The sequence below is a fragment of the Tyto alba genome, unplaced genomic scaffold (genome assembly GCF_018691265.1).
Source record: "Tyto alba isolate M040663 unplaced genomic scaffold, T.alba_DEE_v4.0 Super-Scaffold_10, whole genome shotgun sequence".
In the NCBI taxonomy this organism is placed as follows: domain Eukaryota; kingdom Metazoa; phylum Chordata; class Aves; order Strigiformes; family Tytonidae; genus Tyto; species Tyto alba.
The window spans coordinates 3,158,088-3,446,445 of NW_024881262.1; the positions used below are offsets into that span (position 1 = coordinate 3,158,088).

Below are 288,358 nucleotides of genomic sequence, written 5' to 3' on the forward strand. Positions count from 1 at the left end.
GTGTCCCTGGGTAGGGCTGTGATTTAAAGATTACTCACAGTTCTCTGCTCTGTATGTTTGCTCCCTCTGTAATTCGATATTTATGGTCTCAACTGTTGGTTTATTACATCAAATTATCACTTGAAAGAAGTGATTAAGCAAAGTCTGGCTTTTTACATGCTAATTACATTTACTTCCAGGACAGGACAGCTAGCTTCTGAAGACTCCATGGTTTTGCAGTTTTTAACTGTACCCAAGTTAAACATGAGTTGGGTTCAGAGCAAGATTTTGTGAGGCAGACACTCTTCCAGGGATGATTTCCTGCCTTACTTTGGAGTTTACATACCAGCATGAGATCGAAACAGCCGTAATCAGCTGTGCAAGATACAGCGCAATGCAGCCGTCTGCTTGCAGGTTCTAAATCTCCATTTGCATCAAAAGGCGAGCAATTGAAGAAATGAGAAATCTACCTTTGATTTGTCCAAAGGTGTATTTGCTTTGCTGGGGTGAGGCTATCTTGTGTAGGGTTTGCCTATACGTTCAGTTAAAAAACCCCAGGGTAATAAAACTGGGACATCTGATTTACCATCAATTAACCTGAACTCAAACTTTGCACAATAAACCTTTCGTAAACTACGTAGGTTTATGTAAACCATGTAGGTTCCCAAGTTGTCCAAGCAGGATATTCCACCACGGCTGCATGTTTTTGTAACATTACAAAGTGTAATTAACGCAATCATTTGGGAGGCTTGGGGGTGAATCCTCACCACCATCAATTCTAGCAGTTGAAGCAAGACAGCAATTTGACTTTCAATTTGAAAACGCCCGTCCCTTCTTCCCTAAAATCCACGAACTTCCATCCCACACTTAACCCTGCTGCGATGTTTGAAGATGGAACCAGCCGGACCCCCGCCGACAGCAAACCCAGCGCTGGGCCGCGCCGCCGGGGAAGGCCGAGGGGCCCCGGCCGCCATTTGCTCCCCGCGGAGGCGGAGGAGGAGGCGGGCGTTCCCCGCCGCCCCCCAGCCTTCCCCGGCCGGACCCGCGGCCCTTCGCGTGAGGAGAACCGGCCGCCCCGCTGCGGGAGGCGGCTGCGGGAGGCGGTAACGGGCGCGATAACGGGCGCGATAACGGGCGCGATAACGGCGGGCGGGAGGAGACCGCGGCTGCCCGCGGCCTGAGGGGGCGGGCGGCGCCGCCGCCATTTAACGCCGTGATGGCGGGCGGGGGGCGGCGGCGGCCCCCCGGGCTGTGGTGAGGCGGCCTGAGGGACTTGGGGGCGGGCTGCAGCCTCGTCTGGGAGTACAAAATCATCTGCTGTCACCGTATTTTCTTTCCCTCCACCCCCCCTTTTTTTTCTTTAATGGAAAACAGTTAAAGGACTTTAGATTTTTATCAGTTTCAGCAGGGGGCAGCAGATGTCCTCTTAACTCTTGGCTGTTACCTCCTAATTGATCCCTGCGTTGTGGAAAGTTGCCTAGAACGGAGAAGTGAGATTGCTTGGGCAGTTTGAAATGAGAGCGAGTAATTGTTCGAGGTTATCTAAAATAATTTTTCAGCTGTTGTTATATTAGCTCATCATAGCCCAGGATCTTGCAAAACATCCTCTATTTTCTATTGGTAATAAGCCACATGAAGAAAATGAGAAGCCAAGAACAGTATTTCCAAATTAGCTTTGGGAGAACCTGCACTGGGCACCACTGGAAGGTCTGCAGCTGCACCACCTCTGAGCAAAAGTGTCAGCTCAACTTTCATTTACTCAATCTCCTTACTTTGGTTAAATCATTTGAAATATCAAGAGAAGGGGATTTTCCCATCGAGGGCTGTGGTTAGGGTTTCTTCTTTGATTTGCCCTTTTATTCTTTTCTGTTTGAAGTCAGAACTCTGTGCTTAATGATGTTGGAGGATGATTGCCTGTATTTTGAATTCTCAGCACTGCAGAAATAGCAGTCTCATGTTTTGGGGAGTGTAGTTTCTAGCCTGAGACCATTATAAAAGCCAGGCTTTGGTGACCCTGTGCTAGCTTGCAAACGTTCAGCATCTCTGGGGAGAGAACGGCAGGGTTTGTGGGGACTGGACTTCCCAGCTTCTCAGGAGTCACGCAGCAAAACGTGGTTTTACAGTGCTTGTCCTGGGTGCCTTGTGGTGCAGGCTTTTCATAAGGATAGGGTAGCTTTAAGGATTGGAATTGATGATTCATTTTCCCAGATTTTTCATTATGTAGCAGATCAGGCACTGGTCTCCGATTCTGTTGTTCAAAATGTTATGTAGTCAGGCTTTTCTGTCCATAAAAAAATCAAAATCCTTACAATCAGATTTTTTTTTTTGCACTAGGTAGCCAAGAACTGATCAAACTTTGATATGCTTTTACTTTAAATTGATATTCAAACCCTGAGAAATGATATTTATATAAAATCAAATACATAAACACTGATTTATAACTTAGGTTATTTTCTTCTGGTATGTATTTTTCATATTGTTCACTGAAAGTCAAGTTGCTATATATAAGGAGAGAAGAATTGAGCATTTTTCCTATTTTTTTTTTTCTTCCCATAAAGCTGGGAAGTAAATACCAGATTGGCAAATCTGAGGTTTTGGCAGTTACAATCAACTTCCCTAAATGCAGTTCGAACAGACCCGATGACGGTTTCCTCTGCACTTGCCAAACTTCTATTCTGGTTTACTTGCACATGTTTAATCCCTGTGGTGAACAAGAAGAGAAACAACACAAAACTTCTGAATTCTGAAGTTCCATTTTTTTACAAGCTAGGACATAAGTCACATTAGGAAGTTCTTAATAAAACTCATTTGTTCATCTGCAGTTATGTGAGTTACCGTTAAAGAAAGATTGATTCCTGTTAACCAGTTTGTGGTTTTGGAGTAACACAGCTTTGAGAGGGAACAGTCTCAAATTCTTCTCTGTAAACATCTATTTGTATAAAATTGCTTTAATATATTCTAAGTGATGCGCTATGCATTGTTAGTGAAATACGCTCCAGATGCTCGCTTTAAAGGATCATTAATTTAAAGTCAAATCCTACAGAGAAATACAAGGCAGGTGGGCTCAGCCAAATCAAATTCACCTAAATTCTAGCATGCTGTGTTGGGGTTTGGATTTATTTATTTCTAATATAAAACATTTACAAGCCCTGCAGTGATCTTTTTGATGATAAGTTAAATAGTAATTAATTCTGCTGTGAAACTGAACCTTCCATCATCCTTACAGTGTCTTTGTGGGTGCTTACAGTGCAGGGTAAATATTATTACTGCAAACATTAGAAATTGTTTGGAACTGCCACAGTAAGACATGGTAATTATTTTGGCTTAAAGAGATCTAATGTAAGTTCACAGCGTATGTAGTTTTAAAGAAATATAGTAAAGGCAAGCACTGCTAACTGGAGGGGGCAGGACTGAGATTCCGTTTTTAAACTTAGTTTTGTAAAGCTGTATTGATTTGAATATCTAGCCCTGACGCTGTAGTAGTGGCTTCAGCATGGATTGCACAGGGGTTTGTAAGCACCTGCCCGTGTAGTTGGATTCCAGACCAAGGTTTGTGTGCCTCCAGCCAAAAAACGGCTTTGGTTCCTCTCCGTCTCTTGTGCCGATGGCTGTTTTCGGTTTGCGTGGTGTGCCTGGCGGAGCTGAGCGACGCTGCCGCGTTTTCATGCACTGGCAGATGGGGGTAGGGCTTTCATGAAAAGAATGCAGATGGGGATCCTTTCTTCTTTAAAACTTAAAGAGATGGAAGGAGCAGGAGGATTTGGTAGTGTCTTGTTTGTTTAAATGGAAAATATTAGAAGACATTATAAAACTTCGTTAAGATTTGAAGGTCATCTACTGCATTGGATTCCCTGCTGCTCCCATTATGTCCACTGTTAAGCTGTTGTGACAAAATTGGTTGCAATGCCCCTTTGTTAAATGGCTTGATTTAGTAAGCACATATTAGAAAATAAATGACTGCTGTGTAACGTGGCATGTTGTGGGAGTAGCCGTTTCTTCGGGCAGTGCATGAGCTCAGTCTGCCTGGCAGGATCGGTTTGTCCTTGCGTGTTTGCAGCTCTGACATTGCTCGTAAGGAAGTTCGTTTTCTCCTTCTCTCCCCATCCCCTATTCAGTCAGTTCAGAGCAAGCAGCTGTTCAACCCTTAAATGAGGGATGAAATACTTGCTTGTACTTATCTTTTTACGTGCTTTCTTGGCTGACTTGCTCCAGCTTATAAAAAACTAGTAGGACTTCCTTTCTTTAAAATAAATTACAATGTTTTGAAGCGTCTGAACATCGATTTGCTGAGCACTTTGTAGCCATTAGATTTCGTGCACAGTATTCCTTCCTTGAGATTTGAGTCGAAGACATTGTGCTGAGATCTCTGGGATCACAGTGCTTGACATGTGATCTTTTGCAGAGGTTTACATAGGGGAAGTTTCCAAGGTGAAAGCTATGAGGTTTCAGTCCCTACATTGCTCTGTAGCGGCTCAGTGTTCCGCTCATACTCGTTTCTGGGATGCAGCAGTGATTCATGGTGCCCAGGATGCTGTGGGCAACAGCTGGACCAATGAGTCTCAGATTTGTCTTCGTTACATTACAGCATGCTTTCAGCTGACACTCGAGACAAGATAAGACAAAGACAATATTTGAATAATAGCGTTCTGAATGCTACTTTTTCATTTCTTTTTCAGCAGGAAATGTGCTTCAGGACTTGTGGTACAGATTTTGAAGGTCACTGAGACACTTCTGCAAATTAGTTATGCCCAGTTCCAGTTAGTGTCATGTATGTGAGAGCGTTAAAATGGATTTTTTTGTTTCTCCTCGTATTTTCTGTTGTAACAATATGGTACCTAACTTTTTCTTCCACCTCCGTGATCGAGCGTACAAACGTGATGTATTTCTATGAATACGAACCGATTTACAAGCAACACTACCTCTTCACACTGCGGGAGCACTTGAAATGCAAAGACGTGAACCCCTTTCTAGTCATTTTGGTGTCTTCAACTCCGAAGGATGTGGAGTCGAGGCAGGCCATCAGGATAACTTGGGGATCTCAAAACTTCTGGTGGGGACATCGAATTCTAACCCTGTTCTTACTGGGTCAGGACACTCAGAGGGACGACAATGCTGCAGCACTGTCAGTAGAAGATGAAAGCATCCTCTACGGTGACATAATTCGCCAAGATTTTATGGACACTTATGACAATCTCACCTTGAAAACGATCATGGCGTTTAGGTGGGTCACTGAGTTCTGCTCAAACACCAGATTCCTCATGAAGACTGATGCTGATGTCTTCATCAACACCGCTAACTTGGTAAAATTTCTTCTGACCCTGAATTCCTCAGAAAATCTTTTCACTGGTTATCCCCTTATAGATAACCTTGCCTACAGGGGCTTTTACAAGAAAACATACATCTCCTACGATGAGTATCCATTCAGGTTGTATCCTCCCTACTGCAGTGGGATGGGTTATATATTGGATGGAAAACTGGCTCTCAGGATTTATGAACTGATGGGTCATATCAAACCTATTAAATTTGAGGATGTTTATGTTGGGATTTGCTTAAATATACTTAAGGTAAACATCACCATTCCAGAAGATAAGCAATTCTTTCTTTATAAAATTAATTTTGATATCTGTAAGTATAGACAGTTGATCGCAGTGCATGGCATTACATCAAGTGAAATAATCAGGTTTTGGCAGGATTTGTCATCAAGCACTTCAGTTACTTGCCTTTGATTCTGTATTAGTATATAAACTTAAATGTATTTAAAGTCCAGGGCAACACAAAATAAAACCACAGCCATAGAGATGACTTTGACTGAAGGAGGGCTGTGCTGCCGGGACAAACCTTCAACAGCAGCATTTCTCTGGGACATGCTAATATTCTCAAATAAAAATACTAGGAATTCACAAAGCACTTTTCCATGTACGTATCCTATGCATGCAGGATACTTTGAAATACACTGTCCTGTGTTCCTCTGACACTTCTCCACATGGTCTCCTGTAACTACGGGATTTCTGCCTGAATCTGCTGGCATGCAGGAAATGTCACCAAGGAATAACGTTTATGCCAAGAAGCTAGCTTTCAAGATGCTTCCAGAATTCCTACCCGGATTTTTTTAAAAATTGTTTTTGCAACTGCATCATTCTTTGCTACTCTCAAGTATTTGTTCTCTGCCCAGCGTGAAACTTAGAATGACTTTCTTCTTCCAATCTATCACCTCTGTAATCCTCCCAGGAGTGTCACACCGTTTTACTTAAACATTCTGCCTCCGTAATCGTCTGAGAGTGACAAGCCTGTGGATCTTGTGGGGTCTGCAGAAGCCGATGGGAAATTCTGAAAACGGGATGTGCTCTGTGTGTGTCTCTAGGTGTATCTATACATGTATAAAAGAGAATCGCTTTGGTGTCTTTGATAATTGTTCGCAGACTACTAGGGGGGCGAGTTGCAAGAGAGCTCATGTGCGGTTTAGTTACTAGACATCTCTAATTCCTCAGGATAACCAAACCCCCCAAACATACACACATACGTGTGCGTGCTGATGCGTCCCGAGAGTTTGGGAACCACACAGGGAAGATTAAAACAGGTGCATTTACATTGTGACATTATATCTGTTTCTAAAATAGTTTTCTTCCTTCAAATCTTAAAATGAACATAAATTCTAAGATTGATGTTTCTGAAAGAAGACATACTCTACTGTATCTGTAAAGATGGGTATTTTAATCACTTTATTCATATCAGCAAGGCCATGTTTTCAGTAGTTTACACTTCTAATAGACAACAATACAGAATTTGCAATTGCATGAACATAATTATTCTTGACACATCCACTACACAGTGAAGATACTATAGTTACATCCTGTACATCTAGAATGACAGAGCACTGCCACCTTATTTGTACTACTGCTAAGATGTTCTGATGTATTTACATTTGGCTGTCTTTCAGGTAGTCTCTTAGAGACAAATTAGAAGAGGTGCAGAAACCTCTAGTACCAACTTTGAGGTTTCACCACATTTTTTGTTACATTGTGATTATGGTCCGTATTGAATTTTGCTATCTTTTTCAACAGCTGCACAGGGTATCTTGATGGAATTATAGGACGTGTTATTTTTTTAGATATAAAAATTAAGTCTTGGGGAGAATACTCTCTAGGCAAGTATTTCAGGTGTCAGTATTCTAAGAATGTTCTGTGTTAAGAAGGTGAGAGTTTTTCAAAAATAGATTTTTTTTTGTTAAATAGCTAAAGATACAGTATTGCATAACTGAGGGAAGAATGCTATTGTATTTTGAGAAACAGAGATAAAACGACAGCTGTTCCTATGGTGTTAGGATCTGTTATTTGATTGTTGTACTGTGGTCAGATCCTGAGAGCTCTGTGAGAAATGTTTGACTTGTCCTTTGATTGTTTATACAGCTTAAAAAAAAAAAAAAAAACCAAAAACCCTCAGTTTTTTTTTTATAAGCCTGCCATGTTAAATGTTTAGAAATAAATTATTTGTCACAAGAACACTGATACTACAGCACAGTTTGTATTGCTTTTTCAAAAAAAAAAAAAAGTAATTATGAAACACTACGCAGTCTTCAGAAACTGGATAGATAAAGCAGACAGTGCTCCTGTTGAGAGAATTAGAAACGAGTATCACAGAGAAATGGTTGTGCAGGACCTCAATAAAAAAGCAACTGTCACCAAGCAAGGTATTTTTTATATTTGTGCCCCAGAATGATAACACTGATCATAGATTACAAGGCTTTTGCTTTCACAAATGTAGGTTTATACACAGTGATCTGTTTATGCCACCTGAAATTGTAATCTGAAGTGACATCAATTCTGCAAGAAATTTACATTGTGAAATATTCCTGCTCCTGCTTTTTAAAAAAACCTCATTTCCAAATCTGGTTTGTATTTGAGTCTGACCTTATTATTGCTTAAAAGATCATAAAAATTCATAACTACGCTAATGTTCCTGCTAAAAGCAAATATCAGGAAAGTCTGTAGTGTGAGCAGCCATGCAAAAGGTTAAAAAAAGCCCAAATGTTATTGCATCTGCCTACAATATTGTACTAAAACCGAAGCCTAAACCACAGGCCAAGATTTTTCCAAATCCTAAGATTCTTTTTCTCGTGCAGGTAAGTGGTTCAGAAAGCTGTATTGAATCCAAATTGCAAGCATTTGTGATTTTGATATTAAAATTGTGGGGCTTTCTGTCTTGAAAAGCCTAATAACAATCCGTTGGTCAAAGATGTTTGGAAACTACTGCTGAGTAGAAGTAGCAAAAGGGGTTCGTGATGGAAACTTCTGAGCCTGTGTTGCCTGTACGTTATTTCAGAAGAGTTAAAAAGTCAGAATGCTCAAACATTGTGTGTGCGTTGTAGAACCAACAAGTTCAAAGTAAACCACGAAACAGAACGTGCTGCAAATTTAGGGGCGTTACTCTATGATCAGTTCAGTATTAACAGGACGTAGATGGCTTGGAATATTTTCCTAAGTTTTGTCTTACATTTTCTAATTACTACTAAAACATTTCAGTGCAAGTTCACAGCAACTAACTCATGAATGCCTCGATGCACAATAAATAATGTAACTTTATAATATTTTTTTTTAAATTTAAACTAAAAACTGAAGGTTAGCCAAGCAGTGTGACGCTGAACTCCTGATGTGTGTCTGTCGCTCACGTTGAAGGAGGTTGGGAGGCAGAGCTTTGCTCTGTATTTTAAAATTTTTATTCCCCTCTGTTTTTGTCTGAGTAGCGTGTTCCATTTTGGTCATTCATTACGTACTTTACAGTTTGCCTAAGATAGAGGTGGCAGGGAAAGATGTAAAGCTTTCTACAGTCTCCGTTAAATGAAGCTTCTCAGGTTTTAATGCTGTTCCTGTGTTTTGCATATTAAGCTGTAAACCATATCCAAATGCAAGAACTCCATACAGGAAGGAAAGAAAACAAAGGTAAGATGAAGCTGAGCAGGTGGTTGGGTTTGGCGGTGAGTTTTTTCATGTGTAGTTGAGTCCACATTTTAAAGAAACCTCAGATTGTGAAAGAAACCTCAAACTGTAAACCATACCCAAGCCCATCCCCCCCTCTATTTATATATTGGGTTTCTAAAAATCACAAAGCCACTTTCTTTCACAGGACTGAAGAAAGTATTGTCCCTGAAATGCTGCTGTTAGGTGATTCCTGGCTAAAGGCCGTACCGGCCTGCACCTCGTAGTGGGAAGTAGTGTCCGTGCTCAGTGTCGCTCGTCTCACCTGCCCTGATGGGACTCTGGGACTTAGTTTCCTCCTATCAAAGAAGGACTTAAAAAGACAAAGCTGACCCCAAGTGACCTCTCTCGAGATGGTTTCTATACCTGAGCTCCCTTCACCTCTGGCCTTCTGACCGTTGCTGCGCAGCACGTTCGTTTTCCAGGCCACGTTAATCCCAATGAGCTTTTTTGGACATCGGGAGAGACGACGGTGTGTGGGCGTCGCGTCCATCCCGACCGGGATGGGGCTCGGCCCGACATCCCAGCCGCTCCTCAGCACTGCTTTGCCTGCGGCGGTCCTCCGCCTCAGAGTAAAGCGCAGTCTCCCCTGAGCTTGCGATAGAGATAAAATCGTAAAACCACTTCTGGCTTTGAGTGAAAAAAACGTTACAAACAAGCCTGAAGAGGCTCTTATCTCGGATAACACAGCCGTGTTGTACTGAATGGAAGCTGTCGCTAACCGAGATGGATTGCTTCAACACTGCGGGTTCGTTATCTTGAGTGTCGTGTGGGATTTTTGTTAATAAAGCTCTGACCTGCCCTTGCAGCGTTCTGAACGTGCGGTTCATTTTCATAATGAGTCGGCCTCGACTGTTTCTTCGAGACCAGTTCCAAACACACCGGGTAGAAGCGGTTTTACAGTCGCTCAGTGTAGTATTCACACCTCACGGGTTTTAAAGTTGTTTTTCCAGGGGCTTCTCCTGTTAACTTTGTAGTCAGCAGCGACGCGATCGTTGCAGTTTGCCATGTTAAAGGTAGATGGGTTTGAACTGCATAAAAATTGACTTCATTTGTAAATCCAGCACTGCTGAGCACTGCTGACGTTTTGTACCTAGCTTATGCATACAGAGCCGTGTACCAAAGAGCAGTGGAGAGTCAGTACAGACTGGAACGAGCTCCAAAGAACTTTTTTCCAAATGAATCACCTTTTTAGCATCACTAAGTTTTTCTTACCAGGAGAAAGTTTAAAAATCACCTGTGGACTTTGGCAGTGAATGCAGTGCAGGAATGCCTGGAGAGCAGTGTTCGACAGTCCTGCATTATAACTGATTATTCATTTGATGAACTTGGTGGAATAGAGGCTGCAGTAGATTTCTGAGCATCGGTGTCCCTAGAAGCACTGATATGTCTCCACAGCCTTACAGGAATATAGAGTTGGCCATTTAAATGCAGAAAAAAGTGCTTATTGCCCTATTGCTCAACTAATTCAGAGTTCTTCCCTAGGACTGAGCAGATATAGGAGCTGACCTGCTCATAGAAGTGGATTTCAAAGCTTTACTTGAGACTTGCTGGTGATATGAGCGTCTATCGATGGGTTTAGATAGGCTTCAGCTGCTTTGGCCACACACATTTTGCTGAACAGAGCATCCAGGCTATCGTGTGACTAGAGACAACTGATACCTACAGCTTAAGGTTACCTACGGGAAAACTGTAGGCAAAACAGCTTCTTACCTAAGCCTTATGCAGTCAACACTATATAAATAAAAGTGATTTAAACTTCAACTCAATATTAACTGTCTGTATCTTTTTAGATACGAGTTCAGGTTTAGAAAGAGAATTTATAAATATATTGACAACACTGAAGGGCAGCAGCTCTGGTCTGTGCAGTTGTCAGACTTCAGCAGAATGTTCTACACTTTAACTTTGGAATTTTGTACAGCCAGATTGCAGGATGGAGGCCTAAAAACCTACTCGAGAAAAAGAAAGGCTGGTGAGGTGTTTTTTTTCCTTTACTATAATCACGTACTAAATGTTTCTCTGTGTAAAATAAGTATCAGATATATTAGCAATCTATTAGTATTGTTTAAAGCAAGGATGTTGTCTTCTGAGAGGCAGCTGAACAACATTTCAAGATGCAGTGTTAGTGTTTACGTAGCAAACACTTGTTTCAAGTTGATGCACTGCTTCAGTACTAACTTATGTATTCTAAAAACTTCACAACTGTTGTGGTTTTTTTTTTTTTTTATTATTTTTACCTTAGGTAACTGGTAGAATACTGTAATAACATTAGGAATAGTTTTGGTACTGACTTTGTGTTCATAAGTCAGTAGACAATACTTCATGATGCTAGATGACATTTACTTTATTTATATTTATCCAAACATTCTATTCAGTAAAACAGGCTCTTTCATTTAAAATTTTGTAATTTTTAGTAATTTTAGGACTACAGCTCTGACGCAGGCCTCACAATGTCATCCGTGACCATCCCTCCCCCAGGAGACAGGATCAGTGGGGACTAAATCACGCACATTTTTTTCACAGGGGCTACGAGAGCAACTAGTAGCTGCAAGAAGTAGTGCTGGGTTCCTACTCAGGCCAGGCCAGCCACTAGACGGAGCTCTGAGCCCGCCTAACCAGGCTGGTGCAAGGCCCGGGGTGCGTACCGGGACCCGGAGCTACAACCCGCCGAGGTTTGATAAACTGTGAAGAATGACAAACTAAACGGTAGTCGATAATCAGAGCGAAAATCTAGATGGTAGTGTCTTTAAAAAGCACTATGTGAGTTAAACTGTTAGCTGGGAGGAGCCTAAATTCTTTTAAGTACTGGATGACTAATTACAAGGTTAATTTTTTTTTATATTGGACCATACAAAAGATGCTCTTCGGCAGCAACTTGACATACCTGTTCCCTGCCATTAGAAACCATCGTTGATGAATGGATGTCACTGAGGGAGCTACTCCGGCTTACGCAACAAAAAACCTCCACACACTCATACAGCAAGAATTCGGGAGCTCTCGGATGTGTGCGCGCCACCTAACCGCAACGCATCTCCCCTTTTTTGGAGGGGGAAAATGGCAGGAAAGCCGCGCTGAGGATGGCGTGCGGAAGCCCTGCCCCTCCGATGCCGGAACCTGCCACGCTGCCCGAGCGTACCTGGGGCTGTTTCTGCCTACAGGGTCTGGCAACTCTTTCCAGACGTAGGACGTATGATTAAGGCAGTGGAGGAACAGACCCTCGATCGTTTGGGTTGCATAAAGAATATGTACATTGCTTGTCATCCAACAGCCGTATGTATCACGACAGAATTTGGCACAAATTAATATGACAGGGAAGTTCTAGATGTCTAGAACTGGATTAAAAACTTCTTAGAGTTCTACCTGGGCGTAGGTAGGCACTGCGCATGTATGTGGAAGACTACAGCAAGCCTGTCATCTCCATTAATCCCTCATCTTTAAACCTAAAGTAGCTGTAACTATTTTTTTTAAGTAATAAAACCGAAAGTCAACAAGTTTACCAGAGATCATTGGCATGAATGCCTTTGGCCAGGAAGGGGAGCTACTGGAATGGTGCTCAACAACTGTTGTTGCAATGGCAGACTCTTGAAGGTTCAAGTAAGGCTGGTTGGGCCTGGGAGTGACAGAGCAAATAAATCCTGCAGTAAATATCCAACCAAGTCTGCCAAACAGTTCTGCGCTGCGTTGCGCTACCTGCTTTCCTAAATCCTGTGAGCATGGCTCGCTTCCAGAGCGAGCCACCCTCCCGCTGCTTCCTCACGGCTGCTGCCGGACTCCGCGAAGGCGTACGACTCCTGCCACCTCATCTTCCCCACCGCCTCGAGGGCGGGAGCGACCAGCGAGCGGGCTGTGCTGGGCAGGAGCTGGGGTGTCCCTCCGCGACGGGAGCCGCAGCCGTCAGCTTTTCGCTCAAGAGTGGCAAGAGTCTACAACATTTTATTTTTTTTTTTTGGAGCTGACCAGTGTTCCAGTTCTAACTTGTGAAGGATTAGTAGTGATGTCTCTGCTCTTCTTCTTTTCCCTGGGCAGCTGTTCTGACAAACCTCCAGGCTGTGTCCTACAGAGACAAGCCGGTACAACGGAAACATCATCTGTGAAGGAGAAAGGAAAGGCAAACCCCGCATGCACCAGGAGCTCTGCCTGGAGCACGGTTTCCATACTGCTGCTCTAGCATCACGGAGCCCATGATTAAGCACTCCCGTGAAAGTATCACACAAGGTTTTCATTTCACAGCCCTCTGACCTCAAATACCTTTTCAAAATAAAATAACTGAAGCACTCTGCAATTATTAACATTTCCAGTTAGCCGCTCGATTTAACTGCACAGTTGCATTTTAAAATTCACTGTTCACGAGATTTAAAAAGTCTGAAACCTTCCATCCTCCGGGGAAGGACCTGCCTGCTGGTTTCAGAGGATGCCGGACACTTTCATGCTTTTCACTTTTCTATTGCTCCGAGTCAAGGGGCTCTACCCAGAGTCTGGGATGAGCAGAGGCTGCTAAAGGACTTGTGTACGCTTTGAATAGCACTGGTCATTGCAACAGAGCCAATTAAGAGCTGTGATTATCTCTAAACAAGGAGAGAAGTGTGTCGGGGAAGAGATAACCTAGGAACAAAACCGGAAAGACTAAGATGGGAGTTCCTTCTCGAGCAGAAAGCGGAATTTGTGCTCTTTCAGTTTTGTCTTCAGAGACGCCACAGCTGCTCAGCACGACCACAACACATCACAGCGTTTTAGGGCCCAGCAAAGCCACTTGCCCCAAAATGCTGTAGGTGGGCGACGAGAAAACGGGTCGCTTTTAAACGAAGTTACATCGTACCTTTATCCGAGACACAGCCAAGGTTAGTTACTGCATTATATCCCTGATTCACCTCAGGACCCGAATACTGACAACCCCCATCGCCTTCAAGACGGGAGACTTCAGCGGATCGTCCAGGACCGCGCTTTGCCAGCAGGGAGTCCCAGGGACTGTTGTACGACACGATGCGGGTGAGGAAGGCGCCCAAAACGCGCCCCCGGCTCGGGCCCTGGCTCTGCTCCCCCGGCTCACGGGGGGCCCTGCCACGCTGCCTCTGCGTTGTGAAGCAGCCGGCGCAGTTAGCAGATGGCGAGCAAACTCCGACTGCCGTTGGCCAAACTTACAGGAGTCACAGGTTCCAAAATACAATGAAATACTGAACGTTAGAGCTAAATGCATTTTTATCTAGATTTAACGCAAGCTTTTGCCTCTACAGTGCAATGACACTGCCTGGCATTTATATATTATACCAAAAAACTGTTCGAAAGTGGTCTTCCCCCGGATTAACACCACAAATTAATCTGCAGTGCTACACAGAAGTCTTTAATAGGCTTGACTTCCATCTGAGTAGCTCTAAGGAATGCCCTGTTTGGATTAGATTTCCAAACAGTCACTAACGAAATTAATTTTATCTTGCATTCCTTTCTTTACATGCCTATGAAACATCCATGCCAAAAATCTAATGTAAGGATGAGTCTTGGTGAGTGACAGACATTCTTCCATCACGACAGAGCTATTTTTTAATATAGAAGGTGTCAGACCTCAAAGTATTTTGTGGAAGCTTAACGTTAGTTGGTTTGAATACAATATGGCATAGAAGAAATGTTATGAGAGTAATGCACAGACTGAATAAACATGTGGCTTCAGGTAATTCGGTAACTACACCTCATCACATGCCTGGCAAGAATTGATTTCAGGGGGGGAGGTTAAACAAAGCGAGAGAGCCAGTTCTGTGGTAGCAGGATAATAGTTGGCTCCTCTTCCTCCTTCCTATCAGTAACAGGCCAATAATCGCTAACCTTTTCCTATAGAACCTTATCACTGCAGATTAAAAAAGAAAAGAGATGAGAAACACGAGAGCATCATTCTGAAGAGTCACACCTACGAGTGAAAAGCAGCATCATTCCTATCACTTGCTATTAAGCGGCAGCACTGCCCCGACCCTGCTGTGCATCTGAACGAACCTTTGACTATTAGAAATGAGAGGTGAGGAATCAAATGAAAAGTCTACAGAGGGTTTGGAAAGCAAATTCTGAAATGGAAGATTACAGTTAGTTTCTAAGGAGCAGCAAGGTCACAGGAAACAGGTATATGTGAACAAACTTAATTCTTATAATCACTCAGAGTGTATCTGTTGTATTGCTCCTTTTGTTAAGCGAAGAACAAAGACCAGAGGGATCTGTTCCTTTTATGTAGAATCTTAACGGTATTTACTAGAGCTTTCTACTATGTTTAAAATGTAAGAGTTTGTTTTCAGTTCAGAGTGAGGCAGGGAGCCACCGGTAATTACTGTTCTTCTGTTTTGCTGCTATTTCTGAACTTCACCACCATCACTGTTATATTATCAGGACATCCTCTGTAAAAGGACTGTAGAACTATGCTCTTTGCACCGAAGTGTGGTTCATCCAAGCGTTCCTTGATGAATCGGACAGCTTCCTCGTTGCTGAAAGCATCCCACAGACCATCCGACGCCAAGATCATGAACTCTGGCTGCAGTTTGTCCAGGTCAAAGGTAAGGATGTCGGGGTCGGGAATGACAACGTTCAGGTTCTTCAGAGGGTAATCTCCTAACGAGCGGGACATGGCCAGGATCCCCTGAACGCGCCAGGAGCCATTGAAGCTGATAAAACCACCTGGAGAGAAACACCGACACTTAGCGCGGTTCTTTCGAACGTGAAAGCATCGCTCTGGCTTCCCGCCAGACCCACCCCAAAAATTCACCCGGCTGTATCCTGAGGCACACGGGGGTTCCGGGGCTCAGAGAGCAGGAGCTGCCCGGAGGAAATCTCGGGGTGCTGGAGGGAAGAGCTGGATGGTGGCTGCTGAAACAGGGAAGTCAGGAATGGTTCTGCTTTCAAAGGAAGCCTCTCCGTGCTCTCTGCCCCCGCCGAGGCAGACAGCTTCTCGAACACAGGCACTCCTGTCCCGCACAGCTGACTGTTCAGAAAGCCGTGTGGCAACGTTAAGACAAAAACAGTGAAAGCAAATCTTTATAATCTTGTGTTAGTAAACACCTCTTTCCGCGCGGTTCACGTTTGCCCCGTTTCAGAAGATCTCTGAAGGAAACAACTCTCAGAACACCCTGCAGCAGGACTCGCATCTCCCTTTTAAGGCACAAAGCAAAGAAGCGAAGTGCAAAACCACTGACGGGCTCTTCAGTCGCACTGCTTTGAATGAGCTGGGTCAAAATGGACCGAAAAACTGTTGTGAACAAACCCATCATGGAATTTTACTTCAGGTCAGAAAAATGCAATGTGGGATCTGACTGATTTTTACCGTCACCAGGATTAAGGCTACTTCTAGGGGAAAATATTTTATTTAGGGGCTGCTTGTAGTGAGATACGTTTTGCGCTGAAATTGATGACTCTGGCACAGCCAGCGCTGGGCAGTTACACAGTCCGATTGTGCCAGAACTGTGCAGTGTTCAAGGTCAAACAGTAAAATCGAGGCACCTTCAATTCCCGTGCCTGTATCTGTGTGCCACTGTCTGCACTGTTTCACAGCAATATTCCTGTCATCTTAATGTGAATGAAAAGTCACTTGAGGACAAATAATATGCGAACGCAGAACATTAAAATGTGTGACAAATTTAGCTGAACTGTTGTCTTTTAGATCTTCAAGCTGTCTGCTTTGGTGTTCTTATAAATGTCTTTTTAGTTATCGGAATGTTTTCAGCTCTGCACTTCAGCTTCTGTGCTATTTGTCAGTCACCCGGTCACCTAAATCTTACGATAGCATTTCCATTCCTGGTTGGCTGGTCTAATCTGTAAATTCCTTCTGCTTTCAAGTGAAACTGCATTTCATGTAATGATTCATTGTTGTTTAAAGCTTGAAACTTGATTTGTGTTAAAACCAGCAGAAACAGAACTTTTCGGCTGGGTTTTTTCATGAGTATTTTTACAGAACCTCTGTTATGAAGATAGTTCCTCCCGTAGTCAAGAAGAGGAAGGACTGGTGAGCCTGCTGCAGCTCCTCTTTAAATGTTCAGTCACACAAACCTCGTCTGGCTGCTGCTGTAGGTTTTGAGGGCACCTCGGTTGAACGTTACACAGCCCCTACTCACCAGCTCATAAGTGATGAGGACTGGTGGTGGGAAATGGCAACCTGTCACCAGTGGGGTCCCCCAGGGATGGATATTGGGCCCAACACTCTTTAATATCTCCAGAAATCATCTGGATGATGGGATCAACTGTGTCCTGATGAAGTTTGCTGCCGATACCAAACTGAGTGGGGAAGTGAACACTCCAGAAGGGAGAGTCACCCTGCAGGGAGACCTGGCTGGGCTGGAAGAGTGGGATAACAAGAACCTCATGAAATTCAGCAAGGCCAAGTGTAAGGTCTTGTACCTGGGAACACATCACCCAGGAGCGCAGCACAGGCTGGGATCCTCCCGGCTGGGGAGCAGCTCTGGGGAAAGGGAACAACCACCTCAACATGAGTGAACAGGGTGCTGCTGCGGCAAAGCCAACGGGGTGCTGGGCTGCATCACCAAGGGCATCACCAGCAGAGAGAAATAAGTCATTATCCCACTCTGCTCAGCATTTGTCAGGCCACACCTGGAATCCTGTGCTCAGGTTTGGTTCCTGCTATGCAAAAAAGCTGTGGCCAGGCTGGAGAGGGCCCAGAGAAGATGATCAAAGGCCTGGGCAGCCATGTGAGGACAGGCTGAGAGAACGGAGTTTGTTCAGCCTTGAGAAGAGAAAGTCTAGGGGAGACCTTATCCCCATGTTCCAGTATTTGAAGGGTGGCTGCAAAGCAGATGGAGACTCCCTTTTTACAAGGAGTCCCCTGGAAAAGATAAAGGGTGATGGGTACAAGTTACTGGGGAGATTCCAGCTGGACACAAGACGAACATTTTTCACAATGAGAACAATCAGCCACTGGGATAATCTCTCCAGGGAAGTGGTGAATTCCCCAACATTGGACACCTTTAATATTCAGCTGGACAGGGTGCTGGGCCAGCTTGTCTAGACCACGCTTCTGCCAGAAAGGTTGGACCAGCTGATCCTTGAGGTCCCTCCCAACCTGGTGTTCTGTGATTCTGTGACTACAATAACTGGAGTGTAATCACGTGTACGTATTAGAATGCCAGGGCAAGCAAAATGCAATTAATAAGAGGCAGTTTTGAGCAGACATTTTACCCACAACGAGAGGACAGCAGCGCCTGTACCTGTTACTGTGCTTGCAGGGGAGGCAGCTGATGCTGCTGCCTCGCTGCAGCGTGCTTACTCCAGTTTTTGCAGGTCGTGCTTACGCGTACAAAGTGACATCCTGGTGCCGTTCTCACGTGGCACCTGGATCCACCCATGGCACAGGTTGAATTCCTGTGGTTTGCTGAAGTGTCTGTTGAGACTTCTAATATCTTTTTTTATAAAGCCCTCCATGCAGAATACGTAAAAACGCTCATGGATAAGCAAACATTCTGCAGTGCTGGCTGCCACTGGAGAAGGAAAGACATTCAAGAAATAGAAGCTTTTTGGCAAGCATTTTGCATGTTAGCAGGAGTTGAGCTCAGAGGATTATGTTCAAGGTGAACGACTTAAATTTCTACCAGTGACAGTCACCTTGTGGCTTTATAACCGAATGTTTCTTCATGAGCCAAACCCCTGGTTGTTTCAAGGCCGTTGTCTTACGCCGATACTCCATATATCGCTCAAGCTCCTGCTCAGGAGATTCCTGGTGGTTTGGGGGGAAACCAGCACCCGTGTATGGCAGGACGCTCACCCCCTGTTCCCACAGAATGGCTCAGAGTGGTGGGACCCCCGCGGCACCGCAGCCTCTTGTGAAAATAACAGTCAGCCTTGACCCAGACTTAACCCGAGCGGTGGCTGGGGCTTCAGCGTGAGAGCTGCTCCAGGCACCTCGAGTTTTTTCAAAAAGGAGTTTTTTCAAGTTGTGAGTCGACCAAGACTTTGTACGCAGTCGCTGGGAATGGGGAAGAGAGAGGGACTGAATTAACTCCCCATCCACCGACCGCTGAGAGCAGCGAGCCTCCTTACCAGCCACCGTGGCAGCAAAAAAAATGACAGATTAGTTTAGACTTGCCATCTCAATGTTAACGCCCCACTGAAACGCAGAGGGCAAGTCACGCTTCTCTCTGAGCTGCTGTTTCAGGCTGCCTCCAATTGATTTATATCAGAACGAGGTTTGAAGGATATTTTCTCAACCGTGGCTATATGGATTTCACTTTTAGATGAAATCTAATCCTACGAACACAAATGTGCAGTCATTTCGTAACTACCTACGGGGCACTGGACAGTGCAGCTTGATGGTGCACGGTAAAGTTGGAAAATCAAACTGTAACATAATGATGTGGTTATTGTCGCTAGATGTTGGAAAAACATCAGGTACTTTTGCCACAGTTGCAGTGTAGGCTTGATAATTCCGTTTGGCCACTTTGATTTGACACTTACTGTATGTAAAGAAGGGATGTTCCAATATGTAAAAGCATCCAGCAGTAATAGAAACTGGATTGTATGTTTTTAGCACTGTGAGGCCATATCAGTCATGATAATATAACGGGGCAATAGGTAACAGAGAAGGGAAATTCATTAAGTTACTAGGCTAGACAGAGTATTTCTTGTTTAGCTGCAGACTGTTATAACATTGACCTGTCTATTAAAATAATTTCTTCCCATGTTGGAAATTCCTGCAAAAATCCAGGTTAATTTTACATGTTGTTGTGTTATAAAGCCTCACTTCTAGACAAATAAAATAATGGAATTCTTTTTTTTTTCTCCTAGGTGAAGGGCTTCTCGAAGTGAACAACTGCACAGAGGCCCTGGACGTGGCTAAGAGGGAAGGAATTTTACAGATGAATCTCCAGGTTTTATTCATACATCCCCCAAGTACAGAGGTGAAGCAAAGCGAGACCAAGATTTTCCTATTCCTTCTTCTTAGGATCTGTGTACCTTTTCTCCCCCGTTGGGGTACACGCCTGACCTCGGCTCTCTGGTGGTGGGAAGGATCCCCACTGCTCTTACACCTCCGCGGCGATAAAAGCAAACTGAGAGGGAAGTGCACACTGCACACGTACGGGCATTTATGCTGGTGTGAGCGCACCGATAACCTGTAGGTTTTAAAAATGTTTTATATTCGGGGGGAAAACCTGTTATTTCCACTTTGCAGACAAAGACTTGGAGGCAGAGAGGCAATGCATCTCTGGAGGCGGTGCTCATCGGTAGGTTTAACACAAACGAGAGGAACTTTTTCTTCTTCATCAAATAATTTGCTGCTTCAGGCTGCTGTGGGAGCCAAACCAGAAATGGGTTCAAAAGACACTTTGATAAATTCATGGAGAATTGGCTATTAAACTTGATGATCCAAATGTAACTTCTAGCCCAGGAGGTCACTAAACTGATGAGTGATGAAAGCTAGAAAGATTTATTGCAGAAAAGTTGATGTTTCTTATATTCTTCCCCAGTACTCCTGCTACAATTTACATGTTTGCGCTCATTAGCGGTCACTATATGGGAACAAAAAATAGCTTTGATGAATTAGGTTCATGCTCTGCTTCTTCTAGGAACTAAACCTCACTGAGCTTCAGACCCAGCCTCTCACATAACGGCCGCTGATACGGTTTGCTGCAAAGACACCTCTAGTGCTGCTGCTCCTATTTTTTTTTTTTTTTGCTCCCTGCAGAGATCACAAGGGAACTGGCTGGGACGGTGAGCTGCCTGCCTCTTCTTCCTCTGACACTGGCTCATTAAGGGTTAGGCCACTCTGCTTCCATTTCTCTGCCCACACCACAACATCCCACTGAAGAGTGCTGTATTAATAATGGAAGATTTTATCTGCTGGTGCCTCAGCCTAGTACTTTTCAGTCTCTCTCAGGGGAAAAGTCTGTATTAATGACAGAGTAGAGAAGAAAAAAGATGAACCTTCAACCCCAAGCCAAAAGGTGATGACTCACCAGCTCTTTTAATCCTCTTCCTCTCTTTCAGTTGGTAGGGCTTGTGATCGTGTGACAAGGGGATAGCATTGCCGTCCTTGTCACACAGGACTCCCCGCGAATCACCCACGTTGGCCACGGTGAGTTCTTTATCTGACAACAGGGCGATCAAACAAGTGGTACCTGGAAAAAAACAGAAGGGAATGGGAAGCAAAACAATATATGGGGGGTGCCTGTCTGTCTGTCTGTCTGTCTATCTATCTATCTATCCATCCATCCATCCATCCATCCATCCATCCATCCATCCATCCATCCATCCATCCATCCATCCATCTATCTAAATTATTAACAGGAAAATGTTCTTGCTATTAATAATGGCAGAGAGGGTCTGAAGTGGGAGAAGCGTGTTCCAGCCTCTGCCTGTGAGCCAGCTCTTCCTAATGGCCAAGAAAAGTAACAAGAGAAAAGTACAAATTAGCCCCAGAGCACACTCACAGATCTGTGAACCAAAACTACTGCACTGGACCGTTCATGGATTAAAAGAGAGCTCTCTCCCCTCATCCCCTCAAGAACTGAGATCAGTTTTTATTTTTTTTTTATTGCAAAGAGGAAAAGATTTGATATTTTTAATTACTTTAACCTTTAAATACACAGAAAATGTAATTAGTCATTGACCAACATCTCCAAGAGGCATCATATTTTCTGGCTAGGGTGGCAGGAAAATACTGGAGAAATTGGCTGTTCTTCAAGTGAGAACACTATAGTTTTTATTTTCCCTGTTTAAGTGGAATGAATATTGAGGAAAGCAGAGCCCATTAACACCATGCCTTTTCTATATTTTCCCCTTTCAGCTAGTGCAAGCTGTGTTCATAAAAACTCCAGCTATTACAAAGATTCTCTGCGCAGGCTTTGGACCAGATGTCACAATTTCATTCATATTTTAGAAGAGAAAGACGGCATGGAAGTTTTAAGAGGTACACTAACAAACATTAAAATGAAGCGTGCCTGGCACTCAGTTTAGATTACATGGCACTGCTAATATTTTTTACAAATGTACTCTAGTAGCCTTCAACAGTAAATAATATTAACTTAATGGCTGCTTTTTTTTTTCCTTTTTTAGGTGGACCAGAGAAGCACATGGTTGCGTTTTCACCTCTGTTGTTAATTTACATCTGACTATTCATTAAAAAAAAAAAAAAAAGAAAAAAAGGTAGGTACATCCACAGGTGGGGTGCTGTGAAGAAGCACTGGGGGCCAGCATGCCTGAGGAGGGGCCCCAGCGCTGAAGCTCAGCCACCAGCAGCGTCACAAAGCCCCTCTGCTCCTGGGTTGTAATTAAAGACACAGTTTTAATGAAACTGCTGGCAACGGGGCATGCCCGCACTGCCTGCCCTCAGCGGCATCCTGAGCCCCGGTTTTACTCCTCTATTTGGGTTTAAGTCTGTGCTCTGTGGTCTTCAAGCTAAATTCTCATAGCTGCTGCTTGTTGTGTTGGTGGCCAAACCCAGGATTAAAAACTGTGTTTTGCTGTTCCCATGTCAGTAGTTGAATATCCCATGACTGGTATAAATAAAATAGCCAGTAATAAACAATTTGTGTTCAGATGCACTATGTTCTGAAGATTTATTTTTAACTTCATGTTCTGTCTTGCACAGATCTAAACTTGAACTGTTTTTTCACAAGACAGGCATATATGTATATATAAAAATATGTATAAAATTTTTTGCACTTGACTGACGCATCACAGACCTGAATGGATATAGTTTCCCATCTGCTGCTAAAACTCCCTGCTATCTGCACAACTTAATGGCTCACCTAACAACAGGATGTGCAGAGCAACTTGTCCACCAGGATCATCGGAGGAACCCAGCAGAATGAGCTGCCTGCTCAGGCAATAAAAGGAGATTGCACCGCGGGGTGAGGAGGGCTGTGCTGACAGGGGCACCGGCCAGCTGGACGCCCGCCCTCTTCGGGGGCAGCACCTCTGGCTTTAGCACCCTGGGGAACAGAGGACTTGGTAATTAAAATACCAATATCCAAACCAGAAAGACAACAAAACAGTCACGGGGGTACAAACTACTGTCGTGGGGCACAGCTGGTCATCTGAGCAGAACAAAACGGGATTTAGCATTTGAGGTCACCTTATTCTCTACCCGAACAAAAGCTATTAACTCTGCAAATGCATGAAGCTCTGCATCAATAAGAAAATTACAGCAATAAATGGCACCTTCCCTTGCTTTTATTTATGAAACTTTCCTTAAGAATCGCTCAAGCAGCATCGTGCTGACAATCTGCAAGAGCCCAGAGGGCTTGAACCTGCCGAAGCTGGTCTGCCACTTCACCAAAACCTCCGAGCGAAAACAAACAGCCACCTTTGCAATCGAGGCTGAAACCCAAACCTACGAGGTGTAAAACGGGGGAAACACGGAGCCAAAAAGGATCCCGGCGGGCGGCAGGACAGAGGCCCACGAGCTGCACGGGAGGCTGCATCCTCCGCCATCCACCACCCCGCCGGTGCTTCTGTCTGAAGAGCAGAGCTCCGGCTTTACCCCCAGCTGCTGCCTTGGCCTGACATTTTCGTCTGTGAATTCATTGACTCCCCCACGTGCAGGACCACCCTTCTGCTCTGCTCCGCAGATTGCCTTCCCCCCTCCCCATGACACCGGCACGGCGTGTATTTTTCCTACAGGCAGTAGTAAAAATCATACGTTTTCTAGTAAGGAAAATACTGCAAATAACATCCTACAGCCCAGGCGTTCAGAGAGTAAAATGCTTCACAAATATAGTCATTATTACCACAGTTTTTATAAAAATTATAACTTTGAATACAGTCTTCTTGGTTGTATGATCTGTGGAATGAAAGAGAATGAGCATCTGAAACAGAAGATAATTTCCAAAGTGATTTAGGAAGGCTCAGTTGTTGCACAGTCCCTGACTGATGGCCGGGCTATCCTTAAGTCCCTGACCTCATGCTACTGCCTGCCATTACATGAGAAAGCAAATGTATTGTACTTTGTTTTCTTTTCCATCTATTTTTATTTCAGCCATTTAACCTTGTGGAGAGTTAGAAAACATCGTGCTCTTGTCAGCCGCCTCAGATTTAATGCAATTGCACAACGGAAAATTCCCAACATAAAGGGTCCAAAATTGAGAACACATGTTATATTAGTCCCTTGATGCAGCTGCCTGAATAATACCCTGCTGAGCAGTTTACAAAGAAAATCACCAGAAAATTTAAAACCTGTACTATCCTGGCCGCAGGGATAGGTGGGTTTTTTGTTTGGTTGGTTTTGTTTTAAGTCAGGTAAGATTATTGGCAGTGTCGTTTAGTATCAGACAAGGCACCTTGTAAAAGTCAAGGCTGCACCAGCTCTGCCAGTTTTTTGATAATCGCTTTATCGAAAGGAGGGGAAGTCACCAGAGTGCAAACAAAACCTGATTAATTAGAGAGCCCAGGCACGATCCAGCTCACCCCGTGGCTGCTGGAGATCTCGTGCTCCGTGTGGCGTCCAAAAATCCTGCTAATGCCTGGCTCCAAACCCCCGCTGGCGAGGCAGCCGGGGAGGAGGGCCAGAGCTCTTGGGCTCTGGGTGGCCCAAGATGGTTGAAATTCCCCCAGTGCCCTCGTTTCATCCTCACCCACCAGCGAAAGTGCAGTTCACCTCACCAGGAGCTCACCACATCCATTCTTTCCTCCCTCTCTGCCTTCTGTTTTCCAAGTCTCTCCGGCCATCGGCACGTGTGAGCTCTTCCCTTCCTCTTCCCCCCCAGCACTCCCTCCGCCCATCCCTCCTTCCCGAGGAATCCCGCCTCCACCCTGCCCTCACCTCCGCCTCTGAGACAGCAGAACTCCCTGGCCGAGGCTCTTCCTCCCGAACAACCGTCCTCCCCACAGGTGCCTTCTTGCTGCTGCCCTCAGCCCTCCCCGACCTTTTCCGTGGCTCTCCGCGCGGAGTCTCAGAGAAAACTGAGAAGCAAGACTTCCCCCTCCGACGTTTTAACCAGTCCTTCCTCATTTGCCCAACACGTGCCGAGGTTGCTCGTGTGCTGCCTCCCATCGACCCACCTTCCTGTTCCAGCGACTTGGTTTGAACATTTTTTTATTCGCTATTGCCTCATCCCTGTGCTTCTCTCGCTCTTCTGCAGCGCATCTTTGTAATTCCCCTCTAAAAACCCATCCGTACAGCTACCACTGCTTTCCTGGAAGCTCACTGAAGATGCCGTTTGCAGTCGCTGCCGGAGGTTTTCCTTCCCCCCCCCAGCTCCACTCTACGCCTCCTCCACGGCAGCCTCTGCCCCGGGCTCGCCACCCCAACGGTGTCTGCTGCGACCGTGACGGCGTTTTCCAGCGGCGGCGCAGCCAGCGAGCTCCTCTCGCCGCCTCCAGCACAGCCAGCTCAGCTCTTCTTCTCGACTCGCTTCCTCTCCTAGTTTTCCCCGTTGCTTCTGTAATCGCAGGCACCTCTGCAGACCCTTTTCATCTCGCTCAAGTTCAGCTTCAGCTCAGCCCCCCCCTGCCAACGCCAACACCTCCGCGCTGGCTTCCCAATCCCAGAGGGGTCCCTTCTCTCCACGAAAAGATCAGCCCCTTTTCTTTGCAGATATTTATCCCGACACTTTCACTGACCGTCTCCCGCAGCCCGTTTTGGATGGGATGATCTCAGAAATGGAGACGTCCTCATTCTCTTTGGAGGGACCAACACTGTCCTCTCAGCGTTTGGCCTAAAAGCATGAAACCCCAGAGGGCTAAAAGCTACATTAATTCCCGCACGGGTAGGGCTTGTGACAGCTATTAAACAGAAGCGTACGCAATAGGAAATTTAGGAAATTAGTCTAATCTCATCTCTGGAAACCAAATTAATAAGAGAAAGAAAAGACCCAAATGTAATCAAGTCTTAATTTGTAGAGAGAGACTGAGAGGTGTGCAAATCGACCGGCAAACGATGAGGTAGTGACTGGGAGTGCACAAAGCTTCACAGGCGAAGGATGCGCAGCGCTCGCGACGGTCTGCGGGAGGAGGAGGCGGGCTGCGCCGGCCGGGGCCGCTGCGAAGCTGCGGGGCGGGGGGAAAAAAGATCCCCAGTAACCTCAACGAGGATGGGAATATCCCGGGTGCTCGGATGGAGGCGGCTCGCCCGGTCTGTGTTTCGGAAGGGTCAAACATAGAGCTGGGGAAAATTTACTATTTGCACAGCGTGAGCCCTGCGTTACCCGGTCGGGCTTGCTGGGACCAGCCCCGCAGGGCAAAGCCACGGGCGGTTCTTGGGCCCGGGAGGGTGCACGTGGTGGCTGCACAGGGAACTGCTGCCTCCTTGCCAGTGGTTTTAGCAGCGCTGGGTTATTGAACGGGCAGGGGAGGAACAGCTCGGAGCAGTCCTGCCTTACCGGTGGCTCCAGGGCGGATGGGAGGTGCGTTACATCAACCCACACAATCTTTTTTTTTTTTTTTTGGCAAGGCTGGATCCCCTTTCCCAAAGCGATGGTGGACGTGAGCAGCCCTGCGGGGCCTGACCGCTGGCGGGTAGAGCTCCAGCATCCCCTTAGAGCAGAAATGCATTCAGAGCCACTGCAGGTCAAGAAATTCAGCACTTACTTGCCTTAACTGATTAAAAACGAAACAAAAAATGACTCAAAAACCCCCTTCCCGTCTTTCTTCTACAGTTCTCAAGCTGGAATTCACACGATTAAGCAAGAACTCGTTATTTTCAAGCTTCCATAATCTCTACCAGGAAGGAGAATTATTCACAACAGTGCAAAAAGCGGGATGAAAAAAATACAGATTTATATTTACACTCCACGAGTGAGTCACACTGCATGCAGCTTCTTTCTCATTTACAGACCATGCATTTGCACTTGCCTTTCAGGGACTTTAAATCCTAAACAATAAGACTCCAGTAGTTTTCAGGGCAGATATGTGACGTTTTTATCATGAATATAGCTGCCCATCTGCCTCAGCTCCTCCCGTCGAGACCAGCCATGTGTCTCCTGAATGTCTATTTTATATGCTCTGCACATACCCCTCAGGCAATGCAAATAAAACTTTGATTATAGCCCGTGGAATAGGCGAGACCGAGAAACACACTGTAAGAATATGAGGGAGGGTACGGAAATCTTTTGCTTCCCAGTCACCTGGAAGAGGGATAAAAAAGGATGGGGAGGGAAGAGACGTGGTGTGAGACCGTCAGGATCATGAAATGCCAACCTCTCCCTGCCCTCCAAGTGACACACCAATTCTAATCCAAAGCCATAAAAATAAATCTACTTATCCGCTGCTTATCTGTAAGATAAGCAACGATAAACCAGACACGGCACGTTTTGTTCGTGCTACTTCAGTGAAAGGAACTGGGGGAATTGCAGGAGCTGAAGCCCTTTCCTTGCTCTGATCTCTCCAAACCACCGTGGCAGCAGGGAAAAGGAGGGACAAAGCGGGTGCTGAAAAACAACGGTTCTCCAAACTGAAAAAAAAAAAAAAAAAAAAAAAAAAAAAAAAATCCCAACAACCTGTAATTGGGGTGGGATCACTGTAAAAACCTTTTGCTGGATCGCAGTGAGCTGCGTGGCCCCTCCTCGGCTGGTTTCTAATCCAAGGTGCCATTTCTCACAAGCATTTTTGGCTTCTCTAATGACACTGAGCCTTCATCAAAGATTTTGTGAAAGGTCAAGCTAATCGTGCTCATTAGCGCTTCTTCGTCCCTTACTCTTTCATAGGTTACTGAAACGTTTCAATAGCTACACAATTTCTTTTAGTGGAAGCTGTGCAGGTTAGAGAAAAAGCTATTATAATCTCCAAAATACGATGCAGTTTTGGCAAATGACTGGGCTAACCACCTGCGAATGAAATGAGCTGCTGCTTGCTTACACCACCTTTCAAAAAGACACGTGCATTTGTAAAGTACCCATCTCCTTTCCCTCAAATGTCTGGCAAGGTGTGTGGGACTGAGCAGCCTGCACATCATCAGGCATTCACTCCCGGAACCCCCTGTTGCTAGTGTTTCCTACAATGAGCTGCATCTGCCCTTTCTTTCCGTTAACAAAATTCATCTGCAAAAGTCAATTCTGTAAAGCGTGAACCTAAAAAAAAAAAAAAAAATTCTGAAAATTTAGGGTCTCACAATTCCTTAATCATCTCAACACAATGTTATTTTTGCTAAATTTAAAAGAGCTCCCTCCTGTAAAATAGATTAAAAGAAACATCAGGTTCTTAGAAATATATAGAAACCACTTCGGAGCTTTCTAAGATCACAACTTAATTTCCACCATGAAACTATTCCTACCTGGCTGTGTGCAGTACTGCTTTAAGATTTTTATATTTGAAACAGAGAACTGTATTGTATTTCCATTTAGACCGATCTTATTTCTCTGTCTCATCGGTGAGTGTGTGTATATACCTCAATCCTGCTCATCATTAATCATATTTATCATATACAGTAATTTGGGATGTACTTACAGACTAACAGATTCATCTAGATGAAACTCTGTAAAAAATACCTAAAAGTGTCTTCCAGGCAGGAAAACAAGGGCTAGAAGTAAGTTTTGTGCATCAGGTAGCAAAAGCTAATTACTGAAAACCAGAAACCCTTTTGGGCAGCCTCTCCATCTTCCAGACTGCTCTGACATTGCCTCATCAATACCGCGGCGGAGCGGGGTGCGTTCCCACCTTCGCGCTACCCCGGCACCTCGTGATTAATTCCTTGTCCTTACGAAAAATAATCTTAATGCAAAGGGAATCTCCGTTTCTGTTCAGAAGTCGATTTCTTGGCATCGCTCCCATATTTAATTTCACCTGAACATCCCACTCAGCCTTTTAATAGGCTAGAAGTAAAAAGAGGTTTAAAATGTTTTAATTTTTTTCCTGGTTAGAAATTTCTGTATGTCACTGGGCTAATTAAAGTGCAGAAAACCACACGTGCAAGCCTAAGCGGATGGGCTTGGGCGTTTTGCGACCGTTAAACCTCCTGTGCAGCCCTGCAGCAGTACGACATGAAAAAAAACGCCTCCGCTAAGGTACAGGAGAGGAAAAGAAACCTCTTGCTGACACTTCCCTGGGAGCCTTCAGCTGAAACGTGGTCTGTGTGGCCAGTGCAACACCAGCGTTCGCACGCAAGTCTGAATTCTGATGGTGAGAGCTCCTCAAGCCCTGGGAACACAAAGGACCGCAGGCGATGATGCAGCGCTGAGTCTCTCCAGGCAGGGATCCTGCTCCCGCTGTTTCAAACCACACTCCTGCAACAGCTCTACTCAGCTGCTCCGTGAGCCAAGCAACGAGAAGGAAGGGTCTAGCTCAGGGTGAGGTTTAGAGACGTCAGGCAGAGCAGACGAAGCGCAGCCCCCGGATCATTTGTTACGCTGAAACGACAGCGAGCGCGCAGCTCTTCCTTGCTGAAAAGCGCAGGTTGTATAAATGAAGAAACAAGTTATTGCTTTCAAATAGGAATTACACCTCTTTTTTTTTTTTTTTTTTTTTTTTGCTTCCTGATCTGTTGTTGAACATTTTTTTAATTTCTAGACCCCTACGGGAGAACTAAAATTTCAGGGTGATTTGATGTGACTCGTCTCCTTTGAACTGGAGGTATCCAATCTCAGAACGGAGCGGTGGGATTTCTCTCAGGTCAGATGGCTGGCAGAAGAGGAACTGGAGGATAACACTCTTCCAAGCCCTGCAAAATACCCGCCTCTGTTATCAAAAGCTGCTCATGTGAACCTAGGGTGTTCAGGAAGAAGCTGTAAATTTTCCATTGGGAAAGCTACAGGTATTCCCTCAAAATAACAATACCTTAACTCTCCTAAGACAGAGCTGGATAAAAGTTTTTTAAAAAACAAAAGCTACTGAAAGTTTTATAGTGAGATATATGTAGTCTGCTTTGTTAAGATTTGTCCCCAGTTCTGCGATCCGTAAGACAAATCTTCTCTGGATTCATTAAAAATCTTCTACAGCTTTGCATTCCCCATTATGAAAATACATCAAATTTCAGTGTAAAACACAGTCTGCAGGATGGATCACACACACAAAAAAGAAAAAAAAAAAAAAAAAAATGAATTCCATCCTCTTAGCAATCTCCAACAAATAAACCCCCTCCACAATCACAATGCCAAAGGTATTCGAGGTGTTATGACACCAGCTGGCTTTGGGGGAGTCGGTTTGGTAGCGACCTGCTGCAGGACCCACCCCCCCATTTTAAGGCACGTGGAAATTTGCAGGTGGCGGCACAGGGAGAGGCGATCCTCGGAGATTTCAGGTATCAGCAACAAAGTCAGCAACACTGCTGCTCCACACGCTGCCCCAGCAGCACCCCGAGAGCACGGCTGACCTTATCTAGTTCGGAAATGTTACGCCAGCTGCTCGACAGGCTTTTATTAGAGACATTCAACTGTAACGAGGCCTGCAATCACACGGAAAAAGTAGGACCAAAGTGAAAATCCCCCTTGGAAAAAGAAAAGCCACCAAAATAATTCAAAGCATCCAATTTGGGCTTAGTCCTGTGACACCTCTGGCTTTATCCCGGTCCTGCCTAAAGGACCAAGGCTGCAAAATTTCATTTGAACCCCAGGAACTGACCTGCACTTTGCCGAGGTGCCTGAGCCATAAATACCAGAACGTAAAGCAGCAGCTATAAATAAGGTGTCAGCAGGTAGGCACTAAACTGAATTCAATCCATATAATCAGCAAATCCTTCACAAGCACTGTGACTAACAGCTAGCTTACAGATGCTGCGTGCACCTCCGCATCCCCCAGCCTTAATGGAGCCGCTCGAAAATCCCCTGTGCGGCTGGCAATCGTAGCCAACGAATGGGTTTTTACGACGACTGCGTCACCCCCCCGGCTCCCGGGGTGGGGTTCTGCCAAGGGCTGACCCCCACCGGCGCCAGGACCGTCTCTCGGGTTGCGGCTGATTTCACGGAGGGTCACCCGCAAATACCTGCCGCGCTCTCGGCTGGCCCCGAGGCACCTGCGTGACGGATCGCCCGCGTTAACTCCTGAACAAATAAGGAATTACTTAGTAAACTGGCAGAGCTGCACAGCAAGGAGGTATTTAAGAGTTATTTATTCAGTGCCCGAGGTGTATGGCCGAATTACAAATACAAACATGTATCCCACCCCGACGGGGATGCGATCTTACTTTGTATTCCCTGCGCTGGCAGAAGAGCGGAAGCGAGACGAGGAGGAAAAAAAAGGGGAGAGGGGAGCGATGATGCACCAGAATTACACGCAGTCGAGGAGGTTTGTGATTTAATTCAAGATCCTCACTCTGTCCCCAGCCCCACCACTGCCCAACACAGTAAATTGGCTGCTGCAGGTTTTACTGAGCTGTAAATTGCAGCTGGCTGGCCTGAGCGAGGGCGGCAGCTTCAATCAAGTCGGTAACTTTTCCCCTTTTCAGGTTAATCAAACTCAGGGGCTAATCATCTTCCAACGCCCAGCCAAAAGCCACTTCAGACCGTACTTTTTTCCTTCTATATTTTCCTGCTCTGCCTGCCAGTTCTCTCTATCAAACCCTGCTTTGCCCATCTGCAAATGCAAACCGAATATCCAGTTTGGGGAGGGCAGAGCTGTCCCCTCGGAAACCACCCTCCCGGCACGTGGCTGAGTGAAAACACCACAGTTAGAGGGGCGGGGGGGGGGGAGGAACTTTTGTACAAGATCAGCAAATGCAACTGGCAGCTGGAGCGCAGGCAAAAACCTTCCCAAAGAAAGGCTCAAACCACGGGCAGGCAGCGGCTGCAGCCTGTGATCCCAGAACTGCCTGGAAAAGATACACACGGAGGGAGGAAAAAGCACCAATATTGCTAAAGCTTGGCCACTGCCACTGTTCGAAAGGTATTAAGGCACAAGGAAGAGCCAGTTTTTGCTGGTTTATGAGCAACTTCTTTACCTGAATGGGTTGTTACAGATTATGGATAGGGCTTTCAATAAAGCTTCGCTTGAGAACAGAAAGCCTCCTTTTGTTCCTGCTCCTTTTTCCTCCTACATCTCCCCCATGTATAATTCAAACACTGGGAAATAATGGAAAAGGCTAACAGTGATTGATTGTGGCGTGCAATGCAGTTGTGCATGCAAAGCAGGGCTTAGCCCTGCTGCAAACGGGGAGAGCGCAAGGACAGCCGACACAAAGATGTGTGCGAGAGCACAAGCCACCTCCAGAAACGCAGCAGCGCCCTGAGACCATAAATCCCCGTGCACGTTCCTGACGTTATTACAATATATCTTCTCCTCCATGATTTCCCTCTGACAGTGTTTCCAAAAGAACACAACGGTTCGCTTTTTCTACATGATACAGCAAAACTCGGAGCGGCGAGGCACTGAGGATGCTCCTCTCAATTCTAAGCGCCAGCAATTGCGGGTGTAACGAAGGGTTTGGCAAAGGTGCAGCTGGTGATGATCTTGTGCCGCTCCACCCCCTGCTACAGCAATGCTGCTTGTGCTCGTCCAGGTAATGATGCAGGAAAATTTACTAAGGATCTCCAAACGGTCTGTCAGGTTTGTAGGCAAAAGAAACTTTGCTGCTTTCACTGCTACTCACAGGATCCTTCGGGCCTTTCGGCTCTGCATCCATCAGCAGGTGACAAACCTCCGCCGAGATGGATGGCCTGGAACAGATATTCTCTCTGCCTACACTGGAATTTGCAGCAAGCTGGGTCTTTGCGTGCTATCTCTGCCTGATAGCTTTTTAATAAATAATAGAAAAAAAAAAAAAAAAAAAAAAAGAGATAAATCACATCTGCCTACTCATGCAACACATGTGTCTGAAATTGAGGAAGAACACAACGGTATTGACAGCAACCATCTCAAGCGATGGTGCACATCAACTGAACCGAGAGGTTTTCAATGGAAATCTAACAAAAACTTCCGCAAAATAAACCACGAAGGGCGGTTTTAATTCTCCAGAGCTTACATACTTCCAAACTCTTTCATTAGGCCGAAGATACAAATAAGGAAGATGGCAATCAGGCAGCGTCCCGGAAAAAAACCTTTAAAAGGTTGGAGGAGCAACCTTCCCCGAATGCAGGAGACTCCAAACCACCCCTGCTCCAGGCACAAACCACAACCAACGCTACCACAAGTTGTGACTGAATTAAGTAACCACCTGAAAATAAGTTTATGCATTTAAGTGTCTTTCCAGACTTAATTGGTAGGTACACAGAAAGGAAATGGTCAGTAGAGCAACAATTACTATTAAAACCATTAAATGGTTTAAAAACCATTTTCTATTACTCAGCACTCGGCAGAGCGCTGTTGGTTTCTTTTCCTCCTGCAGGACTTTGGTAATAGTAGAATCGTTAGTTATTTTTTTTTAATTGCTACAAATGTATAAATGCCCAAGTGAAGAGTACACGGCACTTACACAGTAAGGCTGAAAACAGTTACACGTGCTTGAGTGAGAACAGAACGCTTCATGTGATTAATAAAAAACCATCCCTAGATTACTGACACAGCCCTGGAGAGTCACCGTTGCACCTACACCACACAGAGGTCTCACCAAATACATAAAAATATTTTTTTTTTTTTTTATTTTACCAAATATATCTACCGAATACTCCGGACCAAGTATTGTTAGCGTTTATGTCGCTTCTGCAAAATTGACTGCTAGATGACAAATTTAAATAGCTAAATACCTACTTCAAAAATTGATGAGGAAGTGAAGAATATTTCGCAGGCAAGTAGGCACCTGTCAAAGTGCAATTTCTGCTCTGAGCTTCTGCTGAAAGGTTATAATTACATGAGTAACAAAAATTTATTTTAATGGAGCAAAAGAATGCAACACGCTTGGGCTGGCTTAAATACATATCTGTTGTTTACAAACATTACCAATATTCTAGGAAGTTGGAAGACCACAATGTAGGAAATTAGAGTCGCATGGTTTGCACTGAAGCTACACCCTGAAATGTAATTTTATTGGCTTTATGTGTACACTGGCAGAGACACTTAGGCTTGAGTTCAGCTTCTAATTAGAGCTGCCTACCTGTATTTCACCTGTGAGCAAAAGCTAATTCACAGCCAACGGAAAAGAGCGGGGACATTTAGGATGTGACTCTTCACATATTAAAGCAGATGCTTAAAATAAACCCATGAATCACACTAGAAACGCTGTTTTCTTTCCAATGCCTACTGAAGAGCTCTAGAGAAGCTGCCTGGAATTTGATGTCTATAACGCAGATATCGAAAGGTAAAAGAGACCAACTCCACCCGCGGTGACTGCCCCGTGATTCCTGCTGCAGGTACTGGCCCTCTGCAGAAAAACAGAGCAGTGGTTCACAGTGACCAAGCTTAAGCTGTATCTTTAACGTGTAAAAGAAATTAAATAAACCAAAGAAAGCGTGGCGTGTAAGGCAGAGATGAAATAAATTCAGCAGTAATCATCTGGCTACAGACAGTAACATTTCTACTGCATTATGTGGGGAAAAGCACAATGTTGAGTTCTCACTGCAGCGACTGAAGACCCAGAGAAGGGAGTTTGTTTAGAACGTCATCTTGAGATCAAATACCTAAAAATCATTTAAGAACCGAACCGGAGCTGGAGAGAAAGCAGCCAGCCGCGGTGGCCTGCAGGCCACTCTGGATTTCTCCTTGCCAGAAGGAAGCACTAAAGGATGCCCAGCACACGCGGGTGTATCAAGGGCTGCTCACCACAGCACACACAGATCCTACCCGGTAATAGAAACACATCATCTCCTACAACCATCGTTTGCCTGTACACGCTTTTTTTTCCAGAAAAAGACATAGTTTCTGGCTCTTCTCTTCCTCGCAGCTTCTTTACGGCTCTCCTGGTTTTCTTTTTGCATATTCTGAGCAACCCATTGCCTTTGCAACTGTTGTTTTTATTATGTTTAGTGCATGACTTCCTTTCCTGCTCTTTAAATCCCTCCTAAAAACTTACGTAAAGGTTTTCAACCATTTTTTAGGCTCAGGCCATTTAATTTCTGGCACTATTACATGTTCTTGCAGGACCATTATCACCGTGTAACTGTGAGATTACAGATGTCTGCTCTTCCCAGTGCTGCCAGCAGGGCAAGCCCAGACTCTGCCTTACTGGTAGTGGCCATTGCTGAGACTGGAAGAGAAATGTTGCCGAGACTCCTTGTCAGGACAAGGATTTAAACACCTGAGAAGTCACCACTATCAAAAGTGTGTTCCCATATTTCCCCAAAGACCAAGCCCTCCATGAAAAGGACCAGTCAAACACAACACCAAAAGCATGGTCCAAGCGTGAGTGTTCACTGTAAGACATTTTTATATTTTTATAATTTATGTTTTAAAGGAGGACATAACAAACCCAACAGATTTCTTTCTGCATTTTTAATGGGTTACTGCTGAGCACGAGCCACCTTGGGATAAATATCACAGCAAAGATAACTTATCTTCACTGCGATGTAGAATAATGATGTCTTTACCTGGTAAAGCTCTTTGCAGTGGGGAAAAAAAGGTTTTTCCCCAGCAGAGAATTTATTATCCCAAATTATAGGATATATTTCTGGTGCAATTTTACTGCTTTAATTTTCTCATTTTCCCATTGCAGTCACTTTCTCTGGGGGAAAACACCTGCCTGCGCTGCCAGAAAGGGAGCACTGTAATTGAAAAAGGGGCATCATTGGCCCCTCGATGATTAAATTTAACCTTTTCCCAGTGTGACCACACTAGCATGGATGTTTGTATGACGCAGATGGATTTGCCAGCCTCTTGGGCTGAAGTTTAATCTTGGATATTTTTGCTTTTCTGTACTTTTGCCAGCAACAGCAAACGCTCACGGGACTGGATCTACGCTGGGTTGCAGACCTGAAGTCGCAATGAAGGTCCGAGCCTTGGATTTACGCTCAGAGCTTTTTTTCCTCTCCACAGCTGCAGCTACTAGAGAAACCAGACCCAGTCTTCTGAGAAGCACAGAAATACAGGCTGAAGATGAGGAGTTGGTTTAAATCCTTACCCTCAGTCAGGCTGGGAGTGAGGAGTGGAGGACGATGCACCACCTGCCTTGAAGGACTTTGGGATTCCCAGGGAGAGCACAGCACCCAGGCGCGGTTGGGGCAGGCAGCGTACAAACCCCCACCTCATCCAGAGACAAAATGCCCCGTGTTGTGGTGCTAATGGCTACTTTTTCTCTCAGCAGAAAATAAATTTTGTTGCTAAAATCGGAGTATTCAGGCAATCTGGGACGAGGACTGCTAGCATAAAAACTCTCTGTAAGAAACACTACGGTACTGACAACGACCAGCTCAAGCAATGGTGCACATCAACTGAATCCAAAGGTTTTCAAATAAAATCTGAGGCAAACTGCACCCACAGGGAGAGGCGCGCAGGGTCTGGCCAGGCGTGAGCTTTTGGTCCCCCCGTGGGAGTGTGCGTGGAGGAGCAGCCACCCGCTTTCCTCTCAGGGGGCTCCAAGAAACATGGGGCACCCTGGCAAATATTAGCTAAGAAATTTGGGGCTGACATCTGGCTCTGGAAGCAGTGCCTAAATATCAATACGTTTCATGAGTGCTTCGTGGCAGGGAAAAATGAAATTCATCTTTTTTGTCACACAATAATGAAGCTCAATTTCTACAGGACTCTGGGGGAGAGGGGCCATCCATTAAAGGAAAAACTATTGACTATAGTACAAAACCACCAGCAGAACCTCCTAGCAGGCTTTAGCTGCCTGGCACCCCAGAGTTAAATGCCAAAGTACCTTTAAATACCCTAAACTTGCATTTGTACAGAGTAGTCACTGACCACCCCAGATGTTTAGAGACGCTATAAATTGAAGGAATAGGATTAACATCCAGCGAGCCTTCAGCGGGAAAAAATATTCTTGCACAAAATTAACCCAGCCTTAGCTAGTCAAGAATGCCACTTTTTAAAGTAAGGGATTTAAAGATTATGAGAGGATTTGTACCCATCTGTCACTTTTGGCCTGCTCTCACTGTATAAAGCCTCCTTAGTCAAACTTCACGAAAAATCTTGTCAATATTTGACTATTTTTAGATGAACCCATTTTATTTGATAGCTCTGACAAACTGATTTCCTAAAGGGAAAGATTTACAGAAAGAGGCATTAGGATGTCGAGACCATCAAAGCTGCACGTTATTAATATTGCATGCTGCTAGAAAGGCCAAATTAATATGCAGAATTGTACCAGAAGCCCAAGCCATTTTAGTGCAGTTCTGTTCTATTCTGGCAAATGGATGCAGCTGAATTTTTCCTGTTTTGGGAGACATCCCTGGGGTGCAGGGAGTTAGCTGGGGGTGAGCACTCTGCGAACCCTCGGAAAACGGCCCGTCCAGGAGGGATGTGAAAGGTTTCCTGGGTGGAAAAGGTCTGCTCCCCTGCTGTGCAAGTGCTCCCCTACATGCAGCACCCTGCTGCAGTGGGCTACGGACCCCTTATATCACATACATTAAACATTTAACTTCCTAGTTTCCCTGGCTGACATCTAGCAGAACTCCAACTGCTCCTCATTCCAGAAGTTAAACCCTCGACGGTGCTCTCCGGGATGGATTTTGTTGATGTCTCATGTAGTCCCCTGCCAGAAAAAGTTGTATTTTCCCCTTGGATCACAATCACTTTTATTTTCACCATTTTGATTTTTAAAGATTGCTTTCTTCATTTTGTCTGTACCACCAGCAGCTTGATCTCCTCACTGAAGTGACTTCGGTACGGAAAAACGCTAATAAGAGAAAAATGTCACCAACACAAAACTGCTCGAGCGCTGAATAGCTGGAGCGCTCAGGATCACGAACAGCTGCAGCAATTATACTTAACTGCCCATTTTCTGCGCTTCGCTCACAATCAGATCTTACTTCAAGAGCAGGTAGCAGTGTATCTGCTTTTGTAGTAAACAAGTGACATGATTAGAATGAGGAGTGGGCTCAATCTCCGTGTTTTAATTTCTAGAGGTGTCTCTACCTGATTGGGAAGCTGAAAGTCTGGCTTTTTATTGACAGTGAATTGCGTGCTCTCTCCATTCTGAATGCGTGTATGTGCTGGGACTTTTCTAAACTAGTTATTTATGTAGCTTCTCATTTCCACATGATTGTTTTATTGCATGATATAAATCCCCCAAAGTGTGTTTCAAGCAGTTTTAATCTTTATTTTCTCTGTACAAACACGCATTTTTCAATAAAGGAAAATGCTTTCTTTTTCTTCTGACACAAGTCAGTAATTCCTCCACTGCATTTTCTCCTTCCTAACAAACTTCTATCAATCAAAATGACTGGAGAGATGAAGTGACCAAACCAGGGAAAAAGATTTACAGGATTCATTGGACTGGTAAATTCTGCGTTCAAAAAGAAAAACAGAAGCAACAGAAAGCAACAACTTCTGCAGCTTATTTTTTATGCCTCATCAAAACCAGGCCATATGTGATTAAACAAATATCCTGTGCCCTCATTTTAACTCTGTTGTCCTTTGAGAGCTCACATGACTCCGAGCTCCTTAAGTATGTGACATATGCAGTCTGCAAATGGCACCGTACGAGGCTCGAGAGCATTCAAGATCCAAGCAGTTTAAGAGAATCAGGCTTATTTATTCGCTGAGCGCATGAATATAATTGATAAAGTAATAGAGCATTGCAATTACTTGAAGTTACCAAAGCTCACCGCCCTGTAAGCACCCAGAATGCGTAGTCTGGAAATGGCATTTTAAGTTGCTTGAGAGCCTTCGAGATCAAAGTAGCTTAAGAGAATCATATTGCGAGTGAGTGGGAGTCTGAGTGGGAGTCTGAACAAAGTTGGTAAGTACTCTGAGCATTTTAAGTATTTCAGGGCGCTGCAGCATGAGCACAAAGTAATAGGACAAATGAACACCAGCTTGCCAGCGCTCTGGTTATCCAGAGCTGGACGAGATGACGGTCATTTCAGCAGGGTGCCACCTAACCAAACAGAAGAGCCATCCACTCGGGCTGGTGTCTGGCAAACACAATCTCAGCAGGATGAAAAACCCAGTCACGAGTTCGAGGCTTTTACCTGCAATGGCCGAAGGCAAACTCGGAGCTGGGCTCAGCACGGCTCCCCAAGGGCACCACGGTGCCAGGTATGGTCAGGGGAATGACAGAACAAGAAAAGGGGATTAAGAAAAACCAAAAAATGGAGACATGCTGTCCTGGGTTGAGTGAGTGGTGGAGTTTTTTGGTGGCAGGGGAGGGGGCTACCGGGGTGGCCCCCTGTGAGAAGCTTCTCGAAGCTCCCCCAGCTCCACGTCAGCTCCACTTCTGTTTGGGAAATTGAGCCAATCAGCTGCACCTCTGCGATAACGTATTTAAGAAGGGACGTGGTGACGGGCAGTTGGACTGGTGAGGAGGAGTTGCTGCAGCTGCATGAACACCAAGGTCAGTGGAGGAACAGAGGAAGAAAGGAGGGGGGAGGTGTGCCGGAGCAGAGACCCCCCTGTATCCTGTGGTGAGACGGCAGGGCGGCCCCCCCTGCCACCCATGAAGATCTATGGTGGAGCAGACATTGATTTGTGGCCTGTGGCTTCTGCTTGCTGATCAAGGTTCTGTGCCCAAAGAAGGCCGGGGTCTCGTGGGAAAAGGCAGCCCCGCTGCTGTAATTCAGTGCTGGGAGGATTGCAGCATGCGGGGGAGTCCCACGCCAGAGCAGCTCGGGAAGGGCTGCAGCACGTGGGAGGGAATCCAGTCGGAGGAAGTTAGTGACCCATGACGGAGCAGTGTGGGGAACGCTGCGGCCCGTGGGAGGAACTCATGTCAGAGAAGGTTTGTGGAGGACTGTCTCCTGTGAGAGGGGGACCACGATGGAGCAGGAGGAACAAGTTCCAGACGCTCCCCTCACTGAAGATAAGGGAAGTGGCAGCGCTGACTGCACCCCTCATTCCCTGCCCCTGTGCCACTGGGGGAGGAGGTAGAGATATCGGGAGCAGAGCTGGGCCCGGGAAGAAGGGAGGGGTGGGGGGAAGGTGTTCTCAAGGTGTGGCAATGCTTCTCACTGTCCTACTCTGTTATATGTTGTTAGTGTCTGTAATAAATGTATGTTCTTTTTTTTCTTCCCCTAACAAGTCTGCCTTTTGCTCGTGATCATAAAGGGGAATTTTTCCCCATCCCAGTCCTATCTCGGACCCCAAGCCTGGCTCTCTGTCCCTTCTCATTGCCGGAGGGGAAGGGAGAGAGAGCTGCTGCATTGTGGTTGGCTGCCAACCAGGCCCAAACCACAACACATGCTAAGTGGAAACTCTCCTTTTGTACTACAAGGCTGCCTGAGGGAGGTTGGTAGGCCTGCAGATGAAGGGAGATGGTGTGTTGCAGCTCTCAGCCATGAGTGGTTGAAGTGGAGAAACCGAGAGCAGCATCTTTCAGTGAGAGGGAAGGACTAAAGGTGGCCGAGAGGTGCACTGCTGGGGGAGCAGGCATGCACACACCTGCCGTGGAAACACGGCTCGTCCCCGCACTGCCTGGCCACTCGCTGCCGTGAATACTAATTCGGCAGTAAAACAACCACCTGTTCTTTTTGTTGGATTCTTTCTTTATAAGGTCGCGTAGCTAAGTTCAATAGATCTGAACACTGAGAAACCTGGTGAGATTGAGGGGAGCAGGCATATAGCAGATATTGGTGGATGTTTTGGAAGATCAGCGAAAAACGTCAAGAGCATCTCTTTTTTTTCTCTGTAACTGTAAAGAAGACCATGCGTCAGGACAACGCTGTGAAGGATCTAAAAGCTGGCAGACATTTCTAACTACTTTAAACCAAAATGCTAGTAAAAAGTATTAGCTAAAACTAAGAAAACTTCCAAATTATGACGACATAAAGAACAAAACTGAAGACGCCAGTAACTGCACTGTTAAAATGCCTCCAATACTCTACAAATTTTCTGGTTTTGGCTATCCACACGCATCACGTCGCATTTGAAAATCAGCTTCTGTGACTATCCAGTACATTCTTAGCTAAGTAAGCCCAAAAATAAGTTAGCAGTGGAGGAGAAAACAGCAGAAACCAGGTCACACCACTTGCAGAGACAATGAAGAGGCACAGCTAGATCAATCAACATCAGCGCATTACAAAGGACAAAGCGCTGTTAGAAAAATAACTGTCCTATCAGCTAGTTAATATTCAGTCACTGAAGTGGAAAATTTTCTATCTCAACTTGATTTTAGGAGAAAGAAACGTTTCACCGAGTCTCACCTCATACCTTTGAGGACAAAGTTCAATTTGCCAGCATAAGCACTAGTATTCAGGGGAAAGACTGAAAATGAGCGATTTTTCTTCAGTAAAATGTAGCTTAGAAAGAAACCCAAATATACCTGCTTCATCGTAGGATACAGTCAATTTTTCCAGCATTTCTCGATCAATTGATAAAATCTGCTGTTCCAGGATGGTTTGATAGGACAGCACACTGTTCTCCTTGTCCTTCTCGTAGTCTTGAAGATGTTGTTTCAGGACTTCAGGCAGGCGGGACTTCACATATTCTGCTGCTGACTATGCAGAAAAGAGGCAAAGGTTTAATTAATACTTCTTATTTTGAACAGCTTTATGCATATCCATATCAAATTTAATTGAAAGCATTCTCAAATGTAACTCCTCGCAATAAAACACTCTTAATGCTATTAATTCCACGGTGCAAAATCCACAAGTCATTTTTTTTCTGCCAAAATCACCCCATGTCCACCCAAAGTTTCCAGGGTGTTGGGGATACAATGGATCAAACTCCCCGGAGCCGAGGCATAACCCCCTCTTCAGCAGGGAGTTTATGGCAGTCCAGAAAGAGTTACCCATGCTGGACTAGACACATACATACCACAACAGCTCAACTTCTTCATCATTAACATCCTTTGAAAATATAACTATGAATTCAAAATTCTAATTTGTCCAAAATTTTAAAGTGCAAAGTGACAGAGTGGAATCACTTCACCTGCTACTGAAACACAGCCAGGCTCAGGCAGGGAGATAGAAAACATTTAACAGCATTAAAGAAATGACATATCTACACACACTCATCCACACACAGAAAATTCTTTTGTATTTTTTTTTTTTTCTCTGACCGCTCAAGGCCACGAGGAAACAGAAATTAACACAAGGTGGCATGGTTGTACTGACGTTAGGGAGCCTTGTGCAAAGATGTAAATGTCACCCGCAAGAGCATCGGTCCCCCCCGGACCCCCGCACCACTGGAACAGCTCTCTCCCTCACAGCTTGGGCTCAGACACATTGGTGAGATCCAAACACAAAGTAGCTCTCTGGTTTTTAAGCATTAGCATCCCTCTCCCGCAAGTATTCCACTATAAGAGAGAAGAGACAGTCCCTCTTTCCCTTTTTTGTTTTCCATCTCTGATACAAATGTAACTGGAAAAGGAAGATGTAGCAACGGCTGCTGCCAGGTGCTCCAGCCTTCCTGCCAACCTCCAGAGAGAAGAGAGAAATAAATGATAACAAGGTTGTATTATTTCAGGCCTGGGACTGTCCAGAAGTTGCCTCTGCTCAGCATCAGGCTCTTCCTGGGTTTGTATTTAGTTTTCCAAAATCAATTGCTAATTAAATCGCAACCTTAAAATACCACTGAAGGTGTGTTCAATCTTTCTGCAAGCTAAGCCATGTGAGATGAATGAAATTATTCTAGGAAAACTAAACAAACTCTCCACATGAGCAGAGCATATTTAATGTTGCGTTTTAATAGTGGTTTTCTTCCAAGGGAAGGCCAAAAGATACACTATGTACTAATTATTTTAGTCCCAAGTTCAGGCATTTGTGTTTAATGTTTCCTTTGAGAAGAGGTTTTACTCTGCAGGGGGGTATTTTTGTGCTCTCCCTAAGGCAGCAATTCTGTCCTCTCCCTAAGGCAGCAATTCTAAAGGAAACAAAAGAAGAATTTATACATATTAATTTTCTGACATACATCTTGTGCCAGCTGAAAGAATATTTGTATACTACTGGCTGTGAACACGTAAGGAAAAATATCCATCCTGTCCCAAAGATTTTTCAGTCCAAGTAAAAATCAAGAGACAGATGGGTACAGAAAGATGGGAAAACCCTCGGGACCATTGGCTGTGGTCGGCGTGATGGACAGCCGTTGCGAGACACGTGCGGCCCAACCATCAAGTCCTTCCACAGGCATCGAGGCCGAGGATTTACACCCATTCCACGTGTGATCTCACGGGTGGGGGTCCTTTCCCACTCAGTGAGAAGCAACACACAACACTCTTGCTTAGACCACTACATTTCAGATTATGTCCAGATGTTATTAAAGATTTAAACTGCAAAGCAATGATGGAACTGATACAAACGCCTCTCCTTTTCTAGCAAGAAAGGTGATCAGCCACATCTGAATAATTACCTCTCCGGCTGCATTGCAGCAATGAGACAGACAGTACTATAATCTATTCAGTACAAAAGTAATTTTATCTTGGTTTTACAAACTCACCTCCAGTACCTGGAATATTAAAAAAGAAAAAGTGTGAGGGTATAAGTTTAGATGTTTATGCACTTGCTTGGTATTAAAGAAACCAAGAGGCTCGCTGTACCGGGTGAATAAAAATCAAACAACTTTTAAAAAAGAAAGACTTCCACCATTTCCACGCTCTTCCATCTTACCTCAGTTCTCATTGCACAGACCACACTATTCAAACTTCTGAGTGGACCAGACACTCCCCGTGTGCCTCCCTGATGGGTCCCGGTGCAGGGTGCAGCCCAGGGACGCCGCTCCCCGGCAGAGCGTCCCACCGCGCCGGCGGCTCGGCCGCTCCTCTCCGGACACTGCTGGGGTCCCCCCGCTCCCATGAAGTCTATTTTCATTAATTGATGTATTTGTGTCACAGGCAGAAGTTAGGGGGGTAAAAAACCCCATTTCACTACTTCGAGGCTTCAAAATAGCTTTAGCCTCTTCTCCTCTGTACGGCCCCCCTCTTACTCCTGCAGGAAGGAATGACAAACGTAGCTGCTCTTGGCAACCCCCCCATCTCAGCCATTAGTTACAGGTACAACTAATTGTACAACATTTGCTGGTGGGTCTTCCTCATCGCCACCCCTACACGAAGCCTACTTGGAGCCACAGGCACTGCAGCAGTGAGAAATGCAAAGATCCCACAGATCACTGCTTCAAAACAACAACCTAACAGAAATGCACGCTGCTGAACCGTGACCTCTCTCGGTCACGAAAGCTTCCTATTTTCTGGCAGGAATTTATCCATTTCTGTCATAAAATTAAAACTGCAGCATCCCCTGTGAATCTCTTCTCAGTCTGAAGCACCCTTCTCCAAATTAAATAAAGGATTGACTTTAATACCTTAATTGACTTTTGGGTATTTCATCCTACCATGGAAAACTATTACTTCATATATAGAGAATAAATTTTAAAATATCTACATACTATGAAATATGCTTGCAGAGCTTATTCACAAAAAAATCACATTTTTCTCTATTCACTAAAAAAACCCACAACAAACCCCTACGTAAAAATCACATCAGTAAATGCTGAAATCCCTCAACTGTGTGGTAACCTGAACCTCAAATGCAGCCAGCATCCTTCTGTAACTACCAGATTTCCCCACATCTTTTAACTAATGAGAACCACATATCCAAAGTAAATTTTCTTCTTTTACATTATGCTAACTGCCTGCTAAAATTTGCTCTGCTTTTCTCAAGTGTATCCTTCTGGGAGCTTCTTTGTATGTGGGGAAGTAAAGGTCTAAAATAGCTAATTAAAGGCTTCTTTATGAAGCTACTTCAAAAGTCAAGTGGTGGCTTGACAAAGCAGTCTCCCTACAGTTGTATTGGGTAATTTTGGAACGGCTTTCAACACACAGTAGAGTATTTGGTGTGTGCAAGACCACCACACTCACAAAGGACAGTTGCATCCCTGCTCATCCCCATCACACCCTGCAGGCAGCTACAGCTCAACGCGACCCACAGCCTGGCTTCGCCGATCGACTTGACCTTTAAAATCCAGGTTTGCACCAAAGCAAACGCAGGGACCTTGAAACGCTCGAGGAAGTGTCATTAAATTCTCTTACTGGCTGATAAAGACCCGTCAGTGGAAAACCCTCTCCAAGTGGCAATGCCCTGGGAACCTGCCTGCTCTTTGCCCCGTGGTGGGGCTGGGTAGGAGGAGCAGGACGGCTGAGCATCAGGGCCAGCTCCCGAATTACATGGCTCTCCACACCAGTGCTTGCACACAGAGAAGAGACGCCTGCCTGGGCGCGCGTGCGAACATGCAAGGAGTGACCCGAGTACTCTATGACAAAATGTGTTAATTAAGACGGCAAGTGTTAAGCAGCTCCACGACCCCGTGAAAAACGAGCACTGAGAACAAGAGCTACGGGAACACTGATCAGAACACTGGCACATAAAGCAACTGAAGGATCTAATTAGCAGGAAAGGCCATTATTTATAAACACAGCTTTCCAATTTTGAAAATGGAAGCTGGAGACTTTATTGCCTCAGACCTGCACAGCACATCGACTCTTGTGATTTACAGGGAGAGGAGGGAAAACACAAATTTATGGTCTTCATATTCTTGAGACAATTCATTCTGCCTGCCCGCCTACTGCAAACATTTAGAGACCATGGGAAAATACAGGATCCCTTTTAGAGTGTGGTATCGCTGGTGTAGCACACAGACCAATAAAGGATTTTAAAAAAATCAAGTTTCCTCTATCGCGTCTTGCTGCCTCTCCTTTTCACACGTTGCCCTCCCCTCCAAAGACACATGGGTCACTATGACAAGTTTCCTTCTTCAGAGACGATACACCACGAACTGCTGGGCAAGAACAGAGTTCACCTTATGAAAAAAAGGAATTTCAACTTTGTTCCCCTCCTGGCTTACCTCAGGGAAATAATCTTTTAAGTAGGATCAAGTGAGTTTGACAAACAAAAGCCGGAGGTGGGTACAGTAAATGAACATGGATACAAACACCGTGGGAGATCGTGTTGGCCATGATAATCTCATGGGAAAGAAACACAGTGAAGAGTAAAGTGGGATTGATCTGCGGACCCTAGTAGACACCTCTGTAAGAATTGTGGTGAATACACAAAAAGAGCTGTAAGGAAACTAGTACAGCATCAAAACTATAATATAATTGGGCAATAAGAGAGGCTTGGTAAATAGTTCACAAGACTAGATGGTTAATGCAGATGATATAACTTACTGAGAAAGGAAGCTACGGAAATAAAGAAGTGCCCTGCACATCAAGAGAGTATTTGCTTTTCTAGGTCCAGTCTGTAAAAGGGAGACAGGCCTGTTGAAAGTCATCATGTAAAGAAGAGAAGCAGAGGGCACTACCATAGCACAGGTCCACCAGACACCAAATGAAAAATACAGTAGAGAGGTTGGGGTTTTTTAACCAGGAACTGGAATAATCAACCAAAACACAAGATGTAATGAAGTACTGCAACTACTCAGATACGTTATAGCAAATGTATTGCGGAGCACAGGTTGTCCAGCAACCTTGGGAGTGTATCGGTGATAGTAGCAAAGACCACAGTTAGGGCGCGGGATGTTCCAGCACTGAGAAGCCCCCTAAGATAAGGAAGGCAAAAGACAACTTGTATGAAGGTGACGATTAATTCTTCAGGGAGAAAACAACATAATAAAGGTCTTTAAAGGAAGGACACTTAAAGATCTCTGAGTCTTGGCAGTGCAAAAGGGCCAACAGTTGCAAGTCAAAGGAGAAAGGAAGGTATGAGGAGCAAACTTTTCCTTAGAGAAATGATGTGAGTGAAAATTATCCCAATGCGGAAAAAAACCTAGGAATTAACCCGGCTAAGTCATAAGCTGCTCAGTGATCTCATACTCAAGAAGGACACATATACACAGTCAGACTACTGTGTGAGTGTAAAAGAAAAACAAACACTGAGAAACAAATGGAGACTAAAGCTAAAAATGACTCGGAGCTAGCAAAATTAGCAAGAAAAGGTTCTACAAGTCCATCTGTAATATGAAAAATCCCAGGCAAAATGTTGCTCTGCTGCTCAGCAGAGTAGAAAAGCTATTGACAGATGATGCCATAAAAGCTGAAGCATTTAATGTCTTTTTTTGCTACAGTACTCGCTATCTTTACCTTGCTGCATTCAACCGGCAGCTAATATCAGAAGCAAATAACCAAAATCTCAAGACAGAATAGGGAAAGAACACGTTGGAAAGTGCTTATAAAGATTAGATATTTTCCAGCTGGCTGGGCCAGATGAAATTCATTCAGGTATACATAGGTAATGGGCTGAAACAATCTCTTTAACGACCTCTGTCTTTGAAAACTCACAGAGGATAGCTAGACGCTATTTGGAAAGGGCAAATGTCAGAGCTACTTTTAAAATAGTATAAAGGGAGAGAAACGGAATTACAGACTAATCAGTTTAACTTTGATGCTTAAAAAATGGGAGAAAAGTTCAAATGATTTCTATGCGCGTGAAAGCACCAAGATCTGTAAGGCACAGAGAGCAAAGTGGTTGTCTCAGGGTGTAAGGAGATCTGATAATTCGGTTCCTCTCAACTGCAGTCTAGGGAGCAAATGCTCCTTTGCTCGTTCCAGCAAACATGCCCCTGCTTAAAAGTCTTAGTTTCACTGATCACATCATCAGCCCAGACAAATCTTTCATGCTATTCTCTTAAGCCTTAGGGGATCCCAGGGAAATAGCCTTCCATGTAAATAAGGATGCTGAATCCCATGCAGATTAAGCATTTCAGAGAATTTTCCAGGATTAAGGTGCATCTCCAGAGTCCCCTTGGACCCAACACGCGTATTTGGTGCTCTCGGGGAGCGGACGCGGGGTGCCACTGCCTGTCACTGCCACCAGCCGACCTTCAGTCACAGGTCCATCCTTTCAACGCTCGTGAAAAAGATGTCAGCTAGAGGTGCTTTTTGAAATATATAGTGATCCCATTTGGAATTTCACATCCCACATTTCAGCCTAGCACTCTTCAGCAAAAATACTTTTTATATACAGGTTTCTGGACTCACATCTTTAAAAAAAAAAAAACCAAACCAACAAAAACCACCTACACAATTCATTATTCTAGGAACAGTGCACTTATTAGGTATCTCCCAATAGGATGGTAAAAAACATGGCATAATAAGGTTGTGGATGAGCAATGTATTCTAGAGAGTCCGTTAGTGATTTTTTTTGTAGCAATGCTATAAAGCTTTCCTGTTTATTTCAAAAAAGTACAGTACAAAAAATATACATATATAAAAAATATAAATATATATCTATAAAAAAAATCAGATTGCTAGACTCAAGAAATCACATCTCAGATTAAATAAAAGACCTGGAAGTCAATCTCCCCCTGACCCACTTCATTCTGGCAGAGATGTCCCTGCTTCCAGGAGCAAACCAGGACAACTTTATGAGCGCATTCCCCCTGCCCAGTCATGCTGTTTTCAAACACAGTGCAGCGCAGGGAGTGAGCATGTGTTCCCATTTTACTGTCATTTCAAGAGTCGTTTCCTGGTGTCCTGATGCTCTGTTGGCTGCTTACTATAGGAAGGCAACAGTTAAAGAATATTCTTTGGGTTCCTGCCTCCCTGAGAGCTAAACTCACTGCAGACAAACCACCTTCTCAACCTATTCACACTGCAACGCAGGAGAGGTTGGTGTTGATTGAAGTAGTTACAAAAATTCTGCCTCCAGGCCCACACGTGCCACTTCAACTGATTTCAGAGAAACATATGTACATCAGCCCTGACTCTCACATCTCACACTCGGTATTTAGGATCAGATGCCTCTCCTTCATCAGCGTGAACCACGAATAACTCCACTGAAGTCAGTGGGATTTTGCTGAGGCAGACCTCTTGGAAGAAGGATGTGAAGCTATGAATAGTTATTCAAAAGGAAAACATATGATAGCAAAACATAATCTACTCTCAAGAGGATAAGACAAGATCTACAAATGGCACCAAGACAAACATTTTGCCCTCTAAAGCAAGAAACTATTTAAAGAACAAACATCCAACAGACACCCATTAATAGAGTTTTCCTGTAATACAAACTTCTGGTACACTTAGCCTATTATTTCTATTAAAAAGTGTCTTTTTTTTCTCCAAAATAAATATTAACGTAAGTAATTTACTGTTGATCAATATGTATCCTAGCAAAGCCAAACTCACAACTTAAAACGAGGTTATCAGCAAAAGCATGAGACCTGAAGACATTTGAGGAACTCAGAAACACTCTCCCAGGACTTTCAACAAGTCTGAATGCCAAAACCACCGCTATCATTTTGCAATCCATGCACAATTCATTTCCATAGCAGGAAAAATATTAGCCTGACAAACATCTTTAGTTAATCAGAAGCTACATAATCATGAGAAAATTAACCTGATTCCAAGGAGATGTATAAAGTTCAAATTAGTATTCACACTGGATTGTCAGAGAGATATTAAATCCATAATTACAGTAATCCACAGCTGCTTCAACTGTAGAAAATAATGAATTGCCCAGTGAGAACTGGTGTCCATGAAATGGAAAGAAAAGGCCATCTGTTGTGGAGCTTTGCTGTGACTTTATGCTTTGAGCACAGAGGGCTTCATCTTCTTTGACACAGTCTATACGTGGATTTATGGCTACAAGCAATCCACATAACCATATCACCAAACGGAAAGGATAAAAATAAAAAATGATGATGATTTAGGGCTTTAAATTATGCATTTTAGTTTCTTCCCTAAGACAGCACTTGTCACTCACTTCTTAAATAGACTTATTTAAATGTCCCAGAATGGGAAGCAAGTAAGTCAACAAAATTTGTAATGGAAAAATTACATGTTCTTTTCTCCCTCCCACTTTCCCCAACATTAGTCATATAGAAATGTGTGACACTGCAGTGAGCAAACACGCAAATGTTGGCATGGGACTCGTTAATCTAGGACATGGATCAGAAGAGGTGAGACTAAATACAAAACTATTATTTTTCATCTTCCAATGAGGGAGTGATTAGTGAAACACTTGTACAAGTAATTTTTTTAATAACTGATTTTAACTAATTAATTAAAATTAACAAAAACATGCATCGTGATATAGCCAAGCAGTCACTCATTCTACAGATGAGGAGAGAATCAAAGCACAGAGACTGGTTTGTCAAGGATTTCACTGCAATTGGCAGAGCTACAAGGAGTGCTCTGGAATCTGGCCGTCTAATTAAAAGATTAATTTTATCAAGGCAAGAGGGAGTATTATGAATATCTCGTCTGGCATCTTGAATCAGAACCATAGGACTTCCCTGTTTCATTGTCTGAATGAGTAAGTCATTTCGAAAAATATGCGACTGTTTCAGAGACAGAGAAGCTTCCATAGCCCTTGGAAGTTAATTATCCTTACTGTTAGAGGATAAATTCACATACCACAGAAAATGTTCACATCATTTCCAGTCTGAATCTGCTATTATCTATGACTTTCAGCCACTGAATCAAGTAAAATGTCTGCTCACCTACATTCCTCTTTCTCATGGAAATACATGCAAATTGATCAAATCACCCCATTATTTTCTCATTGATAAACTCAATAGCTGGAGCTCACTGAATGGCACATTATTACATGTCACATTATCGCGCATTCTTTCTCATCTTTTCAAGCATTCATGTGGTTCTCCTTTGAACACTCCTATTTTCCAACTTTGTTCTTTAGGGGTAATCATCACAGCAAGGCAACACATACCACAGAGGAAGACTTATTAATACCAGAACTGCTTCTTTACTTTTATTAACCATTTGCATTATGCTTATTGGCTCGCAATTGCCTTGAGATCTCATGTACTGCTCATGTAGCCCCTACATCTTCTTAAATGACCTACACTGTGCAATATTAGATATATAGACTTACAGCTGATTGAAATGCAAGCTACTTGCATGTGTGCACCCAACAAATGAGTCAATTTTCTCTGGATCATTAATTGAACATCATTATTCATCACTTCGCCAATCTTTAATGAAATTATTAAATCACATTCCTACAAGAGCCACGATGGCTCTCCTTACAGATATACCCACTCAACAATTTCTATTTATAATCACCCTGAAGACTATCACACAACCCAAGCTTAATCCCTTTAATACATACCTTATTGATTTGAAAGTATTCAAAATAGCATGTACATCAAGTCAAAACACATGTTCTTGTAAGTTTTGGCTAACTGCCATGAGAATTATTATTATTGATGAAAACAATCAAATGCTTCAATTCATACAGCCATAAAGTGGAATTGCACGGAAATCAAGTATATTCTCATTAATGAATCTGGATGATGGGACAGAGCGCACCCTCAGCAACTTTGCAGATGATACAAAACTAGAAGCACATGATACACCAGATGGAGGTGCTGCCACTTAGAGGGACCTGGACAGGCTGGAGACATGAGCCAACAGGAACCTCATGAAGTTCAACAAAGGGAACTGCAAAGTCCTGCCCCTGGGGAGGAACAACCCCATGCACCAGTAGATACTGGGGGCCAACCAGCTGGAAAGCTGGTTGAAGAAGGACCTGGGGGTCCTGGTGGACCACAAGCTGACCATGAGGCAGCAGTGTGCCCTAGCAGCCAAGAGGGCCAACAGCACAACGGGCGACATTAGGCAGAGCGTTGCCAGCAGGTCGAGGGGTGATCCTTCCCCTCTGCCCAGCACCGCTGAGATACAGCTGGAGTGCCGGGTCCAGTGCTGGGCTCCCCGGTACAACAGGGACAGGGACATAGTGGAGAGAGTCCAGTGAAGGGACATGATGATTAAGGGACTGAAGCCTCAGGGGGGACTTAACCATGTGTACAAACACAAATGAGGGAGCCACGTTCCTCTCAGTGGTGCCCAGTGAATGGCCAAGAGGCAATGGGCACAAATTGAAACAGAGGAAAACCCATTTAAAACTAACAAAAAACTTTTCTTATGGTGAGGGTGGTCAAACATTGAGGAAGGTTGACCAGAGAGGCAGTGGCGTCTCCATCCTTGGAGACAGTTAAAACCCAACTGGACATGTTCTTGAACAAATCTGCTCCACCTGCCCCATCTCCAGCACCAGCTGGACTGGATGGTCTCCGGAGGCACCTCCAGCCTCAGCCCTCTGTGACTCTCTAAAATTATTTCTAGAGAATTCAACGAGATGGCTACTCCACCCAGAATATTTATTGTAGTTGTTTAGACAACTGCATATAAGCACCCAAAAAATGTTTAGGAAATACATTAAGAATAGTAAGAGGAGTTATTACCCGAGGAAAAGGAAATGCATTAGCACTTAAATTGCATTTGCACAGACACAAACTTTGAATCTTAATTGTGCTAGGAAGCCAATTATTATTCATGCCCTTATTAGGAGAAGAATTAAGATTAGTGGGTAAATTAAACTGAAAATCAGCCACAAACAAAGCACTTGTAACACTCCTGTTAGTTTTAACAAATAGGAAGCTGAAGCTTATTGTAAAGGTGATGTATTTCATAAATCCTGGAAGATGCACAAGCACAGACACAAAAGACAAGCAATAATTATGACTACCATATCCACATGGCCATATGTAAAGGACATTAGTATTTGGCATGAGACTAATATCTCTATTTGCCAAAAGGCATGATTTAGCTAATGGAACAAAGCAAAGTATGTTTGAATGAATTACTAAAAAAAAAAATAAATGTCAAGATTTAACCCAATTTTTATGTTAATTGGTTGTAACTATTAACATAGATGAGCTGAATATTAAATTAGGAAATGCTAAAAAAGGTTTAAAAATGCATGAAAATACTTGTCCATTACCAGTTAACAGTGCAGAAGAATCGAGGTCTCAAATTACAATTTATGGTTGCAAGTGATTAATATAAGCATAAATGAAAACAAATATAAATACAAAAAGTGATTAATAAATATAAATGCCTATACAGCTATACCAGCAGGGATTGCATTTGCTGAAGACCTGCCAGAAAAAATTCACCCAACCAGGATGAACTGAAACATTTTCTTATATGACTGCAACCAAATCTAAGCAATGGGGGATCATTTTTTTTTATATTGGCATAAAAAAGCAGAAGTGGGAGAAAGAGAAATAACACTGAAAATAATGGTTGAAATGTCATAAAATCAACCAACTTTACAAGAGTATTGAACTGCACATTTTTCAAGCTAGGCATTAAGCATTTCTTGATATAGAAAAACACTGCGTTTCATATTTTACTGAGCTCATCAAGTTCAACATGGAAGGTGAAAAAAAATCTGCTTTGCAAAATGACTGCAACTTCCTGCAACCCCTGAGAAAACGATGTTTAAAACTTTGCGACTGCAACCCTGCATTAATGCAGACCCTGAAATGAAAGCCTTCATCGGCAATTAAAGTGCCTTAAAACTACTCCAGGGGATTTCTACAGGTTTTCTGTGCAGATGCTTTTCCAAATAGCAATGGGATACAAGATGGTTTTTAAAGAATCAGTTTTACCAGAAGCCTTTCATTCTGCTACTTGAGTTGAGGGAAGAACATATTTATAGCCTATTAGACTCAATTAAATAGCAAGAAGCATTCTTCTTTCTTTGCCATTGTTCTCTCCCTCCAAGCTAAGAACGAGTGAGCATAGTGGAATATTTTAGTCTAAATGGTCTCTCCTGATTTAGAGACATCACTTTCTGCCAAGCAGCAATCATCACAAGAACTAGAAAGATGCGGTCTGGGCTGAAACACTCTAAGAATTAGTCTGTTATGCAGGAAACCAAGAAGACTCTATTTTCATGCGCTTAGAAGTTTATCAAAATTCAGCCATCTGGTCAGAAACCTGTATTCTATTTTAGATTCTTACTCTGAGAAAAAAACCCCAACAAACTGACAAAAAATAGTCCAAATAATTTAATTCCTCTAGAGAATGAAGTTAAGGAACAAGACATCGCTCTTCCCACTGTAAAAGTCACAGTTTTGGCAAATGCTTCCTTAAATAGCTTCAGCTCGATACCACCTCGGTCACGCAGAGCGCTCGCACTTACTGGGATGTCCCCGTGATGGCACAAGGCATCGCTGTCTGGTGATGGATGAAGAGACCACTGCACAAGACACCTTATAGACAGCTGGGAATTTGCATTTCCTACGATGCCCAGTGCAGAAATGTATCAGTATTACTTGTGTCCTTTGCTACCCACCATCTGTTTGTCTCCTGGTAGACCGAGGCTCGCTGCAGTCCTGACCATTACTTTTAGCTGAAGTAATTTGTACAGATGGCTCATACAGAGCTGTTCTGTATTTACAGTCTCTCATGCAGAAAGGCAGGTGCACGGGCGCCGATCTCTAAGTCACTCCTCGGCATTTAGGTCATGGCACAAGGTACATAAAAGTCCTGCCCTTCCGCATTACGCTTTTATAGCCGCGTGTGGAAGACAGGCATGGTTCATTCTAAAAAGCAAAGATATAAGGGTTTTTTAAATGGACTTAAAAGAATAGGGGAAGCACAGTGCTTCCCACCCTGCTGCTCTGGGAACCTTTTCCCCCAAGAACTAGGGTACCTGGCAAGGCTCCCACTGCTCCTTTTCCCAGTACTGAGTCCAGCATTCCTGAGCCAAAACTTAGAAAGTAGAAAATGAACAGGAATTTTCAAATAACTGCGAAGTGTCAACATATCAAATTGTCTTATTTTGCCTTCCACAGTCATAAATCACCTGCACATCACCACCTCAGAGAGCCAGCACACCCAAAGCACTGCAGCAGCAGGCAGCACACCACCTACTTCTGTTCTGGGGCAGGAGCTTCGAGCAGATGTTGTCCCCTGGAGCCCAACAGCCATGTCCTGTCTTGATAAAGCTTTTACTAAACAGCAAAGTCTAATGCTGGAAACAATTCTTAAACCTTCATTTAGGTCCCTATTCTCTCTTATGAGTGACCTTATAAAAATTCTGTATTAAGAAATCACATTAATAATTAGCCCGATGTTACATCTAATGCTGTGATGAGGAGGAGGTAAGAATCAAGACAAACCACTTCAGTGTAAGAAAGAAAAGTATGTGAAGCTGCAGAGCCTCGGGGTTAATCCAAGCAGTTCTGCTGTGCCGTTCGCTCTGAGGAGCTGGAGGGATTAATGAATAGATGACACAGCTGCGATTTGTTCCAGCCATATTTACCAGAGTCCCCCGCTGTCTCTTCAAAAGTTGGAACAAACCCTGCACACAAACAGTTAAGGAGGAAAATGTGGCCATGTAGTCCTTTAAACAATTTGCCACAGGGGCTTGATGACATTTTCCTCTAGCTATGTACATGGAAATTAAAATTTGTGAAGATAATGACTTTGAGATTCAATGAGCTCTGTTTAAATGCAATTATGGTTCTTTTGCTTAGGTCCTCTCCTTGCTTGGATTCGAAAAGGCCACTGTATTGACCCACGTTGCAAATAATGAGCTGGGAGCTAGTGAGGAAAGCGCTGCATTCACAGTTTATGTAAAACTAATCCAACTTCATTCAAGTATAAAGCGAACTTTTGTTTCCTCTCTGTGTGTGCTACTGTAACACCAGCCTGCCAGGAAAAAAAGATTTTTCTTGCCCGTCAGACTTTGTGATCATGTGGGTGATAAGCAGCTGAAACATAAGATTATGGTACAACATAGTGTTTGAAGAGGCTACTGGAATCCTAAAATGTATAAATAGAGGAATAATAATGATTGACTGTATTATGGAACCGTTAATGCAAAACTGTGTCTAGTTTTTATACGTGGAATTTGAAAATCAAAGGAACGTCTGAGGGTTTCAGAAAACAACAGCAGAAAAGAAAAACAATTTAAAGAACCCCAAAGATTACAGCAGGGGAAGCAAGGATCTGTCTCGGTTTACCAAACCAAAGTTCAAGTGGAAAAACTGGAGATGTGTCCTCCACATAGGGGTGCCCATCTAGTCAGAAGGAAGATGTCACCCATAAACTCTCATGGAGAGCCAGGTTACTCTGAAATCTCTACTCTTTCACCAAAGTAACCACTGCTGAGAAGGAAACTTTCCCTCTGATGAGTCACACGTGTTAACAGGTCAAAGAGGTAAGGATGCAGAGAAGGCTCTGAAGCAAGAGATGCTTTAGTAACTCCAGTGCTACAAATGACATTACACAAAGCAGCCCTTGAGGGCATGAAGAGGTACTACCTGTGTGTAAAGAACGCCACACCTTTCCTAAGCCTGAACTATCTCCAGGATGATAGAAAGAAAGAGCCAGGTTAGGTATTCTGCCAAGAGTGCACAGATGCTGTCTGTATTGACACAGAAATCAGATCACAGCTCGTCCTCCTAAAAAGAGAAGGAATAAGCGAAAGTTTTGGTACATCAGTAACTGAGGAAGAAAAGAATGGCCTTAGCTGCATCCCACCCCACTCAACTCAGTCCACTCTGCTACAGAAAGTGTCTTTACTTTGGGATTTTGCATTTTTGTATGTTGTTTTGTCTCCCAGGTTGAAAGACTTACAAAGCAGCACTAAATAAAACACCTTCTTCAGTCAGAAAACACAAACCTTCCAAAGTGGACAGAATTGATGACAGAGAGTAATTATATAGACCACTTAATTAAATGGCACAGACTCAAAGACAGGGACTTCATTAAACAGAAAAGCAGCCTATTCGAATCCATAAATAGTTTCCAAAGCATGTTCATTTTCTAGTGCCATTTCACTACATAAACACCGGGAGCAGTACCCTTGAGAGAAGGAGAGGCATAAATCAGGCCTCCAGTTAGGATAAACACCAATGCCTGGATGTTATTTTTAATTCCCTCTGAAAATGTACACAGTTAAAAAACAAAAAGAGACTTTCTCTTGCCTGTGTGATCAACACATCTTTGCCTACTGAGCCCGAACGCCTGCCTGCACAGGGGGACCAGCTAACGCGCTCGGCAGATGCGTGCAGAGCACATCTGCCAAGCGGGCAGCACCTGCACACGCAGAGAAGTTTGCATCGGGTTGGCAAGCGAAGCGCGACGGCTGGGAGGGTGTGCCGCGCCACGGGGCCGCAGCGGCGGCGGAGCAGAGCCACGAGGCTGCTCGCAGCGGGCTCGCCCTCGGTGCCTTCTCCCCCCGCCCCGGCATTTGCGAAGGCAGTGGACCACCAGCGAAGAGATGCAGAGTTCAGGAGAAGCCTCTGGGGCTTTCCACCTCCTTTTCCAATCTTGCCATCAACCGGAAAGCCAACTTCTTCCCTTGTTTTCTTTGAGGAGTGTCTGCCCTTCCTGCCCGTCCCTCGGCTCCCATTATCCACCCTGGATCTCCACCATGCTCCAGTGCTTTGCCTGCACACGTTCATGGAGGCAGCAATAAAAGCAGAATTGCATCTGCCTTTGGAGGTATTTCTGTATCGTTCACATCACTTAAATGCCTGACCAGCCAAATTAAACCAAAGTAAAAAAAGAAGGGAAAATAAGGTGGAAAAAGACAGACGTAGGAAAGAAGAACAAAGGGATACTAGCTAGAGGGGGAAAAGTAAGTAGAGGTGAATGAAGTTAGAAAAAGGAAAGATGAAAGCAATGTCAGGGAAATATAAGTTACCATTTAAATGTCAGTTTCCTGAAACCCAGCTTAATTAAATATGATGGTACACAGTAAGTTTGTTTCTCCAGCTCATTAGGACAAGGGGTTGTTAATCACACCTACTAACAAGGCAGAAGGTCAAGTAGATTTCAGGCTATTTTCATCATTGAATAGATGGAGAAAGAGAGGCTGAGCAAGGAAATTAATTCAGCCAAATGACTCGTTGCTGAAACCCTGTGGCTTGGATTAGAATCCAGTGTTCCAACAAACACCTCTTTCCCTGCATTAGCCGCCAGAGTTTAATGCCATTGTGGATCAAAACCACCAAACACAAAACTAGAAAACCAAACACACACAGGGAAAAAAAAAAAACCAAACATGGGCAAAATAATTTCAATGCCACTTTGAATGCATTTACCTAAGGGGAGAAAAGTAGCTTCATGATACGTTGATTTACAGAAGGAAGCAAGCAGCACTCTGCTACAAGCTGAGATCTCTGCCAGGGACATGCTGCTTCTCTAATGCACGCTCTGAGTCTTAGGATAACATTAAAGAATATGTTGCAGTCATCACTTTAGTAGTTCTTCTATCTCTATACATCATCACACTGTACTACACCTAAACTGGGACACTGCAGCAGCATCAGACTTAAAGTTACAGCCGTGACCAGGTTTACTCCATACTGGGACAGAACCAGCAGACTCTATCAAGGGAGACTGATTAAATGTTCAAACAGCTTCTTTTCCTTATTGCTTCACTTTGCAATTTCTTACTGTTTTTAAGAGCAGCCACAGCACGGATTAAATGTCCATGATATCACACTAAAAAAAAACTTCAAAGACACAACTGGAAGTTATTCTGCTTCTGCATTAGAACCTCCTTGAAAAAGCTCCTGGTCTGAAGAGATAACAGCACAGCTTTGATTTTAAGCCTTTTGTATTGCTTAGTGTGTTTGTATATTAAAGTGACACAGCCTGAAGTTTTCGGATTTCATGGAGAGTCTTGAGACGACAAAAAGCACATACCTTTTTATCAGGAGTATGTAGCGAAGCAACTTATGCAACAGAGCTTAATGTTTTGGAAAGTTCCCCAAAATATTCAACCTTTAACTTCTAGGAGTTTAAACAAAAATTTAAGGAAACCTGAGCCAACGTTTCTAAAGAAAAACAGATTTGAAATTCAGAGAAACCCAATATATCATAAAGGCTGGTGGTGCTTTCATTTTGCAGCGAGATTGCTGTTTTGCAGAACAGTAAGTGCTGGCAGTGCCCAGGATCTGGACCACTGCTTTAACCCACCGACCTCACGCACGTGAACCCAAACCCTTCCACCTGGCTGCATCTGGAGAATTGCTTTCTACAGGCCTGGCATAGGAAATCTGTTGAAACCTCACATGCATACGCCTCCACTGAAGACAAAAGAGCCATCGCCACCCTTGTGTGTCCTATCCACAGAAAGGAAATCTCAGACACAGAGAAAATAAGTGTTTTGGCCAAGGTTGCACAGCACACTGGCAGAGGAGCAAAAAAGTCAGACTCCCAACTCATAACCATCTCCCTGGGATCCTTGGTGAGTGCGGGGCCACAGCTGATGGAAAAGTACCCTCCGGGCTTCTTTGCCATGGAGTTATTCTTACAAAGCGTGTTGTGTACACCCTCCAGTCATCAGCTCAGGAATACTTGTGCATCCTTTACTCTAGGGAAGATGCATCATCTTTTGGATCGTCATTTTTCAGCACTCCAGCACACAGTGCATCTTGTGGGAAGAATAATATTGCTCAGGTTTTCATCAAAAGCAACAGCAAATATGGCTGTTCCCTACGAACCAGATTAACACGGCTAACAAGTATCTTATCTTACAGCCTTCACTTTCAAAACCTCATTGAAATACATGCCTCTTCGTGAATAAATTACTCCTGTTTTCCTGATTCAGTTAGCTGACAGCCTCTGAGGTATACAGTTGGAAGTTGGTGAGATCAAGATTATTTTCTCAGCAAAAAGGTCTGGTAGCAAATCTTCCTTTTGCTGTCACTCAGTTTTTGATTGTTTTTTCCCCAAATTCTTCGGCACTTGGTCTCTTCAGCAAGATGCTACGCTCTGTCTTTCAGCCTGGTGCTGTGCCTTAACTTCACTCTTTCCCCTCTGAGGATGGATGAACTCCTCTGGGTTTCCCTCTCTCCCCTCCTTATTACCTGTACTCCACCTGCACAAGCACTATTCTCTCCTCTGTTGTTTCTTCCATGACACACGACTGATGGAAGATACAACGGCTTAAAGCACACCAAGCTGGACCCATGTACCACAAAAAGCTCTGCTAAGAGAGCCTGGACTGCTACCAGAGGCACATACACCACCGTGCACTGAACGTGCAATGAATACCGCCTGCTGTCCCAAGGATTTACAAATCCCACCTCTTCTGCAGTGCATTTCCTTGCTGCTATATAACTTCTAAGTCCTTGTAAAATAAACAGCTTTTTTCCCTCCTGCAGAATGCTTGTATTAAACCAACACATTCCTTCTACTTAGACTCTACATCCAAGCTTGTACCGTGCCTGGTACGGTTTGAGGCAGAAGAAACTGTGTACAGATTGCACAGCACAGAAACAGATTTGTTGAGAGGCACGAACAAGCTGACGTATGTCAAGGTAAAATTTCAAAACATGCAAGTGCCATCAAAGAAAACAAAGCCCAGAACAAAAGAGGCAGATCAAGCAACTTAAGTTGGGACGACTCTCAAAAAAGGCATGGGCTGCGGTCTCTACCGACATGTTTCTAGACACCTCCATCCACATCACTGTCAGTACTGCTTTCTTGACATTTTGCCTGCTTTAATACCACTTTGGTTTGGGTTTGTGGTTTTGGTTTTTTTTTTTGTTTTTTTTTTTTTTTTTTTTTCCTCCTGCTGCTAATTATTCCATCTGGATCACAGAATTATTATTCCCAACCCACCTGCTATTTTCCACAAGAGTTTAATAGTGGTTGTCTAAGGCCAGGATCATGGCTGAATCTCACACACAGAAACCAAATCATCTGTAATCTTTATGCTGATGACTTGCCAATCTACCTTGACTCTCCAGAGCTTTCTGAACTAAAATCCAAATCAGACAGCTTTAACATTTACTTGGGGATATTCACACAGTGGTGCAAGATAAAGCAGTGGAAGCATAGCTCAACCTTCTCCCGTAAGTCCTCCTCTCATCCTCTTATCCCAGAGACCAGGACAACCCCAGTATTACTCTTAAAAGGATGTATCCAAGGTGTTATCTCCAATTTGGCTCTGTTTACTATACTTGATAACTAAACCGTGTCTAAACGTTCCACATTCTTCCAGCACATCATCTAAAGATGCAGTTGCTTTTAAACCCACACATAGGGAACATGTTCCTTCCTGGCACTGCATGATCTCAACTACTGGATCACCCTTCATGTTACCATCTAGTTTTATTTCTGGTCTTTCAAAATGCTGCTGCAATACTGCATCTCTGCCGATGCCACTGTAAACTCTATTTTGAGCAGAAGTACATACAAAAGGGATGAACTGAGGTGAAACCGAAAAGAATAGTGGAGTGGAAAAATACACTACTTGAAGTGTCGCAACAGATCAGGATAAAAATGTGAGAAAATAATTCAGAACAGGAAACTGCTGGAGTCAAGGCTTTCTGCACCAAAAAGTGGGCTGTTTCTTGGCGACTGAAGTTGGGACACAAACAGAGAATAAGAAAACAACATCTGAAAGAATCTCAGTGTCGTGAGTATGCTTGAAAGAAATGGTGCCAACACTGAGCAAAAAAAGGATAAAACAGGATTTGGGAATGTTGTGGGTGTGACAGAAACTCATCTAAATAGACACAAATAAAATACCAACAGGAAATGTTGGGGGAAAAAAACCTGGCAGACACACAGTGTGTAGAAGACTGAGAAACCAATTTTGGAGCCAGCATACCGGGTACAGTGCTGCAGCCAAAGAATAATGAGATTACTTTGGGAGAAAGTATACGCGGGGAGGAAAAGGGTAGACAAAAGGGAAGCTCAACCACCAAAAAGCTTGTTACAGAAAAGATAAATTTTAAGAGACACCTTTAAAGAGAGCTTTGATGAAGTTAAAAGAAGTTAGAGGTGCTCAAGGCACTTTGTAGAGTAGGGAACATAATCAATTGCCTAAACATGGACACACGGGACTTCCCAACACTCATTTGTTACAATGCCTTTCAGTGAGATGGGTATCCAAAGATCGATGCACCAGGCTACAATTACCTATAAAACGTCACCGCCTTTCCCCAAAGAGAAAGAAAACCGTAGATTAGAAGTTAATGCTGCTGCTAAGAGCATCACCAACTTCTGGGAGGCTTTCTGCAGGCGAATCCCCAGGTTTTGGCATTATTCAGTGCCCTGACAGGTATTAAGTCACTACATAAAGTCAGAGTCTATCGATTCCCTGTTTTCTGAGAAAAGCTTATTTGGTTGGGATGAGTACTGATAAGAGCACTAAGCTGGACTTCACTCAAAAAAGCAACTTGCAGTTAAAGGTAGCTTTGCCAGCTGCAAAGCAACATAGAAAGCCCAGTGCCAATCCTTCTCCCGGTGTATGCGCCAGCTCAGTAGTTCAAAACCAGATTAGTTTGCCTTACTTGGCCTCTTGATTGAATCTTGGCTGGTTTTAATCCATCCCATTATAGAAGGGAGAAAATCCCCTACAAAATAAATACCGAGAATGAGCCTTACCTTAAAGAGCTACAGATATAGATATACAAAACCAGAAATATCCTAGAATTAAAATGCCTGTATCTGAGAGTAAATAAATCTGATGAGCTGAACTGAACGCACGTGTTGTTTATGTAGGCAAAGGTGCTGCTTCAAGGAAACATTTAATTTCATTTCCCATGTAAGAGGCTCCACAAAATGTCAGAACAAAACATACAAGCAAAAATCCCAAGAAAATTTAATCAGGGCTATTTCTGAACTTCTTATCTCAATTTCTGAGTCCATAAACTCCCTTTCCCTTACATATAGATGCAATATTTTCAAAAAGAGCATTTTAGTGAACTGGTAAATCAAATTTGCAAGAGCAACGGCTGTAGGAAATCAGGATAAAATGCTTGACATTTCCTGACACTTAAAAAAATATTCTGTTTTAACAAAATCTGTTTTTCCAAAGTTTTGCAATAAACCCTACTGCTTGGAAATAAGGTAGAAATCAAAGGGGATGAATAAATTCGAATACAAAATTATGTAATGAATGTTTTCAATAGATACTATTATGAGAGATTATATTTTTAAAGAACTGCAGATTAAACTACCTGAAAGTGAAATCTTTAATCCCAGTTAGTAAAGTAATAAAGAAATAAAACTGAATTTGCCTTGATTCTATTCCACTGGGTAAAAAACTATTTCACAAGGAGATACTTCATCACCTACATCCATACACATGTGTTTTGGAGAGCTTGTACAATCTTGAATTTCTCTTCCATGAGGGTTATTTTGGTCACTCTTCAAATTTCACATATACATGAGGAACTACAGGCTATTTTTTGGTAGCAGCATGATCTTTATCCTGCTATTTTTACTTCTCATTGCCATGCTTTTGCCCTTGGCCTTGTTGCACAGCTTTCCCACTTGTATTCCTCCCCCAACTTTCAGCTATTTGGCATTCTTTCTTAAAGCATCTAGTTTTATTCTCCTTAAACTCCTTAAATTCTCTAACAACTTAAAATCCACAGGCTCAACTTTTCAACATAGCCTAGACATTGTGTTACTCAAGCTTGTGTTCCCACTGTATATTTTTCACATAACTTGACATTTTGAATATTAAAATGTATTTTACAGATTTCCTGTGGCAAGGGCTATATGATATGCTAGGTATTACACTAAACACACAGATTAAACAGAACAGTAAAACACAGCTGTATGTGAAAACCAAACTATGTTGCACTCTTCAGGTACCACATTTAGGAAATCTGACTGGGGTGGCACTAAAACTCCTTAAAATCATTTCAGATGGTATTTATATACATCAGCAAGACGAGCTTGATAGAAAAGGCTGCTACTGGTAGATGGAAGACAAGGGATAAACTGGTGAGACTCAGAAACAGTCCCATGACTGAACTCCAGGTTCTGACTCAACTGAAAAGAACAGGTTTATAAGCAGAAACCCTTCAGCCAGTCCCCTGAAGAACTTCAGCTCCTCAGGGGCAAGAGAAAAGGCATCATGGCCCATGGGCCGTGAACTGAGGAGTGTCACCTACAAGTTGAGGAAAGAATCTACATGCGTAAGCTCTCATCAGGGGAAATCAAGTCTCACACAGCCTGAAACCAAGTCCAGCCACCCAGAAGAGCTCTATGCATTAGAGGGTATGGGTGACAGCTCTGGATGTAGAAGGAAACTTCAGTCACACTCTTACTAGAGTTGCTTGTCCAGCTCAGTCTCATTAAGGGCTGGTACGATACCACGGCGAGAGTGGAGCAGTATGGATATACACCCTGCCTCTCCTGGGCGCTGTGACCCACGCCAAAACTGCACACGCCAGCCTTCCCTTTCCTGCACCCCACCAAAAAGAGTCCAACAGAAAGTGTGACACTAATGGGACCCGAGAGTTCAGCCTTGGAAACTCCAGCGTGGCACGTCCACATGGAGGGCCCACGGACCTGCTAGGTATTTTCTGGCTTTTCCCTGCTGATTCCTGTGCTGTTTTATCAGTGGCAGCTATTAGCCTCGTGTATAATAGGCATTATGTAAAATAAAATATATAACTACAGGGTCAAGCAAAAAAATGTTAAAATATTTTCACAGTTAGGTGTCCAAGAAATAGTCTGACTTTCACTTAAAAACCAAGTTAGAAACCTATCCACTCCAATAATGCCTCTTAGTGGTTTAGCATCATGTACTTTTTGTAATGAAATTAGTTACAAGAAAAATCTGTGTTCTCTTATTCTCTTACCAAATATTGCCAAAATAACATGCAGGTTGTTTCTTTCTAAAAGGACTAACACTTACTTTAACTTTGAAAGGGACCTAATAAAATTATTTCCATGCAACTTTATTTGAGTATTCATCTAGAAAATTACTTGAGGTATAAATATGACAGGGAATTCAGGCTAAATCACATCTTTAATGTTTGGCTCTGCAGCAGTCCTGTGACTGTTTTCCTTTTCATTAAAGGTGTCTAGAATAAAAACATATGTCAGATTTGGCATTTTGAATTTTTAATAAAATACCTAATGTTCCAACCATAAAGAAGGAAAGCAAAAGCTTTCCCTTAATTATTTCCATAAGTTTGTTGAATCTTCTTGTATTTTTTGGTACCTCTTGATCTACTCTAGCAGGTGCCACAAGGGAAACCCAGCGTAGGCAAACCCTGCTCTGGCTCTGCATCTGAAGTTTCTGCATTATGGGAAACTGAGAGAGGGAATGAGAGAGGTTTCTCCTGGTGCAATGAGGCCACCAGTGTCCCCACAAAGGCCATGTCGTGGTTTAGGCCTGGTTGGCAGCCAACCACAATGCAGCAGCTCTCTCTCCCTTCCCCTCCGGCAACAAGAAGGGACAGAGAGCCAGGCTTGGGGTTCAAGATAGGACTGGGATGGGGGAAAATCCCCCTTTATGATCACGAGCAAGAGGCAGACTCGTTAGGGGAAGGAAAAAAAAGAACATACATTTATTACAGACCTAACAACACTTAACAGAGTAGGACAGTGAGAAGCATTGACACATCTTGAGAACACCTTCCCCCCACCCCTCCCTTCTTCCCAGGCTCAGTTCTGCTCCCGATATCTCTGCCTCCTCCCCCAGTGGCACAGGGGCAGGGAATGGGGGGTGCAGTGAGCGCTGCCACTTCCCTTCATCTTTGGTGAGGGGAGCGTCTGGAACTTGTTCCTCCTGCTCCATCGTGGTCCCCCTCTCACAGGAGACAGTCTTCCACAAACCTTCTCCAACATGAATTCCTCCCACGGGCTGCAGTGTTCCCCACACTGCTCCGTCATGGGTCACTAACTTTCTCCGACTGGATTCCCTCCCACGGCTGCAGCCCTTCCCGAGCTGTTCCGGCGTGGGACTCCCCCACATGCTGCAATCCTCCCAGCACTGAATTACAGCAGCGGGGCTGCCTTTTCCCACGAGACCCCGGCCTTCTTCAGGCATAGAACCTTGATCAGCAAGCAGGAGCAACAGGCCACAAATCAATGTCTGCTCCACCATAGATCTTCATGGGTGGCAGGGGGGGCCGCCCTGCCGTCTCACCACAGGATACAGGGGGGTCTCTGCTCCGGCACACCTCCCCCCTCCTTTCTTCCTCCGTTCCTCCACTGACCTTGGTGTTCATGCAGCTGCAGCAACTCCTCCTCAGCAGTCTGACTGCCCGTCACCACGTCCCTTCTTAAATACGTTATTGCAGAGGCGCAGCTGATTGGCTCAATTTCCCAAACAGAAGTGGAGCTGGCTTGGAGCTGGGGGAGCTTCGAGAAGCTTCTCACAGGGGGCCGCCCCAATAGCCTCCTCCCCTGCCACCAAAAAACTCCACCACTCACTCAACCCAGAACAGACCACCAGTGGAAACTAAGCAAATGGGATGACAGCTAGAAATTGCATTCTGCATTAATACACATAAAGAATGTCATACCCATAGCCAGTGGCCACTTTGCAGCACTGACATGTTCCTCTGCAGCAAACAAACAAGCCAACGAAGAAACTAAAATGGTGGTTTTCTGCGGAATGGGTAAGTAACTGGAAAAAAATCAAAGCATTCCCACTTTCAGGCCTAAATCTCTGCAAAAGTCACAGTAGCTTTGTATCTCTGAAAGAAAGCCTCAACCTCTGGCCTAAATAAAATATATTTTGTGCTGATCCCACTGCCTTTTCTGATTGGAATAAATACTTCAAAGAATTATCTTGGATTTAAAAATAGATTATTTTGGCCCACCTGAGGGCTATGTGGCATCATTGTATGTTGCAGCATAAAACCCTGCTTTGAGCTTTATTGCTGGTTTGCCTCATTCTGAGGAATTAAAGAGCTCAGTCAGGTCACAGAAAGACAAAACCAAGGACATGTACTTATATCATAGTCACCGTTTGCACAAAAGTTGCCTGGTAAAAAGTGTAGTGGCCATAATCAAAAAACCCTTGTAATTGAAGGAATATTGATTATGGCTAGCTACAGAGCAATGGTCCGAACAGAACAAATATCTGACATATTCCTAAACCTCAATAAATGGAGGAAACAATCTCATTGTCTTGCATGGAATACAATAAACCAATAAAACCAGCATTTTGGGGCTAATTTAGATGTAGCTTCTAAATAAGGTGTTTGGAGCACCCCATTCCTGGAGGTATCACATTCCAGGGGATAGTGTAATAATTATGAGCAGCATAATTTAATTATTTCTTTCGCAACTGCATGTATGCAGCCTGCAGCAGGTAGATGCAGAACTGAAGGCAGAGAAAGCAGCCAGTCAAGTCTACCTTAACTATCACTCATAAATGAAAATAAAACCCACTCTATTTGAACTGCTGCAACAGAAAATGCTTTATAAATAGATTAAAAAATCCCTAAGTTTACAGATCCTCTGTCAACAAGGAAGCGACGCAAAATGTTATTAATACCAACATCCTACCCAGGGCTTTGTTTGCAGGTTTATTTTAGATGGGGGGAGAATTTTTAACAAAGTTCCTCTTTGATGTATCCCTCTTAGTATTATCTTAAGAGACTTTTTTTGGAAGAGTGTTCATCACAGAAGTGGACAGGATGTTTGTACATTCTGTATTTGAAAATGGAATTATTGTATCCTGGAACAAATAGCAGTGCCTGATGTTCAAAACACATGCTTTTTATGGTAGCTGCCAGAATAAGAGCTGGAAGAGCATTCAATCCATGACCGAGGGAAAAAACATTCCTGGTCCAAAATCCACCCTCTGGTAGGTTTTCACAGTCCCACTGCCACCAACAGTCTACAAGTACACAGAGACACGGCTGGGACCTTAGGAAACATGTGGTGCCTACACTAAAAAAAGCAAGCAACATTGATAAAAGGTTGGAAAAGAAGGAGCTACAATGATCGCAAACCAAGTAACTGCTTAAAATGAAGATGGTTTGGGAGAAGAAGGGATGTGGGAAGACAGGAGTGTGGTCACCACTGCATTTGCAACTGATAAAATACCAACTCCAAGAAAAGCCCCATGGCCACGCTTTTGTTGCGGCAGCAAAAATGCTTCTTTGCCATGCTTTTTATCCAGGCAGATGCAAGATAAGCTTGATTTAACAGCGAATTATCATCCAAAGGGACAGTCCTGCTCTCTCCCACCACCAAGCCCACGTTCCCATGTCACTTACATTACATCCAGCAGAAAAGCGGCCAAGGACCGCGTTTGGATCGGCTGAGTGATCTGACTGAAAGTTAATCGTGGAAAAATGAAGGACTGGCACAAGATCTTTTTAGTCACACGGGTGGCCTGGTAACGGGCTGATCCTGAGGCAACACACCACCAGAGGACCGGCGTACCCACTGCCGTCTCTTGGGCTGCTACTCCACTCGGGGCCACCAGTAGTGTCAATGACGCTGCCACCCAGGAGAGACAGCATGGGCTCATGGACTCTCGTCTTCAATATCTCAATATAGTTATAAAATGAACTGCCAAAAAATGTAGAAAAAAAATATATGTGCAAATAGTGAAACTAAACCTGCATAACCAAAGGAAAATAACTTCACATGCTACACACATTAGTTTCACAAACTTCATCTCCTTCCCTGCCTCCCTCTTGCTCTTCTCCTGCTCAGGTTAGCCTTTCCTGAGAATTTAAGACACTTTCTGATAAAGAGCATCTCCGACTGCTGATCGGGGTAATAAGCAATTTTGGTTGGTTGGTTGGTTGGTTGAAATCTCCCACCTAATTTACTTCTTTCTGGAAGAATTTTGAAAGTGTTTCCTATTTTCTTTCTGTAAGACAGCAGTGGCAAATATTGATTCTGTGTTAATTTAATCCTGCATTAGTAAATTCTTCACTGCCTCTTCTTACAATGGAACCTGTGGTTCTGTGTTAATAAATCCTACTCTTATCTCTATTGCTCTTCATAGTACATCTCTCTGAGCATTAAGAAGTATTCTGTCCAGTTTTGTTTCCCTTGCCACTGAATTCAAATATCCCATAATGAAGAGTTCTCTCTAATAATAATATTTACTAGGAAGACAGCTTTTAAGAAGAGTCCTCATATTTCTGTATCTAGCCACCAGCAAAGTTGTAACACTTAAATCCTCATGATCATTGCCAGCATTAGTTTTGTCCAAGAAAGCCTCCAAATGGGTGTGAGCTGGACTGAAACACTGTATTGCTGTTTGATACTTTTTCAAGACGCTAATCTGTTGAGTACACCCAGTATACACACAGTTGTGTGTTTTAATAAACTGTATTATTTCTTACTTGCATTGTATGTTACACACTTACAATGTATATAGCATGAGACGAAAATAATACAAAGGAAAATCAACTCAAGTAGACAGTATATACAAATTATCTTAATTTTCTTCTCAGTACAATCTCAAGGATTTGGAAGGAAATGTGAAGAAACACACACAGAAAAGCGAGTTTGCCCATAAGGCCTAAAAGTGAGCAGAAGTGCAGCTTAGTCATGCGAGATTGGAAAAATATTCTTTACAGAGAGAGCAGCATGGGAAGAAATCACATATTTCTTTCATGAATCTCAGTGGGAAAGGACTAGGAGAGTGGAGAGAGACTACCTCAGCTATAGTCTGGACAGAGGATATATACCTCCACAGAATATACATATGGATACATGCTTTTCTACTAGTACAGTGCATTCACAAAGCTGATCTCAACTAACCACTGTCTCCTTCATGAAGGACAAGAACAGCAAAGTCCAAATATAAAATAAATGTTCAGTAGGTCAGTGCTAATACAAGAACTGTTGCATTTCTCCTAAATAAAGAGCCAGAGACCAGAGATCTTAAATGGGGGAGATATATCTATATAGAGAGATACATATATGAAGAGATCAGCAGGTGTTAAGAAACAGTTATCTCACTAACTGGAAGGATTTCAGGGGTAGTGACAGTGGTATACTTCAAATAACTGCTGACAGCTGTAAAATAAAGCACTGCGCTAGGAAAAAAAAAGCAGAAGAGAATAAAATCTGATAAAAGAATAAGAAATGATTTATGAGTAAGTGAAGAAAAAGTCACCTGGTGCAGTTACCAAGGTCACTACATAGGAGAACAGATAAAGGCACAGCCGGTTAACTCACTGCACTTGAACAACCAACAAAGAACAATGAAAGGAGGAGATGTAAGAACAACCTGGCTCAGCAGCAGGGCCGGGAGATCTTAAGGAAGAGCTAAATTATGCACAGCAGCAAGAAGAGCACTGAGCTGGACTGCAGTCCTCCGGACAGCACTCTGCACAGCAGGGCCTTCAAAACTAGCAGGAGAAAAAGGAGGTTGAAACCGGAGAGGAAAGAACTCGCCGGCTTGTGCAAAACCTCGGACTTCTGCCGCTGCTGCTGGGACCTGGATCTGGAGATCTGGTGGAGCACAACGGGGCATCGGCCGTGACTCTGAAGGCAAATGTGGAGCTGTTAGCCTCCTCCAAACAAGAGCATGTGTGACCCCTCATAGATTTTTTAGAAGTCTTATGCTGGAGCGAGATACCTGATGTAAACACCATGTTTACTAACCTGATTGCTATGTAAAAGCCGTCAAGTCTGCAATCAAAAGGACAGAACAAAGCAAATTAAAAGCAGTTATGAGAAGGTCTCATATACAGGCTGCTTCCCGAGTTTTACAGCACAGAGCTTCGGGGAATTCAAAAGTATAAAACTGTAACCTGTATAGTAATGGCAAGCTGAGTAGGAAATTATCAAATAACACATCAGAAAACTACCAGTATGGGTCAATACTTAAGACTAAAGTCCCACTGGCATTTTATTACCGAACAGGCTCTTTATATACTTATGGTTTACTGCACTGGAAAAAAGGTTTGTTCTTCATTTTGGTTATAATGCATGCGATGAGGGACAAACCAGCTTTCAGCTCAGGTTAGCAGCTTAAATTACCTCCTTGTTATTTTAAACCATTTTAGCTAATTCAGGCTAATCAAAAGAAATTGCTCTCAAAGTAACAGCCATCTGCAGAACGCATATACACCATGGCAGTGTTTTGGGAAAAGCCACAACATTATTAATAATAAAGGACGAAAATAAGAAGGATAAAGAAACTTCTATTTAAAAATAAATGAATGCAAGTAACTACCTCCACATGTCTAAATTGTTATTCCCCTCATGAACAGCTTTTCACAGCTTATTGGAATTCACATATTGTCTCTATGGTACATGTAGCGTTGGAAAAATAATTACAGAAGATGACAAATGAAGTAAATTATACCCAAACTGTGGCTGTAAAGCAAAAAAAGCTGTCTGCTTCACGTCTGATGTTTTGAGGTATTTTTAAGACTAGAAAGTTCAGAGGTTAATCCAATAAATATAATGGTTTTCGCCTGCTTTAGAACCCATGTAACAGCATTCTTAAATATACCACAAACCACAGCATCTACAGAGAAATTTAATTTATCCTGGTAAAGGGAAAATCCTGCTCAAAGCCCTTCTAGAAAAAGACTGCACAAGTTAAAATTTAATGAACAGACTGCAGAAAAAGGATTTTGGATTTATTAGAAGTCCAGACTTGCTTAAATGAAATAGCTGTTTAATTCAGAGTTCTTGGATACCAGGATCTGAATTAGAAGATTAAGATCTTGAGAAAGAGGTGAAGTCAAGTCCAGACCTAAGGAGGCTCCTCAGAGCCACGGAGATGCATGCTTGGTGATGATGATGCAGGTATTGATTCTGGTCACGTTATAAACATCTCAGACCAGCTCCTGGCTCATCACAGGAACGATGGCACTAATGTACTAAAAAGCAATTATACCTTCTTCTGCTTCCAGCAGGCAGATCTACAAACAGTTGGTATTTATTATTCATTCTCCACTTCATTAAATAGAGACTATTATAGAAGGGAAACAACAGTGGTGTAACTATTGTTTACATGTAACCCAGAACTAGTTTTATGTACCAGAGGGAACAAAGTTAAATCATTAGTATTATGGAAATTAAAATACAAGCTGCTTGGCACAAGGTATTACTTACTATAGGCAAAGGTTAGTCTTACTGTTTACTTTACTGGCATACCTAAGAGCTGAACTCCAGGCAAAATAGCAAAATAAATTGTAACTCGCAAAGCAAGAGCATCTCTACTTAGAGATTTCCTCTCAGGGGGAGAAGAGCAAGGGCACAGCACTCTCCCATCACTGTTCTTGGACATTCTCCCTCCTGCCTTCAGCAGATCAGCAACTTTAAATGTCTCCTTCAGGAATACAGAGCGGAAGATGAAATCACAACCATGCATTTTAATTTAATCAGATGAAATTATTTTTTTCTGCTGTTAATGAGAAATTAGCATCACATTGTACCTTAAACTGCCACGGGGGGGGTGGGGGTGGGGTGGGGTGGAAAGATCTAAATTAAATCTAAAGCTACAACTAGTACAACTAGTAGTGTGAATAACATAGAAACTGAGTATGGGGAAAACGTGGTACACACTATAACGATCAAAAACCTAACTCCAGCATTTTTGAACTCTGGGGATTACAGCCTTAAGAATGTTCTTTTGATGCTGCTTGAGTGTGTGCTCTTACAAACATTCTTAAAGCATTTAAAGCAAAGTAGCAGATTAAATGGCACTTCCCTACAATTGCTATATTTGTGAGTGCACATACCTCTTTGCAGCTGCAGTTTATGGAGCATATACTGTACAATGCATAGTTGTTAAACGTGGGGGGGTCTATTCTTGACAAAAGCTAAAGTGGCCAAATTGCTGCTGACGTGTGGCTCACATGTCAGATTTTTCTCCCTAAATTTACAATGGCAGAAACATTTAATAAATAAATATCAGAAACATAATGAAAACCTTAGTGCAGAAATGAAGGATGCCGTAATAGAGTTAAGATTTGAATTTCAGATGTAATTTTTGCTTCAGATGTGAATGCAAAAAGATGTATGAATACAGATTTGAGTATTCTGAATATATAAGCAATATTTCGAAATGTGAATAAACAATAAATGGAGACCAATGGCCATGCTGAGGATACTCCTAGAAAGTACTGCCCATGCAGAGCAAAGAATCAATCATGTAACTATTATTTCAGCTGCCGCTAACATACAGAATTATTTTTTAAAGTCTGAAAAACTTGTTTCCACTTCAGAAATCCTTCATGCTAAAGAAACTCCAGTTGCCTCCTGGCCACGCCATCACCATCTGTTAGCTACGATGAAATCGATTTACACAGCAGAGTAACGGGTAAAATTGTATACTGGCTTACTGAAACCCATCTTGGATTTTTTTCCCCAAACTGTGCTAACAGCTCTGCCTTGGAAGTTAGAAAGAAATGTCTGGGAGGGAGAGTGACATCGAGGCAGCAGGGCAGGGTGGTAGCAGAGAGCTGCTTCCATCTTCACGGCGGTGCAGCTGCCTGCCCATAAAGAAGAGGCAGTTGGCTGAGCGAGTAGGACGGCCCCTCTGGCAGCAAGCGAGTGGACAAAGTCTATCCCAAGTCAGGAGAGCTACACAAGTTCTGCCAAAGGACAACAAAGCCAGCACATCAAGCAGAACATTCTGGAATCAAACAATAATTCTACTCTGTTATTACCTGGGAAATTCCAAAACGAAACCTGAAAATGATGTTGCAGCAGGATGGGTGCAGGCTGTGAAATCAGTCTACTGAGACAGCCCTACTGTACCATGGGTTTGGTGTTCCTCGGTTATCACTCAAGTCTAACCTCTTAACGTTTTTGTAGATGCTAACTTCATATATGACATCTCTATTTAATACAAAATGATTACGGGGCAGTGAAAAGGAGATCTTTTCGTTGGCTTTTTTTGTTTTTATTTAGTGTTCCCTGCACTAACTGCTGCATTAACATCAGTCATGGATTTCCTAGATTAAACAAGATCTTAAGGCATTTCAGTAAGACAAGAACAACTTGAAACTTTTGCCACACTTAGATCTGCTATAGCAGCCTGCTACTTCTCTAGTGCTACTTTTGCAATGCAACGTTTAAAAACCAGAGATTAAATTTTTCCCTCTATAAAATCACTCCGAAGACAGAGCAAATGCGAAGTGGAAGAAAAAAAGTCTGGGCTGTAGTTCTCAGCATGAAGAACCCTGGATTCAGCAATCCCTCTCATGGCCCGCTCTAGCTCATGGCCCTTCCTACCGCATCCAGGAAGCACTGGTAGCTGCTCCAGAAATGCCAAAAAAGAGGCTACAATGATGCGGGTGCAGCAGAGCTAAAGCACGGGCGAAGCTGTTGCTTTGGGAGTTTCCTGCTGCAGAAGTGGGATTTCTCCATCTGTCCATGCACAAGCACTGAAGACGGCGTTTGGCGGCGGGCTGCAGGCGGGGTTACTGCGGAACAGGCTCAGGGGTGACCTGGTATGGTGCTTCTGATAGAAACGCGTCACCCCTCAGTGCCAGCGAAGCGATGACACTCTCAGGACCTCTGCCATACAGTAATTCTATCAAAAATTTCATAAAAGTTGCTTGTACCATTTTAACTTCATACAGGACTGGCAATCTAAGGTAATACTTTGAATATTGTAGACAACATTACATCAGTATAAGCAACACATGCTATAATGTATACATACACTTTCTATATACATTATAACATACATATAAATAATATAGTCAGCATATATGCTGCTAGGCAAGTACTACGCAAGTTCTTGTTTTACATACATTGCAACAAAATTTATCTTTCAAAAGCTGTCGTCTCTTTAAACTAAAAAGTCAAACCAGAGAAAAGAAAAACTGTTTAAAGATAAATGATGCGCAGTCATTTCCAGAAAAGCTAGAGAAGGAAATACAGGAAGATGCTCTTCTTTTTTATTATGGGAAACCCAAACAGCTTGCTTTGTTGTTTTTGACACAGCAGTAGTAGTAAAAAGGAAATGATTTGAGTTAGGGGTGGGGGTTACTATATTTTTTGGAGCCTTGATGTTCTGTTATCATTGCAGGCTGATGCAAATCTGAAGCCTAGAAATAGCTTGAGAAGACATGATTTGTTATCCTGAGAACAACATTCATTCTTAACTATTGCCAGAATCACTTGGAGAAGGACAATTTTCTTTGCTGCATTTGTCCATTTTTTTTTGTGATGACTATGTACTATCAGTATTTATGTCTACACTGTACATGTCTTTGATGGGACCAAGAGAAAAATTATGCACTGATAGGCTTTAATCCACACAAGTACATTTACAGAGACTGTGCAACATTATAACTGCAAAAACAAAATAATGGGCTTAAATACAGTTGCTGAAGTTGGTACACTGAAAATAAAAATGACAAACCTGGTGTATACAAAATCACATCCACAATAAATCCACATCAATATGATATGTTTTAATAAATTAATCAGTGCAAGTCCGGCATTGGGCTTTATTATCTCACTACTCAAGATATGCATACAAATTAAATCAGCTTCATAACCTTGATCCTTAGCTTTACACTAATTATTGATATGGGTCCACCATCCCAAGCCTCAGGATGGAAAAAATTACCAATCACTTAGGCAAAATATGACACTATCCAGATGGATAAAGGTAAACTGTGCAAAGACCTGCTTTCTATCGTCCCTGATCAGCTTTTACAACCAAAATCCCCCCAAAATTGAAGGGTATTGTACAACTCACCCCCCAAAGTATGCAGCTTTCATCTATATCCCCTTATAAGAGACAAAGCAGCACTTTTGAAGAGTCCATTTAACAAGGAAAGCCTATTAAAGCAAACATTATGCTGCACAAACAAGTATCCACCTGGAAAAATCATACAAAGAAAAATGAGCAATGTTATGTACCTTAACACAATCCAGCTATACTTCAACTCAGACAAGTAGTACAGAACTTGTAAGGCATGAAATATGTGTGCACACAGGCTGAACAACTTAAAAAGACACTCTTTGAATAGTCTGAATGCCAACAGGCAGTGCCAAGACAACTGTAAGTTTCAGAGAAATACTGCTGAAATGACACTTGCTCCAAACAGGAGACGCAGGTTCCTGCAAACTCCAGGCTTCAGCCAGGCTCCCCACTTCTTCCTTCATCTCACGATTTGTTGGCTTACGGCTGCTTTTGCCTCATGAAAAGCTTTTCAGCAGCAGAGACCTGTTTCAAACTGGTATCACTTAGTCACTACGGTGTAGACAAGCAAAATGCATTTTTAGTGACAACTACCACTGTAATTGCTGACAGCAGAGCACTAATGATTTGCCAGGAGAAAAAAAAAAAAAAAAAAAAAAGTGTCACTTCTTTAAGCCACTTTTTATAAACTTTAAAACCTTGATAATTTACTCCTACCTTCCTATCTGAAGCGTGTTGATCAGCAGCTCCCATTCCAGTGGGAAGCTGTCCTTCCAGGAGGAAGCTGTCAGACTGATTAACATGAATATAAAACTACACTATTAATACTACCCAAGGGCAGATTTTTGCTGAGTATAAACTGTCATAGCTGCTGCACTGAAATTTAGGCTGCAAACTGCCATAAACTCTATCAATAAAGGGATGCTCCCCTTCCACTTCCAAGAACCAGGAGAAATGCTGAGGCAGGCAGGGGATGGGAGGAGGCATTTGCACAGGAGGAGTGGAGAGCACCAGGAGAGATACAGCTCAGCACAGATCTACCACTTCCCTTGGTGGGAAAACAGGGAGAAGCAAGCACTGCCCTCCCTTGCTGTGAGAGTGCAGCTGAGAAGGGGTGTAGGAAGGAAAGGAGCCTGGGATAGGATGGATCGAGGCAAAGGTGACCTTATGCTAACATAAAATTCACACATTACATCTGAGCTCCACATATCCAGGCAGCCCATGATGCAAACCTTGGAATTTCTACTACAGAAGGTCAAAACCCAACTTCTATATACATAGGCATACACCATAGCAGTCTCTCAGCAGCCACCCATAAAGAATGAACAGACAAACTAAAGTAATAATTAAAAGGCCAAAATAAGAGGATATAATAATTTGAGTGAATTCTGGAGATTTTAAGACACTCTTGTGAATTTTAAGTGTTGGTAATACTCTGTTGTCTGTGGTTTCCCAGCTGCTCCCCCTTAGGAACACAACTGTACAGATTCTTATATATTAGTATATTTGGGATAGTACAATAAATCTCATCCATCACAGTCAATTTCACAAGACATATTTTCCTGCAAAACATGGATGAAAGCTAAGGGCCAGTTATTCATAACTCTGTTTTATGGGTATGCCTCCTGAAAGCACCTTTAATAATCTACCGTATTTTGGCCTTCACCAAAGACTTACAACTCTGTTGTGAATGAAAGGTGTATTTTCTATTTATGACCTGCAAGAAACTTTGTGACAGAACTCCACTGAAAATAGGAACAGGAAATAATTTTCCCCCGAAAAACATAAAGGAGGGCACCCACTTCATTTCAAGATAATCACTGGACTCTATTCGACATTGTTGCCAGAATGTTGGAGCTAACAAAGAGAAGAGGAATTTCTGCTTTAATCTAGCAGTCAGTTCTGGTCAATGCATATGAGAAAAGTTTATATATATCCACACGAATGGTCTTCAAAGCAACAGCTTTAGCTGCAAATTAACCATGACATTCATCAAGAACAGATAGTCTAGCAATCAACTATAAGCTATTTTAAGAGCCAAATTCTTCTACAAACTCAATGCAGGGTTGAATTTGTAACCCTACAGCAGGGTTAGATCTCAGACATAAATCCAGCCATGCATTTGGTGCTGGAATAGAAGGTTGCCAGATACTTTCTTCCTCAGCCCCTGCCCTCCCAAGACCTGGGTATGAACGGTCATGAGGCTGAGCAGAAGCCATGTCACAGCTTTTGCTGCAGTGAAAGCCATTAACACAAACGCTTCCCTCAAGAGCACAAAAATAGAAATATATTTCTATTATTGAAAGAGATACATCTTGCATGGTCAGCAAACACTTTCACATATTCTTCTGTCTCACCTCCAGGCTAATGGACCGACACCAAAGCACTTTCCCTTTCTGCCTTCTCAGCTCCTCCAAATAAATATTAATGGCAAAGCATGGAGTAAACACTCAAGTGATTCCTCTGCAGCTACTTCAAACTAAATAAGCGCTTTAAAGTATTTTTTCCACCAAATCTTTTCCTTTTAATATTTTCTGGGCTTTGCTTGGCTTTCTCCTCAGTAACAAATAAAGGCTCGTATAAAAAAGGGTTTGATGTTTGTGCAAAGCTGCCAGGCGTGGGGACAGCAGCTCTGGGGCCTCCATGGCAAATGCATTCTGCAGAAGTAAACTGTAATTTATCTGAAGCCTCTCTCCTGGAATTAAAATGCCCTCTGAGGGGTGGTTTTGCAAGGTGGATTGCACCTCTGAGCGCTCAGCCTCCAGGCACTGGGGTCTGCCAACCCAGCCTGTTCACCACCAGCAATCTTACACTATCAGTAAAGGATACTCCTCATGCCCCAAAAAAGCATTTGTAGCGGTCATGGGTCCTTTGTGCTTGTACGGGGGAAATACAGGTAATATGTTTAAGGCACGCTTCTGTTAAGTATCATTTGCAAGCATTATGTTTATGCTTTTAATAGGGGATGAAGGCAATGCAGATGCCTACACACCTGGTTTGATCATCTACAGGCAATCACTCGTGCAGCAGTATTGCACACTCACCCCCACACACCACTGCAGAGCTTGTATTCTTTCATTAAGGCTTTTAAGGTTATGCCTTTCTTTTCTATAATAAGTAGAAAATTAATTAAGTAAACTAAGGCAGTATCATTGTCCTTCTATAACGTTCAAAATAATACCTGCATGGTTTGAAAACAGCAGCGAGGCACAGTATTTTCGACTTTCCTCCTTCTCTGAGGGGACAAGACATTTTAACAGAGAACTCACTCCATCCTACACAGTATAAAATAGAGTCTAAATCCCCAAGTAAATGTAAAATGAATAGTCTCTAGTCTGCACATTCTAAAAATAGTTCACATGTACATTATGCTATGAATAATTCCTCAGTTTAGGAATACTGAAGTGCCTTTTAAAATTTAGACCGCATAGTCTGCAATTTGGACAAACGATATTGCTAGGGGCACTTCTATTCAGAAAGGGTAAGCCTGTATAATTTTCTCTTAATAGCATTGTTGCCAGTGCTCCATTTTTCAGCATAATTTGCTTTCGTTGATACAATACTTTGCACATCCATATTCATGGAGAATACCAAGGGGGTGTTTTCCATTCATAACTCACAGGTATCTTTATACCTGCCAATTACTATACCCTCAGTCAAGAGAGACCAGGATAATCTGGTATCGTTGGTCTGCCCGTAAGGGATGGGGGGACTGAGCTGCCAAGGCCAGCTGAGACCAGGGAAACGGAGGAGGAGATGCTGTGAGAGGAGGAGAAAGCACTAGCAGCTGGTTCCATCAGCCTGGCTCACCCTATATTGTCCCCGCACCCCCTCCACCCTGCCAGCGAGCAGCCCAGCTCCCCAAACCCAGCCCCGATTCCCCGTTTGGTGGTCACGCAGCCCCACCACCCGCGGAGCTGCCCCCTGCCCTGCGCAGCCCCAGGGTCCAACGTTGGCCACCAAAGCCCCACGGCCATCGCAACATCCTACAGCTCCCCAGCCACCTCCGCGCAGCTGGGACTCCCTCTGCCTCCCAACCTGCGTCCCCCCAGCCCCTCAAAACCAGCAGATACACCCAAACCAGTCTCTCCCATCGGCTCCAGCCGGGAGGCACAACCCTCCGTCCACTTCCAGACTCCATCAGTCCCCTGTGAGGTGTCTGCTGGGGGACCTGAGCCTCAATTTTTGGAAGTGGACTTTGATGACTTCTCGATACCTGTGCTTTGCAAATCATCAACTCGAGACAGTTCAGCTTATTCTGTGATGATGCAAAGCATTTCAAAAATTAAAAAATCTTTGAAATCTGTGGGCACTATGTTCTTGGGCTTTAGACGTCTCATACAGAGCATTCAAAATGTTTTTGTATTCCAGTCTGCCCATAAAGCAGCAAACAAATTTTTTTAGGAGACTTCAATAAAAAAGAGCTAGGTAAATACATTTTGCAGATGTAGACCCTATAATTTTGTAGACATATAAACACAAAATAAAATAATTGTTTTAGTACAAGATAGGCAAAAAATCCTTGAAAAACTGATTTAAACAGGATAGAAATAAACCTGGACACCTATTTGATTTACCAAGTTAATTACAAACTTGTTTTACTTGCAATAATTGCATATTGATCATAGCAATTACTGCTAATAAAGCTGGAGAGATGGTTTAAACACATGCCAGGTAGCGCTAATAATGCTGATTTCATCTTTCAAAGGCTGACCACAATGGAAACAAAAGATTTTTTTAAGACAAAACTCTGCTGTTACTTGCTGAATTTCTCATCTTGATGAACTTAATTCACAGTTCCTTAGAAGCAATTTAAGAAGAGCCATGTTTTAATTGACAGCTAATTGCCCTAAGGCTTAATTGCTTTCTTACACATGAAGTTGGACAGGAAAAAAAAAAAAAAATCATTAGACTATGTCATTTAAACCAGAATGTTGTGGCTCAAAGAATATTGGTCTATATATAGTACAAACAAACGTCGTGCAGCGCTGCATCACGCAACGAAGCTCAAGGTAAAGGCACCCGATTTGGTGCAAGCAATGGGACAGACACTTGATGTCACACTTAAAGAGCTGAAAAATATACCCTAGGAGTTCCCGGGGAATGTACGACTTCGGGTATGGCAAACAAAAACACAAACCGAGTGAGCATTTTTATTTAAGAAAGCAATATCCAAGTCACAAGCGGTGACATCTCTCTGGGTTGATGTACTACTGAGCATTCAAGCTGTTGGCGAGCATTAACAAGTCAGATTATTCAACTCGCAACAAATTAACGAATAGTGAGCATTTCTATAATAGATGCACCAAAAAGGACTATAACAGTAATGTTGCTTCCCACAGTCTTTGCACAATAACAGTCTTAAAACACCATTCTCTTTTCATTTATTCTTTTCTTCTGAAAGCCACAATTATTCCAACAACTCAACATGCTATGCCCTAGCAATTTGTAAATGAAAAACTGAAATGCTGTTCTTCAAGACAGGCAAATTAAAACAGACTATATGTATCATGCTGTTTGTACAAAGTGAAGGAAAACTGCATGATTACCTCCCAAAACATAAGTAAAAAAAGCCCAAAGCTTTAACGTCAGCTGCTTCTAGAAGTTACTCTTAGTAGCTCCCATCAAACAACTTTCTAAAGCTTTTATCCCTTTTTAAAAATTTTACACTCCTGAAGAGAAAAAAAGCCCATCAATTTGAAATTGCTATTCTTCCTACAAGGCGTTGCACTTGAATTGCTAAACTTTCATTAAGACGTTATAAGTGTGAGCCAAAATAAATCAATAAATCACTCTCCATTTCAGGCCGCAGAATAATAAAATCAACCGTGTACAACTAGTTGGGACGTGGCACAGATAAATCAAAGACGTGAGAGAAAGCACATGATACCTAGGAGGAGGACACCTGAGATTTGGGGCTCTACAGGGGAACAGCTCTAAAATGGGACCTGCACCTCCTTGAATGCATAGCTCTGATAATTAATTCCTGGTAGTGATGGTAGAGAAGTAACTATTCCATTCTGCTGTTGATTTTCTTTTCTCTTGCCCTATAATCATACACTTTTGAGTACCTAATCACATCACTTCTGAGTACCTAATAAAAACACACATAAATTCTAAGAGACAGATTACAGGCACATCAAACAATGTTAAACCATAATCTCTTTTCTTGTTGCATATCCAGGATCAGAAGAATTTATCTTGCACGTCTGTGGCTTTGTTGTAAAACTGTGGAAAGAGAAAGGTTTACATTTGTTCTGAAATAGTAGGATTTACAGGGTGTTCAGTTATTCATGGCAGATAATTCTGTAGTAAATAACTAGCCACGTCCTGGCTAAAGTAAACAGATGAAAACCTAACACAGTGTGAGTAATTACTGTAGCTGAACAATAGCACCAAGGAAGGTGGGAGTGCCATGAGCAGTTGGGCTCTGGAGTAGTGCCCAGGGCACCGGCCGTCGGCAAGCGAGGCTCGTGCTGCGGTGCGGATCGCAACGTGCAGCCCAGAACGCGCCTGAACGTGGCGATTCAAACCGCTTAGCACGAGCCGAGAGGTGCTGCTAAAAGAGTTCCGAGTGCGTGTTTAATATAGGCAAAACCCCGTTGAATTGGAAAGTACAACGAGGTGCACAATCAAAGATGACACCCAAGTGCTAAGGCATGGTACAATGTATAAAAAGCTTACTAAATTAGTACCAAGAAGAACTATATATTCAAAGAGCTGAACAATGCAGCAGGTTTTCATGCTGAGATTTGGGCATGTGCTGTGGGATGTCTTACACCATCTCCAGCAGGTACAGTCAGTCTCGCTCCAGCATTTATTGTCTACCTTGGCAGGTAACTACCCGGCTATGACCAGGACAGCCATCCTCTGGATGAAGCAATAGGGTCGTAGTAAGTGAAGTAAGCTGCTGCCCGTGGGACATGTGGGAGCCTTGTAAACTGTCTAGTTAATGGCTTTCATATTTGCATATATATGCGTCCACAGATTATAGCATGCCACAGTTAGAGATGTTACCCAGCTACCATGACTAATTCATTCTCCTCAGTTGGCTGCCCCTGCTCCACAGAGGAGACAGTATTTTTTCTAATAAAATTAAAATCTTTCCCTCACCCATCCTGGATATTTTTTCTTTGCTTTCAAAAAACGGCTTTGTAATTCCCCCAAAAATCTGTTGGTTTAGTTGCTAATGTTTCTGCTGACGTAGATCTATTCAGGACTCAAGTAAACTGTAATCAAAATTTAAAGTGGTAACAGGGCTTGGGCTTGTCTCCTCCTATACAAATCTACATAAGAAGTTGAAATGGGCATATTTTAAATATCTTAGGTGATACAGTAGGTTTAAAATTAAAGTACCTCTTTCAAATCTGAAACCATATTCTTTTTTAGTTTGGTCAAATTCTCTGGAAGAAAATCAGCAATTACCAACTACCGCTCCCTACAAACCTTGGAAAGGCCTATTCTGTTTTGAATTTGAAAGATGATAAAGCTAAAAACACCTCTTGCATGCAAATCTACCCAATAAATCTCAAACCACTAGAAAAGAGGTCACATTTCTTAAGACATGAGAATGTTCCTCCGATTTTTCTTGTTATTTTTGTACACGGAGACCACTTAGAAACATATGGTAAAGCATCAATAAATATAGTATGTCCCAAAATGTGCTGTCTGAGCAAATCCTGGCTGGCCTCCTGGCCCTGCTGCCTGGAACCCAAAATGAAGTGAGACAAGATCCTGCAGGATCCCAATTCTGAGCCGGCAGAGGTTATGCTGACACCTTCCCGGTATCCACGCCCCAGGGACATGCAGCACAGCCTACTTCCCTCTTTTTAAATGACAGAAAACTGGGCTGGGCCACCCCCCAAGCGCACAGTGACATAGATGGCTCTTCCCAGAATAGATGCGAAAGGGGCTGCGGAGCAGGGTGCCGGCAGCCAGGAGAGATGCACGAGCGACATGGGCTTTGCAACATGAATGCAGGGCATGCAGGGGCAAGGTTAGCCAGAGCCTGAAATCAGGCTTCCCTTCCAAATAACCTGTGCACACAGTCACCGTAAAACCAATCACTTTGCGACATGGATCAGGCTGTTCCCTGCTTCAAGCCAAAAAGCACGTGCAATGCTCACCTCGCCTCTACCCTACAATGCTCCAAGTTTCAAAAGCGGCTTTGAAAGGTGACACTTCATTTCAGTCAGGTGGGGGAAGTCAATATGTAGTTTGGGGTAAGAATTCCCTCCCATGGCACTTCTGTGTCAATATTGCTTCAGCTGTTGTTAGGACAATGACAAAGATGGTGTGCAATCCTACATGAAGACTTCCACGTGAACTTTAATTTTGTGGCTCAAAACTTCTTTAATCACGAGTTATTATATGTGATTAAAGATGGCTGTCATGGCTCATAGTGATAGAAAGCTTGATTCTTGATTGACTGTTTTTAGCCTTTGTAGAACCTGCTGAAGAACAGTTACCATGTAATATTTTTGTGTACTTTACTAAAGCGATCCCAAAGATATCCCTCTGAGGCCCTCCAAGATCACCATGGCAGAGGGGTACGATCAGCATTTACTGCAGTGAACTGGAAGGAACAAAGGCCAGAGGATTTCACAAACACGACTAAAACTCAAGAAAACCCCTTACAACTGTGCTTTGTACTGAATATTGCATTGATGGACTCTATCTGTGATTAGCACCAAAGCTTTGCTATTCATCCTTCCCCCAAAGTGTAGAAGAACAGAACACCTGGGTTGCTCTGCGAAGGCCATTGATTAAGTAGCATTTTATTCTCAAAATCTTAATTTCTACGTGGAAGAAAATGTTATTGAGTGTTACGAGGAAAGGAATTAGGAATTTTAGATCCTATAATACTCTGTGTGAGATACTAAATAATGATATCAGGCAATGCCGGATATTTTGAAGTTTTAAGGTTCTAAAAGACACAGATCAGTGACTGACAGAAACTTGCGGTGCCCAAATGCCTCAAACCTGTTTAACTTAAAGTAAATTAGGCATACAGCCACTTCGTGAAAATCTTTGAAAATAACTAGCAGCAGGCTGTATAAATGCCTAGAATATTTTGTCATTAATTTATCTGTTCCGAAGTCTAGCTTTATGTCCACCATACCTGCTGTGGAACATATTTGCTTTACGTTAGTTAGTAAACATAGCTTCCAATAAAAAAAAAAAAAGTTAGAGAAAATTTATTATGCACTCATTTGTCACTTGATTTGGCTGTAGTTAACAACATCAATTCCTCTTTTTAAACCGCTCCCCAGTTATTTATGGAAACACATGTAACCCACAGCACAAAGCACCTGGCAACACAGGTATTAACATCTGAAAAAGTACTAAACCGAGAAGCCAGATTCAAAGTTACAGCTCCCTCCAGCCACTGAACACTTGCCATGCATTAAGAAGAATATCTCCAACTGCTCTCATGGAAAAATTAATACAGCTTCAGTTCAGCAGCCTAGAACCAAGTGTTCCCACAGGAAAACAAACTTCCAAGATGGTATCGAAATGAACTTCATTAAGTCTGATGAGAGAAATTGTACAGTTAAATACAGAAAAATAATCCTTATTTTGGATTATTCATTGAAAAAATTGTTGGTTTAAAAGGTACATATTTTTGTGATCAACAGTGCCCTTGTTTTCACCTACACTTTAGTATCTACAGGCCTCACGATGTTTGGTGTATTTGTATTCAGATATTTGTAATGCTAGGAAGAGTTTTAGTTCCTGCTACACAGATGGAGAAATGAAGCACAGAAAAGTTAAATAATTACCCAAGGTCACACAGGAACTCTTAAATGGAGAAAACGTCAGCTGGTGATGTAATTACTGAGCCAGTCTGCCACTCTGGTATATCCAACAAGGGCACTAGTAACAGGCTTGTAAAGTTTATGTAAGAATGAATTTATCTGGGGGAAAATGTCCCATGTAACATGATCTTAAATTAGAGTATTTTTTAAACAACAGTCCAATTTTTCATTCTGAAAAATTTTGTGTACTTCTCTCAAATGTAACATGGCCCTGAACAAACACAAACTTTGCTGTTTAATTATCACAGTAAATGTTTTAAGATCAAGGCATGCAAAAGAAGGAATAGTGACATAACTGTAAAAGCCACCAACGGCCAAAGCCAAGAGATGCTGCAGTCGTGCACCCCAGGCTTTCAGACTCAGTTTGATCATGTGCGTGAAGTCAACCTTCCGCTACACCCCCCCACAAGCGTCAGCTCCAAAGGAACGCATCAAAAGCTTTCTTGCCTTCACACAACTGGTTAGAAAACACTTGAGATGGTTTCAGATTCCTCCTAGGAAGAGCTGGCACTCACAGTAACATTTTGAAACTTCAAACGTATCCAAGAGGTTGAAATATTAAATCTTTTAAAATAAGTGGGAAGAACTACAATTACAAGAGGCATCTGTTTAGCAAAGGCCGCATGCAGCTCAATATTAGACTTACTACACATATGAAAACATTTATCCTAATACTGTGTTTTCTATGATGCGATTTATTTTCAAACTTGTTATCAACTGAAAGTTATACTCTCAAGTCTGTGGAGCTGATAGACTGCCTTTAAAGAGAAGGACTTTTCCAGATTGCCCTTTTTTTTGCAAATTAACACCACATTCTCAGCAGCCAGAGAGACAGCTTAACAGAAGAACAAAGAAATTAAGGCAGCAGTAGTCTTAATGTTATTAATTTGTAAAATTACAAAAAGAAAAAGCTTCTAATAACGCATAATATTTAATTAAATAATATTTATTTAATAATAATGTTATTTGGTAGTATTTATTCCCAGATAGGTAACTCCTTCAATTTGATAATCTGAAACTAGCTGGTATGTAACTATAAAAACAACGTAACATTTCAGCAGGAACAAGCATGTCAGGAAGAAATGCAGACTTTCATTAATCAACAGAAACAGCAATGACAGAGACTACCTTGCTAATCCACGCCAACGCCCTTCAGAAGCTGTCAAACTATGACTACATGGTTTTTAGCTTCCAGCGACAAGAGTGAAACATGAAGTGGTTTGTACTCACAGGATAGACCTTGTTAGGAAAGGAAAGCTGAAGTTGATACAATTGTGGAGAACGACATGGTCCTGTGGTCTCGTATATCAAATTTCTAGTGGTTCCTAGGGAACTGCCTACATCACAGGCAGAGGAATTCATATTCTCTAAATAAAAAGGACACACATCCAAGTGGAAAGCCATGAAAGGATTCATTCCCAGATTGGGAATAAAGTCTGATACGTATTATGGAGCTTTATTTCCCCACATAAGCCCAAAAGTGTTTGCTCTTCACATCCTGAAGCCACTTGCATTACAATTAAATGTCACTCCCTAGTTTTCGACTCCTCATATATTACTGCCTATGGGAGAGCTAGTTTTTAATATTTTGTGTTATTAAACATTTAGCTAGATACTTACACCGTCCTCGACCCTGTGATATGCAATGTGTGCCCATCTGTCTTGAAATGATTAGGGCCTAATCTAGTGAATTCAATGGGCTTGTATTAGACTTCTTCTGAATTACAATGCTGAAACATCAGCAGAAGCACAGGAAGATGTCATATGTTACTGCGAGAGATGCTGATCCCCAGTAATGGAGATCTGCAAGAGGGAGACAGACAGACCTGATGAGAGGAGTAGCAGGGTTGGCTCAGGTGTGGGAAATTCACTACAGGTCCTGGCTGAATATTTAAATATTTATTTTTCTCCCAGTTCTGAAACACTGCAAATATATCGCTATATGCTGACCTCTCCTCAAAGCTCACCAGACGGTATTAGACTATATGGGGATGGAACTAAAACATACCACTGCACCGAGTTACTCTGCAAAGAAAAGGTGATGCTAAGATCATTTACCCCCATTTTCTAAATACCTAAGTAAAAAACAGTTTTTAAACAAGAAGCCTAACAAAAAAAGACCATTTCTGAACACTAATAAATAAAAAGCTCTTTTGTCAAAACAGCCAAGCCTGTCTCTGAGTGGGCTGACATGCCAGCAACAGAATAAGGAGGCAAGGAGAGCAAAAGCTCTGCAAGAACAATTGCCTTCTGTGAAGACACCTGCAAGGCAGGCAGATTTGGGTTTTTTTTTCTATTTTTTGTTTCACACACATAATGCATTGTTGTTCTTTGCTCTCTTTCCTTTTACTAACTGCATCCAAACACAACTGCTACCTACTGATGAAGTGCCTCTGGTTTCTGCAAAGAGATACATTGGTTCAACTAACCGTGGGCCCAGAACTTCATCAAATTAGCAGGGCACTACTTAGAGCTTATGACTCTATCTGGGTGATCTAATTAGAAATCCACAAAAAGTGTCAGAACAATTCCTTAGTCTCTTCCCATGTGAGAACTGTTGAACAGGAAACAGCTGGATGCATAGTACAAGTAGATCACCTATACGCAGAAAACTTTAGAAATAGCTACAAAACAAGGAGTTTATTAATTTGGCATTACATATAACAAATTTAACTACACTTTTTACCCCCCTCCCCCAACTGTGTTTCACATTTGTATTACTAAGTGATAAACTAGTATAGTAAACCTAGCCAGGCAATGAATAATGACTTTCCCACCAAAGGAATAAATCAGGACTCAATAAGCACAGTCTGATGTTGCTAAGAGAGCGAGCGGTTGAAATGCAAAGCTGACAAAAAAAGCAAATTATTTGACTATGTTTTACAGTGGCTTATATAAAAAATATTTTATGATATTACTGTTAGTACCTATTTCTATATCAGACCCCGTTCTCTAAACTGTGCTGAGCTCCCCTGTAAGGCTGCACACTCAGTCTACAAAACCACAGACCACAATTTTCTTGAATAAAACCAGAAAATCTCCTCCCAAACCCATACAGTTTGTGTAGAAATACTACACCGGGATAAGAACAAGGCAGTGGGAATCCAGGACTCTTTCCCAGAAGGAAAATAAAAGCAGGACAGTACCACATGCAAGATATGAGCTGGATCTAAGCATAGATCCAAACTCGACAGTCTTAGCAGCTCAACCAGAGAGAGTTGGAAAAGTCAGTATTCATGACAGGTCTGGAAAAATGGTGGAGCCAAGACCATATTAATAACTGGGAATGGACTGGAAAAAGTGCCTCACTATTTACTTTAAAGCAATTGTACTTATTAACCAGCTGGGAAATACCACCACAAAAAAAAAAGACAAAACACACCTAATCTGAGGAAATTGATGAGTGTATGTCAAGGTGTTGCAAAATTTAGCCCTCAGATTTATAGACTGTCAGTCAAGGAAATTATAATAGTAACAGTGATAGATGATCAGGACTTGGCCACGAACACTGACGTCTTAGCTCAGAGAGAACAGAGGGTGGAATGTGCACATTTTACCTTTAGCTGTAGAAAAAAAGGGCCGAGAGGACAGCTTCCAGGGACTCTATTAGAACATGGAGAGAAAAGGATTAAGGGGGGGGGGGGGGGGCGGGGAGTGAAAAAGTGCTGAAAAAGAAGTATGAAAGTGAGGAGGGATCTAACCGCAGGCCCTGGAAAATATGAGACATAAAAGCACCGGGAGTTGTAAACTCTAAGTCAATTTGGGTCACAAGAGCAGAGACAGCTACAAAGAAGATCAGAGAGCCTGAAGTTTTAGGAAGAAAGATGCTGGCAAGGATGTGATGATTTGCAAAACTTGCGTAAAACATGAATGAGAATTCTGAAATTGAATGTAAGTTTTTGCTATAAAAACTACTGTACCGAAACCAGGCTACAGAAAGGACCACAACGATGAAGAAAAGCTAAATGAAAACTGATTTAGTTTTCCTCCCATGTCGAAGACAGTAACTATTTTCAGTATGTCTCTATTTAAGGTAAAGAGAGCTTGCGGAAACAGCCCTACGCACCAGAAGACAGGCAGCTCCAACATAAATATCAACTTTGGAGGGACTACTGGAAATTAGATCCCTGGGACCATGCTTTGAAACCTCAGGAGTAGTACCCCACTCTGTTGAGACACAGAGGTTCAAGAATATGGAGTGTCGTCGACTCAGGTGGGATAGTATAGTGTCAAAATAAAAGCAGTGACAGGAGCTCAGCAAGTGTTTCCAAAGCCTGCTCATGCCTTTGGACAGCTCTTCAGCTGCTCCAGTAGTATTGGCATTTAGCTGCCTGGCACACGTGGACCTGCTCTAAGAGGCAGACATGTCACAAAGTTATTTTAGATAGCGTTGAGATGGGACAAGATAAGCTTGAGAGAGGCAACAGTCAAGCTTGACTGTCTTGGCTCTGCCAGAAGAATGAACCCCTGTCTATCAGGTCGGGGCTGCGTTTTAAGCTGTTCCCCAGCATGGCAATGCTATAGCTCCAAGGAGACTTGGAAAAGCCACCAGACTGTCCTGTCAAATGAGCATTGAAATTCTAAGCATTGGAACTTTTACCTCTTCCAGAGGACAGCACGGTCCACCCATGCTACAGCAGCAAATGGATGACAAATATATATATATATACACACACATCCCTCTAAACACAGCACTAGAAACAGTACTGAAATTTTCATATACATTTATAGCACTCAGGATTTTTTTGAAACTACTAAAACAGTTTTCATAAATGTAATTCAGTTCCTATGCGTACTGTCTTTATTTTATCACTGGTGCTCTAGCAATGTTGTTTAATCCCTCACTCTCCCAACTCTTTATAAAATGATATGCTTACAACATATTATAATCCTTATTGACAAGCAACCTGTTAAAAGCAAGATTATGTTCCCAGAAGGTTTATATGGGAAAACAAGAATAAATTAGTTTCTTTAGGCTCCGGGAAAAAAATTTAGAAAACTACAATAATAAAACCACACTATTATTTCTAGAATGGTGCACTTTGAAGGGTAATTGATTTTGCAGGGAATCAATTGTAAAATTAGAGGTTCATTATTTATCTTATCCTCTCCAAAATGTTGGCTGCATATCAGGTTGAATGAATTCTAAGAAAATAACAACTCTAATTTAAAATATAACTGTGAAGTATTTAAAATTTTTACCCCTGAAATTTGTCATCTGACGCCATTTTCAATATGTGGAGGAATTCTTATCAAGTTGTTTATCTATTTCTCCCTCACTCACAGCCTGACTGCCTTATGTCATACAACATGGATTTAACACAAAGGCACCTCTTTTGTGGCTGGTACTCAACAGCTGTAGGTATAAAGCAAATTTGATTGTGCTCACTGCTATTTCCACAAGTTCTTCTGCAAATTAAATGGCGATAAAGCGATACTCCTATGTATGCTTTGTCAAAGGTAGGTCTGTCTTCAAGTTTTTTAAAAATAAAGTGAGAAGAGACATTCATCTTTATTGTTATGAACATACTAAGCAACATTTTTCCCTTTCAAAGTTACATTAACATTTACTTGTGGACTGGCAGTGATCTGTGCTGGACCTAGCATGCTCCCTGAGTTAAATATTTACAGTATAGACAGACAGTGCGATCTCTTTTGGAGAAAAAACTAGCCTCCAAAACTTGATGCATCAGTGTCATCACTGGCTTAAAATTACGTGTCAGCATTGGCCTAAAGACACTTTTTGGAGTGCAGATGAGGCAGATAAGCAAACCCAGCAAATACTGTGCTCTGAAGTGGGAATAAAGTAGCACGTTAAGAAATCCATCTGCTGAGCTGTTTATGAGCTTTTCACCACACGTTTCTGTCATGTCTGACATGATTAGCAACCACACTTCTCTTAAGATATGTAGAGGAAAAATTTAAAACAATATTATTTATGTAACTCGTGATGATTTTCAAGTGAACTTGTTAGATGTGAAGCATTGATTTTCCTGGCTGAATTTCTGAACTGACACTGCCAAACAGGCAAGCACTTTTACAGAGGCACAAATCTTAAATCTTGACCCAAACACCATTGCTCTGGAATGCTGCAACTGTCGCTAACAACAGTCTGAGGCCATCAATAGAAGAGGGAAATTTCTGCTATAGTAATGACCTCTGTGATTTGAACCCTCAGCATCACTGGCAGACAGGAAGATGAACGCTCATCTTACACTACAGCAAACAGTAGTTGAAAAGTAATTTTCAAACACGGTTCCTCTTCAGCCAGTTCGTAAACTTAATTATTTTTAACTTCCATTTAAAGACATTAGTAAAGCACAAATGAAGAACAGCCTGTATTTTTTCCATGGAAGTACTGTATAATTTACAAATAGAATAATCTTAACTGCATTGTCTGTCTTTTTATTATTATTATTTTAAAATTATGAATTATTTCCCTTTTGCTCCGCCTGATTTTAGTCACTGTTCTGAAGCAACCAGAAATCTTTAGCATCAGTTACTAAATTATCGTTACTCAACCACATAACTCAGACTGATTCCCCTCAAGAGACAGACCATATTCACCACACTTAGATAGACAAAAATACACCTTACAAAGACTCAGCATACACAATTACTCACTTTAAAAATAAACAAACTCCAAACCAATCATTAAATAGCTTTAGTCCCTTGGGTCTGAAACTCATCAGATCAGAACTGACTGCCACCTACCACTCAATTCCCTTTGCCATAGAGGAGTAAAACTAATTAACCTGCCTTTATTACTACAAGAAAATGCAGTGTTTAAGGACTTATTTATCAAATTTACAGCTATTATTAGATAATCCCTGACTTTTCTAATTTTTGCTATACTGAAGAAAACATCAAATGCAATGCCTGTTTTTACATTAAAGGAATTAAAAATTATTAAATATGGCTGAGATGATGCCAAACAGGTCAAGATGCATGAAAGCTTATTTGGAATCACGCACATTTTCAATTACAAAATGAAAACAAACCATAACACTGAGCATCTGTGAAATGCAATCAATGAGGTCAAGAGAACAAAAGCTTACTAAACAAACGTAATAATATGCTGTTTTAGTAAAATTGAAATTTGCTGATATGTTAAGAATTGGCTCAAATAAAGGCAGCACCTGAGCTCTAGCTTCAACTGTTAACTAAATTTACAGCAATATCACATTCAGGTAAACAAAAAAAGGAGTAATGCCTATACACAGTATGGGATACTATGTATTTTGCAACTAGATCATGTAACAATGATGGAATAATACGGCACAGATTTTATTTATTGATTATTTGGGAGTTTAACACCATCACCTTGATTTAGAGCTGAAACAGATAATTAGTGGCCTGGTGCAGAAGAAACACCATCTACACTCCCTCATCCTCTGCTGTGTGGAGCTCATTTATCCCCAGTAACTCCTATTCCAACCACTGGTGTGGAGACAGTCCCTTTTCTCTGCTAGTGACACAGTTTTTCTAGGAACAAGCTGCTCCATTTTAGCCACCTTCTGTCTGTAAAAGGCTACTGCTTACTTCGCAAGACCATCGCTAAGAATAAAACATTTGTTAACATTAAGAATGCTGCACAGAGAACAGCTTTCTTTTAACCAGAGCAGTGGTTTCAGTATACAGATTTAGTTTAAGATGAGAGGTACGCACACATCGAGGGAGGTATTTCACAGAGAAGCCGCTCTCAAGCTGGTTTTAAGAGACCCCAGAACTGCCGGGTTATGGCACATCACTTGAGTTTATATGGACCACACGACAAGTTGCCTGGAGTTGGTGCCAGGAGACCTGGGCATCTTTTCCAATTGAATTTATGGAGCTCAAAATATAAAGGCTTCGTAATGCTACATTTTACTTGCGTTTTAATGGTTGGAGAGAAGTGCTGTTACTCCTGCTGCCAAGATTCTTCAGCTCCAAAAGTGCAGCAGCTACTTTTAGATCAGAGAGTCCTCAGATTCAACCCCCACAAAGTTTCTTCTCTATATATTATGTCTGTTTTGGAGTGTTGTAACACTGTTAACTCTGTAATAAATATTAATATAGCCTTTGGGGAGATTTGTTCTGTCTCTACTATGCCTCGTGTATTATGAAGCACTTTTACATCTGCAATAACAGTTTATCATATCAGAGACAAGTAATTCATTGTATCCCAGCACAATGGATGCACACACAAACCTATGCACTCAAACACCACCTTAATTATCTCTCCTGCCTTCTTCCCACGAAATACATTCTTTCGCAAGACATGAACTATGGCTGGCTATGCTGTAGTTTAAAAAAAAAAAAAAAAAAAAGCCTACACAGAAAAGCAGCACTGGTAGTCTCCCACACCTCTGTAACGTTTCTAAAGAATCAATTACTTCATCCATAGCTTCCCAGACTGACTCAAAACCACAAGCAGTTTAATGTCCAAAACCAGACATACAAACAAACAAAAAAAAAGAATACAGCAAGTGATCAACAGTGAATACTTGTGACACCAAGGCCAGAGGAACTAAGCTAATCTTCAGAGGCAGTGAAGGGCTTGAAAAGGAATAGGAAAAATATTTCTAACAAGACACGGGTACAACAAGCACACAAAAAGACCTGGGGGGAAGGATGGGAAGCAGCAGAGAGTGAGTCACAGACATACTTGAAGACTGCCCGAAGGAGCCTAACCTGAAGCACTACCCTTGCAAAGAAAAACTGGTTCTTTACGTCATGTTTACACAGAAAAACAAGTGTCTGAAATGACAATGTCTGTGCATTGAAATCCAGTTAAATGGTGGTTCCTGCCCCACATTCCCTCTTTTCCTTCCCCACTGGCTCCGGGGTTAGCTCATTCCTGTTGAATGTTCCAGGTGGAAGAAAACGGCTTCTGCGAACCGAGCTTCCCAAAGCAGCTCTTGACAGTCAGTGAAGTGTCAGGGCAGGAGGAAGGCAAGGTCGGGGCAGCAGCGAGGGGAAACAGCCTCTTCTCAATCAGCTTGACACCCCAAACCCACATCCTGGTTACTTCTGCTAAGCAGCCTCCTGTTTAGCAGATGAGTTGTGATATGTGCACCTCGGCGAGAAGTGAAAAACACCTTTGTAGTCTCAGTCATCCTGCTGGAATAATTTTTTTTTTTTTTTTTTTTTTTTTTTTTTTTTTTACTTTCCAGCAAAGCAGCTGTGAGCATGAGCACAGCTGGGTGCTGTGGCCCAGAGAAGCTGCAGCTGGTGGAGCCCCAGCAACTGCTGCCTTGCATTGCCAGCGCTCACCTGGGGTCAGATCTCTGCGAGCACCGGCTGGGAGCTTTGAACTAGTTGGTTGGCTTCAGCCAGTTTCACGGGATAGAGCAGACAGCTGCTTAGAAAAAGCACCCTCATCTCACTGGAGAGGCTCTGCAGGGTTTTATTTTGCTGGCTTGTTTGTTTGCTATGATATAGCAGGCTATAAACAACAAAAGCAAACCCCAGCAAAACACCCATCTTTTGGTTTAGAGAGGCAGCGCTGACCTAGCTGCATAGAACAGCCTCATTGCATTCGGTCAGCTGTCAAGGTGCTGGGTTTTTATGAGGACAGGACCCAGGGGGGACTGTGGAATTAGAAATGTCCCTTTTTTTTTTTTTTTTTTGGGGCACAGTGAAGCTGTGGAGGAGGCAAAGTCCATGGAGAGTTAATCTAACAGTGAGACAGAAAACTTTTAACTGCAGTCTTTCGAGTGTCCAGAAAGCAAAGAAAACAAGTAGGGTAGGCAGAAAGCAGCTATGCCAGTTGAAAGGGTAAATACAGGGTGAAACAGGACGCCCAAAGCTAGAGGATTTTTAAGAACTGCACGTTGATGCAAAGTAATTTAATGCAAACAAATTGAATGTCAATCTATCAGATCCTCTGCATAGGATGAGCGTTAAGAAAATACAGGCTACAGACTGTAGAAGACTGGTTAGAGCTATTTTTGCTGGGCTTGAACTCTAAATCCAAAGCAGGAAGCTATACATGTGGCACGTTTCCTGATACCTGGTCTAACTTTAGATGATATTACTCACTGCAGATCAGTGTCTGTTACACTGCGGTTTTCTTCTTTTTAAAGAAGGCACAACATACTCCACTAGAAGAGCCACCAAAATCTATTTATCACATTAACACCACATGTATTTACCATATTAATGGTTTTCTAAAGATTTCAGGCAAATGTTTTAACATAAAAACTCAGAACTGAGACATTTTTCTTTCTACTAGCATATAAGCATTTCTGCTGCAGGTGTTTCTCCTTCTCAAAGGCAGAGAACATCAGGACCACCAGAAAGGCAAGGGACTCTCAGATCTCTCTCCATGATGCTGGCACTGCTCTCATGCTGATTGCTACCACATCTGCATCTCTAAAAGGCTAACAGTCTAATGTGGATTTTTTGATCAGCTGGAAATACCTAACTCTTGAACTGTTTCCTCAGGTTTTCTTAAAAAAAATCTCCCAATCCATAGAACTAATCAGAACCTGTTACATGTTCTAACAGCGACTGTTAAAATAACATTTTCACGAAGTTTTCATGCACAGTTTGATTCTGTTTAGTAGTAACTTGTTGGCGGGGCCAAGAACTGCTAAATCAAAGCAAATTTCCCATTGTGCCTCTTGAAAATTTTTGCTGCCCTCCAGACGTCACTGGAATAGCAGTTTGCATTTGGGATTTTCCTGTATTTCATTCTTGACCCAAAGGCATCTGAATTTAGCGTGACACCTAAATGAACTATCGCCAGTTTTTGCTGTGTTAAGTCTTACACAAACATTTTATGTCCAACAGCCTAGTAAGGATTTTAATTTCTGCAATTAAAGACTAGGACTTCACTTGTGAGCAAGCATGTATGCACATGTATAAATACATGTATCTAACATATATTCCTCTTCTTACTGACAAGCAGAATAAATCAAAAGACATATGACCTAAGAAAGCTGACTGAAAAACAGATTTCTTCTAATGCTTGGATACTTAATCAGCATCTCTAGTTTGGATGCTCCCTCTCTCCAGACACTGCATCTCTAACTGAACAGTAGGAGGATTATTGTAGGCACACAGGCTTTGTCACAGAAAAAGAATTAGGTTGCATTTACTTGCATCATTAGTGGCAAAATAACTGTGGCCTTTCTGATAAGACAAAGCAAGGGCCATTTCTTGGAAAACATTTATTTAGATATCTAAAATCCTGCCTTGGAAGAAATACATATTTAATTTCATGTATATTTAGGAGTACCAACTGGATCTTAATGCATCACAAAGAAACAAAATTTTCTTCCTTGCAAGACAGTCCATGGGAGGGGTTACTCGTGACCATCGCTTGAACGTGTTGTCACATATTCAAGATACTGTATGGAGTTAAGTGTTCCTGGAATATGATAATGCATTTTCTACCAATTACAAACAGAAGACGAGGGCTGTACACTTCAGTACAAAGTTTTTTACGTAGGAGAAGGCAAAAAGCAAATGGGAAATACGTTAACTCAGACAGGCAAGGGTGGCTAGCAACAGACCACATCCGAGACACATCCTGCTACAGACATCTTGCTTACCTACAGAAAAGCTCAAACTGGAAAATATTTAAATGAAAAAGCATGCATGAAAAAATTATCACATCTATAAGTGTTTGGAAGTCAGTGTTGTACTGGGAGGCCCAAGTAACTTCACACCTGGGGAATTCATAGCAGTGACCACTCCTGTGAAGATTTATCAACTCCCTGCCACCTCTGCCCACTGACCGGAGATTTTCCATGTGCAAAAGTCTTTTATAACATCCTGAACTTCAGCGTTTGACCTCTATTTTGAAGTGTCTTTTTCCTACTCAGTTACCCAGTACATTTAAAGATTTTGCAAACAAATAGGTGTTTGTGTCACAGGACAAAATAGATCATTTTAAGCAATTATCCTACACTTACCAGTTCCTTTATCTCTGTTGTAGCTACACATAATATTTTGAGGTCTATTGGAATAGCAAGACTATTATTTTTTTCTCCTCTATTGAACTGCTGAGCACTGAAGAAAACTGCCTGTGTCCAGTCAAAATGCTGTCAAATTACAGATGAGTTTTGTTTCAACTTCCGGTTTTGCTTCTATGAAAAAAAATAAGATGAATTCAAACTATTTCAATTTCTTTTCCCAGACAGGCTTGCTCTGCTATCAAGTGTCCTTCAGTTTGCATCACAGCTGTAATGGTCATTCTCAAAAAGTGTGTTTCTGTGTCTCAATCTTAGAATAAGATGTTTTATTGCAACACAGATGCTCAGCTGATAAATTAAAGAAAGAGTCTTATCCTCAGTATAGAAGAGTCTTCTAACCAGGAGTACATGGCTGTACCATTTCTACAAAGCAGTTCAGAAATTCAGAAAAATAATAATCATATGTTTTTGGCACAGTAAATAAGAATCAAATTCAGACTGCAAAGCTGTAATTATTAGAGATTAACAGCCTCTATAATATGGCAACAGCTTATCTTCTTTTCTACCTCCCCTCAATATGTAAAGAATTGAAAGTCTGTTTTTCAAACTTAACTTTTCGAAAAGAGAATGTGCACTGAACTCTGGAGGACACCACTGCAATCAGTTTTTACCATGGGATGGTCATCACCTCAAAACCAAACTAAAGCCTTGCAGTGTTGAGGAAGATGAAATAATCACAGAGCATGACTATATCCAGATTTTAAAACTGCATTATTTCTCTAAAGAGAAGTCATATATTAAAATGGGACTAATTTAAGGTTGGACTAATAAATACAAGAATTATTTTAAAGGCTCATGTTTATAATAGATACTCAAAATATTTTGAAAACAAAATGTAGTTTCCACAGTGAAAGAATTAGTGGAACAAGTTTTTGTATACCACCACTCAATTTCAACGGCAGATAAAATATACACAGCAACTGCTCAACCTCTGACATGTTAACACAGCTTTCCACAGGTACTAAAAAAAACTTTTCCTATTTTTTCACTTGGAACAATTAAAAATAACAAATCTTCAAGACCCTCATGACTAATAGAGACCTAACCACTAATAACACCACAGATTCTTCTCCATATTCTAGACTGTCTATCTTGACTTCTCCATTCCCAACATTTGGCTCTCATAAATTTTGTTGATGAACAGCTGTAATCTTCAAATAACAAATTTTCAGTGAGACCTCTTGCTCTTTTTCAGTTGGTGAAGTATCATGTTCCCTTCAAGTATTCTTATCTTTTTGCTAAAGAAATCTCCATCTTTTCTTTAAGATGGATAACTTTGTTAACTGGGCTCTCTCTCACAGTTTACATGTGTTTCATGGCCTGTTTTCCTATATTAGCATGCATTAGTTCAACAGTCTTTGAACAAGTTCCCACAGAGAGAGACTGCTGTCCACCCAAGGCGTTCCCTGACATTATAAATAATTGTCATTCCAGTCATCTTCTGTCAGCCAAACAAGGACTGAAAACACCATCTGGGAGAATCACAAGAGGACAGGCTATTAGTCCTGGGTATCCTAACAAAAAGCAGAAATGGATTTGATACAGCTCACAACACTGCAGTTCTTACCCTCTTTTTGATCTTTCTCATCTCATTCTTTACATACTTGCACATGTTAAATCTTTTCTTTTTTGGTCTCAAAGTTATGTTTCCATTCCATCTAGATGAACGCCTTGCAACTAAAGTTTGGAGAACTTTAATCTGCAGTGGGAAAGGCAGCAGTCGCATCAAGATTGCAACCAGGGAGTGATAAATTCTTCAGCCAAGCTAAATCTACAATTTTTACTGTATTGGCAATTTAAAAAAATTATGAATTTCACTTTTAGGGCAGTTTTAAGCAACCTTTGTGAAGTCAGAGCAAAAAGTTACTCCAAACTCCCCCATCTGCTCCTTTGTTAAATTCCATCCGCACTGACATGACAAGGATTATAGGCTAACCCTCCCCTACAGTCAAATCACAAACAAGTTGTATACCTATAAGCAATGAAAGAAAAACATCACTGATCTTAAACATATACACATGTAAGAACAGGTTTCATTTTAGAGATGACCTCTCTTAGCAATTAATAAACCTCCATTAAATATACTTCCAGGGTATGAAACATTTAAGGTTATTATCTACTTTCAAGTTAAAAAGAACAGCAACATTTTGGAGCCTCCTACTATTTACGCATGTAGTGTGACCAAACATGCAGAATGTTTCTCCCCACATTTAATTCATTCAAGGAGTATGTATGCAAATTTCTTGTCCAGAAAAAAAGAGGAATTGCTAACTCTGATGAAATACAGACAGAGTTCTGGCTAGTGCTTTGCAACCTTCCCTTTTCATGTTCCAAAACCATCTAAATCCAGACTGTCAAATTCAGAGATTGGAATTAACTTTTCGAGACAGGATACGAGGATTTAAAGCCTGTACTTAAAAAGCTGTATATAAAATAACAAACCTCAAGATCCATAGAATGAGTAATTACTACTAAATTCTCTCACACAGTAGAAACTGACACAGCACTTTTATCTTCTCTAACTAGCTGGAAATCCCAATTCCATTTTAATGAACAACGATCTTGTTTCATGCACAAATAGTAAGTATTAACTCCCACAATAGCTAACAAGCATTTCATTTAAGCAGTTAAACATTTCAACCTCGTTTCTTGGAAAAATTAAGAGAAATGAAGTAGGTCTGGTGAAGCCAGCACAAGATATATTTATACTGAAGATAATCACTGTGCTGAAGTGCTAATTTTAAATAGCTTCTTTGCATATTGCTAGCATTTGGCTGTTGTAAGATGGAGACCCACACAGGCTAACTTTACACATCTTCATTCTGTCTCAAGGAGTGCTGCAACAGTTACCCCAGAGATGGTACTCAAGCTCGTTCAAACAAGCTGGCACATACCATACGCACAGCGGTGACAGTCGCCAGACTGTCATCACCTGATACAATTGTGCATTCTATTACAATATTTCTCCTCTTCTTAAGAAACATTTAAACTAAGTGTTAAAATAAGTGTTAAATCCATTATAGCCTCAGGCTTCTGTACAAGTGCTCTTTTTCCTGATTAAGAGCTCACATGGCAAAGCACGAGTTGGCTCTCTGCAAATCTTGACGTACATTATTAAGGTGCACCGCAATTAGAAGAGACATACTGAGAGCCAAGACTTTACAATTGTACTCCTACATCACCTCTCAGTCCAGCATGGGAATACCCAGTAAAATGAAATGCACAGAAATATATTAAGAGCCTGTGCATCTTGCTCACAGCCATCTTTCCTTTTTCACTTTTGTCCCAAACCACAGAGAGCTCTTCTATCTAGAGCTTTGGAAACAACACACCTGGAAGCAAAAGAGACTGATGAAGAAAACTCAGAAGTTTCTCTTTACAACTGCCCCCCCAACACAAATATTTTTGTGTTGGCACTGCTTCTGTCTGGGCTGGGAGTGGCTTTCATTAGAAGGTCCTGAAGCTGTCCAGCTGCAGGAGCAGTGCTGCCCATGATTATTCCACACACACACAAATGCACAACAGAGCTCACTTCCATAAGTCAGTTGAGTGTGCGGGTCCCTCTCGATCCTTGTTTCAACCTTTGTTTTCAGGCTGAAACAGGTAAGAGTATCTTTATTGGAATGAATCAAGAAATTAATTAAATTCTTTTGGGTTTGTATATAAAAGAAGGGGAAAAGACTTGTTCCACTTTTATTTTTTTAAAACTTTCCCTCGGATCTCATTTTGGACTAATGAGATGTTTAGTTTCTATTCCTTGGTAAATTAAGAAGTCAAGATCTTTTAACGCTGTGACTAGTGTCCCACAACACTATAAATTCTGCTAATGAAAGAGGAAGACAGATAAGCATCACCAGGTACGTATGCAAGGTATGCACCAGGCAGTTAAGCCCATCCTTATTTTGGTCCCTTTGGAATTCGGCTGTAATTTAAAATAACTCTGCTCTTTTCAAGTTCATGCAAATAAGAGATCATTGATATGTTTACTAATTCCAAGTGGTTCAAATGGTCTCAAATTTTGAAAATGATCACATTTGAAATAGCAAGGTCACACAACAGGGACAGGTCTAGGCAACATTGGGCCCGTATCTCCTACTGAAGTACAGGGAATGCTGGTAACTCCCAAAGCAGCCTGGGATCCTTCTCAAATTTACCAACCTAATGCACCACAGCTAGAGAAGGAAAACTGCAGAGCACCTGTGGAGAGCTGCCAGTGCCATACCACTGCTAGAGCTCCCTCCAGGCATCTGTGCACCTGCGTGTGCCCCCCTGAATTCGAGGCCGGAGCTTTCAAAACCCAGCTGCAGAGAGGTGCTCACCCAAGCTCCTGAAGCACATTGGTGGGAACTGTGCTCCCCAGGACACAGGCTTCTGCAGAGACACATTCATAAAAAAACAGCTTGCCTGGAGTGTTTTGACTTCTTCCTATAAAGACAGTTTCATGGCAGGCTCTTGAACTTTGACATTTGAATAAGTTCTTGAGTCTTATGGCTTAATGACTGAAATAGAGAAGGCACTAGTAAATGCATTTTGAAACTGTTTATTGGGAAATCTAGATTCTCTGCCAGCACAGGGTTTGGGCATTAGCTCATTCCTACCACTAATTACTTCTCCCTACAAAACATTTACATATTAACTTCCTCAGGGCACTCATCTCTTTTTTTTTTAAGAATGTCACTAATTCTTACTGCTCAAAAATAATGCCTGTGGGTTCTTTCCAGTGGTGGGGAGTTGTTTAATCTATAAGCTTTAGGCAGCAGTAAGATCCCTGTTCAGCTGGGGTACACACACACTTTCTGCATTTGGTTTATTCGATTTCCTTTCCTCGTGTGGCTATACAGAGGCATGGTAAAACACAGACACCCCACTCCTATTTTAATTAATTTAATTTCCTTTTATTGTTCCAAACTTATCCTTATTCACCTTGAAACAACCCTCACTGCTAAGGGCAATTTTCTCGAGATACAGCACTTTAATTCAAGAAAGATCAGGCGGTCTTAAATGTTTTATTAACATAACTTTGAAAGTCAAAACCAAAACCACTTAACTAGATCTTCTGGGGCAATTTCATGAAAATAATATAAAACCCCTCATGATCCCTAATTTAACTTTTCTTTCCTTATTTAAATCAGAAAACACTACCCATACTCACTTCCAGCCTCCACATTGCTGCTGTGCTCACATCCCCAGCCTCTTAGAAGCTGGTCTCCTGGATCAAAAGCTTGCAGAACATTTTAGTCTTCCAGGGCATATATTTAACTCTCAACACCAGAAAATTAGAGAGAAGAAAGAGTACTGCCTCAGGAACCCATGCTGCAACACCTGCAGCAGTTAAACTGCAAGCAATTGATTGCTTGCAGTGACTCTCCTTTATGTTGCTCAAGAGAGGACAAATTATGCCAAGTTTTCAAGTCTTGCCATTAGCTCCCTACACAGAAAGACTCTTGCTGGCAAAGAAAGGGAACACCAAGTTCCCTTTCCAGAGAAGCAGGTAAGCACAGATTATGTTCAGCTTCTCGCCCTGCACAGTACGGCAGAGATGGGCTGGAAGCTCTGGGGGTTAATTCGGTTAATTCAGTTAATTGATTATGGACTTGGGTCTCCTCAAACTGCCAGGCAGACCCCCTCTGGCTCCAGAAATGACTGATGATGAAGTGCCAGACTCCCAGGTCACATGTGTGATGAGTTCATGGCATCCGCAGCGAGTTTCAGCTATCAAATCCCAGCCACCAAGACTGGGAGTTCACTTAACTAGAAACCAGCTGTGCTCTTACCCTTGTCACATCCAACAGAGCTGGCCAGTGACCAGCCATGGCTAACAGCTTGACCATCTCACATTCATGCCTTGCTATTTACATCATGTTTTAAACCAAACATTCTGTTTCACAACAAAATACTGAAAGAATTCATTTAAAAGGTGACGAACAGCAGCACAGTGCTTGCCCCAGGTTCAGATCAGGGTTTATCACAGGTAATATTATGTTGGCAAGAAAGACAACTGCTAAGATCCACGGTACCGATGTGAAATAAGCTTTGATGCTGCTGGGTCTTAGGTGACATTACTTTCTTGATAACCACATTAAGGAAAGAAACTGAAGACTGTAAAACCCAGCAGGTAGGTGATGGTGTTACATGAAATAATGGAAGGCACTCAGTTAATGATGCCGGTCTCTGACAGAGAGAAAAAAGGAGCAGTTGCACCCGGGAGAGAAGGAGAAGGGACTATAAAGTTCTATTTTCAGTTGTGTTACCGACTTGTATCAGATCAGCCAAGGGACATCAGTAGAAATTTAAGCCAGTAAAATGATCCGAAAACACCTGTTCACAGAGGTATAATATGTTTTCATGACACATTTTTTAAATACTTTGTGTTAGAAGCTGAGTGAGGTCAACTTAAAGCCACTGTGACAGACAAAATGCCAAGTTTTCAATTTCTCTCTAAAAAAAAAAAATCTCAATTAAACAGTGTTTGTCACTGAAATTGTATTTAGCTTGCCTATCAATTGGGAGTGCTGGGAAACTCAGTAACAAAACATTCCAGTAAAAAGATCTCTCTTCACTGTAATAGGCTTGAGGTTACAGCCTTTCATATTAGTCATCAACATGATTTTCATCTTCCTTCACAGTCAGGTTTTTCCTTAATAAGACGCACAACCCGCATGCCAAAAAAGCTTTTAAAACCTACATTTGAAACAACCTAATTCCAGTAGGCAGCTGGATACACTTTCTTTTGGCTCTTCTGCCATGGCATCATAATGTTGTTTATAGTTTATTAAAAGCAGCTATCTCAATAGCCAGTCTTGAAAGTTTACATGAACACTTTAGAATATACAAACTCCAACTCATGCAATTTAAAAGTCTGGAGTGCAAAACCCAGCACATCCCAAGAGATACTCTAATTTACTCAAGAGTATTTTTCCAGTCATCACATGCAGACCTGCAACATAAACCAGTATGTAGCTATTGTCCATGCTGCTATACGACACTACCAGGCAGACTAGCACTGCTCTTCACAAGGAGGCAGGTAAGTTAGATAAAAGTTGCTTTTGTAGAAAACCACGTTATTTAAAAATACAACTAATAACAAAATTTGTATCTCAAAGCCTGAGAATATAATCTATCACCTTAATAAAATATCCAATTAAAATCACAACAGAAACAGCACATATTTGTGTCTGAAGAGAAATAAGTTACTGAACTGGAATTATCAGGTGCCATCTGCTAGAGAGGCACGAAGACACAGCCTTTGAGCAGATTTAGATGAGGACCAGTACTCTAGCAAAGAATACCTCAGATGATAGCATGTTCTTCTAAGCAGGAAAAGATGTGGGTTTTTTGTAATAATCTTATCATCATTCTCTTTAACCAGGTGGTGTGTTATCTTGACCAGGTAGAATTACGTCCACTTCTTGTCTGTCCTGCTCTAATGCAAGTTATAGCTGGAATCTGAGGAGACAGTACCTGACCTCATCATGGACAATGTGGCCACTGAGTCCAGGTCTCAGGAAGAGATATTTGATAAAAGGACCTCCATCACAAAACCGACCTTAAGAGTCCCAGAAGTGTCTCTCAAATCAACTCACCCTCCAGGGGCTTAAAATGTTGCATACAATTAGCTCCAGATGCAAATAATTCAATAACTTCTAACAAATGTAGATACATTATTTGGCCTCTTAGTTTTTTGTTCTGCTTTTATTTTCTTTACATTATTTTATTTATATTATCTTTATGATATCCACACAGAAACAGGAAAGAAAAATATATTGCTAACGAAAAAACTGATAATGAATACCAATCTCCTTTTCAGAAAGGATACAAAATAGAAATAATGTGCATCAGTATATCAGAATACATCATTGCTAAAATAAATACTAAAGCAAAAAAAGAAATCAGGTTGATGATTTAAATGTTTGTCAATTCAAACCATCAGAGGAAGTGCTTATTTAAAGCACTGATTGAAATAATTCCATCCTGGAGGCAGGAGATTGCTCCTGCCCTCAAAGTTAAAAATAATATCACCATTAACCTCAGCAACAATTTTCTAATTGCCAAAGATTACAAATCTTTTATGCAACGTTCATCCACAGAGAATTCAATCACTCTACTTCGCCTTCCAAAACCACTACTGTAACAGTAGTTGTAAAGCAAGTCCCTTTTAAAAAAAAAGTCAAACTTATGTATCTTAAATGAAAGCATAAAACATTTTGCAAAATGAAAAAGTCTGTCATACCGATCTCTTTGTAAATTAATGCAGCACCTCACATTACTATATATGCATGAAACATGTATGAAGAGGGGCTGCTTGGAGCTCTTCTCTGACATATCGGTGCCAGTTGGCACTGTGAAACAGGCAGCTGGTCCCACATTTTGTTCTCTAAGTCCTGAGCAATAAAGACTGTCGATACGTGCCAGCAAACCAGCGACCATCAGTAGAAACAAAGAGGGCAAAGTTTAGTTTTCAGAGCATCCAGAGTTACAAAACTGTTAGTGCTCTTTCAAGAGCCATAAAGAAACGCTGCCAAAATGCACACTCATGCTCTCTGTTTCTCTCAAACATGCACAGAGAGAGATAAAACAGTATTCATCCTAAACCACAGAAATAACCCTTACACATACATCTCTTGGGTTTTGGATCTCAGGCAGCATATAAACAAGGGTACACTGAAACTGAGAGTAGTTTTCCTATGGCTGCCTGGTGATCTTGCTAGCAGTCTGTTATTGAATACATCCAGTCTTACAGCAATCTAAAATTAAGGCAAGGTACAATGCAAAAAACACACAGTATTCTCCCTTTTCTCCTCTACTCACATTCTTGTCTTCAAGTCCCAAGCTTCACTTCTTGTCTCCCTCACCCCCTTCCTTTGTTGGACTATCTGTCCTTTGTTATTCCAGTAAGAACACTGGATGCTTTCAATTGCATGGCCAGAAAAGGTAGCAACCGATTTTTTTTAAGCAGTTAGGAAAAAAAAAAATGGACTTTCCTTGTTATGGTTCAGAGTTAACTGCATCTCCAAGTACGCAGTGCAAGGCCGCTCACCTTTGGCTCTCTCCAGTGGGAACCCCAGCAGCATCCTGCCCACAGCCAAGGGAGCTTAGTCCTCCCATCAGCAGCTGTGATCAGGTGTGCTGAACATCATGACCCCACTATCAGGTGATCATTATCATAGGCCTTTCACAACAAGAATCTCATTTCATCTCCATTTTAGGAGCACATGAGTTACAACACAGCCATCGACATGTGCTGTAATCCTACATATGACTTTGGTCACTTTGGCATCTCCCAGTTAATGCCACTTCGGGGAAATGAAATTGTCTCCCAGCATTGCTGCTTCTCTCCTCCTTGTGAACTAGAGACTGTTTTTATCTACTCTGCAGTTACTTTCCTACTTCTCCCTGTGTGATTTCCCTTTTCTTCCATACCAGTAAACGGCCAGACTTAGGATGATCAGGAGCAAACATATAATGAATATACTAGTTTTGTTCAGTGGGATCATCCAGACTCTTGTCCAACTTCCCTGCTTCTCAGCAGAAATAAACCCACTGTAGCCACATCACATATATTTCAGATTAAAAAAGTATTAAAAGCACTTCTACATTCTACACAGTGTCCTATACAGCTCTAAAAAGACTCAAGTAATAAACGAAATTAAAAAAAAGCTAGAAAAAAAATAGAAAAACCCCATTGACACTCAAATGCTGGAAAGTAGATGAAAGCTTGGGGGTATAAGCATTAAGAAAACTAAGGAGACAAGCATGTTTCGTCCTCCCCTTCCTCCTACTCCCACACCAAGTTTCCATTCCTGAAGCACACAGCCTTAGACAGACGTTTTATTTCATGCTGATCACAGTCAGGTATTTCAATACCTCAGCTTCAGTGTATGTTTGGAGGAAACATACATTTTAAGGAAAGTGGAGGCAAGTCTGTGGTGCAGTCCACACGTAGACTACCTGCAAATAAATCATGTTCTCATTTAAAAAGCAAGTTTAAAGAAGTGCAAGCGAGCTGTGGCACACCAGAGAACTATATTGTGGACAACGCACTTTCACTTGTCAGAGAAATGTTTCATGTCCTGCAGCAGTTTTCTATCTGGTAGAGAACAAAAAAGTAAAGAGATTTATTACATTAAAAAGCATATTGATTGAAAGCAGTACTGTATGACAGTTTCAGCTATTATAAGAGAATTTAATAAAATCAAATGTTTACCCCTGGAGGGGATTTTGGAAAAAAAAAAAATAAGCAAGCCTTTTCAACATTAATGACTGATAAAATTTGCAAGGGATAACATTTTAGCGCAGAAAGTAAATGCAAATAAATGTTCATTTCTCCAGGGGACCTTTGAGGTTTGCTGACATGACGTGCTATGGATAATTGCATTGTGGTTTAGTAGTTAAAACACGTACTTTGATTGTCTGGCTGGAGATGTCAGCTGCTTGCACAGCTGTGAATCAGGCAAGGTCGGAGATGATGAGAGCCTGCGATGTTTCAGCATCATAACCAATTTGCATCAGCAGGATTGGTACTCTGTACTGCCACGCAGCTCTCAGAAGTTCGTTATGGCACCGAACCAAAAGCACGCCGCTTCTTCCTGTCCCCTTGTCCACTTTGCTTGTCAGGCAACAACTCAGACTGTGCTCTCCCCGGAGCCCGAGCCCCTGCCCCAGCTCAGTGCCATATGCAACCACCCAACACAGCTACTCCTCTGGAACAACTTTTCTACGAGAGTAGAAAGGTAGGTAGATTTTGACATTCATATTATTTTATGGCCTGCAAATTACTCTAGACTTGAAAACCTAGTCTTAAAAGAAGATTTGTTATTGCTTGAATGGGATCAAAATAGTTCAGTTGTATCAGATCAAGAACAGCTTTGACATCTAAATATCAGACCTTCTGGCATAAATGGGCAGTTATTTAAACTACAGTTTACACACTCACCACTCTCTTCCACTTACCCTGACTCAAGTATTTATTAGTATTGTGGCATCTGAAAACCTATTTTCATGTAAACTGCAATGAAATTTACATTTTTTTAAAGCTATGCTGCTTTCAAATGAAATCTCCACATTTGGCAGTAAGTTTTAAACTGATCTAATAAAAACATTACCTGAAGTGTTTAACACTAGCTAAACAATGGGAGTAAAAGCACACAAAGAGCCCACAAGAAATAAATTCTCCAACTTGTTGCAACTACTGATTCTGCATACAACTCACAATGGCCCCAAGATCACGCTGTCTGTATGTACATCTCTGTCAGGGATGGAAACTTCCTTTTGGACTTGCCTTATCCGTTATCTTTGCTGTCTATTACCTTCAGGGTGAAATGAAACTCTACAGGGCTAATAAAGACAAAAGGGTCATTAAATCTTTATGACCTTCTTTACATGGAAGAGCTCTTGAGCTGGCCACGAGGCAGAGAAACTGGTCTAGCCAGCTGGACTGGTATCCAGTAACAGTCACTGAACAGTGATGGTAAGATGAGCCTGACCCCAGCACTGCTGTACAACTCCTGTGCCTGCTTGGCTCCCAGCACACCCCAGGACCTACCTGGTGCAAAGACCCAAGGGCTGGCATGGGCACCCAGAGCACAGCGTGTCGAGGGAGAGCATCCCCGCAATGGATGAAGGTGTAAGGCTCTTGGGATGCTCAGGTACAGAAGCATGGTCACAAAATTGCCTGGACAGCATGGGAGGAGGCTTGCTTTGTGGGGACACTGAGTAGGGAAGATGGTCGTAGGGTCCAAAGGGTGCGTGAGTTCACTTAAACTTTAAGGTTTTCACAAATATTACGGTGAAGAAGTGGAGCTAGAGGCATATGAGTTTCTGTGCATAATTACAGCAGCTGCTACCCTTCAATTAGTTTCAGGAACTCTCCTTTCAAGGGCATTGATTCAAACCAAAGGGCACTACAGGAGGAGTATGTAAGTATTTTGTTCCTTTTTCTGGATCTATCAGTAGCTACGCTGTGCTTAAAGTGAAGAGCAAGCCCTGAAACTTGAGACCCAAGAAACCTCAGTGCCAGGTATCTCTGGATTGCCTTTCTGGGTCACAAAACCTGATCAATCTCTTGCATGACCATCTCCGAAGAGATCAGCATGTTCAAAGGCTCCTGGGGATGGGGGAAAGGTGCAGCACTGCCCATGGTTTCACTTCTGTGAAGGCAATACTTATGTGCCGAGGAAGCATCCTAGACGGCCAGGTGAAGGGAGACAGGGCTGAAGGGTCTTGAGAGCAAGGGAAAATCAATTTAGAGGTGCCAGATCCAGTACATGGGAACCCAGCAACTAGTACGGGGCCTTCCTAGAGGGCCAAGACTGCTGTAGAAAACTGCAGCCATTGGCAAAAACTAGACAGCAGCAAAACAAAGCAGCCATATTCCAGGAGCGTATTCAAACATTGAAACTGCCAGAAGCCAAAACAGTTTTAAGGGACAATTTACACCATAAATATTTGGATCTCTAACAACAGGGAGAAAAGGAGCAATACTACTCTGGTCCAAAAGAACTACTGAAAGCATGACACTCAAGACAAAGCTAGAGCAAACTGCTCTTTTAACTAACCCCACATGACAGAAGAATCCAAATTTTCTTTCTCTTGCACTATTAAATACAAAAACGTCCAAGTTCCTGACCTGCAGAACAGAATTGCTCAAAATCCTACTGCCCCAAAACTGTATTTAAATCGGTTATTGTCCAGGCTGGACACTAAGTTAAGCAGGACTAGCTCACAAGTCTTCGTCATTGCCTACGTTGTGCTGCTGATACTGCTCACCACACAAGTCAGCACATTTTTAAGCAATTTAAGATGTCGTGCATTTCTAAGCCTCGATCCGTCTTTAGAGTTTGCTTATGTATCTAAGGACGTGGTCCCAGCAGTGCTGCTGCAGAGTATCAAGTTAAAAAGCTTCAGGCACGCTATCAACTGCGGTCTGAACATTCCAGTTTGGTATAACTGTGAAATATCCTCCCCATCTACAGCGATGGATAAGCTGCTGAGCAGCGACCACGCAGGAAGAGCATGCACACAAACACTTCCTATGGAGTAGTCCCAGTTACTCAAGTTCACAGAGAAACTTAAATGACTTTCATAATCTGAAAGCATCTAAGAACCAAAATTGATTTAATTAAACCAGTGGCGATGAGTTGGCTGCCTGTGTGCCCGAACATGGAAGCACCGATCCAAGCTAAGCTGGCAGAATGCATTTAAAATTAATTGACTTTCTGATTTTTATAAAAATTGAAAAACTCAATTCTACACCCAATGATACAGCTGTGAATGGAAGCGATAAGGGTGCCTATTTCCAATTACATATTTTTACACCATTTTAATCAATTTTAAGTCACAGTTTTGTACAGCAAATGAGCATATAGTGTAGACCTAAAAATTAAATAAGCGTGGTTTTGTAGGGTGAAAATCATAAGCCTGTAACATGACATCCAAGAATCAAAACTTGCATAAACTAAACAAAATGACAGAAATGTTCCTATATATCATTTTGGCTTGTATTTTAGGCCACTTGTATGGAATTTATAAGCAGATTTGAGATTTGTACATCAACATGACCTCACCTATGTAAATATTTATTCAAACATTTAGGCACTTTGCAGAGGACTCTAGATTAGTAACTGAAGGAAATGACTATAAAAGGAAAACCATCCCCTCAGTTTCTTTTTAAAAATGGCAAAGCCTCAAAGACTTCATCTTACAACTAGGCTGTAACATCCATAAAAGCTCAAAACTGCTGTTTTATCTATTCTTATATTTTAAAAAAATCTCAAGCCATTAATCCTTAATGGCCTTCACACAAACGTATAACAGATAAATCTTCATCACGAAGTTTGCTTAAGTATTTCAGTACCAGAGGAATGGGTTTTGAATTAGAATTAGCAGATCCAGATAAATTTAGAAAAAAAACAAAATCATCAGCTACCTCTTTCAACACAGCATGAACACCTTCTGCTATTAGGATCAGAAACTAAGAAAAAAGAAAAATTCCCAGGATGACCAAACTAAAAATATTAGCTCATTAGTTCATGTTTGGTAGAAGGCAAACATTATCTTCCAACTGTCAACTATCATCTCCAATCAAACAGAATAAATTTCCCCCATCAATGTCTGAAAAGATCCTCATCATAACAGAACAGCCTAAACCCCTAAACCCAGGTGTGTTCAGGTCATCAGTTTGTGAAGGAGTTAAAAATCATGTTTACTGGTATGAAGACTAGTGTACAGACACTGTGTCCTATTTTGACAGTATGACTTACAGCTGCTCTGCTGATACCCTCACGTGTTTGGCAAATTTATGCTAGTTTACCCATTTGCCTTCACTGAGGACTAAGTCATCTCCTATTCGTTAGAGGAGGAGAATATGCACATGAGCTATTACCACGGCACCCAGCATTTCAGAAGTTCCCTTCCCAACCTCACCTTGTGGCAACTTGTTTGTTGTGGTGGGCCTGAAGAGGACACCGCACCCCGGTGAATTAGGGAGGAATTAATCATGCTTTCAAGTACCTGTATTTTAAATGCACAGCAGGGTCATTTAAACACAGCTGGCACAGTGCCCTCTTCTCCACGCCTTACCTCAGCATTCATGTTTCCATAGTCTCAGACAATGCCAGTAAGGACTCTCACCATTATCTTCTGACCTTTCCTTTCTTTTTTTGACTTTGTAAGTTAATCAGTAACCAGAGACTTCTGCCAACAGTTCATGCTACTGATTTCAAGGTCCTGTGGCGCACAAGGCATTACGTGATTCTGTATGTGGTTACAAACATTAGCCATTTATACAGTAAATTCCCTCCTTTCACATTGAAGCTCCCCAATCTTTCCCTATGCTATGAATAAAAATAAAAATGCGTATTTCACATACTGCAACACTGTATCAGCAACTCTACAAATCAACTGTATCATGCAAAATGCTCATATCCACACCTGCAGATCCTAAGGAACAAGCCTTGCCACGTTCCTATTTAAGGAGGCTAAGAGAAGTGAAAAGAGCAAGACATTTTTTTGAGACAGTTACTGAGCTTTAATTTCCCACTGTCGTTATCCACATCAGTTTATGACTGCAAACAAGCACAAGCAGCATATAAGGTACTATCTCCTACTATAATTATTTTTAAAGTCTTCACCTCATGGGGTTAGGAAAAAACAATGATATGCAACATAGCCATAATCATCAAACTGCAGATGGTAGCTGAGCTACTTTGTTCCTAATACTAAGACCTCATTAAACTGAGTGTTTAAACCTTAAATATTTGAGAAAAGAACCCTTTAGTAAATGGTAGTTAAAATAGTTAAATCATTCTGATTAAGCATCCATCCTTTCCCTTGCTCAGCTTTCCAGCTGATTGTTATTTAATAATTTATGTAGTATGCCACTTCTCAATCTTCCAGTCTAGACAGCCCCAAAACTTGTAAAGGAAAAAGGGAAGGGGGGGAGAAGCACTCAAGCCATCTTCGAGCCTTATAAAGAAGCTGATGACAGAACAGACAAATACTTTCTTCTCTTAATTTCTGATTCTAAGTTAGATCACCTTGAAGACTCCTTTGGCCAAAGTCATTCAGTGAGACAACAGGCAGAAACTCTTCTTCATTCTTTCTAAGTCTACGTCTTTGCCCTCTACCTGTTCTGCATTATTATTCAGTCTTCAAGAAACAAATTAAACTTTTTATAAAAGGAAGACTGCACTACACACCATGTATCAAGTTTTATCTCTGAAATATTATTGTCTTTAACAAGTAATTGCAACAGCACACCAGATTCTTAGCTGTAACACAGAATTAATAATTATTTTTGCTTATTGCTTTCTCATCAAGCCAGCAACAAATTTAAGTAAATGGCTGCCAAGCTCTTTAGGCTAAAAATGCAAGATGGAAGAGGAAATGACATAACAGAAAAGTAGAATTTATGCAAACTGTTGGCAATATTTAAGCAAAACTCAGAAGTCTTCATAAATTAGCACTACACAGTAATTCATATTACTTGAATCATGCTTCAATATCCTTCCACTTCAACATGATGTGGCAGGAAGTAATTAATGGAGACACACTCCCTTGTATATAGATGGAAATAATTTATCTAGCATCTCATTTGTGGTATTGTCTCTTTGGAAAAACAATTTTTCCCCATAAAGAACAGTTTGCTTCACATGTAACTCCAGAGATTAGCAGTTCTTTGTTCTTTAAATACCCATAAAGAAATGTAATGGGAGCCTATACGGAAAACTTAGTCTTCACAAAGACTTTGCTATATATGTAAGTAAGGTGTACCACAGAGTCATTTATCTGTTAAAAAAAAAAAAAAAAAAAAGACATCCAAATTCAGAGACCTGAAATTTAGTATTATGTACTACAGATTAAATAAGAGAATTACCTTTTGCTATTTCTTCTCCCTCCCCTTTTTTCTACTCAAAACTACAAAACCTGCTAAGATTAAAACCTATTTTTTCGTAATTTATTTTTTGTTGTATGCACAGCACACAGTTCATGCTCTTTTGATCAATTTTACATAAAATCTAAAGCTAGAAACTAGTTATGTCTTCAGTAATTAGACACAACTTTTGTGGGAATAAAGGCCACTAAGAACACCTGGGGACTTCATTAGAAAGATAAGTAAGAGATACTAGATATATTTTTAAAATATTAACTTCAGTAAGGTTTGGAAAGAAATCTGCCAAACCTTTCAAATTGACAGGCATTTCATTTAAAAGCATCACACTTTGCCATTGAATCAATTAGAGCAAGCTCTGAAGAATGAGAATACAAAAGATAAATGAGCTTTCCACAGATCCAGTATTACCATTAATATATCCTATGGATGTAATTCCAAGCTCCACAACAAAACAAACAAAATATATATATAGGGCACATGCTTGTCATTTAGCTATTTCTGTGTTCCTGTTGGATTAATACACTAAGTTTGCAATCAAGTGCAGGGCAGGAAACATATACGATATAAAATTAATGAGAGAGACAAGATCCTCCTTTCACAATGCCAAAGTCTAAGCGCGTATATCAGTTCTATCCTAACAATCTTGGAATATTTGTTTAAAAACATGACACACATATTCCTGCAAACGTCCTTCGGCTGATCAGTTCAGACAAGGAAAAGTATCAGTTTAAACACCGGGGAAGAAGTCAGAAGACAGAGCATAAGCACCTTCCATCCAGAGTCTTAGAAAACAAAAGATCCAGATGTACCAAATACACTGACCAGAGCCAATATTTATTCAGGAGAGCATCTGCACCAGTTTGTGATAAATATGTATCTATTTTTACCTATATTCCTCAAAGGCCAAGCAATAGTGAACTGGCACAAGTACGCCAGTAAGAGTTGGCACAGCTGTGCCTCAATTGAAATCTGACATAAGAAGGAAAACAGGGTTCAATCACAACCAGGATTTTTTATGAAGCCAACAATTTTCCATATCTAAAGTGTTTGCATTAATTTGAAGGGGGCAAAATGCCAGACGCTGCAAGACACACAACTAACTCCCTTTACAACTCTGCAGGCAGCTGAAGAGCAGCTTTTTTATTATGTGCCTAAGGCCTGGATTTTTCGGGCAGCACTTACAGGTTTAGAGGGACAGCAGCTGCCATCCCTGTGCTCCATTAGTGGCTGGTCACTGCCATTGCTTTTCTAGGTAGGACTTTGACTACTTGAACTGTGAAAGCAGGTGGAGGAACACCCAAGCTCTCTGGCTGCCTTACCCCTCCCTCAGCAGGAGCACTTACATGAAAAACTTCAACGTGTTTCTCCAGCTTTCATCATCCCAGCCAAACCCGTAAGGTTTGAGATCCTCACGTGTTTGGTGTGATCATATCCAACATAATAATGGTTGCTACAGCTAATTTGTCACACAAGGACAAATTCTTTGTCCTCTTCCAGTTATGAAACGTGTGCTTTGTGCTATACAAAAAGCTACATGGCAGCACTACAATCCTAAAGAGGAAGCTATAGTTTCAACATTTGTCACCAGTAATAAATGAAGCATCCCATCAAGCTGTAATACTAATTACATAGCACAACCTGAAGGAACATCCTGCTTAAAAAAGTTAAGAGGTTAAACAGCAGAAAGTTTCAAAATGACAGTTTTCTTGGCTTTCCACTAGGGAGGGGACAAGTATGACAGCACAGTTGCAATGACTTAAAAACTACATGCAATTCACAACCATGATATTCATTTTCAGTGACTTGCTGGTCCTCACTTGAGAGTGAGTTACTGCGAAGACACATTTTGCACACACCAGCTTTAAGGCTGCACACACGCCTGCCTTTAAGATGACTCCTCTTTATCCACTGCCGATGAGCCCAGCTCCTGACAGGAGGGGGAGACCAGCCCTGTGCCAAAATCAGATCACACCACGCTTCGCTGTAACAAAAGATGACTCCAGGGAGTTTGTGCTCATCATCGTTATTCCATGCACGTAAGAGCCACCTCCAATAGCTTTTACTTCAGCTAAACCTTTACTACTGCAAAGGGCAGTGGGGGTATAAACACATTTATACCACGCCGATCACAGAAGAGGTAAGAAGAGGGAAAGGGAATGGAGTATCTCTCAATCCCCATTTAGCGACTCTCTCCCCTTTACTCCAAGAAGCAAGGAAACACACACACACACATGCCCCAACAATGCCTCAAGATAACCACACAACCCTGGTGGGCGAGAACACATCCGTTCCTTGCCCTAAAGCCACACTCCCCCCCACCCCCACCCCCCTTATTATTTTTTTTTTTTTTTTCCCAGCTGAGCACTTGCCTCTCCTCCATGCCCATCAAATATCCCGAAGATGGAGGGGTGAGTCTTGTTCACCAGGTCAGTGATTACTTCGAACCTGTCCTCCATGTGATCCCTCCGGCCTTGAATGGAGTAGACAGCCACGTTGTGGCTCTTGAACTCCCAGGTCTTGGAGAACTCTGCGTCCAGCACGTCTAGCCCCCCGAGCCTGTCATTCTGCATGATTTCGGCCACCTTGCCCTTCACCATCTTCACCGCATCCCTGCTGGACTTAACAATGGTTTTCACCTCATCCGTGTGGAAGAAATAACTCCACAGGGCCAGGCTGATGCACAGCAAGAACAGGGTCTCCGGTCTAAGCAAGAAGTAACGCATGATCCGACCCAGCAGAGACAGCAAAGTCATTGTATCCTCTATCATTTATTATCGAGACCGTGTATCCCCACACCATGCAACGCGCACCCCGGCGGCGGGGATGGCTCCGAGCCGAGGCGGCGAGTCAGTGCATGCTCGGCCGAGGCACAGCCAGCGGGCGGGCAGCGCCGAGCCCCGCTCCCCGCCGCTCCCTCCTCCCGGCGGCGGCCTCGGGGGGGGCCGGGCGGCGGCCACCGGCGCGTCCCGGCTCCGCGGCTCTCCGTCCCTCCCGCGGGGGAGCGGGCCGGGCCCGGCGCGGCTCGGCGAGGAAGGCTCCGCCGGTGCCGCAACCCGCCCCCCCCACCCCCCCCTCTTCCCCTCCCTCCAAAAAACCCCGGGCGGCCGCGGCCCCCCCCCCCCCCTTTCTCCCCCAGAGCCCGCCGCGGTGCGCCCTTAGGCCGCTGCTCCGCCTCCGGGCCCCGCGGGAGGCCTCGGCGCTCCGCCGCTCTCGCAGCTCGCCGTGTCGCGGAGCCGGCGGCCGGCCGCAGCGAAGAGGTGCGTGGCAGGGCCGCCCGCGGGTACCTGTCTCCCGTGTCCCCCCCCCCACGCCTTGCGCCGGCCCATCCCCCGGGGCGGAGCGCCGCCGCCTCCTCGCCCGGCCCCCGCCGCTCGACTACAAGCCCCGGCGGCCTTTGCGAGGGGGGGGGCGCCGGGGAGCGCTGGCAGGGGCGGCGCGAAGGCTTCTGGGACTCGTAGTCCCGCCGCAGCCGCGCTCGGCCGCGTTTCAGCAGCCGCGGTGACCCCCATCAGCACCCCGGCTGCTGCTGCTGGAAACCCCGGGGCAGCTAAGAAACGGCACAGCGTAGGGTTTTTTTTTTCTGCAGGATAATCTTACAAGGCTGTCGGGTGGTCTCTAGTTACATTCGCAGGGGAAGGGGAACCAAAGTAGGAATTCTCAATTATTAAACTGTCAGTAGAGTTTGCCTAGACAACATTTTAATGGCACACACCCACCAAACCCCTCCCCGACACTCAAAACGTGTATTCCCTTTCTCTGACCCATTCCTGCAAGGGGTCCTTTTCCTGCTCGCTGACAAAATGATACGCTGCGACTGTGTGAGCAGAAGTTTGCTGAAATACAATCGATTCAGCCTAGTGCCCGAGATGCAAATGAGCTGGAGTGGTTGGCAGCCAGCTGGCAGGCTGGGGGGGTCTGAACACTGTCAAAATTCCTCACCCAACCTCAGAGCATAAGACAGCTGATCGAACAGTCAAGTACGTAAGAGTGGTGTTGAAAATGAATTAGCAAACCACAAAACCAGTCTGACATTTTGAGTGAAAAATATAAGAAACTGCCTTTCAGCAAAGCCTGAGTGTTGAGGTATGTGCCTGCTGAGTCTTCCAGAAACTCCCACTTCCTTAGGACTTTTGATAACATCAAAGTCATACATAAACCTACACAAGCTACTGTTTTGCCAGTTTTTTCAAAGATCAGCTTGAGTAAATTACATAAACCCAAACCTGCTTAACCCAAAGTTAACGATTTAAGCCTTTTTATGTCTGATTCTTTCATCCAGCTCTGAGAAGCAGGGCAGTTAATGACGTATGTTGTATGTAATGATGATACTGCTTTAAATCTTAGAGTTCTGTAACTATTAGTATCTCAAAGCACTGTCCAAAGTTGTACATTTCACGCCTGAAGAAACTCTTACCTTTATCTTCCCATGTCACTAACCACTTGAGTTGGGCCACGGGCTCATCACCTGAAAGGCCAAAATAAGCACCTGTGAGTTGGGTGATAAGGTAACAACACAGACTTGAGAGCACCTGTAGGTCATGATGCTGAGTGAATAGTTAACCTAACGAGTACTTCCAGGACACATGAGACTGAATGTGACAAAGGGAGGCTGAAATAAATTGCACCAATGAAATAATATTTTTGCTACTACAAACTTTTAAGTAGTTGGGTCAGACTACATCCCCGTTTTGTGAATAGAGCTTTTCTAGCAAAACTTCTCAGTTTAAACAAAGCCTCAGTTTTGTTCTGTCTAAACTGTCTTAGCGTGGCTGGGAGACTTGCATTACAACACAGATCCCTCAGCAGTCAATTGGTCTTTGTATCTGTGCCCTTAGAGAGCTAATTTCTCCTCCCTGGCTTTTTGGTGTATTTGCTGCAGCAACTCCCCTTTGAGTTGCTCATTGTACTGGCTGGAAGCCGATGTGGCCACGAAGCCACATCGAAAACTGGCTCTGTAATGATTGTGTTTGTTTTCAATAATAACTGTATTGTGGCTTCTTTTAATTTTATGTTTAATGAAAGACAAAATAAATCTAAAAATGTGGAGAATACCGCTCGCTACTGCCAACTAATTATTTATTTAATCACCATTTTAATGAAACATAAATGTGTATGTACTGTCAAGGAACAGTGACTTGTATGAAAGTTGTGTTCCACTGATGGCAACTGGATTTCAGACTCTGGGGTTGCAAAGTGAAATAAAGTGGTTTCAAACCAGAGAGCGCCCAAATCACTCTTCCAGTCACCCCTCATTGTTATTTCAGTTGCTGAGGACTTGTGTCAGCTTTCCCCAAAGAAGAACAGGATCCCCGCTGTGCTAAATGCCCACAGAAGCAGAAGATGCTCCACACTACCTTGGAGCAGTCCATTAGCAAAATAATTATTGTTGCCTATCTCTCACTGCATTATACTTATTTTATACCGCAAGAGAGCTTGAGTTGGTTCCAAAAGCATCTCGGCTGTGAAAATATGATCTGAAATGCTCTGCAGCTGCAGAGTGTCTAAAGCTTTGTGTTTGGAATGGCAGATGAAACAACAGGGTACAGGCAAAGTCTTGTTCTGCTGAACACATGCAATTGTATCAAATGTCATTGTGATAGGGCCATCTCAAAGTAATCCATGTAAATATTCAGCCCTTGAAATGGAACTGTCCACTAATTAAATGCTAAAACCAGATATTAAGTACAAGTTCTACACAAATGTACCATGAAGTGCAAAATTCAAAGCAACATTGGGACAGCCCCGTGGTCTGATCCAGAGTCCACTTGCAAGTTTCATTTTGCATTCCATGGCTGAGTCCTGCACCACTTACTCTAGAAAATCTCCCCAGTGGAGAGACAGAACTTCGAGATCTAAACACATTCTTTTAAACACTGAAAATCAGTAATGAAAATTTCATAAATACTTGGCATGACAGTTGCCATTAACGTTTCATTTTGGTTTTGTTGTGGGGGGAACAATGACTTTTGTTCATTTGTGAAAGGAATGAAAATCCATCACTGAGTCAGCTTCACAAATAAACTTAGTAATACACACGACATAATGAGCGGAATCTGTGGAAAAAACATTTCTTGCTCAACAGCTCCTCCTACTGTTTGCACGTAGCATGAAGCTATCGAGGCATCATTTGTTTTCAGGCCTTGGCTACAGAAACAAATAACCTGCTAATATAAACATGTATTCACCGTCCATTCAGCGTTATAATACACGGGAATTGCGTATATGTTGCCTGATATGGGTTAAAATGGGAAGTCATTTCGGGTCCAAGAGAAAAAAGCAACATGCAACGTTCATTCATAGGCGATTTTCATGGTATCCCAAATTAAAATACACAATAAGATACTGGAGAAAGCACTCACTCTCGACTAGTCTGCACAATACCAACACTGTTAGCGTTATAATTTCCTGGTTATGATAGAAAAACAATGGTTTTGATTGTAAGAAGCCTCATTTTGTAAAGATACTTACAAGGAAAGGTTAAATAATAGTAACACTAAAAAAGAAAATTATTTCATTTACTCTAGTTTCAAACTGAATTTACTATCATTTTACCCTGGAGATGAACAGTGAAGATACAATACTGAATGTGTCATTGGCTTTACTGGATGATTTCACTAACATGAAGCCTTTAGTTTGATGGAAATTTTATTGTAAAAATACCATCAAAATCCATACAATGTCTATTTATATTACTCTCTGGGATGCTAAAATTTGGACTATGCTTCTGTTATTATTTACTGTATTCTTCTGCCTGTTTGAAAAGTCTTCTCAGGATTTTCAGGTTCAAACAGTGTTATTAGCATAAACCAGAAGTACACACTACTGTAGCTTACTCCAGGTTAGTCCTTTCACTGCAGGTCAGACACTGAAACTTCTATCAAAACACTCCCAAGAAGCCTACAGAGCTATCTCCCATTTCTTCTGTTAATATAGAAAATCATAATACAAAAATTAGTATCAATGAGAACTATAAAACTAGCTTTTTGCATCTCAGGAATAAAACTGCAATGCAGCAAAATACTTTTTTCTTTTCAGATGTGTTGAAGAAACAAATTTTAGAATATTCAGGATGACAGGCAGCTCTCCAGAGGAATAACAGTATAGCAATATCACAAATTGCTTTCTACTATAGTATTGATAACAGGTAAATAAAGTTTAGGTTTTCTGCCAATGATTTTTATCTTTACTTTTGATCTCAGTTGATATAATCAACACTTTCTAATATTGCTTCCAGAATTTTATGTTGCAGCCAATGCTAGGCATTGCAGGTAAATTCTGCCTTCTCACTGGTAAACCCAGGAGAAATCTTATTATAGGAATTTTGCTCATCTTGCATGTCTTTTGAAGAGGAACATTTGCAGATATGGAATGAAAATAGGAATTTCCCACATTTCCATGATTTTCAATTTCCATTCCTCATTATAGTACATCTTTGTGTGTGAAGTCTGATCTTTGTTTATGTCCTGGCAAGATAAACTGACCTTAGTGTCACTAAGAGTCACAGGATGCGGGAAGATTTCTGGAAAATGGAGAGTCATGCTTTAGCAACATCTTTTATTTAAACACAGGATTCTGCTATGGAATAGCATGCACCAACCCACAAGACTGAGGCAGTGTATCACTGGGCAGCTGAAGCACATCCTGGGTATCCTGGGAAGGTTAAATGTATGCAGGTACCTGTATTCAGACCGATAACATGAGAATGGGAATCCCAGATGTGGTTTACTAATGTTGGGGTATATGATTTCTGATTATAAGTAAATAATTTGGTATAAGTTATACCCAAAGCTAACATTAGTTCAAGAAAACAAATATCAACCCCCCTACCACTGCAATTTCCCAGGTAAACTAAGGAGTGTTGCTTATTAGCGTTTACACATTCTTATTTACTTTTAATACCAGACCCAAACTATCCTGTGATATACACTATCAAGAAAAGATGCCAATACTCATTTTAAGGAGAAATTTAACCAGGGCTGTATTTCAGAAGGAAATTCTGGAGTCTATCAACTCACAGAACCTTGAATTAATATAATTCTAGAATTGCAAAAAAAAATGGCTCTTGAAGTGTGAAACATTATTCTAACAGTGAGCTCACATGCTGATGTAAAGACAATCTGCAACTGGCATAAGGAAGTGGGATGGAAAGAAGCTGATAGGAATATGATGTCATTCTGGTCTCAGTAGTTATACAGTTACCAGGTGATCTAAATATATAAAAGGTTCACAAAGAAGCTACAGTACTGACAGTGACAATGAAAGGCGAATGAAAAGCTGATTCTCTGTTCCCACTGAAGTCAGTGGGAGTTTTTGCCTTGGACCTTGGTGGGAGCATGATCCCAAAATTCTGGTTCCGAGTTCACCTCTCAAGGTTACAACATACTCTTGGAAATTCTCACTGATTTATTCTGAGGTTTCCCTGGTTAGGCCCTCTGTATCATAATTATTCAAAACACAGTTTTTCCTGTCAGTTTGCAGAGATGAACTCAATGAGAATTGGAGCATGACTGAAATATCACCAAAAAAGCCCGGCAGATAAAGACAAAGATGATCCTGACTGCCAAAGCTGCTATATAAAGTATTCTTTCATTTAAATAGCAGCATAACTTTGCATCACTACTGAGTGAAGATATATTTGAAAATGTTTACAAAGTATTTGCTGGTGAATTAATGCATCACAAACTTACTACTTTTATGAAGAACTCTAAAACATGCAAGGAAAATATAAGTAGAAGCTAAGCAATTTAGAAACATTTTGAATTAGCTACAAACTGGTAGCATTCTTATTACATCTTTCTCAGATTTGAACACAAATTGATAAAAATCAACAACAAAGCAATCTTAATTTTCTTCTTCATTAATTTTTACTCTGTTTAGCAGATGTTTCTTGTCTTTGTTGTAGACTATTTAACTTGCATTATACAAGAGACTACAAATTTGATTTATACTTTTTAATTCCTTGCATTTTTACTTCTTTCAGGTACATTTGAATGCAAAACATTATGGGCTGCATTCTGGACTTGATCATGACACGGTCAGCCATGCCAGACTTGTACCAAAACTGAGATGAGAGGGGAACTGAGGTTACAGGTGCCTTTTTTTGTGACTTCCTCTAAAACTAGAATTAACTGTGGACTCAGCTGACTGCACCATCCCAAGCTGCACTCAGTTCCATGACTCTTCAAGAGGTTGTTTACAGCCACAATGAATTTCAAAGGTGCAGCAGCAATCCAACTCTGACACCTTCCCTTGACCATACTTCTAATACACCCCAAAAAGTAAAGCCTTCTAAAAGGCACGATAGAGATAACTCAGCTCTGGGCTACTTGAGATTTCCTTGAGCAAGCCAGGTAAATTGGTTTTCTGACTGCTTTATGGTCCCTGAATGGCACGAAGCAGGCAGCCTGTGTTCCTTTTGTCTCTGGGAATATGTGATTGATTCTCACACACTGCTTCATTTTCATATGCAGCCTCAGGGACAGGCTCCTTTTACTCAGTTCAAAAGGCTCACTTATTTTCCCAGATTTTGGTGATGGGGATAGAGAGATATTCAAACAAGAATGGTGAAAGAATTTTTTTACTGAGGTATGGAGAATTTATTAAGACTTTTCCCATTTTTTAAATTACAGTGTTCGTATTCACGCCTAGAGTTTGAAATGTGCTTGAAATGGGTCTGTCAATAAATAAAGATGAAGCATTCATACCTCTAGGGCTGAAATGGGATATGTGTTTTATAAGTGGCAGGAAGAGACTCACAGTTTCCCTAAAGAGCTGGCAGAGAAGTCTAAAGAAGCATTGCTGATGTCCAGTGGACATAATCTTCCTCTAAGATAAATACAAAAGTAATTCAAAAAAATCAGAAGTTAACTATAAGTGAAACTTGCAGAAGAAGACTTTAAAAACATTCTGTGTTAGGTAGTAGGCATAAGATGCTTAGAGATATTTAGACGTCTACGCTCCACTGAATCTTGCAAGAAAGTATGGGTTCATAAGAACTGGATGCAGTAAGGAAAATGATAATTCCCATACATAACTCCTACTCAAGGATGTTTTAAGTGATACCTATTCTTCTTGTGTGTCTGCAGTGACAAACACATTTCTTTTTGTTTATTCTCCGTCTTCTCATGGGCAATATGTCTAGTGAGTTCCAAACAGCATGGTTAGTACTAAAATAGCTGCATGGGTTGGTACCTTCAGCTGTCAGAACTCTCTCTCCTTCCTTCCCACTTTGTGAAATACACATACCACAGCACCATCTGCTCCACCATGATGCAGATTTGCCACATAGGAGCTGTATTTTAATGGAAAAAATCATCTGCTACAAGAGAATTTTATTACTTTGTTTTAATTTTCTTTTATATCTACTTTTTTTTTTTTTTTTTTTTTTTTTTTACATCCAATTCCCACATCAGTCCTAGGTCTCCTGAGGCACCAGACTGTGAAGCTGACACCAGATGAGAGAATGAGTTTCAAACAGCTGCGGGCTTCCCTACTGCTGCTTCCAGCTATCAAGGATTCATTTCTGCACGTGCATATGGAAAAAGCTGGTGATAGCAAGACAATACTAAATTCAGTTTTCTTCCCTGCAAGCTCCACTGCTTTCTCACAGCTCACAAAATTTGCCACACTCGTAGTATCTGTTCAGAGAGGGCAGACTGACTGGCAGCTGCCTTCAGCTGGTGAAAAAGAAGTGAACAAAGGATGAGAGAGTGTGTAGAAGGAATGAAATGTATTTACACAGATCCCTCTGCAGGAGGCTGTTTATCAGATGTTATGAACTGATTTATTTATAGTTAATGACTCCTCCAAAAACATTGTTCTCTGCTGACCTTTAGACTTAAATTGAAAATCAGGACACCTACTCTGCCAAGTAAATTAAATAATTTTAAGCTAAGATACAGGGTAAAAATCTTCTGTCTGCACTGTGAATACATTGTTAACTACTGCATCTCCTGCTTCTTTACCTTATTATCATTGATGGTCACTATGGATAGCTAATATTCTCCAGAATAACATGGGAACCTGGTATGTAAAAAAATAATAACTACAACTTGATTTAACATGGGAGTTGAGGACACTTAGCCAATAACCTGATCAGTTGTTTGTACTGTCAGCTCCTTATACAGGGGTGCTGTCTCTCTGTGGCCTGTGCCATGCCCAATCCATTAGTAACGCTCTGCAAATAAGGAACAGGGATTTGCACTTGCCCAGGCTGACATAATTAGTCGTTGCTTCCTACAAAAAGACACAAAGCAATAACCAGGCTACTTCAGCCTGCCAGATCCTGCCTCTTCCAACTGTCAAACCCACTCACGCTAACACGTCACACCTCGGCTTACAGAACTGAGCCGTCTGCACCCAGAGAGGATTGTGCCCTTGCTTTGACCACCGTCTCTGCTCTCCCCAGTAGCTTCCAACAGCCCAGCGTAACGAGGTTCAGCAGTATGGAAAACGCCGGCGCGCTGGAGTCATCCGTGCCCCAGAGAGACAGCTAATTCACCTCACGCTGCCGCCGAGCCCCGTGCTGTGGGGCTGAAGACACGTGCTTTACAACTGGCTCATCACAGTCAGCAACGCCTGTCGTCGCTTTCAAACGGGGATGCTTCGGGAGTCAAAGGGTGTCCTGTCACCTTTTCCTCTCGAAGTGATAGTTGGACCACGCTCTGTGAGCGCCCAACAGAGACACAAAAGGTGCTGGTGAATCTTGTTTGTTGTTGCCCATAGGAGTTTAGGAAGGAGACCTTTGCTGTAAATGGGAAGTGATGCTGTTTGCTGGAGGGATGACACAGTATTTCAAATGCTCACTATGTTCTGAGCTCTTGCTGGAGGAGGGAGGGAGGGAAGGGTTTGCTCCCTTCCTTGATGCACAGTCCATATTCCTGATGCAGTTCCTGCAGCTCTGGCTTCCCCTTGTTCCCCTGCACTCCTGATTCCATCTGCCCCCGGGTAGGTGCTGGGGTGGCTCAGAGAGGCCGGGGCCACTGAGGCTTGACTTGGCCTGCTACAGTAAAAGGACATCAACCACACTCTGCTCCATCACCAGAAGTGACAGCACAAAGAAAAAGCACCCCTTCCTCTACAGACTCATAACATTTCTACTTTAACTTTCAAGCATAAGAAATGTACCTCAGGATAGGCAGAACAACTGAGCAGAAACATCTTAATGTTAGATTTAATCCTGTGCTTTAAAGTAAAACTTGATAACTGTGTGCAGATAAAACAGTTTCTCCTTTCTGCTCCTTGCTGTAATGGAAAAAGTAAAGTATTGAAATAATTTCACAGCTTGGCTAAGCATTAACTAACAGCACTTTCTGTGTAACAAACACATGATGCTATGGATTTAGTAATGGAACAGGAGATGGCTAATGCACTTACATGAGAGGAACTGGGCTACCCGCCAAAATTGGAGTTGTACTAGTTATGTTCCCAACCGGGAGCAAGAGAAATTAATTCCTGAATTGATGTATGTGAAAATAGAAAAGCAAAATATAGCATAATGTGCAGAATCGGTGGGCTGCGTGCATATTCATGTATCTTTATTCTCTTCCTTTTCTTTATCTGGTCTTTCTAGATCTGAAAGTTCATAGAAGTCTTGAATCACAAAACTCTTTGGAAGTGAAGCAAGCTATATCTACAACGTAGCTCCTCTGTAAAAGATGGAAGACCCCCTCTCTTTCAGCGCCTTTGAGCCTGGTGCCTTTTAAAGAGTTTCCTTCAGCAAGGGTTGGTTCAATCAGTACACGTGAAACTATAGAACCACAGTGAAAAACCTAAATGCCCATGTACTTTATTCCTTTAATGACTATAACATGAAATATTTTAGTTGTAAGATTTTAAGATATTTTTCTTTATCTTCATGAGTTTTCTACCTAAAACGACAAGTAACAGTCACTCTCAAGAAAATCTGCACTGATGAGGTGTAAGGAGGAGTCTAAGAAATACAAGATAGGAAGCTGAAGCAGTGGCAGTAAACGTTGGCTTGTGAAAAATACAGTTCTGAGACACCACACAAAGATCCCTTACAGTGAGTTTTAATTCAGAAGTTGTGAAGATGTAAGGAAGCTCCAGTACTTGTCTGGCAGATTTGATGGCACCTAATAAAGGCCTCTAACCCCATTAAAATGGGTTCTTAAATATTTGAGAAGTCTCATGCTGACAAACATCAAGAGAGGAGTGGCAATACAAGAAAGCAAATCAGACAGAACCTCTCCACAGAAGTGAGAAACCCTCAATTTAAATGAAGATATATATTTTAAACTTTGGCTATGTTATGTCGGGGTGAAGTAATATGCATTTGAAACTGCAGTTGCCATTTTCTAAACCTGTTCTATTACTTCCTTAAGGTTAATAAGTTCACTTAGTCTTTATTCCTCTATGATATCAAGAGACATTTAACGGAGTGTTGTGTCTTAAAATCGGTTTCTCCAAATAGTTGAGTTCTGCTGAAAAATCTAAAATTAAAGGATCTTTAACTGTGGCCCTTCTCTGGAAACGCAGTTCAGCACATATATAGTCTCACTGACCTTCAGCCTATGCTCTGATATACGTAACTCTCCTGAATTTATCTTGGGAATGTACATACTCCTGAAATCAATGGGACCAGCTGTAAGGGTAATGATATAACTGTTTGTGGTACTTGTTTCAAAGCTACGGACCTCACAGTTACCTGTCATTAAAGCACAGTGCATCAATAAGAAAATGGAAAAATCACATAGGGAGAGTAAGTACAACAGGCTGTACTGTTAAGGCAAACGTTGATAAACTAGGGAAAGACCCAAAGAAGGGTTTACAATCGTTCTTTCCACACCTCCTGTATTGTTGTTAAATACTAGTTCTTTTCACAGAATCTAGTTTCACAGTAATTTTCTTAACTATTTAATAATGTCAATAGCTGTGTTTTTATAAGTATAAATAGTGTAATTTCACTGTTGTGCTGTTGAACTGTATTTTGTTGCATTTAACTGCTTACACATATGAAAAGTTGTAGAAAGAACAGAGTGTAAAGTATAGCTATATTGGACTTCTCCTCAATGTCAAAAGCAGTTTAAGAGGCTGCCACTATCACCCTGCAATCCTCTGCTTTCTCACCGTTCCTGCGTAATTCCTTAACACCATCCTGTTTCCCAACAGCCTGAGGATCTAGTTTTAAAAACTGCCTGAGATTATTCTTCTTTGTATTAGATCTTCAGAAATATTTTAAAAGGGTATTGAAAATATCAAAGTTGCTATAAATATGTGTTTAAGAAATCACTAACCTTTGTTTTATGGTTTTCATAAAAAATAAATTTTTCATTGAAACATTTGAAAATTACAACACTTTTTCTATGGAAAACTGTTTCCCTGGCCATCTTCTAAATAAAAATCGTTTGAAAGAACACCAAGTAGTCCTGCATTAAATTTACAGAGGTGAAATGTCACATATGGATATGACAACTGAATCTAACCTCTTCTATGAGATGCAAATTTCTTAATGATTTGGAAATACACACTGGTATCATTTAATCACATTTAAATCTTTGCCTAAAACATTGCTTTCTGCTAGAATCAGTGGCAGAATTATAGCTAAAATGACTATTTTGTGTACTCAGAACTTTCCCTTTCTCTAGCCATTTGAAGCTAAGAGTATATCGATAAATACCCTTCACTGGAAGCATAATTAGTGATTGAACTTTGCGTATGAAGAGAGGAAGGAGATCAACAACAATCACATTAAGATTAGCAACAATGGAGGAGGATTTCAACATATAAGTAGCGATGAGACAAACTATGGATAATTTTGTCCTTTGTTTTCAAAATGGGCTTTGTTTTCTCTCACCCTCAAATGATATTTTATAGACGTTCTCTAGGATTACATCTGGAATAAGGAAAATATGGCTGAAAGGATTTAATTTATCTTTAAAATAAAATCCAGTATGTCATTCAGACAGGAAAGCAAGCCAAGGATGAATTTTTGATATAAAAATTTATGAAACATGAAATGGGCTTTAATAGTAAGTGTGAAGTCTTGAAACAATAGGTCTCTCTGGAGTCGCAGAGTCCTATTTTTATGGTGCTTTGATAGGTGGGAAGGTCATAAAATTGTTGTGTATGAGGAATGAATTAAAAACGTAATTGAACGTGGTTCATAAATCCATGAAGATTCAAGAGCTAGACTCTGGGTACTAATTCCCACTGGGAAATGTTTCTATTTAGTTACACTGTAAAGGTTAATAGTAAATACAATCTTGCATCTGAAAATACCTGGTTTATTTTTCTTCTATGATATGACTTACCATTGACCTTATGTTATCCATCGTTTCATGATTATGTCTGAATTTTCCAGGAAAAACTGTTATTCCCTTTTTTGATTAAATTAGACTGTGAGCTCAGATTATGATTTATATGGAGTGGCAATGCCTCATTCTTCCAGGACTGAAAATGTCCTCATTTAAGGTCAGATCAGAAGATGAGATTAAAGTCTTTTTGATTTTGAAAGGAATCAGTCTTTTTAGGCCGGTCACTACATTTCTATTATTAATCATAAAGATGGATATGTATAAAAGAAGATATTTTTACATCTATACTAAAATTCTGAAAATTTTACATTGATAAATGGCTATTGATATGAGAAAGATATAAAGAGAAAAGAGAAATGTTAAAAATGAGACCTTCTGGCTCAAAGACCCACTGCTTTCACAGTTTGCAACTATGAAGGGGCACCGAGGGAGCTAAGGCAGATCAAAGACTAAAACTCAAGAATCCCAGTTCTTATTATTGTTTATCAGATAACTGTATCATATTTGATGAAGCATCTACCTGTTAGGTATGTCTATATAAGACAGCATCCCTCTGGTAGTGCTTGATTACATTGAAAATAAAGCTACGGAACAGAAACCTCTTTGCTGATACATACATGAGTTCTTGCAGCAATATGAAATAGTTTTCAGAAGACATCAGTAAAACCTAAGAAATTTCACACAACAGTATTTTATAGGAATACTGATAAAGCTGACAAGTAAAAACTTCATAAGAGAATAAATACCCAATTAACACTACTGTACTACTAGTACAATATGTACTGTTCTGCCACTTGTGTGCATGCATGTGAACAGAGTGTGTAATAACAGCTACACTGAATGGTTTTGCATTGCTTTAAATTATAAGCTAAGAATATATTTATTTTCTATTTATTTTCCTTTTTTTTCCTTATTTCCTCTAGAACTATTTATAGAATAGTTCTTATAATTCTTCAGATTTTATTTTTGTCAGTGGTGATTTGGGAATTACGCTGAAAATAAATTCCTGTTTCTTACGCCATAGTCCTAGAGAAACGAGGACACATGTAAAGGAAGCATCTAAATAAAGAGAATCCATATGGAGGAAAAGGTCTGAACCTCTGTCAAAACAATATGAATAAAGAAGCAGCATCACTGATTATCTTGGCAGTGCAGAAATGCAGAAGACTTGTTTTCTGATAGAAAATACATGAAGATTAAGAAATATCTGCTTCCAATTTTCACTCACAATTAATCAATGCCATTACTCAGAAATTACAAGAATAAAATATAAGGTGGATCCACTTTTCTGATAAGTGCTACTACCAACAGCCAGAGGTAAATTCAAAAAGATATCTGAAGGTTTCAAATTCACGTGTCCTGCAGAACAGTGAACTGTAACATAGTTAGGCAAAATACGTACTTCTGTGTATTCCAGCTTTATCATTTTATAAAGCTTCTTATATAGAAAGACTGGATGAAAAGTAAATGCAGTCAGAGAAATTAATGAACACAGAGGAGACACTAATTTCACATTTTCGTGTTCTTTGTAGACAATTTAAACATTGTTTATAGATGTTAAGATTTTCTTTTAAAATAACAAACTTGTAGTTTCTGGCTAGGGAAATTAATTTTGAACATGAATTGCTGCACTCTGTGCAATTTCCACTGTCTGACCCTCTCATACCTGAAAATCTCTTTCACATAAGACATTATTCTTCAATCCAAGAATAAACGATTTCTTTCCATCCTAATTAGCCCTGAAACCAAGCCTTTTCCTCTTCACGGGCCATGGTAGAAAGTAAGTTTGAGAAAGAGTTCTGGGCAAAGCTGAAGGGTCTCTGCTTGAGGTCCATATACAGCTTTAACGAGCTAATATGAATGTCTTAAAGCAGAAACTGTTTTACCTGCCGGTTTCACTTCTAAAACACAGGATTAGTTCTAACACTGCTGCCCAATCCATCTGCTTGTCCTGATGTGCATTTATTACAGTTACAGGGCAACAACAAACAAGATTCACCAGCACCTTTTGTGTCTCTGTTGGGCGCTCGCAGAGCGCTGTCTAACTATCACTTCGAGAGGAAAAGGTGACAGGACACCCTTTGACTCCCGAAGCATCCCCGTTTGAAAGCGACGACAGGCGTTGCTGACTGTGATGAGCCAGTTGTAAAGCACGCGTCTTCAGCCCCACAGCACGGGGCTCGGCGGCAGCGTGAGGTGAATTAGCTGTCTCTCTGGGGCACGGATGACTCCAGCGCGCCGGCGTTTTCCATACTGCTGAACCTCGTTACGCTGGGCTGTTGGAAGCTACTGGGGAGAGCAGAGACGGTGGTCAAAGCAAGGGCACAATCCTCCCTGGGTGCAGACGGCTCAGTTCTGTAAGCCGAGGTGTGACGTGTTAGCGTGAGTGGGTTTGACAGTTGGAAGAGGCAGGATCTGGCAGGCTGAAGTAGCCTGGTTATTGCTTTGTGTCTTTTTGTAGGAAGCAACGACTAATTATGTCAGCCTGGGCAAGTGCAAATCCCTGTTCCTTATTTGTGGAGCATTGCCAATGGGCCACTTCTCTCTCTGTCAAGTACATTACGTTCCAGAATACCGATGTTGCAGGGTTTGCTGTTTTCTTCCAGTCTTTCCTTGACTTATCTCTACTCCCACTTTCAAAATAGTGTGAGGATGTTCACTTCTCTAGTTCCTAGGAGTCAGCAATTAAGAAAACAAATGATTTCCTGAGTCTTCAGTTGTCTTCTCTGCTCGTCTTGTAGTAGATTAAATTTCATTCAAAGCCATCTTCTGCCCTGCCATGAGGCAGTCTGGGCTAACATCTTAGCAGAAGATAAACTTCTATCAATCTTTACTTTATTATACATAATCTAAACTACCTTTTACCTTTCAGAGGTACATGGAGTATTCTTCTTCCTTGTTATATTTATAAAGCACCAGAGATTGAAAGAGAATTTTAAAAATGTAGGGATAGAAGAAAATTTAGTTTAAATAAAATTAGAAATAGTTTCAATTTGATGACATCACTGAATACTTTTTTGAAATAAGTTTTATATAAAGCACATATAGGAAGACTGATGTGGCCTTTTGGAGAAAAAATATGTATTATTTGGATGGATTATTCAGTTTCCCAATGTTTTCCCCTTGCATTGTTTTCACTTTTTACACCATGTATTAAAATCCAAGCAGAATTTTATCAACTAAGATTTCACTGAAAGAGAGTAAGTACCCAAATGACCATGACATTTCTACTCAAGTATCTACAGCTCAAAGCTATTTAGATATTTAAAACCTCTTCAATATAATTGGGAGCAACGCATTAAATAACTTGGTAAATCTAATTTTGGTTTCTGATCCTGCCAAACTGTACATGTCCACAATTGTGGCCATGTTCTGTGTTCATCTGGAGGCCCATTCGCTTGAGCACAGTTATGCACACCAAGGAACAAACACCTCTGCCTCGGGTTTGATGAAGCAAGGAAGAATCCATGCTAAAACAGCAACAGTCTACAAAATTGAAGTAAAAAAATGCTGAAAAAAATGAGAAAGACACTTGTAAATTTTATTCCAGTAAAAATACTTGTGTCTAGACAGAAAGAAAAGAGAGCATTTTTTAACAGACACATCTGAATGCCATGTACTTGTTGAAGCAATTACAGAATAGTCTGTAATACTTCCTGGTGCTGTAATTCCTGTGGAGACCTTTCTGTCCCAGTCAAAGGATATGCTGAATGTTCTAAAATTTGCATTTTTGAAGGATCACTTACGCAAGGCAGGAACTTTTTTTCATTGTAACACTCTTAATTATCTGATGTCTGTACAAAATTCATTGTTGGATTTTAATGGGTATTTTCTCTTACTATAGCTAATTTGGACCTTACTTACCAAGTCTATGGCTACGCTTAAAAGAAATGCAGCGAAACAGTGGGCACCAGTTCCCTGAAGCACCCTGCTCGGAGGGCGGCCGCCGACCCTTCAGCCCTGACGCACTGCTGCTCGCTCCGCCTCAGGTAAGAGACACGGACGGTCCTTCAGGGGAGAGGCTCATCTAAGTAAAACCACTGCTAGTTTGGAAAATGTGGAGGAAAATAAAGCGTAAACAAGCCCCAAGCCGTTCACATTGCGTCACTGCTGCTAGACGAGCGGAGAGGGTCTGGGCTGGAAGAGTTGTGAAGAGCGTAGATGCAGCAACAACCATCAACACCGTGTAAGAGGAATTTCTGAGATCTGTGTGATTGCTCTCACTCTGTGACTGTCCCGGACACAATCTGTTCTCTCACGCTATGCCCACGCTGAACTTTTCCCCTCACGTTATGCCCACAACCTGCTGCTGCTCCTTCCTCCGTCAGCGTTCCCGCCCCGCGTTTTCCCGGGACTACCAGCCCCAGCAGCCCTTGCGATGCCCTTATGACGCATCCGGCGGCCCCATGCCGCGGGGGCTGCTGGGGCTTGTAGTCAACTGCCGCCTTGGCCCGAGGGAGCCGTGGGGGGATACCAGCTGCGCTACCTCGTAGGGCAGGTGCTGCTGGCTGCCCGCGGCGGAGGGAGCGGCGCGAAGAATAGATGTGAGGGGCTGAGGAGATGTGAGGGTCTGGCGGGAAAGCTGAGGAGATGTGAGGGGCTGAGGAGATGTGAGGGGTTGGCGGGAAAGCTGAGGAGATGTGAGGGGCTGAGGAGATGTGAGGGTCTGGCGGGAAAGCTGAGGAGATGTGAGGGGCTGAGGAGATGTGAGGGGTTGGCAGGAAAGCTGAGGAGATGTGAGGGGCTGAGGAGATGTGAGGGTCTGGCGGCAAAGCTGAAGAGATGTGAGGGGCTGAGGAGATGTGAGGGGTTGGCAGGAAAGCTGAGGAGATGTGAGGGGCTGAGGCAATGTGAGGGGATGGCGGGAAAGCTGAGGAGATGAGAGGAGGCTGAGGAGAAGTGAGGGGCTGAGGAGATGTGAGGGGCTGGTGGGAAGGCTGAGGAGATGCGAGGAGGCTGAGGAGAAGTGAGGGGATGGCGGGAAAGCTGAGGAGATGTGAGGGGCTGAGGAGAAGTGAGGGGCTGGTGGGAAAGCTGAGGAGATGTGAGGGGCTGAGGAGATGTGAGGGGATGGCGGGAAGGCTGAGGAGGCAGAAAGGGCTGGCAGCCCGGGGTGCTCCTGTGGTCTCCAAGGACTTGCCTGTGGCAAGTGGTGCAGCGGGTGCTGTGGAGATTTTTCACGGCCACCCTTCTCCCCTTGTTTGTAACAAACAGCCAAGATCTAAGGGAGTTGAGGATTTTTTTGTTTGGTTTTGGGTTTTTTTGTCCCCTTGGGTTTTGGTGTTTTGTTTTTGTTTTGTTTTGTTTTGTTTTGTTTTGTTTTGTTTTGTGTTTTTTTTAATTGCAATGAGCACTTAGTGAGTCCTACTTGCCCCTTGCATTGTAAGCACCAAGGGCTCCCGCCTTGTAGGCACAACACGTCCCTCACCAGCCAACCAGCGGGGTTTTTTCTCAGAGCAAGGCCAGGTCTCATGATGACAGCTGGATGAGCAGCTGTGCTCTGTTGAATTACTGAATTCAGCTTTGAGAACTTTCTTGGGGCTGCTAAATGCTTCAGGTAGGCTTTAGATGCCACAACTTTAAGAGAATGTGAGTGAGAATTCATTATCCTTGCCCAGCAAGGGACACCCATTTTGGTAACTATTTGCCTTAGTTATAACAAGAAAATCACTGAACTCACCCTTTCATCTTGCATATTTTCTTAAAATAACTCATATTTTTAATTCCTTGTCTTTCCTTCTGAAAACCAGCTCCTTGGACCTCACTCTATGCTAATTTATCTTACAGAGAGGTCCCTTTCATGCGCAGTAAGTGCAATGCTCTTTTGCATATTCCAAACCCATTGCACTGTTTCCTGTGGTTTCAGCATTAGATGGGGGAGGGTTTCATGCTGCGATTTTTTAAAATTAATCATTGCCCACTAAAGAGCCCTTTTTGACTTTTTTGCTACTGGGGTAGGTCACGAAGGCTTTGCGATTCCCGTAATGCCTGTGACAGAGTCAGGCAGCTGAGTGTCTTCCTGGAAAAGGGATGAAGCATTAATAGAGCACATGGGGATTGCAGCTGTTGCCATCTTGAGCCTAAATATATAGAAACCCTTTACTCCACACACATGTGGGAGACAACTGTATTTGCTGGCAGCACAACTGAAGTTTGCAGTCGTTTTTTGTCATCTCTCGAGAGTCAATTGCTGTGGGAGTACTTGGGAGTCAGCTTCAGAGTTCTTAATTAAAGGTGGACATGCATTGAAGTATGTAGTTGAAATATTTACTCAGATTGTTTACCAGAGTTGAGCTCCTGATCTGAATGAGCAGGGGAGAAGAAACAAGAGGAGCTGGCGGAGCAGGAGGGTGTGATATCCTTGACCAGTGCTTATGCAAAGTCCCTGACTCCCCTCCTTTGCCACTCTACTGTCACTCTACTGTGGTGCCACTTTTAGCAGGGCATTCTGATGTGATTTTCGGTATTCCTGACAATTAGGCTAATGACAGGAAGTATGATTTTAGAATAGTTTACAGAATAAATAATCTGTTTGAGAAAATGCATTTTTTTTAAGTCCTATTTTAACAAATTCTTCTGTAGTATTTGACAGAACTGTGCTTGTTATGACTGTCGTTGTGCATGTGGTTTGCTGTATGCATGTAAAAATGTCTAAAACAAAGAACTGCAGTTATTTCTCTACTAAAAGCCAAATGAAATTTCTTTTTACTGCTTCAGTCAATTCTTTGTATAATGTGTGCTGAAGGTCTGCAAGATAGCTAGGGTCGTATCACCCCCATTTTAAAGTAAAAGTACAGAATGATCCCAGGAATTAGAGAAGGGGAGAATCTTCGTCTTAGGAGAAGTCCCAGTTTAATCAGCTCCTAGTCTCAGACTGGGCATTCAGCTCTGCAACTCACAGTCACGGCTTTGTATCTGTACACTTCTAGATTTTAAACTCCTTTTAGGCAACTTTTCCTTTTCAATTGTGTTTGCTTCGCCCCTGAAACAACATCAGTTACACATTGAGTGATACCACAGCATGGGAAGCACTGGGGAAAAGAACTGAAACTGATAAACATAACAGCTTAGAGAAATGAGAGCGAGAAAGCAGAGCTTAGAGGCTCGGTGCAGGAAAGCATTGCGTCCTTTTTTTCTATTCCTGAATGACCCATCCTCAGTTCAGAAAGGGATGTGAAAGTCTCCCAGGTGAAGGAACAAGGCACAGCCTGGAGCTGGGAAATGTGGTGAATTTGAGCCACACTTAGAGAAGAGCCTCTGACCTCGGTGAGAGAGCAGGCATGTGAGGACTGTCAAAGCACACTGCCACACAGGAGTGTGCTTTATATACTGCTGGCATGCTAGTGGGCAGAAGAAACTTGCTTTGCTGGAGTTTCCTGTGCATCAGTGGTAGCTAAATAAAAAATTATGGGAGTGAGCTGTATAGCAAGATAAGAAGCAATTGCAGCTGGGAACTTCTATGAGCAAGTCCAAAGGAGGCCACGAAGATGCTGGGGGGGCTGGAGCAGCTCCCCTGGGGGGCCGGGCTGAGAGAGTTGGGGGGGTTCAGCCTGGAGAAGAGAAGGGTCCAGGGAGCCCTTCGAGCGGCCTCCCAGGGCTTAAAGGGGGGACAGGAGAGGGGGGGAGGGACTCTGGGTCAGGGGGGTGGGGGTAGGACGAGGGGGAAGGGTTTTAAACTGGCAGAGGGGAGATTTAAATGAGATCTAAGGAAGCAATTCTTCCTTTTGCGGGGGGTGAGGCGCTGGCCCAGGGTGCCCAGAGCAGCTGTGGCTGCCCCCTCCCTGGAAGGGTTCAAGGCCAGGTTGGACGGGGCTGGGAGCCCCCTGGGCTGGGCGAAGGGGGCCCTGCCTGGGGTGGGGGGGGATACTGGGGGGGCTTTGAGTTCCCTTCTGACCCTAAACCATTTTGTGATTCTATGACATGCTTAACTGTGCAACTTTTATGAAACACTCAGTTCAAGACATATTAAATGGTTTTATATTATCCTACTTCAAGTTGAAATAGTCTGTGCCTAATACTTCTGGGCCAACTATGCATATTCCTTGTGCTTGTGGACATCACTAGCCTCCATAGTTTTCACTTAATTATCTGTCTTGATGTAGAATTACAAAAGTTCCTGAACTGGTCTAGCCAGGTGTGGGGAAACATGCTGGGAAATGGTATGACTCCTGCAGACAACAATGTAATAATTAAAATATGTTATTTGCATTACAAACAGCAGTAAGTCAAGCCCCTGTAAGCTGGAGCCAAGATATATTCCTCATCAAGATACATTCCCCGTCTAGTTGTTACGTGGTGTCATACAGCCTGATTACAGGTGTGATACCGCTTCAGAGAAACCTGTCATCTGGTGCCCGGATTTGTGGAGCCGCATGCCAGGTATTTTATGGCATGAAGAACAGAGCCTTTCTAAGAAATGGCCTGTTCCACACTAGAAGGCATTTTTTCTCCTTTCCAAGAACAGTAGTGTATATTTTGTAGGTTCTTTGGTGCGTCTTGATTGTATTGGCAAGTCAAGCCAAGGATTCACTGCGTGAGCCATTCCTTATTGCCGAGTTTCTTTCCCTGTGCCGTGAAGCTGGTGCTCAGGTGTCTTGAGGACAGAGGATAACTATCAGAGCCTGCAGATATTCACAGGAGGAGGTTAGTAGGTTAAGCTCATCTTTGCCTGGGCTGCCTCGACCTGCCCAGCCTCCAACCACCTCCCTGCCCTTCTCAGGTGTTTCCAGCCAGTCCCTCCCTCCAGCACCTGCAGCTCTGGTCGGGTTTCGCACAGACGGAGGATGCTGGCACATCTTTGTCCTGCCAGGCCTGACTAGTTCCTTGATGTGTCCTCCTTGCCAGCACGAGGGAGAGAGCAGGAGGAGGTTGCCTGGGCCAAGCAGAACCATGTTACGGATTTGAAGCTGTAGCCAGAAGAGCTCATAGTAATGCACAAGCAGATGCTGGCTGTCACGAAGCGCTGGGCAGTGTTGCTTCCTTCCATGCTTTCCAAGTGGCGCTGGAGCCAAAAGGGATTGAACAAACTGAAATACACTATTACAACAAAACAAACTTGTCCGTGCCTTGCTTTGTGTGGAAAGACGGATGGGGTACATTAGAAAGCTGTCCTGATCACCTTGACTTTTCGCTACGATTATTTTCCAGCGTCTAAATTTTATAGACAGATTAATGACTTGCCACAGTGTATAGGTGTGAGACATAGATATTTCAGGCATTTTTAGCTCGGTCTTCTACGGAAATGAGGCTTATTTTCTTTCATTACCTCTACCTCTCTATACTCCCACATAACATACTTTTTAACCCATGGCCAATTTCAGTTAAATTGGGAAAAGAACTACTGAAATTAAAGATATGAATTTTGTCAAAAGAGATGATCAAGAAGAAAAAAACAGCATTATTACATAGTCCTTGCTAGACAGCAGAGAAGCCACACAGAAGGCAGCCAATCTGAAGCCAAATGCAGAGCCTCAGTATGGGTTTACACCACATAAGACATCAAAAGATCCCATTATAAGGAATGAAATAATAGGGAAAAAACATCACTTCTGCTTATGGAGCTCATCTACTGAATTCTGTATAAACCAGAGGTCACTGCTTCTCCATATGCAGAACCTCACTGAACTTAAAAAAGTGAGGCTGGTGATTTCCTTTAGTGAGGTAGTAATTGGAATGTTTCTGGTTTGCTTTTTTGATTCATGTTGCCCTTGCTAGGAAGAATTATTGCTGTGTCACTGTATGACTTTTATATGGCTGTGTATGAATTTGTTTGGCTGGAAACCACAGTGAGAAGCAGTAAAAAGAGGTTTTGAAATTTAATTGTGTGGGCAACACGATTGAGGGAGCTGAAAAGAAGGGACCAGCCCCTCTGGAATTGAGTGCTACCCAGGAGAGTCTGTTTCCTGCTCCTCAGAGTAAGATCTTTGCAAAAAAACAAGCTTTCTCCATGCATTTGAAGTCAACCATCACAGCGTCTTACTGAATGTAGCAGCATGTTTTTGTCTGGGGTTTTTTGTTGTTGTTTTTTTGTCTGATTGTTTTTTTAATCTCCAAGACTATTTCTGTTTCTTTGTGTGGGGAAAAGTGTCTTAAAGCACATAGGCTAAAACTGCTTTAAAAGGTAGGCATTTCAGGCAAATTTTGTATTCTGAGTGAAGCTATACACATCTGATTACGAACTGTGAAAGGTATTCATGAGTTCTTATCTACCCTTCAGGTAGAAGCTGGGAGCAGCAGCAGGAGCGCCGCGCAGAAGGCGAGGAGGAGAGGATGCCTGAGGGCTTCACCTACCACCATCCAACACCTGCTCACAGCATCACGTTGGGAATCGATTCTGCTTACCCCAACCTTTTACTGCTGTGAAACCTCCCGATCTGCACCACCACCTATCGCTTTCAGAAGGGCTCTCAGCTGTCAGGTAAAAACTTTTTGAACTAAAGCAAACCCAGTCGAGTCTCATTTTCTGCATCGTTACAACTTGGTGAATTTGTTATTGAAAGTAGTGGAGAATTACTGAAAAGAATTAAAACATCTGTACAGTTTTGCACTTGAGAACAGCAGAAGTACCTACCCGAGTTTTCCTGACTTCTATGCTAAAGTTTTTTGGAGATGATTCAGAGAGCACTGAGGTGACAGCCTTGCCTTCGGCTGCCCTGGTAATCGGCGCTTTGGCACCGCATCTTGCTAGAGGATTTGGAAGCGGCTGATCCACCTCGCAGGGAAGGTGGATAGCATGAAGCAGGCATGCTGGCCTGCCAAGAATGTGAGCACTGTGCTAGTCAAATGTTGTTTCTCCTGTGTATATGTTGTTTTTCACCAACATTTTCACAGAAAAAAAACCCAAAAACTCTTCCCACGCCACCCCTCCATACTCCATTGAAATACATGCCTGGGAAAGACTGGTTGAAAGTAGAAACTCTTGAGATAAGAATCCTGCAGCAGTACTCCAGGGCAATTATATTTCACATTTGATGAGTCCATCCTCTAGACCCCAACCTAAGTTATATCTTCCATGATGTAGTAGTTTGTCCAGCTCGGGAGATGAAGTCCTGTGGCCAGCCCCTGGCTCTGCAGGAGAAAGGCAGGACGTGGGGCACGTTGACTACTGCTGCCAGGGGCAGTGCTGTACCATTTGTGAATTTTCTATGGGAAATGGACAGTTTTTAAACAGAAAACTTTGTTTTGTTGAAAACCATGACAGGAAAAAAAAGTCAAGGGAGTAGGTCAGCACTTACTAATAGATCAGCTCAGGCTGTGTTTGGTAAGGAACGGAATAAAGAAGGTGAGGCTCAGATGCCTTAGACAGTGCTTGTGGCATATGCTCCCAAAATGAAGCCGATTCATAGTTGGAAATGATTTGACTGCAAGATACCTTATTATGCAGATTTCTACCTAATTTACTCGTCCAATTAGATCATTAAGATGCCTCAAGTGTGTGTGGTTTGGTTTTATTTTGGAGCATTTTTAAGAAAAACTCACCATCTTTTCCTTGCAGAAATCTTGTCTACGTATTATCTCTACCCTGAGGCTTCTGGATGAGGATGTCTGAGGTGTGTATACAGGGCTGGGAGATACTGGTGCAGAGGAGACTGGGAACTGTTTGAAACTGGCACTAATCAAGGGTTACAGGAGGTGGTGGCTTCACCAGAGACTTTCCTGTGACAATATTAATTGAGCTGCATTTTTGTGGCTACTTAACTCTGACACCATATTTTTGCATGGACATTAAATGGCACCTTGTAGGAACTCTGGCAGCTTGCATCGTAAAGTCCCACAGATGCAGAGATAGTTTTTGAGGTTCGAAATTTGGGAAGGTACTAACTGTAAACATTTTTCGCTGATTGTCCTAAATAGTATTTTAGCCTCGTACATTCCTCCTTACCTGCAGTTCTTCAACTCTGACTTTATACAATTTATCAAATTAACGCTGTCATGAGAGCATGGTACAGAGCCAGACGATGACTGTCCTTGTTGCATAATGCAGGGAGCTTTGGCCAGAGGAGTTTTTAGCAATAGTGAAGAAGGGCGGGGAATAGAGGACATACTCTGTAATTGAGGATCAAAGCTAATTGTTTCTGCTTCTCTATCTGTACATGAGCTGTTCAGCTCCAAAAGGCAGAAGTGTCAGGAAGCATCTCTCATCTAGACGTTCTGTCATCTGGAGGAAGTGAGGAGGTAAGTTCTGCTTTTTTTCCAAATCCATTTTTTTGTAAGAAAAGTGTCCTCAGAGTAGCTTGGCAATACATTTGATGATAAGAGGCTTAAGTATAACCTAGATTTAGTATAAACTGCAAGATATGTACAGAAATGCAACAGATCTAGTAAGGATATTGCTAAAAGTAGCTAATAATTAACTACAGAAGAATTACCTAGTTCATCTCACCTATTGGGCAGAAAAGAGGTGGGGAAGCTATGGAAGTAAAATGGAAAAGGTGAGGCAAAATTTTTCTAAAAACTTTAGGAAGTGTCTCTTGTTAGGATAAAATCCTACTCTATATAGATCTGGAAAGTTGCATTTAATTTCTGTGGAATAAGTTTTTTCCCACAGATCTTGACACCACCAAAAGTTCTTAAGTTTCCAGTTAAAAAGTGGGGAATTACAGTTTTTGTCTTGTCTCCTTTTATTTGCCAAATGACAGGAAGCACTAATAACTGAAATAGTACTTTCCCTCTCCAGTTCTGTATTTTGGTAACTGTATAATGTAACACTCAATAATTATTAGTGTGAATTTGAGCACAAAGCTTTAAAATAAATTTGTGTGTTTTCATTCTGGCAACAGATCAATTCAATCTCTGTTGCAGAAGCAGCTGGATAATCTGTATATAGTTTCCTTTTATTGTAGTTCTCTATGTGTGGTATTCTGCATACTCTCAGTTTGCATACCAGTGGCAACTGAAGCATAAGACCTAAAATTCAGTCTGCAGTAGTAGAAATCAGGCTTCTAACCAAGTTCTAGGTCAAAATCCACAAGTGGTGAAGGAGAGAGAGTTTGAAGTGCTTTCTGAATTAAGCTGCTTCAACAGAGTCTTAAATAGTACAGTGCAAGGCAAAATTATGAAAGTAGAGTTTGGCTTGGAGGATGGAATTGCAATAGTTATTGGGTAACCAATTTCTGGAAAAAAGAGATATTGTGGAGCCTCCTTGGTAAACAACAGTGCCCAGTACACAGTGGTCTAAATTGGACTGTCATGTTTGGAACTGGATGTAGGAAAGAAAAAAGGAATACAAATGAAACCTTTTATGGGATGGGGTGTAGAAAAAAAAAAAAAAAGACTCCTGCTAATCTGTTACTATCTGATCATGTTTTATGCTTTAAAATGTATTTGCAATCTTGGATTTTTAGATCTCTTGTGTTCTTAAAATATAATTTACTAAAAATGGTCAGTATGAGTAAACTGAGTAGCATGGAGTTGCTACTATGTTTTTATATATTTTTTTATTCTTAATTTTTTTTTGGTAAGGTTTCTATTTCTAGTAACTATCCTTTATTGCAATAGGGAAGGCTTTCAGAAGCAGCACAAAGTTGAAGATGGATATTAAGAGCATGAAGAACTATCTCTATTGGCTGTACTGCCAGTTTGAACTAATCACCTGCAGCTATCTCATGGAGCCCTGGGAAAAACTGCTTTTCTACACTTTCAACATTATGATGTTAGTTATGGTATTATACACTGCTTACATCTTTGTCCCTGCCCACATTAACATGGCTTTTCAGTTCTTCTTGCACTTATTTGGAAACCATCATGAAAATACTGTTTCTATCGTGAAGTAACATTGGCAACCTGACACTGACTTTTGGATCAAATAAGTGTTTTTCTTAAAACTCCTTTTTTGTTTAGGAACAAGTTCAGGGTGTGTGCAAACACTGTTTTATTCTGCAGTATCTTTTAATGTTCTTCTGTATTCTGGGACTCTCTGACAGCAAATTATTTTGCCAAAACAATTTCAATCAGTCCTTGCTTTTACCGTTTGACTGACTGCTTCTTAAAGAGCTTTCAATTTTAAAGACTGGCTGGAGTTATGAAGCTGGATTTGGTACAGAAACAACTGTGCTGCATATTTTGTTATTGTAGGGAGAGCTGCTTGGATATGGAGAGATTTCATCTTGAGAAATTATATGGCATACATTTGTTCTTGTCTGCCATAGTTTTGCTCAGGAAAGATGTGTACACTGAAGGTTTTGCACAATACTATACAACTATAAGATGTTTCTCTAAGCTTGGTGTGTATGTATTTATAGAGTGATTTTATTATTTATTTAGTTTCCTCATTTAGTACAATGAACTACTTGACTGGTTCAGCATCATTATGCAAATAATGCAGTTGATTTGTTAAAAACGTGGGGATTTACTTCCATGAACATTTATAATAAAATTCTCATCTTCTTTAAAATTCTCATCTTCTTCGACTTAATGAAAAAAGATAATTTTTGTTTTACTTTTAGAAGACTGGTAAAGCATATCATATACAGAATATGAAACTACATACTCAATTGCGGTAGTGACATTTCAGTTGAAAACCAATAAAAACCCTACCTAAAATACAATGTCTCCTTTTTCCTGAACCCCTTATTTCCATTCTTTCACTTCCTTTTATACTCTACCTGTTGAGTAGTGTCTGAAACACGAACTCTGGAGACTGCAGACTTTGTAACTAATGTGCAGGACACCCTGTCATTGCCTTTGTTTCAGAGTCCGTGGTTTTTAAGCTTCAGCCTTAGAAACACAAGATGCCTGTGCTGCACCTTGCCACGGCGGACACGGACTGGAGCTGGCCAGGGATGAAGTACCAACACAGTTCACTTGGCAACAAGAATCGGTGTTCTCTGTCATCCCAGGAGAAGAACAGAGTAGTAGCAGGGCGCATACAGGGTAATGGAAATGCAGCTTTGCTCCCACCCACCCTGAAGTGAGTTTTCTTACAACTTTCCAGCACTGCGGTGCTCCTAGAATGTCCTCTCCTTTAAGAGACTAGGATGTTATTAGCAAGTAGCAATCAAATGAGTTATGAAATGGGATTTGGTCACAGACATTGATAAAACTAATTACATCATTTGTCATCTCAACACTAGATTCAGTTACTGTCCCAGTTTATAATTAGGGGAAAATAAGATAGGATATGAAAATAATTTATTCAGGAAAATGATGGTAGCTGCGCTTAAACTTACAACTCTTTTGATAGTATCCGAGTAATCTTGACATTTATAGAAAAGATACTAGCTTTTGTGCTTTTAGATTAGAATCCATTGTTTATTTTATTAACGTAATATAACAGCTAAAGTAGTAAATATCTTGCGTTTGCTCCTAGCAGCTTTCATGCTCAGTATGTTTAGGAACAGAAGAGGGAAACATAGTATTTTGTTATTATATTAGTCAATATATTTTACATTGACAATTTTATATTAGGTTAGTCGATTATTAGGCTATTTATGAAGACAATAATTTTGTTTCAAAACTGTCAGTCTATAATGTAGATATCTCAATGCAGTATTTTGCCTTATACATGCTGGAGAGGAGACACATGCTCATACTGCATTGTGTACCTCTGGAGAAAGCTCCATGCATAATCAGGCCAACATCTCCACGTTTACACTAAATTATATGTATTTGTTGACATCCAGGAATCTGACATGGGCAGGAGAAGTAGGAACTCCTATCTTGGGCGTGTTTTTGTTTATTGCCACCCTTTCCCCATCTCCCCAGCGTGAACTCACTTGGTGTTTGTTGTGGTTGCCTGAAGTGGCTGGTGTCTCTTTTGCAACAGCCTGCGTAGGATGGTGTCTGCTGAGCTGCCCTGTGTGCAGGCAGCCGTCCTTCAGTAGGGAGATCAATGACAGCTGACAGCAGTGCTGCTTCATTGCTGCTGCTGAGGATCCCAGCTCAGCTGGCTGAATTGAGGAGAGCCAGGAAAGCACCAAAAAGCAAAGGAGAAAACAAGGGGCTAAGTGGCAGCTGGAGAAAAAACAACCAACCAAACAAACAACTTCTTGATCAGTTTTACTCATTACAATCTTTTCCCTGCATGTCACCAAGGCTCTCATCTACAGAACAGGATTTCAAATATTGCATTCGAACTCCACCTTGCAATTTCAGTTTTGAAACACTAACCTGCTTGGGCAGGTTCCCTATTGGAAGCTGCGCTCTGACCAGCAGCCCCAGGTGTTGAACTGATAGAATAAGGCCATGGCTCCAGATGTGCTCACGCCAGGCCGGTGCAGGCTCACCTGGCAAGGTAAATTTGATAAGGTCAGGCACTGATATAATTTGATGTCTGTCTAGTCATGCACTTGCTACAGCGTTCATCCCAGCTGTGTGACAACAGATGCTATCTGCCGTGTAGCAGAGACAACCATAGCAGGCTGCTTCAAGATTTTTTTCAATCAGCAGAGCTTCTACTGGCTCAGTAGGCTGCACTGAGTGGCCACAACTTTATTTTTTAAACCTGGTGATAAGTGTTGCAAATCTAGATTTACTAACACATGGCTCTAGCAGAAAGTGTTTCAAGAGGAACCGGAAATGGAATATCCCCTGCAATTCCTGCCTGCACATCCTTCTCTGAGGACACCTGCACCAAGTTCACTTCCCGGTGACTTCTTGCTAGCACTAGCAGCATTTCCATCCCACTTTGCTTAAGTTCCTTGTGCAACCAAGAACAAGCAAAGTTTTTTGGACAAACTTTCCCGCATAGACAGGCCAGCCACCTGCAGACAGCTTTTGCACAGAGACGCCCATACGCACACAGGGCCTACACGAGTCGGAGGTTGGTTGTTAGACAAGGGGGTGGCTGGGGTTATCTCCTCAACCTTATCAGCAGATCTGCTCGCTCAGCGAGAGAGTATCAAATCCTCAATGCCAACGCCTGCCACGCTACATGGCGACTAATTCCCCACGCCTCTTTTCCACAGCCTGCGTGGGCTGAGTGTTTGGGTGTGCACGTGTGGGAGACGGCTGGCTGCAGTTGCTGTTTGCAGGGCTTTATCATCCATCAGATGCCCCGGTAAGAGGTGCTTGTTGCTCTCTCCTCAGCCTGGTGACCACAGTGTACGCCTGTATATGCAGTACGTGCTGCTCAGTGACTTTCTGACAACAAAGGAATTCATTTTAGTATTTGCAAATGTGGACTTAAACATGCAGTCTTAATTTGACGAGGTTACCTTCTGACATATAACCAACATGGTACTCTAACTTCATTTCCATTACCCACCTCTGTGAATAGGTCTGACCTCCCCATCTGTGCGTTTAAAGAAGGGAAGTTTATGTCACTATAAATTAAAAAGGAAGGTGGGGGTGATGTGGAGCACCATTCAGATGGCTGTTTCACTGACTTTTTAAGAGGAATCTCACATTTAAATTGCACAACTCACCAATACTGGTTCAGCAAATTTAAACTAAAGAACAAAATAATAAACATCCACTAAAATAACCCTGATCATGCTGTTCACAATGAACTGTTTGATCTTTACATCTATAATACATAATGGTAGATTCACAGCACCCTCGTGGTGAGGGTTTATTACGTTAGGAGTTTTACACCTTATCTCTCATTAAACTATAATCTGTATTTTATCGATCCAAGTAGTTGAAATTTCCTAGAGGCAACGAAGATGATGATTTTGTTCACATGGAACTTTACTCCCTCTGCTAATGATTATTTCTAACAGTTTTTAGAGACCTAAGATAAGTTCATGCTCCTTGTTATTTTTATTGTTTTGCTACTATGATGTATGCATTTTGTCTATACTATTTACATCTGAGCATAATTTGAGTTCTTATCTTAGCTATTAATTATGACTTGAAAACCCTGTTTCTAAGGTGAACTTGTCAGCACTTAATAGCCTCTGCATCCCGCAGAACTTACTCCTTTTCATCTTGCACATGTTTAGAACAATGTTGAGCTTGCAGCAGATGTTTCCTTTTACAAAGCTGACCTTAAAGTACTCAGTCCTGCTTGACTGAAACTTTCTGCCTAACTTTTGCCAGCTGAAACAACTTCATGCAACAGCTTAGCTATAGTCTTCTTTGTTACAGAAAATTACTTCTTCCTATATCGGTGACATTTCCAGCATTCAGCGTAAATACTATATAGGATAGTATTTACATAGAAATCTTTCCAGATATTCTTCAGAGGGACAAAGGAAAGAATTTGCAAGAGTGAATGTTTGCCTGCTTATGCTTTCCTGAGGAGGCCAGGGCTTTGCCTTTGTTCCTCTGCAGCACCAGGAACTTCTCTCTCACCTGACTTCCACACCTCCCCGCCTGAGGAAGGGGAAGGAGAAGCACAGCCGAGGGAACGGCGAGGAGTCCTCATGGACCTTCCACCTACCAGACTCTCAAATATTGTCCCTTCTTATACAGCTAGCTTGGTTAGAATTTATTTTTTGTTTGTACGGAATACTTGAGAAAAAAAAAAAAAAGTCACAACCTCATATTTCAAAAGGATGGTTCTACAAAGGTGAGACTTAAAACTTTCTGTATAATGTGATTATTCCCGCTTCGGTTTGAAGGCTGTAGAAAATGCATATAAGAATATTACCCCTGTTTCAACTTAGATACTTAATATGTGGTCCATAATCTTATAATGCAGGTTTTCCACTATCTATCTGCTGTTTAAAACTAGGTTTTCCACTATTTATATGCTGTTTAGAACCGGAGGCACTGGGGATCCTAAAGTCTACCCAGAAATGATTCAAAGTGGCAGCTAAGGGTTTGCCTCCTGCTTATCCCACAGGAGTTCACAAGTTCTGTTTGCCACTTGGGTTTGCAGGCAGCCAAGGCTGGTATGTGGCTGCCTTAAAAAGGAGAGAGAAAGCTGGTAGCCTTGTGGCTACGGCATTCATGTAAGACAGAACAGACTCAATTTCCTTTTGACATGCGTTGAACCTGTATCCTTCACAGTTCTCAAGAGGAGAGGTGCCAGAGCGAGGATCTCCCCAACCCTCCCACTGCCAGTGCTCCTCTCTAAGGATACGCCAGGCAAGAAAATAGGTGAGGAGTCTGTGGGTGCGGGTGCTTGAGCATTCAGTGAACACGCGATTTCCGACCTGGCTCAAATCCATTTTCAAGCACCACATAGAAAAAAATGGTACAACACTCAGTTTGTGATCCACCTCATGCAGCAGCTTGGGGCTCAGGCCCCCAGGCAGCCACCTAAAAGGCGAGATGCGACGGCTTTGCCTGTTAGAAGAAGAATTTGTATCCAAAGCTCACACCTTCTGAGACAGGGCAGGCAAAAGGGCTGCACTGACCTGTTACCTCCCTTCCTTGTAATCGATGTGTAGCTTCCTACCTATACATCTGAAACATCACAGGGTCCACACAGTGCATCAGGACCGTAAGTGGGTGAGCAGGTGCCCTCAGCCCCTGGGCAGCAGGGATTTTGGGGCTGGGGAGCCCAGTGGGTACAACCAGGGCCCAGCCAGAGCAGCACCCCGGGCCGCAGGTGGGTCCCTGCTCCTCCCTCAGCTCCAGCTCGGAGGGGCACACGCTTTGGTAGAGGCAACTGGAACCTTGGGGTTGCTTCCCTCTGCACGTGGAGGGTAGAGAGTGTCACCCAGCAAATTAAAATATGCTTTTGAGAAGCACCTGTATTTTTTAGAAAGCTGCTTAAGTTCAAACAAACCCCCAACAAACTCCCTTGAGCATTCATATCTTCTAACAACCTTTTCCATTTGGAAGACTTATCTGAAGATACCCAGGGCTGCTTTCACTGGTACAACTATGCATGGCTAATTTCTCTGCATAATGAAGCGATGCATTACATGCCATTAACACCTGAACTCGACTTCTGAATATTTTTTTACGTTATGTTAGAAACCTACGTTAAAAGAATTAGTTTTTGAAATTATTTAATCTTGTATATATCTGGAATCCTGTCGGAGCACAAGGAGTTGTGTATGAGCTCAGCTGCAGATGTCACTGACCCATCCTTTGGGTGCGTAACACAGCGCTGTAAGTCACCATACGCTGCCTGTCAGTGACACCTATAGAAGCTTTATGTCTCTGTTACAGGAAGTGATATTAAAAAGGCAAATCAAATATAGAGCAAACCTGAAGTAGCTATGAATACCCAAACCTTTACGAAGCATTTTAACTCAGGCAGACCTTGTTACAGAGCGGGAAAGCCGCAGCAGTAGGAATCCTCCTTAGAGACTGTGTCAGTCTGGAGATCACAGGCTTTGGGAAAGAGCAAATTCAGGCAAGGAGGAAACTGCAGTAAATGCGTGAGCTATCCATGGAGTTCAGAAGCTGCCAAGGTTAAACAGCAGCTCTCTGAACACTGGCACTATTTGGACTGAACAGAACTCCTTTTAAATCCTAGGTGAGGCGGACACATCCTTGTGTCGGATCCGAGTTTGGGGCAATACCAGGCACCTGCTGGAGCGAGGAGTCGAGCGCAGGGGTATGGAAACAGGCACCGAAGCCCAGAGATGCTGGAAGGCTGAGGAGCAGCTGGAAGAGTTGCCCGAGCACGATGGAGCCCGTAGCAGCGCTTCCAGCCGGCTGGCTCCGGCACCTCCTTCCCCAGCGTCCCAGCTTCCGCAAACCTCCGCTTCGGGACTAACTCTGGGGCTGCTGTGCTGGGAACCGGCCGAGGCTGCCATCAGGCAACCACAGAGCTGGGCAGCACAACACACAGCGCCCCAACACCTCCCCTCCTTGGGACACTCGGGGCTCCTAAAGGACCTAATTCTGGATTATTTGCACTATGATCATTCACCTTTTAAGGAAGAGTCTAAAACAATCCTAGAGCCTCAAATGACAGCTTTGAGGGTTTTCTCTTCTGCTGTATTCATACTAGTTTAAATATGTCAAGCTTTCATACATTAGCATAAATTAATTTCGCAGAGGTAGGGGCTAAAAACTGCAGCCCTTTATATCTCAGATCTGCCCTAGAAAAAAGTATGAACTAACAAAGAGCTACATTAATAACAAAGGTGTTAATTATAATCGTTACAGCCCATGCAGCTTGAGGTCTCACCTTGCTAAGTGGTGTACAAACAACCTGCCAAGTAATTTACAGTTTAAGGAGTTTCCTTCTGTATTACAAAACTTGTCACTGAGCACAGATTACTTTAAAATAGTCTTTCACATCTTTTCAGTCCTTGGCACATCTGAAACATCTTCGTAGCTGATGTGAAAAGGTACATTAGTTGTGGATTTGTTTCATTTCCTAAAGCTGAATATTCAAATTACACAAAGGCACTTCTCTTTCTTTACAATTATGCTTTGTTTTTCATTGTGGAACTGAAACACTGACAAATTTTAAATTTCATCTCCTGTTTCTTGTATGTCTTAACCAGGTCCCCATCCTAAGCTGAAGGTGAAATACAGAAAACGTCACTAAATTCTGAAGGCAATAATATTCTTTGCCATGTGATCACATTCTGGAATGAGCTATAGCAAACACTGCCAAAAGCCCTCGGAAACCCAACATGCGAGTCTCACCCCTATATTTATCTGTTCTGGGAGAATGCAGCTAAAACAAGTGGCCCTGGCAAAGCGCAAGTAGAGACGAATCTGCTGGCAGCAGGAGCAGTTTGCCAGGAGTGAGTCTTTAACATCAAAATCAAAGCAGCTTTTGTCTTATTTTTTCCTTAGGTTGGTAATCCATTATTTTAAACTTAAATGAAAATATTAGGAACTACATCGGCATAAACAAGTTTTTCAGAGTTTATAGCCCTCTTTTCTTCAGAGCAGCTGAACAGACCACTTTTGGGTCCATTAATGTGAAGGAATAGTGACATCAGGTGGACTATCACATTAACCACAGGCACATCTCAATTCTTCTATGGCAGCTTCTCCAGAAGAACGGGCAAGTGCCTGCCACACTGTAGCTGCCTCCTGGCCACAGAGACACCTGTGCCTCTCACGCCAAGTGTATTTGGCCATTCCTAGAAGGGTCCTTAAAACACACCCAGCACTTTGTGCTCCATCCTGAACACGTTTCAGTGACACCAAACACATGCAGAGTGGTACTATTTCCTTGGTCCCTGCACTGTAGGTGCAGCACTGACAGAGGAGAGGCCGACAGAGCTGGGGCTGTTCAGCCTGGGGAGAGACGGCGCAGCGGGATCGTATCCACCTGCAGCAACGCTCGGCGGCAGGCAGTAAAGACGGAGCCAGGTTCTTCTCAGTGGTACCCAGGGAAAGGGTGCTCCCCTTGGCCAAACCCCAACCAACCAAAAGTAATCTATATATTAGTCTAACTTCTTAAATGAAAAATCCATGACACAATATTCCCCTGTAATTCCCTATCTTTAAGCTACTTATAAAAGAGACTAAATTAATATTGATTCTATTAGAACTCCCCACCAGATCAGTATCTCACCAACTAGTGCATACTCTATTCCTCAGCTTGTGATTTCCCAAGGAGCAGTGCCTTCAAAAAGTTGTCTGGCACGATTTTAACACTGTTTTCCAGTAAATATTTTGCCTGAACAATTTCCACCTGAACTGTATTTGGGAACCTCTCTAGTTACATAAGAGAATCGACTAACAGATTTTTAAAGCGGTTAAAGGTGAACTCATCATCCTTAAGCTTTTCATCATCAACATACAAGACTTTAGTTTCTTCTATAGAAAAAAAAATGCCTGAAGTAGTGCTTGCATACTCAAATCACTAGTTTCTGTGTATTTATTTCCCTCAATCATCCAGCTTTTGTGCTGTAAGGTTTGACTTATGCAACATAACATTCTCCTCCACTGTTTTCTGTGGCCAAAACTCAGTCATTACAAAGTTCTGGGCAGCCTCTCTCATGACAAATTAACTTCTTTTTTTTTTTTTAATTGAACTTTGAATGTCAATAAAATGAGCTAGGATCACAGTAATACATCAGGTATTCACAGGAGCTACTGCACACGCTGTTCACTAAGGCAACTGAACCCCCCAAAAAGAAGTGATTCACCATTAAGCAAAATGGAAATTCAGCACTAAACCCCCACAAAGTTTAGATCTGTTCTTACATTTTCTGTCTCCTTTCCTCCTCCCAGTAATTCACTGAGGTAGAAAAAGTGAAGTGAAACTCCATTAGCTTAAGTAACTACTTCTTCCCACCATTCCTAGCCGGGGGAGTCAGTGTGACAGGGCTGACAGGCTGCACGAAGCCGCCTTTGGTTTCACTGTCAAAGCCTTGCTTCTGAAAGAACAGCACGTTGGCTGTCTTGAAGGACAAAACTTCTCTGCTGAAACAGAATCTTGTCAGCTGGCTGCACTTTTTTTTTCTTTTTAAATACTTTGGAAAAGCATTCTTTCCTTTTAGCCTTACTACTAGCTTACTGTAAGCAGCAAGTACACTTCAAATTTAACCATCACGTAATTACTTCAGACAAACCTTTTACATCTGCATCAGTACTCATAATTTACTACACACACTGCTACTGCTTGGTACTCGCTATCCCAAGTACCCGGTGCCCAATCTGGCGTGCACACGTGCATAACTTCACAGCTCAAGAACAACCCCCCTCCCCCCCAAGCAAACTAGTGGGACGTGATGCTTCAACTCTTCTGATTCAAAATTCATCAAAATCTGGGTGCGAATTAATCATTGAGCAATTGTGACTTAAAACCTTGAAGCAACTTCTGTATGTATAAAAGGAGAGGAGCTTTAAGTTGTGGCTCAATCCACAGATAGAGATTTTTCAGCAAGAGATGCAGAGTAAGTGGCAGCCTTTTATTGTAATAAATACCTTTTGTCAAATTACTTATCCAGTGTCAATGAGAAGACCTTGGCAAAGATTTAATTTGCTGGTACACCACATAAGCCTCTTTTGGCTCCCAACTGTTTAAATGTTAAAGGGACACTGTAAACTCAAGAACCTAAAATTAGAACTAACTTTGGTTTCAAGTACACACAGCTTACCCACTCACTGGAGAGCTGTTACTATGAGTTACCAGCTAGCAAACAAATGCACAAAAAGCCAAGCAATATACTTAGATTTATGACTTGTTTGCCATAGCATGAGATCTTTCCAGGCAAGACTCCTGCTGAAAGATGCTTGAAACCTAATGTGGACTGGCAGAAGAGCGGGGTGGGGGGTAAGGAAGAGGAACATCTCGAGTAACAAACAGAATGACAGACAAACAGCAATACATCTGAAATTACTGAGACACTAGGACAGAAAACATTACAGAGGGAGGAAAAGGATTGATCAAAACAGCACAGTTTAAAACAAGCTTTTATTCCTCTCCCTTCACCTGCCAGCAACAGGAAGCTTATTACCAAACTATGTAAGATAAAGGCTTGATCATTTTTACCTCTTTCAGGAAAATCACAACCTAAAACACATCTCATCCAGACATGTAACCCATTCATTGGCTACGAGTTACATGTTAAACTTCTTCCATTTCCACCGGTTTGGCCCAATGCTCACTAGAATTGAGTTTATCTACATCTCCCCAGCACTACTGGCAGGTGGAGCTACTGTAAAATATGTATAACGAAACATTTTTATTGCAGTGATAATTCAGGTTACCTATGCAGCTGCATTCCAACGAATGTTTTTTAAGCATTGCTTTATAGATTGAACCAAACTACTGTCATGCGGAAAATAGTACCTTTAGTTTTCAGCAGCTTTATGGATTTTTCTTAACTGTTCTTCTGCATACTAAAATATGACAAAGCTCCTGAGAGTGGAAGCAAAATTGCTTAACGTGCCACAAACACACAGTAAAATACAGCACTAAGGGATGGCTGAGCCACTACCAATGCCAGGACAGCTAAGCGCTTCGCTACATCAAAACTGCCTTTCCAAATTTCCATTTTCCCCCCTTTACAAATGGATGATTACAAGCGTGTGACAGAACAAAAAAACAAAGGTATGAGTAACAGATAACTAAATCTAGCTCTGTGGTGCACTGCCTGGGCTGACAGCAAGCCTGAAATCCAGCAGATCCACACCTGCTTGGAAACAGTCAGAGGATTACATTTAAACTAAAGAAGTGGGCAAACATTTCTCTCACCTGGCAGTGGGCTGAACACTGCTAACTCCTTGATTGGTGCTTTGCTTTGAAGCCTTGAAAAGCTGTGAAGTACAGTGCATCAAAGGTGCTCCTGTCACCTCCTGCCCCAATACTGCAGAGAAATAAGGAATTTTCAGTCCCATGTATTTCTCTTACAAGCAGTGACTAACTACATCAAGTGTTCTCATTTGAGCTGCAACGATCTTGATATCTGAAGCTGAAAATTAATACCCTGTTAGACAAATCCTACATACTTGTTTTTTTCCAATTTCATATTAGTATTTCCTTCCTTTACATATGCCATTTCTTTTGAATGTTTTTTCCTGAAGTTAAAAAACACGCCAGGGAAAAACAACTCTCACCGTAACTCTAAGTAAAATTTCCACTGAACCACCTTTGTGCAGCAAAGTGAATTAAAACCAGACGAATAGAAGTATGTAATGTCCTCCTACACCACTCGTCCTCTTTGGGCTCGCAGTAGAGAGAAATTTGATTTTAAAGTTCACTAAAAAATGGACCAAAAATATCTGTATAGTTTTGTAATAGTTCATACCTGGTGCATTAATTAGTTGTTATGAATATTGCTTTTAATCCACTGGTACAGACATGGAATGTAGTACAATACTGTATCCATTATACTTAACACAGGTTTGCAATCTTTCCGACCAAGGGCTGCATCTACAATTTACGGGGAGGTTTTTTCTGTGTAAATGTGTATTTGGAGTTTCCTTGCTAAAGGAACAGAAGATACATTCTTCAGCTTCCCCAAAATATTTTATATGGAATAATCTAGCAGTAACATAAAAGGCTTCAAACCATTGTACCAAAAAGATGGGAGAAATTCCTGTGAAGAAATGGAAGCAGCAAACAGGAAGTAGGTACCCTACCTACAAATATAGCAAACTACAATGAAATCTCTCCCTCTGGACATCCCTCCTTACCAGCTGCCCTCAGCACAACGCGATGATTACTCCCACTGTATTAACCTTCAGTTAGTCAGCTGGTCTTTACACTGTGGAAGTTGCAAGACAGCACTCAGGGATGGGAGGAACTTGTGGAACTTACACTGCAACGCTTACACCAGAAATTAAACTTTAATTGCTGATTTTCTAGAAGATTATACATAAAAACATTAATTTAGAACCATTACTTAAGGGTACAGCCATAGTTATCACATTACTTTTCACGTTCATGTGATCTGTTTGTAATGTTTACTTATGCTTTGGGTACTTTTTCCTCATTAAGGGAGTATTTATTGCATTGGCTACTGCACTGTTCTTATTCTGTCATCATATTTGCTCCCTCCCCACCAGTGGCATCCTGGGAAATATGGAGATCTTCTAGCATTTCAGCCAGACTGATTCGGGGAGGACCATCATCATCTGTGTCGCTCTCCACTGGAATATCTGCATCTGAAAAAATAATAGAAAAAAAAAATAAATAACCCCAAACCCCCTAAACCATGCCAGGGAAGGAAGGGGAAAAAAAAAACAAACAAACAAAAAAACACCAGCAAAACCACTAACAAACCACAAAACCAAAACCCAAACAAATCCCTCCTAAAGCCCAACAATCCCATGGCAATTGCCCTCATGGAAGATGCTGAATTGTGTATCAAATCTTTCACCCAGGAGAGGTTTTGTGTGCTGGAGAAAATACGCTTCTCCCTCTCATGTTAAAGACAAGCAAACAAAACCCATCAACATCCATTCAGTCCATGTGAAATACATGGAATACCTGAAGCTATTACACTACAGCATTTCTCTAGGCACAAGTAGTTCAAAGAATCCAAATATGTAACTTCAGTAAAAACATTTTCACTCAAATAGTCAGGATTTAGTTAGATGCAATTAAATGGTTAGAATGGCCTTACTCCGGTAAATGTTGACATTCTTCCTTATGGCTTCATCTTCTTCAAGATCTTCAAGGAAGTCCTGGTATTGTCTGTAAAAGATGCTTAATGTATTTACTCCCTTTTCCTTTGGATTTATGCAAATTTATAAAACAAAATACAATCGAAGAAACAAAGCCCCAAGGAGGGACTGTAACCTGCAGTCCTTCAGACGTGCCTTCTGACAGCACTCCTACGTTTCCAACTCATTCCTTCTGCCTTTAATTATCGCCCATAGTTTAAACTTGCCTTTCCTCATTTAACTCTAATTACCTCATTTTTTCTACTCAATGGAATGTTACTGAGAATCTGTTGTTGCTGTATCAGCTTTGTCACTGAACACACCAGTGACAAGTGTGTTTTCACTGGTGTCCCTTGACCTTTACAAACAACAGCTGTAAGCTACAGACACAGTGCTTCTGATATTTCTTGTCTCATGATTTAAGCTTTTCTTGAAAACAAAACAAAACAAAAAAAAACCAAAACCCATAAAAATACTTTTTATATTTTGCAACAGTAAACCTGAAAAACCTGCAGTGTTATCTTTAAGATTTCAGGATTTACTCTGTTTGCACAGCCCCCTGGCCTGCTGTCCTCATCATCCACCTTCCCCTGAAAACTTAGCCGTCAGGATAAGCACAAGGTGCACATGCTTAAAGCACTTCCTGCAGTAGGGAAGGAGGAAAAAAGCAGAGAGATAACGTTCTTCAGAGAGCACTGGCATCAACCTGCCCTATGAGCCAGCATCACGCTCAAACAGAACCAGCAGCATTTGCTTGTGCCCCCTTAGCAATCAGGCCATCAGCTTTTCACTCTTCCATTAAAAACTGCACCGAGTTTATCCTCAGCAGAAACTGAGAAATGTTATTTCTCGACTTGGCACAGCATCCCAGGTAGCAGGGACTGAAAAGCTTCATGGAGATACCGGACCTTTCATCGTCTGTATCCATGCCTTCTTTGTCCCTTTCCAGCTCTTTCAGCTTCCAGTTTCTGCGACGCTGGCGTTTGCTGCGGTCGTAGCTCTTCTTTATTAATACCTATGGTGAAAACCAGCAGGTATTTACACATACACACCTTCAGTGCTGCTGCTGACACTTTCAAAATTCAAAACAACACTCAAGTCTAGACTTGGGCAACTGTAAAAGCACCTGAACAAATGGTAGGGTCAGTCTGGCACTCAGAAGTTTTATACAGAATTTATATAGTATTTGTCAATTCAAAAGTTTCCAAACACTTTGGATTATGTCCTGAAGAGGCATACACACAGTGGAGTTGTAACAGTTTTCACCACACAGTGCGTGGTAATTTGAACAAAAACAGCAAAGAGTAACATAAAGTAAATGTATTATTTAACCACCACTCAAAAATTTAAGTAGTGGGAAAATAATTTTCAAAATTAGATGCTATTCAAATTTCAAGATTAATATCCTCTCTTCCTTCAGGCACTATGGAGCTAATGAGTATTCATTATAAAATCATATTCCCTAATACCCCTGGGTAACACAGAGAACTTCGTACAGAGAAAGAAAATGGTCTTACCACATCAGGAATATTGTGTGGGTTCATCTTATTGGCAAACTCATCATTTAAGTTGCAGTTCGCCAAGTCGAATCTAAAATGAAAATAGGTATTTTATCCCACCCTTTTATTCAAGTCTACAAAATGGAACTCAATACATCATATGTTTGTATTAAAGAGCAACATAGCATAAGTTACAGCTCCTAAGGAAGATAAATGTTTCCAAATGAAGTAGAGAGTAAATAGAAAATCGATATGCAGCTGTCATAATACAAATAGCTTTTAGAAGCTGCTGTTCCCCAATTCTGTTCAGTAGCGCTCCCCAGCTTTCTGAACCCAAACAGCAATATCCACCAAGGTTCTGTTGGGCTTACAACAGCTCCAATAACAGTTGTGTTTAAGTCTGAGAATCACCTAATTTGCCTAATCTTAAAAAAAATTTCACGTTTGTCATTGATAGTGAGTATCGTATACAGCAAACAAAAAGATCTTGCCTGGTACTTTAAAAATCCCTCCCATCTATTTGTGTCTAAACTGTTATTTCAGTGCACTCTCAAGTCAGTGCTTCAGCTCTCTTAGTACTAACAGCCCTTTTCACAAGATGGTTTCCGTTAAAGATTTCCTATATTATGCCCATCTTTTCATGGTCAAGATGAAAGATTATATCCCTTTAGATGATTTCGTTCAGAAATCCGAACAGTTCAAAACTTCCTTGAAGATACCTAAGCCTGTAGAGAACCCAGAGAATTCAGTCATTAAATAATCATTTAATAAAAAACAAGGAACAGAACAGACCCCAAGACAAGGTCGCCGGGATTCAGAATGTGTCCCAGGTGAGTGCAGCAGAAATACTGGTGATCTGTATTCAACTCCGAGGTTTTCTGTACCCATGCTTCAGCCAGTGTGTGCTTGAGAAATAAAAACAACACTCTTGTAATCAAACGCAGCTTAACTTGCTGTGCTATTAGAACATCTACACTGCTACATTACTGGCTTAAGTTACATCTGTAATTAAACTTGTATTTCTACATCAAGCATCCAATGTATTGCTTGCTACTCCTTCTCATCTTTACAAAAGGAAATGGACATGCCAACCACTTTTCACAAGAATTATTCCACAAATGCTGTTTCTGTAATTAGATGCATTTTATTGTTTGGCTTTTTTTTACTTCCTAACTTTCAACCCCATATAGCTTTTGACTGAGAAGAAAATGCTTGGTACTGATTCCTTAATTCTGATTAAATAGAAATGCTTCTATACTTCAACAAAACCAATTTATTAACTGAGGAGCTACAGAGCTGATAAAGTAATTTCAATAACGATAGTAACTAGTTTAAACTCTTCAACAGAGAAGTATTTCTGAAAGTGGAATTCACATAACGCTGGTGCAATTTCCAAACCAAAACACTGTCCACACCTTCCTGAGAAGAGCTTTTGCCAGTGGCAAGAAATAAAAAAAGCATACATCTGACTTTGCTAAGTAGAATGACTCAAAACAGAAGTTCAGCTGAGTAGGGGAGGAAAAGGAGAGGAAGGTCCAAAACAGAGAATCAGAGAGAAACTCTCACCTTGTTTGATCTTGCTCCAGCACCTGCACCTTTTTTCTTTTCTTGAACCCTATTGATATCCATAATGATAAACTCCTCTAGTTGTTTGGGGTGGAACAAGCTATTGAAAGGGTGGCGCCAGTAGGTATTTCCATCAATTTCAGCAACTGGAAAAAACCCACCAGCATGAGCAATCACAAGGGATAGAATTTCTTGCCAAGAAATTGAAAGGACGAGGAAGCATTAGCCAAAATTAAGGTAACTACCAAACGCATTTTGTTCAAGTTTGTTATTGTAACACAAGTATTTAGGACATGATGCATATTACAAACTTGTACTACAAGAGCAGTTGATCGGTGACAGCTAAATCACCTACCAGGTGCCTGAGGCATAGACCTTTTTATTCATAAGAATCATTTTCCTGGATGTAACCTTATTCGAGGTGTTCTGCTGGTAAAGCTTACCAGCAAATACCAATCAAAGCACAGTGCTTCTAATACCAAATTAGCTAGAATCATCATCCAGAGAAAAAATTGATTTCATCTAATTTTAGAGGAACATACCTGACGAATCTAAGAGCTTAGCCTAGAACATCCACGAACTTAAACCTGACCCTGCACGTTTTGCCCAGGGTACTACAGAAATCAAGCTTAGAGAACTTTAATTCGCTACTACATTTCTACATCAGCGCTTGTATAGATAAATTTACAATGTTGAGGTCTAAAGATACAAGATTTCATGAAAACAAACAATAAAATAGTTGTGCCAGCAGAAAAATCAGATGCCACCACAGTGCAGCAAAGAACCCTTAACTTACTCTGCAGGGTGCTGGGATCGATGAGGTGGATGGTACTTGTTACTCTAATGCACACACAGATCTGGCTCATGTTACCAAGACTCTGTGCCAGTTTTGGTGACAGACATACAACATTGTCCTGCATGTAAACAGAAAATAATTACACTCATTTTTCCTTAATTTTTAATAGTCGAAGAAATCTGAAACAGATTTTTAAACTTTCTATTTCTCTACTCAGTATCACCCAGTAACTTCCTCAAGATAGCCGCTACCTGCACTTTCCATGCCTCGTGGGGAGCAGACCCCTCCATCCCCGCAAATACACAATAAATCAGGTCCCCATCACCAAAACCAAACTCTACCCACTTTGTACAATACCCTGGAGATGAAATAGATAGAAGGCACCTTGCATATGGGAACAATTTCCACCGAGAAAGTGCTTTTGTAATTGTAGACATTACTATGAATGTCATGCGAGATCAAACGTTGGGATGATTTTGATCTATAAAATATAAAAATTGAGCGTTCAGGCAGCAGGAAGGACATTACTTGAAACAGACGATAATCAGCACAAAGTACAGCTATATACTTTCATTGCTATGTATTGCAAATACAAAAGTTAAGGAAATAAAAACATGCATGAGGGTTACTTTTATAATGGCTAAGTGGAAAACACAGGACCTTCTGTAGAAGGGATTTTGTCCATTTTAACTAGAATACAGGTTCCTTACACCTTCACTTACAAAGTTCTTTAAAAATGAAGGATAAAAGACATTTCCCCAAAGCTTTTGAGTACTCAAGGCAACAATTGTAAATGATATACCTAGACGGAACTGTACACTGAAGAAAGTCAACCATCTTCTGGGCCTGTTGCTTTGAAGAATAATAAAAATCCAGGCCGTCTTAAAGAAAAGAAAACTTGATGAACATATCTATTTCAAGTACTATGTTTTTTTTTCAAATACAATACAAAGGCTAAGTTATCTGCTGCTTTTCTGTACATAGCTACTAACGCAAGCACTCTTCTAATATAAAACAGGTTAGTCAAGACTAATAAGCCATCTCACTTACCATGGATTTCTTTGATGCGAAGTGTATTTTGATGAAGCCTATGTTTTAAAATCAGCTGCTCCAAATAGTAGAAGGTCTTCTTGTGCAGTGTCTAAAACCAAAGATAAAATTATCAAGGTTTTTTTCAGAACCATCTAGTGCAAATCCAGTATCTCTGAAGAATAAACATTTATATGAAGAGATCATGTAGGGAAGGTACAGTCCAAAGTCTATTCCAAGTAACCAAAAATATTTCAGAGATGTGCTCTATTTATACCAAACTATTTAGAGATTCCATTTCTCATTTTCATGTAACTGGTTGCTAGAAATACTATTTTCTTTAAAAAAGACTATCTATAAACAATCTGTCCCAGTGTTTCTAACACTACAGTAAAATACAGAAGGATACTTAGTAATTCACACAAGATCCTCCTGCCAGCCATCATTTAAAAAGAATATGCTAAGAACACTGGACAGCAGAGAGAAAGTTTTTCTAAACTAAGATCAGTAATAAAAAAAATACAACCTTGAATACAAAATGTATCTCTGTGGCAGTGTGCAAATGTGAGTACATCTTTTTCTGAGAAAATCATCCAAATATTTGTCTGCCTGATTGTTCTACCATGAACAAATAAAAATTCAATTTGCCTCTACCTTTTGTCTGACTTGCACTACAGCTTTCCAGAAATCCTTCGCTTCGATCCTATGACAGTCTTCACACATTTGAGACTGAACTATATATTCCACCACAAATACCTGCTGAAGAACTGCTCCATTTATCACCTGCAAAACAAAAGTTTAAAGGGTCATTAGCCCTGTCAAGACACAAAGCTAGTTTACCACAGTGTTCTGAAGTAACTTCTATATTATATTAAAACTGTATGGCAGATAGCTATATTTGAGCCACAAATATTAGTGGTATTTTCCCAACTTTACTGGAACAGCCAATTCAAACTGTGATGAATGGCACTTCAGTGATAAAATTTAGGTAGAGAGAAATCAATACTCTTTCAAGATAAGCCAGTAAACACACTTTGAAATTTACCAAAGAGAATCACTTACCTAAAATGTAATAATACTAAAAGGAAAATAAAACCATACTGGTTGCCATAAAAGCTTTTAAAAAGCCAGATGCAGAATACTAAATTTCGGTTACCTCTTTCTGAACAGTCAGTTTCAGCTTCAGCCTTTTAGAATGTGGTTCGGTCCAAATAAAGCCTGCATCAATGAGCCGGACCTGCCAGTGGGAAAGAACAAGAACTCAGCCCCTGCCAGCAGCTGTACTAGTACACGTTAAAAACATGCAGCTCTAATGACCACAAAACACAAGCTTATGGTATAGTTCATGGCTCCTCAACCAAGTGAGGAAGCGAACAACCTTAATTAACAAACATATGTATCAGTATACCAAACCAAATCATCAATAATGCTTAGTTAGAACACAGAGTCTGATCTACCAAAAATAACGGCAATGCAACCTCAGACTGTCACACCAGAGTAACCAAATACACTATTCCACAGTATCTCTGGATCCCATGTAATGATGAATTTGGACAGTATAATGGTTTCCTCAGGACTAAAAAGAAAATTTAATTTCTAAAACTAAGAACATGCAAATTTATTGCAGCAAAAAGTATTTTGTATATTTAACTATTAACCCAATAGCAAGAAGCTCAACAAGGCAATCTAATTCAAATCTTGATGACTATGATAACAAAACAATTTTTTTTTGCCTAAAACACTACCTCAGAATTTTTTCCTCTGGTAAGATTCTGAACCTAAGAGATACTTTATTCAACTTAAACACGTGACTTTCAATTTAATCTATACGTAGACCTCTGCAACCCCCTTTCATATTGTCATAAACCAGTAAGAACAAGTGTTGTATAAACAATTTTAAAAATGTGTAAAAAGAAAACAGTAAAATTAAGGTGCATTAAAACCACATTAGCTTCCTTCAGCTAATTATGCTCAGTTCCCATCCACACAGTAACTCTGTGCAGTATGCTGTGTGCTTTGAAGTCACAGAATTGCACTGCAAGAGCCTCCTCAGTATACTTGGAAATTTTTTTGTTAGAGCCTGTCCTTACCGAATCTTCCAAAACTCTAGTACAGAGCTATTTGAGCTCAGATTGTCATTCTCTGTATTTAATATAAATCAGTTGATAAGCTCTACACAAGTACAGCTACTCCAAAAGGATCAAACCTTGTATAAGTTAGCTGGACTTCACTTTATGCAGTACCAATAAACATGCTATCAGATACCAGTAGGATTAGCTACTCACCTTGCTCAGCGAAGCTTTGAGTTTTTTGAGACACAAAGCAAGAAGCTCCCTTGATTCCAAGGTACAATGAATCCAGGTTCCTGGAGGCTGAAGATACCTATGACACAGGAAGCGTTTTATGGTACACCAAAGCTGCTTCAGCAAATTAAATCATTCAAAAGATGAGCAGTTATTTCCCAAGCTTTCAGTTTTAATATCAGCCTTGCAGCTACAACTTTAGCCCCCCTCAGCATCAAGATCGACGCATTCCAAGCGCATTCACACTTTTACTGCCATCCTCGCCCATCTGCCCGCTTCGTTTTCCTTTCAAGGACCAGAAACTCACTCCTTTACGCCATCCAGACCCTACATACCAACGCCTTTCTGCTTCCACAAGGAAATAAATACAAGAACGTGCTGAAAAATCAGACGAGACCCGAGGAAAACATGCCCGGTGGGGTGTGCCGGGCGGCTGCCCGCCTCCCCCCTCAGGAGAGGGGCCTCCGCCCGCGGGAGATGGCGGGAGCCCGGCCGCTCACCTTTCGCACTGCCTGCAGAAGTGGAGGGTGCCCTGCTTGGGGATGCCCTCGGTGATGTCCACCTGCGCCCGCAGGCACCCCACGCACATGTTGGCCGGGTTGGGCGGGATGGGCACGCCGCACTGGCAGCACAGGCTGGAACACAGAGGGAGAGGAATAAAAAAAAAAAAAAAAAAAAAAAGTCACGAAACAGCGACTCTGCCCTCAGAGCTGACGACTGCAGGAACCCGCGGTGGCAACCGAAGGTAGGTCTAGGCTTTTTAATTTATTTACGTTAAAGAAAAGTGGTGTCTCAGAAGAGTCGTCACTCTCCCCGAGCCGCCCCGCTCCCTGGCCGCCCGGGTTCCTCCCGCCCTGCGGCCGAAGCTCGCCCGGCGGCACCGCCATCCCCGGAGCCCGCCCACCGCTTACATGTTGCCCTGGGTGGGCGCCGCCGGCCCCGTCATGTACTCCATGGCGGCTGCTGCCCGTGCCGGCCCGGTTTCTGGGCATGAGAGGAAGAGGAAGAGGAAGAGGAGGAAGAGGAAGAGGAGGAGAAGAAAAAGAAGAAGGAGGAGGAGGAGGAGGAGGCCGCCGCCGCTGTAGTCCCGCGAGAGACGGGCCGGGTGGGCGGGAGGCACGGAGGGGGCCGGGCTGCAAGATGGCGGCAGCCGCCTCAGGCCGCCGTGTGAATGCCGCTGGCGAATAGCGTTGTACTTAGTGATTCTTGGAAACACGAATTCTTTTTTTTTTTTTTTTTTTTTTTGAAAATCATAGGATTTGATCCATCCATCTTCGTCCCTGTGGGGCGAGCCCAGGCTGTTGTCGCAGCAAATGGTGGCAGTAGGATACCTCGGCTGCTTCTTGTATTCCTCCCTTGGCCGATGATGTATTTTTCTGTTGTTTTGTTTTGTTTTGCTTTCATGGAAATGTGCAGCATTCATTTATTAGCATGGAGACTGATCTGACAGGTATTTCACATCTGCAAATCCTGCCGAAAGTGGTGTGGACTGGTGCTGTCAGCAGTAGGTTAAGAGGTTGCCCTTTTCAACAGTAATTAATTCTTAAATTCTTAATATCTTAAATTCTTAATTTATTCTCGAGAAGTACTGTTATGAAGCAATTTTAGTATTGTTTTCACCTGTATGTCAACTCTGGCTGAACATCTCAAAGGGTATTTGAAAAGTAATTTCCAGCTTCAGTGGAAAGAGTAAGAATAGGGATGTGTGGCATTAAATTTATATTACTTTCAGTATTGATTTTGAAAATCAGAATGAAGTACCTACCTTTCGCATTTGGTGGCAAATTCTCATGACTTTGTAGAGATGGGTAAGACCAAAGTGCCTGAATTTCTCCCTGTGTTTAGTCTTCCTGTATCACAGCAATGAGATTGCATTTTTTTCCAAGAACATAGATTATATACAATAGACTATGTGATGGTACAGATGCTTGTAAATGGAGAAACAAACAACTATTCCATCTGGAGCTTCAGTTTTGATTTGAAATCATTATCAAGCATGAATAAGAGTCCTTTTTTTGTCACTAATTTATAAAGGATTAAACTATGATAATTATTAGATGCTTTTAATTTACTGTTAGAATGTGAAGCTACCCCCCAGAACCCACTGGCATTTGCGAGTTTCTGAAGTGAGGGTGCGGTTTCAATAGTAGAATAACAGGACTTTATCCTAACTGATGTCAGTAATCTACTGACTTCTTTTCCATGATGGCCACTTTTTAGCAAAGCCTTGTTGGATTTTGAGAAAATTTATTTAAAAGTTATATTTGACAGGAAAAAAATATTTTACAGTTTTTAAGTGTTCACCTTCCGGACTGGCATTTGTCTCCTGAAGTACAAAAAGAGACTTGATAAACTGGAATGAGTTCAGCAGCAGTCACCGAGACAGTCAGGGCTGGACCCCTTTCCCCATGGGGAGGAACCCAGGACTGGCTCAGCGCCTGGAGGAGAGATGGATTTGAGGGAACCTGAGAGCAGCCACCTAGACCGATGAGGAGGTCATGGAGGAGAAGGAGCCAGGCTCTTCCCGATGGTGGGTGGTGGGTGGGTGAGAGGCAACAGGCTTAAGTTGAAACAAGAAAGATTTAGAGTGATTTAAGGACAAACTTTTTTACTCTGAGGACAGTCAGGAAGTGGAGTAAGTTGTTCATGGAGTTGTGCAGTCTCTGCCTTTGGAGGGTGTCATGCCTACGCTGGTTAAAATGCTGAGCGACCTGCTCTGCCTTCATGTTTGACTCTGCTTTGAGCAGGAGGTTGGACTAGAGACCTCCTGAGTTCCCTTGCAGCCTGCATGTTTAAAGCAATTAATACCTGTCTTTTCAAAGTATAGCTTAAAAGCTTAAATACCAAATATCCAAGCCTAGCACCAAGTTTCTCCTCTCTATTCCACCCATCATGTTCTCTGAAGGATTGTTTCTTCCCCTTCAGAAAGGGGTTTTGAGTTTCCACAGAGGAGAACATCTGGACAACAAATACCTTTCTTCCTGGATCCATTGCTAATACAGCTTACCCACAAAGCCGAAAAAAACTTTACAGTGAGATTGTTGTCACCTACACTGTCATAATTCATTAATTAAAAGTTACATAATACTTTGGTTTAGAAGAAGGAGTTGGTACAATCCATTTGGGCTAGATTCCATTTGTGGTATGCAATAATCAACCATTCCCTTTGGAAAAGAGTCATGATATTAAGGTACTTTTGCAGCTCAGCATTTGTTTTCTTCAGGCTTACAGTTACAATGGAGAAAAGTAGAGCTGAATTGCATCAACACATTGTGTGTGGTTTATTTAATGTGGTAATATCCTGATGGAAAGGAGGAGTTGTTTGGGTTGCTTTAGAGTTGTTCTGGGGACTGACAATCACAGGCTGTCGAGCTGTCTGACTTGTTTTTTCTTCTTTGGCACATTTTTCTTTGATGAGCTGCTTGTGTTCACAGACTGTTACTCAGTTCTGCTCCTTTGAAATTAAGTTTCTTTGCAGACCTCTCTGGAGATTTACCATGGACCTTATTATTAAAAAAAAATTTAAAAAAAATAAAAAAAAGATTAAAAAGTGTTTCCCTTCATGGATGTTTCATTTCTATACTCTTCAAAACTCCTGCTGCACAGTGAGTATTATATAGTTTTTACTTTCAAGCCCTGATGAATCACTCGATCTTTGATTTTTTGATTTATGAAATTATACACTTCCTGTGAATTGAAGGCTGTCACTTGGTGAGTCTCACGTTGCAAAAGGGGTTAAGCAAAGCCTGTTATTTATGGGAGCCAGATCTGTGAAGTCACAGGGAAGAGAATCTGGTCCTAATAATACTTTAGATGTTTCCACTACAGGTTTATTTTCAACTGCAGTTTTCTCCACCTTATTTCAGTGCTAATATACTAAACCCTACCTCAACTCGAGGCACAGCCACTAACTACTGCAGGTTTAGTATGAGAACAATGTTCTTTGTAGTCACCAACTGTAGGTACTTTGTGTTGCCTCTGCAAGCTCTTGTTGCCCTAAGGCTTCCACCCATCCAAGTAAAATTTGTATGTTTTAAACTGCCAAAGTATTCTTATAGTCTTAGCACCACTTCTAAAATATTTTACATCTTTGTACACAATAAGCAAGTTAAAAAGCAGACCATTGAATCTCCTGAGAACTTTAGCAATAGTAGGTCTGGATTTCAGAACTTGTTATGTGGACTTCGGCTGTGTGATGCGAACTGAAAGGTTTCACCATGTCTTCCTAGTGAGGATCCAGTATTCAAAGAAAAGCTGGTATTCTAGTTGAGATGGATGATATTTCTTCTAAATTGATGCTGGTTTTAGGAATGGGTTTATGGGTGAGACCTTGTTTGCTATTGCCTGGCACTAACCAGAGATCTGACATCTTAGGAAGCAATTTATACTGCAAATCATTTAAGAGAGGGTCAGACTTGCAGATCTTTGGGAAGATAGCTGTGTATTTTTGCCACCCTATGCTACTTACTGTCTTGCAGCCAGACTCGAAGGAGCCATGCAGGCTACCTGACAGGCTTTGTGTGCCTTGAAAACCAGACATGCCGTCTCCTCAATGCCCTCCTAGCTGCAGAGGTACTGTAAGAGAGGCACAGAAGGAGATCCTGGGTTGGAAGAAAACGGTGCATGGGTACATTTGTGTGGTTCTTCACTGCTCTGTACGTATGTTGGGTAGTCACGCTTGTAGCAGTTAATATAAAACTATAGCGTGGAAACAGAAAAGTTGGGTTCAGGAGTGTTCAACTGTGGTCTGATATAAATGACCAGGAGAACACAAGGCAGGAAAACAACTACGGATGTGCCCGGTTGCTGTTTTAAACTGGGCTGAGAAAGATGCATGGGCTGGATTTCAAGCCAGTCTGGATGTGCTGCTGCACCTGTGCTCTTGTCTTCATTCTCATTCATTCTCACTGAAACAGCTGTGCGCTGCATAATGGCCTATGTAACACAGAAGTAAGAAAGTGGCAATAACTGCTTACCTTCCTGCAAAAAACCCGACAGGAATTATACTTCTAATGTGGGCCGAGGCTCTGAGTGTTTTTTCCTTTTCCTGCAAATATCTCTGGAGCTGTTATCTAAAGTGCAAGATGGTAACTCATCAGGACATTTCAGTTTTCACAGCTCCATTTAATTTCCCTTTTCACCCAGGAGCTGCAGGAGTTATAAGGCTGTGTACAGGCACTGCTATGAATTTAAAGGTGGCTTTGTAAATTCTGGCAGCTTGGGTGATAAAGCTGTCAGGTCTCCACCACCAGCTACTCTAGTACTAATGATGAAGAGTGGAAAGGGTGAGGGTGAAAAATGTTGTTCCCACTTTTGTGACTGCTGCTGCCTAAAACTGTGTTGGCATTTCAGTGTGTGACTGGTTGCATGGAGTTGTTAATTACTCCTTTGGATTCCCTAAGGTCAGAAGCATGGGAAGCAGTGTGCATAAGTTTTTATTTTACATTTTTTCTTTGCAGAATTTGGGGATGCAATTTAAATATTTTGTCACTTTTGTCAATTTGGACTGATGGGCTAGAATGAGAATGTCTGGGAAATAACCACTCAATATGTGTGTAGTTGATAGTCTTCTGCATCTGTGTCTGTGGAGAACTCACTTGTTGGGATGGGGAAGGCACCGAATTATCGTGGCATCAGCCTGAATGCCTCAGTAGTCACGACAGGGTAAGCAAAAGCCCCAGCTCTTCAGTGGCCCGGGGCCTACACGCTTCTCGGTGCTGTGCATCCTGTCTCTGCAGGTCTGTTCTGAAACATGTCTGTGTTGTTCCTCCAAACGTGAAGGTCACAGACAAAGGCTGTAGAGTGAGGTTTAAATTAACTCAGTTTTTTTTCTAATTCCAGTTACAGAATCAGAAAATATGACTTAAAATAGCTATAAAAAGCATCATGTAGAAAAATGGAATTTATTGTCAGTGTGTACAGTACACACATTTCATTTACAGAGCTGTCTCATAATTAGAACAGTTGTATAATTGATTCAGTTATCAATTTACATACTGTATTACCTCCTAGAGTTAACCTTTTCACTCTTCCATTAACTTTATCACTGTCAACATCTGTAGGAAGTTTTTTTAAGTGTCACTGTACTGATTCATCTTTTCCAATGCATATATTGGAAAACATATATTTCAATATTTCAGTAAACATTTTTAATCCCATTAATCCAGAAACCAGTCATCAGAATGATTTGTAGAAATGGAGACAGTATAGAGGAGGAGCTTTTCTGGATGGGTACAGTTGCTGAAGGTGTGAATGACTATTAGTGCAAAATAATTTTTTTTTACATACTGCTGACCCTTGGGGAAACTCCTGACCTTGGTCCTTTGAACCCGGAGTTGTCCTTGCCACTGGGTTCCTCACTAAGCCAGTAGAAATCTAAGCAGAAAAGAGCCGATAGTTTTTGCTAGCAATTAGCTGTTTGGTAAATTTAGGCATCTGGTTGAATCTTACTCCAAGTGAAAAGTGTATCAGTTTGCATCAATTTCTTATCTTTCCCTCTGCTGATTTCCAATGAATATTAAATATTATATTTAAGCTACATACTAGTTTTCTGCTCTTACTGTTATATTCTTTAGGGTCTGTATAATCTGTTACCATAAGTACACAACTTCATTTTATGCTGTATTATGTTTCACTTCTGTTCATTAGGCTATGCAAATATTTAACCTGTGTGCATACTGGCATTTTATTATATGAATGAGACTGAACTTGCATGCAAGTCAAGATGAGTTTATCCCAATATTTGCAATAGATCTTCAGACGTACTGCTTAGTCTCCGAGCTACCAAACAATACTGAAGTCACAGCATTAAAAGGATCTGTGTGATATGTAAGGAAAGCAAGCAAACCATTTTAAAAACAGTTTTACTACAGGTTTGCTCTCGGATGTGAATGTCTGGGCCCTTGAGTAAATAGCTGTAGGTAGTTTGCATGAAAGCTCAAGTGCCAGGGCAAGAAAAACCAGGACAGGGATTGTGGAAGTGTGCCCTCCAGAACAGCTGGCGCACAGCAGCTTAATTTTCAGTAGAATCTTCAATAAATAGAAGAAGCATGGAATGATAAATTTGTGGGAAAGATATTCCTGTGATTAATTTAACAGACACCTGAGGTCACTATTCCCTCACGTAAACTGGATCGAGGAAAGGAGGTGATGAAGCTACCAGAGGAGATCCTGGGACCTCTTGTCTAGTTAGAGCTGCTCTGACCTTCCAACAAAGAGGTTTTGTGCTGGTCTGGGCTACTATTTCCACTAGCTGTGTTAATTTAAATGTAGAACTCTCAAGAATTTAAGAACAAAGCAAACACAGTGTTTTACACGTTTATTTTTTTAAATATTCACTGTAAAATAAATTTGGAGTTCAGAGCAGTGTGCACAGCTTCTGGGACATTCAGCACCACCAGACCACACGTGAATAAAAATACCCTCAATAACTGTAGAAGTGTACTAACAGCATTCAGGGGGATGCATGGGAGGTGTTGTGTAATAACAATTAAACACCTTGGTGATCTTTACTGATGGAAAATTTAGTTTTTAAGAGGATTGTGCTGACACCTAGTCTGTACTTTTAGATACCGAGGTCCTGAGCATGCATACATTCCTTGCAGTTTTACTCTTCTTCCTATTGCATCAAGTAGTAATTCGGAGGAATGAAGTAGTTTCCATTCAGAGAACAAACAAATAACAGAAGTGTAGTCAGTACTCTGAGTGGGGAAATAAGGGTAGGGCCATGTCTCTGGGGTGGTGTTCTCTCCCCACAACCTGACCTTTATTTCCCGTAGCTCTGCTCAGTTGATAACTACCACTGGATGCGTCCGGTTGTGTGGATTCGGCAGGAGACAGATGACAGCACAATAGCCAAGGGCTATTTTGAACAGTGAGCCCACCTAACCACAGTGCTGATCAATGTCTGACTCGAGGTAAATTTGGAAGAAACTTCTGGAGTCGGTATGTAAATATGACTATAATTGATTATCTTACTCCATAAATAGTGGGCAGCCCAGGGCCTGTTGGGCTGCTGCACGCCAGGATCATCTCTTGAGCAGGGACACCTCTCGAGGTTTCTCATTGAGGTTGAGAGAGCCCTTACCACAACAGATTGTCAGTAATCACATTAAGTGATTAATAGCATGCTAAACTTTAAAATCCTACCTGATAACAGAGGATTGATTGTGCACGTATAATCCGTTAGACATAAACCATTGACCGAGTCTGGGACTAAGTCTGGATCCAGCCCACACCTCAACTCCGCTCTGAGAAGGAGTTTAGCACGCAAGGGGGGTCCTTTCTCAACCTCATGGCTCCACAGGAGGATCTTCCTGACAGAGTTGTCTGACCCTGTCCTCTATGCAGTAAATAATCGACTGTACCTTGCCATCGAATCTTGTTAAACCACTGTTACGTTTACTATCAAACTTTGTTAGATCACTGTTTTGTATTAATAACCATATTGCTACTTCTCTCTAACAAGTGAAGTGCGTCACTCCATCCACAACAGGCCAAGCAAGCGGTTTAAGGGTGCAGGGTGGAGGCAGCAGTTCCCCATTCTTGAGTGTGGTTCTTGAAGCTGTAGGAGGTATTCTTGTGCAGGAACAAATAGTCCCTTGCCTGCATGCAGGGCAGTAACTCCCAGCTTCCAAATTTAGTATGAGCCAGGATCCAGCTGCTTTGCTGACAGGGGGTTATCTTCCTCCCCCCCGCTCCGATGCAGCAGGAGCTCCTGCCTGCCCCTGTGGGCACCAACTACTCCTGGGTCAGGAGCCCCAGGAGGGATATCCTCACATCCCTGTTGTGGATGATTGCTCTACTCTGCTTTCTCCTGTGCCACTTTGCATTTGCAGCCACAGATTCATCTAACCCCAGCAGTTAAGGTTTTAATCAGACTTTGCCACGTGGCCTGTTCCTTTAGGAAGAACAGGATTCTCGTTGCTTTTTATTCATTGCAGCTGTGAAGTTGCAAACTACTAATTTCAACAATGTAGCCCATGCAGAGCTGTGTTGTGGCAGAGGTACTGCTGTTTGAACTTGTCTTCTGTGGTTGCAAGGAGCAACATGAATGGGAGGAATAACACTAGCAAATTCCACTGGGACATGACACTTCTAGGGGCTGTTTTCTGTGAGATAATCTGCACTAAATTTACTGGGATAATGCTCCAATTATTTTCCAGTTCTTGTCTGTTTCTTCAGTTGCTTGTGAGGAATCTAATTAGCAATCCAATTTATAGTACAAGCCACAAACATTGTTACTGCTGAACTTCAGAGGCGGGAACAAAGAGCTGAAAAGAAACTTCTTTAAAATAGCTTTGCAACAGCAATCAGCATGCTGTGATACTCCACTTTCAGCTGATCAGTAGATAAAACCTGTGCACTGAATCATCGAGCTTTCATGAGCTTTGTCGCAGTATGTATATTTGTGGTTTAGTTTCCTTTTAACTAGGCAATGTGTTGCATGAAACTTGCATATAAGACATATTTGATCCAGTGCAGGGCATACTTCCTGAATAACGTTTGAAAGAGCACCAGTTTACATGCAGGCTGTGCACTGGGTACCGCAGATAATAGGTAAATGCTGCCGTTTGTCAGCAGAGGGGGATAATTCTCAGTCTTGCCGTGTGTTGGAGCAGCTGGAGGCTCCGTGTGCCAGAGTTGAAGGTGCTGGGTTTGTACAAACCCTGTCCTGCTCCTGCAGTCGGAGGCGCAGTGGATGCATGCAGCAAGTTTGCACTGAAAGGCATCCTCTGCTTTCTGAATTCCTGGAGCCCTTTAGGAATCACTGCTATGCCTGTCATGGGGTCAGCAACAGATGATTTTTTTTTAGTAGCCTTTAAAAACCAAAATAACCCAAACTATAATGTTACTTGGGTTGAACTACTTGAATAAGGAGACATCCTAGATTCATTAAATAGGATCTTCTGGGTATTACAAGGGAAAATCCTCCTTGTGCTGACTTCTGTTCTTCAGCAGCTCCCGTCACCCATTTTGTGTTTTATCAGACATCACAGTTTATTGTTTCTTGATAACCACAAAACCCAGAGCTTTTAGTTTATCATCATGACAACTTCAGCAGCTCAGCCCTTACACTGTCTTGTCGACGTGCTGTATTGTCAGAGAAACTCACTTTGGTAATGAATTCTCCATTGCTTTTTAATACTTAGCTGTTCTCCAGAGATTGCAAAGTGTTTCTCTTTTAAAGAGGGGTGGCACTTTTAGTGTGACACTGGTACCTGCCTGTCTATCCATAAGAACCTGTGCAGGAAGTACAGCTAATTCCCACAGGTATGTTCAACTTAGCAATCGCTTTTATTACATTTTTTCTTTTTCAGTGTAAAGGATTGTGACGGGTCTTCTCAGCTTCTCTTTCTTTACTTGGGTTGGGGAACAGCCATGGCAAAGATTTAATTTTAAGCAAAAGCACGCGCAGGAGCCAGGCAGTGTTGCTTTAGTACTGGTGTGTTTGTTATCTGTACCAGGATGCACTAAACCTGAACCTCAGACTAAGAAATAATTGTTTCAAAAAGGTAAATATTTGCTCATCAGAACATGATAGGAATCTTAGAGACTATTGTACAGTAGCTGTTTGCTTTTCACTTGCCTTTTGTAATCTTTCGTGTCTCAGCAAAAAACATCTCATCCCATTAGCCGGCTAAAGGAAACCCAGTGAGAGGGTGAGTTGCGCTGAGAGTTGTGGAGCTGCCAAGAGAGAGTCCACATCAGTGTGAAGTCTGGACATTGGCATTAGTAAAATGAATATATTTTTGTAGAATTAGTGTTTTCAGATATTGGCACTTTGAGTTCTCTTAGGACAGAATATGAGAATAGCAATATGCAGGTAAAAATACTTTGCACATTGTGTCTGTTAAAAATCCGTACATATAAATTATGGATGGTGTTGACATTTCCTAGACTTGCCTCAGTCTAGCTGGCTGGAGATGAAATCAGAGAGAGAAAAAGCCAAAAAACAGTTCAGTGAACTTGCTCTAGAAACAAACCAGTATCCCTTGTCCTCTGTCTGGGATGTGCCACTGGTCCTGCTCCCTCCATCCCTGCTTTTGAGGGTAGAAACAGAGGACAGGAGTATGGTGGAGACAGAAGTTAGGTGTTTTGATGTGGATGGAAAAGCCAAAGATCAGTGGTTTATCGGGGAGAAGGAGGAGTAAGGAAAGGAGACTTTATTGGTGGAAATGGGAGGTAAAACAAATGGAAGCAATGATCCAGCTTTGCAGGGGGACCATGTGGAGCCAACTGAAAGGGGTAGGAAAGGAAAGTGATATAAAGCTACAGCACTTGGTGAGTTGCCTGACACCAGACTGGAGCAGCCTGAGGTCTGCTGTAAGACATGCCTTCCCTGGAGTGCAGCGGAGAGGAGGTGTTGAGTGGCTTTGCTTTTTTCCAGACGTGATGCCTTCCTCTGTAAGCAGTGGTAACGCCCCAGCAGTCACTATGCCAACCTTATACCATTGGAATAATCCTCTGACGCCGGGCTGGACTGCAAAATAGTCCAATTTAAAGGCGTCCAGGGCAGAAAGAACCTGAGAAGTTATCTGCCTGATTGTAGATAATTTGTGCCAGATTGTGGACCGATAAATTAAAATTGTATAAACAGTCAGGAAAGGAGAACATGGAAGGAGGAGGAGAGGGACACCCTGCCCACCCAGGGCTCTGCCAGACCACTCGAGCATTTTAGCGTTAAGCATTTTACTAATGGTAACCTAGGACATCTCTGAAGTAGCAGGTTTGATAAATGTAATGGCAGTGAACTCTTTTTTTTTTTTTTTTTGACAGTCCTCTATGATGGTATATGCATTTTATAATTATTCATCAAGATAAATTCTCAGGAAGAGGTGTTGCAATTGTAGTGGGCTGAATTTTCTTTCCACCGCTCCCATCTTGCTGGCACATACACAACGTGGAGATCTGACACATCGCTATTAAAAGATGTCTGTGCAGGTATTGCTCAGCTGTAAAATTGCAAAACCGGAACTTATTGTACATATGATAGACTTTTAATGTAAAGGCACTGACTGTAGACTACTCTTTGTGGGTGGAAACTTCCAAAGCTGATATGAATGCTTGCAGCTCGTGATTTATTTAGGAGTATACGATTTTATATAAAAGGTGACCTCACTGATGCTAGTTTTGCTACGGAAGATTTTTTGGGAAAAACAGGCCATGCACCCAGGGCTGCTGCAATAAAATGCTTATATTGTTGCCCAAATCCTGTGTTCTTGTAAAAACGTTTGGATGGAGGGGATTTTAGAGGGCACAGTAATTCTGAATAGAATGGGGCTCTGAGGTATTTTGGTGCCACCAAATATATCTGTGATAATGAACAGCTTTTGGGTACAGAAATACTCAGATTATTGGGTAGCAAATGAGTCACATCTGGACAGATGTGAAAGGCTTTAATACAGGAAGCACTTAGCTACATGCACCTCGATAGTGGTCTAATTCTACTTGATTTCATCAAGTTGTGCCTTTTATTCTCATGTGAGGAGAAGTACTGTAAAGGGAAGTAAAAAGTATTCATCTGGGATGTGGAGAGGGTTTCTTGGTATCTGAGTATTACTTACCTTAAGTGAAGTATCTGGTATGTGCTGTACTTTCCCTGGGCAAGGCATCAGGATGTATGGAGTTGGATGTGTCTGCTTGGTTTGCACCATCTTTTTTTTCCAGCTGTTACTTCGTAAATCACTCAATCTCTGTGCATTTGGCAGATAATTAGTGCCTACCACTACCAGGCTTTTCTCGTTGTGCAATCTGTGGCTGTGGAGAATGCAAAGACCTGATACAAGCTCTTTCCTTTGCCAGCCTGATGGGTGAGGCCATTTGCTATCCCTTGTCACTCCATTTTTAATTACACTGCTGCAATCCTATTACAGCCCTCTTGGATGTTAGGGTGCTTTATTCTGAGCCTGGCCTCAGTTGTTTTGTGTCAAATACTCCATGATGTACATTTTACCTGTGTTTTATCTTCCTGTTCATTTTGTTTTTTAACATCTAGAGCTCATAAAGATTCATGACAAGTAACTCATCCTTGAATATGACCTTGAAATAATGAGATATTTCTGATCTACTCCATGATTATGAAGCAAAGATTAGGAGCTGTCAGAAAAAATAGCTGAAATACCACCCTAGCTGACAATATGTCTATTCCTGATGCCACCACAATCTACCTTTGTTTCCTCCCCCCCCTCTTTGCTCAGTCATTGTAAGCAAAGCTGAATCTAATTTTTTTTCATACAAGTTTGTCAGATTTACCCTATTTTTCCATTGTGTAGATATTTCTACTCTCCTCTTTGACCTGGTTTTTGCTTTTTTTCTCTTGCCTGAGCATGTCCCAGCAGTAGGATACACATTTTGAGGAAAAAGGTATGCATACACCTCTTTAATTTTACTTTTAAACCTAAACTAATGTGTCTTGGTAATCAAGGGGGGCTACAGCTTATATTAGGCCACACGAAGCAGTTTCTACAGCCTAGTTCTAGCTGGGAACTTCTCACTCTAATCTAAAGGAGGCCTGAGTTTTACTGGTAACAACTCCAGAACAGCTCCACTTCGGGGCTGACTGTACTGGAGCACCAGAATCAGCAGAGTTTATCAGCTCTTAGCTGTCCTGATGTAGCAACTACTGAAAGCAGCCTCTGAAATTAGGGTGGAGCAGACACCAGTGATGACAAAGGTGAACTCGGAGAGTTAATTTTTACCTCCACCTGTGAATCATAGCCTCACAACTAGGGAGTTCCCATTTAAGTTGCCTGGAGATATTTTCATAACTTGGGCTCCTCAAATTCAGGCAAAATATTGCTTACTCTAAGGAATAAATATATTAAGGACAAACTTGATCATGCTTTGAACCAAGGGGTCTTTAGTCAGTTGAGGCTGAGTTTTCCTTCCTATGTGTAAGGACAGAGAGTGAAGAGGGGCCCGTTTCCTTTTGGCTCTTGCTGCTGGAGTCGTGGGACAAGCTCCGTGCTGTTGCTGCGCGCTCGGATCCAGGACCTCGGGAGTGCTGCGTCTGACCTCTTTTGTCAGCTGGCAGACTCCGATAGTACATTGAATTTTCCGTTTCCCAAGATTCAAGGTAGTTTATTTTACTAGGACATTTTGCTGATTTCACCTGCCATGATTCCCTTGACTGCAACAGGTTTGCAACAGGGTGCGTCTTGGGTGGTTTGTTGTAGCCATAGGAGCTGATGATCTGTATTTTAGAAGGAGGTTAGCTTTCCTACTGCCCCCCCAGTTTTTTACTTTCTGATCAGGCTTGGCTTCGAGAGAAGTGCTGGTATGATCTGAACGAGGCAGTTCAGGGCTTGTGCTGGAAAATTCTCCAGGCAGCTGGAGAGCTTAGTGCAAGCTAAGAACCACCAAGTAATTTAGCTGGGGAAAGAGATTTGGTTTTTAATTGTGATTTTATATCCCTTTCACCTGACAGGCCGTCCCACTATTTTTGGAAATAATGAGGAGCCCACCTGGTTTTGGAAGTTTAGTAGGAGGGGATGTGGGACTCTCACTGGGACAGCAGGACAAAGTGGTGCATCCTTTTTCACGCAGTGTGCCAGACGCTGGTCTTGGGGAAGAGATGGGGCTTGGTTTCCTTCCTCCTCTGGAGATCAGTGTCTGCAGTAGAAACTTCTTCAAAGCAGGAGGGGTGTGAAACAATGGTCGCTCACTGCTCAGCCAACCCTTAATCCCATCTGGATGTAGCCGTGGTTTGGTATTTTAGGAGTAAATCATTGAAATTACTTGGTTAGGGGCTGATTCATACACTGCAAGAGGACAGCACTGCTTTTGATGCAACATTAGATGTTGATCATTTTGTGTGATTATGAGAAAGTTATTACAAGTTCAGTAATATTTAATTTGAAAATTAGCATTTTCTGCTTTATTTTTCAAATGCTCGGCTCGGCACGCTGCTATTTGTCCACGTCTGTGCCCCAGGGTGCAGTAATCCATCTGCAGGAATCGGCTTGATCTCGGCACATGCATTCTGGTGCTGCACAAGTGGGATTTGCAGCTTGTATTGTTCTGCTGACTGTTACTACACCCTGCTGTACTTCCTTTATGATGGCTTAAATAGGTGTTTTTTTTTTTTTTTATTAATTATTAATATTATTATTATTCCTAGCTTCCAAGTAATTAGGGAAATTAAACTCTAGAAATGGAGCATTGCCTTGGTAAGGGGTGAAGGGAGACAGACACAACGTGTTATATTCACAGTCCTCCTCAATGTGTGCTGTGTGTATGCCAGGCAGGGTTAATTCCGCATGTACAAGATCAGGACAACATCTCTCCTTTGCAGTAATCCACAAGAAACTTTCTACCCCAGAGATCAGAGTGATTTCTCTTTACGTACCGTTTTTATTTGTAGGCAAGATTCAAAAAGGTATCTCTGTGGAGGCACATATCTCATGCATTCTAGTTTTTGCATGCTATTGATTGATGGTGCCCATTTGCTGTTTTGGAAGGTTTATTTAAAGCAGGGCCTTTATAGAAATGATTATTTAAAATACATTTATAACATTTTTCACTTGATAAAAACTTTAGAGCCTTTTTACCTTTAACCATAACTGTATGAATCTTTGTAAGTGAAATAAATAACTTTTTTCACTGAATTTACATCCAAAGCAAAAATCTTAAATTCTAGCCCAATAACAGCGATAATAAAACTTCTGAAAAAAATTTGTACTTGTACATCTTTAAGATTTTGAAACTTTGTAAACACGGGATCCCATTTTTCAGAGAATTCCATATAAATGAACTTGGACACCCAGATGATGGCCTGTCTCTACACGTGACTGGTTTGATCCCAGATGCCCTGAAGATGTGTAGGACAGGCAATGGCAGCGCTTCCCCACCAACCACCTGGATTGTTTTGCCAGTCTTTTCTAGGAGCATCAGGAGAAAGGATGGAAATAGAGCTTTCTCTTCCTGCTGCTGAGTAAGCAGTCAGACAGGAGCCACTGTAAGGCTCTCTGGGGGTATGAAAAGACCTGGGAATATCACACTTCAACTAAATTAGCACTACATTTAGTCACTAGTCGCGTAAGCTGAGTTCAGCTGGCAGCCGATGATCAGAGATGTCTGTATCCCACTGGTGACCCTCTGAGCTATAAAATGCTTCTACCATATTTCATACTCTGCATTTTAGTTCATGTGATAAAAAGAATGAACCACAATAACTTAGAAATAAGCCTGCTAGGTGAGCCATCAGTGGTGGCGATGCTGAGCCCTGTGTTTCTTGTGCAAGACCACTGCTGAGGAAGAGGTCCCTGGGAAGCTTTTCTTTAGTAGTCTCGGGTAAAGGCTGCCTGGAGGGGCTTCAGGAAGAAGCTTCTGGAGGTTCATGTTCTGGAGATGTGCATGTGCAGTCACCCTCGGTAACGGATCTGGGAGGTGATCCATGAAATTAGCCAGGAAACCTTTACGGCAAGATAAATGCTAGCTTTGATTAAATGAAATTAAGAAAATGAATTTTAAACAAGGGAGGTATGGTACTGGCCAGCTGAGCCCAAAAATTTCTCAGTGCTTAATTTAATGATGCATTTGTACTTTCAGGGTGAATGCAACTGGAACTGGTTCATCTCCCTTTCTGCTTTTGTTTCATTTATCACTGTTGGATTATTGGTTCTTCTTAACATAGTCCTTTCATTTGCTTTTTTTTTTTTTTTTTTTGTGTAAAAACTTCCAGCTGCTGTGCTCAGCCTGAACAACAATTAGCATAGGGTAATAATGGAGCAATTAACTGCAATTAACATGGAGTAATAATGAAGCAGGAGAAAAGATTGCCCTGCCAAGGTGTTTTATAAAGAGCCCGACACTCAACACTTTGCAACGGAGTTGTTGCCCATATGTACTGAAAAGTCTGCTGGTAGCTCTCCGAAACGCGACCCTCTTCCTGCAGCTCGTTGCTGTCGCAGCAAAGGGTGCTTCCACGTTCGTGTGCAGATGTAATCTCATGAAAACCTCTTTCCATAGTGTATGAACTACAGGGAAAAGGATTTAAAAACTGGAGCAGTTTCCTAAGCTGTGGTGCGTCTCAAGCTGTAGACAGTGGTATTCCACCTCCTCCCCCTTTCAGCCAGGGAAAAAATGTTCCTGTTCACTGCTGTGTGCAAAAAATGCTTTGAAATCTCCTGCTGGAACCCACTAATTTTGAATATTAAGTAGCTAGAGTTATTTCAGCTTTTCTAGAAGAAAGGAGAAGTGAAAAGGGTTGGAAAAATCTCAGAAGGCCTTTTAGCAGAGAGAGGTTATTTTCAGCTGTCTTTTTCCTTCCTGGTGAGTACCTCTTGCCCAGAAACTTTAAACTTTAGTAAAGAAGCTGAAGTATGCACACAAAAAAAAAGTGTTTTCACTTAAATAAGGCTGTAGGGACCCTCCCAAAGAGAAACTGCTGCTGTTCCCCTCCATCTTCCGAGCACCTCCCGCAAAGCTAAACAAAGATAACAGGAATAATAAGGAAGAGAAGTGCTTTACAGGAATCCCACCATGAGAGGTCAGTGGAAATTCCCTCTTCCTGAACAAAGCCGTTTGCTTGCTCTGTTTGCTTTAAGTTAAATGTTTAAATAGCAACATTACATTGGGGTGTGTGCTCCTGGAGATATGAGGCCCAGCCTTAACATACCTATAAGAAAGTGTTTTCCTTGTGCTCCTAAAAGCAGGTCAGTTGTGTTTGATGCCATTGGGAACAGATAACCTTTCTGAGAAATTAAAAAATAAGATGTTGTTGGAAACAGGATTGATGAGGAGATGACATGACATTTACATCACCACATTATCTAGTTAAAAATTAGAATCTTTTGAGGATAGGATATTGGGAAGTACTTTTGGTTCAAGCACCAACTTGCTAGGTAATTACTTTCATTTTTTCACCTTCAACATTGGTGTTGTGACTTTTTTTATAGACTGCTTTCATATAAATTTTCACAGGTACTTGACATTATTTGTCTCCTCCAATGCTCCGTTTATTACTGTAAACGTGGTTACAGCTTAATGCCTCATATTTACAGGTTAACAGCTATGATTAAACTGATAAAACAGCTAAGCCTGTGGCTCCTATTTGAGCCTAACCCGCTCAACTGTTGGGCCACTAGCACACGCAGCTATTCGCTGCCTTAATTTGAAGCATGGCAGTGGCTGGTGGCAGGAGAAATCAGGCACGTCCATGACCTGCTTGTATTGGTGGGATGAACAAGTGGCTCAGGCGTGAGCCAGAACCTGAGCACAGGTAGCAAGGATGATGCGATGAACGTGGCCTCTGACAAGCAGGAGACCTGTGCATCCCCAGGAGTTGCCTTCAGGACCTTGTGAATGGGTCTGTGGAGCAGGATATTCAATGAAGTTTCTGGTGGGTTGTTTTTTTTTTGTTTGTTTGTTTGTTTTTGCTTTGTTTTGTTTTGTTTTTTCCTTCCCCACCACCGGAGAGGGGCGAGGTCTTGGGCTGGAGCACTAATGAGGATGAACATGGCGGTCGGCACAGGGATCCATTTAAGGGGTTCTGAAACCTTGTTCCAAAACATTTGCAACAAAATAGTCTGTCTGCCATGGTGTCAGCCTGGCCCACACACATCCAGGGTATTTATGAACAAATAGAAAGCACAGGAAGAGCCGAGTCTCACACTGAAACATTGTTCCTGAAGAATAAAATTTTATTTTTTTCTGCAAAAACTGCATACACATGTTCAGATCTGTTCAACCTTCAAAACATGTCTTAGTTTCCAAACAAACTGTGTTATTTTAAGCATGCACTGCAGCTTGATGAAGAAGTTAAGAGGGTTTTTTTAATCCTATAACTGTGCAAGCATCATTTGAAAGCTATTTACATTTTGTACCTCTCACTTCTAATAACAGTAGCATCAGCTGTTAGATACATGCACTGCATAGCTATAACTTATGATCTGGCATTGACGTTTGATTTAGGTGTAAAGTGAAAGCCAAACAAACCTTCCATTGTTTAAGAAACTTCCCATGGGCAATTATAATAAAACTAATTTCTTCTTTATAAAGCAGATCTCTTTAAGCACTCAGACTTCCCTGCAGTTATTAAAATATTACTTCCACTCCTTCCTCTGGTGCAGACATGCACTTTGCTTGCCTTGCCGAATGGGAGCAGAAAGAAAAGATGTTTCGTTTTTTATCAAAGAAGGCAAGAGTGTACCGACTCTGTCATTTTTGGTAAACTGCAAGATTACCTGTAGTATGGTTTTTTTTTTTTTGTTTTTTGTTTTTTTTTTTTTTTACTCTCTTAAATCACCTACAGACAGATGCAGCAACTTAGATACAAAAAAGTTAAATTTGAGTTCATACTCTTATTGCTTTCTCTTCTAATTTCCTCTCTCATCAATTAAAAACCAGAAGTCAATAACTAGCCAGGTATTAGTACTCGAATCATGCTGTATTATACTCATCTCCTTATATTCTCTAACCTGGGTCAAAGAAGGCATGGTGTGTTTTGCCACTGGGCTCCGTTGGCAGAAATTCGTTGTGTATACTGAGTGCAGTTCCCCTCCTCACAGCCATCATAAACAGTCTTTGCTGTTTCATCCATGCCAGTGTGATTACATTAAGGTGCTGAAAGTGGGAGCCAGTTGAATATTAGGTAAATGTGGCATTCCAGGTGATGCGTTTCATTATCACACAGCAAAAGCTGGCCTGTGTTTCATTTAACAGGGACTGTGCAGCCAGTAGTCAGTGCATTATTCTGGTTTTCAGTGATGGTAGTTAAGCAAGCCAGGTTTTGTAAGAGAAAATGGTGTTTTCACAGCTGCAAAACTGCTTCAGAATAAATACACAAAATTGAAGAAGACATTGCATTTCACAAGTTGCAAGAGCTGCTAGTCACGACTGGGGCAAGTTCAGTTCACGATGGAAACCGTGCTTTCGGGCTGGCCTCCAAATATCTGGGAGAAGAACTGGAAAGCCAGGCGGATGTGGATGGGGACGAAGACGTAAGCCGTGTACACCACCATAGCGAAAACAGTCACGGTGATGGTGTGGAACATGGACCGCTCCCAGGGCTCCAGCACGTAGCTGCAGGTGATCAGCAGGTACTGGTAGTACAGCCAATAGATATAGTCCTTCACACGCTTCACATCCATCTTCAGCTTCCAGTGATTTTGAGAAGATGACCTGTAACGATAGAGAAGTCTGGATTACAGCTGCAGTGGAAAGAAAGGCCTGGAACTAAAAAATGATGCGGTGATCATCGTTTCCAGTTTGATACCACACGTAATTGTTGCATAAAATAAAGTTCAAACAGAAATAACAAACTGGTACCATCACCAGCCTCTGCTCTCCTGGAACAGAGGAAAACAATCTTTAGCTCTAGCAACTGCTGCTTGCAGTTACTGATGCTGAATCAGTTGGGCACTCTCAATTCCTACGTTCTGATTATGAGTGTGTTTTGCTGTTCACTCTGCAGTAGGAATTAAAACCCTATTAGCTTACAAAGGCACTGGGTTCACGTGGCAATCAGGGAGATAGGCATTTAAAAGGGAGAAAGGGAAGTCCTTGGGCCAGTTTTCATCAATGTGGATGGCAGATTCATATGCTCTGGAATAAAGACGAGATTAAAATAACTGCTCTGGAAAAGCTCCTCTGCTTACTTCTGATAATAATAATTTTTATTATTCTGCAATCGTTGGGAGTAAAGAAAAAACAAGCTGTGAAAGGGAGGGAAAAAAGTCATCTCAAATAGCATAAGAAGTTTTTTCAGCTCATTACAAAGAAACAAGATAGATTACAGATTAAAAGAGTATTTAATGGAAGTTATAAGTCTAGGAAAGATTTTCCTCTCAGGTAATACTTTTATGCATTTCCTTGTTTCATCTCCACACGGAAAGGAGAATGGCTGAGCAAGTATTAAGAAGGAAATGGGGTTTGCCTTCCATTGTGTTTTTGTTAAAATGGCTTTTCAGTATTTTAAATAATCTTTAAATTCAGGCTAAAAACATCTATTTAGAGAAAATACAGAGATGGAATGATAAACAAGTGTACGAGGCTTCACAGAGGGACACCTTTATTTTGGGGGTTGAATTTAAGGACACACATGCCAACCAGGTTGGCTCACAGTTAAAGGGACTACAGCAGATTTTAGTACTGCTGAAAAACCTTCCAATGTATCATTTTGTTTTAGACTTCTGTTGCCTAAAATGCCAGAAAGAGAGATGCTTGGACATGTCACATCCCTCCAGTCTTGTGTTCGTAGTGAGTCTGGGGCGATAGAAATTTTCAGTCCCTCAAAACAACAAAGACTAAGGTAGCACTACAAAATTTGCAGCCTGTGATTAAAATAACGATGAGCCACTGGGATAGGCCAAATATATTACAATATTCAGTGGTTTACTGCCTCTGGAGGCTGTACAGTATATTCTGGTGGTGCGTGGGCATTTAACAAAGGGAAGACAAATTACCAATAAAAAGGATCCCTGGTTTGTTTTGTAACAGCTTTACTTTGGTTACTGATGTGTAAAATCCTTGCCCGGTGGATGCGCTGTTAAGTGCACGCACCTTGACGGATCGTATTTCTCCGTCTTTCTTCCTTTAGGTCACCGTTACTGCCAGTTGTTAAGGTTCAACATTCCCATATTAAGTTGCAAACGGAGCAACCTGCCAGACTAGCTCACACCTCGCCGTCTGGAGATGCTGTGAGGTAGATTTTTTGCCCCTTCTTCTTTGGGAAGGCAACAACTGCAGGCTCACCCTAAGCGTGGCAGACTCCAATTGCCTCTCCAGTGCTGTTGATAAGGGAGCTGACTGTCTTTGCTCCCCCTCCTTCATCCACGTGCTGGCTCCTCTCCCGGTATTTCTCCTCCCATCCCTCAGCTTCCTGTTCAGACCTCCTTGCATCTGTTCCCCAGTTGCTCCTCAACTCCCAACAGCCCCGTGAACGCAACCTCTTTGCTGGCAACAAGTGCAGTGAAACCGTAAACGCTGTGCATTAAAAAAGGGAGGGAGGCTTATTCATCCTAGCAGGTTTTTATGCAGCAAAAATTTCTGTACAGCCTTTACTTTCCCCCAGCCCCTCTTCTTCCGTGTCCTCCGATCATCAGTACCTTTCCCAATATATCTTCTTTTCCCCTTCTTCTCCCACAGCAGTCTGTTTCCTTCACTTACATCTTCCCCCTATCTCCTAGACCAAGAGGCTGCCTACAATGCTTTTGGGGGTCAAAACTGTCTTTGTTGTGAACAGCTTTACTTGCAAGGGTACGGGCTGGGGAGAAAGGCCACCACTGGTTTCTGTCCTGGTATGAATGGAAGATGATTCCTTTCAGATAAATTATTTTAAGGCAGAACTCAAGAGAGGCCTTAAAGCCTTGTAAATATTGCAAAGCCTATAAGAAGAAATGGCACAGCTGGCAAACTGTGACTCACCGGGAGCCAAAAGTGTCTCTATTTATACCTTCTGCAAAAAGAGCAGCGTTTTTCAATGAAGAGGTTAAGCCCTTTCCTATACAATTGAAAGGAAAATGATAAGGGCCCTCTCATACTATCTGGGATTATGGTATTTACACTGGGGTTATACCTGTGCTAGTTAAACTCATACCTTTCTTGGGTAAATATCTGTTAAGCCTGCCTGCCACACGGAGAAACTCAAGGCTGGAGTGCTTGCTCTGAGTATTTAAGGCTACAAGGTTATCAGAGGGGTGCTGCAGTGGTTTTGAGGGGAGAGATCCCAGGCTAATGGAGCTTTCTGCCCACAGTGGCACATGCACTTGTATGTCTTAATACAGAGCTGGTATAAGGGACAGCCAAAGACAGGAAAAAAATTCCCCAGGCTGATTTTACTGATATTAAACCAGTCTACCAGGCTGCAGACTCACCACTATCTCTTACTAGACATTGCTGTGTTGGAGGGATACGTGAATAAAATATGAAATAATTAAAATAAGGAGCAGGCCTTTTGATTTATACGAAAGACCTTGTTACACTTTCTCCAGCCTGGGGACTGTATTTCCATTCAGCTTGGACACCAACTCCTAGCAGCCAGCCTGTGTTTCTTCAGTTCTTCCAGTTCATGGCCCAGGGGGATGACTCCAACCCCAGGCACACCTGTAATGGGACTCCCTGGGCTACCAGCAAGAACGCGAGCCGTCTTAATGCGGAGACCGCGCGGTCTCCAAATGAGTGATAGAGGGTGAGATAAGTAAAAGTCAGACAGTCAAATTACAGTCTCCGTCCTCACCGCTAACACACTTCCACTGCATTTAATCTACCCAGAGACTTTCTCCGTTAGCAGAGCCGTCTTGGAAATGCAGCAAACACAAGGGTTGTCTTGGGGTAATGCAAGTCTAGATGCATAATTTATAAAAGGAAAACATCGGAGGGAAGGAAAAAACAAAGCTGTCTTAAACCAGCTGCACAGTCGATGAGATACAAGAATCCACTGTGTTCCTGTGATACAGATACCTTCTCTGAAGGCGCTCCACTTGCATTAATTTAAGGCCAGTTTTAAGTATAAGCAATAACCCAAAGCTCCACACCGCCAGAGGTCTCAGGCAGCCTTACCACCTAGGCTAATTACCTTCTAGCAATAATCAAAGCGAATGGCAGATCACTAGACAAACAAAAACTCTTGAGGCTAAAAATTCTGTATTTTAAAGAGGACTTGTCCTAAAGAGGCTTCCACTTCCATTTTTAAGCATTACTGGGTTTTATTACATTAATGCCACAATCAGCTGGTGCTCTGAGTTGAAAGGGCCCTGTGTAATTAGCTCATCAGTTCTCAGTATTCCAGAGCAGGAGATAATTTGCTGTTAGGCAATTTTAACTTAGTGCTCATTTGTCTTCAAATTTGAATTTAAGTATTCAGTTGTGTTGTGGAAATGCCTTCCTGTTTAGAGGCCATGGGAATGTTACAGCCAGCTATGAATAAAATTAATAGAATTCAGCTTCTAAAACCATTAAGCAATAGTCAAATTATTTTCAGCAATTTTACCTCCAAGCAGAAAAAGCAAGAGGAGGAACCTGTAAAGCAGCTTTTATTGTTTTAAGTGGCAACCTGATTTTCTTGCTTGTTGACACATGTATCTGATGAGGGCAGCTGAAAAGATAAATCATCATCCAAAAAAAAATCCCAAACTTCATTTAAGAGCATTCCTAATCTCAAAAATGTCTTTATTAATAACCTTAGTTCCAAGTGTTAGAGCTAGTGTTTGGAGCTGTAGCCTGAAGATGCCAGTGTTAGGTTCTTTATTATATAATTTCTGCTTTGAGCAACAGGGGTTTGGGGGACTTTGTTCACGCTAGCAGTCTGCAAATCAGACTGGTGGTTGGACAGCACCTGGCAAAATGCACCTGCTGGGAAATTCCTGTGGAAAGAAACATTCTTGCAGGGGAACTGGGATAGACTGGTTTCCAAAGAATGCTTGAAAAATACCTTACGCCCTCAGCAGGAGAGTTTGGTTGACTTAGAGAAAAAGGGTTTCCAACATCTGTTCAAGTCTAGGTAAGTTTATCTGGAGTGGGGAAATCCCAAACCCTGGAGCTGGAGATAGCCCCCTAATCATTAAACAGGTGGTCTCAGATGCTTTGAGTGTGAAACAGGGCTAAATGTTATAAATAAGGTAGGAAGGAAAAATCAGGCAAACAATAAATCCATCCCCAAAAGGCATACTTTTAATGGGCTAAAAATTGGCCATTTGCTAAATAATTGCTGTGATAGCACAGAAGCAAGAGTTGGTGGGTTTTGCAGAGTCCTAAGGGATTGCACTCACGCTGAAGCTTAAATAAAATCCTGCCACGAGCCCCTGAGGCTTGTATTTGGTCTCGTATGCAGGATGCCTGCAACACGCAGGCTCCAAATGACAGGTGTGAGAAGGCAAAGTGCCTTATTTTAAAGTTGTCTGATATGTAAATAATTTCAGGTATTCAAAGATGAATGGGTAGTCATCCCCCTTGGGTACTAAAATATATATCCTCTCTGCAAGTTGTTTATCCGCAATTGTTCTTCCTTATTTGTAATTTTGTTGTGTTAAATGGGTTTGTTCTGCTGTTATTCAGACAGAATATCCCAATTTATCCAAGGCACCTGTCTTGTCCCTCTTAATGCTAACATAACTCCGAGATGAACCCATTGATTTCATGTAGACCGACATTTCTGTAAGTGCAAATAGACCAATTCACATTCCCCATCCATCATGCATTTGCTTTAATACGTTTTATTCAGTGAGCACCAAGCATAATGCGTGAGGAATGAAACACAGGTCCTGTGGACCAGTAATTGGGAAGAGATCAGGAAGAAATTTAGATGAGGCAGCAGTTAAAGTTGTGCAGAGAATCTGAATGCCAGCATGTCCCTGGGCCACCGTCTCGGTCTGTTCCTCTGTTGCATCTGTGCTGCTCAGATTCCCCCGTACGCAGCGTGGCCCGTGGCCATATACCATCAGCTCAGCCTAGAAAGCTGCCTGTTACCTACTGACAAGCAGAAACCCTCCGGTTACTGTAGCACTTACACATGGATGTTTAAACGTACCCTAAAGCTTGTTTTCACAGAGAGGTAATGCCAGACAAAACGTGAATGAGAACAGGAGCAATAATCCCAGCACAGCTCCCACTATGGACAAGTACGCACCGTTAAAAATGGTTTTACATGCAGATTTTAATAATTACCCCCCCCCCCCTCTATTTCTGGAGTAAAAATGCATAGCAGCAGCAGCGAGGCCATCTCTGGTTTCTCTTCCTCAGCATTCATCTTCCTGAATCAGCACCGCATCGTGTGCTTGGCCATACATTCCTGCCAGCTACTGTGCTACAGGAATTGTAAACTCTTCTTATGTACGTGTTCTTGCCACCATCCATGCAGCACCAGAATGAAGTTCAGAGCTGGTAAAATTTTATTGCGGTACATGACTCAGACATTTTTGCATGTGGGTGAACACGGTTTGACTGCGCCTATGGGTTTTTTTGGAAAAAATCTTGCAGGAGTGGAAAAATACTTCAGGAGTAGAAATGATAAGGCAGAAAAGGCAATGGCATTTCCAGCCACGTTTCTGCTTTACCTTGCTTTGAAGGACGAATTTCAGCAGCTACCTAATCTGTCAACACCAACCCTCCTTCCTGCTGACCTTAGTGGTCAAGTTGAGGTGCTATTAGGTTTCTTTTAAATGGAAAAAGAGGTTTATTTTAAATGGAAAAAGTTACGTAATGCATACAAGACCTAGGAGTCTACCAAACACCTTCCCCCGTTGACTTCCTTTTACCTTTGGTAGCTTCAAAAAAGGCAGCAAGGCACCCATTGGGTAGCAATGCCACACCTGCACAAAATGTGACCCGGACTTCCTCATCTCCAGCTCTGAACACAAACCTAGTCCCCGTGTGCACGCTCCTTCAGCAGCTCCCCAGGGATACTCCGGTCCCAAACACTGCTTTGGTGCTGTAATTTAGCCGTCAGTGGAGCAAACGGATTCTTGTCAGACTATCTCTCTCTGCCTGGATTGCAATACACCCAGATGATTTCGGAAATACTCTTTGCTCCTCCAGTCAAGTTGAGTACACAGCTCGAGTGTATGATGGCCTACATCAATGCAGGAAGTAATTTTAAATGTGATATATCAACTGTTGACCCTCAAGAAAGGCGAGGATGATCTGCAGCACCCATAGGGATCTGATTTGGAGAGAGGCTCCAGCCATCCAAGTAACAGCACAGCAGTTGAAAACAGTTAATGTTTAGACTGATTTCACACCTTAACTACTCTCTGAAAACTGTAGGCCGTTCCTATTAAAAAAACCCACAATAATTAAAAACAAAAACAAAAAAATATCAACCCCCACACACTTTGATGCCTGGCTGATTTATTGGTGCATTCTCTACTCAGGCACAGAGGAAAAAGATGCAGCTTCTCTAACAAAAACATTCTTGGAGCAGCTCTGTCCCATTTTCTTCCAAGGCCAAATTAATTTTTCAAAGAATTTTCTGTTCTTCCCTCCTCTGAAGTTTCCTCAGCCATTTTCTTACATAACTAGCTGCTTCTTACAGCTTATGTACAAACCTCTTCCTTTCCAACTTTCTCTGGGCTCTAAGTCCTCCCCGAGTGAGAGGACTTGCACGTTGGAGCAGAACTGGCCTCTGGTGATAAGCTCTGCCAGAGGACAGGTAAATTGGCAGATTGAAATCTCAGGGCTTTCCCTGTATTTTCACTGTAAACATAGTTTATTAACATGGTTTTAAAGACTGCTGATTCCCAAACAAGACCTGAAATTTGTGACTAGAGACCAGCACCAGGTTTAAATTGCAAATACTTAAAAATTGAGGGTTCTTGAAGAACTGTTCAAGGAAGTATCTTAGAGGGGGTTTGGCTTTGCTCTTGGTGAAAAGCCTCAGTTCCTGTGAGACTCTTCAGATTTGGGACATCGGCTACATCCTTCAAGGGGATTTAAAAGACTTTAAAGTTCAGCAGGTTGTGTAAACACATCACTCTATAAACAAAATAGCTAAGATGTCTGGGCTCTGCAAAAAGATTTACTTTCAAATGTAGTTCTCATTTTATTCAGACTTCTTTGGTTTGCTCTGAGTCATTTCTGAAGCAGCTGAAAATAATGGCTGGTCTTGGGTTTTATGTAATATGAGAAGGTGAATACTGTCATAATTATGACAGGTATTAGTGGAAAACAGGTACTGAACTCTTGTGCAAGTGCATCTCCTCTGAGATCTAATGAAAGGAAGCAGTGTTGCACCATGCCAGTTATTGGTCTAAAAGAGGAAGAGAAAAATGAAGTGAGATACTTGCAACAGAAGTAAAAAGGGAGATTCACATTTTTCACAGAAATCGATTTAACCCTGTATATATACAGTAAGGGACAGCTTCCTTCCCAGGCCACTTCATCCCTACGAGCAGTTTTGAACAGAGAAAACCATCGATATAGCAGAAAACCCCTCAAAAGCAGCGAGAGCAAAGCCACTCTTAGTTTTTAGCGGGGAAAACACAAGAAATACCCCTGGGCAGCGGGGCAAGACAAGGCTCTTCCAAGTTGCAACGCGCCCTTGTGCCCATTTCTCCTAAAAAGCCGCAGGGGCTGGGTTACGTTGTGTTTAACTAGAGCAGACGGCATGGGTGAAAAGAAAAGAAGAGGTCTCCAGAGTGACCTGCTGACAACTACTTCAGGTGCTTCGCTCACACCCCAGTACACCCACACCAGGCAGTGGGAGCTGTGGCAGCAGAGGAGCCAGCGCCCGTGAAGCAGGGCAAGGCCGTTCCCCTCCGCGGGGACGTGGCCGAGTGGCCGGTCCAGCCCAGTCGCGTGGGCTCCTCTCCTCCCGGGGCAACTGGTTTGGGGAACACTCACTGGGCTCTACACACCAGGAGCGTGGCCAGGGTTGAGGGACGCACCGCACAAGTTCAAAGCTCAATAAGAACTGGCTTGGCAGAACACGGTGCAGAGTGATGGATGTTTTTTTTTTTTTCCTATCAGCCAGCTGAAGCACCTGAATTTTGCTGCTGCTCACCACATCGTACATCCTGGACACTTTTTAGGCACAGGGGTGATGGAGCAAATATTCCTGTGACCCTGAGCTTCTCTCCAGGAGCCCTTTCGCCACATCTCCCATTTCTGCTGGCTGAACAACGTAAGCACTCTGTGGAGAGCTTCCCTGCATTTCTCTGCCAAAACCACACCATCTAGAAACCACTCCAAGGACTTGCAGAATTGCTCTCAAGACATATTTATTTGTGCCATACTCATGATAATCATGAGCAAAAGATAAACGAGCATCCCGATTCCTAAAGCATTTTAAAATATACAGTCCAAAAAGTACCATGCATGCTGATTAAGTGGAGTAGTAGCATTTTTTGGAGGGATTCTCCTCTATACTATCCCAACTTCTACAACAGGGAGGTACTCTCGCACCTACTTCACACTGAAGGGTTACTGGGAGCAACCAGCACCTCTAAGAAAACCAAAGAGCAGCAATCTGCAAACAACAAGCATTACCACCACAACGGTCTGAGTAGCACCTTCACCTTCCTTCCTCCTCCACCACTCCCCTCCTGCTTCAACCTTTTCACTTCTGGGTGTTGGGCTCCTTTTCAGTGAACCCCTGTCAAGACAAACCATCTTCCCGACAGCTCTGTCACCACCACCTGGGGATCCCTGCCTTCAGGTCTACAGCAACAAGTCCGGAGAGACCTTGTTGGAGGCTGTAGGTCCCGGTGGAACACCACCAGCCTTGCGGAAGGGCGGGCAGGGCACATCTCGGAGATTTTCCTGCTGCCACCCCTGCTCCAAGGCCTTTCCTCCCGCGCTTCTCGGGACCCGCCGCCGGCCGCGCAGAGTGCGCGGCCGCGCTCGCCCAAGGTCACCGCCCCATCATTTGGGGAAGCGCTGGGCCTCCCCCCAACCCTCCACCCCGCGATGCCCTTGACCGAGCCGGGGCTGACCGCCGGCACCGAGCCGTGCCGGGACGCCCCCGCCGCCTCACCTCCCGCGGGGCTCCGCGCACCGCTCCGCGCACCGCTCCGCGCACCACCGCGCACCGCTTCTCCCCCAGCCCACCGCCCCGCCGCGCTTATATACCTACCGCCCCGCTCCTCTCCGCGCCCCGCCGGCCGCGGCCGAGCCGGGGGGGGGGGGCCGCTCCGCGCCTCTCCGCGCCGCTCCGCCCCGCCCCGCCCCTCTGCCGCAGCAGCTGCGCGCCTCCGCTCGGGGCTTTTGCGGCGCGGAACCAGGCTTTGGGGAGGGAAAACCCGTGGGATTGAGGGGGCTGGCACCGCCGGGGCGCGGATCTTTAATGTTTCCCCTGCGCTGCCGCGTCTATAGGCGGCATCTGTTTAACGCACTTGCGTAATGCGCTCCGTTTCGCTGCGGGAGGCCGGGGCACCGGCTGTACCAACCCTCCCCTGGACATCCCAACCGGCTTCTAGCTACTGTTCATGCGGCGTGTTCCACGCATACCTTGTCATATATAAGCTGGGACTAGAGGAGGGAGCTGTGCGGGGAGGCTGGGTGTGCAGAGGGGTGCCCAGCTCCAAGGGGAAATACAGCGAGCTCCAGCACGGCTGGGAGAAACCCGAGTTACGGGCGTGGAAAGAGGGAAATGGTGATAAGGTATCAGGTGAGGTGTTTCCAGAAAAGAGAGATATGGATGGACAAGTACTTACAAGACTTTATCTGAAATCCTGTGAAATCCTACATGACGCTGTTAACCATGAGACTTAGGTTTCCTTAGTTTGTTCTGCCCCCGATGTAAAAAAAAAAAAACCCATGATTTAGTGTCCTGCCCTCTACCAAAGAGCTACTTAAGAACTTAACTTTACACTATACGTGAGAAATAAAACACTAGGTTCACTGTTTTCCCCTCGGGCAGCTGGATACTGGGTACAATCTCATTCACTAAGCAGAGCAGTCACAGAGACCTGATCTTGATCCTATTTCTCAGCCTTCAAAACTGTTACTGTGTGACACTAATTAAGTGATAAATGAGCGGCACTAAGAAAGGTTGGGTTTCGTCTTGTGTTCTTTCATTTAAGATTATGGTTTTTGCAGCTGGGCTATGGCTTCAGCTTTGAGGCCAGCGGAGTAGCATCACTTGAGATGGTGGATCCCCAGATCGCTCCTGGTGACCTCTCCAAAATGAGTTTTGCCAGTGTAGTGTCTGCACCCAAAACCTCACACTGGTACCGCAGCAAAATGAACAGCTCATGGAAAATGAGCAAATTCCTTGCTGGGTACACAGGCACGAGCCAGTACCCCGTTTAAATGGACACATCAAATGAATTTTACGGGGTGTGCTGGCTCTGAGCTCAGTGTGACAGGCTCAATGCAACATCTGTGTTTTTCTCCGGAGCGGGGGTCTCCGGGCACTGCCGTGTAGGCTCATGCACACTGCTTGGATGTGCTGCCAGCTTAAAGCTGAAATTCTGCAGCGCTGGGAGCAGCTGGTTGTCCTGCTCTGCCCTGAACTGTTGAAGGAGCATCAAAGCAGCTGCCGTGCAAAGCCTTCCTGTAAAAACTGCCTAAGCCAGGCACATCTGGGCATTGGGACGTGCTGCGGGTTATATATGCAGCAGAAGCCACGGAGAAACTCCTTTCAGGGCAAAAATCCTTAACTTCAGCCTCCTGTTGTGAATGTGGTCCAAGTGCAGGTGGGATCAGGCTGTTGCTGGTGCCAGGTCCTTGCCCTGTTCGACAACGGGCAGCTCCCATGGCCAAAGGTTCAGCAAAGTCACTCGGGTGTTGTTAGGAGGGAAAGACATGGGAGCCCATGGGTGTAGCGTGGTGTGTCTGTCCTCAGCCATGGCACTGAGCCACCCGGGGCCCTGCCCCACTCCCTGCTTGCCCCTTTGGGGGCACGTCCCCTTCTGTGGCAGAGGGATCAGCTAGGCTGAGGCAGTCATCAGCCGAAAAAGAAGGTTATTTTGCCAGTGACTCTCCGTGCCTGCCACACGGGGAGGGGACAGCACATGGCCAGGGGCTGTGGCTGATGAAGCAGCTCTCTCAGGGTTTGACCACAGCCTGTTTGGCTGGAGGTGCCAAGGTCTGTTTGGCCTGTGGATGTGCTCCCACTGGAGAAGCAGCCACACGCACACCCCACCCCAAAGGCAGCAGGTACAGGGAGCCCAGAGGCCGGAGCTGCCCGCAGAGCTGTTGTTCTCACATTTACGAGCAGAGCTGCTTTTTACAACTAGGTGGGAGCTGTGAGACAAAAAGCTGGTGCTGGTGAATTGCCAACTTTTCCGTGCAACAGGCTGCCTCTTAAAGATGCGCCCTTGCAGGTGAGCTGAAGTTTGCACGTTCTCTGCAGCCGTGCAGTGCTTTATTCAGCTTCTCGCTTCACCCTGCCAGATGTGACTGTCACCACAGCTCTGCCTCATGGCTGCACTCCCCAGTCTGTCCCCGCCTGAAGCCTCTGGGACCTCCCTGCAGAGAGGTGTTGGCTCGTCCCACACATGTGGCTGTGGGAGCTGGGGTCCCCTCCAGCACAGTGGGGACGCTGTGCTTCTGCTCTGGCACCCACTGGTGTCTTCTGAACCACAGAAGGCCATAAAGGCACGCAAACTTTCAAGGGCCAGATGTAACTGCTGGAATTAAAATTGTTCTTTTAATATTTGAACGTGTTTTAATGATGCTTTAAAAATGCTCTTTCCTCAACTGGTATCTTTAAAAGGTACTTACACAAACAAAGCTGCGCAGGTGACAAAAGGGTGATCGGGATGTGACGCTTTCATTCCCAGCTCATACAAGAGCAGTGCCTCTTTCTTCAGCTGCTGTTTTTATGGATGTTGACTGTGCTCGTTTAGTCTTTGATCTTAAAAAATACTTATGAAGAGGCTTTGTTTTAAACTTACAAATAGTTGTGCCCCTTTCTAGCTCGAAGCAGAGCTCTCATTGGTCCTGGAGTACTTTGGGACCCCTCACTCTGTGTGTGCAGCTGAGCTTGGTAAAACACCTGGTGACTGAGCAGACAACACTTGAAATGGCAAGATTTTGCCAGGGATATAGCAGCAGGTGGGTATCACTTACACCAATCCTGTAAAAATACTTGCAAAAACATTCTTGGTTATCAGAGCACTTGCTCCAGGCAGCAGCCTTAGCTGTGGTTAGGGTATTTTTCAAAGAGGAGTTTACAAATAACTTTCCCACACTCTCATTATCACCCTGATGATCTGTTACTATTTTGCTTCACTTGGTTGGGCAGATGGTTTCATTAGGTGCACTTGCCAATTTATATATGATGAAGGTTCTGTGTGTATATGAATGCTTCACGCTTGTCTTTTGACACACATTATCTTATCAAATGGAGAAGGATTTGCCTCACAATGAATTACGGATTTGCTGATAATCAAGTGCTGTTTGCCTTAAGGCAAGAGAGGGCTGCAAGGGCATGGCCAAGCTGGTGTTTCAAGAGCTGGTGTTTCCAGAGGGAGAAACCTCACCAAGGTTGGTGGTCAGAACTGCCTCCCGATTTACATTTAAATGCATTTTAAAAAGCATCTAACCCCCTTGCCAGCAGCGTGGGGTTTGGGCAGGTGTGGATGCTCTGGGTTTGGGCTCTCCCTCTCCCGTGTGTTTGCCCCTCTCTGCCCCAGCCCTGTCAGTGTGATGGTTGCAGGGCCCTCTTGGGAAGCGCATGGGTTTGCTCGCCTGGGCTGAGACATGTAGCCCCCCTGCCCTCATCCCTCTGTATCCCCCCTGCCCTCATCCCTTGCATTTACCAGCACAGCCCCTGCTCTAGGGTAGCCCTAGGGCTGTGGAGACCCTTCTGTCCTAAGCACAGGAGCCAAAAGCCTCCCAGTACCTTGAAACCAGGCATAGAATATAGAAGAATATAGAATATTCTATAGAAGAGGAGTAATACCGATAAGCTAGAGGCCTAGACATCACTTTGCTTGGGGTTTCCAACCTCTTTCTCCAAACCTGATAGAGCCTCAGGCTTCTCTAAGAGTCTTGTGCTTGTCATGGTAAAAATCATACCAAAGTGGTTACTTGTCAAAAGTATATGAAAATAAGGGGGTTTGTTTCCTTGCCTCCCCGGGGGTTAGTGCTCTGGAGGATCTGCTCCCTTACTTGTTTTACCACTGGGGATTTGTGTTAATTATTACTGGGTATTTGAGCGTTGGCTTTTGTTCCTGCAGGAAACGTCCAGATTACCCCCTTGAGACAGGAATAAAATCACTTACCTGCCATAAAGGCTAACATAACATTTATAAAGTCAAAACTATGGTCTTTGGATATTTCATGAGTCTTTGGGCCCTGTCACAACCTGCTGCGGAAATACTTGCCAACAGGCAAGTTTCTTTCCAGCTCGGGTCAGCGGGTGGCTGGCTTGCACACCAGGGCAGGCTTTGCTGTCCGGGTGCATTTCCATCCTATTTCCTTCTGCTAGCTCCTGCCTTTGCCTGCACGACTCGGATTCAACACGCAGGTGCTGAATTCGAGCAGGAGCCCAGGTGCCTTCCGTAGCGGTTGCTTTCTCGCGCCGCTGCGCAACCCGACGCCGTCGCTGCGCGTTGCTGCTGCGGCTGCCGGGGTTTCTGCCGTGCCCCTGCCCCTTGTCTTCTGCCGGTTATTCCACTCACACGTGCAGGCTTCATCCATCCTGGAAGGTAAACCGCCGGGCCGTGAGGCTGCTCATTAGGGATTAAGGCGATTCTCTGAGGGCAGAAAGGGATGGAGGTTCTAAAAATAGACTTTCATTTGTTAGCCGTGTTTGTGTCATAGTTGTGGCGTGTGTTGGGCATTTGTATGCAAGCTTCGAATGTCAAATATTTACTGACTGGTGTCCAAGTGCCACAATGATGTTTTTATTAACTCCACTCCATAGTTTGTACCCGTCTCCTGCAGATGGTAGATCTTGTTCTGTCTTGCAGGCAAGGTCTGAAATTTCACTTTATTTCATGTAGTCTTATTTTGGATAAGTATATTTTATCTTTAAGTGCGGGAGGAAAATAGCTGCAGGGTCTTCTGCAGGCCTGGTTACCTAAGGGTGTTCCTGCAAACCTAACGAAACAGCAGGCCCAAACTCTTTTCTTTTTGCAATAGTGAGATATCTGCAGATATTTTTTTTAGGTCTCGTCTAGCTAGTCAGGCTGTCTTGATAAATAGAAAAGAAACTTTCGGAGTAAGCATAAGGCTTGTTTTGTCTGAGTTTGCAGAATATTCCTGTAAGACATCCCTAGGCTGGGATCTGGGCAGAGGTCATGCTCTGGCTAAACCTTTGATTATTGCCCTAATTTGGTGTTACTCTTCTCTTGTCATTCTGTTGAAAGTCACAGAGGGATCTCCTGACAAAACTGCTTTTAAAGTCAACCTGACAAATTAGAGAACAACTTTTTATCTAATTATATGACAGAGTGGAGAAAGGACCTCTGTGGGGTGTGTGTGACAACCATTTGTGGGTGATTATCTCTCTACTTGCTTGAGATGAACACCACATCGGTCTATAGCTTCTATTTTGGGAATTAGGGTTGGTGCAAAGGTGCCTGTAAGGCAGGAGAGCCTGTGCAGGACAGAGGTGGCAGCAGTGGTGGGGTCTGATCCTGCCCGGTGGTGCAATTTCCCTTGGAATTTTGTGCAAGGTAAGATCCATGGTCTGGTGTGAGAAATTATGTTGCACGGGAAACTGCTTATACGTATCCTACAGCAAATTTGTGATTATTTGTAAGCAGTCTATCACTTGTCCTCGTGATATCAGCATTAACTGGTGTTCTGGGTAAATTCCAGTTGGGGTAACTCCACCTGCACCCCAGCTAGAGGAGGGGCTGGGTGGCATTCTGAGATTAGGTACAAGTAATTAGAAGGGCTAGGCGGGATCTGTAATCCTGCATGAGTCAGATCTTCACCTCACTCTCTGCTCTTGATGTGTCCCTTTAGCAATATTAAATTGCTACAGCCAGTTTAATGGTCCGTATAAGCAAGCGTGTGATCTCTTGTTATAGTTGTAATCTTGTTATTGACCTATAGGAGATCTGAACATGTCCATACTCACACCCCCGCTCAGATATCAAGTATGAATATTTGTGCTTATGGATTTAAAATACCTCTTTCTGTGAGTGTTACTGGAAAATGTATTGTTTCATTGACATACCTACTTGCTACAAAGCTTATTCATTTAAATAATCATAAAGACAAAACAGGAGGAGCAGTGACTGCAAATCAAAACAATATTGGTTTGGGGTGACTATTCACAAGTAGGTCTAGCTATTGCAGAATTCTTTTTTTTTCTTCTTAGCAAAGTGGCTCATCTATGAGACCTTGATTTCTGATAGGCAAAGTTGCTGTCAGCTTCAGCCAGGGACGTTCACACCTTCAGGAGACAAGCCATTCCTCTTCCCACATCTGCTGGCTGACCTGTGCTGTTACCTGCCTTCATCCAGTATGTGGGCAGCAACCCACGGCTGCGCTAGGGAATGCACAGTTTGCTCCTGTAGCTGCTGCCTAAGTATTTTAGAGAAAAATGAAGCCGCTGCGGGAGTTCAAAGTTTCCCTCTAGAGGAGGTGGCTGTGTTTTGTGGTGCTCTGGAAGGAATTGCCCTTTGAACGGCAGTGCCAGCCAGTTTTGCAGCTGCTCTGGGTTGCACCCAGTTGCTGGAGAAGACTTTCACCTCCCTTTTAAAAACATGCAATTCCATCCGCTATCTGTTCATCTCCTCACGCTCTTTCACAATGCTGCACGAGTACAGCCAGCCTTGTGACTAATCCTACTCATTCTACTCAGTTTGCCATGGGAAATTTTCTTAAAATGAGCAGTTCTTACCAATAGGTGTGCTTTTTTTTCTTGTTATTTTGTTTTCCCCTATATAGTTTGGCCATACAGATTCAGACTTTATTGCTGCTCGCAATGGAAACAAGTTTGAAAAGTGTAGGTCTCACAGACACCTGATTTTTTAATGTGTTTTATTTATTAATCACATATACTCAGTGTTTAAAAATACCATTTTTGTCTAGAGGCTGTTGGTAAGTTATCCCGGGAAAATTTGTTGTATCCTGCTGTGCTTGTCCTGGATGGAGCAGGATGTTCATGATGTCGGGGGTCTGTGAGGGGTGGGTAAAGCTTAGGGCTGGGATGTTTGTGCTTTGTCTTTGGATGGTGCTGGCTGCAAAACCATCCTTGGCAGGGCTGTTGAGAGCACTTGGAGTGCCCTCTTGTGCTGAGCCTCTGGCTGAAGCAGCAGCTCTCCACATTTTCTGAAACCTCGTGTGTTATCGTTCTCCATCTCACCTTCTGCCCCCTCATCCCTGTTTCTTCACAGCTGCACCTGCCAATGTGGAAACCTCCTCCTTTGTCTTTCAGCTCTGCTTGTAAAAATATGCTACATTTCATCACGAGGTCTGGCATATGGCAAAGCTTGTCACTACATTTGGAGTCTAAACAGAGCTCTGTCGCCTCTTTGCAAACAGCAGTTATTGCCATAGAAATCCTTCCCACCGAGGCACGTTTTGCTCTTTCTCCCTTTTCAAAACCTGCCATGAGAGATGGAAAGGAAGCTACTCTGCTCCTGCCCTAATCAGAAGATCTAAAGAATACAATGTATTTTATAATTTATTTATAATTTAGTATTATTATTATAATACATACTCCTGTATTCTTCTTCTGGAGATACTTTTGCTGCCGCTGCTGCTGCTGGGTGAGATGCAGAGGAGGTGGAGAGGTTCGCACAGTGGCCTCTCTCAGGGGATCTTCAGGGGAAATCAGGAAAAATGTGCGTGTGAGAAAGATGGGTGGTGCTTTAGTGGGTGGGAGCATAACCCTGCAGAGCACGAGATGTTTCTCCTTATGAAAAGTCCCACAAGAGAGCTGTGGCAGGGCCCGGAGATGCTCTTCCAGCCCCACACTGGCAACTTCAGCCACCGTGCAGGAGACCGTGGGTGGTTACTCTTTCTGGGAGAAAAAACCTGATCTGTGTCTCATTGCCTCTGCAGCTCGTCTCTAAGTGTGGTGAGGGGTGACATGAGCCCCAGACCACGATCTTCTTCTTACACTGCCTCTCGCCTGTTGTTAAATGGGAAGGTGTTTTTCTAGCATAGTTAATTTTCACCTCGCCTGGGTATTGGGCGTCTCTTCCAAAGAAATCAGTGGGAATCTTTCCTCTCACTTTACTGTTGATCCAGAATCCCTTGCATCTAGTTTGTATGTTGGAGAAAACAATTCTCTCCCTCTCCATTGCATTTTAATTTTGTAAATACTGTAAACTCCCAACAATTTTTGAGTCCAGCACACAGAGAGACAATTTTGTTCCTATATTTTTGGCTTCCTATCATGATTTTAATGTTGCAGCCTGCAACTCTTTAAAACACTGTGACCTGTGCTGTAGCCTTGCTTTATTACAAACACATATTTGCCAGGGCAAAGAAGAATTTGGGTTAAAGGAAAGTAGATATTTCCATTTCCTTATTTCCAAGGAGTGTTGCAACACCTCCTGATGTAAAATAACCTGCAAAGGAGCCTGCGTCAGTGCGTGTGACATCGTGCCACGGAGGAGCAGGACAAGATTCTCTCCTGAATAAAATTTGCTGTTGCGGAGATCTATAAGCCCTTTGTCTCATGAGATGCTTATTAACTTGGGTAGTTTCAGGCCGACTGGATTTCACAATATTAAAATAGATAATGATTGCAGTGTTTAGTGTGGAATAATAAGCTTAGGACAAAAGCTTTTCCTAATGGAAAGCACTTTGTCTTGGACAGGTTGTGTCCGACAGTGAGACATTGCCATCTCTTGGGCAGGTGAAGCTGGAACATAGACTTTGTTTAAAACCTACAGTAATTAAAAGCCCAGTAGTGTAGCTGAGGACTAGGAAAGGGCTGAGTCTGTTGCTGAGTCCAGTGTCCTGGTATTTTATTTGATGTTATTCATACTGTTGTGGTTTAACCCCAGCCAGCAACTAAGGCCCACCCAGCCGCTCGCTCCCTCCCCCTGGGTGGGATGGGGGAGAGAATCAGAAAAGTGGGAAAACTCGTGGGTTGAGATAAAGGCAGTTTTATAAGTGAAGCAACAGCTGCGCACAAACAAGACAAAACAAGGGATTCATTCCCCCTTTCCCGTGGCAGGCAGGCTCAGCCCTCCCCAGGCCAGCCGGGCCCCAGCACCGAGCGGTGACCGGGGCAGACAAACGCCATCACCCCCAGCGTCCCCCCCTTCCCCCCCAGCTCCATCCGCTGAGCACGACGCCGCACGGGCTGGGGTGTCCCTGGGGGCACTCGGGGTCACTGTCCCGGCTGTGCCCCCCCAGCCCCTCGCTGCTGGGGTGGGCGAGGGGCAGGAAAGGCCTCGGCTCTGTGTGAGCTGCTCGGCAGGAACGGAACCGGCCCTCTGTTACCAACACTGGTTTCGGTGCAAACCCAAAACGCGGCCCCTTACCAGCTACTGGGGAGAAAATTAACTCTACCCCAGTCAAAGCCAGCACACATACATATACATTTTAAGTCTGGCAAGGGCACACTCGACTCCGGAATCAGAAACATGGCTTATCTCTTTGTGTAAAAATGGTCGTCGTTACCAGGTGGATGTCCCTTAAATAGTACAAGCTGTGAGTCATTTTTTCTCAAATTATGAGACCGGAAAAGTTTAAGTATAATTACATTTGGGATTATCGTCATTTACCTCCTCGAGTCTGAGCCTTTTTAACACAAGGCTCAGAACTGGCTTTTTAAAATGAAATCTGCAATTTTCTGCAATCGCAGGGTTTTAAGAGATTAAGCTTTAAGCGGACCAAATATCCTAATTCTCATGGCAAAACTACGACGGTCGGCAGTATTGGTGCCTGACTTGCTTCTTGATACTTCATCTCCCTTCTGACAAAGTAGGTGTGTAGGCATAAGCTCCTAATTTTAATTACATTTTGTCTTTTTGAAGGGAAAGTGGCAGGTGTATGGAGCTAGAGAGACCCTCTGTGAAATATTTAGATGAAAATTGATAATATTTGGCTTAATCCACAGTGCTGGCATAAAGGTTCTTAGGAAACAACACCTGCCCTTTGCTGATTAATAGGCTGCTGCTGTGTTAGTGATCCCGGCATACACCTTTGGTAAATGTTGCCTGTTCTAATAGTAAAAAAACCTTCCTAAAACTTGTCAGCCAGCCAGCCAAGTTGATTTTATTTGTCTGTGGAACTTTATGAGAACTTTACATATATGAGAATAATTGCACCTGATCCAAGTACAACAGAAGCTGTATGGCCAAATCTTTTCTGGTTTCTAAAAAAAAAATATGAAAGATTTTGAATATTAGAGTATGAATTCTTAAACATTTTTTGACCAAGGTTTGAACTTTAGGCATTTGGCCTTTATGGGCCTGTAGGGCCTTTGCAAAGAAAAAGTAAGAAATTGCTTATTTCCTACAAAAAATTAGAGACAATATAAAACTTTGTGGTGCACTTTTTATTCTTTGAGTTCAACAATATACAATAGGAAAATTTCCTAGAAATGCTCCAATTTATATATATATACATATTTATATGTATGTATGTATAAATACTTTGAATCATTTAGTTAACTATTTAAATGTAATCCATTATAAATTTGGATACTTAAATCTATTGGTTTGTAATATGCTATAGGCATGATGTACTTCCTTTGGGATTATTTTGATCTCAGAATAATTAAATACTGGGATATACATCATGAAGTGCCTAGTGACCACTCTGGGCTGCAGAATTTGCTCATGAAGGAACACAAAGGTGGCACATGACATCATAGCTAGTAGGTACTGGGTCTATCTCAAGGGTTTCATATATTAAACTTGAAAAAGGAGATTTCGACCAGAAAATATAATTTCCAGGAAGCTGCAATGAAGCAGCTGTTGCTCTCTGTGTCCTGCAAATAATGACAGTGGAGATCTTTCTGTGCTTTGAGGACTGTACAATATATGCAATTTTTCCTCTTTATTTTAGCCTCCGATCCTGTGAATACAACAAACTCCATATTTGTGGATGGGAAAGAAATCTCTGCATCGGCAAATGTTCTTCAGGGGAGGCACCTGCACTGCATTATGACTGCATGTCGCTTCTCTGTTTCTTTCAGAAGGAATCATTTTGCTGGGAAGGCTCTTGCTCGTGGTGTATTCAGCCGGTTCCCATCGATACCAGGAGCGGTGGGGGACAGGGATCAGGAACAGGGGACCTGCCACGGGCATCTGCTGTCCCTGCCGACCCAGGCTGGGGACATATGCCACCAAAGGAGTCCCAGAGGGTGGCACTCGGGGGGTCCCGGGCTGCTTTGGCATCCTCAGCCACAGCATGCGGCCAGCGGAGGGGCTGACAACCCTCGCCCCGAAAGGGACAAGCTGCTGTCACCAACCAGCCTGGCATTTCAACCCCCCTACCCAGCAAATATCATCTTCCCCGAAAGATGGTACTGGAGACAAGGAGGGAAACAATCCCTCCACTTGCTATTAGCAAAGGCACGGCTATTGAGGACTATTTTGTTTCTTAAACACACTGAAGGAAAACAGCAGTACATCAGAAACGCAGGGTTTCTGTGACATCCCCGAGCCCCACACACAAAGGGAGAAAAAGGGGAGCCAGGTAATTTTATCACTTTTTACCTTTGGCCGTCTAGAGTTTCCAGACAAGCACAATGGATGTGTTTTTAGTCAAGACCAGAGGCATCTGTAGACCCTGACAAAGGAGATCCGTGCCCTGGAGCAGGGCTCTGCTCCCCGCTGCAGCGGTACAATGCATGGGGAAGTACATTTGTTTTCAGGGCCATTTTACACTCCTCCTAAAAGGGCTTTAAAAATCAGCGCCGGTGTAGGAGTCCAGCCCGACAAACTATATCAACTCACGTGCTGTAATTCTGGTCTCTCACATAAATAAGTACATGTTACTGGTATTTTAAATATGCATTTAGGGACTCTTATGGTGATTGACTCAATAGAATGTAATAGGTATCATGAAGTTCTTATCATCCTTAAATAACTCCCTAAATGCTTATTTATGTGTAACGGTAGCTTTTGGATCCTTCTAGCCATTATACTTTAAAGTGTAATAAATCTCTATTTAGGTGTAACTGCACTGCCATCCTGCAGACTTAGGAGATCTAAACCAACATATGGTGTAGCGTTTGTGGGATATGGTGGCATAGACTGATGCAGGTCTAGTTGTCATCTTATTTTCCCCTTGATATCTGAATCTTAATAACACTAAATGCAATTGAAGAGTATTTTATTCCTTTGCATCCAGTGAAAATCCTTGTGGCAGTATTTTTTTCAAGTCAAGCATTTTAAAATCCTATATGAGTAGCAGCTCCTTTTTCTACGTAAATAACTTGTTTAATATTTATACCACACAACATTTAAAGTTTTTATCATAAATGAAAGCCCCTCAAAATTTTAAGCTGAAAACAGGACAGCTGTGGAGACAAATTACAAAGTTGTGGGGTTTTCTTGTTGTTTTTTACATTTTATTTTTAAGTTTTACTTCTCTCAAACATTTAGTTCATAATTCTTTCTTCTGAAAAAAAAAAAAAATTACTAACAAACATCCCAAATGCTGTACACATGGACAAACCACGCATGACCTCCCAGCTTCCAGGATGGCTGCAGTGTCCCCAGAGTGGGCTGTTCTCCATGGCATCTGAATAGAAGCATCTCCAGATGGAAAAAGATTTTGATCTTTTATATTTTGCTTGCTTTGTTGTGGTGTTTTTACACCACTTACAGCTTAGTTCTCGGTAGTCATGTCACGTAGAAAATTTTGATGTTATTTAGGTGCACATGCAATTTGATGACTTGTGAAGGTTCTCCTACAGAACAGTATTTTGTCTATTCTGACATGTTGTTCTTAGTAAAGAGAATTTAATATTTTTTTTCCCTTTTGTGGGTAAACCAGGATACATTGGGAAGAGAGGAATACAAGGACCACAGGAGGGACTGGCCAGCGAGATCCTAAGAGAGAAAAGTAATGAGGTGCTCAGTGATGAAGCAGAACGTCCTTCCTAGAGGGGACAAACTGGTCTGAGAAGACATCCAGGAGCTGCAGGCTACAAGGGACAACTGGGTCCCAGTGGTGACCCAGGACTGAGAGGTAGCTGGGGAGAAAAGGGTCCAAGGGGGACAGAAGAGAAATGGGTGGGAAGGGCTGGAAGGGACACATGGGCTCACCTGGTGTCTGAGAATCATTGGGATATCTAAAGGAGACTCTGAAGTCCCTGTGAAAAGGGATCAGCCTGGAAAACATGGGCTGGCTGGATTTCCAGGTTGAAACAGAAGAGAAAGGGCAGAGGGAAAATGGGGGAGAAAATGAAATTGTAGCTTTTCCAATGGGTCTTCAAAAACACATAAAAAGCAGCCTTCTGCTTTTTTTTTTTCACCCAGCAAGGGTGAATTCCTGCTGTCTATTTAGTGCTGCCTCCAAGTGACATTTAGGAGGCTACAGCATACCGAGTATGTAAGAGAGGAGAAAAAAGTTGTATCCTGACTTGATGAATTTATCTATTGTACTGTTTCATACGAAAATATTGATAACATCTCAGGAAAATTTAATGTCAGTCTGTTTTCAGTTTAGTTCAGTTGTTTTGTGATAATGAGTAAAGGAAACCAGAACACATTTCAGTGTTCTCTGAATAGTCTCTTTTCCAGTTTGCCTTCTTGATATTTGAGCATTAAGATTTTAAATTACCTGTTATTACAAACCTGGCTCATTTTCTGTGCTGCTTTGGTTTTCACTGTTTCTTCCTTTATTGTATTTCCAAACCAGATTTTTTTAGTTTATAAGTCTACCCTGTATCTGCAGGTCTAGACTTTCTATTTTCATTCGTGGACCCCTCTGGGAGGTGCTCTTTGAATCTCCTTTGCTGATCTCGTTGACGAAATGCTCCATTAATTTAATACAAAATATATTTACACAGTTTGCTGCGTCCCTCTGTGTTTCAGAATGGCATCCAGGGAGAGGATCCCGCAAGGACGAGGTTGCTGTGGCCTCATCCAAGCTCAGGACCCCGCTGGGTGCCAAGAGGAGCCTCAGGCTGTGGAGGAGTGGAGAGGTGAGGGTCTCTGCTGAAATCCTTCCTTTCCTCCCCATCTCTGATAATGACGGGGAGCTGGCATTAGGGCTGCAAGGATTACTGGCTTCAAGGATGCTCCTTCCCCGGGGAATTGCTTTGCGCTGGTTAAAGCTTCCTCCGGGATGCACTGGTTTTCCTGTGTTTGCTTTTGCCAAGCCCCAGGAGGAGCTTTTAGTGACCCAGCAGTTAGGAGAAGATCACAGCCCTTCCTCCCCATGGCTGGCAGACGTGCCGGTAGAAATCAAGAGCACGGGCTTTTCGTTACTTAACTTTGCAAATCTCAGTCAAAAGCAGTTATCTGCAAATATGCAAGTCTAGGAGTGTGTTTGAAATGTGCTTTGAAGGAATTTTAATGGCCCACATGCATCATTTATATCAGTAAAATGTAGATCTAGATCCCCTGAATAAACAGAGTGATTAATCTAGTGCTAAATCTTAATTTGCACTCTCAACCCATGCGTTTTCTAAACTGCTTCAGTAACTCAGTAAGCATTGTGTAATTAAAAAACTGCAGTTGTCACATACCTAATACTGCTACTCCAGACTGCTACTATTCAATCTATCCATGAAAGTACACTAACCCAGGATTAAAGCTGTGTTTCTTGCTTTAGCTTTAGTGTGCAGCAAATATGGCATTAAACTGAAGTCTGTGAAAGAGTAACTTTGGTGAATATGGAGGCAACGCTATAAAATGCAGTAATCTTGGTTAAAAATGGCTAATCTTCTCCCGCTGAATAACTTGTTGCTAATGAGAAGACTTGAGTTAAGATCAAAATAAGGATTTTGTAGTAATTGCTGTGATTCCCTTTTATCTTCAATTTATGCGTTCACGATCTTGTCAGAAATACAACTGCTGAAGACACAAGCATTTTTAACTTCAGTTTAAAACACTGAGCCCAATTACAGTACTGAAGAAGGTTATTCATTTTTTAAAAAGACCTGTTTGAATTCAGGATCCAACTCTGTTCTCAGCAGTACGAAAGAGCATCAGTGAGTGCTGATGCAGGTTCCATTGCAGGAGCTGTGACAAGCCCACGTCCTACGTGGGGTTAGAGCATCCGGCTGCAGAACTCTAATTGATTTCTTTGAAATAGCCTGAAAAGCTGGTGAATCAGTCTAGCCTGCTATGCTTAGTAATAGACTTTCCTTGATCAACTTTTTATTGCTGAAAGCTGTAGACTATTGTCCAGGTAAGGGTGGTCGCAAATAAATCGTGGAGGATTACAGTTCTCTCCGCTTACATTAAAGGAGAATTGATTGTTTTCTCCAACCTGCCTGAAACAAGCAGCCTTTCTTGTCCGGCAGCTGAGCTTTGAATGTACTGGTATGTAGTAAATTCAGACTGATTGAATGAGACCGTTTCCTTGCTCGTATTTCACCAAGACAAGGCAATGAAAGGCAGCCTCACATTCTTGTGTTTCGTACTGCACTCTGAACCGGGTTGGAAAATCTAAGAATAAACGCTGGCCCATTTTGAGGTCACCGGGGAAGGAAATAAGTGCTGCGATTGCTGGGAAAGAGCGAGGAAAATAGCCTGTGAATTCCAGAGAGGTTATCGGTTCCAATAAGAACAATGTTGTAGCAACCCTCCCTGGGTGGATTTGTCCCTTTTCCCAGAGGAGTTTTGTTCTGCACCCGGCTGTGCAGCACGGCCGCCCGCAGGTACCCTGCTCTGCGCCGGGGGTGGAGGGAGAGGAAAGCACTTGCTTGCCTCATCTCCACATTTACCTGTGAGAGCCCAGATTTGAGGCTGAACTCCCCTTTCGGCGCGTTTCCACGCAGGCACGTGCACACATGCGCTCGTGATCCCATAGAGCTATTGCTGTAATTTCACTTTTATCCTTTCTGAACTCCCCACCGCGAGGAGGGGAGCGCGATGCCAAGCTCTGCACACCAAATGCTGAGAGAGAAAACCTGGACCCTGCTGAAGCGAACGGGCAAATTCACGTTGGCTCTGATGGTACCAGAGCATGACGCTGTGAGTTGAAAGAGGAGTGTCCCTAAAGCCCTGAAAACTGGTGCTGGGGGAAGAGCCAAAAAAATCCCATGTGAAGAGCAGCGTCCCAGCCCAGGGAAAGCGTTTGAATTTCCTCAGGTTTCAATGTCCCTTTGCTCCTTTCAGGGGACTTTGCCAATCCCCCTTTCTCCCTGCACCGTACAGGCTCTCATTGGCCACGAGAGCAGCTGTTACACAAATAAAACTGATTCTCTCCCCAAATACGATTGTCTTTTTCAAAGTGCCATTGAGGGGGGGTCATCCTGGGAGCAGGACCGTTTATAAGGTAGGAGATAGCACGCACTCTTCGTTTACGTCGTGGTTTAAGCGCTCAACCCAGGACAGTTTAGCCTTCAGGTGGGATATTTGCAATGAAGTCATAGAATTTAAGACATAGTGGCAATATAATTTGTCTCAAGTCGAGTTACTGTCTGAAATTAATGTATAGCTGCGTGAGGACTAGTGTTTTTCTTTCCATCTATAAGAACTTGAAATAATTAAATAACAGAAAGTGCAATCATCTCTCTGATATTTAAAGCTGGGAGACTGAGGTTAAATACCTGTTGTGAACTGGAATATCTAAATGCTATAATTTTAGGGACCAAACAAAAGAACAAGTGTATTATTACAATGTTATTATGGGACACATGCTAACAATTAGTAGATACTTAGATCCAATTAAATATAGATGGACTGAACGAGATGTCACTGCAGCAAAGTTTAAGTCTTCATATTTTGTATCCACTGTGAATCATAATCTTTCCTGGTGGGGAGATTCAAATGAATGATTTTAGAATCAGTGGTGAGCTAAGGTAATGAAAAAAGTCCAAAATTTCAGTTTTATTACAATGCATTTATATATTTAGGAATAATTATTTTAGGAACAGTCTTGCCCATTATGATGAAAATTTGTTTAATGATTCCTTGCTCTGAGCAATTTATTTTCTAAACAGACTGGTAAGGTATCATTTTTTAATTAACTATGTTTTTCCAGTATTTGACAGCAATCCATCCATCTGGCTACATAGCTGGAGAGCATCTGGCTTTAGAGCTTGTTGCAGAAGTGGTTTGTGACACTAAAACATAGAAACGGGTTTGATTCAAACACTGATTTACCATTTCCCCATGCAGTTACTAGGTCTCTAAGGTCGCAGTTTCTTTCTGCTGCTGGCTTTAGGTGTGTGGAAGTTATGGGTTTATTTAGTTATCTCCAGTGGTGGCAAAACACTCCCACATCGTGAGTGTATTCTTCAAAAGGAGAATTTGGTGCTTTTTTTTTCTCTTCTTAGACAGCAGATGACCCTCCTTCTCCGCGACTGCGGCTGCTTCCCTGCTGCTGGCTGTAAGGTCTGGCTCCCCTCTGCCTGCCTGTGCTGAGGGCTGCCCTCCCACGCCGTCGCCCCGGAGTTAAACTCTTCATGGTAAGGTTGGCAGGGGCTGGTTGGGAGCAAATACGAGCCTCTGACAAAAAATCAGCCCCTGGTATCCTGCCCTAATGCGACACGCTCGTGAAGAAGGGGTAATTTACCCTTTACGGGAGCTGATGGGGTGAAGAATGGGTTGAAAGGCAGCAACGAGCAACAGTGATCACTGAGGGTTTTGTGTGGGTAACCAATTTTCCGTTAAGCGGTTTGGTTTTGTGTGAAAATGGAAAAAATCCTGACCCTTTCCTCTAAAATGGAATTGTTAAAGATGGAAGGGTTATAACCCAGCCACCAAATACCCGACTTTGAGTCAGACCTCCTTTTGCCCTCTGGGCAAGGATAGTCAGAGTTTCTCCTGGTGACTTTTTCACTAATGAAGTGCCTTAGCTGCTTAGAAAGGTTAGATTACAGGTTCAGGAAGAAAGGGAGTCTGTTCTGTTTGTATTTCCAGGTCGGTACACTGGTTTAAAAAAGAAACAAAGATGCTTTATATGACAAGTCATCTGAGAGGCGTCATCTGTCCTATAGGAAAAAATGCACTCTTCTTACTTTGTTCTTCCTAGTTCAGCTAAATCAACACTTAAAAAATAAAAAGAACGGACCTGAAAGTTTACACTAAAAGAATATGCAAGTCCAGAAAATAGTCAGTAACAAAGGAAAAAAACGACAGAAAAATTTTGGAATACTCGATGTTTCATTTTGTTTCCGTTTATTCTTTTAGAGCAAAGCTTTTTATAAAGTGCAGTTGTGTTGGACTCTGAAATCATTATAGAATTATTCCTGGTCACCCACTCAGAAAAAGAGACATCATGTGTCCCAGTGATCCTGTGACTCTCAGGCTGTCCCTTGGGCTTCGTGGAGCACTTCCAACCGCGGCGAACAGGAGCGGCTGGTCGGCAAGTGCTCTGCAGGGTGATGGTCAGTAGGGGTGAGCAGGGAGGAGGTTTTGCTCACTTCGTTTTACTTTCCCCACAAAAAGTGAGGCTTTCTAACGTAGTCCTCCAAGCAGGTGCCCACGTGTGCCTGACGCTGTTCACGCGGGTGTTCTGGCCTCGTGGGGAACATGCGGATGCAAAGGGTTTTTTCCCCTTAAAAAATTTATCCTCACGTTCTTCTTTTCCTACAGCTGCCAACATGCGGAGCTCCCCGGGGCCCGTCTCGGCGTTTGTGATGCTGGTTGTTACCGCCGTGCACGCGGGAGGGAAGGTGACCCCGGACGTGAAGTACACGAAGACGAAGCCCTTACAGCTGGTGGGCAGCGGTGCCTCTCACCCCCCCCTCACCCCTCTCGTGGGCAAAAGCCCGTTCCCGGGCAGAGCCAAGTTACCCACCCCCGGCCCCGCGGCCACCACGCTCTTCCCCTTCGAGAACTACACGCTCGACACAGCCGATTTCTTCTTCAACTGCTGTGACTGCTGCCCTCCTGCCGCGGGGCCCCGGGGGCAGCCGGGGGAGCAGGGCCCCCCAGGTACGGTGGTGATGCCCATCTCGGCCCTCTCAGCTAAAGCACATAAACCCTATCAAGGAGTCTCCTGCTTTTCCTCCAAGAAATGAGCCAGCGAGACTCGTGCAGCAAGTGCCGAATGTGGTTATACCTTGCGTAAAAAATGCATGCTAGCCACCTTCCAGAAGTTATAAAACACCAACATGAGTGGGAAAGCCCCAGAAAAGAGCTTCCCCCCCCCCCCCCCCCCCGCCAAAGCACTCACTTTGGGGACCTCAGTGGCGTGGGAGTGTGTGCAGAGCTGGCCCCACACCACGTCGCTGCTGGCGGGTGCCCCATGTGGCCACGCTCTTCCATTCTCCCTCCCTTTTTCCGACCCCCTGGGAGTCACAGATTTACTTTCACATTCACTTCAGCCATGGTTTTATGACCCTCAAAACTACCTGCAAGCAGTTTTGCGTCTTTGCTGAAGGCTTATCTTTTTCTGGGATTTCTTTTTTCCCCTTCAAACTGAAGAAGTTAAATACAAAATTAATTTCGGGTTCAAATTTTAAAATAAATACTTGCTCTCACAGGAGGCAGCTCTGTACAAAGCACCTATATATTTTATAAGACATACTTTGTCTTGTTTTGCTACTGCTAAAACACATACCTATGGAGTGCCTAATTGTAATACTGCTATAACGAATAGTGCATTAGTCTGCAAATGTTCACTTTAATAGCAGTGATATTGGAGATAGAAACTATTCGTCTGAGGAAAGGTGGTAAAATAATGAAATAATTTTCTTTTAATACAATGTACTCAAGGGATTTTCACTTCCCATAGCTCCAGGGGGATTGGCTAATGGAAATTATAGTGGCTGCAGAGGGAGTTTGCACTCAGATGTCTCTAGAGTGTTGATGGAAAAGTCCTTGTGTCAAATCAGTTGTGTTGTGATGATTGAAGCTGCCATAATCTGCTCCCAGACGTGCACGGGGAGTCTCTAGATTCCCAAGTGGATGAAAAAGTCAAAAAAAAAGATTGAAGCCAGCTTGCTTGCCTTTCAACCCATCCTTTATGCATCATGGAGCCGTCTGCCAGATTCCACTTTTATATTTGCAGACTTAATTCTTTTTAAGGTGAGGGGCAATTCCGAAGCTATGGGAGCTCCTTAGATGTGCTCGAATATTAAAGACAAATTACTTCTGACATTTTATGAATGTCTGAGCTCCTGTGGCTCTGAGGCGGCTGAAAATCGGTTTTAAGAAGTCTGCAACTACAGCCAAGAGTGAAATGCACCACTGTGAGGTCTGGGGATCGCAGTAGCTGAAAGGCAAAGGCTGGGGAGCTGTGTGCCTGACCAGGGCACCTGCGAGCACGCACCCCACTCATCCCAGCGTGGGCAGTGCGGCGTTGCCCCTACCACCCCTCGCCTTTCGCCCCGCTTTAGGGTTTCAGCTGCAGTGTCTGCAAGGCGTGGGGGGGGGGAGCAGGGCTCAGGCCAAACCCCTCCGTCTCACCTTTTCTTGGCATTATTGTATGATCTCAAATAAAATAGCCAGCTCTTGCCAGGGTGATGGAAACAGTTTGCCTTACACGCATTCCTCACTGCCACGTTGCTTAGCTAGGATTACAAATTTTCTTTACAAAGCTAAACCTTTGCATCACTAAGACAATTTTGTTGATGTGATTGCGTTACAGGGCCCAAGGGGGAGAAGGGAGAGGCTGGTCTGCAAGGTCTGCCGGGAACGCCAGGTCCTCAAGGTCCAAAGGGTTCTAAAGGAGAAAGAGGTAAAGAGGTCTAAGTGCTCATTTTGAAAACGGTTGCCGTTGTCCTCATCGAATACCACAAAATTAGGAAAAAATATTTTTAAAAGAAAATGGACTATGTTGATAGGGGTTGACACCTTGAGAGGTTTAGCTGGCATTAGTGCAGGGACAATAACTCAGATAGTGGTAGCGTATGCACAGGTGGTACAGGAAAAACTGCTTACAAATCCCTCACTTGAAACCCCTTGTTCTGAATGGGAGTTTAAAAAATGAGTTCAATTTGCGTTGGATTAGAGACATGAGTAGGAAAAAAACCACCATGGAAGCTATGTGCAGGTGTAAAAGCTGCATTTCAATTTAAGTATCTCGGGCAAAATATTTCAGCGAAGATGGAGAGCAATTATTATCCATCAGTAGTAACCAAAAGGAAGCCCTGGCCTTCATTTCAGGCTCGGAGCAGCTCTGTTCTGCTGCCACAGGCCACTGGCAGGATCCCACGGCTGCCTTTGGTCACGGAGAAACACACAGCAAAGCTGGTAACAGGGGTGCTAGCGGCAGCGTGCTGCGCAGCTCATCAGTGCAGTCTCTTAGGCTTTGATTCACTTCTGGGACAAGACTTTTGGCAATCCTGGAGTGAAAAACACAGAGTTGTTGTCTTCTCCATCCTGCCATTAAACAGCAGCAACTGCCTCCCAACGAGGCGCTGATTAGAGTTAGAAATCCAATATCTGAGTGGGATGCAGCTGCCTGCGTGATGGTGCTTGGTGCTGTGAGGTTCAGCGGAGGTTTATGAAGGCATTTCTTGAAAACGCACATTTCTCATGTCCTTTTTATTAATGAAGTGAGGGACACGCGCAAAACGTTACCAGTCATCTTCTGTGTAATGACTGCTGTGCTGCAGAGAACACTGCCAGCAGTATCTTAATGGTGAAATGTCCTAGGAGGCAGAGGGGAGCAAGGCGAGCGAGGAGTAAGTGGAAACCCCGGTTATCCAGGCAAACCTGGGCTGCAAGGTACGTAACACAGGCTGGGAAACCCAGGAATACTGCACTGACCTATCCCTTTGCTGTTGGCGATGCCCTTCTGTCTCCGAATCAATCCAATATTAATGCTTTTAATCTTTTTTTTTTTTTTTTTTTTTTCCCCCCCACTTTGCCCTTTTCCTAGGTGAAGCTGGAGTAAAAGGCAATAAGGGCAACTACGGCTTCCCTGGACTGAAAGGACAAAAGGGGTCGAAAGGGGACGCTTGTGAGAACGGGACCAAAGGAGAGAAGGGAGATAGGGGGGATGCTGGAGACCCGGGAGTGGATGGAGAACAGGGTGACAAAGGGGAAAAGGGAGACACAGGGGAGAAGGGGTACTGCGGGGAGCCAGGGGGAAGGGGTGCGAAGGGAGAAAGGGGGGAAGGGGGGACAAAGGGAGAAAAAGGGAGCAAAGGGGAGATGGGGGTTGAGGGTGTTCAGGGGGTGGATGGAAAACAGGGAGAAAAAGGCGAGCAAGGAAGTAAGGGTGAAAAAGGGGACCTGGGACCCGCTGGCATGACGGGACCTTCTGGACCCAAGGGGGCCGCCGGCAGCAAGGGGGGCCGAGGGGCCCCGGGAAAGAAAGGGTCCCGTGGGGCGAAAGGCGCCCGAGGGGACACCGCAAAGCTCCTGCGATCAGCCTTCAGCGCCGGCTTGTCCAAACCCTTCCCTCCGCCCAACGTCCCCATTAGATTTGACAAGATCTTATACAACGACCAAGAAGATTACAACCCTTCCACCGGGAAATTCAACTGCAGCGTGCCCGGGGCGTACGTCTTCGCCTACCACCTGACGGTGAGAGGCCGGCCGGCCCGGGTCAGCCTCGTCGCCCGCAGCAGGAAGGTGGCCAAAGCCCGTGAGACGCTTTATGGCCAAGAGATCGACCAGGCATCCTTCCTGACCGTCCTGAAGCTGAGCGCGGGCGACCAGGTTTGGCTGGAGGTGGCGCGGGACTGGAACGGGGTCTACGTCAGCGCTGAGGATGACAGCGTCTTTACGGGGTTTCTTCTGTATCCGGACGTTTTTGAGATCCTGCTGTAGATTTAAAGGGCAGAGGCGTTACTGAGAAACGTGCTCTTCCCTCTGCCTGTGAGAGGAGGAACGAGCGTCCGTTGGGCACATCGGTTTAGCGGCTAGGTTTTGTGGTCTTTTAATCTAAAATACTTGCATTTGCAATACACGGATTAGTTTTAGCTAGCAGCCCCAAGAAGCGGCACGTCCTTTGCGCAGGTGGGCGGTGGCTGTGAGAAACCCTTGTCTAAGCACCAGCAGGGCGGGCGTGGGGGGGGGGATTTCACATCACAGGTTTCAGGTTTGTAATTAGCTTGTTCAAATTAAGTAATGACACTCATTGTCTGATGCCAATTTTAATCAGGCCAGCTCCTGTAATCCTTTCATGGTCAAAACTCCTCGGGAAATCAGTACTGATAACCATTGGTTTTGGTAAAGACTGCAGAGTTTGATTTATAGAGCTTAATCAGACGTGAACAGAAGCGGTAGGTTTCTGGAAATCTCATGAAAAGATTTAAAGTTATTTTATCACTGAGTAAGTATTATCTAGTACTTTAGACTTGGTCATGAATTATATAAAGGTTTGTCTAAAAGAGTATTAGAGCTATTTGATCAGTGTAAAAAACCCCTAACCATTGTCCTTAGGCAAAAATATATCTGAAACTTTCAAAAAGTAACTGAGAGATGCATAATCCAATTTATTAGGCTACTCAGTAACCCCCTGTTTCTGAGCTGTGATTCAGCTGATGCTGCGGGGTCGGCCCTCGGCTGCGGGGAAGAGGAGGAGGAGGAGGAGGAGGAAGAGGCAGCCAGGAGCAGGCTTTGGCACCCACATGCGTCTTAAGGCGTTGTGATGGCCCAGAGAACATGTGGGCACATTTTAAAAAGCTGATTTACCAAAATGGAACTGAATCTTCTGAAATAAAGGTATGATATCAAATAATCTCTGGAGATCAGATTGGGTGTGTTTCCTTATTAATGCACCTCCTCTCGTCGTAGTAACCTTATGCCACCTTTGGCACGTTAATTATGGCACACAAAATAGTTCCACCTTTTTTTTTTTAGAAATAAAACTCAAATCCCATACTTAGCCTCTAGCGGCACTGGGATTTACTTGTCTTCACAGGCAGTTGCAAGTCTGGGACATTTTCCCAGTGATTTGATGAACGTTGGATCTGACCCCAACGCGGACAGGGTGAATTTGGCTATTCTTCCCATTGGTCTCAGTTTCCTTGCTTAAACTGCCACGGTGTTTTCTGTACCATATTTAAATACCATCATAAATCACATCCCTGTCCCTAACGTCTTCTTTTTACACAGCACCGAGATGAAGAATTCCTGAGACTTTTTTTATACAGTGAGAAAATTAACACCAGAGAACTGCTGTTAAATTTTAAGATAAAAACAAGGCAATTTTAAAAAGCTGATCCTATCTATCTGGTAAATGTAAAGGGTCCTTCAACTCATCAGCTTTGCAGCCCTCTTTCAATATCAGCAATTCAAATAGGAGATGTGCTGTCTTTGTCAAAAAGTTGATAATTATTTTGGTATTTAATCCGAGTTAGTTCCTATGAAGTTCAAATCCAGAGTAGTAAATATATAAAAGATGCAGATTTCAGTTTATGAATTCTCTGGCAGCTGTTAAATATTGAGGAAAACCAAGAAGTTATTACAATAATTTTGGATTCCTGCTGTCACAACACCCTCAATTCTTTTATTGTGCCTTCATGCTCTTTCCTGTATGGCCCATGTAACAGATGGTGGTATATGGACATCTGACTAGTAATTTTCTCCTGCTGAAGTTTCTTACACTTTTTGTATAAATAACCTCTACAAATGCTCTTGAGAAAGTAATGCAAAAATTCAGAGTCTCTCAAGAATCTGCTCAGATGTAATCCTCTCCATAAATTAATTGCCTAGTCCTCTAAAGAAAAGAGGAGCTGGCAACACTATGCAAACTAAAGAGCACCTGCTTCCATTGCAAAATATCTGTGTAAAATAAACCCGTGGAGGGGGCAGCCACCTTAGGAGACTTTGAGCTGGTTAAATCCTGCAAAGGTGCTCTGGGAGCAGGTGAGCAGGAGCAGCTGGAGACAATTCAGGCCCTGAGAAGGTCCAGACTCAGATTCTGGGAAGGACACGAGATGCACATGGCACAATTCCACTGATTTCGACACCCCCTTAATGGATATGGGAGGGCTCCTGTGCTAGGGACATATTTTATCATTAACCAAATACCAGTGGAAGGGATTTCTGCCTGAAACACTGACTGGGAAGGCAAAAAACATGCATAGAAGTTACTGAAATAACACACAGCTCCTTCATATTCATAAGTTTCTTAAGGTCTATAGCTGTGCTAGTGGTGCTTTTAGTTTCATTTCAAGTGTTGATGTTTATTTTGAAAACCGTTTTTTCTTTAAAAAAATAAAAAATTAATTAAAATACGTTAAACAAGTATCTTGCAAAGTTGAGTGTGTTAAGCACAGTGAGGGATGGTTTGAATAAATATGGATCTTTGTAGGGAGGGCATTAGCTTTATCCAATATCAAATTGAATTAACAATAATGCCTGGAAAATATCGTTTCTCTACATTATTATTTTTTCTACTTTGGTATCCTGGCCAAACCTAGGGGTTGTTTGTTAACTGAGTACTTTGAATCCAATCAGTCCACAGCTGGACTCAAAACTTGCTCCAAATTAATTGAAATTTTCAACACAAACAAATGTACACACCTCCTCCTTTTACAAACAAAGACTCACGGGGCTGGTGCCTCAGTAAGATTTTTCTTTCTTGTAAAGGCCTTGTGAAACCTCTCTGCTCAAAGGGTTCCAGAGCTTTAAATTCAGCAGATCTGCAGGAAGACTGAAATGAAGGAGAGGGGCAGAGCTGCCTCCAGCCTCCTGCAAGCCTGGGCTTCACCCCTTCCTGCCGTCTCCCACGTAGCCTCCTCGAGACCACTGGGCTACAAAACTTTAGTCCAAGCCATTTTCCATTTTAAAAGGTCTTTTTTTGTTGTTTTTTACAATGGCATTTGCAACCTCACTGCTGTGGGGAACTTTGGTGAAGCGTTCTGCTGCAGTGACTTTTAACTGAAGCAAACTGTTCTGTAGGATATTTCAAAGTATTAAAAACCCCCTCATTTTTATATGGCTTTACCTCATTTTTCATGCCGTGTCACAACAACAGTGAATGAATTGATGGAGGATGTGCTTTGTCTCATTGTGTAGCACTGCTAAAAAATGCCAAAATATTTGTTCTCTACTTAGGAGAGACTTATTTTGTAAAACTATCTCCTGTCCGGGCTGCAGTGAAGCAGTTTGACACTGGTATAAGAGAAAATAAATGCTCAGTGTACTAATCAGAAGAGCAGCTGTTTTTAATAACTAAGAAAAATCATTCCAAGCAGACATAAGGCCATAAAAAGCAGCTGCTTCTTTAATTAAGACATTGAGGGGTAAATCTGCAGAAGGATTTGGGTACCTCGCTAGCAAAAATGTAATGGAGCCCCAAGTTAGGTGACTAAGTATGAAACCAAGGAAGAGTGAGGGATACCAGATGGCTGGATCCTGCGCAGTCGCGACTCCTTGCTGCAAGCGCTCTTCCTAACCACGGCAAACAGCATGCCGGTGGGAAGAAAAATAATTCTTGGTACTTTGATAAAGCCCCTCTCTGACACAGCTTTGCTTTATGCCATCGCTTTTGTCTCAAAGTAAATAAAGTGTGTGGAGTGGTGTCAGGGCAGCGCTGAACTCGCTCTCACCTGGCACAAATCACACCGTGATCAGCTCTAACGAGATTACAAAGCTGTGTCAATTTGCAGAGGAAAACACCTCTCTCCTGGTATTTTTCATGCCTTTTCATCCCTGTCTCGGATGTTACACAGATACCACAATGTTAGCACTTATTTTCAGAATTTTGCTGGTGGGGCTGTGCTTTTTTTTTTTTTTGCCCAGAGACCCTCTCCTACACCACGTAGCCTGGGTCTTTCGTTCGGTGGCGTTCCAGGTGCCCTGGGCTCCTGAGAGCCACCGCTCCCTTTCAGGCAACTCCTCTTGCTCGCCAGCTGAGCTGAGTTTGCCCCAAACGAAGCCCACCTGCAAAGCCCGAGGGCTGCTGAGTTGGTTAATAAAAGGGCTAATAGCCCACTGGCCACCTTTGGGAGCAGAGGTTGTGGCTTGCTGGCCGTGGCTAGTAGAAGATCAGTGAAGCCCTTGATGAAGTCTTTCTCCAGGATCGCTGTGTCGTGTCCCAGGTCACAGCCAGGTAAGCAAGCTCTTGCTGTTGTAGACTGCTTTGGATGAAAACGGGTGTGTTTTGCTAAAAGCATGCTGTTTTCAAGATAAGAATTCGTAATAGGTTTAGAAAACGCAATCATTCATAATTTAGGTATTTCACTTGAAATATGCCTTGCTTCTTCTAGTGCGTTGTAACTTTGCTTACAACTACCTGGCTGCAGAAAGACCTTCTTAAAAGGAGAAAACCTACTTTTCAATGTGAATTAAAATGGATTACAGTGTGATCACTGCTAGTTATCTACTATGCTTGTAAAACGCTGGAGCTTCTTAATAGGGGTTATTTATCAAGCAGTGTGCAGGCTGGTATTGTTTTCTAGATATAGACACTATTATTTATTCGCAGTAAGAGCTCTGCCACAATTTTATGTGCCCTGTCTGCAAAGCTGTACCTCTGAGGCTGGAGTTTTGGAAATATTACTTGAAGCTATTCCAGGATGGCAGAGTGCTGCCCCATGCAATGATTTAATTTCAAAATGAAAAGGGTTTGATCTTGCTAGGTGTTGTAAGGTCTGGCTTAACGACAGCTATAATCTTCTATAGAGGTGCCTGAACTTAAAAGTCAATGTTAAAAGTTGTAAAGTCTATTGGGGGGTAAGTTTGAACCACTTTGAGTTTTCATGGCTTGCTCTTGTTTTTTTGTAAATTAATCCTTTTTCAAGCAGGCTTTTTCCATTTTGATGAAAAAGCTTTCTAGGTGAAGTTCTACTTGCTGCAGCCACAACTTTCATACTTTTCCCTTTTATAGACAATCTCTTAATAAGATAATACTTGAGGATGGATGGAAAATGTATTGCCTTCCTCTTAACTATTTTTTTTCAGGTTAGGCTTTGTTTTGAAACCTACAAACAAACCTGGTTTAAATTTAAGACCCTCCAAACTTTGACTCAAATTAAAAAAATAAAGAGAAATAAGTCATGTTAGAACTGAGATATCTCTGTATTTTTTTAATGAAAGAGGTATTTGCCCTTGAGATGCTGGGGGGTGAGTGAGGTACCAGGCTAAAGACCTGACATCAAATCATGATATAAGGTCAATCCAATCAAGTAAAAAACCATGCGTATATTTGAAGAGAGTAAACTAATAAATCACTTGAAATTTTCTGACATTTGATCAGAAAGCACTATGTGGCTTGTTCCACAGCACTTAAGTCTTGTTTTGCTATAAGTCTTGTTTATGGTCAATGTATTTGAAATTAATTATGGGACTGTGTCCAGGAGTATTTTTTTTTCCCTAAAAAAAAAAAAAAAGAGGAGACTTTGGTTCACTTAAGCCTGAAATAGTTGCATCTGAGTGTAATCTGCAGCTTTATGTTTGCAGATGCCAACGCAAATGGATGTTTTGATGTGCCTGTGTATTCACTACAGGATCATGCAGGGGGGGAAAGCAGTGCTTTTCCCTTTCATTATTCGCATATGTAAATGGTGACAAATTCCTGTAGACATGCCTGACCTCTGGAAACCTCATGGCTGCGTTGTCATGAGCGTTGGTGCATGTGGCTGGTAGAGACCACTGCAAATCCCGCTTCGGGAATGTTGTTGTGTCCCTTTTCCTCCCTGTGTGTCCAGGATGCTGTGGATAGCAGCACCCAAATTTACGTGGTGTAGTGGGTTGCACATCCTGGTTTATTGGCATTGCCTATTCAGTGCCTCATTATGACCAAAGCAGTTATTAATATTAAATATAATTCTAAGCTAAACAGGAAAACAAAAAAAGCAAGTCTCTGACAGTGCAAAGGTACTGGGAGAGGAAGGGAATGGGAGAAGTGGTTGGAATGTCTTATTTTGAATATATATGTGGTATTTTTAAAATATGCCAGTTCTGTCCGAATTGCTTTGTATTTTCTGATGTAAAGGGGGTGGTTTGGGTTTCCCCCTCATGTGTTTGATTAGGATTCAGTGAGGTTACTGATATTTATATCCCGGTGGAGGCTGGACCGATGTGTTCTGGAAGAGACTGGATTAAGGGAGCAGTGAGTTTTGGGGAACCTATGGTTTGGTTCTGCTTGAAGTCAATGGGCTGATGCTAATGAATTCAGTTACGAGCTGCAGTGCATCGTGTTTAAGGGAGCGTGATTAACTGAGCCGTTTGTTCTTTTCCTAAACACCTTTAGATTGCAGTTGTGTCCTAGAAAAGCAATGCAGGGAATTTGGTTAGGAGAACAAAGTTGGAGGGATGAACAGAATTAAGGAGAGCCCTGGTGAGCTCTACTTGGAAAATGGAAATGCAGAACGGAGCACCCAATCCCCATTACACCTCCGGGGCAATCGTAGCAAGGGCCGATTTAACTGTTTCAGTGTCCTTGGTGTTGCTAGAAATAACAAAAGCTGGTTTAGGAGTATTTACGGGGAAGAGTTATAGTATCGTTTGAAGAGATTACAGATTAGGTTTTGGGCAACTGTGGTATACACAGGTTCATTTATAGCAGGGACTACAAGAAGTGTTTACTCTTGGTTCCTTGATGGTCCTTGGCCATTTCCTATGTCCACCCCAGCTGGAGTTGTATGTGTAACAACTGAGTACATCTAACTCAATTTTATGGTATTACCAAAATATTTTGATAATCTGCTGTGACTTCATTTCCCTACTTCTCCATGTCTCTTTTTCCCGGTAGGTTTTGGGGATGTTTTTGTCCAAAAGTGCCATGTTCTAATAACAGATCAGCTTCCAGAGATGTTTTTCTTGGTGAAATATTTTACTTGTCAAAGCACAGCTTCATAGAAGAGCTCTAATTCTTGCTCTGCATAACTTAGTACTGGGTTTTTGGCCGATTTCCTCACATGCTGTGTGTGAGTGCAGCTCAGCAAGCTTTCAGATGCTGCTGCTTCTAAGCAAAACCAACTTTTTCTTCCACCTCTAGCACTGCTGAAAACCTGGGTTCATCTGGATGAAAATTAGAGTTTTTTTTTTTTTCCCCTGAAGATCAGTGGTCCTTACTTGAGGTTGCAGTAGACCAGTCAGGCACAGGAGGGATAGGGTATACCTTGAACATGTATTTTCAGTTTCTGTTTCTGGTGGATGCTGTGTGAAATAGATGACTAATTTTTTTGGCAGCCCCTCCAAGATAATATAAAAGTTTAAGACTCCCGTTCCTGCTCCAAGGAGCCTTCAGTTTAAGTGTTTGATGGGAGATGGATCATCTGAAATAAGATTTTTTTTTTTTATATTTTTTTTTTTTTTTTTTTGCAAAGGAGCTGGTGTGTGTAGTCTGTTTTAGCCTGGCTCTGTCTCTTAGGAAGCCAGATAGATGTCTGGGAGAGGAGATAACCAGACAGAGCCGCTTTTTCTTTCTCTTCTGCTCATCTGGTAAGAGATCAATGTAAATGTCTCTTCTAGACAACATAACACTTAATTGCTGCTCTCTTAAAAGGAACCACAAGGCAGCAGGGAAATTGCTGGCACACCTTTTCTCCCTGGCAGAGGAAACATCTATTCTTGCTTTATTGTTAAACTGTCTCTCTAGTTGCTTCTTGCCCACCTTTATCTCTGCACTTTTTCTTTCTATACCTTAAATTTATGCCTATTGCTTTCTAATGAAAAATCAGTTATCGGTAAGTAAAAACTACATCTGTGGATTATCTTTCTGTGCTGAGTCACCAAGTAGTGAGGAAGGGCTGGGAAACTGAAGTTTGCTATGAGGGTGAAGTCATAAAACAAGCACTGGGTTTTATTTTAGTGAGATTGTGATTCAAGTGAGTAATACTCCATGGTGCCTCTGTAATATTATTCTGACATTTCTAGTTATCTACGTAAACTTTCATTGCTTCATAACAATTTATTAAGCTATAGGGTATTCATAAATATGTGGCTAGCTTAATACAATTGTTCATCAGTTTGGTATTGGAAGGGCACCAACCTAGTCAATAAAGAGATCAGTCTCTGTTTCTTTCATTTTAAGGAGTCGATAAAATGTCAGGATAATACAATTGCTTTATGTGAACTAAATTGTTATTTTTTTCACTGTGACTCTTGCCCTTTTTCTTTTGGTATTCAGCTGCATAATACAGGCCAGTAAATTGGCTTTAAAGGTGTAAGACTGAGGTTATGGAGGATAGCTTTATAAACACAAACTGTAATAATTTAGATTCAAAGCAGTTATGACCCTAGAGAACATCTCCTGCTGGATAAAACTGTAATCAGCCTGTTCAGAACATTTTTCTATTTAGAGAGTGAAGCAGCTCAGAGCTGTGGAAAGTATGGCTGAGACTGCAGGAGATGTTGACAATGGGAAGAAACAAAGAAATAACTTTTACAAGTTTGTAAGTCCTTAGTAAGCTTTTTGGTATCAAAACCAAGTAAAAATTCTTCTTAGATCTCAAGTTACCTTAAGGAATTTCATATCTCTGGGGTATGTAAATCACAGCTCTTGAAAATCAACATGACTATAACTGAGTGACTACTCCAAGTTTTTCTTCTGGGATCAGTTACAGCAGCCAAGGTGGTGGTTGTTTTCTTCTCCCCTCAAGATCCCCCCAATAAAATAATAAAATAACCAGGGATTTGTCTGCTTCCAGTCCAACAGTGACGAGTATTTAGAGTCCATGGATGTTCAGGGTGACTGCCTGCTTGAATAGGGACCTGGACTGAGTTTGAGAGGTGTAAGGGAACTGAGAAACCTCGTGTCCCAGTTACTGCCTTGATTAACCACCCCAGGCATGAGAGGATGAACAGAGGGTCTCTTTGGGATTTGTTCCTAGAGTTTTAGAAGGTCTCTGCAGGGCCAGGTTAGCTGATGAGCTCTGGTAGAGCCACACACGCTGCATGGAAGAGAGGACAAACCCAATTCTCCTTTGACTAACTCTTTTCTCCTCTGCTGAACCGTTATACTTAAATTAAGCAATTCTGTTGTCTGTTCCATAGCTCATTTTCTTACCTATTTCCCATGTACCAATGTCATCTTCAGCCTCTCTTCTCTGCCACCAGACGTGGACTAGAAGGGCTCAGCTGATGTTTCTCAAATGGCAAAGCTGCCCTGCTTTTGAAAGCTGATGAGCAGGACGGCAGTGTGGACTCCCTTTAGCTCTGCCTCTTTCCCTGTTGTGATGAGAGGAGGAGAAACGCCCATCCAATAGCTGCTATCAGTGTCAGGGCTAGATCAGAGAGTGAATGCCACAGCTGAGAACTCCTGATGAACTCCTGCAGTCTGCTGCACTTATGTGGGAGGATCTAGTTACACGAGAAACCCCCACTCAAATGAATTTTTTCACCTGGTAAAGCTCTACTGCCTTATAGCTTTTGTAAGTGGTCTGAATGGCCCAGAAAGGTCAAGGTCTGGCCATGACCACCACAGAGCCTAGTGATTCAGCTGTCACAAGAACCTAGGATCCTCCCAGCATGCCATCACCTGCCCTAAACCGTAGATTAAACTGTCCCACAAATGCAGCTGCAAGTAGCTCTTTGTGGCCTGTTCCTCTGCTTTCCCATAGAAAGTGTAATTAACATAGCTGCAAATGAGCTCCTTTATCAGTTTTCCCTACTGTCCCATAAAATGTGAAAAATATGGGTCAGTGCATTTATTAGACCCTCGGAATGTGCACAGCTCTATCAGCTCCTGGCACTTAGCAATAAGTCCTCTGCTCTCCCATTAAAATGTAAATTGGAGGAGAAAATGTCTTCGGGCTGGTGGGTTTCTAACTTAGCTCTTCTGGTACTGCATGGGAAGTTAATGGGAGAATGTGATTTTTCACAATCTCCCTCATGCTGAAAGAATTGTTTGAGGCTGATATTTAATTAGTTCTGCCTCTCCTGGATAATAAATGGGGAGAAGGGAGTTGATGCATATGTTACTTAACTTCTGCCTGTAACAATGACTAGAGGGAAAGATGGAGCAACTATTAATTCCCCAACAGTTTTGCCATGGCTGACATCTGTAACTGGAGGTTTCGATCTCTGCAGTGCTAAATATAACTGGAAGGTGGACAGGGATGTCTCACATCAGTGATAAGCAAGCTGTACCTTAGACTGCTCTGTTCCTTCAGTGACTGCTTTTGGTGAGTGAAGGGGTGTCAGTGTGGTAGATCCTCTCACTAAGTATATGAAAGATGTTTTTTTAATAGTGTCTGGGTGATGAGATTTCAAATGTTTCTGCTCAAACTAGCCACATCTTTAAAATCTATTTATTTGAGCTAAATAGAAATAACTGCAGTGATACATGTTCTTGAACTGAAAAATGCTTGGCACAGTGATGATGCTTGGTCTGGAAGCAATTTCAGAACTGAAAGATTTTAAATGTTTTGGTGCTCGTATTCCTTGGCTGTTTTGGGATATCTCTGCTCCTGCAGTCCCCACGCCAGCACAGCTCCGTGACATCGTAAGGAAATAAAGTACTAATGGAGGCAGGCTGAAATGTCAGGATCTTTCTGCCTGTTTGGGACAAAAGTGTGGGGTTCCCTTACCTGTGCAACCTAGCTCTCTTCTGGTTTCTGTTGTTCAAACACCTAAAAACCTTAGGTAGCCAACTCTACGGAGTTTAAGAGAAAAACATAAGAATTCTTAATGATGTAGAAAGGCTGAAGACCAATCTGATCAAAAAAGGCTGTGAGTTGTATACTATTTTTTTTTTTTTAAAGAAACCCCAACATTTTAACCTTTTGTTTGAGGCACTGAATATGATTGAATTTAGACAGGGATGTTGTGCTGGACAGTTGAAAGCTTTGCATGGGTCCAGAGAGGTGATGTCAGTTGTTTCTCCCACATCCACCAGTGCTGTAGCCCCACTGTAGAAGGCTACCAAATTTGCCAGGTGCTATTTGCCCTTGGTGAGGCCATGTTGGCTGTCACTAGCCATCTCCTTATTTCCCATGTGCCCTAAATAGTTTCCAGGAGGATCTGCTCCATGATCTTGCCAGGCACAGAGGTGGGACTGGCTGGCCTGTAGTCCCTTGGGTCTTCATTTCCCTTTTTAAAAATGGAGGTTCTGTTTCTTCTTTTCCAGTCAGGGGGATCTTCACTGGGCTGCCACAACTTCTCAAATATGATGGATAATGACTTAGCTGCTTCATCAGCCTGTTCCCTCAGGGCTTGCAGATGCACCTTTTCAGGTCCCGTGGACTTGTGCACCTTCAGGTTTTTTAGATTGTCTTGAACCTGATCTTCTACAGCGGGTGGTTCTTCATTCTCCCATTCTCCACCTTTGCCTTCTGTGACTTGTCTGGTGTGGCTGCAGCACTTGCTGGTAAAGACGGAGGCAAATAAAGTTGAGTACCTCAGCCTTCTCCATATCCTGGGTGACCAAGTCTCCTCTTTCCTTCCAGAGAGGACCCATGTTTTCCCTAGTCTTCCTTTTATCACTGATATAGCTATAGAAGCTGTTCTTGTTGTCTTTGTCCCTGGCCAGATGTTACTCTATCAGGGCGTTTGCCTTCCTAACCTGATCCCTGGCTACCTGGACAGTTTCTCTGTATTTGTTGCAGGCTACCTGCCCTTGTTTCCACCCTCTGTAGGCTTCCTTTTTGTGCCTGAGCTTGTCCAGGAGCTCCTTGTTCAGCCACGCAGCCTCCTGGTGCTCTTACCTGACCTTGTTGGGATGTGTTGCTCTTGAGCTTGGAGAGGTGATCCTTGAATATTAACCAGTCCCTTTTCCCTTCTTGGGCTACTCTTCCCTCCTGGGCTTTATCCTGTGTTACTTCAGCCACACAGATCCATGAAGAGGCCATACCCTGGTCTTCAGGAGAGCAGACTAGCAAGCCTGCTGTGTACCCTCTTTGCTGCCCTAAGGATATTGAACCCCACCATTTCATGGTCACTGCAGCCAAGCCTGAGCTTCACACTGCTCACCAGCCCTTCCTCGTTGGTGAGCACAGGGTCCAGCATAGCACCCCTCCTCATTGGCTCCCCTATCACTTGGAGAAGGAAGTTATCACTCAATGTATTCCAGGAACCTCAGGGATTGCTTATATCCTGCTGTGTTGTCCCTCCAACAGATGTTGGGATGGTTAAAGTCCCCCATGAGGACCAGGGCTTGTGAAGGTGAGGCTGCTCCGATTTGTCTCTTGAGGGCCCCATCCGTTTGGTCTTCCTGGTCAGGTGGCCTGTAGCAGATCCCCACTATGACATCTCCTGTCCCTGCCCTCCCTTTAATCCTGACCCATAAACTCTTGGCTCCTCACCCATCCCCAGGCAGAGCTCCTTGTGCTCCAGCTGGTCACTGACATGAAGTGACCCACCCCTGCCCCTGTCCTCCCTGAAGAGCCTGTACCCTTCCATTCCAACACTCCAGCATTATTGGCATCGCGAAGACGTGGAGGGATGGCTCCTGTGACTGATGTCATATGTATCAAAAAAATAAATATGCTTCAGTAGTAATCTCTGCTTCCATCAGGAAATATCTGAAGATGGAGCCTGTAGACCTCTCCTGCTCTACTCAGATGATGTCAATGTAGATTTTGGTTTGGCCTCTCCTTGCGTTTGTTTCCCAGGCAAAGCCTGCTTGCTGTTCTGCTGCTATTGCTGAATGGGGAATTGGGAAATAGCAGCCAGAGTAATAAGTAGCTCATCCTTGTTAATTTACCAGGGAGATGGAAACAGGGTAGGGACTAGTGTAACTGTCTTCCACTGCCAAGTATAATCCAGGTGTCTGAAGTGCTCCTAGAGACAATACTTAATACTCCTGTGGCTCTTTTCTCTCTCTCTTTTCTTTTTTTTTTTTTTTTTTTTTTTTTTTTTTTTTTCTTCTTACCTTCTGTGAAGGGTAAATACCAACAGTATCTTGGCTTTTTATCCCTGTGTCCTCTTGCTGAACAAGTTGATAGTCTCTGACTTACTGGAATTTACATCTGTGGATCTGGCAAACAATTTCTGGACAGGTGGAAAGCAACAGGGTCCAGGAGAATAACCTGCTGTGCATATGCTATTTCTAGACACTCTGTATTACACGTAATCTGTAATGCAAACTGAAGGCAACGACACAGCCCTTGACATGAGAGATGATTAGATCATCAAGACCATCTTCAGCCTTGGCAAGGTTGCTTCCTTTAGAATATTTCTAAGAGAAATGACTTCAGAAAAGCTATCTATTTCCTAAGAGATCCTGCTCTGTGACCTTCCCACCTCTAATAATTTTAAGAATAAATCCTGAACCTTAATATATCCTGAATATCCTATCACATCTAGCTGCTGGTGCACAGACAGTGCCTGGGCGGGGACTTGGATGCTGCTGGCAAAAACGAGGTGCATCACACCTGCTCCTGGGGTGACCCCCTTCCTGCAACCCCCCCAAAATCACTCTGCAATATCAGACCGTATGTGGTGCTGGCCAGACCTGGGGGGTACGTGGCTCCTTGCAGCACAGGAGTGCTGGGGGGGATTTGTGTGGGCACAGCTGGGAGCTCAACAGCCGCAGCCTTCCTCTGTAAAATGTGGGGCAGGGAAATATTACAGTGTTGAAAAGGCAAATATTTGGACCTGTATGTTACAAAGGCTAGTATGTTCAGTGCTTTTAAGATCTCAGTCTTTCTTTGATTGTGTTATAAATGCAGTCGCCCAAGAAATGAGCATTTTGGAGTTGTATATGCCTGCTTTGTGTTGCCTTGGCTCTCTTCTCTTTATGTCTGTTCCTGTCCTCTGCATGCTCTAGTCTTTATTTTTCTTAAGGTTTTATTTTAGTTCTATTGCTATCCAGATTTTTCTTCTCCCCAGGGCATATCTATTTATTAGGATGACTAACTTGCTTTTCCTGTATAAATCTGAATTTGTAAGCTGCTGATCCAAGTCTCTCCAATGATAAGTCATTGTCCATCTGTTTGCTTCCTCCTGAGCTTGCACTGCAAGCTGCAAAAAGGATTAATGTCCATATAGTAGGCATGCAAGTGAGGCTGGTCAGAATTGGTAAGGAACAGCCTCATGCCTTGTGTTTTCTGTGCTCCTGTTGGTGTTCCTGGCTGCTGAGGAAGGAGTACCCTTTGCTAGATTTATTTTCTCACTTTTCATGCCCAGGTAACTTCCTGTAAAAGAAGAATAGTCTTCCAATTTCCCACCATAGTTAAGAGGCAGGTTCCATCCCCTGAGTCTGGTTAGCTTTGTCCCAAAGTCACTGATTAAACTCGTATCTAATAGAGACTGTTCTGTATATATATAAAAAAAAAAATAGGCAGGACTATGGGCAAGCCATGAAGGTTGTTTGCAAAAGGAGGTCGCTGAGGTGTGTTTGCCTGGTTGTGTGCAGGATTTAAGCAGCAGGTTAATCTGCTGCAAATAGCTTGGTGTGTATCGTTTCAGGAACCAGTTATAAAATACTGTTGTATGTTTGAATGATAAAAACAAGACACTATTAGCTGCAGAGGCATGATTTATTCTTGAATGACTGAATTGCTGGAGTATAAAAAGCTGTTTTCAAAGTGATACACCCGTGCATATTATCATCCTAATGTGCCAAGATTTAATACTTGCGTTGCTATTGTACACTGCTTTTTGTTTGTGACGCTCATCCGACTGTGTCCTTCCAAGCTGTATGGGGTTTGCGTGGCAAGGTTTAGTAGCAGCGGGGGCCCCAGGGGTGGCTCTGTGAGAAGCTGCCAGGAGCTTCCCCGTGTCGAAGGGGGGAAAAAACCCGCCCAACAGCAACTGCAGGAGTGTCGAGAGGAGGGAGAACACGAGAGAGGAACAGCTCTGCAGGCACCAAGGTCCGTGAAGCAGGAGGGCAGGAGGTGCTCCGGGCCCCGGAGCAGAGATGCCCCTGCAGCCCGTGGGGCAGCCCATGGCGAGGCAGGCTGTGCCCTGCACCCAGGGAGGCCCACGGGGGAGCAGATGCCCACCTGCAGCCCGGGGGGGACCCCACGCCAGGGCAGGGGGGTGCCCAGAGGAGGCTGTGACCCCGTGGGAAGCCCACGCTGGAGCAGGCTGCTGGCAGGAGCCGTGGCCCCGTGGGGGACCCACGCTGGAGCAGGGGCAGAGTGTGAGGAGTCCTCCCCCTGAGGAGGAAGGAGCGGCAGAGACAGCGGGTGATGGACTGACCGCAGCCCCCATTCCCCGTCCCCCTGCGCTGCTGGGGGGGGGAGGGAGGGAAGTGGGGAGTGAAGCTGAGCCCGGGAAGAGGGGAGGGGTGGGGGGAAGGTGTTTTATGATTTGTTTATTTTATTTCTCCTTATCCTAGTCTGATTTGATTGGCAGTAAATTCATTTCCCCACAATGAGTCTGTTTTGCCTGTGATGGTAATGGGTGAGTGATCCCTCCCTGTCCTTGCCTTGACCCACAAGCATTTTGTTATCTTTTCTCTCCCCTGTCCAGCTGAGGAGGGGAGTGATAGGGCAGCTTTGGTGGGTACCTGGCGTCCAGCCAGGGTCAACCCACCACACAAGCTCATCTCTTATATTTTTCTAAATAGTTAATTAAAATGTTAAAATCCATTTAAATAAGTGATGGATTGCAGACTTATTTGCATTTTAAACAGCTTTGTTTAGACTGCACTAGCTGTGCTGCTGTATTTCACTTGTTTATTGGTGAGGCTGCTGGGGAAGGCGAGGGACAGCAGATGGCAATGTGGTGCTACAAACGGACCAGCAAATTCGAGGAATTTCTGGTCTGGCTTATAGAATCTCCTGAAAAAATTAAGACAACTGCTACTATGTGGGACCTACCTTTGGTTCTGACCTCGGTGTGAGGCGTGCAGAAGGGATCTTTATGCCTGAGTTGGGGCTGTAAGGTTGGTTCTGGTCTCCAATGTAATTAGATGTGATGTATAGTCTGCTCTGATCATGAACCTGTCTATAGGTTTCCCGTAACATCAAGGCTCAGCTTAGCATGCTGCTTGGTTGGACTCACTGTGTCCTTGTGATACTTTGGCTAGGCTGGAGAGCGCTGGCCTCAGGGCTGTCACTACGGTGGGACATTACCAGGGTGTTCCTTCCATTTATGGAAGGTTAATTTATGACTTTATGCCCTAGAAACTGCATGAAAATTCAAGCTTGGGCCTCCTAGGGCTGTTCATGCTTATCAGTGGCTCCTCAAATATATTTTTGGGGCTGTTAAGAACTTAAAGGGGGGTTTTCTGATGCCTTTGCTGCTACCAACTTCTGTGCCTGCTGTTTCTTACTCCTAGCACCTTCCTCACTCTCAGCCTTGTTATTTGGGAGCCATATAATAAACTGTGACGCATGTCACACTGAAGACCTATATATGGCCTACAAAAGCAAGTAGACATCTTCAAGAGGGATTGTGTTGAGAACTTAAATGCTGATCATATCCCTGAATTTAGCTTTTTTTTTATTTATTATTATTTTGAATTAAATGATGTTTTACCACAGAGGATATGTGTCCGTGGTGAGAGCATTGGATGCAGATTGTTGGGGTGCAAACCTCAGTAGGTGATATATGTGCTATTCAGCAACCACTGCTGTCCAGAGTCTTCAGAAGTGTATGATCACACGGGGGACTCCTGTTTTCTGACATGGTTGGTTGTTTTTTTTGCGTAATACCTGGGTTGAAAATGAAACAAGACTTAAATCTCCATGTTCTTGGTGTCTCCATGTGTGTAATTAGGAGGCAGAAAAACTGCGAGTGCAACATACAGCACTTGGACGTCTACTTGATTTGAGACCCATTAATTGACATCCAAATATTATCTGCATGCACAGTTGATTTTTGGATGGCAAATTACTGGTACATGATTAGAGGTGGTGTTTGAAAACAGTTCGTTAGACTTTCTGGAGCCTGAAGCATAAATAAATCCAGTGGATTTTCAATGTGAGAGGTGTTTGTCTTCCCTTCTACTGCCTGGAGAAGAAGGAAAAGATTCTCAGTTTTTTTTGTAGGTACTGATACTTCCCACGTGCCTCACTTGCCCTGGAGCTCATTTTGGATGGAAATTCAGGAAGAAGAGGGGCAATCTGGGAGTTATTTTGAAGAACAGGGTCATGGGCTCTGACATTTGCTTGGTAGCCATGTTCTGCATGTCCTCAAATATACCTGTATGGCACTGAGGAGCTGTTACTGGCTGTTTCTATTTCATAACTAATGCATGCTTAAAGCACGAGAGATTGTGGAAAATTATATTTAAAAGGTATGTTTTGCCTTAGCTTAATTTGTGTTTTAATGAATGAACGAAGAGAATATCAGAGTTTTTCTCTGGACTGAAGGATGCTGTTAATATTTCCTAGGTCTGGTGCAAGAAGGTTTGAAGTCTTGGCTTTCTCACCCGGTTGAAGAAATAAGTGCTGTGAGTAGTGAGGGCACATGAAGACGTTGGCCAGACACTTGGACTGGAAATAGGTCCTCTCTGAGCAACCTGCCTGGGCCCAGAGATATTAGCAGAACGTTTTGAACGAAGAGTGGAAAACAGTAACTGAATGGTAGTCATGACCTGTCTGGTGACGGACAGCTGAGAAATATGGGTAAACTAGTAAAGATCTTGTTTGCAACACTGTGAAGGTTTTTCAGGAAGAGGTACTCTGAAATATTTGTGCTTTCCATTCTTCAGGAAGAGCTTGCAAGAACTACAGGTGATTAACTTTATGGATATATTAGTTTTTTTTAATTCCATGCTCTTGTTTTGGGAGATCTGTTCTAATTTTTGAATGAGCCAGGACTTGAATCTGCTGTAGTCTTGCATCCATAACTACTGACTCCACTGTGAAGGATGACATAAGCCTCCCTTAAAAGCTCTGCCTTGGAGCTTTCCCATTTACTGAAAATCTCATTTTCACAAGGTATTTCCCCTGGTGTGACTCGGCAGAGACAGCCTGGTTTTGGATGGTGTGAGGTTAATTGCTGTTGTTTTTTATTCTGTGAAACTCTGGGGCAGGGGAGAGAATAGCTCTTGTTCCTGCCCTCCCTTCCCCAAACCTCATGTGTGCTTGGAAAATGCTTTTTTGGCTTTTCTGTCTGCTTGTTGGTACAGCGTCTGCTCCTGAGCACCTGAAGGCACCTTATACTTGAATATACCAGTCTCCTGTGATGAAGTCCAACACCCAGCACTAGTAAGTGCTTCCCAAATCCTGGAGCTGGGTTCCAGCCCTGCCTTCGTGGTGACTGTGGGCTGCCTGTGTCCCCTCCTGCTCCTCTGCTGTGGGCACCACTTGTCTGTCTGCTTGACTAATTGGGCACCCTTTTTATTAAAAAACCAAACCAAAACCAAACCAAAACCAAACCAAAAAAACAAAAACCCCAAACCAAAACCCAACTTGTAACGAAAGAGACTAAACACTGGGTATCCACATTATTTTCTCTTTTCAGTTGTAAGCTGCACTTCAGAAATTCTCCTGGACCAAATGGTTATTAATATAAAAATGTACCACATTCCCTAAATCTGCTCTTTCCATATCTTGTATGGCTTCACAAATGATAAGTGCGTGCTGCCTGCAGGAATAACAGCCAGTTACAAATACTGTAGAAATGCAGAATTTGGATCTGGGCTGGACTGTGGCCTCTGAAGAACTCTATACTGGGGTTTTAATTCCTACTGTGCCTCTAAGCTTCACACAAGCATAAAATTATATTTCTTTCTAAAGTACCTCTTATACTACAGGCTACTTTTCTCATTAGGCTGCAATGCAATGATTTCTTAAACACTGTCAGTAACACTTACACCAGTTTAAGCTATTTTAGAATAGCAATGATTATTTTTTTCACTAGAAATCTCTAATATGGTCATGTTCACTGAAATGTACTGCAGCAGATGGGACTAAGAGGAGACGAACATCTTGTTTTTAATTCAGTATTGCTTAATGGAAGTGGCCTTTAAAGTCAAATGGTTTAAAGCTGATTTTCACACAGTTTATATGTATGAAAGAACAAATGCTGTCTTGTCAGGACACCCAAATGAGTGGCACCGGCAAAATTTCTTGTTGTGAGACAGAACATAAATACTGTGGGTATATAAGAGGAGACAAAAGTTATTAACATCACTGAGGAAAGAAATTGTTGTGTAGAGCAGACAGAAGCCCCATGTAAGGATCGCTTATACTGAGCGAGATTTTTAAAGTGTGTGTAGCATAACACAATGATTCCCAGAAAAAGACCCACCTCTATGAGGTAGCTGAGTTTTCTTCATCCCTGAGGTGGTGGTTTTATAGTATTTAATTACTGGTGTTCTCATGTCAGACAACTTAAGGTGGGGGAGAGAGGTAGTGTCTGTCACTTAAATTCTTAAAAAGAAAAACTTCATGATGAGCTGTAACTCCGCGCTCTAATATACCTGGAGAAGCCAGTCTGTGTTTCCAAGAGGAGAATTTCTGTACAGATGAGGTGCCTGGCGTGCCCCCCTCCAGTTTGTCAGATGCTTTGCCAAGGCCTGGTGGCTAACGGCTGCTCACAGTGGGCTGGCAGAGCTGATGCACGGCTTGGCTGGAAGAACAGCTCTTGAACCATTTAGGTTGGAATACCCCTCTGGAGATCTTTGGTCTACCACCCAACCAAGGCGGGGTCAAGGTCAAAGCCATAGTGCCTTCACCAAGGTCCCGTAGTGTCATCTACGGAAAGCTGATTAACATAATGAAGGGGAGGGGGTAATCCCTGCCCTTTTTTGCCCTCCTTTGCTTTTCTGTACGCTATGTGAATGAAACTTAGCTGTGGTGTGAGGACGTATATCTTCATTGACTTTCCTAGACAAATGTCTCTTTCAATCTAGGCTTTGACACTTGTTAAATATCCCAATGGAGCAGCTTATCAACGTTCTTCTTGTTTCCATAATATAACTAATAACTGGCTGTTTGTACAGTGTAACTATTCAATTCCATACCTGCATTTCACATCAGTGCACTAGGTTATGGGGATAATGAAGCTATCCAACAAGTGCAGTAGCCGCTTGCCTTTAAACTTAATAAGATTTATTCATGTGGATTTAGTGTTTGAGAAGTAGTCACAGGCTCTGTTGGCTGTAGCTTTACCTGCACTGCTATTGTATAAAGATACCAAGGTGCAACAAATGGTGTTTAAAAGCTCAGAGCTTGAATACCCGTGTGTTGTCAAGATGAAATGGTGTTTGTTGTCTTCAGTGTATCATCTATTTGGCATGGAAGGCTTTTCCATCAGGTTTACCTACTGGTGACTCCAGATGAGAGGAATCTGGATGAAAGCACTGAAGATAAAGGTTTCCATGGTAGACTTTATAATTCAGTTTTATGAAGAATTTACTTAAAAACACCTCTCTAGTGGCTATAGTTTGGAAATGTTATTTAACTGTGAGGTGAATTGGAATAAATGTACTTACAGGATCACCTTGCTGTTAACTGCCATTGCAGTAGACCCCAGGACTTAATACTGTAGCTATGGTATTTATGAATGGCTTGGACACTCCAGATCCAGCTGTGGCCCATAAGTGGTGCATGTTCTGTGGTGTAACAGCTGTGCAGAATGACACAATATTTAGAATTTTCAAGTGTGTGGTTTTTTGTTTTTTTTTTTTTTTTTTTTTTAAATTCCACTTGTGCACTGGTAGGGGGTCACTGAGGAGTATATTAACCAGGAATTTCCCCTGCCCTCAGCTTGTCTTCTGAGCTGGTGATAAATATCAGACGTGGAATTTATGCTTCCAAAATACATTGATAAAGCTCTAGATAACTGGACAAACAGGCTTGCGATGAAGTGTGATGTGCTTTCCTTTGGCAGAATCTACTGTGCACCTTGATAATACAGCATGCTGAGCTTTGTATATGAGTGTGGTTTTTTCCCCAGGTGGTCTTAGTGATAGTTTTGATATTGAGATTAAGGGTAGCTGCTGCATGACAGGAAGAGTAAATAGCTTTTTGGAAGGGATCTGGTTGTTCGATTTGTGGGTTTGACTAAAGATGATAATGGTATTGACATTAGATGCTGATTCTCTGCTTCTCCTGAATATGTGCAGCTTCTGCTCTGTTAGTGGGCTTTATCTCTATGAGTCCTGTTGCCTTGAATACTTATTTTTGCAGGCTCAGGGCACACCCATAGAGATATTGTGTAGGAAAAAAAAAACACCTGGGGGCATCAATGCTGGCTGCCACAGAGCTACTTGTGAGCCGGATATGTCACAGCTGCCTTGTTGGGCTGACCCCCCCATCAGACATTTCCTTCTGTATTCACCACTCAATGCCTGTGTCCTTGCTCAAGTCTTCACTGCTGATCTTGGAATATTCATGATGAAAGAGAATTCAAAGCAACAACTTCTCGTGTACCAGTGCTTTACAGTCCCACTGAATGTGTGACGCTAGTGCCAAAATGAAAACTTTAGCCTACCTTCCTGCACTCAAGACAACTTGAAGAATAATTGAAATGCATTGGTTTTGCTCAATCTTCACACAAGAAGGAGACTACCAGCTAGCAGGCGCTCGGCTCTTGATGCCATTAGCTTCTGCGTGTGGCTTTTGAATGTAGCTTTTGTACTCTGCCTTAACTCCTCTCAGCACCACAAAGGCAGGGGTGCCAAATGCTATTGACTTTTGGACCTCTCCTTTGAGATTTGCTCCAATGCCCTTTAAAAGGAGCAGAGAGTTTGCTCTGGGCCCAGCCCAGTGGCTGCAGGCAGGAAAAAAACCTCTGTGGAGCACCAAGGCTCGGGCTTGGCTGTGCCCAATCGAGACGCTTATTCCCGAATTATGGTTTATAGATTGAAACTGAGTACAACTTAACTTTCAGTTGAATAACAATAATGGAAAAGAACTCCAAGCTATTAAAGCAGTAATCACAGTTATAAACAGCCATGCCACAGTCTTTCTGGCTATTTCAAATATATCTTTATCTTTTCTTACTCACTGTTGTTATCCATGTTTAACTCTAATATAAATGTTTCCACTCAATTGGTTGTAATTGACTCAGTCACTTTAAGGAAAATAACTTAAAAAAAATGTGTCTAAATATATTCTTTCAGAGGTTCATAAAGCATTCCCTAAAACTAAAAAAAATAAATCCCATATATGAGCTGCTGTTCCCAACGGAGGCTAAATGCATCTGCAACATGATTAGAGTTATAGCATTTCTTGGCAGCCAAAAAAGAGTAATCAAGAAGTAAAACTAAAAAAGATCTCAGGCACTGGAAAGTTATTTTAAAACCAAAATAAAGCACTTTAGCAAAAATGTAACTTACAATCAAAGCAATTTTTAGTAACACACTGCCTGCTTGGTCAAACCAGGTATCAAGTTATATCCACATCTCGTGTTTGCTTGTTTTGTGTTGTGTGTTTGTTGTTTTTTTTTTTTTTTTTTTTTTATTCTGAGTAAACAAGTTATAATTGAAATTACAGGAATCTCAACTCCAGTATCTAAAATGAACCGGCAGGTACCAGTATCTGAAATTTATAGGCATTCATTGCAGAAAATAGCACTGATTTCAACTCCATATGCCCCCCTTTTGTTTACAAATAAAGGTGTTCAAGAGGCAATGCTTTCTTCCCCAGATAATAACATGTTTATTAATTTCCTGGGTACTTTGGAGTTTCTGGAGCACTCTGGAGTGCGAGGTGTGCAGCCTGCTGCTGGTATCTGAAGTCTGCAGCGTGTGCGCCAGCTGCAAACCTCTGGCGCTCCAGATGTGCCCTCCCCCATGGACAGGCTTCTGCCGGAGCCTTTATCTGTCAAAGGAGCTGCTTAATACCACTGGAAGGGCTTTGAAGATAAGAAATATTTTCTGTTGTCACTTATGCATTAACAAAATGTGTAATGGGTATGAAATTACTTTTTGGTAATATTGCTTAAGAAAGTACCTGTTTTTTTATGTGTGTAGTTCTAATGGAAAACTAGTAATTTTTGCCTTTTTTAATGTAAACAACAAATATGCAAAGGGCAATTTTTTTCTTCCAGCTGGTGTAAAAATAATAGCTCTTCCTTCATCACTGAATATCCAGAATTATCTTCTCTATCAGCCCGCCGTGTGCTGGGAAGGGTGATGTTCTCCCTGCAGCGCCACGTGCCCATCGGGGATTTCCTGGCACCTGTGCCACTTTCCCAGGAAAATAATCACAGAATTACCCGAGGTGCCAGGGCACAGGCTGGGGGCAGACCCTGTGCTCCCGTGGAAGCTGTTGCTGCTGCGTGTTTGCACTTCTGCCTTAAAAGTCCAAGGTGTACTATGGCAAATGCTGTTTGCATGTGAGATCTGCTAATTAGTTTTCTGTCCCTTTATTGCTTCCTTGCTGGATCATACAGATCCTGATTCAAGGAGAAAAAAAAACCCTTGTCAGATTTACACAGTGAGTTGCTGATAGCAGAATTTCTTCATTAGTGCTTACTTAATTTAAACAGAAATAGCTACTGAAAGAGTAACTTGTCCATCCAGGAGTATTTCATCACTTGTGGGCTCCTAACCAAGTTGGGGCATGCTCTCAGAGGGGTTATCATTCCATATTACACAGAAAATCCCTAAACACTTTCATCCTAATGAAAAAATCTTTCACAGTGGACAGTTTGAAAGATGTAAAAGTTACTCTCTGTCATCGGGATTTTACAGCAGAAACGCTTCTGAGTGCTGTCTCCCAAAGCAATCCTAATAAATCAGCACAGCTGAAAACATTAAAAAGTTTAGTGGGGCAGAAAAAAATTATACTCTCAAAGTGATAGTTTTTCTTTCTATAATGCTTTAGGAGAGTGTCACTGTTTTGCTGGAGCTGGCCCCTCCTATGAAGTCTAGGACAGATGTGAGCAGAATGGGTATGCCGGTCCTGTTATGATAGCTGTGTGTTCACAAGGTACTCTTATCAGCCAAAACGTGTTCAACACACCCTGGCTGTGCTGGGATTTATGGAGAATCGCTTTCCGTGAGATTTAAAGCGACTTCAAATCTGCCTGAGATTTAAAAGACTTAGAGCAGGGAAGCTTTGGGGATTTATAGTGTTTTCAAATTTGCAAATGCTAGAAATGCCATTATCTGAGCAAGTCTTTATTAATCAAAATAAATAAAACCATTTTTCTCTCCAGCAGAAAGCTGTAGCGCAGCTCCCAAACTTCTGGGGAATATGTGGTAAAACATGCAATTGAATAGAAATCTGCAGTTCCATGCCTTGGATAATAAAGAGCTATTTAGAGCCAAATTGAGCTGTCTCGTTCAGGTGTAGCTCAAATTGTTCTTTAGAGCCTCTCCACGTGTGTGACGTCTTATAAGAGATCTCCAAAGCCTGTGGGAGTTTTTACTATCAACGTGAATGAACTTGGGATGCAAAAGGAAAATAAGATTTATCTTTGGATGACAAACCTGCCCTTTGAGGAGAACTTTTCCAGGGGGTCTTGGTGCAGGTTTTCTTCACGAGGTGATGAGATAAGACCTCATTTACTATGAGTGGCTCCACATGCTCCAGGTTATTGCTGAGATGGGGTGACAGGAGCTGATGAGGACGCCTGAAGGGGCTGTTTCAGGGTCCCAATGCTGTGATTTCCACGGGTTTTTGAGCAGCCAGTGCTGGGCTGTGTGGAGGAAGAGTTGGTTACGTGCAGCTCAGAAGTGCTGAGGAGCATATGGCTTGTCCACAGGGAATGTTGCGAATGATTTGCTGTGTGTGCTGTGCAAAAATGTTATGTTTTGACATGCTGGCTCTCTGGGTTGGGCTGGGAGTGGGTTGCTAACTGCAGTATATAGACGAGTTTAGTAAAATCTGTAATTCCAGTCTAGTCCAAGCTAAGAGGACATCTTTACAGTGCCATGAGCAAGTAGCTGAGCAAGCTCATATCTGGCTTTATGTTAATCCACCCTGAGCTGAAGCTTTGTACAAATCTTGAACAGTTTGGTGCAAGAGTTTATTGTTCCTTCTGAAGTACTTGGCCAAAGCTGACAAATGCTGGTGATTCCAGAAAGGTGTGTAAAGTGAGAAATATTACTCATGGTTATCTTTTCCTGGACCTAACCAGGGTATGGGATCAAGTCATAAATTACTTACAGCTGCTTTTGGGCCTGTGGTATCTGCCCTGTGACACGGACATTGCAACCAAGTTTGAAGTTACAAATGAATTTCTTGCTCATGGGAGAAATATTAGAGAACTGAGAACAGTCTAATTCCTCTTTTTGGAGTGTGTTTTTATTTCTCCAAAGAGGAAGCTTACAGACATGAAATGGAGGTTGGAATGAGGTATAGAGGATTCAAATCTGGTATTTGAAGTAGGTTAATTTTAGCCCAATTTTGCTAGCGTGTGTATTATTCCAGCAGATGTTTTGAAACTTTATATAGTCTACTTCATGCTTTGAGCGCTTGAAATCTCTATGTATAAATTGCTTTTATTTTTCTTTCTGCTGCTGCCTCTCCCCAAACATTCTACCTTTTATCTGTGAATTATCTTTGTCAAAGCATTTCTCAACCTGATGCTTCTCTTTCTGAGCTTCCAGTCTTCTATTACAAGGGCTTTTTATTGCTTTGCAGCAGGAACTTGCCACATGGTGGTTTTTCTGCTCTTCCTGATGATTTCGCTTCCCACCACTGACAACCCTTCAAGCTCCCGTGAATGGAAGTGTCTTCATGCCGTTTGCTTCCTCTCAAGCAGAGTCAGCTTTTTAATACCAGAAAAGTCTGAAGGGAAACAAAATGCAAAGGATGACATTTTTGAAGAAGAGATTATTTACGTTTTGTCAGTTCTTCCATTCAGTGTAATGTCAGGGTGGGGATGCGGCAATGATTGATTCTCTCTGCTGTTAAAGTTTTCCTTCTACTCCTGAGTAGGACTTCCAGAAATCCAGCTAGATCCATCTGCAAACAAAATTTTTGCATTGCTTATCCCATTCAAAAAAGGTGATTAAAAAGTAACAAAAAGGTAGTTAAGTAACAGCTCTTAATGTGTATTATGTTCCAGTGTCCCTTCAGGCTGTGGACCAGCCATTCTTTTAAGATCTCCCATTTTTTGAAGTGTTAGCATAACAACTGTAGAGACTTCTACCGGGTACTTGGTCTCCTTACAATATTCATGCAGCCTGTCCTGTCTTGCTTATTGTTTCCTGGTTTTGTTCTTGCTAGAATGTTAATTAGTGCTATGACTCAAAACTGCTTGTTTAGGGGACCCACCAGCAATTGCTGCACAGTGGCGTTGCTGATGTGAAAACTTCTTTAGTGTTTTCATTAAGTGTGTCTGGAGTTACAGTTGCATGCTAACTGAAGAACATTGAGCAGACAAGGTTGCAGGGGTATAAACAACTTGTCACTTGCAGGTGACTTCCCTGATATTCTGGTCTTGTCACAGTCTCTACATCTACTTTATTTTTTCTTGGTGTCTTGCACTGTCTCATGAAAAATCATGTGCTGGATATTCAGTCTCAGTGGACCCAGGCTTATCCAAGGTGGATTTTTTTTTTTTTTTTTCTTTCCTGAGATGCTGCAGAGGTACTTGCAGTATAAGTGCATGTCTGCTTTATCTTATAGCCTAAGTGTGTCTGTATCTAAAATGCCACTTGAGATGAATGTATAATCGCTGTGAAGAAATTATTCAGGAAATAAAACTTTTTCACTTTTCAAATTGTCTGAGGATACCATAAGATTTTTCTTGGGCTCATTTGAAAGTCAGTGTTAGCTTTTAATACATTCTGCAAATACATCTTAGCCCACGGATTTCTTGTGGACAATTTGTTGCAAGTATCTGAAATCTAGGTAATGCCTCTTTCTTTAATCGCTGGTATGGATTTATCCTTGAGCTCTGCTTGGGGCATGACCCAAAGCCAGCTGTAACTGGTGAGAGTTCTTCCAATACCATTAATCACTAGGAAAACAAAGTATGTTAAAGGTCTGACTTGGATTTTACTTATCAATCCTATTGGCTTGAATGAAGTTATGAAGATTTCAGAAAGGGAGGATGTTGCATCTTCTCCAGCAAATTTCAAAAGGATGCTCCTCATTTTGGGCACATCATTTGTAGCTTATTAAAACCAAACTGTAGGCTTTTATTATAGAATCAATACATCTAATCAAGTTTTATAGAAAGGGTGGATTTATTTTATAGTTTCATAAATTCTCCTCATTTTGTCTATCAATATTTACAAGATATTTGAAAGGCAGTTTGAGAAAGAAACCCCATTCTGTCTCTCACATCTAGTTTATCAACAGGACTCTTAAATCTCTGTCCATGCTACATTAAAAGCAGAATTGAAAAACTGTTTGATCACCACTTATTAAATCTGTTCTCCTAAATCAAGTCAAGACAGACATCCCAGATGGAAACTCATCTCATTCTCATAAACACACTTTATGCACCCAGGCACAAGGCATGGGTACTGATGAATTGCTGAAATAAAATCTGATAGATATATAAAAAAACTGCCCTCAAAACACTAGTGCTAATTCTGACTTCATGTCTTTAACATGTTACTGCTCTTGTCTGTACCTGTCCTGTCCCTAAAACAAGTAACACTGGATATGGTGCCTTCTAGCTGCAAATATAGAAAAGGGCATTGGCTGCTCAGTGTCAGACTCCAACTTCAAAAAGCTTTAAAACATATGGACATAAAATAGTTTTGCATTTTTTGCTCTTCAGCAACATGGAAGATGTTGAGAGAATGCCAAAGCCCTTTTCAGACTTCCAGAAGTGAACCTTAGGAAACCAGAACGTGGTGCAGTTTTACCTATCTCTGTTCTGAAAAGAATGGTATTTTCCCCATTATTTTTACTGAAAATGATTGTGGACCTATAAACATAAGTGCAATAATGAATAGTATATCTGAAGTAGTGTAGCTAGACTGCAGACCCTTTAAAGTCTCAAGCAGTTCCTTGTAAAAGTAAAATTCAGTTCCTGCCCAAGAAGAGTTTGAAGTGGGTCTGTGTTGCTTCAGAGGCAGCATCAGTGGAACCAGCTTCCCTCCATGCTAAAACTCATTTTTTGCTCTCTCCTTCAAAAGGTAGCAGGGAAGCAGGAGTTACTTCAGAGAGGGTAATCCGCTAATAGTGAGGTGCCTGACTCCTGGCTTAGTTGTTCACACCAGTCTTCTGTGTTGGGAGTGGGGTGCCCCTTCTTTTGTTCTGTAGACCCTGCAGAAGGGTTACAAATAGAAGGTTTTTGTGGTGTAAAGGAGAAAAGTGGCATCCTTCCTTTCTAGCCATGCTGGTTCTCCATACCACTGAGTTCAGACTCATGGACATCAACTTTTTGATCAAAGTGCCTTCTAGAAAATTTTTTTCAGGTGCTACTCAAGGCAGCTGAGTTGATTTAATAAATTTTCTTTTACAGCTAGATTTCTTTTAAACTAATGAAATCTGTCAGTGTTTTCTCTGAGAAAAAAGTATTTAAAACCATTTTATCAAAATGACTGCAATACGTAATTTGAAGTGTGCCGTTTTCATCGGTTGCTTCTCTTGGTTTCTTACCAAACATTGGGTTGGGTTTGGGCTTGAAATTTAGCAGTTAATTTAAAGCAGTATTTGGGATAGGCAGAGTAAGAACCTGAGGGCTCAATTAGAATTAAGCTTTTAGTGACTCCCTTACACATGCAGTAAATTTAACCTACTACCTAACACTGGGTTGTAGGGGTCGAAGTGTTGGAGAAGGATGATCAGCTGCAGAGAGCTGTGTGCTCGAACATCCCCTATGCTACGGGCTTGCTCTGAGCCTGGGAACTGGACAGTCTGACCCTAGGGCATGAAGTACATCTGCTTAGATGACATTTGATCCCCCTTAAGACACAACTAGCAAGGATCAGATCAGGAAAAAATGCTCCCCCTCCCCCCCCCCTCAAAAGTTGAGGCCACTTGGTGAAGATGATTTCTGTGCTGAGGTGCCTAGCAGATCAGGCTGACCTTTCTGGATGCAGAGAACTATCAGCATCTTCTTCCAGATCTCCCTGGTGGCCATGCTTCATGTAGTCAGGCACTTCACAGCACTTTCTTGATGCTCTTTAGGACATGCTCTTTCCCATTTAGACTTTTTAAATTTTTTTTTTTTTAGGGAGGTTTTCCTGTGGTCCATGTTGCTCTTTTTTTTTTTTTTTTTTTTTTTTTTTTTGTTTTGTTTTTATCTCCTGTTACAAGCACTTCTTTCCCTGCTGTGTGACTGGGAACCTATTTTCTGCTAACCTCCCTCTGAAATCTGACCTGCTCTTCAGCCTTCACTGTTGCTTGCTGACTGTCCATCTTCTGCTGTCATATGCCAAGTAGGTCAGGGTTACTTCTAGGACTGGCTTGGTATATCAGATGACTATAATGTATTTTTAAAAACTTTTTTTGATGTATTCACAAAATGAAAAATGTGTCTGTGTTATTGTATGGAGAGATGCTTTTTGATGTCATGCATGAAAATCTTTATGGCCAAACTCATCTGATTTTTTTTTTTTTTTTTTTTTTTTTTTTTTAATTTCTCAATAGACAGCAATGCTTGGCAGCCTCAGGGCTTAGGTAGGTCGGACTGGTGCTGCGATGGAGCTGTGAATCTGTGCCGATGCGAGCTGGTATCAGCCTGTGTCTTGCGTGTTGGGTATCTGAGCTTCCCTTGCCCAACGTGATGGGGTACGGGTGTGTGCTGAGCAAAGCAAACAAGTACTGGAATCTTACAGCTTGCTGCAAACAGTTATACCCATCCCCTCTCTTCTTAAAAGAAGCATCAGTTATATTTTTCTGTTGAAAGTAGCTTTTCTCCTCAATCAAGTTATGTGGTTTATTTTTTTGCCGAAGTGGTTGTGCTGTCTTTTCCCGAGATGTGGTGGGGTTACTGTTGGTACAAACCCCATAACCGAGTCATTGTGCCGACCCGATGCTGTTTCACTCAGGGAATGTTATATTCATAGGGAAAAGATTCATGGAACCCTTCCCAGAAGGAAAGCAAATATCAGCCTTTGGGTTGTCAGGTCACTGCCTATATATGAGCAGAGGTGTGTTCATCCTGAAATTTTTGCAGCAACAGAAATAATTTGTTTGCGTTTTGCAGAGGTCCACTTCTGTTTTGGTGAAGAATATGCGTGTGTCCATATAAATGCATAATCTTTCACAACTATCGAAGGTGCTGATTTAGTTCAAGGACAGGATCAGGAAGCATTGCCAAGGGATTTAAGATGCCCTTCTGTTGTGCAATATTGTGTCCTATTTTCACAGTGGACTAATAGTTTGCAGACATCTTGTATTCAACAGTTAACTGTATGTTTCAATTTATATTCATGTTGCAATTTATTCATGGCCAAGAAGACATGGCTGGATTATTAATACTCTCTTAATTGGTCTGTTTTCTGGTGGTAACTTGCCTTTTGTGACTGAGCAGGAACTGACAGTGGAATTCAGACAATAACCTGGAATGATGCGATTGCTTTGATCCTGACCTTAAAACCAGGGCAGGTTGCCTTTTTTCATATTAATACTTCTTCCTGCTAAAGTTGCTATAATTTCAGAAGAAGCTGAATAAGAGCTTTATAAGTGCTGAAATTATTTATGAATAAGAGGCAAAATGTTGCATTTTTATGATGTATTTTTAGCGTACACAGATTTAGAAAGGTCTTGGCTATGCAGCTGTACCTAATGCATTATAGCTAGCAGGTCCTGTGGTAGGTGACCTCCAAGTTCATGAGGGTACTGATTTTTTTTCTTTTAAACCTTTGATGTCATAAGCCCGTGCAACACCCTTAGAGAATATCCGTCGTTTTACAGTCTAAAAATAAAACCAGTCAACAGTTAATAGTAAAAGACAAAACAACAGAAAATATTGATATCTGGTAAATGCAGCAGACTCTTCACTGGGAGCCTTCTGTTGCCTCTGTAGTTGATCATTAAGGACCATTATTCTTGGGGTGCCTATTGAGTGTCAAACAAACCACTTTTAAGTGGTAAGTAATTTTTTTTTTTTTTTTTTTGACTCCTTTGTTTTCTTTCTTTTTCTTCCCCCTTCACTGAGGATTCACTGAAGTAGGTTCTTATACGTGGGGAGGGTAGAAGAGTCAAAATGCGTGGAGGTCTCAAACCCGATAATGTTCCAGCAGAGCTGTGAAAGCAGGGGAGGTGGGCACAGCCTGCGCTTGCTCTCTTGCTGTCTTACACTCGCTGCTCACGGCTGCCAAGGACAGTACGTGCACTGTGCATCAAACAAGGAAGATGCTCTTATCTCCTGGCTAGTAATTAACCCTGAAGTTGAGCTGCTTCTCGAGTAGGAGGCTTAGAAGCACAGTGTGGGAAGCAGGTATTTATCTGATTACTTCTCTTTGGTTCTTCTTGACGCACTGCATATTTATTTCCAGACTATTTCTGGCCAGTAGGAGTTACTGATATTAATGATGGGTAGACTTTCAAAAGATCCTGAATTTTAAAGCAACTTTGAAGCCAGTTTCCTTTAAACTCCCTTGAAAACTTCTGCCAGTACAATTTATTTAAGCATAAATAATTAAAATTTTGCATCCGTATGGTCTTACAGTTATTACTCTCCATTCTTACCTTTTTGTTTTTGCCTAATCTAGATTAATAAAGTCATTTTTGGGACAAAGGTTGACTCTTCCTATATTACTGTAAACATCCTTATGTAGGTTTCCAGTATAATTTCATACAACTAAGTCATGACCTTGAGAGGAGGCTTGAGCCTATATCATGAAACCTGTAGTGTGAATTTTAAATGTCCGCTTATCTGAAGTGTGTAAAAGGCCCCCTGAACACATTTTGCACCAAATTAATCAAATGCTCATAAACATAGGGTATTTAAAATGCCAAATGCAATTCACACTGTAATTTTTGTAACACAAACCTATCTCTGTTGCTGCCTTTTGCTATCACAAAAGGGTAAACCTTTCTCATTGAAATGTTAAAGAAACCATTAACTCAATCAGTGTTTCGGTGGTGTTTTGCCAAGACTGTACCTTCACCTTGACATTTGATAGCAAAACATCCTTGTTATCTCCTGTTCAAAGAGGAATTTATCTGAGCTGTCCTGCTGTTTTTTCTTCCTCCTTGGCCACTTGTCTGATCAAAGCTGTAGTGATGGGGGAGCTTCTGACTTTCCTTTACTCAATATAATGAAACACTCTTGCTGAAATTAGATCCGGCTTGTTTTTAAAAAAATGCTCTGCTACAATTAGGAAGATACTTGATGGCCCCTTTGGACCCTCAGCTAATTAGCAGGTTAGGGAACAGAGCTGCTTCTGTTGAACTGGCCCACAATCAACCAGAGAATGGAAATTACTGTATTTCATGTCTCCTCCTCCTACCTGGAACTGCTGGCTGTGTGCTGATAGATGCAGAGATTGATGATGTGCAATCAAACCCGTGGCTCTGTCAGACCTTCTGTGTCACCTGGGTTTTGGGTCTCGACTTCATATTACAGACTTACTTCCACATGTAAGTGAATAGTATAGCAGTAATTTGTTTTTTGATTATTTTTTTAATTTTATTTTTATTTTTTCTGCTAGAGGTGTAAACCAAAGTCACCTTTTGGTTACCAACCATTTATTACAGTTCTGCTGAAGTTTTTCTTTGCAGTCTATGTAGTGGCTTCTGCCTTAGGGGGATGCTCTGGTTTACATCAGTCTGGTCAGGACAAATGTGCAGAGTCAACCAGTCTGCACGGATCTTGGGTCTGTTGGGCACCTTGGACCATTTTGTCTTTAATCCATGTGCTATCCCTGGATGGAGAGATCCAATTGGACTTGGGGATTTCTGGCAGCCTCATCTCTTGGTGTGTTCCTCCAGGAGAAACTGCTTTGCTGGAGTTCATATCTCTTTGTCAAGCAATGCTCTGGTTGAAAGCAGGAAAGCTCAGTATTCCCCTTATACCATTTTTCAGCTTTCTATCCAATAATTTCTACTGGTTCCTTCATAAGTAGAAGGCACACGAATACCCCAATACAATGAACCCTGCATCCAGGATGGGCTGTGAGTTGTTTTATGTTGAGTCTCCACTTGCAAAAGAGGAGCCAAGAAACCAGATGGGAATCAGCGGTCTCCAGGAGCCCTGAGACCCTACCCCTTTGGTCTGAGTACTTGGCTTTCAGCATGACCTTCCAAAAGCTTTGTTTTAATTGGGTTTCTGCAGCTAGTGGCTTTCCTCTGGTGTGTCTGTACCATGGTTGATCCCTTTGCTCCCGTGATCTGTACTATGTTCTTATCTCCCTGGTGTCCCACAAGCACCACAAAGGCCAACCCAAGGCAAGGTGTGGTAGGGCCAATCTGAGTTGCAGCTTCCATCAGCTCCCTTGTTGTGAGCTTGGGCACCTGTGGGCTCCCTTGTGCAACCCTGTGCTCTGCTCACCCTCTTCTCCGGGGCAGAACATGCTGCTGGTGTACCTGGGCTTCACGGTACGTAAACTAGTTCCTCAATTTGCAGTGGAAGTCTTACAAAACCGCTGTAAAATTTGGCAGCAATGCATATTAATCTTCTGTCTTGTTTTATAATGTGTAAAATGCTGTGGCTCAAGTACCTGCCTCAGAATAGGTATAACAACTGTGGTCCTGCTTTGCCTTTCAGAGAAATAATTGATATTTGCTTGGGGGATGACTGGGACTTCTTCTGCTTTATTTATTTGAGTTCAAATCCAATCAGTTTAGTTTGGAAAAGTGATGATGATGTCCTTATAAAGTCAATATTTCAGAACAGCTTCAAGAGGGGGAAAGTTAGGATACCAATACCCAGAGTGATGGCTTTTTAATCCTTTATCTTTAATTTAGGTCAACTATTGTGAAATAATCTTTTATCGTACCCCGCCAGGTAGTTATGGATGACACATTTCTTCACTGTTCATGTCTCTGTATCTCACCTCCATCCTTGTCTGTAACAGCAACTTGTTCCTGGATGCCTAATGATAGCATGCAAAGTGTCTAATATTTTCAGAGATCCACTAGTAAAAGCTATGAATTCATATTTAATGAAGCCGAAGTGTCAGGGAGAGTCATTTCAATTATACTTCTGACAAAAATAATATTGCAGAACATGCAGAGAGCTGAGAAATAATTGCACATTCCTTATTTATATGGCAACTAATAGTGGAGAATATTTTTTTTCTCTCATAACATGATTTAGTCTCATGAAACAGTGATTTTCTTCATTTTCTGTGAAGTGTGGTTTCAGCTGCTGCTTTCTTCTGAGATGGGAATTTGTTAATGAGGGATTTTTCTTGTGGAGGTCAATTGTTTTACTAGCCGTTTGAGTTAAGTGATGTGAGTTCAATTTTAGTCAGATTTCCTAATACTTAGTTTTGCATGTGAAACAGAAATATGTTGTTCAACAGATCATTTACAAGAAGAATTAAGAAAATGTATAATAAAGTTTGAGACGTGTTCTTAAGAGTCTGGGGACTGTCTGGTAGCAAGGAGTAAATGAGTTGATCTGGAGAGCGTGGTCCTGGCTCCAGTTGCTGCTGGCTAGCCCCCATCAGATTAAAGGGAAAGAGTATTCAATTTAAAACCTTTTATTTTGATGGACAGAAAAGAATGAAAATACATTATGATCAGCAGAAAACATTTCCGGCTCTGAGAATATTTCTACAGTTATGGGAAGGGTGCGTTTTATTGAGGATCAGCTGATATTTGGTGACATCTAGTCCATGAAAATACTGTTGTGTTGTTTGACATTTAAATACAATCATTTAAAAATCTTTATGGGGAAAGTATTGGCTTTATCTTTTTAAATATTGGTACTGAAAATATTAACTCTGTGTGAAGCTCTGCAGTAGAGATTTGTTCACTTCGGGTATAAAAAACTTAGCACTTGCATAGACTCTCTTTACATCTCAACTACGGTTTCTCAGTGGATCCTACTGGAGAACTTGTCTGATACAGAATAGGTGTAAACAAAAACATGAATTTTTCTTGTCAACTGTTTTAATTAAAACCAGAACACTTGACTAAGATACCTGTAGTTCTAATAAACACCTTACAGAAATTGCCGAGATTACACCCATGTGGGATTTTTACACTTAAGTGCAGTGTTAACCCTGATGTGTGCCCATAGGGGATTGCAGCTCTGAGCCAGCATAAGGCTACCAGAAACCTTCGCTGCGAAGGATGATAGTAGTGCTGGAAACCTTTGCAGATTTATCCTTAAACAATTAAAAAAGATTTGCTCTTTTATAATTCTTCTTTTTTTTTTCCTGCTTCCTCTGAATTAGTTCACCAACTGTCTGTTTTAATACCAAGCCAGGAAGAAAAATACCTTTGTGCTCCTGTTGATTTTTTTTTGTTTTTTTAAGAGATTGAGTTGAGTTTTCTTTATGCAGGTTTGTTTAAATAAATGATGCATATTTACTGAAACATATGAAATAGTTCAATGGCATTAAAAAGTCAGTGTAGGGTGGACCTTGTTGAACTTGTGGACTACATGTAGCTATTGAGACATATTCAATGTTTGTCTTAAGTGCATACAGCTCCACAGACTTCAGAGATTCATACCAGCAGTGGGTTGGCTTCTGGCATGTTGAACACGATGTTTGTTCTGCAGAGGTAATTCTGGACCTAGTCTAAGAAATGTTTACTCTTCTTGAATTAAACTGTGGAGGATATATATTTTGGGTGGATATTGGCATAATTGATTATATTACAGGAACATATGAAATTTTAGAGGGTATGTCTGGGAGAACTGGATTTTGTTAATGTCTGCTCAGGATGTTTGAATTGGAAATCTTTAAACAAAGACCAGGAGCTTGATAAATGCAATACTTTCTCCTTGAATTTCTGAGAAGTTAATCTTTGGAAAAAACCCCTCTCACTATTGCTGATCTTTACCTTCTTAATGCCACAGCATGCCTGACTGCCATGGTTGCCCAGTAGTCCAAACTAACATCACCCAGTAACAAATCTTTTTTTATTGGCAATAAACCCATGTAAAGATCTGCATCTGATCAAGTGTTTTCTCTTACTTGGGATTTGCGTGCAGAAATTTAGAATTGTTTTCTGTTAAGGAATAGATAACAGTAACATTACTCCTCCTCCTCCTTAGTGATCAAGCCTGAAGTGCTGTTGAATTTCAGAAATAGCACTAAAAGTCTTAACTGCTAACACCAGAGTGTTAATTGGTACGGACTATGCAGTAATTAGTCATCTAGCTAAAATAAAGGCAAGTGGAGGAATCCCTTGAATGGTCACAAAGTAACTGGGTCATCAATCAAAGGCTCAAAAATTTTGAGATTATTCTAAATTTAAATAGAGTTCAGACTCCACTGGGGAACTGTACCCTGCCTGGGAGGCTTAATTAGACTAACTGTCTGCAAGACAGCATAAAACAGATGGGTGCGTTCCTCTTGGAAGTTGTTTAATGCACCTTTTGATAGCTCCAACAGCATATGCACGAACTTTTAAACATCTTTTACTAAGCCTTTTGTTCAGTCTCTTATTTCCTTTAGGAGAATTTTAATAATGGGAATAGCTGTGTTGAAGAGATTCATATTTGCGAGAGCTCTGTGCTGGTAACATCTGCCTAGTGTGGGAATTCATCTACAAACCAAACCTGACGTTTGGCTGAATAATTTGAGCAGCAGAGCCCAATATTTCAGTTAAGTATAATTTATAGTTTGGGAAATGTGGGGGACATCTTTTAATGAATTGAAGCGTAGCATGTAGTAGTGTGTGTTAATAATGAAAATGTGGTGTAAACGATAAGTAATCAATTTTTCCAAACCAGTGTTTTTTTGTGAAGCAAAACGGCCCCTTCTTTGAATACACTTATGCTGGTGCTTTTGCAGGAACTGTTGCAATTAAACCGTAAACCAAAGACAAATACATTTTTTTCTGCTGCCAAGATCTTGCCTGGGGCTGATCTCACTTCACCTACCCTGGCCCCAGGTTGCCCAGCTGGTGGCTTGTGTCCTGTTCTTCTGTCACTTATCCCATTTAGACAAGTGTTCCCTTCCTTGACAGTTCCCTCAAATCAGGGCTGACACAAATCCCCATCCGTAGCTGTGATACAGCCGTGGTAAGAGCATGTCATGACGTTTTATGTTGCAGAGGCAGACTGAAAGAATGTTTTTCTTCGTAGAATAGAAGGTGAAGTTGTTGGTGACTTTTAGTTAATTTAGCTATTTGCACATTAGTCTATTTTCTAGCCCGGGAGCTGCTATCTATCTGTGCAATCCTCTGCTGGCATGTGTGTGCTGTACACCCAAACACTTCGGGCAACACAGAGAAATGAGAAAAACTAGGCTCCCCCCCCAATAGGAAAGACAAGGGATTCTACCCAGTTAAACAAATGCAGTGACTTTGATAACCTTTGGTGTGTGACAGGCTGGGGATGAGCAGTATATTTGTATTCAACAGTTTTGGGAGGTTTCTTTTGCTTCTCTCAAGCCAGCCCAGCATCCGTGGGAGCTCTCAGGGTCACTTAGCAATCTTTGGTTTGCTTCCTTGCCCATGAGAACAGATGGAGGCTGACTTTGTGCTTGGGCTAAGTTCAAGCAATATCAGGAAATGAGTACTGAAGGAAAGCACTGACATGCTTATTCCTGGTTTATAGAACTCTTATATCCCGGTGAGGGATTTTCTTTTGTGTTGTCCCTTGCCAGCGAAGAGGTCTTACTGGCTTTGTGTGAGATTTAGGTCATCCGACGAAAAGGATCAGAACTTCTGTCCGTGAAAATCTTTGAAAGGCCTTCTCTGGGTTTTTGGTTAGAGTTCTGAACAAATATTAATTGTTGGCTTGGCTAATCTATTAAACTTCATTTCTGAAAAATAAATACGATCCTCTTGGAATGGTTTGTTACATGCCTCTGCTAGAAGTCTATTTATTTCCCTAAAATTAGTTTTCATAAAATTATGGCTCTTGCTGCAATATAATTTTTCCAGATTTTGAAGCTTAGAAGAACAGTAGAGTTTCCTAGCTCTTACATCTTTCTGGATGCTTCTTAAGTGATTTGTATTAATATGTGCTTACATGAATCCATTTTCATGAAAACCCCAAAGTTTTTATGGATGAGTAAGACCTAATTCTGCCTGGTGAAAATGACACTCTAAGTAAGAGCTGATGCTATTGCATTGAGAAGAAACAATTGTAAATAATGGGAGGAAAACTCTATTAATGGAAATATTTCTTGTCCAGATAGTCATACCTGTTTTTATTTATCTAGTTGTTTTTAACTTGAAAAATGTTTGCATTTGGAATGAATACAGACAGGGGTTGTATTTTACTAAAAGTAGGAACTGAATGCTCTGGTTGCAGTTGGCAGAGTTTAGAATAACTTAATTGCTGAAAATGCACATCTTCCCTGAAAACTGAGTATGATAATATCTGTCTGGCACAATCAGCTTGCCACTTATTTCGAGCAGGGAATTTATTTATTTTTGTCTCAATGGATGTTTTGATGCTTCATATTTTTATCTCATAGGTGTTGAAATTTTTTAAGATTAAAAGGGATTACATGAAGTTATTCTTGAGGCTTCCCTTCGCCGATTTTTCTCTGACATTTAATTCCTTTTTAATGTATTATGTTTGACTTACCCTTAGTTATCGTAGGTCTCCTTGCTCTCTTTCTTTCTTCCTTCTGACACTGTAACATGTTACTTCCAATGTTTCTATAGATCAAAGCATTCTCCTCTACCTTTCTTCCTGTCGCTGTCTTTAAAACAGGTATTTCAATTAATATTGACTGCAGCTGGAGAGAAAAGATGATTCAAGAGCACTATAGTGCTATGGTAATTTAATTTGGGCATCTCTGAGTATCTCACTGAATTTCCAATTGCTAATGTGCTTCAATTTCTTTGACACATTTGATTTTCACTGAAATCTTAGGGGACACCTCCAGACAGCCAGAGAAGAGAAAAGTGTGCCCCAAAGAAAGCAGAAGAAAGTTTAGAGAGGTCTTGTTTATTCAGTACAATTTTTGAAGATGAAACGAATCTTTAATTGGCTACCAACTCCCTGGGAACGCTGTTCCATGGTTGAGGATGTCCCTTGGGACTTGGTCACCTCCTAAGCAATCTCTTACATGTTTTAGTCATCACCTGTGCTGCTGGCAGCCAACCTGCAACGAGGTCCCCAGGGGGAAACCTGCCAGTAACTGGGGGGGGAGCAGAAATTTATTCATAGTTCAGAACCAGCTGCTTAACTGAGATCATTTTACTTCATCAGAACAGCTAACTAGAGATTTGTATCTCTCTCTTAATTGATGTATCTTATCAAGCAAATCCCTAGGAAGAGAATGGAGGTGAAATATCTTACTCTTTCTGCTGTGGCTTTCTCCGCTATGGAGCAATTTTACTTGGCAGTAGTCTGCTAAGACATCAGAAAGCAAAAAAAAAAGATGGATGCAGGTGGTCTTTCCATAGCATTAAAAGATTCCAAGGATTATAAAGGATGCTCTTTCTTCTTAGGCAACCACCGTTTATGAGGAGACATCAGTTCTAAGAAAAGACTTAGTAGCTGAACTGCATGGAAAAAAGTGTTTTTCCATGGCATGCTCTCCTGCAGTTCACCTCCAGGCTCTCCTGTCCCTGTGTCCTGGCTGGGCAGGAGGATGCAGGGCAGCAGGTTTGAGCACACTTTGGATGTTTGTGTCTAGAAAACATCTATCCCAGGCTGTGGCCTGTGGCTGTTTCTCCTGCTTTCCATGGCATCACATGCCATATGTTGATTCCCTTCCCTCATTGTAGGGCCTCACCCTTTCCCTTCCCCGGTTGCAATGCAAAATTCAGGTGGAAAGGAGCAAGTACAGTGGCTTGGAGCCTCCCAATCCAGATTCAGCTCATGAGCTTGGTTTTGGGCATCTAGGGTTTGTTCTGAAGACTGGAAATACAGATGTAAATGAGCGTGGTCACATCCAGTCCCTTGCAGAGAATGGGTACTTCAAGGTACTGTGCTGAGAAAACAGGGAGTCTATTTACAGCCAGTGCTGTTTGAGCTTTTGCAAGTATGTGGGAGGTGTACAGTTGTGCCATGTTGGGTTGTCTCACTTGAAAACTCTTGCTTAAAATAATAAGAATAGGGGATTTTTGGGGGGGTTATTTAACTGCTCAGTTGGAATAAAGCAATTGATACCTACTGAGATGCTGATGACTCTGGCCTGTTCTATGTATGTCTGTCTCTAGGCGAGTTGATGTCTCTTTGTAGGTAGGTTGTCAATCTACTGGGAGCAGCATTTTGGAAGAGAGAACATACGTCAAGGTGGACAACTACAAAACGCCATCTGTGTTCACACTTCCTTTGTGCTGCGATGGGTTAGTGGTTAGGCTGTACTCTCACAGGAGAGGGGTTATCTCAGTTTTACAAGTCTTCATCGAAGCTCCTCTTCTAATCCTGATAAAACATAGTGGCGTCACCAGTTTATTTCCACAGATCTGGTGTCAAAATTTCACTGAATGGTAATGGATTGGTGGGCAGTGTAAATATGTATTGCAGTTACTTAAAATTGTTTTGCAATTTAATTAGCTGCTACTTTGATCTGTTGCAGTGTAAAAAGGAAAGTGAGACAGTCCATTTTTCCCCAAAAGGCACAGATAATGTTTAAACTGATAAAGACACGATGTGTTTCTGCAACTGCTTTTGGTTTAGATTGTCATGAAATGTATTTATTAGCAAACTGCCAGCAGGATCATCTAGTCTTTTCTACTTCGATTTTCTTCTTTTCACTTTACAAATATTGTAGGAGCGTTGCACTTGTGCTACGTTAATTTCTTATATTCAACTGAAATTGCATTAGTTATAAGTAATCATAAACTGACAGACTTGAAAAGCTAACATTTGCTAGCTTCAAAGGAATGAAAACTGGTGATAAGTGAGGTTGTAAAAAGTCAAATTAAATGTTAATTGATGCAAGGGCACAAAGCAGTAAGGCACTTATTTTAGATGCAGGCGCTACATTTATCAGACTTGACAAATTGACCACTGTGGTTTCATGGATACCGTCATTTCTATTTTCTTCATCTTCCTTCATTTATATAAAGAATAAGTTGTTGGGAAGAAATAGTGGTTTGACTACAGCTAAAGCCAACTTTATTTAGACTGATGCAAAAGTGCAGGTAAGACTTAAATGCCATTATGGGTACTTGAAGATTTTTATTTAGCAAAAGTGGTGATCTAAAAAGAACAGTAATGAGTTGTCCTGATAATTTGCATAAAGAGAAAGGACACTTACAGACTTGGGGAAATAAATTGAAAATCCTGTCTTAATCATCATACTGCATTTAAATTATGTGAATTTGCTTAGATCCTAATAAATGCTAAAACAGGAATGATTCTTTTCAGAATTGTCACAGAATCATAACAACTACTTGTTATTGCATATATAAGACAAAGAATTCTTTATCAACATTAAATCAGATGTTAGAGACCATTCTTTTTTCTTGTTTTCAGCTTACTCTCCTTAATAACCTGAGATGAATCACAGACTGTTTAGAATTGCTTAATGCTTAAAATAGGTTGCAGAAGTAGGACAGATACGTGAGCGTACACTTCAGATATTTGTATTGGCCTTCAAAGTAAGCTGATCTTGCAAAACAAAAGGGGGGGGGGGAGCACAACATACAAAAAAATCATATTTCTCCTGAAAATGAAATTAACGTGAATTCTAAATCAATGTCTCCATCTTTGAATACTGTCTGCTCAGCTGAGGAAAGCTTTGGAGCAGAAAATAGAAAGATTCAGACCTTGGTCTTCAGATTTTTCTTAGCTCAAAGACTAGCCCTGCCAAATCAGCCTAAATTTTGTGTCCTCAAAAGAAAAAAATAACAGATACTTTCTCACCCACTCACTGGAGTTGTTAGGAACCCTTTGGGACTACTTGGGTGAGTAACATGAGTGGGGTTCTGCAGTGAAGCTCCTAATATAAAACCTTCAAAGTTAATATGCATCTGTAGTCTGAAAACAGCTCCTTTATAGTGATAATTTTTGTTCGAGTAGAGCTGTACAGCAGCATAATAAAGATTTAAATAATGAAACAGTGAGGCAGGCAGTATGTAATATCTGGGCAGTGTTAGTAATATTAGACCATGGATTCAGGTTTCTGTTATTGGGCCTGTATAAATGTGAGGGGAGCGAGAAACCTCACCCTTCCTGGTAACTCTTCAGAAATGTCAGACCCCACAGTCTTACCTTGTCTTCAGAGGCTCCTGCTAGTGTGGGAGAGGAGTACTTTACGACATGCTGTAGAACAGTGTAGGATGCTCTTTGGAGGAGCATCTCACTTGTTCTTTACTTAAGTGTATGAATACTTCATGCTTAAAAAAACCCACCCCAAACCTAAGGTACAAAACCTGACAAAAAAAACCCCTCAACCAATTTGACGTGATTAGGTTGTCATAAATGCAGACTTTTACCCAGGTTTGCTGGCTGGCTTCCCTGCAGCTTTATAACATTCTGGAGAACACAATCTTGCATGAAACTTGACTGAATTTCCTGGAATATTGTGTCCAGCTCGGGGGCCCCCAACAGCAGAAGGACCCGGAGCTGCTCGAGCGGGGCCAGAGGAGGCCACGAAGATGCTGGGGGGGCTGGAGCAGCTCCCCTGGGGGGCCGGGCTGAGAGAGTTGGGGGGGTTCAGCCTGGAGAAGAGAAGGCTCCGGGGAGCCCTTCGAGCGGCCTCCCAGGGCTTAAAGGGGGGACAGGAGAGGTGGGGGGGGACTCTGGGTCAGGGGGTGGGGATGGGACGAGGGGGGACGGTTTTGCACTCAAAAAGGGCAGATTTAGATGAGATGTAAGGCAGAAATTGTTCCCTGTTTGGGGGGTGAGGCGCTGGCCCAGGGTGCCCAGAGCAGCTGTGGCTGCCCCCTCCCTGGAAGGGTTCAAGGCCAGGTTGGACGGGGCTGGGAGCCCCCTGGGCTGGGGGAAGGGGGGGGCACTGGGGGGGCTTTAAGGTCCCTTCCGACTCAAATCAGTCTATGATTTCATAAACCTCACCTTCAGAGAAAACTGATGCTGTAGTTTTATAGTGCTGATGCTGAGAGTAATAGGCTCGTGCCCCTCAGCTAGACTTTGAGTTGACCAATTGATATTGCCTGTGCTATGTAGTCAAAGGAGTCTGCATTACCTTTGACTCAAAACCAAAATGTTAAGATTTTAGTATAAATTGTGAGAAGGTATTTTTACATATTGCTGCTAGTTAGTCATAAAAGGGTCTCCTGTTCATTGTGTCTCCTCAGCATCTGAATGCTAATTGTGGGGATGAACATAGGAATGACCCAAACTTCCTTTCATGAACTTTTGATTTAGTAAGCCAAAACAGAAGTGAGGAAGTAATCAGATAAATGTAATTAATATACTGAGTAATTAGGCTGAAAGTAACCAATACCTGGATAGCTGTGTAGGAAATTAAAGGATAGACTTGGTGAGCTGTTATTCCTCAAAACAAACAGGATGCCACTAATTGTGCTGGTAACAGATTTCTGTTATATAAAGGCATCTAGGTGTATCCGGAAATGTGTCTAATAATTCTAGGTTTGGAAATGTCAAAAGTTATTTGAAATGTTCACAGATATTTTGAGGTATCTTGGTTCAAATGTCAGTCCATCAGCAATGTGCCAACCACTCTAAAAATTAATGTTTAAAAAAACTTCCCAACATGAAAAATAGAGACCAAGCCAAAGGCTGGAGATGTATTCCTGGTGAGTCAGAAGTCATATGTTCCTTCAGCTGGATACATGAAGAGGTTCCTGATGTTTGCAGTATTTTTTTCTAAAAATATAAGAAGGTGTTGTGTAACTTGCTCCAGAGGTAGTTGTTTTAGTCTTGTGATGACCATTTTATTTGTGATTGTTGTTTTTTTTTTTTTTTTTTTCCCAGCTCAAAGTTTGAGCTTCTGGTTGGGAACCCACTTACACTGAAAGCCCAGGGAACATGTATTCCCCCAGAGCATGGTAAAATCAGACAATTTTTTCCAGCTTTCAAAATTATGTCTTTTGTTGTAGCAAACCCCTCCTCTGCCCTCACTGCAGCACTCATGTCTGCTGCAGATCTGTGTTCTGCCCCAGTTCCCTGAGGGGAGTTCCCACTGATGCTGGGGAGCATTCTGCATGCAGAGTAAGCAAAGATGGACTCCAGTGGTGATCAGAGCAGGCTTTTCCCCTCAGTATTTGATATAATTGCATATAATTGTTTATAAAAAAAAAAGGGGGGGGGAAATCAACACTCATTCCCCCTTGCCCACATTTCGATATTAGCTTCTTGGTAATTTACTGCCATCTAAATTTTGACTGCAATATATAGTCTTGATATTTTCTGTGTTTTTGTCTGTCTGCAACTAATACTCATGAAAGGTTAGGAGATGTTTGTGTTGACATTCTCAAAGTTGTCATGCTAAATGCATGCCTAAAAACTGAGTTTTGCAATATATAATAACGTTGTGGAAAGTCTTCTATGTTTTACAGATAGTTGGAGACTGCTCTTTGACTACTTGGTTTCCAGCTTTTATGATATGAGTGTTTGCTGACTGGCTACTGCTTTGTTTTGGTGGTTTGGTCTTCGGTGTTGTTTTGTGTGTGTGTGTGTTTTTTGTTTGGTGTTTTTTTTTTTTTTTTTTTAAAAGCAGTGCAGAATGTTGCCAAGCTATGGTCAAAGTCACTGGGTGCGTTACAGATGTTCAGCATCTCTAAGTGCCACAATACTAGTTTTTTACTGTTTGAAAGTGTTCTAGTCAACTGGCTAATGAAAACACAGTATTTCTTGGACTGACAACTGCTAAATATCAATTTTATGGCTGATGCTGTCCAACCATGTACAACTTGAATGTAATATCCAACTTGTGAACTTTAGAAAAATGTGTCATGTTGAATGTTCTGATATGTGGAGTTAATGCTGCTATATCTGCAGAAGTGTGGATGGTATATATGTAAATAAAATACCTTCTGTGAATATTGTCTATCGGTGTTCTTAAAGATATCTAATTGCATTGTGAAAGAATTTTTAAAAATAGCAAATATTTTCCAGCTCTGTGCACTTTAGTATAATGTTGTTATTTGGGTTTCTGAAGAACATGTCTTTATTCAAAGTATTTTGGCTTCCTGGTGGGATGAAGTAGGCTTGATAATGACCAGAAAGATGTCTAGAAGACCCAGGGAAATAAACATGAGAAACAGAAGTCAAGCCTGTGCTGTGTTTGTGACAAAGGTTCCATATGGAGTGTTCTCAAAGTACATGAGCGATCTTATTATCTCAACAACCATTTGCATAGTAACACTTATCAGGTTTTAGATTAACTATGTAATTAACTGCTACAGAAAAGCCACTGTCTGTGAAATAGCTGGGAACATGTCTGTTTAAAGAGTACCTTTTAAGATGGTGTCATAGTTTGAGCCCAGAAGGTAACTCAGCACCACTTACCCATTCTCTCCCCCCTTCCCCCCCAGCGCTGGGAAAGAGAAAGAGAAGCAAAAGGCTTGGGAATGGAGATAAGAACAGGGAGGGGAGTCTCACCTATTGTGGTCACTGGCAAAAGACAGACTTGTTAGGGGAAGAAAAAAAGAACATCACTTTAATTCAAAGGTTAAGAAAACAACACTTAACAGACACGGTGGAACAGTGAGAAGTGCCACCACATCCAAAACACCTCCTCCCATCCCTCCCTTCTTCATGGGCTCAGCTCTGCTCCCAGTCTATCTACCTCCTCCCCCGGAGGTGCAGGGGCTGGGGGTTGCAGTCTGTTGCTCCTTCCTTCTCGGGAGGTGGGGGTATCACTGCATGTTCCTCACCTGTTTTACACGGCTCCCCCCTCACTGGAGACAGTCCTCCATGGACTTTCTCTACAGTAAGTCCTCCCCATGGGATGCAGTTGTTCCTGGCTTCCTTTAAGGGCAGATACCTGTCTTGGTGGGGTCTCTTCCACAGGCCTCAGGTTGGTCTCTGCTCCATTAGTGACCTCCATGGGTGGCAAGGGGGTGGGCCTGCCCTCTCACCACGGGTTACAGGGGGTTTCTGCTCTGGTACACTTTGCCCACGTCCTTCTCCTTCCTTCCACTGACCTTGGTCTTCACAGAGGTGTCTTCCTAATTAGCTTGGCCTTAGTGCAGATGGGGATCTGACTTGGAGCTGGGGGAGATTTGAGAAGCTTCTGAAAGGGACCACTGCTATTGCCCTTTCTCCCCCCACCAAAAACCCCAGTGCACATGATGATGTGGTGGGGAGGGGGAAAGAGATGTTAAAATAGGAACAAGAAGCAAAATTTCCACAATTTTCTTGCAAGGTGTGTGCTATTCCTGAGTTACCTTTCCAAAGCACCCATCTGTTTTTAAAAGCAGGACTAATGCTGCATTTCCTACTTGCATGAATTTAGATTTTGGTTATTGATGATTGTAATTCTGGGAACCCCTGTTTATTGCATGCTTGGCCTCACAGCTTGCTATGTGTACCCTGAGCTAACGTTGTCAGAATTGAACCATTATTCCAGCTGCTCCAGTGCAGAGCAGGAAAATCCTCTGTTGCCTTCCCACCCAATGCTGTGGGGGTCATCCACGTCCAGGTTTTCCTGTGCTGTTTTCTCTTGCAGAGAAATTCTTGATGTGGAAAAGAATAAACTTTTACAGTTAACTTTTATTTAAACTCAGGTAGTAATTATGTGCTTCATACCCAGACAATTCTGCAAGGCCAGTTAATTTTCCTGTAAACAGTAGTTTGGTTTGTGTGGTGGATTCTTTTTTTTATTTTTTTTTTTTTAGTAAAGTATAGTAACAGATTCTAAAAGGTCTAAAATGCTTTAAAAAAGACTTCATGACCCTCTGGTGTGAGTTAACATCTCCTATACATCCTTCCCCTCTTTGATTTTGTCATTGTGGGTTAATTCACTCAAAATATCTCATTCCATTTCTCTAGGTTTTAACTTTTATGGGTTGTTTGTCTCTACCTCATCTACTTCATATGGGTTAATTATGTAAATCTTCATTTCACATCACGTAAGTATCTTCATTTCACACCTCCCTGGAGTTGGTTAATACCCCATAAAGGTGTCTGTCTTATTTTTTATTTGTGTGTTTGTGTACCTCCTGATACAATTTAATGCTCCATAAGACCTAGGGTTTAAATTATTTAAAGTATGTTGAATCTTTTTACTTTGTGTCAGTGCAGGTTGTATTCAAGATATATTTTTAAATATATTTTTCATGAGACAATAAAATAGTCTAATAATTCTGTATGTCAAACTTGAAGTGTATGAATAAATATGGCATACAGTGAATATATAGCCTTGATACTTTCAGCTATTATATGCTGGTATTTTTTTGTGTGTGTGTTTTTTTTTTTTGGTTTGTGTTTTGTTTTTCACTCTGTGTATTGGAATTAACGAGGAGCAAGAATTAAATAACTTCTTTAATAATCAACAGACTGTAACGAATATCACAATTAACTTCTATGTTGCTTGATTTGCAGGTGGGTGGTGCAGGAGTTGGCTGCAGTGGAGGTGGGGGGGGGTCACAGTCCTGATAGGTTTGAAATGCTCCTGAGATAGCATCTGAGTTATGAGTTACGCTGAACTCCAAGAAACTTTTGAAGCAGGGAGATAGGGGTTGGGTGCATTAAAACAAGCAGCATTCTAATGAAATTGATTTTAGTTAATACTTTCATATATGTGGATTTAGTGCTGCTGCCTCTTGACCACAAACTGGTTGACAAAGCTACCTGTTCTGATTATGACTGAGGACTCCTTAGGTAAAGTTGAAAGAAATAGAGCTTTGTGCTAGGGAATTGTTGTGTTGTTTGGAGCCACTTCGTAGAATTTACAGGGTGCATTATCATGCCATCATTTCAAGGCTCTAGCTATAAAATCAAGAAGCATTTAAAACAACAGAGCTTGAGAAGCTGGAACAGCTGGTAAACAACATAATTAATGCATATCATAGAACAGCAGGTTGGAAGGGACCTCAAGGATTGTCTGGTCCAAACTTTCTTGGCAAAAACACAGACTAGACAATACGACCCAGTACCCTGTCCAGCTGTATCTGAAGTGTCCAATGTTGGGGAATCCACCGCTTCCCTGGGGAGATTATTCCAGTGGCTAATTATTCTCACTGTGAAAAATTTTCCTCCTGTGTCTAATTGGAATCTCCCCAGAATTAACTTGTACCCATTCCTCTGTAACCAACTTATGGTTGAGGTGCAGCAGTCACCTCTCAAATATAAAATAAATATATTTATGTATAGGTAGGCATGTGTAAAGATGCATTTCAGGGTGTTTATTTTTATTTTTTTATACTCTATGGTTATTTCCATTCTATTTTTCTCTTCTCCTTAGCTTACTTTTTTTCACTTAAAAGAGTTACTCCCAGATGTTTATATGTGTGTGTATAAGAGTACAGTGCCCTTGACTGGGCTATATATGACTAATGCATAGACCTTCTCATTGTTCTTGTCTCTTTACTTTTTCAACAAAATATAGTAAAATTTGGGATAAGTGGTCATAAATTGCTTCACTTAATGTGAACTTAACGTTGATTAATTTTGAAATGATTATTTCTTATCATTGAGTTCTCTCCCCTCAAAAGATTAAAAAAACTGCAAATTCCACTGCAACAACAAAAAGTTATTTCTCCAATATCATAACAAATCTTCTATTTCAACCTTTATTTTCTTTTCAAAATATGTTTCTGTTTGTCTTGGATTGCTATCTGGAATATAAGGTCTGTTTCTCAGTCCACATGAAACAGATTGTGTGGATGAGCAAAGGAGAAGACAATGAGTGAAACAGTTTTCTCTGTGGACAGGAGGGAAAGGGATGATATATAAAAAGATTTAAGGGGTTTAGCTCAACTGCAATAGCAAATATTGATAATATGGTGAATGAGAGCTGTTGATGCAGAATGAGGTTCTTCGCCGACTTGTGGCTGAAGCAATATTTGCAATGAAAAATCTGCCTTTTTAAAGCATACATATATGGTTATAAATGGCTGTAATTACACTCTCTTTGATTGCAGGAACATAACCTTAATTTTAAAAAATACAACCTAGAAATTTAAATCAATGGGATAAAAACACAGATAAAATCCTGACCAAATATCTGGTCATATCACGCATAACAAATACTTCCTGCAGCTCATCCTGCTGTTTTGTGCTCTCCTGTGATCAACAAATATTATTCTCTCATGTCTGTCTGCGAACCTAATAATCTAGATATCTGTAAGTATGCCAGGAATTGGGTTCCTTGGTTGCTGACTGAAGTTAGTGACAGAGTAAAATGTCACTCAGCTTTCTGTTGCCCTGTAACCACAGGATTAGTCTTTTTGATAATCATATAGATCTTTTTCTACTTAATGACACTCTACTTTCATCCTAAGGGATGTCATTACTCATTCTATTAGTACATGTGCTGTTTAATTTTCCTTAATGCAGAATTAAGCAAAGAAAAGCATTAGGCTTAAGTTTAGCCTAGTTTTATAGTTCTACTTCCGTGTTGCAATATGCGGTATTGTGTTGGCAGGCTGTTGTGCTGTGTGCCTCTGTCTCGAGGCGTGTGAGAAGTATGCTGAGACAATGATAAAATTCCTTTAACTTTCGATTTATATGGGAAAATTAATGGCCAGAGCATTTTAATTATTTTCAAAACTGTACAAGAAGAGTTGAAACGAGATAGCATAACTTTTTTTGTTGAATGTATCGGACATAGAAAATCTAACAGCTTCTTTTTTTAGAATAAAATTGTAATGTAAACACAAAATGCCCCCAAATGGATCTAATTTTCTTGCGCTCTTGTAATTTCAATACCACAGCCTTTCTTGCATGTTTTACTTTATTTTCAGTGGCTCTCTTCACTTTGAAAATTTAGGCGACTTTGTGGGTACTAAAGGATTTTGTGTTGTAACTTTAAGGTCATTACCAATCATATCCTATGTCCTGACTAATGTTTCATTCTCCTGTGAAAGTTAGAAAGTGCTTTTCTACAACAGAATCAGGACAATTACTTCAGCAAAATTACAGTACATTATCTGTGAAGTGTCAGAAGATGGCAGCCAATTTCTGCTGTTTGATCAGTATATTCAAGATCCTTCTCATTTGGTAAGAACAAAAACTCTCAGAAGAGGAAATGAGATGTAATGGTAATTTTCAGATTGCCTGCCAGCCCTAAACACATTTCCATCCATCAAGATAGTGACATAATGTTGACTTCTCTAGCATTTTATGGTTAATTTGCATAAGCCATAGCACCTGTATTTCCTTGAGACCTCATAGCAACTTTTCCATGTGTAATTCATAGAAAAACCTTCTACATAGTGTAAACAAAGGCTAAAGAAGTTTACTGTCATTGCATGACTCGTTATCTGAATATATCAGCGTACTGCTGCAGAGTGTGTATGGCTTTCAATAAAAATGACTGCTATAAAATCAAAGCTCTCCTCAAATAAACCACACTGGTATTATTTTATGCTTCTTAAATCTGTGACTAGAGTAATAAATACTCGGCAATAGACTTTTCAGAGTTTTTGATGACTTGTTATTAGATGATTGGTTAAATGAGTGTGTTTTTGCCAGATAAGGGCTACTGAATTTATCACCTTTTCATTAGCAAGGACTCATGTCTTGCTGCCTGTCCAGACCCTGGAGAGAAAACATCGTGTTCAGATGTTCAGACTTGTGAACTGGGGTTTATGTGGTGACAAAGGACTGAAATTGCAGATTTAGTTCATGAAAAATTCCCAGTAAGATGTAGAATGAAGCACCATAGAAAAAACTGTTTATGTATTTACTTCTTTACTACTACTTCAGATTGTATAGGTACAATGACAATGAGAACAAAGTCTTTAAATATGTTATCTCCCTGCTGGGTGTTGCTGGGGAAAAGGAGATGAACATTTTTAGCTTTTATTTAGATTTCCTAGGACAAAAATACTGACAGAAGTACAGGCACCAGTGCAGATTTACCAGGATCTCTGATCTATATGATAGCAGAAGTTGGTTAGCCTGAAAGGAAAAGGCTTAAGGAAAACAGAAGTAAAAATAATATTGGAATTTTTAAAAATAGAAATAAAGGTTAAGAATATGAAACATAAATGAAGAGGACAGTGTTCTTGTCCTCAGAATTAATACTGGAAGAAGAGGTGTTACTATCTTCCTGCTCCATTTTAGTGGGAAGATTTAAAAGGCAAGGGGGAAGATGAGATTTTATTCAAAGGGATGCTAGAAGGGCTAAGAACTTCTCTGGGAATTTGTGCCAATAGGGCCAAGAAAATCTGCTTTTGGGGCTGTTTCTTTTCATGTTATCTGAATGTATAAAGGGCCAATTAACAATAAGAGTTTAATGGGACTTTAAATGTAGTCTGAGATTTGGGGTGGTTGGGCCTAGGGGGTCAGTCAGGAGGCAAGTTGCCTTACATAAAGCAGTGTTATCTTATATTCACGCTTCTGTAACACAAGCTCTAGAAGTTTTTCAGTCTCATTTAGTGAAATCTGAGAAACTCACCTCCTGCAGTCAGGTGATGTACAGCATCAGCATCCCTGCTCAGGGCATGTGCCTGGGTTGGTCCTCCCAGTAATTCATTCATCTGATGAATTGAAAGAACTGTGGTGACACAGTCTCTGCTACAATAAAGGCTTTTTATTTGTGTGTAATGTTTCAAAAAAAGTGAAGCATAAATTTGATCTAAATGATAATCCTGCTTTAGTTAGACATATGGCAACTTTATTCATGTGTTTTAGAAGAGTTTGTATCCTTTACATATTCGTAATACATAACATAATTATTATAATTCTAGTGGATTTATAAATACATTTTAACGTTATTTATAAACCTACATATATGTATATAGCTGTAAATTGGAAGATAATAAACTCTATATTAGGCGAAACGTATTCCTGTGAATTTCAATCAACCACCCCAAATCATACTGTTTGATTTCTGCTGGTTCTCTCATGAATGTGATCTCAATGGCTTCTACAGCAATTATTGAAAATGTACTTAGACTGTTCTGGGCTGATTGAAGAACATAAAATTTCAGCAGTGTGGGTGTACTCCGCGAAGGCTGGTCAAACAACAGTTAGGATGTACTCAATCCTCCTGGGCTCCAGTTAAGCCTCTGTTTATCCCCCTACTTAGCAGAGCTCTGAGGTACATTGTATGTTAGGTGATCTACATAATCCATGTCCCACCTAAGTGGAAGAAAGCATAGCTGCAATTCCATTGGAGCCAATGGACATAGCAGAGCTTATGGCTGAATTAAGTTTTCTGTTCAAATGATTCTCTTCTCTTTTTCCATAAATGTTTCACATCACCCAGTGGTTGCATGGTGACTTTTCACTAACTGTGTGATACTTAAAGTCTAAAATTAGGAACAATCTCCCCAGGTGTGATCTATAGAACTCTGCAGGTTGGGCACTGTATATAGAACAATTTGGGGTGAGAAGTTTCCTTCTGTCTGTACCTTCATAATCTCTGGAAGCGTCATCCTTTTATTTATAATCAGAAATGTCTCCTGACTTACCGCAGCGATATCATTTATAGACTGGAAGCATCAGACCAAAGGTGAGCTGACTTCATCTGATAAGTGTGACTTACTGAAGCTATCAGATACAGAGCAGCAACCTAGATGCTTTGCTGATTGATTGATTTTTATTTTTTTTTCATTATTTGAGAAGGGGTTTATTTTTAGTGCATTTATCTTGTATTTTCCATGGTGTTTTATCATCAACCTAGTCATGTAGAGGGACCCATTCCCTGCATGACAAACTAATGATGTGGCAAGAGGTGAGCTATCAGGGGAGCATTATGGGCTGTGATCCTGTACTGCAGAAGATGGAAGAGTGCAGAGTTTGTCTGGGAACCAGTTTGTCCACCCGTGTACACGGTGTGTGCTGTGGTGGCCTCTGAGCGCACGTAGATGTGGTTGAGGTTAAAACTGGGGAAGGGTGGTAGAAGTGGGGAGCGGTTGCTGCTGTGGTGCTGGGGAGGGGAGGAGGGGAATGGGGAGGCCATCAGACTGTCTAGACAAGAGTAAATGCTCAACAGAAGTGGAGAGATATCAGAGCAAGAGGAGGATAAGGCTTTCAGGTCAAGTTTGGGTAGAGGTACAACCAGGCTGTGTGGATAGTTTATGTAGTATAAAGTGGGTGGAAGCCAGGCTGAAGAGTGCATCCAGGGTAAGAGCGTGGATGTGGACAGACTGCTTGGCATGTGCAGGGGAGGAGCGAGAAAGTTTTCTGCGACTGCCATCCAATCTCCTGAAATAAATTGCTTCTGAGAGGGTGTTTTGTGCCTGGGACTACAGAAAAGGTATCATTTCTGATGACTGGTCTATCTATAATTAGGGTCCTAAGCTGCTGCCAAGGAGAATATGATTTCTCAAAGGAACATGTGCCAAATGTATTGAATTAGTTAGAAACAAAAAGAGTTTGCTTACATTTTTGAGGGAACTTCCTATTTATGTTAGGTTCAAGTGCTGAGAATGTCAGCAAGCAGTGAAAATAAACAGGTGGTTTAAGAAAACTGTTATCTACCTTTCCCAGAGTGAAAGGGTCGATAGTGTATCCCCAAGTAGCAAGAATATCACAGAGTGGTCAAGTATAGTTAGCATCTAAAGGCTAATCATAGAATAACATGTGTATTTAATTTATTATGTAGAATAGATGCAGTTATGCCACCTCATCTGTAACCTTCAACTCACCTACCTAAATGAAAAGCTTTTCTTTTTATCATTTTAAAGATGTAATATAAAATGTCATATGAATGTAAACAGAATGAGTACTCTTTTTTTTTTTTTTTTTTCTGTAGGAATTCAGTTTTGATCAAGTCTGAGGTTCTGTTTGCACTGTTTAATTTTAGACTCTCAATGTCAAAAGTTTCTACAGAAAAGAACATTCACACTAAAAATAGGAAGTCCTTCAGATAGATTTTGCACATCTGTGAGCATCTCCTATGGCATCTTTGTTTCACTGCTTCCAATGTGAAGCAAATGATGTGCCTCATAACTTGATAGCCTGCACAGTGGGACAGAATCATAGGGTCCCAGACCAGAGATCCACTTGCACATCCAAATCTGGTGATGTCCATCTAGACTCTGCTGATGGTTTCCACATGCTTCCCAGTCAGAATTTTCTAACACGTCATTATTATTTGCCAGAAATGTGAAGTCAAATACTTTTGTCCTGTCCCTCATGGACAGAGATATAGAACAAATTGTTTTCTTCTGACGTGACTTTTGCCTGTTGTTATTGCATCCTTTCCCTTTTGTCTTTCAGAATTTTCTGCTTTTTATCCTCAGGTGATTCAGCCTCTCATCATTGTTCCTCTTTTCTAGTCCAACAATAATTGTCACTGCTTTTCTTGTTGCCTCCTGAAGTTGTCTCCAAAAGTTGAACTTTGTTTTCACTTCATGAAAAATAAAGTCAAAATTACTAAAAAATGTGAAAAAATAGGGGGTTCCCATTTGATAACTGCCATGTTCCTGTGTTAGCCTACTGTTATCTCTTGAGTTTTTAAAACACACAGTCCACGAATATCATAACGAAACATATTTCTATCGTATTCACTGCTTTGACGTATCTTGAAATTCTGATTAGAAATGTTGCAAGTCAATCAGCTTTGAAGAAGAGTTGCTGCTTTTCCTTAGTCCTCCATGTATCCTTCAGATTAGTTGCAATTAGTTTCTAAGAAGTGATGTCCTTAATTTCAATAATGAATAATGATGTCTGCTTTCATGATTTGAACTGGGTTATGAAGCAAGAACATCATTCGGTGTCAATGTTTTGACTACATGCTGATTTAATCTTTGCCTGAGTTCATTGTTACTTTATGTTGTATCTCTGCCTGATTTAATTTCTCAATATCAGTATAGAATAACTTTGAAACACACACAACGACCAGAAGTTTTTAGGGCGACTGACGTTTCTCTAAAAGCACATCAGAGTAACTGCAGAGCCTGCATATGTGGGTGTTGTGGGAGGAGGAGGGTTCTGGGAAATACCGAGGCTAGCTTCCTACCTCAAATTGTTGCATGGCAATAAAGATGAATGAAGAGAGGGAGGGAAAAAATATAGTTCTTATCCATCATTAAAGGAGTAAAATTTATCCTTTTCAGATGAGGTACTGAGTTTTCCTCTCTGTCATCCATCTCACGGGCAGTAGAACCCTGTTTTTGCAGTAAATAAAGCAGGACTAGTGGATGATCAGAAAGAGCTGTGACCCTCCGAGTTTCAGAAATTTGTTAAAGGTCAAGTGAGAAGGGGTTTGCATCTCAGACAATGAAATACACTCTGTGAAGGGAACATTAGGTTTTTGTAAACATCTCGGACAACACTCTGCCTCTGCTTGTTATTCTTGACCTAGCAGCATTTCTCCCATCCTTTATCTCTTCTCCCGTTAAAGATAAAGAATTTTTTGGTAATTATGAGGGCACAGTTGCAGACAACAGCTTGTTACATGCTGAGCAAGAGAAGTGTTGTAACCAAAGTGTTATCTCTTAGAGCTGAATATCTTCAAAAAGGGGTGACACACATGACCCATGGAGCACATCTAAGAGAATTAGTATCTTTGAAAACAAATACCTGTTTCTTCTAAAAGTAATCTTTTAAAAGAAGAAAATAACACTGAAAATATTTTGCAGTGGAAAATGTGCTGTATGTATTTATTTTACAGAAAATGAAGCTTTACTGATTGTACATTGGGTCCCAAGACCCCACAAAAATTAGCTCCATATTTTAAAATTTTGTTTGCCAAAACAGTCAATACTGAATTTTAGTGTTTTGGTCTTTGCTATACTTACAGTTGTCTCTTGAATTATTCTGATTAATTGCTGCCTCTTTTTTTTTTTTGGTGTTACATTACTGATATATTCTTTAAAAACACCCGTGGCCTCTGAGGTCTTTCCTCCCATTAGAAGCAATATGTTACTTTTATGGATTCCAGAGGAACTGCTCATACTCTGTCATTGTAAAAGGTGGATGTCTGGGGTACTAAAGATTAGCTATCTGACAGCAGATTTCCTTCTCTTACAGGTGAATGCCACTGGGGAGTATTTATTTCCAAGAGGAGAATGAGTCCAAACAAAACTCCCATATTAATCCTTTCTGGTAAGAGAGCTAGACTTCTTAAAACTAAACGTAAATACTAAATAATCATAAATCTCAGCCTCTCTCACTTTTTTAAGGTGAAGGTGCTAAAACCTGTTGTAGAACTCAGAGTACTTGGAGTTTTATTTCAAGTGTTGCATCAGTGCGAAGATCTTTTCCCTTAGAGTAGGGAATAGCTCAGAATAATCCAGAGACAAGAAAGGATATTGCTGAAATAATTTCCTTATTTTTAGGGAATTAGTAGGAACAAAACCTGTATCTCCTGAAATTTTCTGCTGTATCATGACTTGCTTAATTTTTTGATGAATAAAAATTCATGTGGCGTTTGAAATATCACCTTGCTGTTACTTGTAAACCAATGGTCTGCTAGTCAGGCTAATGAAGAAAGGAAAAGCTTCCCCTAAATTTGAGGTTTATATATTCTATCATGTGTATGCTGATTTTTTTTTTTTGTTTGTTTGTTTGTAACTATGGCTTGAACTCTGCAGTTACTTATTGAATAATGTATGGACTATAAGCCAAACTTAAGACCTCTGGAAATGCAGACTCTAGTTTCCTTTTTTCTCCCTCAGCCAACGTACACAAATGTGCATTGTCTATTAAATGGGAAAGACAGTGGCGGTTGTTTGTACTATTCAGCACTTTGACAAATTGAGATGAGTCCTTACACTTTATTACTTTGAGAAAAGAATGAAAAGACCTCTTTACGTTGGCATTCAATGTTTGGCAAAAGCTGTTGTGTATTTTTTTTTTTTTTTTTTGTAGGAGCTGACAGTAATTTTACAAGGGTCCTGTTGCATTTGGCATGTTACACTGTAATATTTCATAACTTGACTGTGGTATTCTGTAATATTTTAAGTGAATTTCCCATTGGTTTAGCAATTGTTACTGAAATGCAGTGCTAAAAAACCTAGCATCTTGTCTTAGTTCAGCCACTCTTCAGTTCTTGTTTGTTTTTGATCTTGGGGACAAGCATATTAATATCTCTTTCACTTTCTTCTAACATCTCTCCATTTTCAGGGCATTTTTCTTTCCTGCATGAAATTAGTAGCCTTTCTGAAGAGTTAAATTAAATTTAGATGCAGAATGTTTTTCTTTCTCTCTTTTTCTTTTTGGGACCCAGGTGGGAAATCAAAATCTCGTCTCTTGAGATATCACTTTTGCATGCACGCACACACAACAAAAGCCCATGTCTGAGAGTCTGTAATTATACCATTGTTTAAATTGAATAAAATAGGTCTGATAATGGAAAAATTGATTGTTGTTTCACATCTCCAGACCCTTTGAAACCAAATGCCAGTGTGAGATAGCAATGAGAATCTCTTCAGATCAAGACATGCGGCTGTAAATCTCCTATGTGTGACAAATGCAGCAACATACAATTTACCAGTATTTTAGAACTGGATTTTTAGTGTAATCCTAAGAGAATTGTGATTGTCCAATTTGAGACTTCACTTTCACTTCTAGAAGTACTTGATTTAATTCTTAAGAACTTTAGAAAGAAATATTTGAAAGACAGGCCAGATGTTGTAAAGTCTTGCAAACAATTCCAAGCAGATGAATGGATTTGCCTATGCAGAGAAAGGAGAAATAAAATGTAGGGAACTAAAGGTCTTAGAAATAATCTACTTTTAGAAATATGGACTCTTTGCCTTTTAGGTACTGATTTTTTTTTTTTTCAACCATCAGTTTCATACCTACTATATGATGAAATGAAGACCACGATAGATTAAATGCATTAGTTCAAATAAATCAGTTTATCTAGACAAACTGTGTAATTTTGAGATGTCTCACTTTTGAAGGATGGCAATTGGTGATTGAGGTACAGATCATAAATAAGACTGGCAAACTGAATTTTATTTCCTTGGACTGCTATTGAATGCCCAAACAGCAGCATCAAAACTTGGCGGCTTCGGTCTTGTTTGGATTGAGGGCTTGTTCTTGTTCCAACTGAACTCTATGAAAACTTTCCCCATTCTTGAATTAGTCTATTAGATATCTACACTCTGCCTGGGAAATGTTTAGAGAAAGAGAAATAAAGAAGGACATTTTCCACATTGGACAGTGCAACTATTTGGTGTGTGAAAAAGGACTTCCTTTGGTTTGAAAGTTGGATGTCTCTTCAAAAGCATTGCAAAAGAAAGGCTTAAATTAGTACCATATAATCTTCTATCTACACCTAGGGATATGTAGAATTTAAGCATGCTGCAACATAAAAACAGTTTTCATTCACATAGATTCAGTTACAAATAAAGAAGTGAAATGCTTTTATTTACCCTCCACTGAGGGACCAGCAGCACAATATCCTGCATTAATTATACATAAGATATCAGTTTAAGCTGCATGTACATTTTCTTTTTAAATCCTTGTATAAATGAATAACACTTTTAAAATGCCAATATGAGGGACATTGGGTAATCCATTCCTTTATTTTGTCTAAAATTTTATGGTTATGAGATAAAATTGAATTAATCTTTGTTAGAAGATGACCTTTTGAATAGGTTCCCTGCTGAGTGTTTTAATTATTTGAGCCGGTATTTGCAGCTTGAGACCCGTGAAAGATTGATTTGCTTTGAGTGTATCAAAGAGAGTGGGTCAAATTAATCCCTGGTGTTACTTACTGAAGTTGGTGTAATTTCTGAAAAAGAAATGGTGAAAATATAGTTATAGGAATACCTATTTTGCCCAGGGGACTCATAGAAAATGTCTCATACTCATGATATTTTAGTAGTGTAAACACTGTTAACTATATGATGGTTTATTGTGTGTGTGTGTTTTTGTTGTGGTTTTTTTTTTTTTTGTTTGTTTTGTTTGTTTGGTTTTTTTTTTTGGTTTTGGTTTTTATTTTTTTTTTTTGGTAAGACATCAGATGAGAAATGTTTTTTTTATCAAAGAGCAGGGAGATGGTAGACCACCCTTGGTGCTAAGCCACCCAGGAAATTTAGGTGTAGGTAGCCCCTACAGCCATCTTAACCCTCTGGATGGTGTAAAGCAGGATGCTGGGCTTAGACCATAGTCCTTGCTCATGCAAAAAATGTCAGGGCAGCTTTAGCTGCTGCCCCATGCATGTATCAGTACCCCAGTGATCGTTTCCTACAAATCTGGGCAATGCGTATCCTCCCTGCTTGTATACACAGACAAATTTAATTTGGTCTCCAAAGACTAAATCATGGAGCAGGTTTTCTAGGAAGCCAATTATTAGTTAAACAGAAGATAATTTGATTTAATAGCAAAAGCGTGAAGGGCCTAAGAAGAGGTGACCAAAGACATGAGAACAATAGCTTGTGTTGAAAGAGCTGGTCTCAGGCTGGAGGGTAACTGTCAATGGAGTTCCTCAGTGACTGTTTTTGAACCAATGTTTAATATTTTCTTTAATGACTTTGGCATAAAAGTCAGAATGTGCTAATGAAATTTGCTGATGACATAAAACTGGGAGAAAGTGTCAACACTGAGGAGGATTGGATTAATTAGGCAGAATTAGGTGACCTCAAAGACTAGAATAATAGAATTAGGATAAAATTGAATAGTGCAAGTTCAGGGTCTTGTCCTGAGGACTAATGAGATGAATTTCATTCAGCAACAACAGGAAGAGAAGGGCCTTTGGGGCATCTAGCTGATCACAGGATGCTTTTGACCTGTTAATGTGATGCAGCGTGTTGTGAAAGGTGCTGTCTGTGGTTGTGGTTACTCGTGTTTGGGGAAAACCTAGCTGGGGCTGGAACAGATGTCTGGAAAGGCTGACTGGCGGATCGGGGATGGGAAAGCCGGTCCCACCGGAGGCTGGAGCAGCTCTGCTTGTTGTGCTGAGCAAAATGAAGACTGAGAAGGGAATATGATTGCTCTGTGTAAGTACATTGGGGGATAAAGAAAAAGAAGGGGGGAAACTGTTTAGAGGATGTTTTTGTCAGCTAGACAAAGGGATATAAACGAGGCTTCAATAAATTCAGGCTGGAGATTAATGGGAGGTTTCTAGCTGCAGGAAGACTGAGAATACCAGGCAAGAAATATATTTAGTTTTATGTGGGCCAGGGCTGATGTATGGTGAAGGTTACGTCTGTCAGTAGGGAGAGGGCTGGTGTTGATGGCCCAAGAGCCCTTCCAGCTCTCTTCCTAATAGTATAGAGCTCAGAGCTTCCTGGTACCCAACCGCATTTCATGTACCCCTCAAAAGAAATTTATAGACATGTCTAGACAACCATCGTGGCATTTGAATAGCTTGCTGGTATCCGTAGAGGTCTTAACACCAGTATACAAAGGGAGCGTGGCTAAATTTTTAAGCTTGTCACTTATGTATTCAGAGCTCTGTCTGCCTGTTTCAGAGACCAAGTATATACACATGGAACAACCTCTGAAGGGGTTGAATTCTGAATTAATGCTCAGTGGGCACCTGTGGTGCCAGATATATTTTTTCCATAACTTCTTTTTGGCAGATGACTTGCTGTAAACTTTTTGTTTTATAGGGCACCCAGAAAAGGGATGTTGCAAGTGGTAAGGTTCATTTTGAGTGCAATGTCTGTTTTCGTAAGGAAGACTACCTATCTTGTGGCTATACCTCAAAAAAAGAAGACAATGAGCAGATGGTTTTCTGAAACACCATCGGGCTAGTCAGTCACACTGCAAGATTATGACACATTACAAAGAAAAACCAAGCGTTTCTTGGGCACATCTGGAGAGAAGTGCTTCCATGTCTTTACTTGACAAGCGTGGCCGTTCATGTATTGGAGTAAATGTGAAAGGCAACTTGCTGTGCCTATACGTGTTTTTAGTGACTGTATTCCTGATGCTCCAAGGGCTCTCAGACTTACTCTAACATACTTGGATAGCCAAGCATCCCAAATTAAAATAGCAAGAGACAAATCCAATTTGAAATCTGTTACTAACTTGCCAGTCCCATACATTCTGCAACAGAAAATGGCTTTCTCTGAGTCTTGTCTATTCTCATCTGTCTCAGCAACAGCAAGCTACAGAAGCAGAGGACTCGAAAGCTTTCACAAACTGTTTGGCCTTTAAATTGTCCTTTGGGAAACAATACAAATAGAGTGGGACAGGCAGCAGAGATATCTATGCTGCTGCAACAACACGTGCACAGGAAGACTTAGTTTATTTATCAGGTCTTTACAACAGGCTCTACACTGGTTTAGGGAAGGAGAATTGAGGATTTGCAGATGCTGAGATGTCCTTGATGAAAGAAATGTTGGCAGTGGAGAAATGGGATTGTGTGTGTGTATGGTTACATAGAGTCTATCTCTGCTTCAACATTGGGGGCTGCTGGAGCCCAATAGCTAGGAATTAGCCTGGTATTGACTGAGGGGTGACAGTAGAAGGGTTACAACAGTTTTTTTTTTTTTTTTGTTTTGTTTAGTAGGCATGGGGTTGAAGTCCCTTAGACAGTAATTTCTGTGTCACGAAGAGGAGAAGGACACAGTCCAAGCCCATTTTTCCTTGTACAGATTTAGTTCTGGTCATGTTCTTTACAGATCACTAAAATACCCAGGGGAATTAAAGAACACACAATATCCTATGTGTAACACTTATTTTCAGGTCCTACTTCAAACCTGATTTCTGTTTTTAGAACAGGGAGTTTTTGAATATCATCTTCAGTAACGTATTCTTTTCATTTGTAGAAGACCAACCAGAAGTGCTTATTACTTTGAAATTTCACAGTCAATTATAGATATCTTTTTTTATTTCCCACCCTTCTATAGCTGTTTTTATGAAGGCAGTCCCGTATGGGTTACGGAGGGTACGGAGCTGCAGGGCTCAGTAAGTCGATTAGCTTCTAGTTAATGCACAGGTGCTGTACAGCACCCTTCAGTGGGTACTTTGCTCAGCAGCATCGAATGTTAATGCTTTTATTTCTGTTGCCTGATTTCCATGGTCTCCTCAGATCTGCGTATGTGGGACAAATGGGATTCTTTGAAACAAACAAGCAGAAATCCTTTTTGTACATCTGATTTCTATGCTGCTACCGGAACATCTTGAGGTTTCCTTGCTGTTTTTGTTGTATCTCAGCTGTGGCTGCTCTGTCTTTCATAAGCACTTCCAGCTTTCTCATGCTTCCTGTTGTGCCTATCCACAAGTGGTGGATCACCTGTGTGACACGTAACACAGCTTCAAAGATGAAGGGCAAGAGGGCAAAGGGGTCCTGTGGGTTCATAGTGTCACCTGGTGGCATGGGCACTCAAGCTGAGGAGCTGGAGGCGGTGCTGGGTGATGTGAGTACCAACATTTTTATTGCCCAAGGTAAGGGCTCATGCTCTTTATACAAAGAGTTTGGAATAAAATAGAGCCATGGGATCAGCTGGGGTGACTCTGTATTCCTCACCATGGCAGCTTGCATGGTGTGGGGTCAATGGGAGACCTGGGACCCATGTCAGGATCTGTCTCCTGATGCTGCAGAGCTGCTCGCCTGACAGCTGGGGGCTGTTTGTTCGTTCAGGGTTTTCTTTTTAATAAATGCACTTTGAGGAATGAATTTTCTCTCAGAGAAAAACCATAGCCTTCACAATTTTTCATGTGAGCTAAACTAAAGAGGAAAAGGTTGTAAAGAACCCCTGGAAAGGTTCACAGTTGCTGTGTTCTTCTACGACACTGGGCATTGAACAAATCACTTGTAGCATTTGGGCTCCAAGACATGATTTGTATGCGTCAGAAAATTATTTTTGACTGCTGTGTCTGTGTCAGGAGTGCTTATAAACCTTTTGTAATGAAGCAAACGGATTTCACTGCTTGTCTCTTGAAGGCCGTTTCCTGAGTATAACCTGGGAGTGTTTGACTTTCCTAAATGTGACCTGTTATAGCTCTGTTTTGCTAATGTATTTTAAAATTATTAGTTTATTATTTTACTGTAATTATATTCTAAGATCAAATCTTTCCAGAATTAGTTTTGGTTCTGTTCTTACAAGTAGGTATTATTTGCTTTATGTAATTGTAGATCTTCTGTTGCCTTGGCAACGTAACACAGTTTTAAATTTAGAAACTAATTTGTTTTCTGTCACTTTGCTCTTTACCGTTAAGGAGACAAGCTGTTTGCTATTAAATAAAACTTAAAATGAAGGAGAGATAAAATGTGTATAAAATATAATGTATAAAATATCATGTAGCATTCACTTGTAGATGAAGGAGAAAGCACTGGCAAAGCTAGCAGGGAAACTCCTTGGTTCCTTAAGAATTAAGTGGAATATTCTTCATGCTGCTGGGGGGGATTTGAATGGATGTGTCCCACCCTGTTCCAGGGAGAGCACAAGACATCGGTATACCCTTCAGCTGCCACCTGCCCAGGTGAGATAGAGAGCATGTAGGTTGACCTCAGGGAAACATTTCATGGGATAAACGTGCATAGTCTGAAGTGAAACATTTGCTCTGTTGTGCTTAGAAGAGGATGGGATGCAAACCAGTCATGGTCCACGAGCCATGCAAACATGTCAGTCGCGGCTCCTTGCTCATAGACCGGGTAACTATGAATGCTTTTGTATACGTGCATATAGAAATATATAAAATGGATCTCCTGCGCAGGACTGGGAGTTGATAATCCCATTTCTGCTATTGACTTTCTTCTCTACAGCACGGAAGGTCATCTGGCCTCTCTAATTTTTGGCTAAAATACAGACAATATGCAAGGCACCGAATTAAACAAGTGGAAAAATCTAGGAACAAGCTTTTGCCCTCTTTCCTACAACTGAGAGATTTTATAATCTGTTTTCCTGCCTGTGAGATGCCTGTCTAACCTGTTCTTAAAAACCTCTCCCAATGGAAGTCCCTAAATAATCTGTTCCACTGATTAGCTCTCTTCAATAGCAGACAAAAAAATCACAATATCCTGGTTGAATGTTCTCTGCTTCTGTTTAAGCCCATTACTCTTGTAATGTTCCTAATGGATACGAAGAAAAGTGTCTTTTCTACTGTATCAGAGGAACCTTTTATATGGTTAAAGGTTGCTATCAGGCCTCTACTTGAGTTTGTGTGACACACAGGAAAGCCCAAAATTCGTGGTATGTGAAAAGCAGAGGAACAAAACATTTTGCCACTAGCAATGTCACCAGCCATATTGTCCAAACCACCAGTAAATCTGGAGTTCAGCTGTGGTTTTGTGTGATTCCATCCAGAGTGTTTGATGTGCAGCAGTAGTACAGCTGAATGGGGTGAGGTTAAGCAGTCTGAGCGAGGTGGGACCAGAGTCGTTTTGCTGATGGAAAAGTTCTTGAGTACTGAAAATCAAATGGGTATCCTAGACAGAAGGTGAATGCATTTAATGCTTCTCAGCCCATAAACGTCAAAAGACAATGCAGGTAAGAGGTGCAGGTCTCTGAGGTCTTTTTGCATGTGACGTGATTTAGGAAGCCATGATTAATCTCTGTAGCATCTTATTTGTTACTGTTTCTCACTTAAAGCCAGGAAGTATAGCCCTATTTCAGAAATAATTTAAACGTGCGTTTGAACTTGGAGGGACTTAAATACCTTTTTGAGTATAAATACATATGCAAGTGTGTCCCTGCCCTGATTTTTATGTTGTGTAGATTAAATAAAATGGAGGTAAGGTGTTTATTTTGTTGGATGACTGTTAGTTTCTACTACTGCCCTAAAAAAAAAAAAAAAAAAAATAGAAAAAGAAAAAACAAGCATTCATAAAATACTGATCAGTGTTACTGTACAGCATCTCAGAGACTGTTGCAAGGGTAATCTATTTTGTAAGGTGGTTTTTTTTTTTTGTATTTCTGTGTTACACTGGTATACTTTGTGTTAGTATGTTTTATAATATATATTGAAGCAGACAAGACTGGACAATTAGATGGGACTGAGGTGTACATCATCTCACAGCAAAATGCTTAAGCCAGTGCTTAGAACTTGCCATTGATGTTAGCAGAGGATTTCTCAAGAAAAACCCATGGTAGTCATCTCTCAGTGTGTGATTAAGCATACCCTTTCACACCTTCCTTAAAAGTGCAGGAATCTTGGCCATATAACAACAGGTGTCCAGTGCGTACAGTTGGCTTCTGTCTAATTGGCTGTGCGTGTGCCACTCCAACTTGCCCGTGAAATCACGACAATGTAGAGTAGATGTGCAAAGAAACATTTTAGAGGTATACCTGCTTTCATGACAAGGTTAGTAGGCTTTTTGCTTCTTAAAAAAAAAAAAGAAAAAAAAAAATAAGAACCTGACATTATTACCAATAAGTGGGTCAATCTACAAATGGATAATAAAGGAATGAAAAGAAGGTAGAATAAAAATTCCTGCTGGCAGAGATGGATTGCCGGGCTGAGAGTTGCTGATGATCAGCATTGCAATGCAGCCACGTTTTTAATGGCTTTTTATTCAGCAACTTAAAATAGATCATTTGTGACAATTTAGGACATTACTAAAGATCCATTGTCACTCTGATGTGCCAAATATGTCAGAGAAATAAAATAATAATTTTCTAAATCCTTCTGGGAATGCTCTGTGGCAAAGCGAGCTCATTTTAAAGGAATGTGAGAGTTTCCTTTATCTTAACACTGTCCACTGTGGGTTTTCTTGAGATTTAATTCTCAGTCTATTTCTGTAGCTTTGTAGCTTTGGATTAAAATGTGATGTTTCCTTGGAGACAAAGGTGGTATTTTATATTACATAATATGATGGGTTCAGTACTTTTTAAAAACAACATATAAATCAGCCTGGTATCTTTACAGCAAAAGGGAGAATATAAAATATTGATGTTACTGCTGTGAAAGTAGGTCTTTCAGATTAATTTTTTTAATAAAGTAGAAAGCCAGGGACGTTTAAAAGTCTTGAAGAGTAGGCTGGTGAATTTAGCCAAGTAGTTGCAGTTGTGTGTTGTAGGAGAGGTTTTTGTCCTGCTTACACTGGTGGGCCCCAACTAGGGCTGGTGAACACAAAGTGGGTAGTCAAAGCTTTTCTCATGGGCCATCACACCAAGTCCCAGTGCTGTCTCTGGTTCTGCAGAATGCTAGTGCATAATATCCAGTAAGGATCTACTTTGCCCCGTAGGCTTAGAGCCTTTGTAACAGTGTCTGAAATTGTGACGTGATATCCTACAGTGCTGGGGCACTGTTTGTGATAGGAGTCTCAGCTAAACTTCATGCAACCTTTAGGTCTATTAAGTATTTAAAAAGGATATATATCTTGTAAAGGTTGCCTTTTTCACACAGTAAATTTGATTTGTACATTTTTTTTTTTTTTTTTGTGTGTGTGTGTTTCTGCTTTTAGGAACTGCTAAACTGATAATGTAAGAATGATCTGTAAGTTTTTGTATTCTTGGAGATAAACTTCTGTAGATAGTTCTAATTCTGTAGACCTATAGGCATCAATTTCCAGTACGTATTAAAGCATTTTATGAGGTTAGATGCTCAGCTTGCTTTAACATTTTAACAGGAGCAGCAGAGGAAAGATTGGCTGTGTAATACCCTATGTTGTTATTTGATTATGATCTATGGGCCTAATCAATACATTAAGCAATGTCAGATTTATCCTCCAGGCTTTTCTTTCTATAGAAAAAAGTAGCAATCAGTGTAGAAGAAAGAAACTTGGAATGTTTCAGTTCTGTAAGTCTGAATTAAACTGAGACTAAAGCTGTGCTCTCTGCAGTGCCACTTTTATGTAATAAAAATCAGATCTGAAGCAGTCTACATGTTTGCTACATGAGTCTATATGTTTGTGCATCTGTGTGCAGGAGAATGGACACTGAATTCTCCAGATTTTTGGCTCCATCCATTTCAGTGAATGGGCTGGTCCTTTACTGCCTTGGGCTTAAGTACAAATAGATGAAGTTATGGAGTCTCATCACAAAAAAACATAAGTTTTAAGTATTGCTTTTTGACTTTGGAAGTGTACTGCCAAGGATTTTTTTTTTACTGACCTTACAGAGGATACATACCAGGCAGGCTCAACCCACAGGTGCCTGCTTTTCTCATGGTCTCTCCTACTGTATAGCTACTGTTGACAGTCATATTCAGCCTTTGAAATGGGCTTACATGGGGTTATTCAAGAGTATGGTGAGTTTAAAATTTGACCAGATGTCATAACATGTAAAGTAAAAGCATATAAAGTGAATTTAATTTATAAAAATACTCTAATTTTCATTAACATTCTGGGAGGAATAAAGAGAATTACTCTCCAAAATAATTTCTGTGGCTAGAACAGGCAAAGTTATGTTTAAATAGTTTTTAAACTCTGAATAAAGAATCAGTATAACTGAAAGGCACATTTATATAACTTTTACATTGTACTCAAATAAAAAAAAAATAAAAATGAGCCTGAACATAATCTTAAACAGGAAAGAGGTGGGTGTCAGTTTTGTTATCCTGGTGTCTGACTTTGAAAGACAAATCTGAGAAGCATGCAGCACTTCTGCTTGTATTTGGAATAAAACTTGTTGAATTCTGTTCAGCCAGAGAGAAGTAAGCCAATTAAAAATAAGTCCTTTATTTTTAGTTCAAGTAAAATAATATGATGTACCAACCAGTATGGCATTTGGGCGTCTTCAAATAATCTTTCTTTTTTTTTTTTTTTTTAACCAAGCAAGCACTGCAAAGTATTTATGAATAACTGACTACAACTAATCCTAGCTCAAGTTAAAGTTTAACAAAGCTGATGGAGCTACACTGATGTAGGTGCTTGAGGAGCTTGCCCTCTATGTGGCTTTTCAGTGAGCTATTCCCAAATCCTTTTGTAATGTGTGTGGGAGGAAATAGTTAAAAATCCACACCTTTCTGTTCTGCTTGCTTTCACTTCACTGTCAGTATTCCTGGGTTAAACTATAACCAAAAAGTAAGAGGTATTGAGTTGCTGTTCCTAGAGTTGTATGAGGACAGCAACAGCTGGCTTGTGTAGTAGTAGAAATATTAAAACCAACGCAAACACAATAAAACATACAACATACATGTATCGCAATGTAAAATCTCTCCTAGAGATGAAAATTATGGCTAGTCTAGACAAAAACAACTAGAGTTTTTAAGCATAGTATATTCACAGTACATTGTGAGTCTGGGAGTGGTGGTTACCAAAAAACCCATCAAAAAAGCTGAGAATCTGTGTGGGATAATCTCTCTGGTGAATGATCTCCTGCGAGTGGGGAACATTTGCAGCCACAGCTCCTTGGGCACGGATCACTCCTTTTCACTTGGTCATCCCTCTTACCTGGCTCATGCTTTACCCAGGGGATGCTCGGCAATCCCCATCCTTGTTTTCAGCATGTACAGTGCTGCTTGCATCCCTTTGTTGGAGTTTCCACAACTGAGTGCTTGCATTTGGGCTTTTGGACAGAGCTCTACTTCAAAATCTTTTGGTTTTCCCCCTTGGGTAATGAGAAGAGCACACAAAGACTTAGAATTTTCTTGATTTTCATCTTCTACTCTGATGTGAAACTGATTTAATAGTATATATTATACATGAATAGTAATACCAGTGAAGTGTATGCAAAAGCAGTGTAAAGGAAACTCAGTTACACTATGGATCTCTTTTGTGTAAGCAATTCCCCATGTTGAAAGGTGACATACTGATAACTGCTTAAAAACCTGAAGTATCTGGGAACACACATCATAAATTTAATATATTTGTTAATAAAATGTTCCCCATTTCTTTTGTATTCTTTCACATCTAATTATGCCATCTGTGTAGCTGTTGCGAATGCAAAATACTGCATCAACTGAATGATGCTTCAGCAGAGCTGCTCCTATCTGTCCAACTTATGAAGTTAGACTGGCTTGAAAGACGTTTTGCTTTTTAATTTGCTTGATAAGTGTGCCAGTACTTCTCATTTCATGATGTAGGAACAGAAAGTCTTGTTGAGTAACTGATGTATACTTAGATGATAAGACTGAAAAGTATGCATTTCCCAAGATTTGACTTCTGCGCAGGGGTGCTGGGACAGCACCTACTTGTCACAGCCTCTTGCCTTTGGCATATATCTTTCCTGGTTAACCGCTGGATGTGCAGCTCCACAGTATTTTGTCAGCATTTCGTTATGAGACCTCTGAGGAGGCAGATGTTTTCTGGAAGGAGTCAGCAAAAGGGTCTGACAACTTTATTGGATACTGATGTGAACTTGGATCCATCTTTGGAATAGCTTTGGAAGAAGTGATGAAATGGCAACAACTCACATCCCTTAGAGTAAAATAAAATTCAATCAGTCTTTGCTAGATATTGGATGAATGTTTTTAGCCAAACCTACCTAATGTTTCTCTTAATTTGGACCTTTCATATGATCCATTTTGCTGCAAAGGGATTCTGGAGATGACAAGCCTGAAAAGAAAATATTGGAAGTACATTAAAAAATACAATTTGCACAGCTAATTTATGTATGTACTTCATAAAATGACAGGATTTCTGCAGTGTTAAGTTTTAACTTTATGCCCACTCAGTCTTCTTATCAGCTGTATGCCAGCGGCTATACACATAATTCTCTCTTTCACTGCTTACTGGACCCAAGCCTACTCAATTTAGTTCAGCTGGCAATGGCACTTCTCAGTTCCTTAAAACACAGGGCTTTCCAATTTCCAAGAATGTTTATAGTATCATAATAATTTGAAACAGGTGTTCAAGCCTCTCTCCTTTACTGCACAACAGAAGGTTTATATATTTTTCATTGTATATGGAGACAAACCATAGCACTTTGGATGACCATCTGTCAACGAATTTCTTCTTTTTGACTCTAAGCAAGATGGATTTTTTTTTTTTTTATTGTGAACACTGGTGAAGCTTGTGGGACATACCACTTCCCACATAGGTTTTTATGGTTAGTCATTTCCAGAGGATTAACCTTCCTGACTACTTGATGTGACTTTCTTTTGTATTCAGATAATTCCAGTAAAAATAAGATTGTGTGTGCTTAAGTTAAAACTTTTCAGTGCTTAGTGTCCCTGTTTAAAATTGATGAAAGCCTCCTATGATACAGGATCACTCCTGTGGGATGTGCCCCACACTTTCTGTTGACTGTAAATAATGGGGGATCTGGGAAAAGGCTGTTGGTCCTGTTGGCATCTTGGTGCTTTCTCAGGGACAGTCTCCCAACGTACTTTGAATATGCTGGGTGCTCCTCAGTGCTGTCTGAGCTCATAATCCCACTGTCTGGATCTCATCCACTTCCCTGTAGAGAATGACAGTTTAAAACTTTTCTTCAGGAAAAATAACCTCCTCCTGCCAGACCAGCACACTTCCTTTAGTTCTTTCCTTGCTTTCTTTGTGTCCCCTGACCCTGCTTGTTGCCCCTTGTATCCCACTGTTTTTCCTCAAGCTCTTCTGTCCAGCTCATTGCATCCCCACTGGTGGCCTATTCTGCCTTTTGGCTACCTCTTGTTTTGTCCAGCATCTTCAGACCCTTCTTCATGACTTTTCAGTGCAATGCTGCAGGGCATGGACTCTACACTGAGGAAGAGTTAAGATGCTCTGGGATTTAGTTGTGAAACTGAAGTTGTAGTGGTACCTTCATGATAGGCTGCTTCAAAAAAAAAACCAAAACCTAAAAACAAAAAACAAAAACCAACCAAACCCAAACCTGACAACATTTCCACTGTGCATAGTGGGGACTTCCAGCTGTGCTCGAGAGCTTGGAACTTCCTTAAAACCCTCTGCCAAAATGCTGAGCCTTCCACCTTCAGCCTGGCGTGTCATTCAGTGCTTGCTTTGGCTCTCTTTGGTATCTTGCAGAGGGTTTCTATTAAGTTTGCCTCTGTTAAGGAGGGATTAGTGGAGAGATGTTGAGAGAGAAACCTAATCAGGCTGCTTGAGGGCTGTGGGAAAGGGAAGGGAGATTCAGAGAGGTCCTGAACAACTCTGTCAGCCAGCAGTTCTCTGTGCTTCTGTCAGGAGAATGAAAATCCAGGTGGGGTTGGGCTGGGCTTTGTAATGGTTTTCTCTTTCTTGGAACTTGCTTAATAATATAGTGTCATTAATGTGCTTCTAAGCATGTCAACACAGCTGTGAGCTCTTGTGTTTCATGGATATAACAAATCTTGTATCCCTGCCCAAAGAAGTCTTATGGGAAATTTTCCAAGAGCTCATTAATAGCAGACACTAAATATACATTCCCACTACAAGAACAAGTACTCTTGGATCTGGTTAATTGTTATGTCAATTAATTTTATACAAGAACACTTCTAAATGAGCAGTTGGGTGAATTCTGTAGATAGGTGAGAGGCTGTATCTGTCTCCATCCACTCTGTTCTCATTCCATCCAAAATTATCAAAACAAATCTCTATCTGGAACTGGAGAAAAGTGCATGGTTCCTGGAGGGCAACTCATGCTGAGTTCAAAATGAAACCTTTGCCATAGTCATGCATTTGAGGGGACATTGAGTTTGAGTACAAGGTACTCTTGAGTACAAGAACATTTCACTTCATTGTTTTCTGTATTTTAGAGGTAGATCGGGTTTTTCTCTAAATAACTGAGTAAGCCATGAAGGCTTTCCCGCCTTTTCATAGTTTATATATGCGCTACTATTTACCTTTGTAATTACAGGTGGGGATGATGGCTCCTTTTCCCCAGGAAAAAAATAATGTTGAGAAAGGATAGCGAAGGATGTGGTTTGGGTATTGGGGAAGATCCCCCTCCTTACACCATGTTTTGGTCAGGGTGAAGTGGCTTGCCAAATGCACTTCTGTCCTTGCCATCCATGTTTTTCTCAGGAACAGAAGAAACGACTCTTCAAGTGTAATTCAAGAGATTTTTCAGAGCTACTTTATAGTTCAGTCCAAACTAGGATTTGGAAATGCTTGTGTGCTGAAATGAATGGGATCTGGGCACCCAGAACACTTTGGCAGATTGGAGCATCTCAGCTGCGTAAGAAAAGGTAATTCATCTCAGCCAAGTCCTTGGTGTTATTAACTTGGGGACTTGGTTCTACTGTTGTGGTTGGCTACAAAGGGACTGGAATTTGTCTCTTTATTCTCAGGTGTATATATAACTCCTGTACTAAGGAAATAAAATTATTATTATTAGTTCACATAATTTCAGTATACTTCAGTAATGTGGAAAGCAACAAGCAACACTTTTTACTAGCTTGACTGATAGATGAATGCTAAGAAAAAAATATAATTTATGAAGGAAAGAGTATAAAAATAAAGAATAAAACTGTCCGTCCTCATAGCTTTCCAGGGTAGTTCAGAATAAAATACTCAGTAGTTTTGCATAGAAAATTTGATGAGCAGACGAGGGCAGATTTCCCTAAATCTCAAGAATGGCAAATAAAAGGAAGATGTAACAGCTGGGAGAAGAGCTACAATTAACAAAGTTCTGCTAGTCCCTTTCCATTGTAGGTAGTAGGAACATTGAGTTGATTCATCCCTTGGAGATCTGTGTCTGCTTCCATCTATCTCCCTGGTAGGTTCAAGCCCACATCTGAAAGTAAGTATTTCTGTGTTTATGTGGAGTCAAGGGCTGTTATAAACATCGGCAGCTGCCGACGGATTAAAAGTAAACTTGCTCTTAGGTCTGCTGACATTTAAGGTCCGGATTGCAAAGTTTTATAGATGTAATTTACATCTTTGAACAGAAGTAAATGTCTTCATAGTTGATTCTCACTCATTCAGCCTTTGAAAGAGAATATGCAATTCTATATACATACTTAGTCAATTTATATCTTGTAAATGGAAAGACTGACATTTTATATCTATAAGCACTACATAGTCTCTGGCTTTCTCTGTGTCAACATATATAGGGAGAAAGACTGGAAAATCAATTTCTAAATTGAATACAGTTCAGCCATTTTGCTGGTGAATGAGTTGCAGGATTGTGTTCCCCAGGAGCAGCAATTCTTTTTTTTGTTTTCCCAGGGTAGCTCTTGATACCAAAATACTTTGACAAGCTGAGGTCATGACTGTGTGTATGACACATTACTCTTAAAAAAAAAAAAAAAATAATAAAAATAGGGGTTAGTAAATAAATCTGAAGTCACATCAAGAAAACTCTCTTTAAGTCATGTTTTATGTATGGATTTACTGCAGTCTAACAAAATAATTTGGTAATTAAATAATTACCTTTGCATTTTGTGGTAAGGTGGCAGTTACTAGATTGGAAATGCATATAGGCAATATATGGATTTTGATGTAATGACTCCTATAGGAGACACTACTGAGGTATACAGAGCCAGGAGAAATTCCACCTGAAGTATTTTCTTGGTGTGGCTTCTCAAGGTATGGGACCTGCTTAGGGAGCTAGGAACTTAAATTTCTTTGACATAGCCCTCTCCTTCCTGTCTGACATGAGACTACTGTAATGTATAAAGAAGCATATGTCTTCAGATGCTTATATCAGTATGAAGTAAAGCTCCAGTTTCTGCTTAGTTTATATCTGAAGGAAATAAGAGTACCCTCATCTCTATATGCTTATTGGCATGCTGAGAATTTGTACATTTTGCAAGAAATTATAGAGTTATCACCAGTCTGTAGCTGAGAGCATCATGCTAATTTTAAGGTCTAACTTTGGGGTTTTCCAAAAAATAAGACTTTTCAAAAAGAGGGATAATGGATTGAATTGAGGTGTGCAGAGAGAGACAAGTCTGATAAGAATCCAGTTTAACTCCCCACAGGAATGACCCTTTATTTTACCTCTTCCATCATGACCTTTTTTTCTTAAATCCATAATTCTTACGGATTATTGTTCCTGAATGAATCTTAATCTTCTTTCTTTAGATTCTTATTCTATATCTAGACACATCAGGACGTGGGAGGTTGCCTACCTAGTCTTCTGTAAACAAATGGTCAGCTGAACATAAATGACATTTAAATTTAAAAATTTAAATAGAATCTGTTTTTTTCCCCCCACTAGCAGAAACTTGGATCAGATGGCTGAATTTTTGAATGCAAGTCTACGCTGTCTCTCTTGCCTTTGTACATTAATTATAAAGTTCATGAGGAATGTCTTTTTGACGCTATCTCATCACCTGGTTGCACTGTGGTGCCAGTGGAATCGAATGGTTATTAGTGTCTGCTGGCTGACTTCAGGAAAGCAGCGAG

The 288,358-nt window shown here is 42.0% G+C and overlaps 6 protein-coding genes and 1 long non-coding RNA gene across 12 annotated transcripts; 4 read left to right on the plus strand and 3 right to left on the minus strand.

Annotated features, from left to right (window-relative positions):
• Positions 1-734: 734 nt before the first annotated feature.
• On the plus strand, positions 735-7,867 carry B3GALNT1 (beta-1,3-N-acetylgalactosaminyltransferase 1 (globoside blood group)). 2 transcript variants are annotated; one of them, XM_042793846.1, is made up of 2 exons: positions 735-1,082; positions 4,656-7,867. In XM_042793846.1, exon 2 carries the CDS (start codon positions 4,746-4,748, stop codon positions 5,703-5,705), a length of 960 nt encoding a protein of 319 aa, XP_042649780.1. In that variant the 5' UTR covers positions 735-1,082; positions 4,656-4,745; the 3' UTR covers positions 5,706-7,867. The 2 variants fall into 2 exon arrangements, with proteins under 2 accessions (XP_042649780.1, XP_042649790.1); XM_042793856.1 differs by having other exon boundaries at positions 735-1,035.
• On the minus strand, positions 6,672-116,112 carry PPM1L (protein phosphatase, Mg2+/Mn2+ dependent 1L). Its single transcript, XM_033005637.2, has 4 exons — positions 115,422-116,112; positions 41,077-41,251; positions 20,879-21,040; positions 6,672-15,599 (listed from the first exon to the last, which is right to left on the minus strand). The coding sequence occupies exons 1-4, from the start codon at positions 115,818-115,820 to the stop codon at positions 15,253-15,255; spliced, it is 1,083 nt and encodes a 360-aa protein (XP_032861528.1). The 5' UTR covers positions 115,821-116,112; the 3' UTR covers positions 6,672-15,252.
• LOC116964827 lies at positions 20,914-22,461 on the plus strand. The gene is made up of 3 exons (XR_004408972.2): positions 20,914-20,997; positions 21,709-21,831; positions 21,978-22,461. It is a non-coding gene; the product is annotated as an uncharacterized LOC116964827 (long non-coding RNA).
• Positions 116,113-139,863: 23,751 nt separating the features above from the next.
• Positions 139,864-142,868, plus strand: LOC104362189 (serine palmitoyltransferase small subunit B). 2 transcript variants are annotated; one of them, XM_033005622.2, is made up of 3 exons: positions 139,864-139,876; positions 140,433-140,501; positions 141,825-142,868. In XM_033005622.2, exon 3 carries the CDS (start codon positions 141,857-141,859, stop codon positions 142,097-142,099), a length of 243 nt encoding a protein of 80 aa, XP_032861513.2. In that variant the 5' UTR covers positions 139,864-139,876; positions 140,433-140,501; positions 141,825-141,856; the 3' UTR covers positions 142,100-142,868. The 2 variants fall into 2 exon arrangements, with proteins under 2 accessions (XP_032861513.2, XP_032861511.2); XM_033005620.2 differs by lacking the exon at positions 139,864-139,876 and having other exon boundaries at positions 140,250-140,501.
• A 9,602-nt stretch (positions 142,869-152,470) lies between these two features.
• On the minus strand, positions 152,471-163,459 carry NMD3 (NMD3 ribosome export adaptor). Its single transcript, XM_033005630.2, has 15 exons — positions 163,303-163,459; positions 162,892-163,026; positions 162,374-162,470; positions 161,245-161,325; positions 160,743-160,871; positions 160,110-160,200; positions 159,862-159,940; positions 159,444-159,540; positions 159,060-159,177; positions 158,264-158,409; positions 157,490-157,602; positions 156,716-156,788; positions 156,107-156,213; positions 155,159-155,229; positions 152,471-154,697 (listed from the first exon to the last, which is right to left on the minus strand). Exons 1-15 carry the CDS (start codon positions 163,344-163,346, stop codon positions 154,564-154,566), a joined length of 1,515 nt encoding a protein of 504 aa, XP_032861521.2. The 5' UTR covers positions 163,347-163,459; the 3' UTR covers positions 152,471-154,563.
• A 17,548-nt stretch (positions 163,460-181,007) lies between these two features.
• On the minus strand, positions 181,008-192,121 carry LOC104361035 (serine palmitoyltransferase small subunit B). 2 transcript variants are annotated; one of them, XM_042793942.1, is made up of 2 exons: positions 191,901-192,121; positions 181,008-182,515 (listed from the first exon to the last, which is right to left on the minus strand). In XM_042793942.1, the coding sequence occupies exon 2, from the start codon at positions 182,482-182,484 to the stop codon at positions 182,242-182,244; it is 243 nt and encodes an 80-aa protein (XP_042649876.1). In that variant the 5' UTR covers positions 182,485-182,515; positions 191,901-192,121; the 3' UTR covers positions 181,008-182,241. The 2 variants fall into 2 exon arrangements, with proteins under 2 accessions (XP_042649876.1, XP_042649871.1); XM_042793937.1 differs by lacking the exon at positions 191,901-192,121 and adding an exon at positions 191,802-191,861.
• Positions 192,122-205,739: 13,618 nt separating this feature from the next.
• On the plus strand, positions 205,740-215,333 carry OTOL1 (otolin 1). Of its 3 annotated transcripts, none has more exons than XM_033005635.2 (6): positions 205,740-205,799; positions 209,106-209,237; positions 210,367-210,708; positions 212,366-212,455; positions 213,376-213,447; positions 213,602-215,333. In XM_033005635.2, the coding sequence occupies exons 3-6, from the start codon at positions 210,375-210,377 to the stop codon at positions 214,495-214,497; spliced, it is 1,392 nt and encodes a 463-aa protein (XP_032861526.2). In that variant the 5' UTR covers positions 205,740-205,799; positions 209,106-209,237; positions 210,367-210,374; the 3' UTR covers positions 214,498-215,333. The 3 variants fall into 3 exon arrangements, with proteins under 3 accessions (XP_032861526.2, XP_032861525.2, XP_032861524.2); XM_033005634.2 differs by lacking the exon at positions 205,740-205,799 and adding an exon at positions 208,020-208,102; XM_033005633.2 differs by lacking the exons at positions 205,740-205,799; positions 209,106-209,237 and adding an exon at positions 210,019-210,158.
• The last annotated feature ends 73,025 nt before the right edge of the window (positions 215,334-288,358 follow it).

Excerpts from the sequence above, each read along its gene's own strand:
- LOC104361035 (XM_042793942.1), bottom strand. The coding sequence starts at position 182,484 with ATGGATGTGAAGCGTGTGAAGGACTATATCTATTGGCTGTACTACCAG.
- B3GALNT1 (XM_042793846.1), top strand. The coding sequence starts at position 4,746 with ATGTATGTGAGAGCGTTAAAATGGATTTTTTTGTTTCTCCTCGTATTT.
- OTOL1 (XM_033005633.2), top strand. The coding sequence starts at position 210,050 with ATGTGTCCCAGTGATCCTGTGACTCTCAGGCTGTCCCTTGGGCTTCGT. Across the intron at positions 210,709-212,365 it reads GGGGGAGCAGGGCCCCCCAG|GGCCCAAGGGGGAGAAGGGA; the intron begins GTACGGTGGTGA and ends ATTGCGTTACAG. Across the intron at positions 212,456-213,375 it reads GGGTTCTAAAGGAGAAAGAG|GAGGCAGAGGGGAGCAAGGC; the intron begins GTAAAGAGGTCT and ends GAAATGTCCTAG.
- NMD3 (XM_033005630.2), bottom strand. The coding sequence starts at position 163,346 with ATGGAGTACATGACGGGGCCGGCGGCGCCCACCCAGGGCAACAT. Across the intron at positions 159,178-159,443 it reads AAATTGTTCCCATATGCAAG|GACAATGTTGTATGTCTGTC; the intron begins GTGCCTTCTATC and ends GTTTACATGCAG. Across the intron at positions 157,603-158,263 it reads CTGGAGCAAGATCAAACAAG|CACACACTGGCTGAAGCATG; the intron begins GTGAGAGTTTCT and ends TTATTTCTCAAG.
- PPM1L (XM_033005637.2), bottom strand. The coding sequence starts at position 115,820 with ATGATAGAGGATACAATGACTTTGCTGTCTCTGCTGGGTCGGATCATG. Across the intron at positions 41,252-115,421 it reads TTGATGGGCATGGAGGAGAG|TCAGCAGCAGAATATGTGAA; the intron begins GCAAGTGCTCAG and ends TTTTCTGCATAG. Across the intron at positions 21,041-41,076 it reads TGTATCCTACGATGAAGCAG|GTACCACTTGTTTGATCGCC; the intron begins GTATATTTGGGT and ends GTTTTTTTCCAG.
- LOC104362189 (XM_033005622.2), top strand. The coding sequence starts at position 141,857 with ATGGATATTAAGAGCATGAAGAACTATCTCTATTGGCTGTACTGCCAG.